This window comes from Diabrotica undecimpunctata, chromosome 11 (genome assembly GCF_040954645.1).
Source record: "Diabrotica undecimpunctata isolate CICGRU chromosome 11, icDiaUnde3, whole genome shotgun sequence".
NCBI classification, from domain to species: Eukaryota; Metazoa; Arthropoda; class Insecta; order Coleoptera; family Chrysomelidae; genus Diabrotica; species Diabrotica undecimpunctata.
In genome coordinates this window covers 5,363,872-5,652,229 of record NC_092813.1, presented here as the reverse complement: position 1 = coordinate 5,652,229, position 288,358 = coordinate 5,363,872, and the positions used below count along the sequence as shown (strand labels likewise).

The following is a 288,358-nucleotide window of genomic DNA, read 5'->3' as shown; positions in this document are numbered from 1 at the left end:
TGATCCACTAAACACTTCCATAACACTTGATGAATTAAATGAAAGTCTTAATAACCTCAAAAATACCTCACCTGGACCTGATGACATACCACCAATTTTCATAGAAAAACTACCTATAAGCGCGAAGGTTACTTTAGTAGAGATCTACAACAAAATTTATTCGACCCATAAATTTCCATCTCTCTGGCGCGAAGCAATTATAATACCATTTTTAAAAGACAATAAACCAAAAAACTTATCTTCTTCGTATCGACCAATATCTCTTACCTCTAGCATCGGCATAATAATGGAAAAGATTCTAAGCAAAAGATTAAAATGGTACTTAGAAAAGAAAAATCTCCTTACATCCATCCAAAGTGGGTATCGATCAGAACGGTCTAGAATAGATAACATTATAGCATTAGAATCTGAAATACACGAAGCTTTTATACATAAACAAAAATTAATAGCAATTTTCTTTGACATCACAAAAGTATTTGACACCACGTGGACATATCACATCTTAAAAACAATGAAGAGATGGAAAATAGATGGTAAATTCCTAGCCTTCGCCAAAAACTTCCTGGAGAACAGAAGTATAAAAGTTAAAACAAACGGTGTCATGTCAACTAAGAAATCACTGGAAAATGGTATCCCTCAAGGATCTGTATTAAGCCCCCTGCTATTCTTAATAGCAATCAACAACGTATCTAACCATTTTATGGTTCCAGTAAAAGCAAACCTTTACGCCGATGATCTTGTAATATATATGAGAAGTAAAAACCTAAAATCAGCTGCATCAATATTACAAAATACACTAAATAAATTAGAAGGGTGGTCTTTAGATATAGGCTTGAGATTTTCAACCGAAAAAACTAAAGTAATAATATTTGACAAAAGGAAAACACAACACCACTTAAATTTAAAACTTAACGGAAATACTCTTATAACAATCAACGAAATCAAATTTTTGGGAATGACATTCGACTCCCAACTAAAATGGACATCGCACAGAAATGAACTAATTAAATCATGCCAACAGAGAATAAATCTTCTAAAAGTTCTATCCAATCACAAATGGGGCGCAGACACAACTATTCTTCTGCGATTATATTAAGCTCTAATTAGAAGCAAACTAGATTATGGATGTATATGCTACGAAACTGCTACTAAAACTCAAATGAACAAACTGGACATCATCCAATCCACAGCATTACGCATAGTTTTCGGAGTTTTCAGAACCACGCCAATTAGCAACCTTCAAGTCCTAGCAGGAGAACCGCCATTAACTCTCAGAAGACAATATTTTTCAATGTGTTGTGCTACTAAATATCTCAGTGCAAAGGAAAACCCGTTTATAACAAGCCTAATAAGGAGCAACCCTCCACATCTGTACTCAAATTATTACCCTAGAAACTTACCTTTCAATGAACGAATAAATCGATTTGAATTCGATATACATCAATTGAGAGCCACTTCTACAAACAGATGCCAGTCTCCTCCCTGGAAAGTTCAAATACCAAAAGCAGATTTTACCTTACTTAACTATCCCAAACATTCACACAATCCTTCTGAAATACAACAACAATTCCGGTCTACCATCTCCAGATACCCTGATTTCAAACTAATTTTTACTGATGCCTCTAAAAGCAGTAATGGTGTAGCTGCTGCAGCTATTTTTGATGACAACACCTCTGTGGTGTAATAATAATTGAAGTGGTGCTCAGTTCCATTGAAAGTGGTGGTGAAACATCTATTGTTTCGAGGGGTTGAATTTGACCATGAGTATTTGGAATTATTAACTTCTCAATTTTGATCTGGTGATTCGGCAATAGTTTTATTGGAACTATTTTTGGTAGTGAAATGTCTTCGGATGTTTTCTTGTTGAAGTAGATTCCTTCAATGACGATTGGTTCTTCCGTCGTTAGTAAACTGGTTGATTTTACTTCCTGTTGTTGAATTATTATTGTATGGATTATTCCCAGCAATATCACTTTGCTGGTTTCTTGGAAAAAGTTCTCTGTCACTATGGCCTTTGTGCAATTATGGACATTTGGTATCGTACAATGGGATTGTACGTTTTTGGTACAAATGATGTGGTCACTTTCTTCAATGCAGCTTTCGAACCATTTGTTATTGACATAGTAGGGTGTAGGTGGTAAAATCATGATGTGATCTTTATTTGGGATCGGATAAATCTTAAAAGTGGTATAGGAAGTTTCGTGAAGTTTTGTAAGAATAGGTATTTTAACTATTATGAGCATTGTATTGGCGGTTACGCAGACTAACATTTTGGATGCTTCGATTAATTCATACGGATGTTCATCACTGACAAGAAGCGAATTTCTAGGATACAGTTTAAGAGGATTTTCTTTTAAATTGTCTAATTCTTTTACCGTGAATAATTCGATATTTGGAATATTTAATTGAGATAAAGTAATGGTTATTATTTTGAATTCGTTATTATTTTGAATGTTTACTATTTCATTATGCAAAATTAAAGAACTATCAAAATCTGCAGAAAACTTACTAACTGCAGCTACAAGAGCAGCATTGTCAGTATTTATCTTTTCTAAAAGTTTATCGAATCTTGTATTAATTGATTGTCCATATGATATTTGATTGTTAAATTTTTTGATTATTTTATTTTGTTTATTTTCTATTGCAATAATATGTGTTTTTAATAGATCAAGGTCAGAGTCATCTGGGTTGCCTGTTATATATTTGATGGCAGTTCCGAGAAAGTTAAAGAGTCCTCTTTTCTGTTTGCGAGTACTCTTATGCAAATCATTTTTACTTGTTCGCGTATATGATTATATTGAGAATAAAGAAGTGAGAGAGGTGTTTTCTTAAAATGAGCTTGGAATTGGTTGATTGGGCTAGTTTCTATTATATTCAATAAATTGTCTAGGGAAATATGAAGGATGTGTCTATGGTAATGGGAGATTTCTTTTGATTTTCCTATCTCCTCAGCATAGTAGCCATTATTCTGAATCTCCTGAATCCTGAGTTGACGGCCCAGGGCGAGGATTTTCCTGTGAACAAGTTTGAGCTTGAGTATTTTTGTCTGTACATTTTCTTGTTCTTTTAACAAACTTAAGATGTGTACTTGTTGGGTTTTGTTTGTCTGTCTTACCTAAAATCTTTGTTTTTTCTTGTTTATCTGGATGTATTATAGAATAAGGTGCTTGTAGTTTTGGTTTATGTTTCTTTTTTGAAACATACAAAGTTTTTGAGAGATCTATCTCGGGAATTTCTTCAGCGTTTTCGTTCTGTCTATCTAATATTTGCTGCCTGTTTTCTTTTTGTTTATTGTGTAAATATTCGATAAAAGGTTGTAATTCGTCCTTATATCTTTGATTGTACGTTTCGTATATGGGAAGGTCAAAATCAAAATGGATTTCCTCGACATAAGGTCCATATAGGATTGAAAATGGAGAGAAATTTGTAGAACTATGAATCGATTGATTATAGATAAGAATATAGCATGTGTTAAAATGTCGTCTAATGAATCATTGGGATTTTGGGCACGTAAGGTCCTGAGTTTTTCGGTAAGTGTAGAATGGAATCGCCCTACGGGGGAGTTTGAAGATGAGTTATTAACTGTTGTGAAATGAATTTCGATTTTGTGGAGTTTTAAAAATTCTTTTATGACTGCTGAGTTAAATTCTGTGCCACTATCACATACAACTTTCTTTGGATAGTTATGGTGCGTAAAGTAATGCCTAAGTTTATTCAGTATTGAAATGGATGTTTTATCGTTTAATTTATAACATTGTCCATATTTAGAAAATAAATCTATTATTGTTAAATATATTGTTTTGTTGCAATGAAAAATGTCAATGTGTAAGATGTCAAATGGTTTTTGTCCAAGTAATGGCCCTAATTGTGGGAGTTTGTACGGGTGCCTTTCATATTTGTTTTTTAAGCATATTTCACATTTATTTATAAAGTTCGAGATCGTGGTTTGCATAGAAGGCCAATAGAAAGTTTGCTTTAGATGTTTATATGTTTCCACTATTCCATTATGATTTTCTCTGTGATATTTTTCTACGCATTCAACTTGTCGTTCCTCTTCTTCAATATCTTTTAGCAATTTATTGCAGAATATTATCTTTACTGTTGATTTTATTTTCTCTTTAAAATAATTGCAAATGAAGGGTCTAAATTCATAAGGTATTGTAATGGCAAATTTTTAATTTGGTCTTAGGATAGTTTGAAATGCATCTGCTATTTCTGCTTGCAAGTTGTCGGTGAGCGTTACAGTGTATCGATGTTTATTAAAAATCACAATGTGTATTGTAACTCAAATTTAGCACATTTAGTTTGGAATATAATTTGATTTGACGATAGATTAATTGGCTCGGGTAATATATTTCAATTCCTGTGATAGGGTGTTCGACAGCGGTGTGTTGTGTGTTTGTATTATTTTACAAATTTTCAAATTCCTCGAGAAAATTTTCTGCGTCAAAAGCATCAATTGCATTTGGAGGTTCAGCGCATTCTGAGCTGGAGCTTAGAGCATTTATTTGAATTCTGCTGTGGGCATCGGCTACTTGGTTCTCTTTTCCTTTTTTATATCTAACTTCAAAATTGTAATCCTCTAACTTAAGTCGCCAGCGAGTTAATCGAGAAGTAGGGTCTTTAACTTTGTAGATCCAAACTAGAGGGTTGTGATCAGTTTCTACTATGAATTTCTGACTGTACAAGTACATACGTAAATGTTTACATGAATCTAAGATTGCCAATAATTCTTTTTCTATTGTAGAGTAATTTTGTTCAGCAGAATTTAGGGTCCTCGAATAAAAGGCAATGGGATGGTTATTCTGAGAAAGGACTGATTCTATCGCTATATTAGAAGCATCCGTAGTAAGTACGAAAGGTTTTTCGAAATCTGGGTATTGAAGAACAGGAGCATTAGTTAAGAGTTGTTTACATTTTTCGAAACACTTCAAATAATTTGGGTTTTTAGGATCTATAACAGCACCTTTACGAGTGCATCTGGAAAATGGAGACGTAATCTTCGCAAAATTTGGAAAAAATCGCATATAGAATCCGTTTAATCCTAGAAAGGACTTTATTTCTTTGACAGTCTTTGGTAATGGGTATTTTTGAATGGCTTCAATTTTGCAGGGATTAGGTTTTATACCTTGAGTGGTTACTACATGTCCTAGGAAAGCCACTTCTTTCGTAAGGAACTCAGACTTATCTAATTGAACTTTTAAATTATGTTTTCTAAAGGTATCGAATATGGTAGTGATGTGAACGAGATGTTCGTGAAGAGATTTAGAAAAAATGATTACATCGTCCATATAGACGAATACAAATTTGTGAACCAAGAGACGGAGAATGTTGTCCATTAGTCTTTCAAAGGTTGCTGGGCTGTTCTTTAAGCCAAACGGCATACGTAAGAATTCAAAATGACCATGTGGCACTGAAAATGCAGTTTTTGGACAGAGTTAGGATGAATTTCGATTTGGTGATAGCCTTGAGTCAAGTCTAGTGTTGTAAAATATGTAGCCTTACCTAAATTATCTAAAATTTCCTCTATTTTTGGTAAAGGATATCTGTCATCTATAGTATTTTCATTTAGCTTTCTATAATCAATAACCATTCTGAATTTTTTCTTGCCTGAAGCATCAGCTTTTTTGGGTACAACCCACACTGGGGCCGAATAGGGGGAAATTGATGGTCTAATAATTTTATCATCTAATAATTTTTGTACTTGTTGACTAATTTCTTTCTGCATCGCCTTAGGATGCCTATATCCCTTAACATAAATAGGATTTTCATCTTTTGTTTTAATTTCATGCTTCACTGCTGACGTGAAAGATAAACTCTTTTTCTCATCGTAAAATACATCTCTGTATTTTCTGCAAAGGTTAAGTATTTTATTTTTTTCTTCATTATTTAAATGTTGTTTACGAATATTAGATTCTACAAAGTGCGTTGGTCCGGTTGAAATTTCATACTCATCAAGTTTTTGAACCTGAATAGGTTCTAATAATTTTATCGGATAAGGGAGTGTCAGGTTATTAATGAAACCGTTTTTTGCTGTGTGTATGGATTCCGGTAATGTAAAATTTTGTAAGTCTACACGGGGTACTAGAATTTCACCGTCTAGGACGTTAACTGGAATTTTATAATATAATGTCTCAAAGTGAATAGTAATTCTGTAATTTGTTAAGGTCAATGTTTTAGTTTGATAATTTAGTATGGAGTTAAAACGTTTTAAATCATAATTTCCAAGTAGGATATCAAAATCTTTGCTCCAATTTGCGATTCGTGCGTCAATAAGATCATTAATGCCGTATTCAGATAATAAAGGGGTTTTAATATTTTGAAAAAATTTTGTTGTACGATTCATAGAGGTTAATGTGAAAGGTTTTCTGTATATGTGGGATCGATTAAAATATTTTACAGCTTTCGGAGAGATTACAGTATCTGATCCTCCAGAATCTATAAGAACTTTAAGACGAGTCATGGGCGTAACAAAATAAGGTAGCCGGGGAGATTTTTGTAAATTATTCAGATTTATAGAGGAGGTGGTTGTTCTTCGGGAGATACTAGGGGAAAATCCTGACAGTTTTGGTCGAAATATTCTTCCGTGACTTGTTCGGAATCGGAATTTTCAATGTTAACTTCGGAATTATGAATTTGATTTGCAGCAATATTGAAATGATGGCCATTAGTGGTAACGGTCATGGGTTGGTGATTTCTTGTGGAGGATGTTAGAACGCCACTCATAGGAGAATGTGTGTTTTGTTGAGTTCGTGGGTTCCTATATTTATTTATTCTATGTTGTCCATTTTGTCGAAAATTTGGGGGTTGATTATTTCTAGATGAACTATTATTATACGATTGAGAAGCAAAATTAAAATTTGGCTGTGAAGTATTATTAAAATTTGTTTGATTATTCTGAAACGGTGGTCTGAAGTCATTTGACTGCATGGGCGAGAAGTTTGTGGGCCTATGATTATTATTATGATTATTACGTGGAAACTGGTTTGGATTATGTGGCTTCTGTTTGAGCAAAGGTTTTCTAGTTTGTTGGCTTTTTAAAAAGTTCATATATTGGTGTTGGTTTTTATGATTATCATAAGCAATGCACTTTTGAAGTGCTGCTTCAAGTGATTCTATTTCAAAATGCGACAAATATTCGCAGTACGGTTCATTTATACCCGAGCAAAAAGTTTTTAAGGCAATATTCCTAAAATATGGCGTTTTAAAATTTATAGTAGCAGGATTATCATTTAAATTAATATGTTGAAGCAGATCATTTAAATTGGTGGAAATCCTTTGATGATACTGATCATAGGATTCGTTATGTTTTTGAACTGTTGTCGATAACTGAGTGACCAAAATGTCTTCTGACCTTCTATCTCCATATTTAGTTAGTAAAGCAGGACGAATATCTGTCCAGCTTAATTTATTAGAATAATTCAAAAAATTTCTCGGATCTCCTTTTATACGAGATACAATGTGAGTATTAAGAATAAATAACTGAGGTTCTGTAAGTTCTTGGGTACCTAAGAATGTTAACAAGTTATCTACAGATTTGATAAAAGTAGAAAGATCTTCTTTAGACGAAAATTCTGGTAATGTGGAACACAGACTAGCAATATCGCTATTAGTGACAGGCATTTTGGAAGTTTTCTTAGAAGATACGGATTTTTTATTACAAGAAATGGAATTTCTTAGATTAGAAGTTGACGAGTTATTAATAATATTTAAATTCAAATTGTCAAATAATAATTTTAAATTTTCAATACTGTTTTGAGAAATATTGTTTAAAGTGCTCATAAAAATTAAGGAAAGAAAGGAAAAACTTACATAAGGATGATCACAGTTGATTTCCAATGCATAATTTCTTTCTTCTCCAAGGTTCGATCGGTCTCGTTAAACAACTAAAGTTGACCAGGAAACTGATTTATGTTTCTGTACGATTTTGATCCTGTTCGCGTAAAAACGCCAAATATGTCACAAGCACTTCTGTGGCTAGAAGGCAAAAGGGGATAACTCTCATTTGGAAGTTTTTCAGTACAGACATTTTTAGTTTATATGGTCTTTTTGTTACCTTATAGACGTAATATTAGTAACGTTTGTATATTTCTAGATCCGACTTACATTCTGTTAGATATATATAAGTGTTTTTTCTTAAATTAATATCTATGTGTCCAATATTTTGATAAATAAAAAAAAATATTTTAGGATATTTATTATTTTTAATTATTTCAAGAAAGCATAAGGAGATAAGTCAAGTTATAGTTGAAATGCACATAAAATCATCTTGGTAAAGGGGGTTATGTAGATTTATACCCTTATGCTCGGTAGTAACTTGGCTGACATTATATGTGCACTGTAGTGCTAACTGCAGTTATTTCTACTTCCAACGGGCAACCACAATAAAGCAAATAAAATATTTTGTTCTGGATATAGCATTGACAGAACAAGAAATAAAACGTAAATTTTTCCAAAAAGTTTATTAAACATGGAGGTTTCTACAGCAATCTGATGGTACGTTTACAAATTAACAATTGATCAATATGATACTTAGAAAGAGAATTAAAGGCGCATTCTAAACACAAAATAAAAACATATATTCTATATAATACGAACAGAATAGCTTTCGCAGGAAGAAAAAAAATTTGATGAACACAAATATTTTTCGGAAGCTGTTTCTTTAAAATAATAAATTACACAAATATTTGTTTTAGAATATTTTATTAAAAATCGTCATCACTAAAATAATTATCTATGTCTGGATCTGTGTCAGCAGTATTATCCAGATCTTGTGAATTTCGTGGGATTTGGGCAAGTCCACGATAAAATTCTTTTGCACTCTCATCAACTAACTCAATAAGGTCTGAAAGATCGCTTACTTTTTTTTCACTTATTTGTCTTGGCTTATCATACAAATTATCTAAAGTAATGTTCTTGATATCGATGGGTGTATCTTTTTTTTTTCTTTTAACATTTTTTATTTCTTGAAATGGCTCATATTCCTGAAGCGATGTTTTAAAATTAATAATGCCAAATTCCTTGGTGTATCTTAGCCATTTCATATTTCTTCAGCAAATTTCAGTCTTATTGTCTCTCTTCTTTCTCTTTATTAACATTCCCTTGAATATATTTTTAAAACTAAAAAAAAAGAATTGGGGCCATTTCAACTACCGTAAACTTATTTTTTTCTGTTTGGTTTGTTTCCTCTGTTTTTTGTTTTTGTTTAGCGGTATTAGTACGTTTTGTTCCTACAGATCTTACTAAGTTATACCAATCTCTGGGTATATGGATAGGAAATGGGCATTTTTTTTAAATCTTTCTATTGTTGCGTGATCTACGTCACACTCCATGTGAGTATGGCCAGGTACTGAAAATGTATAATCAATTACCTTTAAGTTAATATTTTGACTTAATAAAAGCGTAAACATTGCTGTCACAATTGAGTTTTTATTTTGTCCGCCACAAGTATCACTGTATAAAATGACGTGCTCTATTTCAGAAGGTAAATTAGCAAGACTCTTAAATAAACAAGAAGCAATTTCGTTGGCACCTTGTCCCGCGATACCTTCAAGCCATATATAATGAGTGGAGACCTTTGCACAACAATCATTAATTGTCAAGTTATACGCATTTAATTGTTGTTTGTAAAACACGGTATTAGTTTGTAAGTAAGGACTAGGAAAAACCTGTTGTAAGTCAAATACAAATATTTTTTGACTTTTGCTGTTTATACATTTTAATTTGTCTAATCTCTTTGACTCGTAAGCAGTTTCAGCTTCTATATGATGATCTGCTAATCAATTCTCATGCTTTTACCTTGCATCAGCTGTCTTACTGATATTAATATGATTGTGAAAAATATCACAATTGTTACAGGTATCGTTGCTTGGTTTTTTAAACTTTATCTATCGATTGTTTGAGAGTAAACTTTATAAGAAACCGGTTCAGATGTTATGTCCTGGGTATACAATTGATACATCTTAGCTTTTGTTTATTCTACTACTAGATACTTTTTACTATTATGTTTTCGTGAGTAATGAGACTCATAGGCAGTAAATTTTGATATGTGGCTATAGACGAGTTCCATTCTAGATTCGGAAATTTGTTTTTTGGTTCATGCCTGCCTCTGCCATCAGCCATAGGAATACCACAGTTGGATGACGTTTTCTTTTTTGTAACAGTTTCAATAAATTTATTACTTTCGTCAAAAATAGCACAAAAACATACCTTGCAGCATTGGATTCTTCCTCCTTGGATTTCTATAAAATATGTAAAACACTTTTTCCTATTTTTTGAAGGTTTATCAGCATCACTTCTGTTAGTAGTAGTCTTCTTGTCAGAAATTTGAATTAATGAGGCAATACAACTTACTCTTCTATCGTAGTTGCCCATTCCCCAGTAATTTGAAAACAGAGATAATCTTTGTTCATCAAATATTTTTTCTTTACACTTTCTTCTACAATCTCGCAGTGACCGTGACCGCCTAGCTTTATTGCGTTTCCTTTGTTTGTTTCATATCCTTTACCAGTATTTCGTAAAACCTGTCTATTTTTTCTTTTTCCTACTTTTCATTTTAATATTTTGTGCATTGGTTGGCCATGTTCTTAATTGTTTTCAAAATTTGGTTCATCTGAGCCATTTTTCTCCCGTTCGGTGTCAGAATCACTATGGTGGTCTTTTTGAATGTGATCATAGACCGGGTCTTTTACGCTGTCGTCTGAGTCAAAATCTTGCTGTACATTTTCTTTTACTAAAAAAAATATGGAATGTAGTGATCAATAATCAACAATTATACCACACGTGGAGGAATAATAATTGTTATTTCGAGTTGCCATCGTAGTGGACGTTCCTTGATAAAATTTGCGTGTACTGTCTTCACAATCTAGACAAGTACTGACAAGAAACTGATACGAATATGATTTGCGTGGACACCGCATTCTTGCATTTGCATAAAGGGATAACTTTGTATATCCTAGCAATACTTTCATGTATATTTCTTCTATCACATTCCGGCAAAAGGGGATATCTTGATTTAATGCCTTTTACTAGCACACATTTCGAATAATTCTCAAGTTAACATGACTTAAATCGTTTTGCTTCTCAGTTAATTTCATAATGTTAAAAAATATGTGCACATATACCATTTTACTAGTAATTACTATTTTGCTCTCGAGACGATATCTTGAGTTAGATCCTTAAAACAGTCGTAACTATTAAATTGTAGCCAAGTTACCCCTTTTTGATCAACAATAATATTTTAATTAGTAAACTTTCACTTAACTCTCTTTACCAAGATTGTGCAGAATCAAAAACGCTGTCGAATGGTATACATAACACTATTTTGCAAAAAATCGACTTATCCCCTTTTGCCTTCCAGCCACAGACTTGAACTTCTCAAAAAAAATATTTTATTTTCAAAATTAAGTTACAATTTACAGAGATATTTACTACAACTAAATAAGAACTAATAATAATAATCGTGGGCTTCTTCCTTCCTTCTGTATAACCTGTGATCTTCGGAATTTGCTGACTCTAGATAGTCAGGGAGCTTCTTTCACATTTATATATATATATATATATATATATATATATATATATATATATATATATATACAATAAGTAAGTTCCAAAAAAAAATAAATCTTTTGGTCACGAGGATATCGGTCAAAGGAGAAATAATAAAAGGAAATCACAGTTCCATTCCTATATTTGAAGACGTTTCGCTTATTTTATTTACAAGCTTCATCAGTTCAATCTAAAAGAATACAAAGGTGGTAGGTAAGAATATAAAAAACCATGGAAAAATAACTTACGAATGGTGAGTAAAAAAAGTTAAGGTGTAAAACAAACACACCATTCTCTTAGTATCCGTGGTCAAAATATTAAAGTTGAAATATTAGCTTAGATGTTCATATGTAGTCGAATTCATGTATAACCATAAGAAAAAGATTACTTAAAAGGTGAAAAAAAAAATGGATAAAAACTACTGCGAGGCACTAGAAAAACCCGTCACATTGTACGTAAAAAAACTTATTATTACTATTAACAGTAAAGTGTAGAGATAAAAACAAAAGATTTTACAAAACACACTGGCACAGAGCTGTTATTCTAACAAAGGTAACGTTTAAAAAACATCTTATACTTCACTTTAGGGCGCATCTCAAATTCAAACATTCCAGCCGGAAAACAAAGTTAAGTTACCGGTGTTTTCGTTGAAGTAATTGTGTCATTTCATAGTTGTGCGTCGGGACAACTTATTGGAAGTATGAGATGAGTATGCGCAATACAACAAGAGCGCAAAACAGCAACTCAGAGGACGTTGAAGAAAATAAAATTATTTGATTGGAATGTCTACAAAACCAATTTATAGTGAAGAAAGGTTGAAATCTGAAATTTATTATGGCGATTAAGTCAAGGAATGAGGAATGAGAATATGGATTGTGAAATAGATAAAGCTTTATGTAAATTAGGAATAAGTCAGTATAAATTTAAAAGGTTGGATATAAGGAAGTACTAATGGGGAATAAAAAGAAGGTTGATAGGTAACTAAGATGTCAAATATATGTCAGATGATAAATGGTCAAAGGGAACGGAGATGATACCGTCTGGAAGCAAAAGAACTTCGAGAAATTCCTCATTTGATGTTGGAAAGAAGAGAATGGTATAATAAACTGAGGTTGTCGATGTCAGTACGTTTGCTCATGGAGGAAGGATTAAGGAAAATGTGGCACATTTCTAGGAAACTTCTCTTGAAATGGTTGCTTTCTGTACAAAGAATTTTGACCTGTTCATAATCTGGTCGGTGGTCAGAAGTAAGAATGTGTTGTGCTAACGCACAAAAATGTTTATGGCATCTAATATCACTCTTGTGAGAAGTTAGTCGACCTTCAAGGGATCTACGAGTCTAACCAATGTAACATAGGTTGCAATCCATGCATTGGATGTTGTAAACCACATTGATCTTTTCCAACGGGTTTAGAGGAGTTTTGGTTTTAGAAAATAGTTACCCAACTGATCTGATTTTTAACTCCAATTTTCACTGGTGCTAATGTTAGAAGTTTTGCGAGCTTCTCAGTCAAATAGGGAAAATAATAAGGGAGATAGTAGTAACGTATATGGGAAGAAGGAACGCTGTGGGAGTCGTTTTCTGGTGTGCCTATTGAAATATCAGGATGACCCTGTACTTGACTATTGTATGTCAAACTATATATGTGTGTAACTGATAGAAAAAAGAAATTTATTAATTACATATAGTGGATAAGAATTCTGTAACAAAATGGACTTTAGAGGGTTAAGAGACTCCCTTCGGTGAGAAGGATGTGTCATACTACGAACCCTAAAACTAAGAGCTTGTACGAGGTTGTATTTGTATCTCATCGCATGGCATGAGTGGTAATTAAGAAAACGGTTACTCGCCATTTCTTTTCTATACCAAGAAGTACTTAACCTAAGGTCACAACCTCGCATGATACGCATATCTAAAAAAGCAATGCTGTTATGACTCTCCAGCTCACAAGTGAACTTTAGATGAGGATCATATGCATTGAAATGTGATAAGGTGCTCTGAACCGTATCTGGCGGAAGTGCCAATATGCGGTCGTCGACATACCTTTTCACAAAAGGAACATGAAAAGTCAAACTGTGAAGCCGATTTTCGACTAAATCGTCAAGGACAAAATTAACTAAAATCGGGAAAACTGAGGACCCCATGGGAGTACCAAAGATTTGGAGATAAAATTGATTATTAAAAATTAAATAATTTGTTTCAAAAACAAGTTTCAGCAAATCAGAAAAGACTTTCCAAGAGATTGGGGATGAGGGCTGGATAATATCCCAATGTTTATGAATTGAAGTAAGGAAACTACATCAAAACTCACCACATGTAGCCTTCAGGCAGTTTGAAATCATTAATAAAATTAGCAAACTTAAAAGAGTCAGTGATAATTAATTGATTATCTGCATCATAAGCTTTGGTTAAAATATTTGTAAGAAAATTGGCAATATTACCATTAGGAGCATTGATAGAGGATATATATATATATATATATATATATATATATATATATATATATATATATATATATATATATATATATATATATATATATATATATATATATATATATATATTTTGTTTAAGATAACCGTTTTCGAGATAATGTTCATACTGCGACTGCTCACATTTTCTCGTTATCAACAAACCTCGTAATACCACTTAAATGTGAAGCTATTGCGTGTGTAGGTTTAACTTACTTATCTGTGTTTTTGATCTGAATTTCTTTTTCATATGATGCGTATTCAATTATGGATGTAGGAGGCTAACTAGTTATTTTAACTTGATTGACCGCTACCTTAAAAAATATAGTTCGTGGTTTTTGCCCATTCTGTGCAGAACTTCTTTGTTAGCAATTTCGTCTCTCCAGAAAATCCTTAACATGTGTATATAGTCATATTTCAAATACTTTGATCTTTAGCACCACATTTCTTCGGTGATGCTAAAAGATAATTGGCAACTATTTTTACGAGATGAAATTTGGTCCTCTTTATCGCGATCACCCTTAACCTATCATGGTGAGGTGATTGAGGTGAAACTATAATATTTTTGAAGAAAAAATTCCCTATATTTTGTTCCTGTAAGTAATTTTTAATTGTATAAAAAACTATTTTAAGTGCAATATTTACCCTAATGAGACTTTAACTATTATCGCAGTATAATATTTTATAATAAGACGTCGTGAAATAAACTAATTCAAAGCATTTAAGAGGAATTGGTACTTAAGTCACTGTTTCTATTTGAACTTCTTCAGTAGTAAAAGTCATAAGTAACCATTGATTATTTTTCGATTTCCTAACTTGCTGTCTTTGACATTAAACGGTCTAGTAACATTAACCCCACTTATTATAAATTGCCCGTTTTTTAGAACTCAATTATCAGGAAGGCTTTCCATTTTTTGAACAGTGCTGATTGAATTTACATTAAAACAAGTCATACATCCCCGAGTTGTACTGCAAATGTAAAATCTACCTCATAGAATCCAATAGGTTTCTCTAAGTGAGTTTCAAAGTGGCCTACCTCCTACGTGTAATTGACGTTTATTATATAATATATATATATATATATATATATATATATATATATATATATATATATATATTGATATGATATAGGAGAAAGAAAGGTATTGTTTAAAAAATTAATTTGTAAGTTATATACTAGATAATTTTAGATATAACAAGTATTTGGTTATTTTAAGAAGTTATATACTAGAGAATTTAATAAAAATATATTTATGTGAGGGCATTTTTAATAAATTAGCATATAATAATTGTAAAAAGTTGTATTTTAATGTTGTAAATATATTTAAGTGAGCCATGTGCATAGGCAACCAACTATACAGTAAATTGACAGATAGAAATTAATCATAATACGAATATAAGTGGGGTTATAATAATAATGTTAGTTTAAAATGTTTAATTTATATATATTTAATGATTTAAATCTTTATTCTGATCTGAAAAGCCTAAATGTCAACAAAATTATTAATAGAAAAGAATGGAATTCTCTGGATCACCGGAGATGGCCATGTTTGCGAAATGGTTTGTTCCAGAAAATTCAGACATGTATTTAATAGAACAAATAGAACTAATAATCAAAATTTTGTGCAGTAAACTTTCTGAATTACAAGTTAGGCCATTGCTATTATGAAAAACCTTCTGAATTTATTTCTCTAGATGAAGATAAAATTATTGAATCTATTAATTTAATTTATATAAATGCTTTGGCCAAAAATAAAATGATTAAAATTATGATAGATACTGGTTCAGAAAGTACTTTAGTCTCGGAGAATTTTATTTTTAATACATTAAAACTATCAGATATAATAAAGATTCCAAAAATTAAAATTGTTGGTGCAAATAATAAGAAGTTGGGTGAAATTGATAAACTAGCCAATTTTAAAATTAATATTCTTAATAAAGAAATTAATATGCAAGGATTTATTGTCAAGGATTTATGTGTTGATATATTAATGGGAAATGATGAATTGGAAAAGAAGAAAGCAAAGATAGATTTTGAAGAAAATATGGTAACTTTGGAAGGGCAAATAATTAAATTTATGCAGAAAGATGAGGTGGAAGAAGGAATAAGAGTTGATAGGATATTATTAAAAGAAAATAATGATGTTTATGAAGAAGAAATGTATTTTGATGATAGGGAAATGTCCCAAATGAATGTAAAGAATAATTATTGTAGTGAATATTTAAGGAATGGAAATTTTAAGCAGATGGATGCCTACGAGGCGGAGTGCGTAAAATTGGAAGCAAGGAATAATGAGTACATAATGAAGAATAATTTTATTTGTAAAGAAGAAGATATGATAAAAGTTTTAAATTGCCCTGAAGAATATAAATCAATAGTCATTTCCATATTGCAGCAACACAAAGGACTTGTCAATAAAGAAAATAGAATTGCACAAAATTATATCCATAGTATAAAAGTTAAAGAAGAAAAAGATTTTAAAACAAAATCATACCCAATACCATATAAATACAGAGAAGAAGTAAACAAAACAATTAATAATATGTTAGAAGATGGAATCATTGAGAAGGCAGACACACGTTTTATTAACCCCATAGTAGTAGTACGAAAAAGATCAGGTGAAATCAGGTTATGTTTGGATGCAAGGAATATTAACAAGATTACTGAAAAGCAATTTGAAGCACCAATGAGTATAGATGGAATATTAGGAAGAATTACAGGAATGTCATTTTTCACTAAAATCGATTTACAGCATAGTTTCTGGTTAATACCTCTAGAAAGAAAAAGTAGACAGTATACAGGATTTCAGATAGATGGAGTAGTATATCAATTCAAAGTAGTACCATTTGGACTTCAATCATCTTGCAGTGCTCTATGTAGATGTCTTCATGATATTTTGGATCAATATGAACATTTTGTAATTCACTACATTGATGATATATTAATTTTTTCTAAAACGGCTGAAGATCATGAGAAACACCTAAAAATTATAATAAATAGATTAGACAAAGTTGGACTAAAAATAAATCAAGAAAAATGTACATTTTTTCAAAAACAAGTCATATATCTAGGTTATAAACTTAACACTAAGGGAATCGAAATGGATCCAGAACGGACACAAGTCATTCAGGAATATAAAACACCACACAATTTAAGAACTTTAAGAGGATTTATCCAGATCTAAGTATAAAAGAAATTCCATTACTTGAACTACTGAGAAAAGGTGTAAAATGGAGATGGGATCAGAGAAGAGAACTAGCATTCCAAGAGATTAAAAACATTTTTCTGTCAAACTTGAAAATATACTATTCTGACTACACACAGCCATTCATATTAAGAACAGATGCATCAATAGAGAGATTATCAGGGGTATTATTACAAATACATGATGGGGTCGAATACCCAATACAATTCATTTCAAGAATTACAAAGCCACATGAAAAGGGTTACTCAGTTTCAGAATTAGAACTAGCAAGTATAATATACTGTGTCACAAAATTAAGATTTTATTTGTTGGGTAATGAATTTACAATAGAAACAGATCACCAAGCTTTAACGTCTATATTAAATAACAAATATGGAAACAGTAGAATACATAGGTGGAGTCTAATATTGAGTGAATACTCATTTGAAATCAAATACATTTCTGGAAAATCCAATATAGTGGCAGATGCTTTATCAAGGTTAGAAAATACATCACAAAAAGGGCAGCGAACAATAAAAATTGGATTAAATCAATTAGTAGACAGTACTGGATTATATTCTAGAGAAGAAATTATAAGAGATCAGATCAATTTGAGTGAAAAACAAAAAGTCCTTAAGAAAAATGGTGTTTATTATAAAATAATAAATGGCATAGAAGTATATGTAATAACTAGAACTTTAGCAAAGAAAATATTGAAAAATTTACATAACAATTATATGCATATTGGTTCAAGAAAGCTATGGATGCTATTTAGGGACAATTATTTTGCAAAGAATGACATAAGTATAGCAAAAGAAATTACTACCCAATGCCCAATATGTCAACTAAACAAAGAAAAGAATTTCAAAAACCAGAACACATATAAATCTAATGTTGTATATGAAAAACTAAATACAGTTTCCATGGATTTTATTTCAAATTTAGTTCTCAGTCCAACAGGAAAAAAGCATATACTAGTGATAGTTGATTTATATACAAAATTTATTAAACTATATCCCTGCTCTAGAACAAATGTTAAAACATTAAAATTATATATTAATCAATTTTTCGAAGAAATAGGACCATTTAGAAATTGCATAATAGATAATGCTACATATTTTAACAACCAAAAATTTCGGGCATTTTGTGAGAAAAAGGGAATCAACATTCATTTTACAAGTATCAGACATCCTCAGGCAAATCCTGCAGAAAGATATATTAAAGAAGTTATAAAATATTTAAGGATACTGTGTCAAAATCAACACGAAACTTGGCAGCAACATATACCACAAGTAGAGTATTTTTTAAATAATACACATAATTTGAATACAGAGGAAGTACCAGAATATTTAATGTTTGGCCATATAGGAAACAGAAAGTGGATTAGTGAATATAATCAGGATATGTTAGAACAAGTAATGCAGAAAGTGAATAACCGAATTAGGAGGAAAGCTGAAAAATATATCAGAAGACAAAATCGAAATATAAAAAAACCAATCACATTTCAAAAAGGAGACCTAGTGTTAATTCGTTCACTTAGAAAAAGTAATGTTAAAGAAAACCGTTGTAAGAAATTACAACCAATGTTTGAAGGTCCATAAACAATTGAAAATCAGAATGGACTAAATAGTTATGTGTTAATAGATGCAGAGAACAGACTAAGAGGCATATTTCATATCAACGACATTTTTCAATATCATGAAGAGATTGAATAATATTTTCTATACCTTTAACACAAATATAATAACACTAATAACTTACTGATAGATCCATTTCATAGATAGATGGTAGATTTCTTTGTTGTGAATAAATTTGACATCATACTTGTTGAATTTTGTATATATGGAAATTAATTTGTACCCTAAAAATCATAATTTGGGGTTAGACACAAAATTGATACTATAATTGCTATAAAATTGTCTTTCTAATATAATAAAGTGGAAAAACTTACCAATTTATATTGATGAAAGTTATTTTGAATGGAAATAATTCCTAGATTTTGTCTATAAATAAACAGAACACAATATCCATTATATTTTTAATTAAGGTTATATTTTATTCTCTCCATTTGACATGACAGTTTGACCATAGAATAGCCGAACTGTGATCCGTTGTTCTCTGCTTTGACATAGACAGCGAACAGGGATGTATTTAACACATTTTAAATAAAAAAAAAATTGAATTATTAATTTATTAAATTTAATAACGTATGAGAAAATTAATATTTAAAAAAATAATAAGTAAATTATTTATTTTAAATATTATTTTGGGGTATTGATACGATTAGGGTTTATAGAAAATAATTTATAAGTTATATACTACATAATATTAGATATAAAAAAGTATTTGATTATTTTAAGAAGTTATATATTAGAAAATTTAATAAAAATATATTTATGTGAGGGCATTTTTAATAAATTAGCATATAATAAGTGTAAAAAGTTGTATTTTAATGTTGTAAATATATATAAGTGAGCCATGTGCCTAGGCAACCAACTATACAGTGAGTGATAGACAGATATTTATACTCTGAAGTGACGTTGAAGAATATTTACGAATATAAAGTGGGGTTATAATAATATATTGTTTGAAATGTGTATTTTATTAAATTAGAGTGTTAGTTACTAATTTGAATGTTTATTCTGATCTGAAAAGCCTAAATGTCAACAAAATTATCAATGGAACATTAACGAATTCTCCAGAGTGCAGAGTGTGACCATTGTTTACGGTCGAACATTCTGGAATAATGATTATGTCGGTGGATAGAACAGATATTTTTTTCGAGAACATCGATATCGAAGAAATAGAACAAATTGTAACATGATTTCTTACCAGATGGTTCTGGAATATCCAAAAAGATATAAATACCCGTGATTTGGATTCAAGATGGAGTTTTTAGTCAGAAGTCAGGCCAGTTTATTATGAAAGTTAGTACCTAGACACATTTAGTTAGTGAATAGTGAAGTAAATTGTTCAGAATTTTCAAGAAGTCAGTCAGAAAAGTTTAGTAAGAAATATGAAAGTTAGTTGGAGTCAGTGAATCAGGTACAAATGATCAAATTGTTTAATATAGTGAGTTAAATGAAGAATAAAAATTATGCATATAATTTAATGCACATTTATAATTATACACAAATAATTATTGAAGATTAAAAAAAGTATATTGGAAGAAATTAAATTATATTATGGTTGGAGATTAGTATAAATCAACTTATAATAATTGGATATTGGTATATTGAAAAGAATAAATATAAATGCTGTTTGCTGGTTTGGTTGGTGGTGTATAAATGCTGGTGAAGAAAACTATATCTTAAATTGGTAGAAGCTGATAATTGGAAAAAGTAATTTCACAAAAAACAAGGATAACTGAAGTACGAAGACATTCAGTGGTGATTAGAATCTATATAGTGGAAAACAGTTCATTTAGGCATTCAGTGAAAGAAAGGTACAAAATTTTGTTAATATAATTTAGTTAGTGTCATAACAATTTCAATTTTGAAGATAGTTTGTTTAAATTTTAGATTGTCTATAGAATTTAATTAGTTTTATAAGAATATCAATTTAAAGATAGTTTATTTTAAATTTACATTGGCTAGGTTAGATATATATGTGTGTTTCATAATAGTTATAATAAAGATAATTTAAAAAAGTACTTACAAACTAATTCTTTGAGAACCGCGATAAAAACCCTATATATTATTAAAATTACTCATTGCTCATCATTCAAACAAACAAAAAACACGTCATAACAATATATATATATATATATATATATATATATATATATATATATATATAAGAAAAAAAGAAGTACTTGTGACTCGTTTGGAACAAATATATAACTGTTTTGGATGGGTTGGAGTCAATAATAGGGCTATTGGTTAACTATTTTTTTAATCTCGAGCTTTCAATTGTGTTTACAATTATTATCAAGAGCTAAAAAAGACAAAATACTTACAAGGTTGAACTAAAAAGAAAAAACAATTTTTGTTAACTTACCAAATAAAAATTAGTTTGGTAAGTAAAAAATCACTGCTTACATGTTCAAAATATTTTATATAAAAATGTTTTGATCTAACAAATGTTTCTCCGAAAATTTCTATAATTTTGAAAACATTTTTTTTAATATAAAAATAATTGAATTTATAAATAAGTTCAAATAGCAACCAATTACAAATAGCCTCAATGTCATAAATGCCAACATAAAATTTTTATTTTTGACAATTATATTGCCAAAAGTAAAACTTCGTTTAAACATTCTTTTTTGTTTAGTAACAAAAAGAAGAAGATTTATTCACCCTTGACAGATGTCTGAAAGAATGTGATAGATATATGGAGAATTGAATATGACATTTTACAATTTTTATATATAAATCATAAAGAAAGAATATAATTATATATTTTACTTAAATTTTGAATCTCAGATCTTTTGTTTAAACTCTTATCATTTTTGCTAATACAAACCATTTCCAAAAAAGTCCTTTTAAATTTATTACTTTCACTACATAAAATTTTAATGTTATCAAAATCCATAATATGGTCTTTATCGATTACATGTTCTGCCAAAGCACAAGATGGTTTTTTAATTCTGCAATATTAATATTTTAATTGCAGAATTAAAAAACCATCTTGTGCTTTGGCAGAACATGTAATCGATAAAGACCATATTATGGATTTTGATAACATTAAAATTTTATGTAGTGAAAGTAATAAATTTAAAAGGACTTTTTTGGAAATGGTTTGTATTAGCAAAAATGATAAGAGTTTAAACAAAAGATCTGAGATTCAAAATTTAAGTAAAATATATAATTATATTCTTTCTTTATGATTTATATATAAAAATTGTAAAATGTCATATTCAATTCTCCATATATCTATCACATTCTTTCAGACATCTGTCAAGGGTGAATAAATCTTCTTCTTTTTGTTACTAAACAAAAAAGAATGTTTAAACGAAGTTTTACTTTTGGCAATATAATTGTCAAAAATAAAAATTTTATGTTGGCATTTATGACATTGAGGCTATTTGTAATTGGTTGCTATTTGAACTTATTTATAAATTCAATTATTTTTATATTAAAAAAAATGTTTTCAAAATTATAGAAATTTTCGGAGAAACATTTGTTAGATCAAAACATTTTTATATAAAATATTTTGAACATGTAAGCAGTGATTTTTTACTTACCAAACTAATTTTTATTTGGTAAGTTAACAAAAATTGTTTTTTCTTTTTAGTTCAACCTTGTAAGTATTTTGTCTTTTTTAGCTCTTGATAATAATTGTAAACACAATTGAAAGCTCGAGATTAAAAAAATAGTTAACCAATAGCCCTATTATTGACTCCAACCCATCCAAAACAGTTATATATATATATATATATATATATATATATATATATATATATATATATATATATATATATATATATATATATATATATATATATATATATATATATATATATATATATATATATATATATATATATATATATATATATATATATATATGTATATATTATATATATATATATATATATATATATATATATATATATATATATATACATCTAGCGGTTAATGTAAGCTCCGTTCTAAAACGGTATTATACTAACTCCAGGCGAATATACACCGTGTATATTATTATCTGGGTAGCGCTTTATGTGGACTCCGACCAACACGTCGGATTAAGTGGACTCCGTAATAGGTTAAAACACTTTTGGGATCCGTGTACATTTCTTTGCGTACACAACTAAACTCCTCCGATGTTGCCAATAATTTGATTAGTCGTAGATTTTTAAATTTTACAGCAGGTACGTTTTGGATCTTCAAATTTATTTAAATATCAATTAATTTAGTCATCGAGAAATTTCACAAATACGTACTTGGTTATTGTAGTTAAATATTTTATGGTGGTAATTTATATTACTTGCTTTAATTATAGATAAACTTAAATTAGTGTCTATTATAAACTTTGAAAAGGCAAGGGTCCATTTTTATGTACTAGTATGTTTTTTAATGCATTGGCACTGAAACATTTATTATATTATAAATGTACGTTCCGATGTTTCGATTGCTACAGTTTATGACGAATAAAATATTTGTTTCATGAAGTAGTAAAATTTGAATTATAAAAATTTATAAATCATTCTTAAAATTCCAATTTTTTACTGTCTAATTTCAGTATTTCGATTTTTAAATGTAGGGAATTCAATATCTTATATACTATATTTTAGATACACATAAACACATAGATACACTTATGGCAGATACTAAAAGAAGAAATATTTCGGTACCTTAGTGTAACCTGATTCTCGGCAACATATCTATTACAATTACATATAATGTTCGGTCTTATTGTTTTAAATGCTTTGTGATTGTACAAGCTATCGTTATTTCAACTTTAAATAATTGTGTTTTTGTATCTTTCACTGTCAGGCATATCAAAATTTAATATTTAATTTAGAAGTAAATGTATATATAATATTCTTTTTTTTGTCATTTGGTTTAAACATAGATCACTTATATTCTTCTTGCTTATTTATTTTTATTCGTAATACTTATTAACGTACTTAATAACGTACCCGTTTTTGCAAAAAGCAACAACGAGTACAAAAGATATCGGGTATCAGGGGTGGTATTTGTCAATCTAAATGCCACTTACGACATATTAAATTAGAGGACATTTCTCCAAAACTGTATGAAATCGCCTTAGATAAAAACATCACGTGTTTTATCCGCGTATATCTACAGAACAGAAAATTTTTCGTATCATTCAATGGTAAGATGAAGAACGCAGATGAATGGTCTCGCTTGGGGTAGCGTAATGGCACCTACACTGTATTACATTTACACAAATGATTAACCGATACCAGTAGATACTAGGACTTTCATGTAGACGATACATTGCACAACCAAAACTTTTGTTGCTGAAGTGAAAAAAAATCTAAATGATGCCTTAAATATAATAAAAATGAACTACGAATTAATTTTAAGCCAAACCCCGAAAAATTTTAGGAGCGCTCCTTTAATTTGTCTAAGACAGGCGCTTTCACAAAACTGAATATCTAATCTAATATAAATCTAATATAATCTATAATCAAATAAAAATACCTTTTTTTTAAACGCATCTACCACGCAGAGGCATTAGCGTATTTAGATTAATGTTACACTTGATACAAATAGTGTATATATATATTAGTTTACAATTAATAATAATAATATGTATGTGTATTACAATGTATGTTTTAAATCTTATGAAGAAGTTGACAGTCTTTAAGATAAGAAATTATTCTTTGGGTATCTGTATTTTCTTCTAGGGCAGTTGGGTATGCTATATTTGAGTCGTTCACTGTTATATTTAGGACACTGTATTAAAAAATGTTTTACCGTTAGAACATGATTGCACACTTCACAAACTGGTTTATTTTTGCGCTGTAGTAAATAGCCATGAGTAAGTCGTGTCTGGCCGATACGGAGACGGGTGTCATCAGGTGCCACCAATCACGCACCTCGATGTGCATTGCCCTTCCTTCTGGAACTTATAATTAAATTTAATTGGTTGAGAAATGAAAAAGTTTCATATAAAAGTTAATTTATCTTTAAATATGGGACATTTTCGGATCTCAAGTCAGTATGGTTTTACCCGTCTAGGGTAGCTCCCTAGAGCACTTTGCTCGAAGGGCTCTGCGAATTTTCTAAGACTCTGAAGCTGAGTTTTTTTCTTCTTAGAAAACCTGTGTTTTATTTCTACAAAAGTAAATAAACCATAAAGGCATTGTCTTTTTCAAGACAATGCCACAATAAGGGCGTACCGGCTAACTACGCAATATTGCAACATATTGCGCACTAGTTTGAGACATTAATAAACATGGAAACTTGCACCAAGATGCTATCGACTTTTCATACGTTTATTAATTACACCGGAGACGATACGGGTAAGCATCTCATGCTCTCTTCTGTCTTTTACTTTTGGTTTCCAAAGATATGGATGTTTGTTAACTTCGTATAGCCTTAATGGAGTGTTGTTCCAAGTTTGTTGCCATTTTTGAATTATTTTTTGTTTTAAGTATGGTTTTAAATCGTTTTGTACCATTATGTTACTTTCTTCGGACATCAGGTTAGTTGGTGCGTTTTTAGCTAGTTTATCTACAACTTCGTTACCTTCAATTCTGACATGAGAAGGCACCCATAAAAAATGAACTTGGATGTTCTTATTTGAAATGTTTTTAAGTTCTTTTTTAATAAGAAGTAGAAGGGGGTTGTCTTTTTAGAATTGCGAATAATTCAGCCGAAAAGATGGTTGTAATTGACGACAATTTGAAACTAACTGAGATAGGTTTGTTAGACTGATGTCGATAGCTGGAATAGATATTGTCCGTGGCGCAGGGTTGCGGATTGAGGAGGTATCATAAGTTTTTGGAAATTGAAAATTTAATTTGGATAAGTATGAGCGTATACGAAAGTAAAAAGGATGATCAATTTGATGTGTTTGAAAATTTATTTGTAAATCGATCAGCAAAAACGTTATGCAGAACTGGATTATTTCGGTTTCATGACACCGCTGCTGCATATGTTAGGCTTATCGGAAAATATGAATTTTACTACAACGAAATATAAACAATTTATGAAAATTTGATGATTTGAAGGAAAAAAATGTCAAATTAGGCTAGAGCAATAACTGAAACAAAAGAATCAAGTGGAAATAATGTCGAATTAATTTGAAAAATTATAATACCAACATAAAAACAAAAATAAAAGAGGCTCTTTGAGAAAGAAAAATAGACACACTTTATTAAAAGAGGTAAAAGTAAAATGCTAAGAAAAAATGCTTATATAAAATGAAGACCTAAAAGTCCGCCGGAGGGTTTGAAACAGATGTGAAAGAGATCAAAAACCAAATCAAAGAATTGATTGAGATCAAGTACATCCCTAGAGAAGAATGAATAACATATCTCAGATAAATAAACGGAACAACAGAAACTGAGTATACACTTGTAACTCCAGAAATATCATTAAATTAATTAACGCAAATCGTACGAACTGAAATACAAGAATTCATCACACAGTTAAAAAATAGAACCCCCACGAAAAAAATACAGTAGAGTATAACTACTTTTGTACTCTAGCATTATGGTAAGAAGTTAAAAATATAAATACCTACATAATTATATTATTGAAAAGTTAATAAAAACTTCTGTTCGTTAGCGGCAAGAGAAAGCGTATATCAGAATGTATTATGAAAAATTTTGTTAATAATACAGTATGCAATATAATATAATGACAAGAATACTTTTATATCTTTCCTTATGGCATATTTTTAAAACAAAGCTTCTATACTGGCATTGTATTATTTTTTCTCTCTACAGTAAAATGCTGAGGTGAGCGTCACGGAACTAGCGCCACAAGATGGCGTCGTGAAGGGTAGCTTCATAGAATAGCGGCTCTTGGCATCGATTCACTACTCTTGATCAATTCGTTTTTAGTCATCATATATTTACTCTAAAAATAACTAACAAAATATAGACATTAAATGAGAAGTAAAAATTAAAAGATTATATGTCACTAAAAGACTTGATTTGTAACGATTATCAAAATTTAATAAAAGTCTTAAATGTCATCCGGTTAATAACAACATTAAATCGTCTGTCAATAAAAAATGTGAAGAACAATTGGACAACACATAGTTTGGATTTAGAGGTGGATTGGGAACAAAAGAGGAATTGTGCGCAATGGTGGTACTATTACAAAAATGAAGAGATTATAATGAAAGCGTATTCTTATCTAATATAGATTTTCAAAAGTATTTGACACAGTTCAACCTGGTAAGCCCATACATGCATTAAAACACATAAACCTAGATACCAAGATATTAATTTAATAAAAAATCTACTAAAATCAAACAGCGGTCATGCGGGTGAAAGATGAGACAAATCAAGCAGAAATTCAAAAAGGAGTCAGCCAGAGATGTTTGTTGTGATGTGAAATGTCACCACAATTATTTAATGTGTACTCCCAACTACTATTTTAGGAGACACTATGGGAAAGAAGTAAGGAATGGAGTGAGCATCATTAATAACAAAAAATTTGCATACCAAACCCCAATTATGACAGAAAATATAGATGATTTACAAATTCTTATATAAATCATTAACAGATAAAGCAAAAAGATAGGACTAAACTAAACAGATAAAAGTCAATGTTTACAAATAAGAAATTGAGTTTGGTTATTAGATTGAGATCGTCGAATGTTATGTATGGTTGCAACTGCTCTATGGGGTAGAAGCTTAGACCCTGAAAGCCAAATCTGTAAACAAATTAAAGGCATTCGAAATGTGGCTATATAGGCGTATTCTTAAAATTCCTTGGACTGTAAAAGTCTCAAACGAATTGTCTATCTGGACATCGTATCTGGGCCACATAGTTCAAAACGATAAATACTCTCTTCTACGCGTCATCATGCAAGGAAGAGTAGAGGGAAGAAAAGTCTTGGGAAGAAAGACAAAATCTTTAAATCTCAAAAAGAATATCTAAAGTCAAATTTAACACGATTTCAAGCCTTGTAGTGAAATTTTGTTTCTTATTACAATACCGGATCCTGGAAAATTTTAAATACATTAAATTAAATCTCTCGTAAATTATAAAGCCTATTCTTAGATTAAAATAACAGACTTCTTAGTATTATGATATGTAGTATTGTGATAATGTATAGGTGTCAGTATTCTTTTAAAAGAGATTTATAGATTGGTATATAAATTTCACGGTCATGTTTCATACGGTTTTATCTTTCATACAAACATTAAAAACCTTAAAAAGTTTCATTTTACATACAATTAGCACGTTGGCTCTGAAAATGACCTATAAATATGCATTGTTAAAAATCGTATAGATTTATCAATTTAAAATGTTCTTTGTCGTCTTGATTATTTATCTCAATTCGTTCCTAATTAAGCACATGTTGTCCACAAGGTACCTCTCTCATTTTTTAATTACTACTTTTTTTTACCTTTTTGCCATAGTTTTCCTCATTTTCTTTATTCATATCGATTTCACTCATAACGAATATTGGGTACTTTATTGTTTCATGAAACTTTCTCCTTATATGTCCGTATCATACAAGTTGTCTAGTTATTATAGCGTATATAATGTCGTATGTTAATTCCATTTTATTTAACAACAAAATACTAAAAACTTTGTTTTCAAAACTTTCACCAAATTAATTGTATCTTATCACTACAGCTGTTTCGGCAGAGTGCCTTTCTCAAGTCTCAAGTTTCTCGAATCCATCAATCATCTATTGTATTTCTTATCAAGATTTTGAAGCAGCTGTATTCCATTAGTCCATTTTTGTTGCTTTTTGTCACTGTTTCTTTTTTTTTCTTTATTGTCATCATTACGTAGCGCTACAACACTGAGTGGGTCTTCGCTAACTACAACTTTTTTCCAAGTTGATCGATTTTCCACGAATCTTCAATGAAATGTTAATTTTCTAAGATATGATTGGATGTTTTCTCTCCATTGTATACTGAGACACCCAAGTGGCATTCTTCTGTGCTAAGTTTCTTCCATACCAGTTTTACAAGTTTGACATCTTGGCGTCTATGCATGTGTCCGATCTACCTTAAGCGATTTATTTTCCTGAACAATATCGTTATAAGAGCTTTCTTTATTCAGTATATGTTCTTATTCTATACGGATTTGTAGTGATATAATAATGAGGTTAAAAAATTTTAGAAAAATTATGCTCTGTATTTCTTTAGTGACATTATTATTATGAACCGTGATTATTGATCTAAGATATTTAAAGTATTCCATACTTTCGAAATTGAAGTTGTTGACTTTATTATTTTATCTAGATGTATTGAATTGCTCTCTTCTTTTGATTCGCTTGTATTTGGTTTTCATTTTGTTGATTTTAAGTGAAACATTTTTCGTACTCTCTTCACTTTGTTAATGTCGTTTGCGGACGGGAGAGAGTTTCTTATGAAATCAATATCATTAGCATATGCTAGAAGTGCTTTGTACCTTGGTCCATTAATGGATTGCATCTTAAATATGCGTTATTTCTATTTTAGTAAGCTGTTCATAAATTTTTTGAATATTTAAATCGAGAATCTGTATTTATTCGACTGTTTTATAACACAGTTTCTTGGCGCCTATTTTAATCTCTGTTTTTTTGGTTCGGTTATCATTATTACAAAGATTTTTCGGGATATCGACATAGGGAACTCGATGGTATGTCCTTAACGTTTCCATAACCAACGTTCGAATATTTGTCTTACTGTAAAGTCATGACGATTTTACTAGGAAATATAGTGCTATTTAATAATATTAAAGTTCAAGCAACAATTCCTATATGCCTTAACTTGGTACTGATATCTCTGCTCCCCGATCCCAGGTAGCAGTCAAGAAAACATTAAAACTGCTACACTCATGTTTCCTATTATCCAACGATTAGCCAGTCCAGGACTATACGCCTTATTATAGTACTGATATTGCTTCTGCCCCTCATAAGTGAATCCCCCTCATCCATTGTATTTCTTATACTTTCATTTCAATCCCTTCCAATCAAGATTTTGAAGTAGCTTTGCTCCATTAGTCCATTTTTGTTGCTTTTTGTCACTGTTTCTCCTTTCTCTTTATCATCATTGTTACGTAGCGCTATAACATTGGGTGAGTCTTCGCTAACTTTTCTCCAGTTGGTCGATTTTCCACGAATCTGTAATCAAACGAAAGGTTAATTTTTTGAGATATGATTGGAAGTTTTCTCTCCATTGCATACTGAGACGCCCAAGTGGCATTCTTCTGTGCTAACTTCCTTCCATACCAGTTTTACAAGTTTGACATCTTGACGTCTATGCATTTGTCCGATCTACCTTAAGCGATTTATTTTCCTGAACAATATCGGTATAAGAGCTTTCTTTATTCAGTATATGTTCTTATTCTATACGGATTGGTAAGCGATATGATAATGAGGTTAAAACATTTTTTTTATTATTTTTCTTTCATATATTCGTAGTTCTTTCCTATTTTGTCCATGATTCGCATCCATGTATTAAAATAGGTCTAAAGTTTGAATTATGCTCTGTGATTCTTTAGTGGCATTATTGAAGTTATATTTCTATAGGCACGGTCGGCGTTGGAAATTTGCACGGGAGTGAATCTGTGAAACCATTACATATGTAAGATAATGAGTAAGAGAGAGACATACGATATATTTTCTCTCTCTTCCTACCTCGGGAATAAAAATGTTCCTTTTGTATATATATTTAATATTATAAATATATTATATTATATTATATAATGTTATATACTTATATAATATAATATATATTAATATTATTATTTATGTGATATGTTTTGTATTATTTATTAAATGTTCATAATTATTTTAGGCTTTTGCATTTCAAAATAATCACTGTATGACAGACAACTGTCAATTTTGAAATCCGTTAGTATCATGTCTAATTGGCAAATCTTTTACGTGTTTGGTTCATACGCTGGTGTACGTGAGTTCGAATCCCAATATGAATTTCCTTTTTTATTTTTGAAATATTTAAAAACCTCACGTTAATGTTATTAAATATATGTAATATACGCAAAAATGCTAAATTTTAAAATTAAATGAAAATTTACAACATAATCCGAGTTGTTGGTTTTTTATTTTTATCTTCGTAAAGTAAATTATGTATATTGGCAGTTTTAAATACTTATGAATATTGCATTTTAATTTGTATTGTATTATTATATTGAATTATGTTGCAGTGTATTGTATTGTCATTTTTATATTAATAACAAAATAAACAATGCATTTTACTGCAGAGTATGCGTAAAAAAATTTTTTTGCATTCAACTCCTTTTATACATATATGAAAATAAAAATATATATTTTCATTAAAATATTGATACAATCCTTCATTTACTATACTCCTATTACAGGTCAAATGTTTATATACAGCAAACGATGCACCATATACCTATATACCTAATTATTTTTCTCTTTCTGCTCTCTCTTACCTATAGCATTAAATATGTAATGATTGTGCAGATTGACTCCCATATAAATTTGTAACGGCGAACGCGTGTATAGAAGTATAACTTCTACCGGCAGTCCCACTGGACTGCCACACCCGTTTTTTTTATTAACCACGATTATTTATCTAAGATATTTAAAGTGTTCCATGTTTTCAAAATTAGTAGTTATTAACTTTAATATTTTATCGAGATTTATTGAATTGGTCTCTTTTGTTGATTCGCTTGTATTTGGTTTTCATTTCGTTGATTTTAAGTGAAACATTTTTCGTGCTGTCTTCACTTTATTGAAGTTTTTGGACGGGAGAGTTTCTTATTAGAGTTATGAGATATATATCATTAGCATATGCTAGGAGTGCTTTGTCCCTTGGGCCGTTAATGGAGTACTTCTTAAATAGGCGTTATTTCTATTTTAGTAAGCTGTTCATTAATTTTTTAACTATTTGAATTGAGAATCTGTATTTTATTCGACTGTTTTATAACACAGAGTTTCTTGGAGCATATTTTCATCTTTGGTTTCCCGTATCATTATTACAGGGATTTTGCTGGATATCGACATAGTGAACCCGGTGGTATGTACATGATGTTTTCATAACCAACGTTCAAAAAATTTTCTTACTGTAAATTCATGATTATTTTACTAGGGAATATATTGTTGTTCAATAATAATAAAGTTCAGGCAATAATTCCTATATTCTCGGTATATAACTCGGTAATGATAATTCTGCTCCCCGATACCAGGTAGCAGTCCCGAAAACATTAAAACTGCTACACTCATGCTTCTCATTATCCAACAATTAGCCAGTTCAGAACTATACGCATTATTATGGTACTGATATTGCTGCTGCTCCTCATAAGTGAATAGAATATGCAAGGAAGGTTTTGACAATTTAATAGGATTTTGTATGTTAGAATATCTGAGAAAGTAAAGAATATCTATTTGCTATCCGGATTTATTCCATAAATTAAATATTAAAATGCTATAAAATAATGCTAGTAGCAGCAAAAAAAGCGGTCTAATAGTCACTAATGAGAAAATCAAATAAATGTTCTTTAATATACAAAAGAGAGGATCTAGATTAGGGCATAACGGAACAATAAAGCCATATAATTTTAAAAGATTGCAGCGTCTTAGATATCGTAGGTAACGTTGTTACATAAGAAATAAAAGGAAATATTCAGGTAGCTAACTGATGTATATGTATATATAACCCTCTTTTAAATCCAGAAGTCTAATTCGAATCCATAAAATTAGGGTATATAAAATAGTGAGCAAACCAGTGCTAATATGTGGAGACGTGACGAGAACGTATTAATTAGACCAGGATTGCTAGAAAAGCCATCAGAGGTATTTTCCGACTTACAGAGGTCCGAGTACTAACCAATACCGAACAGAACTAATTCCAAGATCAAACACATATATAAAGATAGCAACGTCGTACAAGAAACTAAATCTCAATGCTAAAGTTGCGCTGGCTTTATCCAAAGACTATAATAACTGCATTTCCATGTTAAATTGGGAGGATGCCCCAAGAGAAAAAATGTCCTTAGGACTTCCACAAATGAAGGGGGAGGTAACATATGGTCAGATTTAGGAATAATGAGACTATCTACCGACCCATCATATTTATCAATACCTGCTATCCTACCTACAATCAATACTTATCTGTTGTGGACTATCAAATCAATTACATATAATCAAACGAACTAGGCTTAAAAAAATTATCCTAGAAAAGGCACTTCAGAAATATTGACATAAATTTTAAAAACGCCATTTACGTGGCTGTATTTTCAAAAAGGCAATATAATCTTGTTGCGTTCTGACTATACGATGACGATGATCTTTATATACAAAATATAGAAAATAAAAGCAAGAGAACTATAATTATGAAACGACAAGATTACGAAATGAAAAGATTATATAAATCCCTCATATTTACACAGACTGGTTTACAAAAGGTAACCGAATGAGCATAAAAACACAGCTGTTTTAAAAACTTAATATTATTAGACGAATTTAGGATCAATTTCACTCAAAATATGATATGCTAAAATATGATATGACAGAAAAAAAGGCAATGACTTTTACAGCTGATTGCCACATAATATCAATGTAAATATAATAATTGAAATATGAAATCCAAATATGATGATTTTGCCACAGCATATGAATATTGTCTCGTACTGTTATATAGCAATTTGTTGTCACATTTTAACCTGTTTATTTCCTTATTATCCATATATGAGTTGTAAACCGATATTACAAGCTCATTTACTTTTCACAAAGAGACTATATAAGTACAGTTATTACTAAACAAATCTGACTCGAAATATCGTCTATAAGTAACAGTATGCAAAATTTAAATTTTTATGGAGTTTAAAGTAAAAGCCTTCACGAAATTTGAAGTTACAATAAGACCACCGCAATCGAGCGTACTCTTACTCTGGATAATGAATAATTATTTAATCGGTTAATTCTTCAATCACCCGTTCAATATGATGTTTGTCAAATCGGTCCTTTTTAGGACCAACTGTTCTACTTATGTCTATAAATAGTAAGGACATATCTATAGATACACACACTCTACTTTACTTAAGCTTATCAGACATATACGCTTAACACAAATGTGACGTATTTCTACTGCAGGAAGCAAATAGAGGGCCAAACCTAGGGTATTTGGTATTAAGCTAATCGCTGAAAATAACGAAATAAACATAATAAATGCCGGCAAAGAAGCAAAGAAAAACTTAAAATAAGAGAGGACAAAATCAGTCAGCTGAGGAAACCTTTCAACGATGTTGAGTTTGGATCCACTATCCACGTATATTATGAACAATATTACGGCTCCTGACTGAGGATCTAAACACAAAACTAATTATAAAATTTGGACAAAAAAATACAACAGTGGCTAATATCCAAAGTCTGTAGACAAGCAAAGTAAAGACAAAGTTGTTGCCTTGCTTAAACCTGACAAAAACCCCAACGACCACAAAAGCTATCGGCCAATATATCTATTTATTTTTTCACCTATACACAATACTTCTGCATATGATCCTTAATATAAACCGATAATAGAAGGAAAACTTAAATTTAAAGATAAAAGTGGCTATATATGCCAGGGTAGATCATGTTCGTCACACATACTAAATCTTGCCCAACACAACGAAGACAGATATAAAAAATATCAGACATGAGGAGTGGTATTTGTCAATCTAAATTCTGCTTACGACACCTTAAATTAAAGGACATTTCTCCAAAATCTATGTGATATCCCCTTAGGTAATAGAACAACAGAAGATTTTCCGTATCACTCAATGGTAAGAAAAGATGAAGATTGAAAACGTAGAAGAACGGTCTCCTTTGGGGTACCGTAATGGCACCTACACTGTATAACATTTACACAACCCATAACAGTAAATACTAGGACTTTTATTATGTAGACGATACATCTATTGTTGCAGAACCACAAACTTTGTTGCTGAAGTGGAGAAAGATCTAAATTATATCTTAAACACAATAAAAATAGATTATAAATTAATTTTAAGCCAAACCCTGGAAAAAGTCAGGTGTGCTCCTTCAATGTCCCTAACAGAGACGCTTTCACAAATTTGAACATATACCTGAACCAATAGTGTCATGAAATCATTAAACACACTTTTTAATTTACAGAACTTTGTTTAAAACTAAATGGCAAACTAGAACCAGAAAAATGGTATTCTCCGCGAACTTGTCAGCTAAAAACGGGAAGCACATCCTTTCACTCTTAAAACGTAGACGCTTAAACTCTATGCTTCTGCTGCCAAATATACCTAGCTTGTATGGGTGACATCAATACATACTTGACACGTAGATTTAGCTATAAATTAGTCAGCCAAATTAAGCGGATATTAAGACTCTCATCCATACATAAGCTCTACAATATCGTAGTTATCAATCCACCTAATATCCGAAGATAAGTAGCTAGAGAACAAAAGAAACAAAGTCTAGATTCGTAACATTCACTCCTCGAATAACAACCCATTTTATGACTAGAATCGAGGAAAAACTGGCTAGATCAACACGTCTGCAAGATATACAAAAAAAAAAATAAGCTGCTTCTCGCCATCTGAACCCTCAAAAGGAACTTCCTTATGGTAGTTATCTTCCTTAAATCTGCCAGGAAGACTCTTGCCTGCAAACAGCGGTTAACCTGTGTGAATCTGGGGTGATAAAAGATTCATTACACTTTCTTCGTTGACTTTGCCATTCAAATCGCTCTTTTCTGAAGGGACAAGGTTTATTTATTTAAACTCAACATGTAAAGTACAGTCAGTAAGCTATTACTTATAAAGATCATTGCAAATTTAACACTAGCTTCACTTATATTGACTACATATTACCCCTAAATAGGAGATAAAACATTCAGAAGTATCTAATATGGGTGAAGTGGTATAATTCTTGTTAGATAAATTAAGCATTCTTCCCTTTTTTGTGCACTACTATCCATTTTTACACAAAAATATCTATTTAAGCAAATAAATATTTATTTTGAGATAACCTTCTATCCAGAATTATATATGTAGTACACAGATAAAACCAGAAATAAAATAATAAAAATCTGTATACAAGATATCATAAAACATTGGATGAAATAAAAAAAGTTCTTACTTATCGAATTCTTAAATAAAACGTATGAAGACATACTCACGTTAACAAAATACATTAGGAAATTTTCGCATATGAAAAAAATCCAATTTGGTAACGAAATCCTTTTGTATCTATAAAGCTATTTTTAGAAAAGCACGTACCTACCAAAAACAGGTAGTTAATAGTATACATATCTGTTACACACTGTAATGCGTATGAACGATAACAAAAATAAGGAGTCCATATCAACCGTTCAGACTATACGTGAGAAGTATACAGCTTAATGGCAGAGTTGCCAAACTATCAGAGCTTACTTAAACCGATATACATATGGTTCCAATATACAGTGAAAAAGATCTGAACGACCCCTATAAGATATACACGTGAACTATGCAATATACATTCATGATACAGGGGTACTTAAGGGCTCCACAAAATTTTTAAAAATTATGAAACTATACATGTTGACGAATCGACAGAGCCAATATTATGGAATGGTCAAGTGAGCTCCGTATATCGGTGTCCAGTTGACCACGGAGCTCACTTGAACCTGAATTTTAACATGGGCGGAGTCCACTTTATGCCGTAGATATATATATATATATATATATATATATATATATATATATATATATATATATATATATATATATATATATATATATATATATATATATATATATATATATATATATATATATATATATATATATATATATATATATATATATATATATATATATATATAGATCTAGCGGTTAATGTGGGCTCCGTACTAAAACGGTGTTATACGAACTCTAGGAGAATATACACCGAGTATATTATTATCTAAGTAGCGCTTTATGTAGACTCCGACCAACGCATAGGATCAAGTAGGCTCCGTAATACGTTAAAACATTTTTGGGATCCGTATACACCTTGTCTGGTACAAAACTAAGCTCCTGCAATGTTGCCAATAATTTTATTAGTCGTAGATTTTGAAATTTTACAGCAGGTATATTGTGGGACTTAAAATTTATATTAATATTCATCAATTGAGGCATCGAGGAATTTCATAGATACTTGGCTAACGTAGATAAAATTTTTATAATATAAATTGTTAACCGACATATAAATTTATATTACTTTTATGTTTATTAGGCAAGGTAGTAATTTATATTACTTGCTTTAATTATTTTTAAACTTAAGTAAGCGTCTATTATAAACTTGGAAAGTTTCCATTTTTATGCATTAGTATTTTCTTTTAAATGAAACATTTATCATATAAATGTACGTATATCGAGTGGAGTTTTCATGTAACACTTTAAGAAAGTAGTAGTACTCTAATATTTGTTACCACATAAAATTATAGAAAACTCTGTACAGAAGGGAGATCTTAGTAACTTTCTGATTGCTACAGTTTATGACGTGCAATATTTGTTTCATAAATTAATAAAATTTAAATTACAATAATTTATAAATCACTTTTTAAATTGGTCACTTATGTTAATAGAGGTCATCGTGAGTGCAAAAATTAACAACGAGTACAAGAGATATCAGGCATCAGGGGTGGTATTTGTAAATCTAAATACCGCTTACGACACCTTAAATTAAAGGGAATTTCTCTAAAAACTATATGACATCCCCTTAGATAATAAACTCACTCATTTTAATATATTAAAACTGCTGTATATAGAGATTCGCGGATAGCGGGTAGGAACTACTTTTTGGACAGTCCTATCAGGGAAAGTGAATTAATCCCTGCCTTCCGCAGATTCCAGGTGTTTCCTGGCCCGGGAAACTAGTACCTGTTAAGGGGCCCTTCTCCAGGGTTATGGATGAAGACCACAACGGCATCCAGGGCGGAGAAGGTCTTTACAACGGTCTGGAGGGCGGAGGTGGCAGCCCAATGGTTTTAGGGTTTATATAAAATCAAACCTGGAAAGCGGTAGCTGGTCTTTCAGTATTTGTATTAAGCGGAAGTCATGTAGGCCAGAACGGTCAAAACATAACAGTACCCGGTGCGGTGGTAACCACTTAAACAGCATGTACACAGCGGTTTAGAAATCCAAGGGAATGACTACTACACTATTTTTCCCAGGTTTATCAATATAGCTGAGGAATTAAACGATGGCCCCGAGTACGGGCGCCTCTTAAATAAGGTAGGGGTGCGAAGAATGGGTCCGGCTTGGCCAAATTTGATATCGAAAAAAGCTGTAGAATAGGCACATGAAATGTGCGGAGTTTATATGAACCCGGAAAAACACAGAATGCCATAAATGAGATAAGAAGACTGCAAATATCAATTCTGGGTATTAGTGAAATGCGATGGCCCCGATCTGGCCAATGCCATGTGGATGATCATGAAGTGTATTATGCAGGAGAAGACAGTAATTATCATCGTAATGGTGTAGGATTCATAGTCACAAAGGATGTTAGCAAATGTGACAGGGCGATATGCCAGGTATCTGAACGGGTCATAATGATTCAGTTGAACGCGAAACCCAGAAATATAAATTTAATACCAGTGTATGCACCGACAGCGGAAAGTGAACTGGAAGAACTTGAAAAGTTCTACGCCGATGTAAAGACCGTCACTGACCAACTCAAGACTAGAGATCTTACTATTCTGATGGGTGACCTTAATGCTAAGATAGGAAAAGGCAGACAAAGTATCATTATTGGATGTTATGGACTGGGCGATAGAAATGACAGAGGAGATTATTTCTCAGATTTTGCAAAGAACATCATCATCATCATCAATCAGCCCTGAGTTGTCCATTGTTGAACATAGGCCTCCTCTAGACTTTTCCATCTGCTTCTGTTCTGCACCTCTGCTATCCAATTGGTCACGATTCTTTTGTGGTCGTCGGTCCATCGCGTTGGGGGTCTTCCTCGGCTTCGCTTGTCAGTCCGTGGTCTTCACTCAAGCAATTTTTTTGTCCAAGTGTCGTCTTTCATTCTTGCAACATGTCCTGCACATCTCCATTTTTGCCTTGTAATATGTTCGATAATGTCTTCCACTCCGGTTCGTCTACGAACTTCCTCGTTTCTTATTCTATTTCTTAAGCTTATTCCAAGCATTGATCTCTCCATCTTTCGTTGTGTCCTTCTCAATTTTTCGGCTGATATTTTTGTGAGAGTTAAGGTTTCTGCTCCGTATGTGAGGACTGGTAGAACGCACTGGTTAAAAGCTTTTCTTTTTAAATGGATCGGTATATTTGTTTTAAATACGTCTCTCATTTTTCCGAATGCAGCCCAACCCAGACTTATTCTTCTAAGTAGCTCGCATGTTTGGTTATCTCGCGTTAACCTTATTTCGTGCCCAAATACACATATTTTTCCACAAGTTCTATGGGCGACTTTTCGATTTCTATTAGCTCATTGGGGACGAGATTGGTCATCATTTTTGTTTTTCCATAGTTTATTTTTAAATCGACTTTCTGGGTTACTTGCTGTAGTTATTGTAGCATAACTCTGGCTTCTCCTAAGTTGTCTGTTATGAGAACAATATCATCGGCATATCTGAGATGATTGAATATCTTTCCATCGATGCTAATACCCTTTGATTCCCACTCTAGCCGTTTAAATGCGTACTCCACAACTGCTATAAATAGTTTTGGCGACAAGGTATCTCCCTGCCGTACCCCTCTGCCAATTTTTAGCTTCTCAGTTATGCAGTGGAGGTTAACGGTTGTTGTCGCATTTTCGTATATATTTCGAATAATATTTGCATACCTGTGATCTATTCTGCATTCTGATAGTGCCTTTAAGATAGCAACTGTTTCGACTGTGTCAAATCCTTTGTGGAAGTCGACAAAGATAAGAGCAAGGGGCCTGTTATATTCGATAGACTTTTCAACTAGAGTTTTAAGGCATTGCAAATGGTCGTTTGTTCCGTGTCCCGCTCGAAATCCTGCCTGTTCTTCTGATTGATAGAAATCGAATTTTTGCTTCTAATCTGTTTGTCAGTGTTCGAGTAAAGAGCTTGTATAGGTGGTTAAGCAAACTAATTGGCCTATAGTTTTTGAGATCTGATTTATACCCTTTTTTGTGGAGGAGGATTGTAACCAAATTCTTCCATGTACTTGGAATGTTTTCACTATGCAGACATAGATTAAAAAGTGTTTGGATTCGGGACATCAAAAGTGGACCTCCTAGTTTAATTGTCTCAATGACTACACCATTTTCCCCCGGAGCTCTATTATTTTTCATATTTTTGAGGGCATGTTGAATTTCCTCTCGTGATATATCTGGTATATCCTCCGATCCTACATTATATACCTTTTGTATTGGTTTTTCGATGAGCTCTGGAATAACTTGACTTTTATATAATGTTTCATAGAAACTTTCTACTATATGTAATATGCTTGGTCTATCTGAGATAATATTTCAATTTTTGTCTTTAAGTTGGAAGATTTCTTTTTTGCTATTTTCCATTTTTCTCCTCAATGCTTTCATGCTTTTGTTGTCTTCTATAGTTTTTATAATTTTCTTGTTGTTGTATTTTCTAATATTTCGTCTGATGGCTTTAGAGATTTCTTTATTGATGCTGTTTATATCTTGTGAGTCAACATTTCCTTGACTTCTGAGCATTCTACGGTCTTCCATTTTTTGTTTCGTTTCTTTACTAATTTTTTGTTCTTTTCCATGTTTAGGGCCAGATTTTTCCTGAGCTTGTGTTAATGTATCTACTATTTCTTCGTTTAGGTTATTTACGTCTTCTCTTGTTGTATTGAGAAATCTCTAAATTGATTTAAGACTGTAACATCTTTGACTATATGTTTTTTGTCAGTGATGATGAAGTCGATCTCATTTTTTGTCTTACTATCGGGGCTCTTCCAAGTCCATCTTCTATGGATTTCCTTATAGAAGACGCTATTCATTAAATATAGATTGTTTTCTAATAGGAAATTTAAGAGTATTTTGTCCCTTTCGTTTCTATCTGGTGTGCCAAAATTTCCGAGGGCATTTTCAGCTGGATCAGTGCTTATTTCTTTTTTTGGCATTAAAGTCGCCACATATTACCGTAAAATGTTCTTGGTTTTCTGAAACAGCTGTGTACAAGTCATCATAGAACTGTTCTATTTCTTCGTCAGCGTGACTCGATGTTGGTGCATAGACTTGAATGATCTTTATGGAGTAACGGGTGTTTAGTTGTAATTTTGCAAGTATAACTCTTGTGGAAACTGCTTATACTGATATGATATTCTCAGCTAGTATTTTATTAATAAAGAGCCCAATACCTCCAGTCCCATCGTTTTCTCCGACATGATAGAAAATGTGACCGGATTTTAAAGTGGTTAGGCTTTCTCCTTTCCTTCTGACCTCAGCGACTCCAACAATGTCCCAATTGATTTTATTAAGTTCAGATTCCATTTCTATGAATTTTTCTTCTGATAGCAGGGTTCTTGCATTGAAAGTTGCAATTTTTAGAAATATATATCTGTTAGATGGTTTTCTAAAATATGTCAGAATTTTGTCCCCCCCAGAATCCGTGGGACTGACTGATAGTCTATCAGTGTGAGATTCTGAATTTTTCTTTCTACTCACGTGGGGTAAATCCGTTTTTGTATTTGTATCTGACATAATAAAGGGGTAATAGCAATTAAAACGTCACGCTTGCTTTGCGTGTTGACGAGTTTTTAGTTCAGCCGCCCATTATGGGTACAGACACTATTGACAACCGCCCAATATGGGTCAGACGCTATCGGTTTGATTTTATACCATCCCTAAAATCCAGGGATGCCACTTCCGCCATCCACGTCGCACCGAAGATCTTCTTCTCCGCCGTGCCTACCGTTGTGGTCCTCACCTGTATCCGTAGGTAGGGGTCAGTGTTATACCCCACAGAACTGGGCCCCGATCTGGACTTGGCCATGTATTCACTCCGGCCTACTGAAATGATAGATGCCAATCCCCGCGACACGGACGCGCCAGATTGGAGTTACCCACGTGAGCGACAGAGAAGGTGGCTCTGTGCTCCGCAAAGAACATAACCTATGTATAAAGAACACCTTTTTCAAACTACCTAAACGGAGATTATTTACATGGAAATCTCCAGCAAACACTCCCCGTAATATCGTCAGAAATCAAATTGACTACATAACTATCAGTGAGCGTTACAGAAATGCAGTAAAGTCTGTAAAAACTCTTCCTGGTGCCGATGTTCCATCTGATCACAATCTGTTGTTAGCAGAAATAAAATTAAAACTTAAACGGATAAAGCAACAACGATCCTATAACAAACTGTATATGGATTTTATTAGTAACAATAGCCAGATGATTGCAAACAATTTAGAGAGCAATTTTGATAATTATGAACAACAAGAATCCATCGAGGATCATTGGAACCAAATCAAAACGATTATAAGCAACTCAACTCCAAACTTAACAGAGAGAGGTCAAAAAAAGCAACGGTGGATGAACGATGAGATTTTGAATTTGATCGAAAAAAGACGCAATTTTAAGAACCAAAACGTAGAAATGTATAAAGTAATTAATAAAGAGATAAGGACTAAAATAAAATCTGCAAAACAAACATACTTCGAAAACAAATGTTCAGAAATTGAAGAATTACAGGGAAAACATGATTAATTTAATATGTATAAAAAAATAAAACAACTGACAGGTCAGAACAAAAAACAGGCAAATAACAACGTTGATAGAGACGGAAAACTGACTATCACTAATTCGCATAAAATAGACAGATGGAAAGAGTATATTGAGGAACTGTTTAGTGATGAAAGGCCCGAGCTTAAAATTAACGAAGTAGTTACAGGACCTGACATATCTATGGACGAAATTGAACAAGCAATACGATTAGCAAAGACCCGAAAAACGACGGGACCAGATGAAATACCGAGTGAAATAATAAAGTGCTTCCAAAGTTCAGGTAAAATATCTCTCCTTCATCTGTTTAATAAAATTTATGAAACTGGCTATATACCAACGGATTGGCTGCTGTCGATTTTTGTGACGATACCTAAAAAAGCAAATGCAAAAAGATGTAGTGACTACCGAACCATCAGTTTGATGAGTCTCAAATCTCAAAAATCCCTCTTTTATACCACATAAAAGAACATAGTGAATAATGACGGTACGCTGATCTATATCAGGTGTTGAATCAATAATTAGAGAGTAAAATTTCGCTTTCTGTAATTTGTTCACTCTTATGAGTTGCAGATATTTCAATACAATAGAAATAAATTCATCACATATTGTAGGGATAAATAATTTATTATACCAATTTTGCAGTTAGATTGAACTCAATAAATATTCCAAAGCACCTATTTAATTACCATTATTTTCACACAAAATCATTTTTACCACGAAACGTTAAAGTGTAAGAAATAAATTTGATTGTCGCTACCATAGGTAAAAGTAATTCCCTTCAATATATTTTTTTCAAATATTATTTTTAAACACGTGCATAGTAAATAGGAATGGGAACAATATATCCTCCATACATTAAATATATCAATATCGCTCAACAGTATTAGTACAGCATATTGGCACGTATGTAATATGATCCAGAATATATTACATACTAAAAAATGTCTAAGTAGCCATTGTCAAGATCAATAGCGCCGATATAGGTAGTTAAAATTTTGAACACTTATTTTAACTGTTTATTATCCATATACACGACTTGCGACTGAAATTACAAACTTATTTACTCTGCATAAAAAGACTCTTTAATACCTACAGTTATTAGTACACAAATCTGATTCGAAATATCGTCGAATAGTAATAGTCTGTATATAAAAATTAAATTTTTAATGAAAAGTAAATGATAAGCCATTACTCAAGGGGCCAAAAGAAGGAGGCTTCACGAAGATTAAAGTACTAATGAGACCATTGCAATAAGACGTACCCTGGGTAATGATTAACTAATTAATCGGCCAATTATTCAATCACCCGTTCAATATGATTTTGTCAAATCGAACCTTTTAGGACAACCCATTCTAATTATGTTTATAAAAATTGAGGGTATATCTAGAGATAAAGAAACTTTACTTCACTAAAACTCATAGGTAAGACATGTGTCTAACACAAATGTGACGTATTTCTAGTGCAGATAAAACCATGTGATAAATAGAAAAGTCTTATCTTTGCCGGCAAAGAAGCAAAGAAAAACTCAAAGTGAGAGAGGAAAAAACCAGTCAGCTGAGAGAACTTTTCAACGATGTTGAGCTTGGATCCACCATCTACATCTCTCTCTCTCCAATAGCGCTACAGCCCAAATCGGGCCTTGGTCTCCTCCAAACTATGCCTCCAACCTTGTCGGTCTCGCGCCGATCTTCTCCAGGTTCTCACGTCTAGCAAATTTTGCGCGTCCGCTGCCACTTCATCCTCCCATCTTCTCCGTGGCCTTCCTTTTGGTCTTGCGCCCTGCATTTTACTATCAAGGGCTCTTTTCGGCAATCTTTCTGTCTCCATTCTTACTACATGACCAGCCCAGGAAAGTCTCTGAAACTTAACGAATTCTGAGATCGGTGTCTCTTTGAACAGTTGGTAGAGTTCATGGTTATACCTGGATCTTCATATTCCGTTTTCGTTAATAGGTCCAAATATCTTTCTTAGGACTTTTCTTTCGAAGACTTCCAGTTTTCTTTTTGTCTCTTCTGTCATCACCCATGTCTCGCATCCATAACATACTATTGGTCTGATAATAGTTTTGTAGACCCTGATTTTCGATCTCCAGTGTGTGTTGTTGGAGCGAAACACATGATCGAGTGAAAAATAAGCTTTGTTTCCCTTTACTATTCTTCTTTGGATTTCTGGCTCTTCTGTTCCATCCGTGTTTAATGTAACTCCTAAATATATGAAACTTTCTACCGTTTCAATATCCTCCTCTAATTCAACTGTGCGTCTGTTTCCCCTAGCTCTTGCCTGTGTTAACTTTTTTGTCTTTTTAATATTTATTTCTAGTCCGGTCTCTTTTGCCTTTGATTTTAATTGTGAATATATTTCTGCCGCCTCTTCTGTTCTGCAAGACATGAGGCTGATATCATCGGCATAGGGCAATCTGTATTGATTTATTTGTTAGGAGATTACCTCTTCCAATAATCAGCTGTCTTATCACATATTCCAAGGTCAGGTTGAATAGTGTTGGTGCAAGCCCGTCTCCTTGCTTTAATCCTTGGGCTATCGTAAAATTTTCAGTGAGCTAATTTTTGACTCTGACAGTTGCTATTGGCGAATCCATTGTTGTTTTTACCAGTCGGATGTATTTTTGGGGGATATTAAAGCTCTGCAATATTTGATATAACTTGTTCCTATTAATTAAGTAGTAGGCTTGTTTGAAATCTATGAATATGTTGTGGACGTCAATGTCATATTCCCACGATTTGTTTAAGATTTGTTTCACTGTGAATAGTTGGTCAGTTGTAGATCTTCCTTCTCAGAAACCGGTCGTTTGTTTAGTATGTAAGTAAAAATTTTGTACGCCGTGCACAAGAGGGTTATGCCGCGATAATTTTCGCATTTTAGTTTATCCCCTTTTTTATAAATTGGGCATATAATCCCGGTTTTCCAATCATTAGGGATCTTTTCATCATTCCAAATCTTGTTCATGAGCACATGCATTTGTCCTACTAGGTGATCGCCACCTAATTTATATAGCTCAGGTGGGACGTTGTCAATACCTGGAGCCTTATTGATCTTTCGTGCTCGTATTGCCTGCTTTACCTCTTCCATCGTTGGGGGTTCTATATTTTCGGTGTCTCCCTCATTGTGATGCATGTCAATATGATCTTCATTTTCTTGTGTCCCTAAAAGAGTTTGGAAATAGGTTTTCCAGACTGATTTTATTTCTTTTGGACCACTGGTTATTTGCCCTTCTTGATTTCTGCATAGATTTATTCGGGGTTTATATCCTTCTCTTAAATTGCGTAGATATCTGTACGCCTGTCTTATATTGTTCCTCTGAACATTTTCTTCCATTTTTTGTATATTCCGTTTTCGTATTTTCTTTTCTTTGTTCGGCATATTTTATCTGCCCTCCGTCTTAAATCTTGGTAGCTTGCCCTTCTTTCTCTGGTTCTTCTTTCCATATATGTCTTGTGTTCTTCATTTCTTTTCTGTATGGCCTTATTACACTAGTCATTAAACCATTCCTTTTTTTTATTTTTCTTATTCTTGCCTATGATTTTTCTTGCTGCGTCAATAACTTTTGTTTTGATTTCTTCCCAATGTTCTTCGGTACCTAGTGCTGTCAGTGTTTGTGTTATTTCTCTTTCATAGTTCTGTGTGACATCTTGTTGTTTAAATTTTTGTATATCTAGCTGTTCTGTTCTTTGTTCCTGTCTTTCTTTCCTGTTTCTCTGAATTCTGCATTTGTATTTTATCTGTACTAGGAGATGGTCAGATCCGCAGCATGCTCCTCTTCGGCTTTTCACATCTTGTATGCTTGTTGCGGCCCGTTTGTCTATCAAGACATGATCAATTTGGTTAGCGGTTGTTCCTCCAGGCATAATCCATGTCGCTATGTGTAAATAGGTGACGATAAAAGAAAAGCTTTCTATGATCAGTTAGGTGGTAGACTTAGAAATATTCCAACTAAGAAATGACTCATAATAGAAGGTAACTTCAACGCTAATATAGGCTAATTAGACAGAGGAAATGAACATATAGATGGAGGATACGGCATTGGAACTAGAAATAACGCAGCAGATAATATACTGGAATTAGCAGTAGCACTAGGTATGGCCACTGTTAGTAAATGCTTTTAGAAGAGAGAAAGCCAACTTACCAACCAATAGAAATATTAAAAAATCAGTTTAAATTCACGCAAGGCAAATCAACAACGGATGCAATTTTTATCATAAGGCAAGTAATGGAAAACTAATGTTAGAACAGGTGAGGGTAAGACTGATAAATTTCATTTAAGAATAGTATTGCATCAGGGGTCAGTGCTAATCCCTTATCTCTTCTAATTAGTGTTGGAAAAATTAACTCTCTGAGTCTCTAAAATTCCCTGAGTCCTTTATTGTTCAACCTGATTATGGATGAAACAATAAAAAAGTAAGAACTTAAAAAGGATACCAAATGGAAGAAAAACAAATTAAAATAATCTGCAATACTACTCTTTCAAAGTGAAGATGATTTACAACGTATCCTGCACCAATTTCATATAAAATTTAACATGTTAATTTCCCCAAAAGAGATAAAATGCATGGTTACAACAGCAAATTTACTAAGATGTTAATTGGAGCTGAAAGGTCAGATAATAGAACAAGTGATGGAATTTAAATATCTAGGCATCACATTATCTAGCTACGGAAAGCTCGAAACTGAAGTGAAAGATCCAGTGAATAGAGCAAACAGAGCCCCAAGCTGCCTAAATGAAACAATACGAAGAAATAAAAATATCGGGAAAGAAACGAAAGGCAGAATTTACAAAACAGTCATCAGACCAATAATGACATACGCGGCAGAAACAAGACCTGACACAGAGAGGACAAAAAGGGTGTTATAAACGGCAGAGATGAAAACACTTAGAAAAATTGATGGTAAGACACTATGGGAGAGTGCTAGAGAGCTAGAAGTACAGATATACGACGTAGATGCAAGGTAAAGAACATCAAGAACTGGTTAAGAAATAGAAGAGTAGAATGGAATAATCATATAAGCCGAATGACAACAAATAGAGTAGTAAAGACGGCAAGAGACGGTTAACCCATAGGAAAATGATCAGTAGGAAGATCACGAAAACGATGGAACGGCAACTTACTGGAGGCATATTGAAAAACAGACAGAGTCATGTCTATATAAAAAGAAGAAAAAGAAGATACACAGGATAATCATTAAAATAGCTGCAAGAAAGATAAAATAAATCAATCATATTAATGTAGAATAGCAGAGGACAGAGTGTTTAGAGAAAATAATGAATCAGTCATATTAATATATAATAGCAGAGGACAGAGGATTTGTCATAGCTTTGGACAAGTGCCCAATTGAAAAAATAACACAGGTCGTTAAAAAAAGACGGAACTCTAGAAAGAAAATAGAATAGATTTATAAAAAATAAAAGCATAAACATGTCTTTTCCTACTATTTGAATATTGAAAATACGTAAATAGAACATTGAATTAAAATGTTACCTTTGATATCTATGATAAACCTATGACCTAAACAGTGGCGCCGATGTATGTAGTTGAAATTGTTTACACTTATTTTAACTGTTTATTTTTTTATTGTCTATAGATGAGTTGCGACCGATATCACAAACTTATTTATTTTCCACAAAGAGGCCCTTTAATACCTAAAATTATTACTATACAAATCTGATTCGAAATATCGTAAAAAGTAATACACGGCATGTAAAATTTAAATTTTTAATAAAAAGTAAAAGATTAGGCATTACTTCTGTGGTTCAAAGAACGAGCCTTTACGAAGATTGAAGTACTAATAAGGCCACCGCAATCGGGCATACCCCGGGTAATGATTAATTAATTAATCGGCTAATTCTTCAGTCGCCTCTTTAATATGATTTAATCAAATTGGTCCTTTTTAGGACCAACTATTCTAATAACATATGTCTATAACTGTTAAGGGTATTTCTAAAGATCAAGAAACTTTACTTTACTTAAACTTATCAGACATATGAGCTAAACACGAGTCTGACTTATTTCTAGTGCAGGAAACACATATAGGGCCTAACCTAGGGTATTTGGTATACAGCTGATCGTTAAAACCACATTATAGATATAGACATGCTATTTCTGTCAAAAAAGAAGCAAAGAATAACTCTAAGAAGAGAGTTATTCTTATATTGTAGAGTAAGAAAGGACAAAACCAGTCAGCTGAGAGAACCTTTTAACAATGTTGAGCTTGAATCCACCATCTACATATTTAATGAAAAATAATACAACTACCGACATTGAGGATCTGAGCACAAAGCTTATTACGAAATCTGGACCAAAAACACTACAATGGCTGATCCGGATGATGAACAACTATATTCAAATTATAGAGATACCCAAAGTCTAGAGACAAGCCAAAGTTGTTAACTTGCTTAAACCTGGCAAAAACTCCAACGACTACAAAAACTATCGGCCAATATCTTTATTTTGTCAGCTATTCAAAATACTTTTGCACAAGATCGTTAATATGATATCACCGATATTAGAAGAAAAACTTAAATTAAAAGGCAAAAGTGGCTAAAGATAGGGAAGATTATGTACATCACAAATACTAAATCAAAGACCAGTACCAAAAATATCGGGTATCAGGGGTGGTATTTTTCACTCTAAATGCCGCTTACGACACCTTAAATTACAGAATATTTCTCCAAAAACTATATGATATCCCCTTACACAACAAACTCACTTATATTGTCTCCGTATACCTACACAAGAGAAAAATTTTTGTATCACATAATGGTAAGAATAGCAGTTGAAGGACAGTCTCGCTTGGGGTAGCATAAAGGCACCTACACTGTATAACATATTTATTTTGAGATAACCTTCTATCGAGATATCATATTTAGTACACAACTAAGAGCAGAACTAAAATAATAAAAAAGCTTTATACAAGATATTGCAGAAGATTGGATAAAATAAAAGTAGTTTTTATTAATCGGATGCTTACATAAAACGTACAAAGACATACTCACGTAAACAAAATATATTACGAAATTTCTGTAATTAAAAAAAACATCGAGTTCAGCATTGATGATATTGTTAAATAAAAAAACATTATTTTTAAAAATGCAGAAAAAATAAAATTTTCTATGCAAGCGAACATTCAATTCAATAATAAGCCCAAATCCTTTTGTATCTACATACCTGTTTTTTAAAGAACCAGTTACATTTTAGTACTTAGTTATACCAGGTAATATGATATCCTCTGTTACACAGTGTAATGCGTATGACATTCCACTGTCTACAAACAGTAGATAAAAATAAGGAGCCCATATAAACCGTTCAGGGTATATGTTGAAAATATACGGTATAATCGCACAGTTGCCAAACTCTCAGAGCTTACTTAAACCGATAAACGTATGGTTCAAATATACAATGAAGAAGATCTGAACGACCTCTATAATATATACACGTGAACTAAGCAATATACATTTATGATACAGGGGTATTTACGGGCTCCAAAAAATTTTTATAAATTATTAAACTCTACATGTTGATGAATCGACAGAACCAATATTATGGAATGGTCAAGTGAGCTCCGTATATCGGTATCCACTTGACCACGGAGCTCAATTGAACCTGCATTTTAACATGGGCGGAGTCCACTTTATGCCGTAGATATATATATATATATATATATATATATATATATATATATATATATATATATATATATATATATATATATATATATATATATATATATATATATATATATATATATATATATATATATATATATATATATATATATATATATACAAAAAACGCAGTTTATTAGGGCTGCAGTCAGTAGGTTTGGCCGGGATGTTATAGAAACACTCTTTTGACTTTTGGTCGAGCTTTCGGAATTCCTTTATTCCTTCTTCAAGACACTGTAATTAGAAAGAAAGTGTAAATATTTACAACATATCTCAAATTGTCATTACAACTTACTAGTCGTTGAGATTATTTGTGGAAAGCTACGACACTCAACATTAAAAACACACATATAAAATATAACATTTAAAATAATGGACAAAATACATTTTTAAATTTAGTTGAAAAGTTAAAATTTTGTTCGTAACATCTTTTAATGGTTTGTTTTGACTGATCCATAGAGAACAGAAAAAAAAAAACAAAACAAAAATAGTGTGGTTTAAAAGGTAATTAGGAGTTCTTGCTATTATATTAATGGAAATAATATTAAACCTGTCTTGATAGTATGCAACATGTTTTGTATACAGGTGTATTATGGTGTGTATATGTAAAAGTAAATCTTTATTTTATTTTTGATGTTTTGTCAGTAAGTAACAATAAATGTTGCTCAATTTATCTATGTCTGACTTTTTATTTATACAAGACGTATTAGATTTTATGAAACACATTTCCAAGAAAACACGTTTTGTATGGTTTTTTCCTTTGCCAAAATACAGGAATCATCGAAATAAAATTCATGTTTTAGAGTTAATGCATGTTCTGTGAGCGCATATGCGTTTATCTTTTTGGTTTTTATGTCGCTGCGATGTAATATTACTCTATTGTGAAAATTATGAGATGATTCTCCGACATACACGTTTTCACAATTGGCACACGGTACAGAATAAACAACATTCGACGACTCCTGTATTGTGGAAGGATCCTTTGTCTTTGTGTACAACTTCGATACCGTTTTCACATTCTTAGTTGCAATTTTTAAGCCACTAACATTTTTGAAAATGTTCAATAGCTTAGGTGTGAGAACTGGAATATAGGGTAGGCAACCATACGTTATTTTAGATTGTGCTAGCTCTGATGTGTTCTGTGTCAATGTCTGTGTCAGTTGTCGGACCTCATTCATCTCATTATTAAGAAAATTTTGCTTATCATAAAATTGCACAGGAAAAGGAGAACCAAAAATGAGTTTATTCAATAGCCCTGTAGGATAGGAGTTCTCTTGTAGTATAGATCTCAACTTTTTTAGTCCCTTGTCCCTGAACTCGATGTGTGATAAGTTGATAACCCTAGTTTTAAGGACCAAAACCAAATTTGTTTTCATCTTAGATGGATGTTGAGAATAAAAGTTTATGAAACGGTTACTAAAACAAGGTTTACGATACCACTCCGTCCTTAGCATGCCATCACTGCCACGATGTAAATGCATGTCTAAAAACGGAATCATATTGTCAGCTTCTCTCTCAACCGTAAACTTTAAATATTCACACTGGGCGTTAAAAGCGTTTAGAACATTAGTTACTTTGTTTTCAGGGACCGATAAGATCAAATCATCAACATATCGTTTGATAAAAGGTATGTGAAAAGGTATCTTTTCCTTACATATTCTTATAAGTTCATCCAATACAAAGTTACATAGTATGGGGGATATTTTGCTGCCCATTGGAGTGCCAAAAATTTGTTTAAAAAAATTACCATTAAACAAAAAGATGTTAGAGTCAAAAATGAATGTTAAAATTCTTATGAAATCATGTAAACTGATCTTGGTATGCAGAGGGATGCTGTTCCAGTTATTTTTGATGCTGTTGAGAACAGCATCTAGTGGTAGGTTTGTAAATAGTGACACATCTAAACTAATTAGTATATAATTATTCGGAACTTTAACATTATTAATGAAGTTACTAAATGTGAAAGAATCTCTAATATAGAATTCATTGGATTCGTTGTAGGAAATTGTGAGGATATCTGTAAGGTCTTTAGCAAGTTTACTATTAGGAGCATCAATGGAAGAGACAATAGGTCTCATTGAAAGAGTGGGTTTGTGAACTTTAGGAAGTGTATAAAACCTGGGTGCAACTGCAATGTAAATTTTCAAAGATTTTGCAACTTCTGTTGTTATGGATTTGGAAGAAGCTAAATCCGAAACCAGCTTATTCGCCTTTTTTGGAGGGTGCACACTGGACTGTTTTTGAGTTTAATGTAACTTTTTGTGTCATTTAGTAAACTATTGCTTTTTTCAATGTAATCATTCTTATACTTTGCCACTGTTACATTTACCTTGTCACTTCTAACAATGTAAATTTCTGGATGTGATTTTAAAAATTGTTTGCACTCATTGTATATTGTGTTCAAAAAGTGTCCTTCTTTACTTGTTTTGTGTAGAAAATTAGTGATAACATTAGTGCTTTGAGATCTCAAGATGTCCTTCTCTTGGGGTTCTAGACCAGAAATGTGAAACTCAATATCTGAGAAAAGAGAAGACATTTTAAAATCTCTAGCACTAGGGAATAAGCAAAATTTTGGACCCAAAGACAAAAGTTTTTTGACATTATAAGGAAAAGTGATGTTAGTTAGATTTTTGAACCATTTTTCTTGAAATGTTATTTTTGACAATTGATTATTTTTACTACTTTTATTTTGTTAAATTTTTTGATATTGTTATTTCTAATTTAGAAAAAAACTTTATTATGTTTGATTTTTTGTCTTCTGTTCTCTATGGATCAGTCAAAACACACCATTAAAAGATGTCACGAACAAAATTTTAACTTTTCAACTAAATTTAAAAATGTATTTTGTCCATTATTTTAAATGTTATATTTTATATGTGTGTTTTTAATGTTGAGTGTCGTAGCTTTACACAAATAATCTCAACGACTAGTAAGTTGTAATGACAATTTGAGATATGTTGTAAATATTTATACTTTCTTTCTAATTACAGTGTCTTGAAGAAGGAATAAAGGAATTCCAAAAGCTCGACCAAAAGTCAAAAGAGTGTTTCTATAACATCCCGGCCAAACCTACTGACTGCAGCCCTAAAAAACTGCGTTTTTTGTTTATATCGACAGTCAATAATATCCAGTATTTCTTATATATATATATATATATATATATATATATATATATATTTGACGTGTAAGTTTATGATTAGGATCAAGTATAATATAATGTTATTAACCATATTCCAAATCCCTAGTTTATGATCGTCTTTCATTTCAATAAGACATCTGGAGAAAGATATTAATGTAGACTTTGTAGGACCTGAACCATTATTTTTTTAATGGAATGTAATTTATAAGATAAACCGTCTGATTGCTCCATGCATATATACCAATTACCAATATTTAGATCAGAAGTCGATAGATCTTTTTTATTTTGATTTGAATCGTAAAAAACTTTCATTGGATTAATATTATTTAATAAGACTTCCTGAGTCAACTTTCTTTCGGGAATTTCTTGAGCAAGATTATTTAATCGTGCCATACAGTGTTGTTAATAATATTCATTAATAAATACGTAAACTAATTTTCGAAACCAAATTCAGATTTCTCCTTTAATCTGTGCCTTCTAAGAATTGCAAGGCAAAACAGACGTTGATAAAGATGTAATTAGAGACATGAGGAATCTAAAATTGCATTCCACATATCTCCTTAACGAAGCGAAAATCCTTAGCTAATTGGTTTCTCGTACTCATAAAGAGTATATCGAAATAAAAGGAATTTTCCTTAAGTCTGTCATAAATGACTTTGGACATTATTTTTTATGCCGCGTTCAACAGCGTGATTCCAAGGCAGTTTTCACATTCTAACTGTAAACTGCATGTAATGGTATAATAATATCCTTATTCCACTTTGCTGGTACCTGTTTATTCAGCCATATAAATGCGTATCGGCCAATAAATGCCCTAAGTCGAGCGCCCACGACGTAAATGTTTTAAAATAACGGTTAAAAACTAGTTAAAAACCAGTTTCAGGCGGATCAACTCATGCGCAAATCCCGGTGCATCTGCGCTTTCTAAGCTCAAAAAACTAACAAAATACATACATTAAATGATAAGTAAAAAAATAAGAGAATACTTGTCAATAAAATATTCGATTTGCAATGATTGTCAAAATTTAAAAGTCATAAATATCATCCAATATTGAATCATATGTTTAAATTTTCATGAATTTCTCATTTTAAAATAATTTCATATAAATACAATAATTTTTAAACATCTTATTTAGTTTATAAAATAATTAGGGGAAAGTAGGGGAATATCGACTTCCTAAGACAAAACGGTTATAGACTGTTTGCTATAGCTTTTACCAATTTGAAGCTTATAATATAGACATTTAGTTCATTCAGTTGACCAATTACTGCTACAAAAATATTATAAAATAATTAAAAATATATATTTTTTAAATTTAAAAAAATTCGGGTAATATCGATCAATCGGGTAATATCGACAATGGAGATATGTAATATTTATCAAGGATGGGAAATATCGATCACAAATGGACCAGTCCAATGAATAAGTTTACTTAGGTTTAAGTATAAAATACATATTTCTTTAGTTACATTTACAGTTTGAGCAAATATAAAGAGTAGCAGTATCGCCTTCAGTGCAGTCTACATGATCGCAGAGACCACAGAAACGACATCTCCACCATAATTAATTTGATCCAAACTTCTTGACTAATTTTTCTGTTTTTATCTTAGTAGCTCCAATTGTTCGTTTATCTTTCTCAACCTCATTCTTCTTTTGCTTTATTCCTTATTTTCTAATTGTTCTTTTAATGTTGTTGATGTTAAAATGGTCGAGTGTTGAGTTCGCCTGCTTCTAGTTTTTGTATATCTACTGACTGGTAGTACCGGTAGAGGGCATAGTTCAGTGAAATATATACGAGATAAGCTTTTATTTTTTAGCTGCACAGATTTTTTTTTATTTTCGCGTAGATCAATGTCTAAAACTTCCTTTAATTCTGAATTAGATAAAGAATATTCTGATGCTGGTGCTGCTTATGATCTCAGTTTTTTATTTTGGGCTTTACTGGGCCCTGGTGAACTCATCAAGGGGAACTGGTGTTGGCGATGGTGTTTGATGTGTATCGGACAGAGAAGACACATTATCTTGATATTGTTAAACTACTGGTATAAATATTAATTCTTCTTCACAAAAAAAATCGGGATTAAAAAGAAAGATCCCTGTGGTTCGAAAACCATTTACAGCCTTCTCAACAGACGCAGCCCTATTAAAGGCATTTTTAACAAGTTCCGCAATGTCTGTTGTATTGATTCTCCCATATTTTTTGTTTTATATACTTGTCACACTCTTGGTAGTAAGCCGTCTTGAAATGAAGAAAAAACGTGATATCTAGAGGCTGGAGACGGTGCGAGGTGTGCGGTGGCAGTGAAAGGAGATTTATTCCGGTGTCTCGACAAAAATTGTAGGAAGCCAGACTTGAAAGCGTTGTGTGGTTATCTAGCACTGAAAGAACTGGATGGTCTTTAGAAGTATTATCATGCCGGTGAAAATATTACAACCATTCCATTAAAAGTTGTTTCGTTATCGACCCTGATCTAAAACATCTGTATATTGCTCCGATAGGACCGGTTTTGTCCAAACCTTCTATCATCCGATTCCACCTATAAATAAATATAGGTGGAATATATTGACCTGAGGTACTGAAAGCGCATACTATCGTCGTGGTTTGTCCTCATTCACCACCATTTGTTTCTGGCTTGTCAACCGGTTTCTAGCCTTTGGCAGCTATAATTTTACAGAGAATAGGAACATTATTGATACCCGTCTCATCAAAATTAAAAATTTGGTGACATTCAAATTTGTAACGATCGCATACAGTTACCAAGTTTTTGTTAAATATCTTTAGTTATTCACGATTAAAAGCATTAATTCTGCTCAAACTTTTTGCTTCTGGTTTATAAATAAATAAAACCAGTCTTTTCCATACATTTTCGTTGCCATTTTAAACGGATGTTTAATTTGGTTGTGCTCTGCATATTCAAAAACCATTTGACCTATGGTACGGGAAGTAAGGCCAAAAAATGCCTTCGACTGTTCTAAAATTCTAGATACAAATTCGGATTCCTCTTTCTTGGTAAAGACAGTTTTCGTCCTAGTGTAATTCTTTTGGCCTTGAAACGACCTCTTAATCGGTCTTGCAATATTTCATAAGGAATGTTGTATAACTTGGATGCTCTTCTTATTGAAAATATTTTGTCAGCTATATCGCTGAGGGCTCTTTCCATTCCACGAATGCGCATATGTATGAAAGAGCCCTCAGCGATATAGCTGACAAAATATTTTCAATAAGAAGAGCATCTACGTAATATTTTTTTACTTTTTTTCACTAATTTATTACCACCCTAATAATTTTTCACCATCAAACCACCCTTAATGGGAGCGATTCTGCTGGCTTAAGGTTCAAGCTAGCGGAATTCAGAAAATAAAAACTTTTTGCTTATGGCATATTTTTTCACCCATTTTTCACTAATTTGTTACCACCCTAACAATTTTTCACTACCAAACCACCCTTAAGGAAAGCGATTTTGCTGCCTTACGAATAAAACTAGTACAATTCCAAAAATAATATTTATGATATACCACAGTGCTCTGCTAGATTTTTACAAGCCTAGTAATTGTTTTTGTAACTACCCTAATTAAAAACATTTTGAAATGTTACTCTGCGCTAACTAATATTTATTTTTTAAATGTTTAAATATTGAAAATATGAAAATACTTTATTACAAAAATTATAGGGTAACGGGTAGAGTGATTGGCCACTTAAGGAGTTGCCAATTGAATTAAAATTGTAAATTGGTATCTTTAAAGGTGAAATATTTTGTAAGGGTTTTTTAATAGTAATGAAACATCAGATTTCATAAAAACTCAGGTTATTTTAATCAGAAATAATAATGTATATTAAAAATAAACACAAATTTGAAAACTTACAGAACTACACAGTTATTGGCCATACAAATATAGTTATTGGCATATAGAATTACAGTCATTGGCCATTCATAAAATTCCTAATTTTCTTTTTTTGTTTTCAATTTCTTGTCGTTTCTTTGCACAAGTACCAATATGGTAGCCTCTAACACAAAATAGACATTTTATTCCAACTTTTGATTTAGATATATCATAGGAACAAGAATAACACAATCCTGTATACAAAAGGTTATTTACAGGTGGGTTGGTGTCGTCTGATTGTTTCACGGTTATATCTGAGAGAATTTGTATTTTTTCATGTTCTGGATATCCCTCAGTTTCAAAAAATAACTTTCTTTTAGCTGACTCACCAGCACGTTTTTCTTGGCTGGTTTCCAAATTTGTACATTGGCTTTGGGATATAGTCTTCAAATTTGATGAATTCATATTGTTGCAGGCATTAAAAAATATGTTATCAATTGTGGGCAGATTAACGTTTTCCTCTACAGAATCAGTAAATTGGTTTCGTGACAATTCTTGTTTTTCTTTGAGGACAACAACATCTGGTATATGTACTCTAACTCCACTTTTCAAAGTAGTGCTTTTAATTGTATGATCAATAAGTGTATCTGCTTTCAAAATATTTGTATCTGCAATATCAACTATATTTACTGTAACATTTTCCTTATTCTTAACAACAGTTTGACATTTTTTGCTCCCGGAATTGACTCCTGTTGCAATTTTTTTTATTACTTTCATCTTGATTTGCCTGTTTTTTTTACCTTTATTGTTTGCTTTTGGGTCAATTTGCTTTTGTTTTCGTTCTAATTTTATTTTCTCTAGTTCTGCTTTTTCTTCAATTTTACGCCTCTCTGCATTTTGACGATCTGAAAAAGTGAGCACGAAAGGCAACCTTTCTGTTTGCTTTTTGCCCTTTCTTTCTGGGGTTTTTGGCCAAAAAAAGAATTTGTTGATTGAGGTGTCAATTTCTTTAGATAATGAGTTGTCTTGATTAACTAAAGGCAGATTATTATTGGATGTAGATTGAATATCTTCTGTCATTGTATCTTCTGTGACATCTTTTATATTATATGTAATATCAACGTTTTCTGGAAGTTGACTTCGAAAATCCGAAAGTAGATTTTCTTCTGTAATAACAGGAATATCTTGTAAGTTGCATATGATTTCATTGCCACCTACAGGGTTAAGTGTAAAATCTGAAGATATATGGGTTTCTCCGATGATAGAGGTATCTTGTATATCATTTGAGATTCCACTTGTCTCTGTGGTCTGCATCGTGTGTAGATCTATGGTATTTTGAAATAAATTAAATATATTAAAGAGCAATTTTGAATCTCCACTTAGTTCTTCGCAATTATCCAAATTTTGAAATTCTAATATTTTTGCGGCTCCAACTGTGTCTACAAAATCTTCATATGTTATTGATTTTGTCATAGAAATAGTGTGATTAATACCTTCATGCGGGTTTTTGATCTTCCCTAAACATTTGGAATAGTCTATTGCTTCAGGGTTCCATGGATACAATCCAGATGCTTTAAAGCCATTAATTATGGAATCTGATTTTAATTGACTAATGGCTGTGTTTAGTACCAATGCAAAATTCTCTTTGGTAACTACTGAATTCGGGTTTTCGCGTCTAAACTTTAATACTGCCCGGTTCCAATTTGCCTTTAATGGTTTAAATGCAGCAATATCTGCAGGTTGTATAATTCTGGTTGCATTGGGATATAAGGCCACTAAAATAATTTGTAACTTTGAACATAATTCACTAGTTTGAATGGTTAAGTGAGTTTTATGTCCATCAACGAACAAAATAACTGGAAAATTAGTGTTTTTCGCAACTAGGTACTTATATAAGACGTTTCCTATGTATTCATAGAAGTTTTCATTCTTCATCCATCCCGTATCGCTACATCCTATGCCCCATTCTCGTGGAACGGTATTTAAAATATTGCTAGGAATTCGTTTATAAGGGTAAATAATCATTGGTGCTGTTATTTCTCCACATGCTGTAAAGGTAAACATAACCGTTAAATGGTCAAAACTTTGGAGTGATGCTCTATTTGATATACATTTTTGCTTCCCTTTACAGCTAACACTCGTTTATTTTTGGGACATAAGAGGAAGCAGGTTTCATCGCCATTTAAAATACGTGAAGGGTCTTGAAGAATATAAATGTATCCTTTACGATGCAAGTATTCATGAACACCGGTGAACCATTTTTTTACATCTTTTTCAGACACAACTGAACTTGCTGCCGTTACTGCTTCTGGAGTTCTCTCACTTAAATCTGGGTGTCGCTTTAAAAAGGATCTATACCAACCTCTTCCGGGCCGATTGTCAGTAAAAGGATTTGCACGTGGATTTGCGTCAAGAAAACCTTTAACCGAGTCTTGTATATCTTCCACTCTTACCGGAAAACCTTTGTCTTGACATGTTATGATCCAATGCTTTAAACGATTCTCTTCCTCTAAACTAAGAATGGGATTGGGACCAAGGGTAGTTTTTTCATTAAATTTTTCACTTGCTCTAAACTGCAATGTTGCTCTTGGCACATTAAATTGTTCAGCGGCTTTTCGTTGGCTCATGCCATTTTCGATGGCCTGAAAAGCAGACTGAAGATCTTGTTCTGTATATTGTTTGTGATATTTGGCATTTTTGATTCTAAATTATAATAAATATTTTAATTCGAAGTAGGTACAGTAATTGGCCGGCAGGCCAATCATTATAACACGGACATATTTAAGATACAGTGCTTGGCCACTCAAATTTACCGCCAAAAATGCATAACTTAAATATTAAAACCACTGATAATGTAAGATGTACCCCACTAAATCGCCATAAAATATTAATATACCCAGATACATAATACTATTAGTCAATATAACTCACCTCGTGAATAGCCTTCCTTAACAAATTCTTTAAAAAACTCTTAAATCTGGATACACCTGTTAAGCTTCAAACAACACACGCCGTAACAACTAGATAATTTTAACTGAGAGAGATGATAGCTAGACCAAATATACAGCAATGTTGCCAGATTTTAATGCAAGTAAATTTATTTCCTTATATTTTCTGAAAATCTTAATATTTCGGATTTTTGTGAAAGTGGCCAATCACTAGTGACCGGCTAACAACTGTACCCGTTACCCTAAATTTTAACTGTTTTAAAAAATTAACTCTGATTCTAGTAGTGGGTAAATGGCTAAGAGAAATCAACGACACAGGTGCGCAAGGTGTACTGACTCTCCTTTACAATCAGGTAGTTAATGTAATAGATATATTAAAATTATTTCAATTTGTATATTTCTTACCTGGTAATTATTCTGTGAAATATAACAATTCCATTGCATTTACTAAAACTTAACTTGATTTCAGTTATTTTATATTCATAAAAGGGGCTCACGATTTGATTTCTCTTAGCCATTTACTCACTACTAGAATCAGAGTTAATTTTTTAAAACAGTTAAAATTTATAATTTTTGTAATAATGTATTTTCATATTTTCAATATTTAAACATTTAAAAAATAAATATTAGTTAGCGCAGAGTAACATTTTAGAATGTCTTTAATTAGGGTAGTTACGAAAACAATTACTAGGCTTGTAAAAATCTAGCAGAGCACTGTGGTATATCATAAATATTATTTTTGGAATTGTACCAGTTTTATTCGTAAGGCAGCAAAATCGCTCTCCTTAAGGGTGGTTTGGTAGTGAAAAATTGTTAGGGTGGTAATAAATTAGTGAAAAATGGGTGAAAAAATATGCCATAAGCAAAAAGTTTTTGTTTCTGAATTCTGCTAGCTTGAACCTTAAGCCAGCAGAATCGCTCCCATTAAGGGTGGTTTGATGGTGAAAAATTATTAGGGTGGTAATAAATTAGTGAAAAAAAAGTGAAAAAATATTACGTAGGTTAAATTGGTCTTGGACGCTTATTCGTCCCCGCTACCTTAAGATACCAAGACGAAAGTATTTACTTAGATTTGGCGCAGCCATAGGATTTGATGAGTTTGTGTGCTTTTGGTATAGTTGATTTTATGTTATTAAATAACGACCACGCTAGTTTATGTTTAATACTTTCCTTTGCAAAGGATTTCGCTATAATACACCTATCTGACAAAGATTCAAGAAAATTGTTTAATTTTTGTTTCTTTAATTTATTTATTATGAGAAAGCCTTCGCCAAGTTCGTCTTGATGCGAACTTAATTTTGAAATTAATAAATGAATCAATAGAGAATTAAATGATTTTACAGGTTGGCCTAGTAATTATGTGGCCTTAAACCTAAACTGAAAATCTCCTGTTAAATTTCGCGTGCCATATTTCCCATAAATCATTCGTAACTCGAATAATGCTTTTATATGATTTTTGAGATAGAGATTCGTTTGAGAATCTACCTCTCAGTGAGTTCCAAGAAACATCATAATTTTCATTGGTAATCGACACTTTCATTAATAACTGACAGAATATTTTGTGCTGAACCTCTTAGACTTCCGATTAAATAGTAAAATTTTCCGACCTTTGGAATATTATGGTCCTCAAGAATGAGTATAACATATGTTTCTAAATTGTAGAATTGTATCAGTTCGATGATCGGAAATTTACTTGGGTTATTGTTTGATTTGCGTAGTATTTCTTAAATAATAAATGTTAATGCTATTTGTATTGTTTCATATTATTTTGTCTTAAAGTTTTCCAATTCCTTCATGTCTGCTTCTGAATCACCCAAGTTTTCTATTCTCGTTTGCGTTTTGATAAATTTCAGTAAGAGGCGATTTGAATTTGTAACCCCTAATTTAACTTTTTTTTTATTATATATGTTTATTTACAATCTACATCATTACAGAGTATTAAGTAAATGTGTTATAGGTTTTGCGCGTGAAGGAGAGACTTCCAATGATGTCTCACCTTATTCTATTTTGGTTTAGTTTTGAAGTAGGTCTTGAGGCCAAGTTCTATCTATTCTTCTTGTGGCTGGACCATTATTGAATAGGTCACTTACTAGCTTATTTTTATGGTGAATGGTAAGTTCATTTTGTGAATGGATTTCTTCTCTGATGAAAGGAATCTTTAAGTCGCAGTGAAGTGTTTGATTACTTATGTACCATGGTCCATCTACTATCGATCTTAGCACTTTAGACTGGAATCTTTGGATAATATTCAGCGAAGTTGGCTTTGCACAGCCCCATGGGTGTAGTCCGTAGAACCAGATAGGTTTGAGTATGGCTTTGTATAAAAGAATTTTGTTTTGTATGTTAAGTTTTGATTTACGTCCAAGAAGCCAATACATTTGCCGAAATTTTAAGTCGAGCTGCCTACTTTTGGTCTGGATATGTTTCTTTCAAGTTAGACGTTTTACAAAGCGATTGTAGTATTATTAGTCTCTGGTATATCGGCTGTGTAGAGTGAGAAAAGGAGCGGCCCTAGAACACTACCCTGCGGGACTCCGGAGTCGATAGGGGAGAGGTTGGATTGTTGGTCTTTGAATTTTACAGAGAAATATCTATTTGATATGTAGGATTTAATTAGGAGGAAATAGTTACTGGATAGTGCTATTTTTACTTTGTAAAGCAGAGCTCTGTGCCAGACTTTGTCAAACGCTTCTGAAATGTCTAGAAATACAGCGTTGCAGTATTTCTTTTCTTCAAGACTTTTTGATATTTCATTTATCATTCGATGATCTTGTTTGATGATTCGATGAACAGGCCCATTCGCCATTTGGTTTACGGATGGGAGGAACAGTTGTGTATGGTTTCTTAAGCTTCTTTGACGCCTTTCATAACGTCTGGTCATTTGCTGTAAGATTTTTAATGTAATGTTCGAAGGTTTCGTTGTTTGGGCTTTGATGGCTACTCCAAGTTGCCTACGTAGTCTATTGAATATATATAGGTATATGTTGTTTCTAGATATCTGAAGTATTGAGCTGCTGTATTTATGTCATCAGTAGATTTGATCCGCAGATTAAGATTGGTTTTTTCTTCTAGGTAGGATTAAAAATCTGCCCAGTTGGTGTTTTTTGACGTGAGTCGAGAAGGTGGTGGGCTGTTTATAACTGTGGTACTCAGGCTCATAATAACCGGTGTATGATCCGATGAGAGGTCATAGCTGGATTCTATTAGACAGTTGTTTCTGGACACTCCTTTGCTTATGTAGTAGTCCAGTCGATCTGAAAGTTTTCTGGGGTCACTCGGCCAGTACGTAGGGATTCCGATGTTGTGGCAATCATAGTTGTTGTCGGTCATTGTTTTTATAAGATTACGACCTTTTTTTGTTGTGAGTCTTGAGCCCCAGTGTCTCCCCCGGCTACGAATTTGCTGCCAAGTAATTGGAAGTAGGCTTCATATTTATCTGTGGAGATTGCGTGACGAGGTGGGCTATACATTGCAGATATGTTATGGCGTTAAGTGCCATGGCGTTGAATTTACTTGAACGATTGCTGCTTGTATTTTTTCTGTTACATATTTCGGCAATACATGATGTCATATGCAGCTGCGGATGATTACCGCCGAGCCACCATGAGCTGTATCATCGGGATGAGGTGTGCTGTATGTGGTATAGAGCGGAATATTGAACGTAGTTAGGTCGGTAAAGTAATTTTTCTGAAATAAGCAGAACGTCAATTTTATTCAAGTTTAAAAAAGTAATTACTTCTTGCTTATGGTTTAGCAGGCCATGAGCGTTCCATGTGGCAACACTAAGTATGTTTAAGAATTTCTTTGGTTAATGATTTGTATTAGTAAGTTTAATATCATACCATTTTGATTCATGAGTTGCGAGAACATGTTTTTGAACTCGTTTAGGAATGTTAGTAGTTGTTGTTCTATATTAGTTTTAGGTTCTGAATCATGATTGGTTTGATGTGCTGTCACGTTTGCATATGTTCTTTGATGGTTTTGTAGAGTGGTTGGTTAGTTGATTTGTTTCAGTACATACATGTGGGATGTTGAATGTTGGTCTTTGAGGCTGTTGGTTTCCTCTTTTCTGCATATGTCTGTTTTCTACTAGTTCCCTGTAGACTACACAGCCGTTATAGTTAGCAGCGTGATCTTGTTTGCATAGTGCACACTTAGCTGGAGTGCTTCTAGTTTTTTTACAATCTTTTGTACTATGTTGTCCTCCACATTTGACGCAGTAATGCGGTTTAGTGCAATATGTTTTACTATGGCCCTCTGCCTGACATCGCATACATTGAATTATTGAGTTTCTCTTATTTGGTGCTTCGACTGCTATTTTGGTGTGACATAAGAATTCTAGGTTGAATATGTCTCTGTTGGATTCAAGGTCTATGACAAACAAAGATAAGGGTTCCTTTGTTTGTCTGTGTCGAATGTTAGTTATATTGTAAACCTTATGGCCGGCTTTTTCTAGTTCCTTTGTTATATCTGTTGTGGGTATTGAGTGATGGATATGTCTTATTACCACTCTACAGGCACGTTCTTCCTTTATTTGGTAAGTATGGTGAATAATTTTTTCTTCTCGTAAATGTCTTATCAGTTTACGGTATGTATTTATTGTATATGTTGTAATCTTGACAGTGTAGTTTGGCAGAGTTCTGGTATAGTAAGTTTCTTTCTCCACAATTTGTGCAAAGTTATTGACCATATCTTTAAAGTTTATGATGCCATATACGAATATTGGAGGTGGTTTTGGTATATTCTGTTGTTTTTCTATTTCAGTCTGTTCAGAGCTTTCGGCGTTTGATAATGCACTGTATCGATTTTGTATTTTTGTTGGTGGTCAGCTTGGAGAATTGGAATCGTTATTTTGTTTTGAAAATTTACGTTTTTTGACTACTTGCCATGAGTTTTTATTTTGGGTTTCTTGATAGTCGTCTTCTCTAGACTCAATATCCGAGTTTTCTGAATGTGTAATTACAAGTTTTAGCTTTGTGTTTAAGGTCTGCCCTACAGTAGATGGGTTGCTTGGATTGTAATAAATTGGTTGGGGTTGTGGTGGAAATTGTTGTGGTTGTGGCGGAAGAGCGAATTAATTTTGTGAAATGTTTGATATAGCAGTATTTGTGGGTTGCCAGTATATGTGGTTTGGTGCATGTTCAAAGTATGTATGTATGTTTCATGTATTCTAGTGAGGAATATTGTTGGGGAGTTGGGTATATGTTCTTGAATGTTTGTTAATAGTGGACCTGCTGCTTACCTGCAATTTCTGCTGATACTACAATAGACACTAAATATTTGTGTTCCGTGTATGTGAATTGTTCATTGTAGAAAACAGAATTTGGTACGCCACTGTCACTTTACTGTTTATTTTATTAACTATTTTATTAACTAGAATTTTAATAATTAGATTTTAATTGTTTTTATCGATGGTCAATTTTTGCTATCGCACTTGGCGGAATACGTCCTTATTTTACGATATTCAAGTGAACACTCTGTAATTTAACTGAGTTACTTTAGTTTTGCCTTAAAATGCTGGTATATTTTTGAAATCGTTGAACTTTACTTCTACAATGTTGACATTGTAATGATCGAGAAGATTCTATACAAATCTAGGAATGGGAAGAAAAGGAACATACTCACCCGTTGTTGCTTGCGCTGCTTGTTGCTTTAAATGGCGTTAGCTCTCAGGAATTATTTGTCTGAATTGACCTTTTGCTTCTTCCTAATATGCTGTGTAGCCGAAAGACTATGAAATGAACTGTATATGTATCAAAAATAAAATACAAATCGCTTTATTAAATCCCTGATTGGCTAAAACCAAATACAATATACTTAAGTCGTCCAGAAAGTAAAGAAAGTTTTGACATAAAAAAGAATTAGACAAAAGATATCAACACAAAATTTTATTTACAAAGTCGCAGTACCTTAGGATATCTTTAAATGTAGTTGCCTTAGTTTTCTAGTTACAAAAATGTGCCTAGTTAAATGTAAAGGTTTTTATTGTATCGTAGAATCAATGTAGGTTTTTCAATGCAGGTGTTGTAGTCCTTTACTGCCAAAAACCTGAGCCAGGTTATGATTTGACGTTTGTACTCTTCGTCATTTCCAAACTCCTTTCTTCTTCTTATTTTTCCTCTTTATAAGCAATTCTGCTGGTTCATTGGTGGAATAATATCTCTATGAAAGGTTATCACTCCATCTTTTGGGTGGTCGTCCGATACTTCTTCTGCCGAATGGTAACTTATTTCTTGCTATTTTGACGACACGGATCTCCTCCATTCTGCTTATGTGGTTATTCCATTCTTTTTTCTATTTTGTGTCCATTCATTTGACACTGTACGTTACATTTTCTTTTAATGTCTTCGGTCCTCTTTCGATCTCTCAGCGTACTTCCTGTAATTCTTCTCAGTACTCTCATCTCTGCCGTTTCCAGTAGCTTTCGCGTCGTGGCTGTGTCGGGTCTTGTTTCTGAGGCGTATGTCATTACTGGTCTTACACTGGATTTATAAATTCTTGACTTTATCTCAGTGGTAATGTATGTGTTTCGCCATATAGTGTTATTAAGGCATCCTGCCAGTCTATTTGCTTTTTTTACTTGATCTCTCACTTCTTTGTCCAGGTTTTCATAGCTAGACTAGTTAGACTAAATTCCTTCAGTTTCGAAAACAGATGATAATCGAAAGGCTTGAGGTCTGGACTGAAGAGAGGGTGCTCGAAAATTTCACAATAAAGACTTTGAAGTTCTTGCAGATATATGATGGTCGAGCATTGTCGTAAATCAGAAACAGCTTCGTCGAAAAGGTGCCACGTCGTTTATTCTGGTTTTATTGTTAAACCCATAGGCATAAACTCCACGTGAATTAACCAAAAGTTAAATTACTAAAATTAAAATTAAATCAAATAAAATTAATTAAATTTATATGTGGGACGACCCACCTATAACATAAAAGGTGTTAATTTGACAACTTTGACGTTCGTTACATTGGCACGCTTAATTATTTAAATTATCCTTTCATTTTTTATTAAAATGATTCCTAATACTTTACGATTACAAAATTTTATTGACTGCTTACTTTGGGAAAACATGTTCATATAAAGTCAAAACACTTAAATTCTTAAATTTTTATAAGATATGTGTGTGTGCCTGTGTGTGTATATGTGTGTGTACACTTTGTAATTTTTCTTTTACATTTTTAATACCCTTAACTAATAGACATTTTTACAAGTTCTTATTTTTGTATTTAGTTTTTTTTTATTTTTATTTTTTGTTATTTTTTGATTATTTTTTAATTTTTTGTTTTTCTACTATTTTGTTTTATATTTTTATATATTTATATATTGTTTTACATTTACAATTTTAAACCTATATTACAAATGTGTTTGTATAACGTTTTATATGCTTCCATATTTTTAGACATTAGTAATTAAGAAATATTGTTGGGATTTTGTATAAATTTAAATTTATCTAGTAAGTATTTAACTTTTTCACATTATCCTTTACGTTTTTACAATTTAACATATTTTATGTTACATCATATTTTATGTTCCGTTGATGTATGTATGTATTGTACGTATGTTTTTATAAAATACTTCTTTTTGACTTTCAGTATACCACATTTTCCATTCCTCCTTCACTTGATTTTTTAAAAATATATTTAAATCTAAAGGTGTACATTTATTATTACTAATGTAATTTACATTTAGGGCCTCTGTTGCTAAATTGTTGACTATTTCATTATGTTTTAAGCCGCAGCGCGGTTTAGTCCATGCTAGTTTTGTATGTATACCAATGTTCTTTAATTTCATAATTTTCTTTGCAATATTAATTTCATTATAATTTATTTTGGTTGTATTATGAAGTTTTTTTAATTTTTCCAGTGCGCTTCTGCTATCTGAAAAAATAATCAAATTTTCTTGATAGCATTTATTTTCTATATATAATAATGCCTCCAAAATTGCTGTCAATTCTGCTGAGTATATTATGAAATGCTTATTTACCCTTTTTGTTACTTTATTTATTTTTAATATTTTGATCCAAACTTCACAAAAAATTTGATCATATTTTTTAGAGACATCAGTATATAACGGAGAACTGTTCAGTACTAGATTATTAATATCTGACACAAGTAGTTGATTCCCAATCAGTTAAAGAAATTTAGAATAGTCCTTAAGGAAAATTGTTCTAACGATAATTATATTTGTTATTGAATTTAGTTCAAAATATTGCAATATATCAAGTTTTTTACTACAAAAATCTTGAAACGAAACTCTTTTACCTTGTTTTATAATTTTGTTTGTCGGTTCTATTTTACTCAATTCTTTAAAAAAATGTTATGTTTGTATTTCTTTTTAATTGTAAAAAGCTTCGTTTCTTAAAATAATCATATTTGTACCTTTTTGGTTCCATCAAGGTTTACTAAATTTTGAGTTGGTTATTGTTTTCTTAATTGGGATAGCGGCATCAGTTACATTATAATATTTGTAATAAATTGATCATAAGAAATGTTATCATTTTTTATTGTATTTAATTTTTGTTTATCAGAAAACAACAACCAATCTGCTTTTTTGAAGTTGTATTTTTGTGTGTTTATTAAATTTTCATATATAATTATGTAATTAAATATATCAATTATAATAGGTAAATGGTTAGACCCTAAAGATACTTTCTCAACTCTCCAATTACAAAGAGGAGTAATCCCATTAAAGCAAAGTGTCAAATCTACTGCTGATTTTTAAATTTGGTATGGAGTAGGAATCAGAGTTTCTTCTCCTGTATTAATAATGACTAAATTGGTATTTTTCACTGCCTCGAGTTTATTGAACTGTTTTTATTAATCTAATTTATTGATTTTATTTATTATTAAAGGTTCTACACTTATAACACTTATAAGTTTATTTAAAGTCTTTATTTGGACAATATAACTAATTTATCTTACAGTTAATAATTATATAATTTATCTACGTGCGTTACATTTTAAAAACTCGACGCGATGTTCAAAAACTAACTTCTTGTTTACAACAAAATTCCTCTTTAAATATAAAATGGTGTTAGTTCCGGAATCGCCGCGATCCCCCATCGAAGAGCCCAGAAGGTCGCTCATACTAGTTTTATTTGGCCTGCTTCTGGAAATTTCAAGTCGTGGGTGACTCATCAGAATTCAGGTAAACAGATCTTTAAACTGAGCGCCGAAATAACTAAAACAGAAAAGAATTAGTCATAATATATTTACAGTTTTAAGTCATATAACACGTCATTATCTATCGCAACAATATGATTACCAGCAGCATATTTCTTCCGCAACCCCACACAATATGATGACAAATGAAATCACCTGCCACAATAAAAGGTTTTTCTAGAATTTAAAAAATTTAGTCCATTCCCTCGCACCTATTTTCAAATTTGGTTTAGCGTATATAGAATATACATTAATTCGAGTATTTTGTCTAATATTACTTTAATAGACACACACACACACATTAATTGATTTTTCCTAAAAAAAGGTTTGATTTTGCTAAAGGCAAATGATTTGGTTAATATTATGGCGGTGCCAGCAAATCCATCATCTCTACCTTGTCTAAAAATATTAAAATTACTAATTGAAAAATTATTTTCATTTTTTAACCAAGTTTCGCATAAAATACTTAAAGAAATATTGTTGTCCAACAGAAATTTTTCTATGCTTTACTTATTATGAATTACAGATTTAGTTCTATTCTGTAGAACTACGATATAAGATTTTGGTTTACATCTATTTTAAGTGATTCTAACAAATTTTGTGCTGGTGAGAATTGAAAGTATTTTTATAAAATATTTTTATTCATGTGTAACATAAAATCCATCATTTCTTGATTTATATTTTGTGTCCCTTCAGACAACATCTATATGTTGTTATGTTTTTAAATTATCCAAATACCACTGCATTTGATGACCTTGGAATTTAAACAATGTTTTTATGTTCTTGTGAGTATCCTGATCTGTTGCTATTATTTTCAATATGCCGTTTTTTATTTATGATTGTTGTGTAGTATGGCTACCTCGTTTCTTTTTTTCTACGGTTGCGTAGCTGTTAGTCACCATCATTTTGATAACAGATTTTTGCTTTGCAAATTCACTGCAGTTTTTTTTCATTTGGTATGTGATTTCCGCCGCCTAAGACACATTTGGTTCCTTTCTTTGTTGACAGTTATTGGCTTCATGTTCCCCTCCTTAATATGGGCACCTGATTTTTTATTTACATTGGTTGCTTATATGACCATATCTCAGAAATTTATTACATTGGACGACCCGTGGAATATATATTTATACATCATAAATAAGTTTTTCTGTAATTACTTAAGAACGGATCATTTGTCTTTTAAATGTAACAATAACTGTCGATGTAGGGATTCCTTTTTCCCCATTTTTCTTTTCTTTATTCTAACATTCATTCCAATTAGTTAATTCCAATTCTGATAAATCAATGACTTTGTTTAAAAAGTTCTTTTTTGTGTAAAGAATGTGGGTACATATATGTCGTATCCTTTTTCTTTTAATTTTTCTGATTTTATTAGTTCCAAAAATCAGTTTTAATTTTTTGAAACCTACAACATCCATATATAACAATCCAAATTTTTTTAAATTTTTGGGACAGCATTTAATATCAATCTTGCGGTTCCAATTCTACGAAGTTTACCAATATTACCCACAGTCTTCTGTACGAAGGTGTAATATGGACCAGCATCAGATGATGAATAAAAATTGATCGGCCTTGTGAAAGAAATAATATTTGTACTTACCCCTGTGTCTACCTAATTAATTAAACGTGTTCTTTTGTTAATAGATTCTTCGTCTGTAACGATAATTCCTGTACTGTTGTGATCTATGTTATTTTTTACCCTATCTGGTGAATCACTTTTAAGACTTTTATGCATTTTTCTTAAAAAACGCCGATCATCAAAAGGTTTTTATAAATACCTTAATTAACCTTGTTCGATACACAAATTTAACTGTATCTTTTGTCAATTCAACTCGAATACTAATGAATAATTGGAATTTAACTATTAAATACTATTTAATATATACAAAATTATTAAAAACCAATTGAAGAACTGTTATTTATCAAGTTTAACTCTGAGAGTTATATGACAATTGAATTTTTATAAGATGAACGTGAAAATATTTGTGAACTCTTCCTAAATTAATTTCATCTGCCACCTTGATCAGTTTGTAGTAAATTTGTTTCATGTGTTATTATAAGTGAATTTATTTCTAAAGGTAGGTTTGTGATTATTCATTGTTTAACTAAAAATAGTGAATTTCTTATGTTTAAACATTCATAATGTTAGAATATTCAGCAATTATATTCCAGGAGCTAGCGGGGAGTTGTGTATGCACTTTTACTTCCCCTCGGTACCTTGACGTTTTTTAATGTTTTTTGGTGCGTAGATTAGATTTTTCACTGGTACCAGGCTGGAAACCCGTCAAATCATTTCTTATTAACAATTTAATTGATTAAATAGTTATATCTCCCAAACTATTAGAGATATTTATTACTTTTAAAATGATCGTTGTTCGCGCCACGGCCTTCCGGTAGGGATCTATGGAGGAGTATCATCAAGCCGTAAGCCCTTATCTCTTGTCGTACTGCTCCACTATAGGCCGATCAGATACCAGCATATTCTGGTCTAAGGCTATGGCTCCACGAGCGACAGATTGTCGCTAGCAGTAGCAGTAAAATTACGGCGGTAGTAAAGCAGTAAAATCATGGCTCCACGAGCGACAGTTTACAGCACGCATATCGCCGCGTTTTGGTCTTGTAGTTGCTCCATGAGCGTTAATATGACGCAGCCGCAATCAGTGGCATCTTGTCCGTTTATATAGTGTCCGTGTATATAGCAGATAAAATAAATAAATAAATAAGTAAAATAAATTCAGACCGATAATACAATAATACAGTATGGATAATCTATCATTTTAACAAAAAGTTGCTTTAATATTGGCATTGCGCCGTCGACGTAGGGTAAAAAAAGGAAATGGTGGATTCACCCTGTTCTAGTGCCTAGACAGACAGAGGGAAAATTTTTTCTTTTACATAACAAATTAAAAGAATATCCTGACAAGTTTTTTGAATATCACAGGACGTCAGTGTCTCCTTTTAATTTTTTATTATGTGAAATAGAAGATGTCATACGAAAACAGGATACATCAATGCGTGATAGCCTAAGCTCAGAAGAAAAATTAGCAATTACTTTAAAGTAATACTTCAAATTACATATTTTATAATTATATACATGTATCTACCTAAAAATAAAAAAAAATAAAATATTTAACTATTTAACTTTCATTAGAATAAAAAGGGGCCGCCACCACTTCTTACCTCTGCGTATTCTGTAATTCGCTACTGAATTATCAAGTAGATCGACGGCTCCCATATGACAATTATATTAATTTATCATATTGGGTTGATATAATGAATCTTCCTTTTCCAATATCTAACTTGCTTTTTTATGTTACAATAATTAAAAAAATTCTGATGCGACATACAATCTGCTTTGTTGCATTCCTTTATTTATGAATCACGCCAAGCTATCGAAAACGAAACATTAGTACTGAAGGATAATAAAATTTAACACTATACACAATAATTATTCAAATTTTATTTATATATGATTAGACAACCACTTATATAGAAATGAATCACCAGTTCAAAGAAGGAAATCCAAAAAATAGATTTTCGGGAAATCAATAAAAACTGTTTATTCTCTCTATTCAACTTTTTCTTGTTTAATAATGGCATCTATTATAAAATACAGTTTGATACGGTTAATTGGGAAAAAAACCATCCATTGATTTTTGTTATCTAGAATACCGATAAAGAAAATATTGGATTTATTTCTTTCTTAGAACTTATAATTTTTTGTTATGATTTGAGACAAAAAATTGTATGAAAAAACTGTAAAGTAATTTATAAAAACAAAGAAACAACTTAACAAACACCGAGAAATAAACAAAACAAGAACAAAAATATCCGATTAAATGACAATTACCGCTACAAGCGACAAATTACTGCTAGTGGAGCCTCAAACGCACTGCAAATTACTGCTAAAAAATAGGTCCGAGCCTATTCGAATGCGACACGACCTTGACGACGCGTCTCGGTCTCAAAACGAAGCGACAATCTACAGCGCGTGGAGCTACTCAGTATCACTGCTGTTGTTTTCATTTATCAAGCTACATTTTACTGCTACTGCTACCGACAATCTGTCGCTCGTGGAGCCATAGCCTAAGCCGCAGATTGATCTAGAATTTTAAACTGCTGCGTTAGCCTTTTTTATTTTTCTGTACACCGAGCTGGGGCTCGAACCCACATCCACTGAACCATTCGACAGTAAAGCGAATGAGAATCGGCCGCCTAGCCCGCTTGGCTATCTGACCGACTTTCTCAGCTCAGCTTTCATACATATGATTAACTTTCAAAACTCCCTTATTTTAAAGTTAATTGTTTTAGCATTGGAAAAAATTAAAAAAATAACTTTAGCTTTAATAATAAAAAAGTTATAACAATTAAACATTAAAAATTTTACTACAAATTTTTGACTAATTTGTTTATAAGAAATTTAAACAAAATTAAGTTTTTTTTTGCTTATTGGCTTTGGCTTGGAACCTTTAGCCACGTAATTACATATTATGAATATTAGTATTTATTCATACAGGATTATACAATGAGAACTCTTTTCACGGTCAGGGATTCATCAGAGCGGCTTTATTTTAACAAACAACTAACCTATCTAACCACATTTAGATAGGTGGGCAACATATACAGGGTGAGTCACTACTCACGAGACGGAAGATTACAGCGAAACGGTAAAAGATTAAAAAAAAAATTAAATTTATAGTTTGAAGGTTAATAAGGGCTACATTTTAAAATTATTATAAAATATACAGGACATTCCAATAAAGAGCGGCGTATCAAAGTTAAATTTTTTCTTATGGGAGACCCTATATTTTATTACATTTTATAATTATAGGCAAAGAAAAGGTAAAGTTTCATAAGACTTCCCTATACCTATATATAGAGTGTTCTGAGTTATGTGGAATATTCTTAAAATGTAAAGCTTTAAACGAAGACTCATTCCTAACTTATTGAAGAAATTTTAATAAAATTGGTTATACCCCTAAATAGTTAGATATTGATTGAATGTATTTCATGATTAATTATTAAACATTATTTACAGTGTGTTCAAAATGTGCAGTTTTATTATTGGATTATTCAATGTGTAACATAAGGTTTATTTTAAATAGAACACCCTGTATAAATGAATTATTATATTAACAAAATTTTTCACTTTCGAATGGTATATGGATGTCCTATAACTAGGAGTAATAGATTTTCCGTAATTTAAAATTTTCTTTTCGATTTCAAAATATTTATAGTTGTTACTCTCAATTTTTAAACCCATTATTTTGACATATTTGTTATAAATAAAACCAATATAGTTGTAAACAAATGTATATACTTTATACTTTTACTTGCTGATACATAACGTATCAGAAATAATTTTAATAAAACAAATAATACAAAATAATACATCATGAACATAAATAATACAAAATAAACAACAACTTACTACATTATAAGCAAAAAAAAATTTTTAAAGAAGACTCATTCTCAACTTATTTAAGCAATTATAACAAATTTTCTCTTACAGCGAAATAGTTGGGTAATGGTTAGATTTATTCCATTATTTATTATTAAAATAGATAGAAAGCTAGACTTCTATCAATCTTGCGAGCAAGCAGGATTTAGAGCTGGATACGGAACAAATGATCATTTGCAAACCATTAAGTCGTTTATTGAAAAGACCATTAAATATAATAGACCCCTGATACTTATCTTTGTCGACTTTGAAAACGTATTTGATACGGTCAATCAAAGTGAAATGCTCCAAGCTCTAACACAATGTAGAATAGATCACCGATACATATCCCTCATCAGATACATCTATCAGCATGCTACAGCCTATATAAAACTTAATAAAGATACTGGGACCTTTCGTATTGAAAAAGGCATTCGGCAAGGAGAAAACATGTCATCTTAAATTATTTACAACTTTGCTAGAATACGCTTGTAAAACAATAGATTGGAACGAAAAAGGCATCAATATAGAAATGTAGCCATAAGCTCCCTTACTATTAAGAATCAGCAGATTCCGATATCCGACGTTATAAATAGGAAGAAATCAATATTTTTATTATTATTGTAATTATTATGTTTCAATAGTCAAGTTTAAATCATTAAATGTAGTAGTTTGTAGTATTTCTCAAAATTGTAACTTTTATTTTCGAAATAAAGATTTTTTTTGGGAAACTCAACTTTGAAGAAACATTTCTGGCGCTGCGAACCACAGGATATTTCATACAGAAACATAGTCGTTTCCTGGTCTACATTAGTTTAATGAAATCCTGAAGAACCTGGTAAAAGAGAAAAATGTATTGGAAATCAAACACGATCATCCTTGCGTAAGTTTTTCCTTTCTTTACCATTGTTTATGAGCATTTATTATTTTAATTGAATTCTTAAACATTTACATTGAATTTATTATTTATTGTATATTGAATTTATATTATTTATAACATTTTACTTCAACGAATTTTTTATATATATTTGCATTTATATTTTTACATGTTTGCATATATTTTATAGAGTACATTGAATAATATTTCCCAAAATAGTATCGAAAATTTAAGTTTACTATTCGACAATTCAAATTTAAAAATAAAAAGAAATCTACAAACCCCTAAATCTAAGCCTGCATCTAAATTACGTTCCAAAATGCCGATGACCAGTAGCGATATTGCTAGCCTTTGCTCAACTCTGCCCGAATTCTCTTCTGGAGACAACCTCTCCACCTTTATCAAAGCAGTAGATAATTTAATAGTTTTCTTAGGCACCCAAGATTTAAATCCGTCCCAAGAATGTATCTTAAATTCCCATATCGTATCTCGAATTAAAGGAGAACCTAGAAATTTCTTAAACTATTCTAATAAAACCAATTGGACAGAAATTCGTCCAGCGTTATTAACAAAATACGGAGATAGACGTTCCGAAGACATATTAGTAACACAACTATCCACCACCGTTCAAAAACATAGTGAATCTTACGACAATTATCATCAGAGAATAACTACAAATCTGAACGATTTAGTCCAACACATCACCCTAAACGATAATCCCGCGACAGTCACTTTTAAAACTCTATACTTCAAAAACATTGCCCTCAAAACCTTCTGTACCGGAATCAACGAGCTTTATTGCGAATACTTATCGCATTTTGAATTAAATTCCCTAGAAGAAGCCCTTTAAAAGTGTATTGCCTACGATAACCATAAAAATCAACAACAATACATGAACTTCCTTAAGAGCCAACAAAACAAAAAGCCCCCACTCAAAAATAAACCCTATCAATCTTCGAATAATCAAAGATCCACAAACTTTCAACCCACACACTCAAACTTTCAACCCATGCATTCAAATTATGTGAGACCTTCAACTTACAACACAGAGCCCAATTTTAACTTCACTCCACAACAGAACTATAATTTTCCTCAGAGACAAAATTTCAGTTCTTACGAACAAAATCAATCCTTCCAACGAAACAATGTTCCGAAAAACAACCAACAAAGATTAAATAAATATAAAGCTCCTCGACCCCAACCAAATTTTGCTACTCCAATGAGCGGTGTTCAAACTACCACAACCAGAAACCATCAGCCCATGACAATTACGACTAATAGAAGCCACAATTTTCACATAGACTCAAATGATACCCAATATTTTAAAAATGATTTCGAAAATTACGAGTCCGAACAAGAGCCCGATTTGCATGATGAAAATCATCAGGATTTTCAAGTCATCCCGTTACACGATCATTCACCCCCTGTATAAACCTACATAATATCGAAAGTTGCCCTGGGTTACCCTGCTTCGTTACACCCAAAACACATCTACGCGTTTTAATCGATACCGGCGGTTCCCATTCAATTTTAAATCCGCGAGCTCTCAAACTATTTGATAAAAATCATATTTATCGAAAACCTTTTTCGCTACCGTCAATGAAAATTACTTCCAAGCACGACTTAAATATTAAGACGCCACTATTCCTAGAATATGGAATTCCACAAACATTCGACGTAAAAATTGCCGACTTTAGTCAGCACTTTGATATCCTCCTTGGAACTTACGATCTGAAAAGATTCCACGCCACAATTAGCTACGCAACTCATATTTTAACCTTTGAGAATCCTCATGTTAGCATTCCATTTGAAACTTTATACCAAAAAATTCCAGTAAGCGTTCATAATGGTGAAGTTTTATTGCGTGAAAGACACTTTCAAGGTATCAAAATTCCTCATGTTATTCACGTTGCAAAAAACGGCTTTATAGACACTATCGACTTATCTATGCCTATGAAATTTAATAAGAGAATTGAAGTTGAGAACTTCTGTAATTATAATATAGTAGAAATTCCGACAATGCATTTTAATGAAAATAAAATCCGTACTTCGCACTTAAATAACGAAGAAAAGTATAAAATTATAAATCTTTGCAAAAAATATAAATATGTATTTTACGATGAAAACAAAAATTTAACTTTCACGTCAGCTGTTAGACACGAAATTAAAACGAAGGTTGAAAATCCGATTTATGTAAAGGGATTTCGGCATCCCAAAGCAATGCAGGAAGAAATAAAAAAACAAATAAGTAATTTATTAGATAATAAGATAATTCGACTGTCAATTTCACCGTACTCAGCTCCAGTTTGGATAGTATCAAAAAAAGCTGATGTCTCAGGTCAGAAAAAATTTAGATTAGTAATTGATTACAGGAAGCTCAATGATCATACTGAAAGTGATCGCTACCCACTTCCTCAGATAGATGAGATACTGGATAACTTAGGAAAAGCCAGTTATTTCACAACATTAGATTTAGCTCAAGGTTACCATCAGATTGACGTTTATCCGGATTCTTTTCGGAAAACAGCCTTTTCAATTCCGCATGGTCACTTTAAATTTTTACGTATGCCCTTTGGTTTAAAGAATAGCCCAGCAACATTCGAAAGGTAAATGGACAATATTCTTAGGCCCTTTATTCATAAGTTTTGCTTCGTCTACATGGACGATGTCATTATTTTTTCCAAGTCACTGCAAGAACACTTAGTTCATATTGCGACTATTTTTGACACTTTCAGGAAAAATAATTTAAAAATTCAGTTAGACAAATCTGAGTTTCTCACGAAAGAAGTTTCTTTCTTAGGTCACGTAGTGACAACCGAAGGAATCAAACCTAACCCAGCAAAAATCGAAGCTATACAAAAATATCCTCTACCAAAAACAGTAAAAGAAATTAAATCATTTCTTGGTTTAATCGGTTACTACCGAAGATTCATACCCAACTTTGCAAAAATAACATCCCCATTTTCGAGATGTACTCGAGAAGGAGCAACTATTGACCCTACCAATCCAAATTATTTAGAATGTTTTGCAAAATGCAAACAATTGTTAACTAATTCCCCAGTTTTACAATACCCAGACTTCGAAAAGCCTTTTGTACTGACTACAGACGCCTCTAATATAGCTATAGGATCAGTATTATCTCAAAATAATCACCCTATTGCCTACTATTCTCGAACTCTAAATTCCGCAGAACAAAACTACTCCACTATTGAAAAAGAACTTTTAGCCATACTAGATTCTTGTAAACACTTCCGTATGTATTTATACAACCAAAAATTCACTGTAGAAACAGATCACAGTCCTCTCGTATGGATCTACAAAATTAAAGACCCCACTTCTAGATTAGCCCGATGGAGACTTAAACTAGAAGAATATGATTTTGAAGTTAAATATAAAAAAGGCAAAGAGAATCAAGTTGCTGATGCTCTTAGCCGAGTCCAAATAAATGCCCTAAGCTCAAGTTCAGAATGTGCTGAACCACCGAGTTCAGAATGTGCTGAACCACCCGACAATTTCGACATTGACGATTTCCTTGCCGATTTTGACAACTTACAAAACAGTACCAACACACAACATACATCAGTTGAGAACCCTATCACTGGAATAGAGATTTCACCTGAACCAATTAATTTATCCTCAAACCAAATTATTTTTAAACCAGAGTCAAATAATTTTGAAATTAAATACAAAAGAATTTTTAACAAACACCGTTACACTGTCACTTTGACAAATAATTGGAAAACAGAAATAGCAAATACCTTCCAAAATATCCTTAGACCAAATCAAAAATTTGCAATAACAATCCCTCACGAATTTAGACCTTTTATCTGTAACTATTTTAAAGAAAAGATAAATTCCACAGTCAAAGCAATATTTTGCAATATACTACTTCAGGACATAGAAGAAGAAAACCAACAAATAGAATGCATAAAGAAATATCACGTAGAAAATCACAACGGAATAATTGAAACCTACAAACAAAAATGTTATTGGCCCTCAATGCAGACAACTATTTCTAATTTTATCAATAAATGCGAAATTTGTCTAAAAAATAATAACGAACGACGTCCTTATAAACTTCCCCAATTAGGACCGTTGTTAGGTCAAAAACCTTTTGATATATTACATATCGATCTATTCCACTGCAATAAAAACCTGTATCTCACAATAATAGATTCTTTTTCCAAATACGGTCAATGCTATAAGCTCACCGACAAAACTTCCATTTCTATACTAAATAAATTAAGACACTACTTTTCGCACCACAATTATCCAAAAAAGATTGTATGCAACAGCGGCACCGAATTTAAATCCGCAGTCATTAAAGAATTCCTAAACATCCACAAAATCGAAATACATTTTACAACAGTAAACAATTCTTCCTCAAACTCTCCAGTAGAGCGCTTTCATTCAACTCTTATTGAAAAACTTAGGACCTTACAAGCCCAAAATCCAAATGATTCGTTAGATGACATTCTAACACACGCCATTCTTATTTACAACCAATCAATCCACAGTTCCACAGATTATTCCCCTTTCTCAATTCTGTACGGACCCTATTCAGAAGAAATACATTTCGACTTTGATCTTCCGATATTCGAAACATATAATCAAAGACATAAAGAAGAACTCCAACCCTTTATTGCAGAACTATATAATAAACAAAAACAAAAAAGACAACAACTTTTAGATAGACAAAACGAAAATGCCGAAGATATTCCGGAAATAGACCTTACAAAATCCCTATATGTTTCTAAGTAAAAACATAAGTCCAAATTAGAAGCCCCTTTCTCCACTATTCATCCAGAAACACAAGACAAAACAAAAATAATCGGTAAAACAGATAAACAAAATTTTACAAGCACTCACCTTAAATATGTAAAACGAATACGAAAACATGTAGACAAACCTACTCAAGACCCAAATTTTTCACAGGACAATCCTCGCCCTGGTCCATCCACTCAGTATTCAGGAGATTCCGAATAATGGTTACTATGCTGAAGAGATAGGCAAATCAAGAGAAATCTCCCACTATCACAGACATTTTCTTCACATTCCACTAGACAAATTATCCGACAGTATTGACGCTAGTCCGACAAGCTATTTCAAAGATCACTTCAAAAATGCACCTCTCTCGCTACTGTACTCCCAATACACCCACATACAAGAACAAACAAAAGACGATCTACACAAGATTACGCGAAAATAGAAACGCGGACTTTTTAATTTTCTAGGTACAGCCATCAAATACGTGACTGGAAATCCAGACGACTCTGACTTAGACTTGTTAAAATCACACATAATCTCTTCAGAAAATAAACAAAACGAAATCATAAAAAAATTTAATAACCAAATATCTTATGGAAACTCTTTTAACACGAGATTCGATAAACTTTTAGAAAAACTAAATTCTGATAATTCAATTCTCCTATCTGCACTCAACAAATTATCAGCTGATTTTGACAGCTATATCATTCTACACAATGAGATAATAAATTTCCAAAATATAAACGAATTTCTAATGAAACTTATAAGAACCATTACTTTATCTGAACTTAATATCTCTAATATAGAATTATTCACTTTAAAGGAAATAATAGACCTTAAAGAGAACCTTCTTAAAATTTATCCCAGAAATTCAATTCCCAATAGTAATGAACACCCTTATGAACTTATAGAGTCAACAAAAACTTTAGTTTGTGTAACTTCAAATACAATGCTCATAATAATTAAAATCCCTATACTCCATGAAATTCCTTACACTACCTATAAAACCTATCCCATTCCAAACAAAGATCATGTTATGATTCTGCCACCTGCAAGCTACTATACAAATAATAAATGGTTCGACACTTGTATAGGACAAGGCGATAACATAGTTTGTTCTAACTATGTACAATCCAAATGTAACATAACCAATGTAGATAATTGCACAAAAACATTAATCACCGAGAACTTTTTCCAAGAAACCAGCAAAGTCATATTGCTAGGAATAGTTCACCCAATGAGAATCCAGCAGATAGAAATTAATTCAACCAGCCTCTTGACGACAGATGTACCCATAATGATTGAAGGCATCCAATGTAATAAAAAGGCGTCTCAAGACATTTCCATTCCAAAAATTGTTCCAAAAAAATTAATACCAAACCATGAGATGAAAATTGAAAAATTAACAATCCCAGAGATACATGGCCAAATTCAACCAATAAATACCATAGTACTACCCCGATTATCAATAGGACTGAGCACCACTTCTGTTATAATATTTTTAACTATTTTAGCTTTCCTAATAATCTTCCTAATTAGGAAAAGAAAACGAATTTCTAAAATCCTATTTGGAGAAAAATTGCATCCTGCCCAGATCCAGATATTAGACGAGCTGATAGCCGAAGTAACCAAAACTTCGAGGACGAAGTCCCAACCAATGGAGGGAGGAGAAATGTAGCATAAGCTCCCTTACTATTAATAATTAGCAGATTCCAATATCCGACGTTATAAATAGGAAGAAATCAATATTTTTATTATTATTGTAATTATTATGTTTCAATCATTAAATGTAGTAGTTTGTAGTATTTCTCAAAATTGTAACTTTTATTTTCGAAATAAAGATTTTTTTTGGGAAACTCAACGTTGAAGAAACATTTCTATATAGATGGAAAATTTTTAAATAACCCTAAATTTGCAGATGATATCGTTCTTATTGCAGACAGCTTTGATCAGGCACAGATAATGCTCCAAGAACTCCATACTGCCACAAAAAGAGTTGGTCTTAAAATAAATTTTTCAAAAACACAATTTATGACAAATTTAGTCCACAACAAAAACATCTCAGTAGAAGACAAAGATATTGAGCCAGTTGACTCCTATAAATACTTGGGCCATGAGATCAGAATAAGTCGAGACAATCAAACAATCGAGCTGAACAGAAGAATAAACCTCGCTTGGGCTGAAAGAAAGCTAAAAGAAAAGTATTTAATCAGTGTATTTTGCCAGTGATGACCTACGGCGCAGAAACCCTACCACTCACAAAAACAACAATGAGTAAACTACAAGTTGTGAAAAGGGCAATGGAGAGAATAATTTTAGCGATTTCTCTACGTGATAGAATACCCAATGCTACTATACGCAAAAGATCAGAAGTAGCTGACGTTATTGAAAGGATAACAACACTAAAGTGGAACTGGGCAGGTCATGTAGCAAGATCAGTTGATGACCGGTGGACAAAAAGAATTTTGGAATGGAGACCCCGAATACAAGCTAACAGAAATAGAGGTCGACCCCCAACGAGATGGCAGATGACATAAAAAGAGTGACTACAAATTGGATTCAGATGGCGCAAACTCGGACTAAGTGGAAAAGCATGCGAGAGGCCTGTGTTCAGCAGTGGACGTCAGAGGCTAGTTGATGATGATGACTGATTATTAAATATTTATTTACAGGGTGTTAAAAATTTAGTTTCAATTTTGGATTATTCAATATTTATCTAATATGAGGCTTATTTTAAATAAAACACCATGGATATTAATTAATTGTAATACTAAAAAAAATTCCACTTTTGAATGGTATAAAGATGTCCTATACTTAAGTCTCATAATTTTTGCGTAATTTACAATGATTTAAACTCTTCATCGGTATACATATTGATTTTAAAACAAAAGATATAGTTAGTTAATGTTATTGTATGACATTATCATTTTCTGGCATTACGGTCTGGTAATTGTCAAAATATAAACATTCGTGTGTAATATTTAACTTTCATTGTCCCTTAAAATAAAGAATTACGCTATCCATGAAAGAGTCGACATGGTACTTTGCATTGAAAAATGTTTGGAAAATTGTCTCTTAGTTTCCAAAGTTTATGCTCAAAAGTATCCTGATAGAAGACACCCACAAAAGGAAGTTTTTGAGAGATTGCTTAATAGATTCGGTGCTACTGGTAATGTTGTATACGAAAAGGTAAATAAAAATAAACCAGTTATTGGTGACAAAGTTTAAACTTAATGTCCTGCTTTTTGTTACGGAAAACCCAAATATTAGTACAAGAAAAATTTTGGGTGAATTAGAAATTAGTCAAACTAGTGTATGTAGAATACTGAAGACCAACCACTTTCATCCCTATTACATTCAACTTCACCAGCATTTGACAGAACAAGATTATGGTAACCGTTTAAATTTTTGTTTATGGACTTTAGATAAAGTTGAAGAAGATCCTGATTTTTTTTTAAATGTATTATTTACAGACGAATCGACTTTTCATAATAATGGTCTAGTAAATAGACATAATTTTCATTATTATGACACAGAAAATAAACATTTATTTCGTACTGTTGATCGCCAACACCGATGGAGTGTTAATGTTTGGGGCGGCATTATGAGCGAGTACGTTATTGGCCCGTATTTTTCTGACGGACATCTCAATTGGACAAATTTTTTAAAACAAGATTTTTAGATACTGCTTGAGAACCTTCCACTTAGCCTACGAACAAAAATGTGGCTCCAGTTGGACGGACCTCTTGCTCATTTCTCACGTGATGTTAGGAACTGCCAACAGAAAATTTACAAACAGATGAATAAGTAGAGGTGGTTCATATAATTGGCCCCCTCGGTCACCAGGACTAACCAAGATGGATTTTTTTAAAAGGGATGGATTTTATTAAAAATATTGTAGAGATGACATGAAATTAAGAATTACAAACGCGTTTGCTTCATTAACTATGTTAAATAATGTAAATAAATCATTCGAATATAGTATCGCTTGTTGTATTGCACAAGATGGCAAACATTTTGAACGTCTGTTACATACCTGAACATTTTTTACTTATAGTAAGTTTTGGATTATTTTGTATTATTTAAGTTCATTATTCGTTTTGTATTATTTTGTATTATTTGTTTTATTAAAATTCTTTCTGTTTCGTTATGTATTTAATTATTTTCAAAAAAATAGTGTGTGCTCGTAAGCACGTAAGAAGTTATAGGTACATCTATTTTTATGACTTCAAAGAAATAAATATATTTTACAGTTTTATTTCTATTTAAACATTAAACTTATTTTAATACTTAAAATAATACAAAAAATTAAACATAACGTTAATATGTACGTCGTTTTTGAAAACTGTAACCTATGCGCAGTTGCCTTTCACTCGATGAATCGTAGAAAATCTAAAAAACATCAGATTTTCTACAATTTTTTTCTCTCTATTTTCTTTTCATCATATTTTTATACTAATTATCCTATTCCCAACGAATACAAATCCAAAGACATACAAATTTTAATTATTTACAAAAAATGTATTTACAACTACACTGGTTTCGTTTATAACAATATGTCAATATGATGGGTTAAAAAATCGAAAGTAACAATTATAAATATTTGAAATCGATTTTCGTTTAACAAAATTTTAAATTACTGCAAAAATATCAGTCCTAATTATAGGACATCCGTATATCATTTGAAAGAGGAAAACTTTTTTAATTTAATAATTCGTTAATAAATTCGTTTTAAATGGTGTCCCATTTAAAATAAGCCTTATATTACACATTAAATAATCCAATAATGAAACTACAAATTTTGAACACCCTGTAAATAAATGTTTAATAATTAATCATGAAATAAATTCGACCAATATCCAGCTATTTAGATGTATGAGTAATTTTATTAGAATTGCTTAAGTAAATTAGAGTGAGTCGTCGTTTAAAGTTTTACATTTTAAGAAAATTCGACATAACTCAGAACACTGTGTACATAGTATAAGGAAGTCTTATGAAAGTATATCTTATTTTTGCAGACAATTGGAAAATCAAATAAAATACAGGGTGTTCTATAAAAAAATATATAACTTTGAAACGCAGCGCTTTATTGTGACACCCTGTATATTTCAGAATAATTTTAAAATGTAGCCTTTATCAACCTACATACTATACATTTAAAATGTTTTCAAAATCTTTTACCGTTTTGCTGTAATCTTCCGTCTCGTTAGTCGTGATTCACCCTGTATAATAAACATACAAAGGAAATATTCATGCATACGATCAATTTTACACTCGTACATAATGATTTTATAAATTTTTATATTGTCGTCACTTAATAGAAGATTTACGTTTAATGGTGTACTTAAACCCTCTTGTATTAATTTTTTTAGCAGCCACGTGCTTGTATTACGATGTAGTGAGCAGTTCAAAATTATGTGATTTAAATCAGGTATACTAGTTCCACACTTACATCGGTCTGTTGGGAGAACTCCTGATTTGTGTAGATGTTTCGGAAAACATCAATGATCTACTTTTAATCTTAAGACAGTTGACCCTCTGTTTCTGCTTAGTGTAACATCTTTGTTGTTAAAGAAATTGTTTTACAGCTACTGTTGGTTGTAATTTGTATAAATTAGTGACTGTGCTTTCACCAAACTGAATCCATCGTCTGTCCCATTTAAATTTAATATGTTGTTTGATATAGGCAAGTAGGTCACATATGTTGAATTCTTCTATCACCATATTATGTGGGTGCTGTAATCGATTTTTAGCTATAGAATCAGCAATAGTATTGTCTAAAATATCTGAGTGTCCCTTAAACAAATTTAACACCATATGGATCTGATAGTTTTAGTTGCTGTTGAAAAATTTCTTATATGAATATAATGCTAATGATTGTGAATTTAAAGTTTTATAAGTTGTGTAATACTGACAGTGAATCACTGCATATGACAATTTTGTTCCACTGGTTTTCACAGCACAATTTAAGGGATTTTTATATAGCACATGCTTCAGCAGAAAAGATGCTGGATTGATTATTTAAAATAAATGATCTTTTTATCTTCATTTTTGGTACAAAGTGAGCACTGGTTGTACATGTTGGTGATTTTGACCCATCTATATAGATCACAACATGTTCTAAATAACCACTTAAGATTGCTGTGTGGGTAGTGTAACAAAATTCGTTTTGGTATTTAGGAATAATATTATTTGTAGCTAGAACACTTGTTGGATGTGGTATATCCAACGATTTCCAGATAAGATTAAAAGGGGAATTTATTAACTTGAGTTCGTTGCAAGTTATAATTGCTCTTGAAAGTGTTGGAGTTTTTTTATTTAATGACGTATGTGGATGTTAAATCAGCTGTATTTAATTCATTAATTATTTTTGCATTATAAGTGCGACGATAATATTTATTTAGGAAATATTTGCTTACCGGATATTCTCTGCGCAATGAGGGTAGGTTTTTAGATGCTAGAACTAGGGTGGCTTCATTTGGAGTGCTTTTCATTAATTCTAACAAAATTCTTAGAGCTTGAAATTGGATTCTGTCAAGTTTACGTAAATTGATTATGCTAGCTGACCCATATATCAACCAGCAGTAATCTATAATAGATCTTATATAGGCTCGATAAAAATTCAATGCAATGTTTTGATCTGCACCCCACGATCTTTTACACACTATTTTAAGAAAATTAATACCTTTTTCGCAGCGACCAATTTTATAATTAATATGTTAAGTCCAAAGCAATTTTCTGTCAAATACGACACCAAGATATCTAAATTCCGAAATAATTGGAATATTATTGCCATGTAAGGTTACAGCGTGATCTGTATTAGGGTGTCTTCTTGAAAAAAATACTACGGCCGACCCAAAATTCTCGATTTTGGAATGTCAAGAAACACAAATTTATCACAGAGTATATCTAAATCAATATTGTCATATGCACTTTTTATGTCAATAAACAATACATATGTTGTCATGGAATTAGAAAAACCAATTTAAACATCTGTAGTCCGTGGTTCCATAGCCATGTTTATATCCATATTGTGTTGCTGGTAGAATATTATGTCTTAACCAAATTTCCATTCTCAATTTTAGAATTCTTTCAAATGTTTTAAAAATGCATGACAATAGTGTTATTGGTCTATATGATTCCTGATTATCTTTGTCTTTTCCCGGTTTTAGAATTAATATATCAAAGCAATCAATCAATTTGTAAGGAGGTATTCCAGTTTGCAAAATACAATTATAAATATGTAGTAGTAGTCTTTTAGCCATAACATCCATTTTTTATAACATAATATAAGAAATCTGATCTGGACCTGGAGCTGTGTTTTTGGATATCTTGATAGCATATTCCAGTTCGAAAGATGATATTTCTTTTAATAAATAATGTTCTTCTGAATGTAAACCCATGTAAGGTATATGTTTGTCAACAAATGGTGGACATAACTTCTAAAGAATAGCTTCTGCAACTGCGGAAGGAGCATGTTTGATGTTTGTGTTTTTGTTGTTTAATTTGTTAGCCATCTTCTATATTTTAGTTGATGGGCAACTAGAGTTAAGACTGGAGCAAAATTTAGTCCATGTTGTTTTGGCTTTGCGTTTAAACATTTTTTAGTTGTAGCTTCTATCTTTTTATATTCAAGAAATTTATTCAGTGTAGATGCGGTTTTGTATTTTTTAATAGCATTCTTCTTAAGCTGTAGCTGTGTATTACATTCATCATCCCACCAAATTGATTTTTGTCTATGTTTAGGACTAAATGTTACGTTTTTGGGGATAGAAGCTTCGCTGCTTGTATTAATTGCTCTATTTAGATTATATGTCATTTCATTACAGTTTTCAGAGTATGCACCATTCTTCAGTTCCATTTTAAGAGTGCTCTGAAACAATTCCCAGTTGGCCTTCTGTAATTTCCGTTTCCTTGTTGGATAGACAACAAAAGAGGTACATCAATATTCAACTTAATGGAAATAATATAATGATCAGATCCAAGAGTTCTATTCAATGTTTGTCAATGAGCTAGTATAATTAATCCAGGAGTTATTAGCGTTAATTCTACAGCTGATTTTGTAGAGTATGTAGGAGTAATTTTAGTCGCTGAACCATCATTTAGAAATATTAAGTCCATATATCAGTTAATGCATCAATTATTCTATTGCCATCAATATCAGTCTTTGGAGAACCCCATACCGCATGATGGGTCTCTCCTTCGAGTGAGGAACACCAATTAAAAAGCCGTTCCCATTCTCGGGTGCTTATATTCTTGTCAGGTTTATATAATGAGACTATAATATTAACTATTCTGCGATTAAAATCAATTTTTACACCACACATTTCCAATGTTCAAACATTTATAACATCCAATATCTTATACTTATTTTTTATCCGTAGACCTAAAAATATAGCTACACCTCCAAATCTACGACCTTGACGATCTTTTCTAATAATTTGGTATTCCTTATAAACAATACTGTGTTTCGTCTTATAACATGTTTCAGTTAAAACTGCATGCTCATTAGATACAGTAGAACGACTATTCCATTGAATTAAATTTAAATTATTTGAACTGTTATGATCAACTAGATGTGGATAAATTTTCCAATATATTTGAAATGTGTTTTTTAATTAAATTTTGATCATTGTATATATTATCTTTATAATTAAAAACATCAGATAGAAAGCTGAATATTATATTAGTAATACCTTCAATTATTTTTTTTAGGTCTCATGAACTCATCCCTGTAAGGATTTGGTAAGATTGATGAACTGGCTGTACTATTCTCAACCCTTTCATTATCAATATGATCGCTCTTATTCAGTTTTCCTGTTTTAAATGATTCAGAACTGTTACTTGATGTGGAATTTCTTCTCACAACTCTCGGCTTAGAGATACTGCACACTGAAGGTAAATTAACATTTTTGGAAGGTAACGGAGGAAAACTACTAGAATCATTAGCTAGTAACGAGAATCTATTATTAGTTAATATGTTTGAATAATAATTTGAATTACTTTGAACTTGTTTAACTTCCTGAAACGAGATATTTTTTGTTGTCATAATTTCCTTAATATTGTTTAATATATTCTGAGCATTCTTTTGATAGTGCCGAATGTTGCTGACCACAATGTAAACATTTAGTTCCCACAGAGCAGTCCTTATTGCTATGATTTTCACCACAGTTTTTACAACGCTCTTTCCCATTACATTGTTGTGTCATATGTCCATATCTCAAGCATTTCTCACACTGTATAACAGGATATATGTGCGGTTCCACTGGAAAATGCAGCTATTAATTATGACTTCTTTTGGTAAAGAAGCTCCGATGAATGTTATATATGCAAATTGTCTAGGTACTAGACTACTTTAGTTTTATTTGTTTCTGTAGTAGATATGTTTCGGTAATCCCTGTATCAAATGAATGTATTGTACCTCGACGTTCCACAAAAAACTGTGGGATATAAGCAATTAAATTGTTGGCTTCTAAAAAGTCGCCACTTACAATGTTATTAGCAGATGCAGCATTATTTAAAATTACCTTAATTTTATTCCTGCCAATAGATTTAATTCCAGAAATATTATTTTTAAAATTATTTAGATGTAAATAATGACCAACTCTTATCGGATGTAATTTACCGATATTTCTATCGATAGGCCAGTGTCACACAAGTGATATCAAATGTTTTTGTCGTAATGTTTTTTTATAAGACTCGGATCGTTATCATTTTTATAATCGTCTATTATTGGGAACGACTCACCAGATACAGTTGTTCCACCAGGATCACCTATCTCATTTCTCACTTCCATTTCACAAAATATACTTTGTCGTCACCACTACAACACTGCTCGTAAATACGTCTACTCTCGTTAAAAACTTAGACGGAACTGCAAAATTAAGTTATAAACTTTGAAAATCTGGCTAACGGAAGTTGTAGAATAACACAAAACGAACATTTGAAGCATTTATAAATGTTTCTATATTAATTTTTGATCAAGACATGGAACTTTTAATAATGCACCCTGAGGCGCACTGTCAGCTCGCAGCGAATAAAAACCAATACATACGTAAAATCTGTGTAGATTCAGATATGCATATTATTTTATCATTATAAATAAAAAAGTTATAGCAATTTAAAGTTAAAATTTTCGTTAAAAAGTGGTAAACTAATTTGTTTATATGAGTCTTAAATAAAATTGAGCCGCAAACGTTAGCAGTTTGGTTTGGACAAACATTTTAAGCTTTGGTAAATGTTTCTGTGTTAATTTTTAACCGAGATACTAAAAATTGATTTAGGCGTACAGTTGCGAGGCGAACGTGCGCGTTATTAAATGTTTCATATCTTAGTCAAAAATTAACATAAAAACGTTTACCAAAGCTTACGACTAGAATGTTCATTTTGAGTTGTTCTATAACTTTGATTAGCCAGATTTTCAAAGTTTGTAGTTTAATTTTGTTGAAATCTCTCATAAACACATTAAGTCGCAACTTTTTAGTAAAATTTGTATAATTGAATTGTTATAACTTATTTTATTAATGAAGATAAGTAATTTTGCATAAATTTTTCTTTGCAATAATTACTTTACAAATATAACTGAAACAATTACGTTTAAAATAAGGAAGTTAAGATTTTTTTCAATGGTATATTAATATAAATAAAATAGAAGACATTATACATCCCTACTTAACTCCATATTTCTTCTTGTAGTTAGTTTTCCTATGGCAGGTTTATTGTCACCGTAGCTATCCGTACTTTATTTGGAGACGCTCTAAAAAGGTACACTGAGCTACAATTCTACTATTCTCGAAAGTTTTTTGGTCAGGAAACCCTCCTTGAAAAAACTTTGGTGTTTCATCGCGATTAAAGAGCAATCGTTTTAAATATATGAAAGGGCATTTTGTAATCAACCTTGAATCTAACCAGATATTACTGAACTTTGAACTGGAACATAAACCTAAATACTAGGTAATCTGATAAGTAACCTCCTGCAAATGAAATACATGTTTATCCAGAAAATACTTTTATTGTATTTGATAGATTCTCCTTTTAGATCAATATAACAATTCCAGTAATTTTTCCTCTTCTTGTAGTCCTAATAATACGATTGTGGAAGCTGTGCAAAATAAGCGTTTTTTGCCAATTATCTCTTCGTTAGAGTTAAAATTTTTCTTTACGAGCCATCTCTTCAGATTTGAGAAAACATTCTAATCAGCAGGGACCGTATTAAGACATTAAGCTGCATTATAAAGCAATTCAAAGACCAACTTCTGAATTTTTAACTTTGTCATAATGCTCTTGTGAGCCAGTACGTTTTCTTGGAGAAATAACAGTTTTTCTTTTGAATATGAGGCAGTTTTTCACAGAGATTTTGCTTCAGATTGGCTAATAATGCATAATAATATTCGTTGTTTATAGTATTACCTTTTTTAAGATAGCAAATTAAAATTATTTCTTTGCAATACAAACCTTCTGACATATTAAGCAAGTTTTGGCCGCTTCGGAGTACTTTTGTCAGCATCAGTCCACTACCGTGCGTTCATTATGTTCTCTGGTTTATAGTTGTGGATCCAAGTTTTATTAAAAGTTTTATTAATCGACGCCAAATGTCCGAGGTATTGTCCATCATAAGGTCAAAACGCTGCTGAGAAGTAATCACATGATCATGTTTTTGGTCAATGGTCAGTAAACGAGGCATCCATCGGCAGGATCATTTTTGCATATTCAAAACTTTGTTCATTCAAGATATGACAAGTCATTCTTGTAACCTCTACCAATTGACACAACTTTTCGTTACGATCAGGTAAAACCGTTTCGTCAATATTATTCATATTTTCCTGTGTAACTGCATCGGAAGGCCGTCCAGTACTTGGTTCCTCCAATTTAGATATACTAAGAAATTCATGAAACCAAAATTTGACCATGTATTCTGAGGGACAATTAATACCATAATATTTAACTAGCTTTTTTGTTTTCTCTTTCTATTAAAAACAAAAAACACGATATATATTTCAATAATAGGTAATGAGCCGCTTTTCAGTCCTATTACTACTATGTTCATAGAGCATTTGTTTATTCTGCCCTTTCCTGGTTTTACACAATATAATTAAATTGGTTCATTTTTCACAGAAAAACAATCTTCAAAAAGATGACGTACTCAGCTGACATTAGTTCTTCAGAGAGGTAAGTGAACTTATATTTATCGTTTGTAAGTTTTTCTTTCTAAATAGTTCAATAGGTACATATGTAAGTGTCCGCATAGCTCGCAAAAATAAAAAAAAATAAAATATGCATAGAAGATGGAATAATAAAATATTTATATTGCTCCTGTACTGATTATTTTCCAAGTTAATATTTACCTATCCTAACTTGACTGCACCGTATTGATGACGACCAAACAGTCAAAAATACGTACTTATAGATGCCTTCCATCTTAGATACATATTTTTTATTATTTTGTTTTTATTGTTGCGAGCTATGCCGAAACTTTCTACATATATATTATATATATTATATATACGTATATATATATATATATATATATATATATACATATATATATATATATATATATATATATATATATATATATATATATATATATATATATATATATAGATATAAGAAATACTGGATCTGCCATTGATGCTCCTAATAGTAAACTTACTAAACACCTTACAGATATCCTCACAATTTCCGACAACGAATTCAATGAATTCTATATTAGAGATTCTTTCACATTTAGTAACTTCATTAATAATGTTAAAGTTCCGAATAGTTATATACTAATTACTTTAGATGTTGTGTCACTATTTACAAACCTACCACTAGATGCTATTCTCAACAGCATCAAAAATAACTGGAACAGCATCTCTCTGCATACCAAGATCAGTTTAGATGATTTCATAAGAATTTTAACATTTATTTTTGACTCTAACATCTTTTTGTTTAATGGTAATTTTTTTAAACAAATTTTTGGCACTCCAATGGGCAGCAAAATATCCCCCATACTATGTAACTTTGTATTGAATGAACTTATAAGAACATGTAAGGAAAAGATACCTTTTCACATACCTTTTATCAAACGATATGTAGATGATTTGATCTTATCGGTCCCTGAAAACAAAGTAACTGATGTTCTAAACACTTTTAACGCCCAGTGTGAACACTTAAAGTTTACGGTTGAGAGAGAAGCTGATAATATGATTCCGTTTTTAGACATGCTTATACATCGTGGCAGTGATGGCATGCTAAGGACGGAGTGGTATCGTAAACCTTGTTTTAGTAACCGTTTCATAAACTTTTATTCTCAACATCCATCTAAGATGAAAACAAATTTGGTTTTGGCCCTTAAAACTAGGGTTATCAACTTATCACACATCGAGTTCAGGGACAAGGGACTAAAAAAATTGAGATCTATACTACAAGAGAACTCCTATCCTACAGGGCTTTTGAATAAACTCATTTTTGGTTCTCCTTTTCCTTTGCAATTATCTGACAACCAAAATTTTCATAATAATGAGGTGAATGAGGTCCGACAACTGACACAGACATTGACACACAACACATCAGAGCTACCACAATCTAAAATAACGTATGGTTGCCTACCCTATATTCCAGTTCTCACACCTAAGCTATTAAACATTTTCAAAAATGTAAGTGGCTTAAAAATTGCAACTAAGAATGTGAAAATGGTATCGAAGTTGTACACAAAGACAAAGGATCCTTTAACAATACAGGAGTCATCGAATGTTGTTTATTCTATACCGTGTGCCAATTGTAAAAACATGTATATCGGAGAGTCATCTCGTAATTTTCACAATAGAGTAATATCACATCGCAGCGACATAAAAACCAAAAAGATAAACGCATATGCGCTCACAGAAGATGCATTAACTTTAAAACATGAATTTAATTTCAAAGATTCCTGTATTTTGGCAAAGGAAAAAAAACATTCAAAACGTGTTTTCTTGGAAATGTGTTTCATAAAATCTAATACGTCTTGTTTAAATAAAAAGTCAAACATAGATAATTGAGCAACATTTATTGTTACTTACTGACAAAACATCAAAAATAAAATAAAGATTTACTTTTACATATACACACCATAATATACCTGCATACAAAACATGTTGCATACTATCAAGACAGGTTTAATATACTACTTCAATTAATATAATAGCAAGAACTCCTAATTACCTTTTAATCACACTATTTTTGTTTTTTTTCTTTTGTTCTCTATGGATCAGTCAAAACACACCATTAAAAGATGTCACTAACAAAATTTTAACTTTCCAACTAAATTTTAAAATGTATTTTGTCCATTATTTTACATGTTATATTTTATATGTGTGTTTTTAATGTTGAGTGTCTTAGCTTTACACAAATAATCTCAACGACTAGTATGTTGTAATGACAATTTGAGATATGTTGTAAATATTTACACTTTCTTCTAATTACAGTGTCTTGAAAAAGGAATAAAAGAATTCGGAAAGCTCGACCAAAAGTCAAAAGAGTGTTTCTATAACATCCCGGCCAAACCTACTGACTGCAGCCCTAATAAACTGTGTTGTTTGTATATATATATATATATATATATATATATATATATATATATATATATATATATATATATATTAAACTTAGAGCTAAGATTAATATTATTACAAAAATTAATATTAAACTCACCAGTCTTCCGGGTTGAACCGCGTCGATATCGAGACTGGTGAGTTTAATATTAATTTTTGTAATAATATTAATCTTAGCTATAAGTTTAATTGTACTAACCGCGGAAATCTTTCCGAACATATATATATATATATATATATATATATATATATATATATATATATATATATATATATATATATATACTTTAAATAAGTTAAGTTTAACGTTTTGTGAATTTCAAAATTTAATGGATTAACCTCATGTTGTAAGTTTTTGTGCTAGTTTTATACAATGTTTTTAATTTCAATTTCATTGTATATACTGATAAAATAACTATAACCATATATTAGCATATCCTGAAGAAGCGAATAAATTTTGCGAAAGCTTAATTAAAGAGCAAAGAGTTTTACTTATCTTACCCTAATACTGACTGCAACCTCAAAATAAAACTTTAGTTTACATAATGTGTCAGTCAATAATACCTTAGTACTTTATATACATGGATGAGTGCCTTAAGAACCGGCAAAATAACGCAAAAGATAGAAAACATAATACGTTGTGAAATAAAAAGAGATGAAAGTAGTAGAGGTGAGAAATTATCGATATTAACCTATAATTTACTTTACATTACATTAGATTTATCGAAAACTTCCCACCTTTAGACGTTAGCTTATGAGCTGGTTGACTTCAGTCATAGTAATACGTATCACGTCATGTAAGTAAAAACAGTTTAAGTAGGAGTATTTTTTTATCCAAAATTAAAGTACTGATCAATAATAAACTATGATTTAAGACGTCGCACACACCCTTCTCAATACAGAATTATCATAGCTTATTATTCTGTATTCGTCAACACCGAATTAATTATCAAATAACTACTAATTAAACTGTTTACTTACATTTGCTTTATTGCCTTCAATCAGTTTTTACTTTATGCGAAATTTAAAAAATGTAAATATTCGACGTCATACTTGTAATATTATGACTGAAGTCAACTAGCTCATAAGCTAACATCTAAAGGTGGGAAACTATCGATAGTCCTGACGAAATTTAATGTAAATTAGAGGTTTCTATCGATAATTTCCCACCTCTACTACTTCCATCTCTTTTTATTTCACAACGTGTTATGTTTTCTATCTTTTGCGTTATTTTGCCGGTTGTTAAGGCACTCATCACTGTATACAGTAGAACCCCGATTATCCGTGCTTCACGGAACCGGGCGGTGGAACGGATAATTAAAATGCAGGGATAATCTGAACATTTTTTTAATGTATATGTACATATTGGGTGGAATGCATAAAACGTAGTAGATGCTATTGCTTCAGCAAATAATATCTAGTTTGTAGCATTTTCTTTTACATAAAAAGAGGTGCTTTGTTGAAAAGAACGTACTACACAACCGAAATACTTGCTACTGACATGAAGGGTCTACTACTAAACGTAGCGGGAGCCGTAGTGCCCTTGTGCGCATCACACCAATCGTATTAGAACAAGTTTTTCATGTGGTTTTTTATATGCTTGTGTTTTGTGAATAATTATTATTAGAATAAAAGTGAGCAGTGAGTAAAAATAAGTGGTTCAGTTTCCGAAGCGACAAAAGAGTTAGGCGAGAACAAAAATGAACAAGTATTGTTTGTTAATCTTCTTGAAAATTATCTAATTTTATTAGATAAAAGAATGATCCCAAAAATTAAACATAAAATGAAAGCTTCGTTGAATAAATTAACTGCTGCCTTTAATGAAATTATCAAAAAAAACCGGATTCAAAATAAATTATGAAGAAATTCAACAACATGAAAACAAAGGTTAAAAAAATTGTTGACGTAAAAAAAACTGGTAAAAAAAATCGTACTAACTGACTGGCTAAGAAAATTCTATAAGTTATGAAACATTGGAGAAAATCCAGTCTTGCACAGGGTACAAGGTGCTTGTCAGGTCGGTGTAACAGAGGAGATTGGGGTTTAATCACAAAAGAATAATGATGAAAACGTTCTTTTTATTTTAGCTCCAATTCTGGTTGCTAAAAACTAACAGGCAGTGATCCCAAATAATAATATCCTAGTGCGAAGGAGGAATCGCTAATTGAACTACAGAAGACCTGCTTACGAAAACAAATTCAAGCAGCTGAAGCTCAAATTTCTTGTGCTCGTGCTCAAGCCTTCGGCAAAAGCTCAGGAGCGAGCAGCGAATGTATTGATAAAGTTTGCTGAAGCTGGTGAGCAATTAGTCAACCATAAAGTTCAACGTGATATGGTACAGTGACAAAAGTTGTATGTAAATATGAATTTTTATAAAAACAAAGTTATAAACTAAATATTAAATGAATATGTGATTAAGTTGTATTTAGTTTAATATTAATATAGTAGAAATCAAAATATTCGTTACGAATTTTTATTGGACCCTGTGCATATGATAATAATATATGTGTTAGTTGACATTATGAAATAGAGCCTTCGCAACCTCATTTCTACATTGTGTGCCTCGATTTCGAATTTGTGCTTGATTTCCTTCAGGTATCACTTCATTTGCATCTTGCACTACAAATTGAACTGGATCAAAATCACGAATCTTGCAGATATTTAGATATGTTGTGAAGTACAAATGCACTTACAATATGTTTTGGAATGTTTTCAGTTTTTAGGCGAAAAGTATACTGTAACATTGGAAAACGCCTTTTCAACTGAGAAAAACAGCGCTCAATGACACAACGTTTCTCCGCATGAATTGTATTATAATTTTGTTAAATAGGTGTGGTTGGATTTTTAAAAGGCGTCAACAACCACGGTGTAATACCATATTATTCATCACCTATCAAGGCTCCTCCTTGCACATTCATCATCATCACTGGCTCGTCAACCCTTTTTGGGTCTTGGCCTGTTCCAGGATTCGTCTCCATTTTGATCTGTTTCGTGCTTTTTTTCTCCAGTTTTTTATTTTTAAGGTTGTTATATCATTTTCTATTTGTTCTAAGTATCTCAGTTTCGGTCTTCCTCTTGTTCTTTTTCCTACTGGCATCTGTTTGAATATTTTGTTTGGTATTTCGCCTTCTTCCATCCTTTCTACATGTCCTATCCAATGCAGCCGTCCTATTTTAATGAATGTTATAATATCCGGATCCTGGTATATTTTGTATAGTTCAGAGTTGTATCGTCTTCGCCATATTCCGTTTTCTTTTGTGCCTTATATATGTGTCGCAAGATTTTTCTTTCGAAGGTGGCTAACAACGTTTCCTCTCTTTTAGTGAGTGTCCAGGTTTCTGGGCCATAATGTGAGTACCGGTCTTATTAGGGTTTTACATATTTGGCATTGTGTCTTTCTTGCGACGTTATCTGATCTTAGGTGTCTAATTAAGCCATGGTAACATTTGTTTGCAATAAATATTCGCCCCTTCACTTCCTCCGTAACGTTATTATCAGACGTGACTAGGGATCCCAAGTATATAAAGTTTTTTACCCCCTCTATGTTGTATTCTCCTATTGTTATATTTTGTGGCTGCCTTAATTCTGCGTTTTTACTTACCTGCATATATTTTGTTTTGGTCTGATTGATTTTAAGACCACTATTTTGTGCAGCTCGTTCTATTTGGTTGTATGCCTCTATCATTTCTCTTCTTGATCTTGCGATTATGTCAACATCATCTGCAAATGCTAGTATTTGCACGTTTTTATTAATGATTGTTCCTTGTGTATTGACTGTTGTGTCCCTCAGTATTTTCTCGAGTACGATGTTGAACAAGATGCATGATAGAGCGTCTCCCTGGCGTAGTCCCTTTTTCACATCTATTGTTTCCGTTAATTCATTTTGTATCCGGATTCTACTTTCTACTTTTAGAAATTCTTTTATCGGTTCTATTAGTTGTGTTGGTATATTAAATTCTTTCATTGCTTTTATTAAGAATTCTCGGTTTATATTGTCATATGCGCTTTCAAAGTCTATGAAGAGATGATGTGTGTCGATGTTATATTCACTTGTTTTTTCGAGGATCTGTCACAGAACAAATATCTGGTCTATTGTTGACTTCTTTATACAGAAGCCACTTTGGTATTTGCCAACTATTTTTTCAGCGTGTGGTCTAAGTCTTTCATAAATGACATTGGACATTATTTTATATGCTGCATTCAGCAGCGTAATTCCACGGTAGTTTCCACATTCTAACTGATTTCCCTTTTTTATGTAATGGTACAATAATACCGCTATTCCACTCCGTTGGTAGCTGTTTATTCGACCATATCTTTGTTATCAATTCATGTATTGTTTTTTGTAGTGCGTCTCCTCCTTCCTTTAGTAACTCCGATGCTATTTGGTCCGATACCGGTGCTTTATTGTTCTTTAATTTTTCCAATGCTGCTCTAATCTCGGCTATTGTTGGTGGAGTCTTTTCTCTGTTGTCTGCTTGGTCTAATGGTATGTCAGGGGTCGTCTCTCTCCGATCTCCTTCAAATTTTTTCGTAAAATGTTCTGCTCGTCTACTTAGTATCTCTTGCTGTTCTGTCAATATATTACCTTTCTTATCTCTACACATCATTGTTCTCGGTTTGAAGTCTTTTCTGCTTTTGTTTAGTCTCTGATAAAATTTTCTTGTCTCTGTTGATTTACTTAGTTCTTGTAGTTCTTGAAGTTCTTTGTTCATATATTCTCTCTTTTTTCTTCGGTGAGTTTTCTTTTCTTCTTTGCGTAGTCGTTTATATTCTTCCTCTGCTTGTCGGGTTCTGTGCCCCTGTTGCATCAGTAAATATGCTCTGTTTTTTTTTGTCTGTGATGATCTGACATTCTTCGTCAAACCAGTCATTCGTTCTTGTTTTTCTTTCTCTAACTTTTATGCCTAATACTTCTTTAGCTGCCTCTTTTATGATGTCTCTGCATTCTTCCCACTCTTTATTTAGGTTTTCATGTGTTATTCTGTTTTCTAGTTTGTTGTTTATCTTTTCTTTATACTCTTTATTTTTGTTTGTTTCTTTGAGTCTTTCTACCTTGTATCGTTCATGTATAGAGCCTCTTTCCTTTTTGATGTTTGAAATTCTAGCCCTTACCCTACTTTCAACCAGATAGTGATCAGAATCCGCATTTTCCCCTCTTCTGGTGCAGACGTTTATTATATTCGATTGGTGTCTCGAGTCTACAATAACATGATCTATCATATTTACTGTAAGTCCATCCGGGGATTTCCAGGTACCTTTGTGTATATCTTTGCGAGCGAAGTACGTGCTGGCAATCACCATGTTAAGTGATCTTGCTAGGTTTATTAACCTATTGCCATTGTCATTTGATTGCTCATGGAGACTGTGCCTACCTATTGTGGGTTGGAATTGCTGTTCTTTTCCAACTTTGGCGTTTAGGTCTCCATAGATTACTTTTATATCATTTTTTGGGCATAACTGATATGCGGACTCTAATTCGTCATAAAAATCTTCTTTAATTTCCTCTTCTTTTTCTTCTGTCGGGGCATGCGCATTAATTAGACTGTAGTTAAAGAAACGACCTTTAACCCTTAAAATGCACATTCTTGGACTAGTGGCTCTGCAATCTCTTGTAGTATGCTTTACTCTCTTGTTTACTATGAATCCTGTGCCCAAGACGTGATCTTTAGGATCGCAGCTGTAGAAAATCGTATGGCTTCTTTTTTCCATTACATTGTTTCCAATCCACCTCATTTCTTGTGTGGCAGTTATGTCTATTTTGTATCTGTCTAGTTTATTTAGGAGATTTTGGAGAGCTCCCAATCTATATAAGGTACGAATATTCCATGTCGCAACCCTCAAATCGTGTTCCTTTTTCTCGCACAGTCGTCGTCGTTTGATCAGTCCGGCTTTTCTTCCTCGAACGTTCATAACTCATGGTTTTTCTAGAAGAAGGTAGTTAACCTTCAGCCCAACCCCCTATTCGTCGAAGGACCAAGACTCCCTTCTTCGTCAGCCCTGACCCCACCTTCCACTGGGGGTTGGTTACCCAATCTCCAGTGGGGTTGCTCAGATTACTGGCGTGTACCGCCTTGGAGGTGAAGATAGGAATTGAGTAGGATAGGCTAAGTGATGCTAACAGAATACGGCATCATGTATTGCGCCTCACTACCCCCTTTACACATTATTATACATAATTCGATGCACTACGGAGTTTCGTCAAATTCGACTATCGTGCACGGAGCCTGGCCAACTCGCATCGACACTGGTAAACATTTCTTGGGCGTTACAAGTACATTTATGGAATATACTCCTTTTCTATTTACGTATTCTTCACCATGGATACGTGGCTTTGTTATTTTAACGTGGGTACAATCAATAGCACCTATAACATTGGGCATTTGCTTATTGGTATTTGCCCGCTGATTGATAGCAACTTTAAATAACTTGTTAGTATTAGGAAATGCTATCCAGTTATTTCTCTTTAAGTAAATTGCTTCTGAAACACTGATCAAAAAGGTAATATTACATTTTTCAAAGTTTACAACTTATTTCCAAAACTAACCTAAACTTCTTAAAAATATCTCCATTTTCCGGGTGACAAGGCTCCACCTCTTGTTTCTACGGAATCGTCGTCGTCAAGAAAATAACTAAGAAGCCACTCTACATTTTCTCTGTTGAATCTAAAACAAAAAGTATGAAAGTAACTTTTTATAAAGATTTTATATTAATACCTAAATATATATACCTACATATGCAGTGCGCTGAAATAAGTCTTACCCCCACTTTCCTACTTTCCCATTTAAAAAATCAAAGTTATGACTGTCACCTGAAGAAGTATTGCTTAAAGTTCGAAACATCGATGCTATAATATAGTATGATTATTTTAAACATCGACCTCTCCGAGCGTTTTGCTTATATACTAAAAATGAGTTAATATGGGCGGTAACACTTATTCCAGCGCACTGTATGAATAAAACTGCACTATTCATGACAATTACCTGAATATTTTACGATAAATATCCCCATTGTATATTCTTCCTGGTTTGTAGATTTTTCTACGACAAACATTCATAAATGCTGCCATTTGTTAACAAAAAACACCAATGCCGAAGTCGTTCATCCACCAACGTCACCGAAACTGAAGCAAATTCTACTAAACTAGCAAATACTTCAAAAGCGTAGTACATCCTTCTATGTATCTGGTAAATAGTAGCAAATATTACGGAGGAAAGCAAAATGCTTTGTTAGTGTAGCAAGTACTATAAACTTGTAGAATTACTTGAAGCATTAGCAGATACTACGTTTTATGCATTTCACCCATTATGTACATTGTACATACATGCATATATACCTATCATAAAAAGATAACAGAAAAAATCAAACTCATAAGTTCAAACTACATAAAAACATACATAACAGAACAAAAAACAGATTTCTACCGAAATAAATTTTTATATTAATAATAAAAATAAAAACTACATAAAGTTATTATATTATATTATAGGTGGCTACGCTTTAAAAAAAAATCAGTCACTTTGGCCTGTGTTAAGAGTTTTCGATTTTTTATAATTTTCTGACGTATTTTACGCAAATTTAAAATATCGACAAAGTCTAAAGATTCTTGTTGCTCAAAATAGTCTATTACAACATTGACAGCTTCCTCAGCCTTTTGGTTAGTTATTCTGTTGATTAATAATGTTAATGTTAATGCTGAAGAGCTAATAGCCTAACTCATATTTCTCACACTCTGTCCATCTCTAAACCTTGGTTTCATCAATTTCTTCAAACATTCAAACATCAAACAAATTATTTTGTAAAAAATCTTTTGAGAGTGGTCTCTTTCACTCTATTCCATGCATTTGCCACTGTAAAAATTGCATCTTTTATGGTGAACGATTTCCAAAACTTCATCAGATGAACTTCATCTAACAAGTTCATCATAAATTCTTTTTGGTAGAGTCGTTTTATTGTCTCAATAACACCTTGATCCATTGGTTGAGCAATGTATGTAATATTGGCTGGAAAAAAAGAACAAAGAAATTTCCATCGTCAGATCTTAGGGTCGCCTTATTGGGATGAGCACCAGCATTATCCAGAAGAAGAACCGCCTTTTGTGGTAATTTTTCTTTCTTCAAATATAACTTTACTTCAGGAATAAACTTTTCATGGAACCAATCTTTAAAAATGTCACAAGTTATCCAGGCAGCCTTCTAATTATAATAGTGAACTGGGAGATTCTGTCGTTTCATATTTTTAAAAGCGCGAAGATTTTTTGACTTTCCAATCACAGTCAGCTTCAGTTTATGGCTGCCAGACGCATTGGCACAACACAACACGGTTATCCTGTCTTTACTTTTTTTATATCCAGGTGCACTCATCTCATTACCTGAAACTTAAGTTTTTGTAGGTATTGCTTGCCAGTATAATCCTGTTTCGTCAGAGTTATAAAATTGAGAAAGTTATAAATTATTTTCTGTAATTATGGTCTCCAGCTCATAGCAAAATTCCACCATTGCTTCTCCGTCGGCACTGAGCTTGTCGCCTTTTTGAATCGATGTAACCAACCACTGGATACATTAAAAGGTTCTTTGATTTTTAAATTTTTGTGAAAAATCTCCGCTTGCTTAGCACACATTGGTCCCGAAATTGGTACGCCCTCAGATCTTTTCTGCAGAAACCACTTGGAAAGCGCTTCATCGAGTTGTTGAAAAGTCGATCCTTTCAACGATTTTGTGCAGATATATCTTTAAAAGAGTCGATTGAGATATAAAATTTTGTAGTTTTAATTTGTTTCTATTAGTATCGCGCATTGTTTGCTTACCAACTTCGTAGCTCCGTGACAATGATGTGACACTTTCACCCTTTTCACTTCTGTTTAAAATCTCTAACATGATTTGCCATCGTATTCATCTTGTAAACAGGCTATCAAATCATACGGATGTCCTACTCTTATAATGTGAGATGTTCAACAGTTTCATCAAAATTTTTATTCACATGTTAAATAAAAAAAGTTTTTGTTAACTTTGTTTCCCCAAGAACTGATCTTTGTTCTACGTACCATTAGCTAACAGAAAAGATAAAGGTTGAAAAAAATAATAAACTTAAAAATACAGTATAAAATGAAAAACGCATACATACGTTACGAGCAAAAGCTTTTTTTAGTTTACTACAAGAAAAAAAGCAATGCCTTAAACACCGTAGCCTTTGACTGTCAAAAGAATCAAGCTCTGCCGAAGATTCCTGATCATTCTGTTTATTACAGCCAATCAGTATATATGTACAATTTTGCTGATGTAACAGGTTCATCCCATTCGCCGTTGACTAAGGAAAATGTGTTTTTGTACACATGGACAGAAGATTAACACTTAAGGAGAACGATTTGAACCTTTGGCGAGGTTGGACGTATTTAATTACCAGTCTAATCACACCTAGTTTTTGTGCTTTTATTTATATCCACTTAATAATTAAAGTGTTGTGTTATTATAAATAAAAATTAGTGAACTTATTGGAGAAAATCTGTAAGTAATTTTAATCTAATTAGATACTTACTTCACAACAAGTTCATATTGTTTATATTACCTGTTGTCATTAAAAAACGAAAATGGATGATGTTAATAGTCCAGGGGCGTCGAGGCCCCAAATTTTATTGACATCACATAAAACTTGTTCATATTCTGCAGCGTTAATCAATTCAACGCCAAAATTCCCATCCAAGAAACAAGCTATTTTATATAATGCTCTGGAAAACGCCAAACTTGAGGAATATCTACTTGCACTGGGAAAAGTTATAGAACCAAGATATATTATTTTTTCATCACGAATTTCAAATCACCGTATTTGTATTTACCTAGCTAGTGAAGAATTAGTAGAAACAGTCATGAATGCTGACAACGGAAGAATAACCATCAATCAACAAATAATTTTTGCTCGACGCTTAATTACACCAAATGAAAGATTACTGATCTCTAATGTTTGCCCTAGTATTCCTCACACTTTCATAGAATCTGAACTTAAAAAGTTAGGCCTCAATTTATTAACTCCAATTAATTTTTTACGAATAGGTACAACAAACCCAGACTATAGACATATACTGAGCTTTCGAAGACATACATTTATCTCTCCTTTAGAAGCTACATTAATTCCTCCCTCAATTGTCATAAACCACGAACAAACATCTTATCGTATTTTCTTATCTTTAGAAAAACAGATGTGTTATTATTGTAAACAATCTGACCATTTTGTAGGAAACTGTCCATCCTGTACAAATCCAAATCAAAACTTAACAATAACAGTGCCAACTACTACTATAAATACAGTAGTTAATACTCTTCCACATGACGTCCCGATCACTTCAGCATCTTCAGCGAATTCCTTTTCCTTACAATCTTCGACTATACCTTCTTCATTAACTACACCAATATTAACTGCATCCCAAATATCACCCTCAACATCATTCCCAAGATCTCAAACTACATGCACAGATACAAATATAACAACTACCCAGTTATCAACAACACCTAATGTTTCACAACCTCATACATCAATCCCAAACTCTTCCTCAACACTAGCATGCCCTGTCAATAGCATATCAATAGATACCACTGATACACTTGAAATAACTAATACACCTAGTAAAGAAGTAAACACAGCTAAGCGCAGCCTTGACGAAATTTTATCCCCACCTTTACAAGAACCTAAAGAAAATTTTACAAAACCAATACAAAAACTTAAATCCAAAACTATTGATAATTCTGAGACTATTTCTAACAGTATGGAACCCGTAAAAGATTTTATTACTAATAAACTTATAACACCGATATTAAATTTTGAACAACTAACTAATTTTTTTGAAAATGCTTTAGGATCTCCATATAAATTGAATCTATCTAAAACTTATACAGAAGACACATTAGGCTTACTTAATCTGTTAAAAGAGATCTATCCTCACATTATATAAAAAAAAATGAAATCGCGATGTACTAAAATAATTAATTCAATTATTCAACAACTAAAACCTCAGCTCGATAGCGACTCCTCCATAGAACCTTCTACATAAGCTCACGTTTAAGTCTATTTTACAGTGGAATTTGAACGGTTATTATACCCGTTTAGAAATGTTACAATTAATAATTGCTCAAAATTCACCTTCTATAATTTGTCTACAAGAAACTCATTTTAAAAATAACAAAATTCATAATTTGAGAAATTGAGAATTAAGCGTATCTAAAATTAGGCAAAATCAAGAACATGCCAGTGGTGGAGTTTCAATTTTTATCGAGAATTCCTATGAATATTGCAGTATTCCTCTAATAACAAATCTAGAGGCTGTAGCGGTGTGCTTAGTAGGTCCACTAAAAGTTAACATCTGCAGTCTTTACATCGCACCTAATTCTGATCCAAGTATAGCAGATATTTCTAATCTTTTATGTCAGATTCCTACACCTCGAATTATACTGGGAGATTTTAATGCGCATAATTCATTATGGGGCTCAAAAAAGTTGACAAAAATGGGAAGAAAAATAGATGATATCCTAAATAATCTCAATTTAAATCTACTTAATGACGGCAGGAATACTCGATATAATGCAGCAACAGGAGAGTTTTCAGCAATTGATTTGTCAATTTGTGAACCAAACTTGCAACCTAGTTTATCGTGGGACACTTTACCTGATCTATATGGAAGTGATCACTTTCCCATCTTAGTTAACAATCTGTTGTACCATAAGCACAATACACACATCACCAAATGGTCCTTAAATAAAGTCAACTGGACTCTGTTCTCAACATTGATTTCTTCATTAGCTATGAATCTTAGAGAAATGTTAGACTCAGAACAAGATATTAACGAGAAAACATTATTTTTCAATATAATCATCATTGATGCAGCGAATAAATCCATTGGAAAAACAGCTTTTCATCCAAAACATTCACCTGTACCGTGGTGGAACGATGCGTGAAAACAGGCAATAAGGGAATCTAAATCGGCTTTTAATAGATACAAACGATATAAAACTACTGAAAATCATTTGGAATTTAAAAGAATAAGAGCTAAATGTAGATTTATTATTAAAAAAAGCAAGCAAGAGTCATGGCAAAAGTTTGTTTTAGAAATCAATAGATCTAATCCAATTGGCCAAATCTGGAACATGATTAGAAGTTTATCTGGAAAAAATTCACAACACTCTATAAAGTACTTAATAAAAGACAATCGGACATTTACGTCCGAATGCAGTATATCTGAAATAATGGAAAATCAATATTGTACCGCTTCTAGTGATGAAAGCTATTCAATAGAATTCTTAAATAAAAAACGATTTGAAGAAAATAAAGGAATACCAATAATCAATGACACTTCACCAATAAACAATCCTATAAGCTTGACTGAACTTATTAAAACTCTTAACTCCGTTAGAAATACTAGTCCAGGACCAGATAATATACTTGTACTTTTTCTACAGAACCTACCACTAGTAGGCCAAGAACTATTATTGCAACTATTCAATTTTATATGGATCAATAAAGTATTCCCACACATATGGCACTCGTTAATCATAGTTCCAATACACAAACCAGGTAAACCTAAATTTGAAGCAGAATCCTATAGACCAATCTCTCTCACGAATGCAATGTGTAAGTTGTTAGAAAAGATCATTGCCAATCGACTCATGTGGTATATTGAACATAAACATCTTATTATACCCGAACAAAGTGGATTTAGGAAAAATAGATCAACATTAGATAACTTAATATCATTGGAATCAGAAATTCACGAAGCATTTATATGTAATCAAGAATGTTTAGCCATATTCTTTGATGTAAAAAAGGCTTTTGATACAGTATGGCGCTACGATATTTTAACCACACTCCATAATTGGAAGATTCACGGTAACATGTTTGCTTTTATTTCAAACTTTCTACGGCAACGATATTTCCAAGTTCGAATCAATTACCATTTGTCTGAATCTAAATTACAGAAAAATGGAATTCCACAGGGCTCCAATCTAAGCGTAGCACTATTTTTTATTGCTATTAACAATGTTGTGTCGGACTGCAATGGCACAATTAAAACTTTTTTGTATGCTGATGATCTGGTAATTCTAGAAAGAAATAAAAACATATTATCGGCTCATAATCGTATTTCTGCAGCTCTTAAGTCGATAGAGTCGTGGTCTAACAAAATTGGGCTCAAGTTTTCCAACAAAAAACAAAAACTATACATTTTTCACAAAAATCAAATCCACAAAAGCTCCCAAATCTAATTTTAAACAATTCTCTCATAGAATATACAAAAGAAATAAAATTCCTAGGAATGCAACTGGACTCAAAATTAAGTTAGACAAGTCATATACACTCGCTAAGAGTATCGTGCCAAGCTGGACTAAACATTATGAAATCTGTATCACATAAAAATTGGGGAGCAGATTTTTCAACTCTAATAAATTTATATAGAGCTTTAATTAGATCAAAACTGGACTACGGATGTGTTGTGTATAACACCGCAAACCAAGCATTGCTTAAAACTTTGGATACTCTTCAGAGTTTAGCCGTTAGACTTGCTCTAGGAGCATATTGCACCAGTACTGTGGACAGTCTACTCTGTGAAGCTGGAGAGCCACCCTTAAACCTAAGAAGAAAATACTTAACTCTATCGTATGTCTCGAGTATAAAATCTAACCCAAAAAATCCAGCTCTTCATCATGCTGTTGCTAACAGGTTCCAGGAGGTCTATCGAAAAAGAAATAGGGATCCTGTACCTTTCTATGAACGAGCTAATAGATACTTATTCGATTTTGATATTGAACTACCTCCCATTTATCCTATCTGTGAAATAAATTTATGTTTTCCTTGGGTTGTTCCCTCTCCGCTTTGTAACCTTAAACTTACACCATATAACAAAAATAACGTGATACCAAATTTTTTTAAAACTCACTTTCTCCATGTTCTCACACAGTAGAAAACTTACCATTTTATATATACTTTTATATTTATATTTTTACCATACTTTGTGACATCCCATGAACATTCCATCTATAAATTGTCTCCTAAGACAAGTATTTTTACAGCAGAGCTATTTGCCATCAATAAGGCCCTAACCTATATTCTAGAAAAAAAACTTCCCAAATCTCTTATAATATCTGATTCACTTAGTTGTCTGACATCAATTTCTCAGATTTATCCCTCTCATCCAACATTACAGCAGATTAAGTTAATTTTATACCGTATATACCAAAGCAATTTGACAGTAGAGTTCCTCTGGGTACCGTCACACGTTGGAATAGATGGTAAAGAAAAGGCAGATAGTCTAGCTAGGTCCGCAGTAACCAATACAGCCACATCAGTGGAAAATCTAACGGTGAATTTGGATTTAAAACCTTACTTAAAATCAAAATTGCACGATGTTTGGCAAAACCAATGGAATAGAAGCACCACTAAATTGATAGAAATAAAATCTTCCGTCCTTCCATGGAACTTCTGGCCTTCAAAGCGACAACATCAAGTCCTAATAACACGTCTCAGATTAGGACACACTTCTACAACACATGAATACTTGTTGAAGAAAGAAGAGGAACCAGTGTGTTTTGTTTGTGAATGTAAAGTGACAGTGAAGCACATTTTGATTGAGTGTCCAATATACTCAGTGGAAAGACTATATCATCACTTTCCAAAAACATTAAAAGAACTTTTAGGAGAATCTAAATACGTAGCTGACTTGATAGAATTCTTGAAAATTATAAACCTTTTCAATAAAATTTAATACAATACATCAATAATTAAAATATATATTGTATACATTATTATGTAATTGATATTTTGTATATGCCTATGTATGTCTTTATCATTTTTGTATTTTTCTTATGCTAATAACCCTAAATGGTTGAAGCAAAAAAAAAAATTAACACTTAAAAGAAGCAAATGCAATAGCCAGTGCCGTTTATCAGAAGCTTTGCCATACAAACATCGATGACGATATTCGATGACGATGTATGACTTGTTGCAGATCGGTGCGGAGCACAAAATAAAAATTCCATCATGATATCTATGTGCACTAAATGGCTTAGTATAGATAAACCTTCATTTATAAAACACTTTGAGATTATATTCCCTCTGGCTGGACATTAATTTATTCCCCTTAGTATTCCGGACAGAGTATTTGCAAAGATCGAAAAAGTTATTAAAAAAACACACCATCGTTTCTCCAGAAGAGTTCATTGAACTTTTTAAAGACCATGGAACTCTCCATATCTTGGGCCAAGATGTGATGGTGTACGACTTGACAAAGGATTGATAAACTGCACTTAAACATCCTGCACAGTGGAACTTTTGATTTAATATGAGCAAAATATTTCTATTAAGACGTGGAAAAAGTAAAGTTGTAACTATTATAGGGGAACAGTCTTCAACAAAGACAGAACAAAAGAAAATCCGTTAAAAGTATGTTCCAATCTACAGTTACACGTGGCGCACGTCCTAAAAAACAAAAGTTTGAGGACGTAAAGAACTTTAAAAAACATTGGAGAAAAAATTGGTAATGATACTCCAGAGACAATCAACAATGACCATTTGTATGAATCAGTTGACGAAGTTCCGGATTTAATAGTTTAATTTAATGTTTTTTTGTTAAAATAAAATAAATTATATGATAAAATAACAATGTTTGTGTTTGTGTTTCACTAGATATAATTCAAACTCCGACAATTCCGTGCACGTTAGTTGCAAAACCCGACAAATCCGTAAGTGAAAATCGAAACCTATCAAATTAATTTATGTTTTTTAAATTTTAGTTAAAATTACGTATTCCCAGAATACTTAAAAATGGTTTTTAATTCAAAACCGTTTTGGATGGGTTGGAGTCAATAAAAGAGCTATTGGTTAACTATTTTTTTAATCTCGAGCTTTCAATTATGTTTACAATTATTATCATGAGCTAAAAAAGACAAAATATCTTACAAGGTTGAACTAAAAAGAAAAAACAATTTTTGTTAACTTACCAAATAAAAATTAGTTTAGTAAGTAAAAGTTACTACTAATACATCTTCAAAATATTTAATATAAAAATGTTTTAATCTAATAAATGTTTCTCCGAAAATTTTTATAATTTTAAAAACATTTTTTTTAATACAAAAATAATTGACTTTATAAATAAGTTAAAATAGCAACCAATTACAAATAAGCCTCAATGTCATAAATGCCAACAATTTTTATTTTTGACAATTATATTGCCAAAAGTAAAATTTCGTTTAAACATTCTTTTTTGTTTAGTAACAAAAAGAAGAAGATTTATTCACCGTTGACAGATGTCTAAAAAAATGTAACAGATATATGGAGAATTAAATATGACATTTTACAAGTTTTATATATAAATCATAAAGAAAAAATATAATTATAAATTTTACTTAGATTTTGAATTTCTGATCTTTTGTTTAAATTATTATCACTTTTGCTAATACAAACCATTTCCAAAAAAGTCCTTTTAAATTTATTACTTTCACTATATAAAATTTTAATGTTATCAAAATCCATAATATGGTCTTTATCATTTTTTTTATTAATTTTATTTAACCAATTGTAACAAGAATGAGTAATGTAACAAGAAATTTGACTGTAACAAATATTGATGAAAGAGTGAAATGTAACAAAAATGAGGAATGTGTAGCAAAAATGTGCAGTGTAGAAATAGGGTAAACTCTAAAATGTACCTTTATACACCAACGAACTAATATGTGGAATAACAGAAGATGGAAGAGATTAGATAGAAATAAATTATGTAAAAGAAATAAATAAAGGGTATATATGAATTTTAAAATATAATAAAATTAATCCTGGCTAGCGACTATGCAGGAGAATGACCACTCGACACTCAAAGAGGGATTCGGCCAATTTGCATGCCCTACAGAGACCGTAAGATATAAGAACTAATGACAAGAAAACCACCAAGAAATAAACAGATGAAAGATAAAGTTGCTCTACTGAATGTTTGGGCGCCAGGAAGTTAAATGTTTTCTTCCGAGATATCTTGTATTGCTGAAATATGAAAGATAGGTACTAATTGAAATATTGAATTGTTTTAACCCAACTTTAATAAATACCAATTTTTATGTACAGACTATTTTAAACACTTATATATGACCCATCACCTCTTATATACAATTAACTTATCTATATTTACAGTAAAATCCCAGAATATAATGATAAACAAAATAAAATGATAAAAAAAAACAACTAAATAACAAATGGCTTCTTCCAACACAACAGCTTTTCCACAAAATAAAAAATAAACTTAAACCCAATTCATGAAAATGGCACCTACAGCCGCCTTGAACAAACGATGTTCACTCGACGAAATTCCAGCCACAAGTGGCGATCTGACGGTGCTACGGCTGTCACGACGATGTACTTTCAGAGTCTTAGACAGAGGGCGGGATTTAATGCCAACTTTCGAAAATAAAATTTACTGGAGTTTTAAATATTTGGTTTAAGAATATTTCAAAAATGAATTTAATTTATAATTAAATTAAAGGATTCCAGTGACAAAAAGGTAAATGGTTCTTTAAGTAACGGACTCGTTACACAATAGCCCTTTTATTGACTCCAACCCATCCAAAACGTTCCAAACGAGTCACAAGTAATTTGTTTTTTCTTGTTCTTATATATATATATATATATATATATATAATATATATATATATATATATATATATATATATATATACATATATATACATATACATATATATATATATATATATATATATATATATATATATATATATATATATATATATATATATATATATATATATATATCTACGGCATAAAATGGACTCCGCCCATGTTAAAATTCAGGTTCAAGTGAGCTCCGTGGTCAAGTGGCCACCGATATACGGAGCTCACTTGACCATTCCATAATATTGGCTCTGTCGATTCGTCAACATGTATAGTTTCGCAATTTTTAAAAATTTTGTGGAGCCCTTAAGTACCCCTGTATCATGAATGTATATCGCTTAGTTCACGTGTATATATTATAGGGGTCGTTCAGATCTTGTTCCGTGTATATTGGAACCATACGTATATCGGTTTAAGTAAGCTCTGATAGTTTGGCAACTATGGGATTAAGCCGTTTATTTCCAGCGTGTATTCTAAACGGTTCATATAGACTCCTTACTTTTGTTATCATTCATACGCATTACAGTATGTAACAGATATGTGTACTACCAAATACCTGTTTTTGGTAGGTACGTGCTTTTCTAAAAATAGATTTATAGATACAAAAGGATTTCATTACCAAGTTGGATGTGTTTTTTCATATGCGAAAATTTCCTAATGTATTTTGTTAACGTGAGTATGTCTTTATACGTTTTAGTTAAGAATCCGGTTAATAAGAACTTCTTTTATTTCATCCATTGTTTCATGATATCTTATATACAGCTTTTTTATTATTTTATTTCTTCTATTTTATTATTTTATTTTTTTCTGGATTCTATTTCTTATTATTCTATTTTTTAATTTTGAATAGAAGGTTATCTCAAAATAAATATTTAAGTGCTAAAATACGAGTAGATATTTTTTTGTTAAAATGGGTAGTAGTGCACAAAAAAGGGAAGAATGATTAATTTTTCTAACATGAATTATACCACTTCACCAATATTACATATTTCTGAATGTTTTATCTCGTATTTAGGGGTAATATGTAATCAATATAAGTGGAGTTAGTATCAAATTTGCAATGATCTTAATAAGTAATAGCTTACTGATTGTACTTTACGTGTTCAGTTCACATAAATAAACCTTGTCCCTTCAAAAAGAGCGATTTGAACGGTAAAGTTAACTAAGAAAGTGTGATAAGTCTTGTACCACCCCACATGCACACAAGTTAACCGGTGTTTGCAGGCAAGAGTCCTCCTGGCAGATTTAAGGAAGATAACTACCATAAGGAAGTTCCGTTCGAGGGATCAGATGGCGAGGAGCGACTTATTTTTGTTTGTATATCTTGCAGATGTGTTGATATAGCCAGTTTTTCCTTGATTCTGGTCATAAAATGGGCTGGTATTCGTGAAGTGGATGTCACGAATCTGGACTTTGTTTTTTTTTGCTCTCTAGCTACTTATCTTCGACTATTAGGTGGATTGATAGCTACGATATTGTAGAGCTTATGTGTGGATATGAGTCTTAATATTCCCCGAATTTGGCTGACTAATTTATAACTAAATATTTTATAAGTTATTTAAATAACTATTTATAAGCGGCATTTAGATTAACAAATACCACTCCTCATACCTGATATTTTTCGTACTTCTCTTCGCTGTGTTGGGCAAGATTTAGTATTTGTGACATATATGATCTAACCTGTCATATATAGCCACTTTTGTCTTTTAATTTAAGTTGTTCTTCTATTATCGGTTTATATTAAGGATCACGTACAGAAGTATTCTGTATAGCTGACAAAATAAATAGATATATTGGCTGATAGCTTTTGTGGTCGTTGGAGTTTTTGCCAGGTTTAAGCAAGGCAACAACTTTGTCTTTGCTTTGATTGTCTAAAGACTTTGGATATTAGCCATTGTTGTATTTTTAGTTCAAATTTTATAGTTAGTTTTGTGCTCAGATCCTCAGCCAGGAGCCGTAATATTGTTCATTATATACGTGGATAGTGGATCCAAGCTCAACATCGTTGAAAGGTTCTCTCAGCTGACTGGTTTTGTTTTCTCTCATTATAAGTTTTTCTTTGCTTCTTTGCCTGCATTTAATATGTAATTTTCAGCGATTAGCTTAATACCAAATACCAGAGGATTGGCCATCTATGTGCTTTCTGCATTTTGTTAAGCGCATATGTAAAGTGGAGTATCTTTATCTCTAGATATTTTATCGCTCTTAATATTTTTACACATAATTAGAATAGTTGGTCCTAAAAAGGACCGATTTGACAAAAAACATATTGAACGGGTGATTTAAGAATTAACGATTACTTAATTATTCATTACCCAGGGTACGCCCGATTGCGGTGGTCTTTAGTACTTCAATTTTCGTGAACGCTTCTACTTTAACCTTCATAAAAAATGACTAATCTTTCACTTTTCTGTTGCTGTTATTTTAAGACGATATTTCGAGTCAGATTTGTATAGTAATAACTATAGTTAATATATAGTCTCTATAAGTAAATGAGTTTGTGGTATCGGTTACAACTCATATATATTGATAATGAGGAAATAAACAGGTTAAAATAGGTGTAGAAAATTTTACCTACATATATCGGCACCATTGTTCAGGAGATGGGTTTATCCCAGAGATCAAAGGTTACATACTTTTACAGGCGTATTCTAGGTTCTATTTATATATTTTTATTACTAAAAAAGTGTATTTATAATAAAGGCCTTAAGCTATCTGTAGATTCCATGAATATTAGAATATATGAAAATTAGCAAATTAAAAAATACAGACATAATTCTGAATGACCAACTTGAGACAAACAGTTATCCCCTCCTCAACTTATTCAGTTACAAAATATGACGTGTAAACTCATACCTGTTTAATTGTTAGATAAAATGAATTTCCATCAAGTAACGGTCGAATCTATCACCTACTAAAAGAGTACGAAAAGACCTGCTTATGCTTTAGAGTATGGGTACTTTAGTACAAAGTACCCTTTGCTTTTGCCAATTGCTTTGTCACTTTCTCAGCGATGGGTCTCCCTTTTGCTCATCAATAATGTTCCCGCTCGATATAGTTATTCTAAGATATTCAGATTTCACTATATGCTCTACATTTGGTTTTATCTCCTATTAATTTACAACTACGACGAAATCTTTATAATATATCTGATGCATTGATATTAAAGTGGAGTAGAATACTTGGTAGATAATATTTATTTGTTTTGAGTATACTTATTTTACGACCTAGTACATAAAAAAATAAATACTTGTGTGCTCAGTGCTTTCTAAGTCTGTAAAACATAAACATGCTTCCATATTAGATTATACATTTATTAAGAATGTCCACTCTCTGAATTGAAGTTTTTATCTTAAAATATGACTGTGTCCCACAATCTTTCACAAAAGTTATTCTTTTCTGAAATTTTCTGAATAAGGTTCAATAGATTTTTATATTTTGTTTTACGTTTTAATTTTTTTAATTTGGAATTCATTTTTTGAAAAACTATAAACATGTGACAACAAATTGCTATATGAACGGCGTTATGCATCACTAGACCCAGCCCCAATTTCTTAAATTGTGGATTATGGCGCTTTCTGGTGGAAAAGAGGAACAACAGGATAAGATCAGATGTAGACCAAACAAAAGAAATTAGGACACGCATTGAAATAGCACGTGCATTATTTTTTAAACTTAAAAAGTTTCTTTGTTTTCGGGATATAAAGTTAGAGCCTGAGAATGCTTCGATGTTACGTGTTCTCTACTTTTCTTTATGGCTTGGAAGCGTGAACAATAAAACAAGTCCATCTGAATCAGTTAGCCGCCTTTGAATTTTGGTGTTACAGAAGAATCCTACGAATATCATGGATTCAAAGAATGTCAAACGTGGAAGTAACTAGAATGATAGGAAATGGGGCGGAAATATTATTAACTATCAAAAGACGAAAACTTAAGTACTTAGGACATGTGATGAGAGGGCAAAAATACGCATTATTACAACTTATTATGCAAGGCAAAATCCGAGGAAAGAGAAATGTGGGAAGACGAAGAATATTCTGGCTTAAAAACTTAAGGGAATGGTTTGAATGCAGTAGTGCAGAACTTTATAGAGCGGCAGTCAACAGAGTCCGTATAGCCATGATGATTTCCAACCTTCGATAGAAGATGGAACTTAAAGAATAAGATAGAAAAAAGCATAAACTATATACGTAATAAATCCCATTAACCTGTTAGTAACGGATAACCAGATATATTTAAAAAGATTAAGTACCTTTCTTTTTATTTTGGATTTTGAATTTTGCATAACTAGAGCAAGCGACTAATTTTTGTGTATTAGTTTTGGACCAAGCGCCTCTTGCGAGGGGTTTAATGATTGTAAATCAAATATTTGGCAACATAGAAAAAGCATAAACTATCTACGTAATAAATCCCATTAACCTGTTAGTAACGGATAACCAGATATATTTAAAAAGATTAAGTACCTTTCTTTTTATTTTGGATTTTGAATTTTGCATAACTAGAGCAAGCGACTAATTTTTGTGTATTAGTTTTGGACCAAGCGCCTCTTGTGAGCGTTTTAATGATTGTAAATCGAATATTTGGCAACATATGTAGGCAACTTGTTGAGGCGTTTAGGTTAAGAAGTAGTTTCAGTTATTGCTTAAATTTTTCTATAATAGTCACATTACAGAAGAGCTAACACAGAAAGAGAATACTTAACAAAAGACATAACATTAAGTAAAATGTATGAATTGTATATTGAAGAAGCAGACAATGACCTTGTTAAATTTTCGTTTTACAAAAAAATGTTTTTAACACGATTTAATCTTCAAAGAAAAAAGTTGAAAAAAGATACTTTTAGTAGATGTGATTGTTTCGAATTAGAAATTAAAAATTGCGCAGATAACGAACAATTAAGCGTTAAAAAAAGAAAAAATGTGCACTTAGAAGAAAGAAAGCTAGACATGAAGATAAGCAACGATCAACCAGAAGTGGAAACCTTTTCTTTTGATTTAAAGAAAAACTCTTCCCCTTTTGAGAATTCTAATAAATATTGTATATTATAAGCGTCAATTATGTATTTACAACCTTGGTATCCATAGCGCCAAGGATAAAAAAGGTCATTGTTATATTTGGATAGAAGGTGAAGCTGGTCGGGGAGCCCAGGACGTAGGCATTTGTCTTAAGAAACACATTGAAGAAAATGTTACTTCTGGAAAACATGTAATTTTGTGGTCAGACTCTTGTCGCGGCCAAAACCGCAGCATTAAAATAGTTTTGATTCTGAAAATGATTTTGGAAACTCATCCTACCATTGAAAAAATTACATTACGCTATTTCTTTCCTAGTCTTAGCTTTTACCCAATGGTAGTGATTTTGGAGATTTTGAAAATGCCCTAAAATTTCAACAACGTTTATATACCGTTGATGATTATCTAAACGTGATGAAAAAATTCCGTAAAAAGAACCCACTAGTAGTTCACAGAATGAAAAAAGAAGAATTCGTCAAGTTAAGAAGAAATACAAGCGAATCAACAAAAGAGACCAATTTAATAGATCTTGATAAAATATTAAAGTTAACAACTACAATTTCCTAAATATGGAACACTTTAAATATCTTAGATAAATAATCACGGTTAATAACAATGCCACTAAAGAAATATAGATCATAATTTAAACTTTTTACCTATTTTAATACATAGATGCTAATCATGAACAATGACTAAAACGGATAAGGAAGAACTACGAATATTTGAAAGGAAAATAATAGGAAAATTGTTTTAATACATAGATGCTAATCATGGACAATGACTAAAACGGATAAGGAAGAACTACGAATATTTGAAAGGAAAATAATAGGAAAATTGTTTTAACCTCATTATCATATCGCTACAAATCCGTATAGAAGAAGAACACATACTGAATAAAGAAAGCTCTTATAACGATATTTTTTAGGAAAATAAATTGCTTAAGGCAGATCGTACACATGCATAGACGCCAAGATGTCAAACTTGTAAAACTGGTATGGAAGGAAGTTAGCACAGAAGAATACCACTTGGGCGTCTCAGTATGCAATGAAGAGAAAAAATCCAATCATATCTCAAAAAATTAACATCGTGAAGATTCTTCTCTGAACCCCATAACAAATGGCTAATCTTTTATTTTTCATTAAAAATTTAAATTTTAATGTCACGTAAATAACGTTTTAAAAGTGCCTTTCCTGAGATAACTTTTTTTAAGCCTGGTTTGTTTGATTACATGTAATTGATTTGATAGTCCCCAACAGATGAGTATTGACTATAGGTAGGATATAGTTGAACAGGCATGTGTTGATAAATATGATGGGTCGGTAGATAGTCTCATTATTCCTAAATCTGACCTTATGTTACCTTCCCCCTTCATTTTTGGAAGTCCTAAAGGCATTTTTTCTCTTGGGGCATCCTCCCAATTTAACTTGGCAATGTAGTTATTATAGAGCCTTTGGATATAGCCAGCGCAACTTTGGCATTGAGATTTAGCTTCTTACACGACGTTGTTGTCTTTATATATGTGTTTGGCCTTGGCATTAGTTCCGTTCGGTATTGGTTAGTACGCGGACCTTTGTAAGTCGGAAAATACTTCTGATGGCTTTTCTAGCAATCCTGATCTAATTAATACCTGAGTTTTATGTACATTGTTTTGTTAGCGTTCTGGCCACATATCCACACATTAGCACTGGTTTAATCACAGTTTTATATATCCTGATTTAAGAAAGTCGTATTAGACCTCTGAATTTAAAAGTATTATAAGAGTTATTAATACATCAGTTAGCTACCTGAATATTCCCTTTTATTTCTTATATTACAACGTTATCTACGATATCTAAAATGTTGCAATCCTTTAAAATTATATGGGTCTATTGTTACGTTATGCCCTACTCTACGTCATCTCGTTTGTATGTTAAAGAACATTTATATGCTTTATTACTGACTATTAGACCGTTTTTTTATGCTAATATCATTATTTTATAGCATTCTAATAATTTATGGATTAAATCCCGATAGCAAATTGATATTCTTCACTTTCTCGGAAAAATAATATTCTAACACACAAAATCCTATTAAATTGCCAAAACCTTCCTTGCATATTCTATTCACTCATGAGGGGCAGCAGCAATATCAATACCATAATAAGGCGTATAATACTGGACTGGCTAATCGTTGGATAATGGGAAGCATGAGTGTAGCAGTTTTAATGTTTTCGGGACTGCTACCTGGTATCGGGGAGCAGAATTATCATTACCGAGTTAATGCATATAGGAATTGTTGCTTGAACTTTATTATTATTAAACAACACTATATTTCCTAGTAAAATAATCATAAATTTACAGTAAGAAAAATTTTTGAACGTTGGTTATGAAAACATCATGTACATACCACCGGGTTCACTATGTCCATATCCAGCAAAATCCTTGTAATAATGATACTGGAAACCAAAGATGAAAATATGCTCCAAGAAACTCTGTGTTATAAAACAGTCGAATAAAATACAGATTCTCCATTCCAATAATTAAAAAATTAATGAACAGCTTACTAAAATAGAAATAACGCCTATTTAAGATGTAATACATTAACGGCCCAAGGGACAAAGCACTCCTAGCATATGCTAATGATATAGAACTCATAACTCTAATGAGAAACTCTTCCGCCACAAACTTCAATAAAGTGAAGAGAGCACAAAAAATGTTTGACATAAAATCAACGAAATGAAAACCAAATACAAGCGAATCAACAGACAACCAATCAACCAATTCAATAAATTTAGAAAAAACATTAAAGTCAACAACTACAATTTCGAAAGTATGGGACACTTTAAATATCTTAGATCACTAATCACGGTTAATAATAATGCCACTAAAGAAATACAGAGCATAATTCAAACTTCAGACCTATTTTAATACATGGATGTGAGTCATGGAGAATGACTAAAACAAATAAGGAAGCACTCCGAATATTTGAAAGAAAAATAATCAGAAATTTTTATTTAACCATCCATCCATCCAATGGCGCTACAGCCCAAATCGGGCCTTGGCCTCCTTTAACAGGCTTCTCCAACCATCTCTATTTACCGCTGTTCTTTTCCATGAACGCGTTCCCAGGCAGTTCCTGGCATCCTCATCGACTTCATCTTCCCATCTCTTTTTAGGTCTTCCAACAGGTCTTTTTCCCTGCATTCTTGCATTTAATAATTTTCTGGGGATTCTATTCTCATGCATGCGGACCACGTGCCCTGCCCATCGTAATCTCTGCAGTTTAGTATGTTGTGCTAGAGTTGGTTCGCTTCGAGTTTTATTCGAGTTTTATTTAACCCCATTATCATAACTACTATTTAAATGGGAATAAGCAACAATTAGAGGTTAAAGTTAGTTTATTGACGTTTCAATTTCCACTTCGGAAATCATTCTCACCAATGTTTGTATTTTGAGAACGATTTCCGAAGTGGAAATTAAAACGTCAATAAACTAACTTTAAGCTTTAATTGTGGCTTATTCCCATTTAAATAGTAATTACTTTAAAATGCCACAAGAAAATAGCTTCAGAACTCATTATCATATCGCTACAAATCCGTATAGAATAAGAAAACATACTGAATAAAGAAAGCTCGCATAACGATATTGTTCAGGAAAATAAATCCCTTAAGGTATATCGGACACGTGCAGAGCCGCCAAGATGTCAAACTTGTAGAACTGGTGTGAAAGGAAGTTAGCACAAAAGAATGCCACTGGGGCATGTCAGTATACAATGGAGAGAAAACATCCAATCATATCTCAAAAAATGAACTTTTCATTTGATTGCAGATTCGTGGAAAATGGATCAACTTGGAGATAAGTTGTAATCAGCGAAGACCTACCCAGTGTTGTAGCGCTACGTATTGATCATGATAAAGAGAAAGAAGAAACAGTGACAAAAAGCAACAAAAATGGACTATGGAGCAAAGCTGCCTCAAAATCTTTGATTGGAGAGGATTTAAATGAAAGTATAAGAAATACAATGGGTGATTGATGGATTCGAGAAACTTGAGACTTAAGAAAGGCACTCTCCGAAACAGTTGTAGTGATAAGATAGAAATAATTTTGTAGAAGTTTTGCTGTTTTATTGTTAAACAAAATGGAATTAACATACGACTTTATATACGCTAAAATAACTAGACAACTTATATGATACGGACATATAAGGAGAAAGTTTAATGATACAATAATCTACCCAATATTTGTTATGAGTAAAAACGATATGAATAAACAAAATAAAGAAAACCATGGCAAAAGGCAAAAAGAGTAATGATTTAAAAATGAGAGAGGTATCCTGTGGATAACATGTGCTTAATTAGGAACGAATGGAGATGAAGATCAGAAGACGACAAAGAACGTTTTAAATTGATAAATGTATACAATTTTTAACAATGTATATTTATAGGTCATTATTAGGGTCAACGTTCTAATTTTATGTAAAATAACACTTTTCAAGTTGGATCGGTTACAGTACAGCACGGTGGAATCAAATACACCCAAAGTTAAAAACTATCGATGTTTATATGAAAGATGAAACCTTATGGCACATGACCGTGCAATCTTGACACCTACACATTATCACATAATTGTGAACGGTATATTGTACCTAATTACTAAGAAGTGTGTTATTTTATTCTAAGAATAAGTTTAATAATTTACGGGAGATTTAATGTATTTAAAATTTTACAGGATCCGGTATCGTAATAAGAAGTCAAATTTCACTACAACTCCATTAAAACGTGTTAAATTTTACTTTGGATATTCTTTTTGTGAATATAATAAGTAAAAATACAGTAAGTTTCATCTTCTTATTGTGCCGTATTCTAATTAAGGTTAGCGATTACTTCTTTAAACGCTTCCCATAAATTAATATAGTTTAAATTTAACTACTTTATGAAACAAATATTGCACATCATAAATTGCAGGAATTGAAAAATTACAAAGATCTCCTGTTTACAGAGTTTCTTTTAATTTTATGTAGTTTATTATAATCCTACCGAAGGGCTTCTACTTTCTTAAACTGTTACACGACTACTCTACTCAATGTTAGTACATTTAGAGACTAAATGTTTAAGTGCATATACATTTTAACAAAAAATATTAATAAATAAAACGAAAACTAGCCATTTCCAAGTTTATAATAAATACTTTTTTAAGTTTGAAAATAATTAAAGCAAGTAATATAAATAACCACCATAAAATATTTAACTACATTAACCAAGTACCTATTTGTGAAATTTCTCGATGACTAAATTGATTGATATTTAAATAAATTTGAAGTTCCAAAACGTACCTGCTGTAAAATTTACAAATCTACGACTAATCATATTATTGGCAACATCGGAGGAGTTTAGTTTTGTACGCAAAGAAATGTATACGGATCCCAAAAGTGTTTTAACCTATTACGGAGTCCACTTAATCCGACGTGTTGGTCGGAGTCCACATAAAGCGCTACCCAGATAATAATATACACGATGTATATTCGCCTGGAGTTAGTATAATACCGTTTTAGTACGGAGCCCCCATTAACCGCTAGATCTATATATATATATATATATATACATATATATACATATACATATATATATATATATATATATATATATATATATATATATATATATATATATATATATATATATATTTATAGAAGCACTTTGATTGCTTCGAGTGGGAGAGAATATATTATTTTCATGAGTGTGAGAAAAATTATTTTCTTCATGCAGAAGTGTATTGTGCTTTTTTTTATTGCAAATTTTACATGTGTATTTAGAGAGGCATTTATCAGTTAAATGCTTAGTGCCAAAACAGTTTCTGCAAAGCTGTGCTTGCTTTACAAAATTAAACCTTTCTCGAGAATTAGTGTCTTTAAATAAGTTACACTGATATATTTTATGACCAATTTGTTCACAAAATATGCAATTTTCATATCTAGATTTATTATTATTTATAGTGGAAATATAAGCAGTTTTTTGAGTGACTTTATTATTAAACTTTGACTGAGTTTCAGTGTAATTAAGTTTCTCTAAAACATCACAACTTTTTTCTAGAAATTTAAAAATTTTTTTGAGTGTTGGAACATTCTTAGAACCTACTTCATATTCAAAAGCCTTGTGAGAAGCGAAATCTATTTTTTCTAAAAATATTTCTATTAAAAGGAGGTCCCAATGTTCAATTGGAACTTCGAGATTACTAAGAGCTTGAAGCGTTTGCTTCGTGTGTACAAGAAAATCTCTTAGTACCTGAGGAGTGGATTTGACTAGAGATTGAGACTTTAACAGCTTTTTATAAGAGTACTAATCACTCGTGATTTGCCATCATATCTTTCTTTTAGAATTTTTATAGCGATAGCAAAATTTGCATCTACTACTTCGATGCTGCTAATTAAGGTTCTCCTTTGAGGAAAGATTTTAAATATATAAACTTTTGTACATTATTTAAACTTGAATTGTTTGTGATCAGAGTTTCAAATAGTTGAAAAAATTCATTGAATTCTGAGAAATTGCCGGTAAAGGTTTTCATGCTAATTTCAGGCAGATTCGCACTGAAAACAGCTTTATTATTTGAGCTAGGTGCTTTATTTTCTGTTAAATTTAATTCTATTATTTTTCTTTCTTTCTAAACCTTTGAGTGTGTTGAAGTGTTTTTCTTCAACATTTGCTCGATCAGCTGATTGTTGGTCGCTGTCATCAGTCTGTTCGATTTCTAATTCAATTTGTTCATATTGTGTGAAAAAATTAAAAAGTTTTTCTTTCCTATTTTCAAAATCAAGTATTTCGTTTTCTGTGTCTTTATTGGCTATAAACCATTCTGAGATACGTGTAATTGATGCTTTAAGTGATTTACGCTTTTTCTTTAAAGCTTCCATTTTTTATTTAAAAGTGAATATATTTGCAAATATATATACTGAGCGAGAAATAAGAGTGAATGATTTTGTTTAGTGTAAATGTCTTTTTCAACTAAGACGCGATTTTAATTGTAATAGAGTATTTTTACTAGAGTGATAAACAAATATTTTTCGTGAGAGCCGGCTGTGAGACAATCTGTATAATAAATAATTGTCAGCTATCTTTAGCGATATTGAGAAGAAAGATCTGTTGTCAAATCAAAGCCATTAGTTAATATAAATATTATTGAACAAATAAATGTCGAGACAAATACACTCGCGATCAAAAAATCCGGGTCACCTTGAAAATTCAAGTTTCTTAAATACTTTGCATCTGGTGCAGTAATAACCTTTTTTTTAGGCTAATGTATTTTTTATTTGTCATCAATGTTTGTTTTGAAAGAAAGAAAAACGGTTTTTTTATTGTTTTTATTGAAAAAGCAGAAAACAAACCAAATTGTTGAAACAGACATATGAAAGAAAAAATGAAAAATACAGAACGTGGTAAAACATCAGTGGAATTTCAATGACTAATATCGTGTATTGCCTCCCCTTGCTCTAATAACCTCTTGCAGACGACGGGGCATATTCTCAATTTTTCTCTGGATTACATGTTGTGGTATGTTATTCCACTCTCTCACTAACAGATCCTTAAGCTCCTGTGCGTTGTTAGGAGGAGGTGTATGGGTTTGAATACGTTTTTTCAAATCGTCCCAGAGATGGTTGATGGGATTCAGATCCGGAGATCTAGCTAGCCAGGGTAACCTCGTAATTCCAACCTTGTCCAAGTATTGCATACTGATCCTGGCAACCTGCGGTCGCACGTTGTCCTGCATAAAAACTGCGTCTTCTCTAAACCCTGCCATGGTGGGCATAACATGTTCTTCCAGAATCTCCGTAATGTACCTTCGTGCAGTTAAGGACCCATTTTTGATGAAGGTAATTCTGTGCGGAAGTCGGAAGATACACCTCCCCTAGCCATGACCGAGCCTCCACCAAATGGCATTCTTGGAGCAATGCAAGCTTGTGAAAATCATTCACCGGTTCTCCTCCAAACTCTTACACGTCCATTGGATCCAGTTAGGCAGAAACAGGATTCATCTGAGAATAACACTTTGCTCCAATCATTAATTCCCCAATGCGCGTATTGTCGAGCAAAAGCTAGTCGTACAACTCGATGCGCACGGCCAAGTGGCGGTCCTGTAGCCATTACCCGAGAAGATAGTCCAGAAGAACGAAGTCTTCTCCTGACTGTTGCAACGCTAACATTGCAATTTCGTACTTCCTGTAGGCAATTTCGATGCATAACCGCAGTTGAGGTCCGGTTTCGTAAAGCCTGAAACACAAGGAAACGGTCATCTCGTGCCTTGGTCGTTCTTCTTCGTCCAGAGCCAGGTCGTCTGATTAGCAAACTCGTCTTCTGAAAGCGTTGAAGCACTCGTTGAACCGTAGAAAGGCTTACGCTAACAGTTCTTGCGACTTGCCGTTGAGTGTGATCGTCTTCCACAAACCTAACAATGCGTGCCGTTTCAACAACAGTCAAAGGCATTTTTGACGAAAAATAAACAATAATAAACACTAATAATGACACTAATAAACACTAATGGTGGCAATAATAAACGTTTGTTTGTTGCGTTTGAACAGAAATTCGAAGCACAAATGAGACATTTAAAACAAGCGGCAGTTACAGGTACCGTTCATTTTGGGAAGTGTACAGTTTTCCGCGAAATCGGCATTATTGGAATTCTTTGTTACAAAGAAAACCCTAAGCCGACAACAATTCTGAAAAACATGCATTAGTTTGTATTTGTGTTATTATTATTTACCATAAAGCTCGTTAAAAATGAAATAACGCCGATTTTCAAGGTGACCCGGATTTAATGATCGCGAGTGTATCTACCAAATATAAATTATGTGCATACAGTGATTATAGAAGATATAGAAAGAGTTTTAACCTCACCAAATGTTTTGCAAGTATCAAATTTAATTATCGCTATCGCTTAGCAACACTTTTCACAAAACACACGTGTCTAATCTTGAACGAAGGTCAACTTGTGCAATCTTTCTTCTAGGGACGAGAAACCATTATTCTTACTTCTTGTTGTTCTTCGGCGTGTGTAATCCTTTTCTTTCTTCAGTCCTGTTTCATCAAATAATCTGTGCTCGATAGGACCACGAAATGAGGGAGCCTTGTAACTGGCTACCTACATTCGAGGGTTGGAAATCTTTTGATTCCAAGCCTTACTTCAAAGGACTTGTGAATAGATGTATCTCCATAGGTTTGGTTCTTCAGTGACCGTTGAAGGATAAGGATTCTTAATATGAGCAAATATAGCTCCAGAGAAATAAAATCACTTTAAGTTTGACGATTTATAATTAAATCTTTTTAAAGTAGAGAGGCCCAACACGGCCGTAGCGTACTATACAATATCAAAAAATTCTTTCTTTATCACTCGGTCAAAAATGACCGATTTCGGCGTAGAGAAATATTTTATACGTGAATTGAGAGTGTTTAAAAATTCTGTTGCCTCTACGGCGATGTGTGAGAATGAACTGATAAAACACTACTTGATGCGTGAAAGTGAAGATTACTCCACTTTTATTTAGGTGTGAAAACTATTTAAGAGGGTGAGACGACACCAGTCAGTCGGGGTCGCGATCAAACTTGATAAAGTGACTATTTTACTTATTCTACACTAAGACAAGTCTAAAGAATTACATTTTTATTTTATATTTTAAAAACAATATGTTCATTTCTGGAACACATGTATTGTTGAAATAGCTGTTATTAAATTATTTTTAGAAACATCGATTGATTTGTCTGACGAATAGAGTACCACATCATCTGCAAATTGTAGTATTTTTGTGTTAATAGGAACAATGACTTCTAAATCTATATTATATAAAATATATAAAATTGAACTTAAAATACTTCCCTGCGGCAGGCCTATATTGGACAGTCGAGGAGAAAAAATTTTGTCATTGATTTTTAAGTAAATCAATCTCTCTGAGTACAAAGTTTTCAAAAAGGATGTTATACCTATAGGTATCCCGACTGACAATAACTTTTGTTCAAGGAAATCCAAATTTATATTATCAAAAGCAGATGATACGTCCAGAAATGCAGCTGCAGTAGATGAGTTTTCCGTGAAATTGACTTGAACTGTTGTTACGAGAGCAGTTATGGCATCTTGCGTGGATTTAAACTTGCGAAAACCAAATTGAGAGTGTGGGAGAATGTCATTAAATTCTAACCAATGCTATAATCTATTTTTAATTAGTCTTTCCAGGGTTTTAAGAAGACAAGAAGCTAGAGATATTGGGCAATATGAATTGTAATCGTCACGTTTGCCAGGTTTTCTTATAGGTATTATAATATATTCCTTCCAGCTTTCTGGAATTGATGCTTGTTTCTGCCAAATATTATTTAGAATATGAACATCGTCCTTACCTGTAAACAATTCAACAATTCTTGCTAATGGCCAGTGTAGGGGTGAAACTTTATCTTCCTTTAATAGAACTAAGTCGTTAACTTCAAGGTTCTTCTGTGATGTTAACCACTTGGGGCGATTCTGAAGTTGATTAAGGTAATCAATTTTCCAGCGTTTGGCAAATGATTGCTGAATCTTCATGAAGTTTTGCCAAATTGTTAATTTATTGTTAGGTATTTCCGTCACTATCTCTTTAGGAAATGACGTAATTGGTTTTCCTATTAGGAAATGTCCTGGAGACAATGTGTTAAAGTCATTTGGATCATTTGACATAGCACAAAGAGGGCGTTAGTTTAGTACTGCTTCTATTTGTGCGAGAACTGTGCTAAAGGCTTCAAAAGTTAAAGTGGTATTGCCTAAAAGCCTTAAAATGTGATATTTAGCACTTTTTATGGCTGCCTCCCAAATTCCACCATGATGCAGAGAATGGGCTACAATGAATTTCCATTGTATTTCAGAAGAGGAGAGAAAATTGAATATGGACTCAGAGGCTTCCTTTTGTTTAAGAGATAGTGCAACTTCCCTCAACTGATTTCTAGCTCCTAGAAAATTAGTGGCGTTATCTGAGTACATAATTTGTGGACAGCCTCTCCTACTAATGAATCTTTTTAAAGCAAGTAAGAAACTTTCGGTAGAGAGACCTGTGACTAATTCGATGTGCACTGCACGAGTAACCATACATACGAACAACGCTATGTAGGATTTTATTTTTGGAGCCTTTCTTAAATTGGAGCTTTTTATAAGACATGGATCACCAAAGTCTAGACCAACATTGGTAAATGGAGGGGAGAAACATGAACGTTCCTGTGGTAAATCAGCCATTAACTGTGTGGCTGTCTTTGCTTTAAATTTAAAACAATCGTGACATTTGTTAATTATTCTTTTAGTTTCTTTGACACCATTTAGACACCAATATCTTAAACGAAAATTGGAAAGAGTATTTTGAGGGCCTGCATGACATAATCTTATATGTTCTCTATGCAGCATTAATTTTACTACGTAATTATGAGAGGGTAGAAGTAATGTGTACTTCTGTTCATATGGGACGTCTAAGTACCTTAGACGACCACCTACACGAATCATTTGCTGATTATCTATGAATGGGTTGAGTTTTAAAATTGTTCTATTTGAAATTATCTCCTTATTTTAAAGACAAGAAAATTCTCGAAAAAAGTGTGCCTTTTGCAAAAGTTTTATTATTAAATTTTCAGCATTTTTTAATTCTAAAACAGAGAAGGGTCCAACATATTTTTCATTTGGAAACTTGAAATTGTGAATGTACCTGAGAATAAGTGCTATACTGCGTTGAAGTTTTCAAAAAGGATGTTATACCTATAGGTATCCCGACTGACAATAACTTTTGTTCAAGGAAATCCAAATTTATATTATCAAAAGCAGATGATAAGTCCAGAAATGCAGCTGCAGTAGATGAGTTTTCCGTGAAATTGACTTAAACTGTTGTTACGAGAGCAGTTATGGCATCTTGCGTGGATTTAAACTTGCGAAAACCAAATTGAGAGTGTGGGAGAATGTCATTAAATTCTAACCAATGCTATAATCTATTTTTAATTAGTCTTTCCAGGGTTTTAAGAAGACAAGAAGCTAGAGATATTGGGCAATATGAATTGTAATCGTCACGTTTGCCAGGTTTTCTTATAGGTATTATAATATATTCCTTCCAGCTTTCTGGAATTGGTGCTTGTTTCTGCCAAATATTATTTAGAATATGAACATCGTCCTTACCTGTAAACAATTCAACAATTCTTGCTAATGGCCAGTGTAGGGGTAAAACTTTATCTTCCTTTAATAGAACTAAGTCGTTAACTTCAAGGTTCTTCTGTGATGTTAACCACTTGGGGCGATTCTGAAGTTGATTAAGGTAATCAATTTTCCAGCGTTTGGCAAATAATTGCTGAATCTTCATGAAGTTTTGCCAAATTGTTAATTTATTGTTAGGTATTTCCGTCACTATCTCTTCAGGAAATGACGTAATTGGTTTTCCTATTAGGAAATGTCCTGGAGACAATGTGTTAAAGTCATTTGGATCATTTGACATAGCACAAAGAGGGCGTGAGTTTAGTACTGCTTCTATTTGTGCGAGAACTGTGCTAAAGGCTTCAAAAGTTAAAGTGGTATTGCCTAAAAGCCTTAAAATGTGATATTTAGCACTTTTTATGGCTGCCTCCCAAATTCCACCATGATGCAGAGAATGGGCTACAATGAATTTCCATTGGATTTCAGAAGAGGAGAGAAAATTGAATATGGACTCAGAGGCTTCCTTTTGTTTAAGAGATAGTGCAACTTCCCTCAACTGATTTCTAGCTCCTAGAAAATTAGTGGCGTTATCTGAGTAGATAATTTGTGGACAGCCTCTCCTACTAATGAATCTTTTTAAAGCAAGTAAGAAACTTTCGGTAGAGAGACCTGTGACTAATTCGATGTGCACTGCACGAGTAACCATACATACGAACAACGCTATGTAGGATTTTATTTTTGGAGCCTTTCTTAAATTGGAGCTTTTTATAAGACATGGATCACCAAAGTCTAGACCAACATTGGTAAATGGAGGGGAGAAACATGAACGTTCTTGTGGTAAATCAGCCATTAACTGTGTGGCTGTCTTTGCTTTAAATTTAAAACAATCGTGACATTTGTTAATTATTCTTTTAGTTTCTTTGACACCATTTAGACACCAATATCTTAAACGAAAATTGGAAAGAGTATTTTGAGGGCCTGCATGACATAATCTTATATGTTCTTCATGCAGCATTAATTTTACTACGTAATTATGAGAGGGTAGAAGTAATGTGTACTTCTGTTCATATGGGACGTCTGAGTACCTTAGACGACCACCTACACGAATCATTTGCTGATTATCTATGAATGGGTTGAGTTTTAAAATTGTTCTATTTGAAATTATCTCCTTATTTTAAAGACAAGAAAATTCTCGAAAAAAGTGTGCCTTTTGCAAAAGTTTTATTATTAAATTTTCAGGATTTTTTAATTCTGAAACAGAGAAGGGTCCAACATATTTTTCATTTGGAAACTTGAAATTGTGAATGTACCTGAGAATAAGTGCTATACTGCGTTGAAGTTTTCAAAAAGGATGTTATACCTATAGGTATCCCGACTGACAATAACTTTTGTTCAAGGAAATCCAAATTTATATTATCAAAAGCAGATGATAAGTCCAGAAATGCAGCTGCAGTAAATGAGTTTTCCGTGAAATTGACTTAAACTGTTGTTACGAGAGCAGTTATGGCATCTTGCGTGGATTTAAACTTGCGAAAACCAAATTGTGAGTGTGGGAGAATGTCATTAACTTCTAACCAATGCTCTAATCTATTTTAAATTAGTCTTTCCAGGGTTTTAAGAAGACAAGAAGCTAGAGATATTGGGCAATATGAATTGTAATCGTCATCACGTTTGCCAGGTTTTCTTATAGGTATTATAATATACTCCTTCCAGCTTTCTGGAATTGGTGCTTGTTTCTGCCAAATATTATTTAGGATATGAAGTAGATGGATTTTATGTTCATTTGTCAGGTTAGAAATCATAGAATAAGATATATTGTGTTTACTAGGAGCAGTATTGTTATTTTGTTTGAGGACCCTTCTTAGTTCCCATAGATAGAACGGACGATCTAAGCAAAGGTTATCTCTAGAAACAGTGGCTATGGAGTTGGTAATATCATTCGCAACCCAATCTGGTGAAATTTTTTTGGTAAAACTCTGTTTGTTATCCATGGTTCGTCCGGGTCAATAGGTAAATTATTGGATTGTTTGGGATTTTTGAAGCAATTTAATTTCTTCCATACCTCCTTAATAGGAGTATTTTGATTCAAACTTTCACAATACTCCTTCCAGTTTTTCCTTTTCTTCTCCTTAAAGGTTTTCTTCGCTAATGCGTCCATCTTTTTGTATTCTATTAGGTTCCTTATTGTGGGATTTTGCTTATATTTAATATAAGTTAATTTTCTGCGTCGGGCTGTTTCCTGGCACGTTTTGTCCCATCAAGGTTTTGGAATGTGATGTTTGTTGGTAATATTCGTGTATTGTTTTGACAGATTCTTAATTTTAATTCTTTGTCAGCAAAAATATAAGAAAATATCTCTAGGATAGGTAGTTCGATACTATTTTCGACACAATATATTTTTGATTTATCGAACTGATCTTTATTTGCAAAAATTACAAGAAACAGATGTGATATTACCCGTTCGGAATCAATCGGTAATGGTATAATAATATATTTTCGATCTTTTACAGTTTTGGCGTGTACAATATTAATTCTTCGGTTACTATATTCCATGTTTTCTTTAAATATGTCATTCATTATTTTCTCGTGGAGTTCTTTAATTTTATTTTGTTAAAAAAAATTTTGACAAACGTTGAAGTTGTGGAGTAAAAATTATGGTTTTATTGACAGCTACCAATAATTACACTAAAGATATCTATAGGATTTAGTGAAGATAGGATTAGCGTTGTTTGTTTCAATTTTGTGCTTGATTTCGTTTGTGAAGGTCAGTTTGTCGCCTTCGACATAAAATATATCTACATATTCAGTATATAATCTAGAATTAGTTCTTGTTCTTCGTAATTTAGATGATCAATTCTTAGTTGTTCTTTAATTATCCGTGTTCTATCTACTACGGGTTCTTTAGAATCGTTTTTGTTGTAGGATAAGATTGTTTCCGAATTTTTGAAAGGTGCGATTGAAATGTCTGAAAATTCGATTGTCTTCGGAATAGCATTAGCATTTAGGACGGAAGTTAGGAATTCTCCATTTTCGTCTACGGACTAATGCATGAGGTAATCTAACTTTTTCTATTTCTTGAGCTGATAATATGGCACCTGTATTTGATAAGTTGCATTTTAGTCTGCATATTTTTTCGGTCCTGCTGTGAATGGCAATTCTGTTTGGCAAAAATGTATCAATATAAAAATATATAATATATCAATAAAAATGTATCAAATATATCAAATAAAAATATATCAAGAGAAAATATACCAAAAATATAGGAAAATAAAAAAATATGTCAATATAATATCAGTATAAAATAGTATGAAAGAAATATGTTAATATCAATAATTTTAAATATTAGATAATCAACTTGTAATTTTTTTATGTATCTTGATTAATTGACTTGCAATATAGTCAATTTTGTAAATTATTATAACAAAATTATTAACGAGATGATTCAAAATCTACTTACATAAAGAAGAACATCGGGACGCCTTGTTCTCTTTCCTCAGCTACCAGGGGCTTTACTACGTGTTCTTTCCGTAGATTGCAGGAGTGAGGTTGTTCGGAGATGCTTTCTTATTTAAGGGTCGACTTGTTCTCTCTGCTCAGCCACCAGGGTCTTCACTAGGTGTTCCTTCCGTAGATCATAGGAGTAAGGACTTCCGTAGATTCTTTGTTCTGTTAAGGGATGAGAATATGCCGCTGTCAGTCAGTATACACGTGTTCTAGCAACGTTAACCGGATCCTACTGACTGCGCCAATTGTTAGATCACCAATCAGATATTTGACTTTTAAAAAAAATATTTATTTGTTACACATTAAATAATAAATAATAGTAGAAAATTAAATTAATTTAAAATGACTACAATAACTGGACTGGTCGAAGTTGCAGCTAAGTGTGTTTCCGGCATCTGAAAATGGTAATTTATAGGTTTGGTATCAAGTACTGAATCGCTGTTCCCATAAATATTGACCAATAATTTGTACAAAGTTCTTCTACTGCGTGCTCAGCGGTTTCTATTGGAATGGAATGATGAAATCTGAAGTCGGCGAACTTAAGCTAGTTCAAGGTTAATATTTTTTCATATAACAGCTCCCCTTATTAGTAAAAAGTCAATGTAATTACTTTGACTTTTACAGAGTAATTGGTGTTCTCTCAGAGTATATATATATATATATATATATATATATATATATATATATATATATGTACTTGTGACTCGTTTGGAAAAAATATATAAATGTTTTGGATGGGTTGAAGTCAATAAAAGAAGCTATTGGTTAACTATTTATTATCTCGAGCTTTCAATTGTGTGAAAAAATTTTTGGTTAACCCACCAAATAAAATTAGTTTGGTTAATAAAATTGCTGCTAATATATTTCAAAAGGAATTAATGGAAAAATGTCCTTATCTAATAAATGCTCCTCTAAAATTTTAATATAATTTTGAAAACATTTTCTTAACACAATAACAATTGAATTAATAAATAAGTTAAAATAGCGACCAATTATAAATAAGCCTCAATGTCATAAATGACAAATTAAAATTTTTATTTTTGACAATTATATTGCTAAAAATAAAATTTTGTATGAAAATTGAAAAAGGTATGTGAAAAGGTATCTTTTCTTTACACGTTATTATAAGTTCATCCAAACCAAAGTTACATAGTATGAAGGATATTTTGCTGCCCATTGGAGTGCCAAAGATTTGTTTAAAGAAATTACCATTGAACAAAACGATGTTAGAGTCAAATATAAATGTTAAAATTCTTATGAAATCATCTAATTTTAACATTTATATTTCAGCCGAGTCGTGAATAAGGTTTCTTTATTTGAGGAACTGGGAAACTAACTACACCAAAAATAAATAAAAAAATACTTATGAGATTTTCTGGGCAACAAACACAAGAAGATTTCGAAACTATTTTATTTGGACGCCGTTTAAGAAAATCCTCTTGCTGGGTAGAAACAAGGCTTATTTCACATAACCAGTTATTACAAATAAAATTATCCAAATTTATCAATCAAAATATTCTAATTTTGATCAACATTCCTTACATTGAGTTTAACCTTTAAACAAAACAGAATTCAAAATTGTAGTTGTGTACCAAATGACAGAAAGGAATAATACTGACTCTCATATAATATGTGGGAATGAAATATCAAACTTTTTTGAAATACACAATAATTATTAAAGTTAACTTTATTTAAAAGGAGACTTTATTTATCATTTTTCAGTTTGTCATGAAAGCAAATCTTTGTATATTAATGAAAAATGCTTATTTTACTTAAAAAAATTTCAACAAAAAGTACCTTGTTTCACGGGCTGTGTATTTCCTTTAAGAAAGTTTATTACCTTGGAATTGGATACAAATCAAACACCCTATCCCACACAAACTGCAAATGATCTAGATGGACCCATGAAAACACAAAATGGACTTGCGGAGGTCAAACATTTAATTGGGCTTCAGATTATCCTGGATGATAACAAAATGTATTCTTCAAAACTAGGCTGCTTAATTCTTACTTAAAACCATGTGGACCTCTTAAGACGTTGGACACGCTGTTTTTCACGTTTCTTACATAGTATACAGTACAACAAATCGGTGATGAACTAATTCACTGAACAAATACTGTCAAATAGCATTTTGAGTTTAAATTCATCTCTTAACTCATGAAATTAAGCAAAAAATTGCCGGTTTTGAAAACTACATACCGAGATCTTATCTCTTCTGAACCGAATCTGCTTCTCCTAACTATTATTACACTTTACTTTACTTTATTGAATTCTCGAAGACAAATAACGAATAACAATAACGAATTTTAAGAAGAAAATCCGGACTCAAACAATAAAACCAACTGCTTTGGATGTCCATCGTATACTGATATTATTTTCTCAAAAGAATATCTTGCCCGCATCAGCGAAAAGATTCCTGTTTATTTGACGCGCAATATCTAATAGACGGAATCAACATCAAACAAAATATCAATTAGTGTTATTACACACAGACTAAAAATTTCTATATTATGAATCTCAGCGACGCAAAAAGATTGAGAAGATTTTTCTGTGTTTTAACATATACCAGGGGAAATAGAAATGCTACAATTTTGCCTTGTTTTGTCTTGTTGTCTTCCGTCATTTTTATTTTCTCTTTTGTCTTCTTTTTCGTTACTTTAGCATCATCCAGACTGCTCTCTGCATTGCGTACTGAATGAGATCTTCTGTGTGTAGAAATCTTTAATCCCGTTTTGCTATCACTGCTATGGGAAATACCGGTGGTATGTATGGTATCACTTTCGGTCGCGATGTTGTCGAAATTTTCATTACTCACTACCTCACTAGACACTACCACACTAGATAACTGTTAGATTTATATGAAAATTTTCAGAACTAACTAATTTGTTAACATTTTCAATATTACTATGCGACTCTGAACTATCTCCAGAGTTTAATATTGTATTCTCGCTAGGGAAATTTTAATTTGAATCATTGTCTGAATATGAATCCTTATTTTCAATATCATATTTATTTTCAAGTATATTTTCAATATTATATAATATTGAATAATTATATTTAATTATATTTATTTTCAATGTCAATGTGCATTCACTAATATTAAATCGAATAGTCCTATTCTGTATAGAATGTGCATTATACAATTAATTTGATGAACATTTTCTAAATTTTTCTACATTTTTCGATTTATATCAGATAATTCACTACCTACTTCTAGTACTTGATCATAAGACCTTTATACTAAATAATCTTTGATTAAACTCCAGCAAAAAGTTTTGTGCTCTTAATAAAAACAAGCAACTTTATGAAGAGTATAAAGATTTCTTCTGGCTCAATATTTGTTTTGTCCTTGTATATCAGATATGTAAAAAACACATTCGTTGCAATTAAGTGGAACCTTGCCAGATAAGCATAATAATATTAACAATAATTGCCGCAGTAACGAGGCGATTCGTCACAGATTGATATAATACAAAAGTAGCTAGAAGAGTAGTCAAGGTCAATAACAATAGATCACTATTCAATCGTTAATTGTAATTAAACATATGTAATCTCAATTACTCGTAGTGAATAGTCACAACAGACGAATTTAAAGTTAACCTCCTATCATCGTCAACTAAGTCTGTTGTTAGTCAATAACCGTTAATCTGTAAATAGTGAGATGTAGCAATAGATGTAAGAATGTAAGAACAGATTTATACATATATTTACAACGCTCCGTATTACGAAGACTAGAACCCCCAGAGATGCACGACCGGCTTATAGAGACAAGACAAGAATACCTGCCTTATCTTATGGCGTTCCATGTACAGTTGTCACTTTATCATACGTTTTTCTCCCTATTTTTCATTTTCTGAAACATGATTCACTCTACCTATGTTGCAAAGATGTTTCCTCAAATGAAAGTGCCCATTTCTCATCTCTCTTATGCTATGATCAACTAGATTAGCCAAAAGTATTTTGTCAATGTTGTTAATGATTTTCTTTAAATGGGTGTGCTTCTTTTTTGCACTCCATTTATTTTTATACTTTTTCAACCACCTTTTTGTTTTATTTCTAACAAATTGTGACACCGTAGAATCATTCTGAATCTTGAATTAGTTATTAGTAATTAAGTTAATATAGTATTAGTTGTTTGCTCTATATTTAATACCCGTTACTATAGGAGATTAGTTAGATGATGGTATTCATTTCTCCCATGCTGTGATATTAGTTCAACTGAAAGAGGGGTTCCTCAAATAATGTGCCAGGGATATTTGTATGACTTCTACATGGGTCCCTTGTTGGGTCTTCACATATTGTAACCTCAGGATAGTTAAAAAAGCTAAAGTTTATTTCCTTGTATCCTTATTTATAGTATTTTTGTTAGATTCTTTCATCATCAATATTATAATACAGTTTTATGCCTACAATTTTATCATTAAATAATAATATTTTTTAGCTCTTCTGAAAACGACAAGAAGACAAGAACAGAAAAATCAAAAAACAAACCCGAAAACATGTCTAATTTGAAAACAAACACATCTATTAATCCAATATTCTCTAAGCAGCCCTCCAAATCTCAGAAAAATGTTAAAGACAATAAATACGAAAAATTTAATAAATATGAACAAAAGAGATTGCTAGAAAGTAAGACATCTAGAAGTAGATCCAATTCAAGAGAAAGAGTTGGAAAAAGACCGAGGTCCGAATCGGAGGACGAGGAACTAGCTGAAATTAGAAAAAGAAGGCAAATATATGAAGCGGAGTTTGCTGAAATATCTAGAAAATTAAAATTAGGTAAGGTTGATTATTAAAAATAAAGTGTAAACTTAAAGAAATAGAGAAAGAAAGAAAATTGTGTAAAGTTGGACAAAATAAATTTTACGCTACATTTATGTTCTCTTGTATAACACATTAGGTTTTATAAATAAAAAATTCATGCGTTAATGTAAAATTATACTCCACACTTCTCTTGTACTTTTAATTCTAATTTTCTTCCGAATCGATAAAAATGTCGATTTACTTAGCGGCACATACTTTTAAAGAGCATTTTTATACGATTCGATCGTATATCGCACTCGAAAATTTTACTGCGTCCTTCGAAATTTACATTCAAATTTTATTGAAGTAGTCGACTACCTATAAGCCATCCTGCAACTAAAAATATTTGGAAAGCGAGATGCAGTAAGAAGAAGAACATCCTGGTTGAAAATCTTCAGAACCTGGCTCAACACAACATATGTGCAGCTTTTTACCGCTGCTCAAGATAACACAAAGGTTGCCAGGATGATCGCCAACATTCATCACAGATAGGACACCAAGAAATACCTTCTGTTTCGAAGTTTTTGAAATATTAGCTACTAATACATCGTAACAAACCTACCGACATTGACATCTGTTATTTACCTTTATCAAAAACTAACTAGAGCTATAGGTGTGTCGGGAGTTCCCGGTCATCTAAGATTCGACTCACCGGCTCCAGCTCACTTTAGAGAACCGCATAACTTTGTGAGGTGACGGGAGTTATAGTCGTTGACCCCATAAGCCATTACCCTAAATCCGATGCGTCACCACCTGAACTATGATCGACCTGAATATAAAAGTGCAACTTGCGAATTATTGTTTTATTTTCCAATGTGTAATGTATTTCATTTTAATTAATTATTATTCACTCTGATTTGAAACTTTGTACAGTGAAGTCTGATTTTAATATTGTAACTTTTAAGAACGCAATAAAGTTCTCTCGCATTTGTAAATTAAATAATTATTTTTTAAAAATTGTCCCTGAAGGGCAGAAACTATCAGTGGCGCAGTCTTAGTGGATTTTTCGTAGAATTCCATTGCGGATATTCGTGAGTTTTAACTCTTTGACGAAAAAAGAACCGGTTTCCGTTTTTCATAAACTTTTCGAACTGTCAGTGATTTTGGGCTCCATCAGGACATCCAGAATTTCCAGGGATATCAGAATAAACAAGCAGAAGTACATAAATGTGGTAAGCTAATAATTTTTATTCATATTCAGACTCCTCTTTGCCTATTAAATCCTTTTGTGAAAATAATAGTCAAGAGTACGTATTATTTACTTATTATTTTTGATAGATAAGAATATAATTAAGAAAGAAAAGTATTAAATAAAAATAAAATGACTTCACCAAGTACTTCAAATGCTACTATTATTGTACCTAAGTTAGATATCGCAAATTTAGCCATTATTCCTCGTTTTGATGGCAATATCAATAAACTTTATAGATTTATAAATGCTACCGAATCAATCTTACAACATTATTTTGATACAACTAATCCTAATAGCTTTCAAAATTGTTTATTATTGAACGGTATATTAAATAAATTAGAAGGAAGAGCTAAAGAAATAATTGCGATTAGCGGCAATACTGATTGGGATGGTATAAAAAATACATTAATTTTAAATTTTGCTGATCAAAGAGACGAAAATTGTCTAAATCAGGATCTAGTTAATCTTAAACAAAAGCCAAACGAAACACCTTATCAATTTCATGAAAAGGTGCTAGATTTATTAAATTCTATTTGTAGCTATATAGATTTACACCATCTTGGTCAGGAACGTACATATAAACGAGATGTCTTTAACAAACAAGCATTGAAAACATTTTTAGCAGGTTTAAGAGAACCTTTAGGACCCATAATTCGTGCAATAAGACCACAATCTATCGAGCAAGCTATACAATTCATTAAAGAAGAAGATAATATTAAATACTATCAAAAAAGTCAAAATTTTAATACTAATAATAATAATAATAGTAACAAATATTCTAGAAAACCAAACTATAACTTTCATTTAAATTCCCAAATAAATTCTCGCAATGATAGACATTTTCAACCTTCACAATCACATCAGTATCAAAGAAACACTCCCCAAAACTATCAGTATAATGTCCAAAATTCTAATAGGCCAACCCAAAATGTTTGGCGACCAAATCCAAATTTTGTTCCCAACAGACCCACTAACATGAGTACATCTACTAGAAATAGTGTTCCCCAGTTCAGAAATAGCTTTTAAAACTCTAACAAGCCAGCTCAGAACGCTTGGCGATCAAATCCCAATTTTACTCCAAACACATCTACTCCTATGAGTACAACTACTAGAAATAGTACTCCCCAATTCAGGAATAATTTCCACAACCCTAGAAATCCAAATCAAAATTTTACATTCGAAGAACTATATAATACTGAATACGAATCGATCAATAATAGTGATTACCAAAATACTCCTCAGACTTCTCATCAACAAACTTATGATATTGTTAACGAACAGTATCATCAAAATTTTCAAGACGGCATCTTTCAAAACCAACCGACTTAATAGAATTAAATTTTTCCACAAATAAAAGAGAACTGCCATATATTCAGATTCATGATCCTCCATTAAAGTTACTGGTAGATACATGTTCCTCTAAATCTTTTTTAAACCCCGAAAAAGCTAACCTTTTCTACAAAAATTATATCTTATGAACCCTTTGTTGTTTCCGCAGTATTTCAAAGTACAAAGAAAGACTTTTGTGCAGAAATCCCCATTTTTTCAGAATTTAATCAGGAAGGTAAGATTAAGTTCCATCTTTTTGATTTTCATAGAAGTTTCGATGGTCTTTTAGGACTAGATAACATAAAATATCTTAATGCTAAGTTAGATTTCGTAAATTCCCAATTAACTACTCCATATTCTAGTATACCTATAACATACTATAAATCTGACCTAAAAATAATCTTTAAACAAAAATTGGACCCCTTATCTTGTAGTGTAGCTAAAATTCCAGTTTCTCAAAAATCAGAATGTATATTTATCCCTGACCAAACTATTCAAAAATGTGAAATCCCTGCATGTCTCTCGCACGCAATAGACGGTTTTGCTCTAGTCGAAATCTATAACCGAACCCAAGATGAAATTTTTATCACCTTAGATGCTCCAATTGATACTGTTCCTTTTGACGAAAATTGTCATGAATTATTCCATGCAGACATAGTGTCTGCAGACGAAATCGAAAAATTTAATATTGAAAATTTAATCCGTACATCTCATATGAACTCTGAAGAAAAACAAAATATTCTAAAAACTTGTAATAAATATTCTAATCTTTTTCATAGCGAGGATAAACCTCGCTATGAAAAAGATTAATTTACAAATAGAGTTAAGCATTTTATAAAAACTAAGGATGAACTACCTATTTATAGTAAATCGTATAGATACCCTTTTGTTCATAAACCAGAAGTAAATAGTCAAATAAACAAAATGTTGGAACAAGGAATTATTAGACCAAGCAACTCACCTTGGTCCTCGCCTATCTGGGTAGTACCCAAAAAAGCAGATGCATCAGGAAAAAAGAAATGGAGAATTGTCGTAGATTATAGGAAACTGAACGAGAAAACAATTCCATACAAATACCCATTACCAAATATTATCGATACACTTGATAAATTAGGCAGATGCAACTATTTTAGTACACTTGATCTAGCTAGTGGTTTTCATCAGATTGAGATGCACCCAGACGATATTCCCAAGACAGCTTTCAATATTGAGAATGGACATTATGAATATGTTCGTATGCCATTTGGACTCAAGAATGCTCCTGCAACTTTTCAGAGAGTTATGGACGATATTCTGCGAGGTCTTCAAGATGACATCTGTCTTGTTTACTTAGACGATATAATTATTTTTTCTACCTCACTACAAGAGCATATTGTAAATTTAGAAAAAGTTTTTAAACGTTTACAAGCTAATAATTTTAAAATACAACTAGATAAGTGTGAATTTCTAAGAAAAGAAGTAGCGTATCTTGGTCATATTGTAACTACAGAAGGTGTAAAACCAAACAAAGATAAGATTAATGCAATTGTCAAATATCCAATTCCTAAAACAGCACGCGAAATAAAAGGATTTTTAGGATTGTTAGGATATTACAGGAGATTTATAAAAGATTTTGCCAGATTAACTAAACCATTAACGAAATGTTTAAAAAAGGATGCTAAGATAGAACACACTCCAGAATTTGTAAAATGTTTCGAAGATTGCAAAAATTTATTAATTAATGAACCTATACTTCAGTATCCAGATTTTGATAAAGATTTTATATTAACTACTGATGCAAGTAATGTAGCAGTAGGAGCCGTATTATCTCAACTGGTAAATGGTCAAGACAAACCAGTAGCTTATGCCTCGAGAACATTAAACTAGTCCGAACAAAACTACAGTGTTATAGAAAAAGAACTTCTTGCGATAGTATGGGCAACTAAATATTTTAGGCCTTATCTATTTGGAAGACAGTTTAAAATTATGATAGACCATAAACCTTTACAGTGGCTTATGTCTCTAAAAGAACCAAATTCACGATTAGTAAGATGGCGTTTAAAATTAGAGGAATTTGATTACATAATCGAATACAAGAAAGGAAGTTGCAATGCAAATGCAGACTCCCTATCTAGAATAGAGATTCATTGTAATGAATTTTTAAAATACATGGAAGAACAAAATAAGACTCCGACAAGGAACGATGATGATAGCGTTTCGATGGCTGTAAATATCGACGATGACATTAACGAAGAAAACATAGAACAAGGAAATGACCAAGATAATGACATTGAAGATAACAATGATGATGGAGAAACTGTACATACTAGTATAGAAGATCCAATACTAGGAATGCTCATTTCTGATAAACATCTCAATGTTTTTGATCACCAAATTGTAATTGATTTTGTTTTACACTCAGCTGCCAAACCAAAAATTGAAAAAATATTTCCCAACAGAAAAAGACTTTATATCCAAATTTCAAAAAATAATATTGTACAAGAAACTATTAATATATTTAAAAATTACATTGACCCAAAATACAAATATGCTGTGTACTTCAAAGAAGACACCTTTATACCAGAAATATTAGAAACGTTAAAAAACACATTTAAAAATTCTGCCTACAAGTTAATAAAATGTAACAGCATCTTAAAAGATTTAGTAGACAAAGATGAACAGCATGAAAAAATAAGGTTACTTCATGAAGGAAAAACCAATCACCGAGGCATTCTAGAAACAGAAACTAGAATTAAACGTACCTACTATTGGCCAGGAATAAAACAAGATGTAACAGATTTTATAAATAATTGTAATATTTGCCAAGTAAATAAATATGCTCGTAATCCGCCAAATCAAAAATTAATGATTACACCCACAGCTACGAAACAGTTTGAAATAATATTTGCAGACACTTTTCAAAATTCAAAGTCAAGGCCAAAAATTTCTTACTATAATAGACACATTTTCTAAATACGGTCAAGCATACCCACTTTCAGCTTTGACAAGTACTGAAATTGTAAGAGCTTTTCTAACCTTTATGACACATCATGGAATTCCTGATCTCGTAACTATGGACCGAGGCACAGAATTAAAAAACTCTGTTGTACAAGAATTCTTCGACATACATAAAGTAAAAACTCATTATGTTACTACAAATAGTACCCAATCTAAAGGATCTATAGAGAGATTTCATTCTACTCTAATAGAACACCTACGAATAATTAGAAGTAAATCAGATGGAAAAATTCATATCTTAAATCAAATGCCTTATGCTATTTTAGGATATAATAACTCAATACATTCCGTAACTCAACAAAAGCCTATAGATATTATAAATGGACACATTAACACTAAAGAAATATTTGATATGAACATAGACCAAAAACTGATTAATAATTATATGCAGAAACATAAAAAATTGACCGAACAAAAAGAAAAATGTATTGAATATCACAATAAGGATCGACACGAACCACTTACATACGAAGAAGACAGGATGATATGATGTGTTTCAGTGATGTTTACAGGAAAAACACTACACTTGTACGAAATAAACTTAACCCTAAATTTATGAAAGATAAAGTTGTTAAAGATACAAAAATTAAAGTTGCTACTCAAAAAAGACTTTTACATAAACAAAACTTAAGACGACCAAAAACTAACCGGAAAAAACTCTTGCAGGTTCCTAATGACAACGATGATAGTCCTGGGCCTTCAACAAGCCGAGACTAAAGACTTAATAAACAAATTTTATTATCGACAGATATTGTAGAGAATTTTAATAATACTATTTCTCTCATAAAGAGTAACCAAAAAGTAATTTTCTCTGGTTTAGAATCTATTCGTTCAAACCTTAATAAATTTATTTTTAATTTTGAAGATTTCCTTATAACTTGAAATATTTTAGATCAATTAAGTATAAGTATAAATATTATAGGAAGAAGACGAAACTCCTGGCTAAAGAATCTACGGGAATGGTATAGCTGTAGCAGCAACGAATTGTTTCGGTCAGCAGTTTCGAAAATACGTATAGCCCTGATGATCGCCAACCTTCGGAACGAAGATGGCACTTGAAGAAGAAGATAAATATTATATTACAGTTGCTAACAGAAATAGAAAACTCTATAACATTTGCGAGACTAGGTATTTTAAATAGTAGTATAGTAAAGATTAATGAACTAAAGTCAATATTAACTCAAATTATGAAATATCATTGAAGAAACGAACTAATTTATCCGAATATCACATCAGACATAAATAAATATGAAATCGTAGGCTTCCACGGTCAGAGTCAGAATTATAGTTTATTCGTCTTCCGGGTTTGGACCGTGTCATTTGTGAGTGACCCAAAAGTGGGTTCATCTCGACGTTTCGCTACAATTGTATGTAGCTTCTTCAGGAGAACAAAAAAAGAAAACAAAAGACAGGAAGATGGGTATTTAGCAACGGTAACTCAGTTACTCAACGCAACCAGAGGCGAATACTAACTACCAAGATGGGCGTTTGGTCACAGTAACTCAACTACTTAATGCAGCCAGAGGTGAAAACCAAATGCCAGGACAGGGATTCACGTCCAACAGCTCAGAACACTAACGCGTCGAGAGGCGGGGAGTGAATCCGACGATTACTCCGCTACCGCTCTATTTATAGTCGCGGTGACCTGTCGTGTCGGGACGTATCGGCACACTCCGTGGCGCGAACGTCAAGAAGCGCGCGCTGGCCAATCATGTGGCTGCATCGTGGTAGCGGGACCGGACGGCGGCTCTAGACTGAGATTCCAGATGGGAGACAAGTAGTATCCTTCCTCTCGATTGATATTATGTGGATTTTTTCGGATCTCTAGAGATTCGCGGATTTTCCTGGAATAAAAGAAGGGGCTCTTAGAAATAATATGGGTTTTTTCGAACAATATGGAATGACCGGTTTCTTGGCAGTGTTCTGCAACTGCAGAATGGGAGAAAAGACCTGATCGAATGCATCTTTGATGCTCTTGAATCCGAGTTTTGACGGAACGACCAGTTTCGCCAATATACACTTGTCCACATGAACAAGGAATAGAATAGACACCACAGGAAGATAGGGGCGATAATGGGTCCTTAGGAGAGGGTAGATATTGTGAGATTTTCTTGGCTGGTCGAAAAGTAGTCCTGATACCTTCTTTGCGAAGAATTTTGCCAATCCTATCAGTGACATTTCGAATATACGGAAGAAAAGCCACAGGAGTATTACCCGAAGATTCTGAATTTGTCGTCCTAGGGTGTAAAGGGGGATGTAGATGTCGGTGTGTAATATTTTGAATTGTGGACTTGGAGTAACCGTTGGCGACAAGGGTTTTTTGCAGATGGCCAAGTTCTTCTCTAAGGTTGTCAGGTTCAGAAATCGAAATGGCCCGATGGATGAGAGAGTTGATCACAGAATTCTTTTGGGCAGGATGGTGGTGTGATGAAGCATGTAGGTAACGATTCGTGTGAGTCTCTTTTCTATAAACAGAGTGACCCAATTGGCCATTGGGCTTGGAGGTACCTTTGTCTGCAGGAAGGATTATTATCTCAGAAAGAGAACGGAGATTTTTGAGAGCTATGAATTCCTCACGAGATATATTGGAAGTAGGGATTTTGGCTGTATCAAGACATTTAGCGACGCCAAAGCGGATACGGTCGGCTGGAATTTTGGGAATTGTGCGGAGTGCCGCTTCCACATTTGAAACTATTTCTTCGGTAGGAATTCTGGAAGGAGTGATAGCAAAATTAAGACCTTTAGATAGAAGACTGCTTTCTGCACTTGTTAATTGGTGAGAAGAAAGATTAACGACGGTGTTAGTAAGAGGTGAATGAGAAGTAGAAGTGGTGGAATGTGATTTTCTCGACGCGTTAGTGTTCTGAGCTGTTGGACGTGAATCCCTGTCCTGGCATTTGGTTTTCACCTCTGGCTGCGTTAAGTAGTTGAGTTACTGTGACCAAACGCCCATCTTGGTAGTTAGTATTCGCCTCTGGTTGCGTTGAGTAACTGAGTTACCGTTGCTAAATACCCATCTTCCTGTCTTTTGTTTTCTTTTTCTTTTTTGTTCTCCTGAAGAAGCTACATACAATTGTAGCGAAACGTCGAGATGAACCCACTTTTGGGTAACTCACAAATGACACGGTCCAAACCCGGAAGACGAATAAACTATAATTCTGACTCTGGCCGTGGAAGCCTACGATTTCATTTGACCAACCTCTACGGGGAGGTTATATTCCGCAAAACCTCAGAGTTCTCCAATCTTCGCTCCAAAGTTTCATCTCTACTTTCTTCGCTCACCTTCCTCTCTAGATGTCGTGATAATAACTTGGTTCCCAATTTTCTTGTTCTAAAACATCACATTTCCTCTTCATCTTCTTCCCGAATTCTACATCGAGCCAGCCTATCTCTACTTCGTGAACGGATTCAACATATTCGAAAAAACCTTAATTTTCAATCCCAAAAACTTTTTAAGCTGCATCTTGAACTCACCAGTATTCTCAGTGTCGATGATTGGTCACTTTTAGACCGCATTTCCTATCATCAAGCCGATAAAATCCTTCTTCTAAGCAACGAAACTCACAAAAAGAAATTCCAATCCCTTGTATCTAAGAAAAAATCACATTCCACCACTTCTACTTCTCATTCACCTCTTACTAACACCGTCGTTAATCTTTCTTCTCACCAATTAACAAGTGCAGAAAGCATTCTTCTATCTAAAGGTCTTAATTTTGCTATCACTCCTTCCAGAATTCCTACCGAAGAAATAGTTTCAAATGTGGAAGCGGCACTCCGCACAATTCCCAAAATTCCAGCCGACCGTATCCGCTTTGACGTGGCTAAATGTCTTGATACAGCCAAAATCCCTACTTCCAATATATCTCGTGAGGAATTCATAGCTCTCAAAAATCTCCGTTCTCTTTCTGAGATAATAATCCTTCCTGCAGACAAAGGTAATGCCACAGTCATCCTGGATACTCCTTCCTACATAGAGAAAGTAAACGACTTACTTAGGGATACATCCTGTTATAATACAATTTCTCGAGACCCCACTCCTAGAGTCGAACGCGAAATTTCCCATGCCATCAAACAATCCGATCTTTCCGATGATGTTAAGAAGTCCATAGTTCCGAAAAACTCCATCTGCCCCAGAATTTACGGTCTTCCCAAAATCCATAAAGACAACGTACCTCTTCGTCCCATTGTGACTACGATTAACTCTCCTACCTACAAACTCGCAAAGTACTTGTCGAATCAGTTTAAGACCTATACTGGTCGTACCTCTTCTTATGTCCGAAATTCCACACATTTCATCACCTTAATCTCCTCCCTCACGGTCGATCCCCAAGACATTCTCGTCAGTTTCGATGTATCATCCCTATTTACCAATATCCCCATACTTGACTCTCTAGTTGTTCTGCGAGATCACTTGACCAATGATAACAAGTCTTTGGTTTTGGCAGATCTTGCGGAAAAAATGCCTCCTTTCAACATATTTTTCTTTTAGAGGCAATTTCTACAAACAAATATCTGGAACACCAATGGGTTCTCCCCTTTCCCCTGTCATTGCTGACATTTTCATGGAAGCCTTTGAGTCTTTAGCCCTAGAATCTTACCCCTTAAAACCAAAAGTCTGGTTCCGCTACGTTGATGATACATTTATCATCTCGCCCCATGGTCAACATACCCTTGCTCCCTTCCTAGATCATCTTAACTCACAACATCCGAGTATAAAATTCACAATGGAAGTAGAAAATAATCGGTCCCTTCCCTTTCTCGATGTATTAGTCACCTCCAAGCCCAATGGCCAATTGGGTCACTCTGTTTATAGAAAAAAGACTCACACGAATCGTTACCTACATGCTTCATCACACCACCATCCTGCCCAAAAGAATTCTGTGATCAACTCTCTCATCCATCGGGCCATTTCGATTTCTGAACCTGACAACCTTAGAGAAGAACTTGGCCATCTGCAAAAAACCCTTGTCGCCAACGGTTACTCCAAGTCCACAATTCAAAATATTACACACCGACATCTACATCCCCCTTTACACCCTAGGACGATAAATTCAGAATCTTCGGGTAATACTCCTGTGGCTTTTCTTCCGTATATTCGAAGTGTCACTGATAGGATTGGCAAAATTCTTCGCAAGGAAGGTATCAGGACTACTTTTCGACCAGCCAAGAAAATCTCATCATATCTACCCTCTCCTAAGGACCCATTACCGCCCCTATCTTCCTGTGGTGTCTATTCTATTCCTTGTTCATGTGGACAAGTGTATATTGGCGAAACTGGTCGTTCCGTCAAAACTCGGATTCAAGAGCATCAAAGATGCATTCGATCAGGTCTTTTCTCCCATTCTGCAGTTGCAGAACACTGCCAAGAAACCGGTCATTCCATATTGTTCGAAAAAACCCATATTATTTCTAAGAGCCCCTTCTTTTATTCCAGGAAAATCCGCGAATCTCTAGAGATCCGAAAAAATCCACATAATATCAATCGAGAGGAAGGATACTACTTGTCTCCCATCTGGAATCTCAGTCTAGAGCCGCCGTCCGGTCCCGCTACCACGATGCAGCCACATGATTGGCCAGCGCGCGCTTCTTGACGTTCGCGCCACGGAGTGTGCCGATACGTCCCGACACGACAGGTCACCGCGACTATAAATAGAGCGGTAGCGGAGTAATCGTCGGATTCACTCCCCGCCTCTCGACGCGTTAGTGTTCTGAGCTGTTGGACGTGAATCCCTGTCCTGGCATTTGGTTTTCACCTCTGGCTGCATTAAGTAGTTGAGTTACTGTGACCAAACGCCCATCTTGGTAGTTAGTATTCGCCTCTGGTTGCGTTGAGTAACTGAGTTACCGTTGCTAAATACCCATCTTCCTGTCTTTTGTTTTCTTTTTTTGTTCTCCTGAAGAAGCTACATACAATTGTAGCGAAACGTCGAGATGAACCCACTTTTGGGTCACTCACAAATGACACGGTCCAAACCCGGAAGACGAATAAACTATAATAAATAAATATTATAATATCTTAGAAACAGAAGCGTACTACTCCAACTTGACAATTGTTTTCATTGTCCATGTTCCAATAGCTTATCCCGACGAATACTTCTACTATCATTTATACTCGATTCCTACTGTAAATCGAACTACCACCCCCTAACACCTATCTGATAATGAATGAAAATTTTTACCAATACACATCTGTACCATGCTCCAATCTGAAGCCAAAATTCTTCTGTCCCGAGAATCATCTCAAAAGTAAAAATGAAGAAGACTGTCTATTCCAACTCCTTAAACTTAAATCTAATCCTACGAGATGCCAAAGAATAGAAGTTCAGATTTCAAAAAATATGATCCAACAAGTAGATGAGTCCCACTACATCGCTGTTTTGGTAACCAAAACCAAAATCCACATGAACTGTACCAACACAGATCTTCAATTAATTTCTGGAAATTGTCTCATCACAGTTCCCTTCCAATGCCGGTTTAGCACAGAAGACCAAACATTTAGCAATAATCGCCTCATTTCTGAAAGTCAGCCACTATTACTTCCGAATATAGTTATTCCTCATCCTCATCAAGAAGAGATTCCCAATGTTCATATCGAAGATATCCAACTGGACCAGATTCATTTAGTTAAGAAGAAACAAGAAGAAATTAAAACATTGATACTTAAAAACTCAGAAGCTACTAGTCCTTTTAACTTTTGGAACCTATCAATAATATTTTTGATTATAATAATTTTTGCATATTTTGGTATTAAATGTATAAGAAGAACGAATTCGCAAAGAAAAGATGATAGTCCCATGGAGAGTGTTCACATCCAAGATGATCCTAAAGAAAACCTACCACAAGCCCAACCTAGGTCATTTTTCAATTCCATGAAAAATTCCAGAAACTAAGGGTGGAGGAGTTATAGTCGTTGACCCCATAAGCCAATACCCTAAATTCGATGCGTCAGCACCTGAACTATGATCGACCTGAATATAAAAGTGCAACTTGCGAATTATTATTTTATTTTCCAACGTGTAATGTTGTAACGATGCTCTGATCGTTTAACAGTTCGAACCGTGGGAGTGTCAATATTTGCGCATCCACTTCTACAACGTGAAGGCGAAGTGGGAATCAGAACGGCTATTTAAGGCGTGTGAATAGCGGAATTAGACAGTCTTGTAGCTAGCGCTCTAGGCTCCCTGACTCGCCGGTGTAGTGAACCAGCGAGCCATTCTGGACAGAGATAGTTCCGTATTGAGGATCATACTCTGTCCCTAACCAAGCGGAACCCATCGGTATTGCGTATTGAGCATTACCGTGGATCTGCACAGAACCAACCGGGACAGAGATTTCCGTATTGAGGATCATACTCTGTCCTTAGCCAAGCGGAACCCGTCGGCATTGTGTATTGAACATTGCCGTGGGTCTGCACAGCTAAATATTTTGTTTGCGAGCATATTCGGAGCTTTCGCTGAATTGAAGCGAAAGCGAGTATATTAGTAGTACTAATTAATTTCTTTTCTTTTATAGACGTTTGCCGGGGAATTCATTCATCGCGGGACCCAGACGGAAACGTAGAATTCATTTTATTTTTGTTTTATAAGTATACAACGTAGAATTCCTTTTTTTTAGTTTTTATTTATTGTATATATATACTTAATAGATTTATTTTTATTTCAAACCTGTGTTTTACTGAGTCTGTCGCCCCGAAAGAGCTACCCATCACAAACTGACGCCCGAGCAAAAATTAATAACATGCCGACAAATAAAGACACAGACTCAGTAACAGGTAAGTCGTGGATAAACCGACTTTGCAAAGAGGAATTGCAGAGCGAGGCCGAAAAATACGGCTTAGATCCCAAGGGAGCCGTCGACGAATTGAGAGAACGACTCAGAACCTATTTTAAAAATCGTGAGGAAGCTACAGGAACAATCCCAAAAGAAAAAACTTCCAAGGGAACAGAATCCGACACACTGGCCCAGGAAATTTCGGGCATCCGAAGACAATTACAGGAATTAGCAATAACGAAACAAATGGGGCAACCAGAATTGCTAAATCAAGTACGAAAGTGGAACACACACTTCGACAAGAAACATTCGGATGCAATAGAATTCTTAGAGAGGATAGACGAATTAAGCTTGGCCTACGAGATCGATAAACAAGATCTACTAAGAGCATTACCAGAATTATTAGGAGACCACGCCTTGTTATGGTACAGAAACAATAACAAAAATTGGAAGTCATGGACAGATTTCAGCGAAGATTTTAAAAAAGCTTTCTATCCCAGGGGATATTTGCTACAACTAGAAGAGGAAATCCGAAACAGAAAACAGAGACAGAACGAACCAGTAGATAGATATATCACGGAGATTCAGACATTAATCAGACGAGAAGGATCTTTTTCTAAAAACACAGGAACTACTAAAAATTACGTCGGGGATAGAATAGCTCAGATATACAAGGACTCTCTAGATAGCTACAGCGGGAGAACAAGACTAGCAAATGGAGCGTCAATTGAGCTTAATCAGAAGTTGACAATTGAATGCGAGATCGATAAGTTACAAACCCGACAAACATTCATAGTAATGCCAGGGTTGACGGAAGATGCATTAATAGGAGTGGAATTCCTCAGGAACCATTCTATCGAACTTAAATTCGATAAACATACGACCAATACATACAACATCAAGAAGAGACTTGTAACACTTTAAAAGACTCCACTCAAAATACGGAGTTAGAAAGGTTCCTAAGAAAAGAACTAAGGGAGTTTGAGAACATAACAGGACCCACCAACTTAATAAGACACGAAATAAAATTGAAGAAAAAGTGCGATCCAGTCAAGCAGCCTTACAGGCGGCACAATCCCTCAATGCTACAGATCATCAACCAAGAAGTGGACAAGATGTTAAAAGAAGGAACCATCGAACCCTCCACAAGTGGTTGGAGTTCACGGATTGTACTAGTTAGGAAAAAGGATAACTCGTACAGATTTTGCATTGACTTTAGAAAAGTCAACGAACTATCAGATAAGGACGCATATCCGTCACCCAGAATATCGGAAATTCTGGATAGACTTAAGGAAGCAAATTTTATATCGACCCTCGATTTGAAACAGGGATATTTTCAAATACCCCTAGAAGAAACAAGCCGCCCAGTGACAGCATTCAGCGTACCCGGAAAAGGCCATTTTCAGTTCAAAACCACCCCATTTGGACTGCATTCCGCAGGAGCCACTTTCCAACGCCTACTGGATAAGGTAATACCTCCCGATATGGAATTCGCGTTTGCCTACTTGGATGATATCGTAGTAATATCTAAAACGCTCCAAGAGCATTTAAATCACCTACATGAAGTTTTCCAAAGACTGAAAGAAGCCAGATTACAGCTGAACTTCGAGAAATGCACGTTTTGCCAGTCAGAACTCAGATACTTAGGACATGTGGTTGGAGCAGAAGGAATAAAAACTGACCCGGAGAAAACCAACGCTATAACCGGACTTACAGCACCGAGAAACGTGCGTCAACTCCGCCGGTTCCTAGGAATAACATCATGGTACCGCCGATTCATAGAGAACTATTCGACAATAGCAGGACCGCTAAACATGCTTCTGAAGAAGAAGATAAGATGGAAATGGACCGATAAGCAGGAAAACGCGTTTGAAGAGCTAAAATCAAAACTTACATCGGCCCCAGTATTAGCATGCCCCGATTTTTCGAAAACATTTTACCTGCAAACAGATGCGTCGAACTGTGGACTTGGAGTTGCACTAACACAGAAATACGACGGCCAGGATAAAGTAATTGCATATGCTAGTCGAACCCTCACACCAGCCGAGACAAAATATTCCACAACGGAAAAAGAATGTCTATCCATCGTGTACGGGATAAAGCAAATGAGGCCGTATATAGAAGGATACAATTTTAAGGTCATATCAGACCATCAGTCCCTCAAATGGCTGAAGAACCTTAAAAACCCGTCAGGTCGGTTAGCCAGGTGGAGTTTAGAACTGCAACAGTACGATTTCGAGGTAATGTATAGAAAGGGAGTCCTCAACAAGGTAGCAGATGCTTTGTCACGACAACCACAAGAAAACCAGAGCGAAGAACCAGAGTCGGAATTATTAGCATCAGAACTGGAATCATGCAGTTGGTACGATAATTTATATAGGAATGTACTTCAGAACCCAGACGATTTCCCGGATTTACAAATATCAAACGGGAAATTATATAAACACGTTTGGAGCAGCCGTAATTTAGCCGACCCAGAGTTTATTAACCAATGGAAATTATGCGTACCAAGATATAAAAGGAAAGATATTTTGGAGGAAAATCATGACTCGACCACAGCAGGCCACTTAGGAATTGCAAAAACAATTTGCCAAATAGCGCAAAAGTACTATTGACCTAAGATGTTTAAACAAATTGCAGACTACGTTAAAGCCTGTACGAAGTGCCTCCAATATAAACCGTCTCAAATGCAACCAGCCGGGAAAATGCAACCGTCCACTGTAGAAAAGCCTTGGCATACTGTCTCAGTTGATTTAATGGGACCATTCCCAAGATCTGCAAAAGGAAACATTTTTTTAATAGTCGTGCAAGACCGGTTTACCAAATGGGTCGTCGCCCAGCCAATAAGAGCAGCATCTACGAACTCAATCATCGACACTCTACGATCTAAAGTAGTCATGCAATTCGGTATCCCGAAGAAAATCATCTCGGACAACGGCGCGCAATTTACAAGCGGAAATTTTAAGGCGTTCCTAAAGTCCTATAACATAAATCACATTCTAACACCGCCGTACTCACCTCAATGCAATCCAGTAGAACGAATGAACAAAGTACTGAAAACGATGATAGCTACTTACGTGGAGGATAACCATAAAGACTGGGACAAATTCATACCAGAATTCTGCTACGCCATAAATTCGGCAAGACACGATTCAACAGGATTTTCACCAGCGCTTCTTAATTTCGGAAGGGAATTAGACACAACAGAGGCGACAAATGGACAAGATATACAGGGGTATGCAGAAAACTTAAACAAGTTAGAAGCGTTAAGAGAACTAGCGAAAGTGCACATGGAACACGCTTTCGAGAACCAGAAGAAACATTACGATCTAAGACGAAGAGACTGGCAGCCACATCCAGGAGATCGAGTCATGAAAAAGGAACACCATCTATCATCGGCTAGTGCAGCTTTCACCAGCAAACTAGCGCCGAAGTACTCAGGACCATACATAGTAACGTCAGTGATATCACCAGTAATAGTAAAACTGAAATTGGCCGATAGTAGTAGCCGCAAGCAGATGACGGCGCATGTAAAAGATTTAAAACCGTGGGGAGGAAGATTGTGATAAAGATACCGAGAGGGATAGATGACATCACAAGGCTGTAGACACCATATACACAAAAAAAAGGTATGTTACTTTTTTTTTCTCAAAGAGAAGGGGGTGTAACGATGCTCTGATCGTTTAACAGTTCGAACCGTGGGAGTGTCAATATTTGCGCATCCACTTCTACAACGTGAAGGCGAAGTGGAAATCAGAACGGCTATTTAAGGCGTGTGAATAGCGGAATTAGACAGTCTTGTAGCTAGCGCTCCAGGCTCCCTGACTCGCCGGTGTAGTGAACCAGCGAGCCATTCTGGACAGAGATAGTTCCGTATTGAGGATCATACTCTGTCCCTAACCAAGCGGAACCCATCGGTATTGCGTATTGAGCATTACCGTGGATCTGCACAGAACCAACCGGGACAGAGATTTCCGTATTGAGGATCATACTCTGTCCTTAGCCAAGCGGAACCCGTCGGCATTGTGTATTGAACATTGCCGTGGGTCTGCACAGCTAAATATTTTGTTTGCGAGCATATTCGGAGCTTTCGCTGAATTGAAGCGAAAGCGAGTATATTAGTAGTCCTAATTAATTTCTTTTCTTTTATAGACGTTTGCCGGGGAATTCATTCATCGCGGGACCCAGACGGAAACGTAGAATTCATTTTATTTTTGTTTTATAAGTATTCCTTTTTTTTAGTTTTTATTTATTGTATATATATACTTAATAGATTTATTTTTATTTCAAACCTGTGTTTTACTGAGTCTGTCGCCCCGAAAGAGCTACCCATCACAATGTATTTCATTTTAATTAATTATTATTCGGTCTGATTTGAAACTTTGTACAGTGAAGTCTGATTTTAATATTGTAACTTTTAAGAACGCAATAAAGTTCTCTCGCATTTGTAAATTAAATAATTATTTTTTAAAAATCGTCCCTGAATGGCAGAAACTATCAGTCGGGTCAGCAGAGATCATATACAAACCAAATATATAATTTTCTCAAGTGGTCAACTTTAAACCTTACAAGACATATGTGTTTAAAGCATCTAGATAGTCATGCTATAATTTAGTTCAGTACATTTTTTTCAGCCCATTTGCTTCCTACCAGCAATAAGCAAAATTACAGAGCGATTTATCTTAGTTAGGTTAAAAGAGGAGTTCGAGATGATAGGGACAATAGCAGAAGCGCAGTTCGGATTCAAAAGTGCATGCATACAAACTACAGTTATTGAAACTAGGTGAATACATCTTAAAAGAGTTAAGGGAGAGGAAATATATAGCAGCCATTTTCTTGATGACAGCAAAGCCTTTGACAGAGTCTGGTACGAAGGCTTGCTGTATGAAATACATGAAATACAAACTAATTTGGATATAGCGAAGCGATGACATATTTTCTCTCGTCTTACCTGGCCAACAAAAGGTTCTAAGTTTGCATAGAACCAACACTATTTAAGGTCAAAAACATAGAGGCCGGAGTGCCACAGGGAGCGTTGTTGTCTCCCTACCTATACACAATTTTCACGACCGATACCGAGCCTGTACTTTAACGACACTGCAATAGTAGCTAGTAGTAGCGATCTTGACCTGACAGCGAGATACTTACAAGCGACACTTAACCGTATGCAATTCTAGTGTATTAAGTAGAAAATCGCGATCAACCCGGACAACCCGGACTCAGGTTGTCATGTACAAAAAAGGTGCAACCTAACAATACTCCAATTGAATGGGCAAATAATTCCAAATACCTTGGTAATACGTTAGATAAAAAACTAACATTCACCGAGCATATCAACCAAACGGTACATAAGGCCAAGCTTCTCAGTAGTCTACTCCTACTCTCGTCACTAATAGGGTAAAAAAGTAGACTAAAGTTCAAAACAAAGATCAAAATTGCAAATGCTATAATTCTGCCAACCCTACATATGCCTCAGCGGCATGGGGTCACACGTGCAAGCCAAATCAGATGAAAATTCAAATCGTGCAAAACTTTATAATTAGGGAGGCTCTCAATCTTCGTAGATACGTACCTTTAAAGTTCTTATTTAGGGATTCTCAACAAAAGAGAGTCCTGAAAATGAGTGAAGAACGTGCACATGAAATCATTAACAACCTTAGTCACAATCCGATCCAAACACTAAGAGCGTTGACAGACTACGATCCAAACGTGAGGACAGTATACAGACGGCCAAACGATCGCTTGATAACCTGAGGTAACCACAAGCCACCCTAACAACGCAATAACAGAAGGACTAAAAAACACAAAAAAAAATTACAAAAAATACAAAAGATCACTGCTCATTAAAAAAATAACCTTTACCACTCAATACTCTTTTCTTTCTATTAATATTTTAACTTCACCTTAACTAATAACCTTCTGTTCTTCAACTTCAACAGACAAGTCGTTGATGGCTCTCTATCCGGAACACACATGTATTTAGGGACCAGAGTCAAGATATAAAATTAAATTCAGTCAATCATAGAGAGAAAAGCTCTCTTTGAGCTACTAAAATTAGGTGGTCTAAACACTACCAAGGAAAACAGAGGATGTTCGCTTACCCAGGGCATCCAAAGTAATATCCAGTAGATAAGCCCCCCCCCCATTCGTAAGTCACATAATGGGGAGGGGTGGTGAAATAGCTTGAGGGTCAGATAGGTATCCGGTGACCGATTTTTTCTTCGGACATGTCGGTCCCACTGTTCAATGGAACACATATTTCCCTCGAGGCTGGGTTGTGCGAGTATGTGTGTTTGTGTGTGTGTGTGTGTGTGTGTGTGTGTGTGTGTGTGTGTGTGTGTGTGTTTACACCATGAGTCGATGGTTAAGTAAAAATTAAAAATATTTATAACAAAACTATGACGATGATACAATTTGTAACTATTATTTATTCTTTTAATTTAAACATAAGTGTATGTAACATTTAGCGCATTTTATTTGCAAAACCATCCTCTACAACCTTCTAATTTACATTTAGAAGCGAAGTCTTTTTCATGTTCCGGTAAATTATTCATTCCATCCAATCGTAGTTAAGTAATTGGTCTAAATATGATATTTTGTGGGTTCAAGAACGCAATGAGTTTGGAGAATTATCCAGTGTAACGGAAAAATGCAGTAAATCCATGGCAGTTGATTGCTTTTTTTAATAACCCAATTGAGTAGCTCTATTTTTGTATTCTAATCAGACGTTTACTTAGGTTAAGTCTATAGCGTGTGTAAATATCCTGAGAGTCCTTTTCTTTCATATCATATCATATACCTTGTGCTGAGTGTGACTCATGTTACATCGGTCAGACAGGGAGATCACTGAGAGGGCGTCTCACGATTCACCGCAGTGATATTAATTTATCTAAGCATACTTGTGCTCTTGCCCAACATGCTATCAACACTAAGCACGAAGTAAACTTTAATGAAGTTAAAATTCTTGGCACTGAACGCAATCTCGTAAAAAGACAGTTTTTAGAAATGTGTTCAATATTAAAACATCCTAATACCCTTAATAAGAGAACCGACATTAGTAATTTGAGTCAAATTTATCATGCATTAATTTTACAGAATTAGGCTTGATATGTTGTTTACTTAAATTTTGTCCCACATTGGGGTTTTGTTATTACATTTTCATATAATAAATTTAAATAAAAATAAAATAAAATAAATTATTCCTTCCTTAACTTAGTTTTATCAACTTATATTTTATTAATATTTGTCAATATCACTTTTACATAATTAAGTAATTGTTCTTTTTGATAAACTTGTTTGATAAAATTAAACTGAAATTGATTCATAGAATCTTTCTCATTACGGTCCTAAATGTTTGAACCTTTGGACTGTGGAAGTTGTATTAATCTTCACCTGTTAGCTGGCTAACTAGTGACGTCATAATATTATAATATATGATATTTTGGATTGACTTCGCATGCTTTGTTCTTTGTTGACAGATCAATCACTGTTGGGGTGAGTGGTGATTTTAACCACCTTTTCCTCTCATTGTTTGGTTTTTTAACGACAAGCTGTCAACCAAATTTATCACAAATTTTGAATATACCGCCTTATATATAGAAGTTGGTAGGTTGCCTTGCTGTTTATGTCACTCTGACCTCAAGGCCGCCTATTTTCACGTGTTTTCGTGGGTGTTAAACTTGTAAATTCATTTATCGGCGAGTCTCAGTAAGCTAAAGACTGGTAACTTCATTTTATCTTATTACTATTATTCTAAATAACTTATAATGTTACCTAAAGTTAAAATTAAAATCTAATTTATTAAATAAATTTGTTGGAAGTGCATTCGTATGATCTTTTTAGTTCTTTACACTTTAAAAAAATAAACCTTAATGTTTTTTACTTAAGTTTTTATAATAACTTTTTAATACATGTATTTTTATCACATGTTCTTTTGCTGTGCTAATTTTGTTAAATTGCAAACTATACCTAGTTTCAATTAATTATTTTATACAACGTTAACTCTGAATGTCCAGTTTCGTAAGTTTTTTCATATTTTTAACATCATTGACTGCTACATGTCTTTGTAAGGTAACACACTTTTGTTGTAACTTCTCTATGGATGTTTGGTTTCATATTGTTCTTTTTAGATGAACTGATGATGCTTTCTGAGCAGAAAGCGAAATGTCTTCAATAAATAGATGAAGTAGCCACCTTCTTTGTCTTTTATTTCTCCACTTTGACCGAAAAACCCACCACTCTTCGAGTGTACCTTAGTTTATTTTGGATTGACGGTCGTACTCCTTTTCTCGATATATATATATATATATATATATATATATATATATATATATATATATATATATATATATATATATGGTTTCAGTTGTTTTCCGGGTTTGACTCCGCGTTAAATATTTTTGGTTTTTAGAAAAACCATTGTTTTGACGACGTTTCGGCAAGGTCACACTTGCCATTGTCAAGTCAGATTCTGCTTCGTCTTGATGTTACAGGCGAACTGATTTCTCGGTCGCTGCACGCTGAGTTTAAATATCTTGTTGCGCTTCTTGTCATTGGTCCTGTGCGCAGAGTGGGCGTGGTCTTCTTCGCTATTTTAATTTTTACGTTTTTCTGCAGAATTGTTTTCCACGTATTTGGGAGTCTTTGGGCATCATCTCTGGTGTTTAAATTTTTTCGGATGTTTTTCGATCTCTATGGCTTCTCTGATTACACGTTTGGCCTTATTTTCGATGTTGGCTAGCATTGTTGTTCCATTTAAGTCTATTTTATGTCCTGTGTTTATGACATGTTGTGCTAGGGATGAAGTTTTTTCTTTTCTTTCGATGGCGTTTCGATGTTCTTCGCGTCTAACCTGTATCCTTCGATTTGTTTGTCCGATGTACGATTTATCGCAGTCTTCACATGGGATCCTGTATACGCCTTGATTTTCTAATGCAACTTTTGTTTTTGCTGATGGTAATATGGTTGCTATTTTTCTGTCGGTGTTAAAAATAGTTTCTATTTTGTTTTTTCTTAGAACTCTGCTGATTTTGTCTGTCGTACCCTTTATATAGGGCAGGATAGTTTTACCGACTGGTTTTTCTTCTTTTTCTGGATCTTTGCTGTTGTTTCGGGATTTATGTGCTTTTTCAATCATGAACATGGAGAAACCATTTTTTCTTAGACTTGTTTTGACTTTGTGCATTTCTTCATTCTTATGGTCCTCATCTGCCAGTTTCTCAGATCTTGTTATTAAGGTTTTTATTACCGAATTTAATTGTGCAGGATGATGGTGTGAGTCTGCGTGTAAGTACCTGTCAGTATGGGTTGGTTTTCGGTATACTGTATGTCCTATGCTTCCATCTTCTTTCTTAATAACTAACACATCTAGGAATGGAAGTTGTTGGTTATTCTCCCGTTCCATGGTAAACTGTATTTTTGGATGGATATTGTTAATGTGTTGTAGAAATTTATTAAGTTTCTCTTCTCCGTGCGTCCAGATAATAAATGTGTCGTCAACATACCTAAGCCACAGTTTGGGTTTATGCTCTGCTGTTTCTATTGCTTTTGATTCCATATCTTGCATAAAAAGGTTGGCTATTACGGGGGACAGTGGTGAACCCATCGGTGCTCCTTCGACTTGTTTGTACCTCTGGTCCTTGTAGATGAAGTAGGTGTTGTTTAAGCAATGCCTCGTTAAGTTTAGTGTATCCTGTGGTATTGGATATTTTCTATGTATAATTTCTAATGTTTCTTCTACTGGGACATTGGTGAATAATGAGATTACATCAAAGCTCACTAATAAGTGTTCAGGTTCCAGAATAACGTCCTTGATACGGTCGATAAAGTGGCTTGCGTTCTTGACGTAAGAATCCGCTTCCTCCGCATATGGTTGTAGCTGGTCAGCCAGAAATTTTGCCAGTGATTGTAACGGTGATCCAATAGAGCTGACTATTGGTCGTAATGGTAGCTCTGCCTTATGTACTTTAGGTAAACCGTACAGTTTTGGACATCTTGACGACTTTTCTCGTGGAATAAGCTGGAACTGTTGTTCTTTCTTGATGTTTGACGCTTGTATTTTGGCTTTCGTTGTTTTCTCCAGATACGTTGTTGGGTCTGTTGCGATTTTTTGATATGCACTACCGTTTAGAATGTTTTTTATTTTTGTGTCGTAGTCTTCAATGTTCATTATGACAGTAGCGTTACCCTTGTCAGCTGGAAGAACGATAATGTCTTTGTTTTGTTGTATATTCTTCAAGGCTTTCTTTTCTTCGTAAGTTAGATTCTTTTTCGGAGGCTTGGCTGTTCTTAATATTTGTGATACGTCTTGTCTAATAATCTCGGCTGTTTCTGATGGTAATTTAGTGATAGTCGTTTCCACTTCGCTAATGATGTTTTCGATGGGAATACGTGTCGGTGCAATAGCAAAATTAAACCCTTTGGAAAGGACACTATTTGTAGCTTCATCCAAAGTAAGATTTGAGAAATTGTAGACTAAATTATTGGATTCTGTTGTTGGTAGTTCCTTATTCTTTGGTCGTTGTTGTAGTATCAATTTCTCAAACTTTTTGATTTGTTTTTTCTTGGTGAGATCAGCATCTGTCTCCGATCGAAAGTTTGTGAGTTTGTCGAAGATGTTCCACATAATCGGATGTACTTTGTTACTTAGTGTGAGATATAGCTTTAGCAACTCTGAATTTACTTTATCGATGTCTCGTCTGGAATCTTGAATTGCTTCTCTAGTAAGTGCTAGACTTGCCCTTTTTAAAATATTCTTAGTTTTATGGTTGTTTTTGTGGAAACTTAACTTCATACAAGTGGGTATTATGGCTTCATCGCGGCAGCGTTCTAAAAAGGTTAGGTTACAAAGTAACTTACCTCGCTTTGACCGTAGTTTTTCATATCGTCTAAGGTCTCGTAGAATTTCCTCCCCGTAGAGGTTAATTATATTGAATTTGAAATTTCCGCGGGAGCTATATGTGGTTTCAGTTGTTTTCCGGGTTTGACTCCGCGTTAAATATTTTTGGTTTTTAGAAAAACCATTGTTTTGACGACGTTTCGGCAAGGTCACACTTGCCATTGTCAAGTCAGATTCTGCTTCGTCTTGATGTTACAGGCGAACTGATTTCTCGGTCGCTGCACGCTGAGTTTAAATATCTTGTTGCGCTTCTTGTCATTGGTCCTGTGCGCAGAGTGGGCGTGGTCTTCTTCGCTATTTTAATTTTTACGTTTTTCTGCAGAATTGTTTTCCACGTATTTGGGAGTCTTTGGGCATCATCTCTGGTGTTTAAATTTTTCGGATGTTTTTCGATCTCTATGGCTTCTCTGATTACACGTTTGGCCTTATTTTCGATGTTGGCTAGCATTGTTGTTCCATTTAAGTCTATTTTATGTCCTGTGTTTATGACATGTTGTGCTAGGGATGAAGTTTTTTCTTTTCTTTCGATGGCGTTTCGATGTTCTTCGCGTCTAACCTGTATCCTTCGATTTGTTTGTCCGATGTACGATTTATCGCAGTCTTCACATGGGATCCTGTATACGCCTTGATTTTCTAATGCAACTTTTGTTTTTGCTGATGGTAATATGGTTGCTATTTTTCTGTCGGTGTTAAAAATAGTTTCTATTTTGTTTTTTCTTAGAACTCTGCTGATTTTGTCTGTCGTACCCTTTATATAGGGCAGGATAGTTTTACCGACTGGTTTTTCTTCTTTTTCTGGATCTTTGCTGTTGTTTCGGGATTTATGTGCTTTTTCAATCATGAACATGGAGAAACCATTTTTTCTTAGACTTGTTTTGACTTTGTGCATTTCTTCATTCTTATGGTCCTCATCTGCCAGTTTCTCAGATCTTGTTATTAAGGTTTTTATTACCGAATTTAATTGTGCAGGATGATGGTGTGAGTCTGCGTGTAAGTACCTGTCAGTATGGGTTGGTTTTCGGTATACTGTATGTCCTATGCTTCCATCTTCTTTCTTAATAACTAACACATCTAGGAATGGAAGTTGTTGGTTATTCTCCCGTTCCATGGTAAACTGTATTTTTGGATGGATATTGTTAATGTGTTGTAGAAATTTATTAAGTTTCTCTTCTCCGTGCGTCCAGATAATAAATGTGTCGTCAACATACCTAAGCCACAGTTTGGGTTTATGCTCTGCTGTTTCTATTGCTTTTGATTCCATATCTTGCATAAAAAGGTTGGCTATTACGGGGGACAGTGGTGAACCCATCGGTGCTCCTTCGACTTGGTAAAACTATCCTGCCCTATATAAAGGGTACGACAGACAAAATCAGCAGAGTTCTAAGAAAAAACAAAATAGAAACTATTTTTAACACCGACAGAAAAATAGCAACCATATTACCATCAGCAAAAACAAAAGTTGCATTAGAAAATCAAGGCGTATACAGGATCCCGTGTGAAGACTGCGATAAATCGTACATCGGACAAACAAATCGAAGGATACAGGTTAGACGCGAAGAACATCGAAACGCCATCGAAAGAAAAGAAAAAACTTCATCCCTAGCACAACATGTCATAAACACAGGACATAAAATAGACTTAAATGGAACAACAATGCTAGCCAACATCGAAAATAAGGCCAAACGTGTAATCAGAGAAGCCATAGAGATCGAAAAACATCCGAAAAATTTAAACACCAGAGATGATGCCCAAAGACTCCCAAATACGTGGAAAACAATTCTGCAGAAAAACGTAAAAATTAAAATAGCGAAGAAGACCACGCCCACTCTGCGCACAGGACCAATGACAAGAAGCGCAACAAGATATTTAAACTCAGCGTGCAGCGACCGAGAAATCAGTTCGCCTGTAACATCAAGACGAAGCAGAATCTGACTTGACAATGGCAAGTGTGACCTTGCCGAAACGTCGTCAAAACAATGGTTTTTCTAAAAACCAAAAATATTTAACGCGGAGTCAAACCCGGAAAACAACTGAAACCACATATAGCTCCCGCGGAAATTTCAAATTCAATATAATTAACCTCTACGGGGAGGAAATTCTACGAGACCTTAGACGATATGAAAAACTACGGTCAAAGCGAGGTAAGTTACTTTGTAACCTAACCTTTTTAGAACGCTGCCGCGATGAAGCCATAATACCCACTTGTATGAAGTTAAGTTTCCACAAAAACAACCATAAAACTAAGAATATTTTAAAAAGGGCAAGTCTAGCACTTACTAGAGAAGCAATTCAAGATTCCAGACGAGACATCGATAAAGTAAATTCAGAGTTGCTAAAGCTATATCTCACACTAAGTAACAAAGTACATCCGATTATGTGGAACATCTTCGACAAACTCACAAACTTTCGATCGGAGACAGATGCTGATCTCACCAAGAAAAAACAAATCAAAAAGTTTGAGAAATTGATACTACAACAACGACCAAAGAATAAGGAACTACCAACAACAGAATCCAATAATTTAGTCTACAATTTCTCAAATCTTACTTTGGATGAAGCTACAAATAGTGTCCTTTCCAAAGGGTTTAATTTTGCTATTGCACCGACACGTATTCCCATCGAAAACATCATTAGCGAAGTGGAAACGACTATCACTAAATTACCATCAGAAACAGCCGAGATTATTAGACAAGACGTATCACAAATATTAAGAACAGCCAAGCCTCCGAAAAAGAATCTAACTTACGAAGAAAAGAAAGCCTTGAAGAATATACAACAAAACAAAGACATTATCGTTCTTCCAGCTGACAAGGGTAACGCTACTGTCATAATGAACATTGAAGACTACGACACAAAAATAAAAAACATTCTAAACGGTAGTGCATATCAAAAAATCGCAACAGACCCAACAACGTATCTGGAGAAAACAACGAAAGCCAAAATACAAGCGTCAAACATCAAGAAAGAACAACAGTTCCAGCTTATTCCACGAGAAAAGTCGTCAAGATGTCCAAAACTGTACGGTTTACCTAAAGTACATAAGGCAGAGCTACCATTACGACCAATAGTCAGCTCTATTGGATCACCGTTACAATCACTGGCAAAATTTCTGGCTGACCAGCTACAACCATATGCGGAGGAAGCGGATTCTTACGTCAAGAACGCAAGCCACTTTATCGACCGTATCAAGGACGTTATTCTGGAACCTGAACACTTATTAGTGAGCTTTGATGTAATCTCATTATTCACCAATGTCCCAGTAGAAGAAACATTAGAAATTATACATAGAAAATATCCAATACCACAGGATACACTAAACTTAACGAGGCATTGCTTAAACAACACCTACTTCATCTACAAGGACCAGAGGTACAAACAAGTCGAAGGAGCACCGATGGGTTCACCACTGTCCCCCGTAATAGCCAACCTTTTTATGCAAGATATGGAATCAAAAGCAATAGAAACAGCAGAGCATAAACCCAAACTGTGGCTTAGGTATGTTGACGACACATTTATTATCTGGACGCACGGAGAAGAGAAACTTAATAAATTTCTACAACACATTAACAATATCCATCCAAAAATACAGTTTACCATGGAACGGGAGAATAACCAACAACTTCCATTCCTAGATGTGTTAGTTATTAAGAAAGAAGATGGAAGCATAGGACATACAGTATACCGAAAACCAACCCATACTGACAGGTACTTACACGCAGACTCACACCATCATCCTGCACAATTAAATTCGGTAATAAAAACCTTAATAACAAGATCTGAGAAACTGGCAGATGAGGACCATAAGAATGAAGAAATGCACAAAGTCAAAACAAGTCTAAGAAAAAATGGTTTCTCCATGTTCATGATTGAAAAAGCACATAAATCCCGAAACAACAGCAAAGATCCAGAAAAAGAAGAAAAACCAGTCGGTAAAACTATCCTGCCCTATATAAAGGGTACGACAGACAAAATCAGCAGAGTTCTAAGAAAAAACAAAATAGAAACTATTTTTAACACCGACAGAAAAATAGCAACCATATTACCATCAGCAAAAACAAAAGTTGCATTAGAAAATCAAGGCGTATACAGGATCCCATGTGAAGACTGCGATAAATCGTACATCGGACAAACAAATCGAAGGATACAGGTTAGACGCGAAGAACATCGAAACGCCATCGAAAGAAAAGAAAAAACTTCATCCCTAGCACAACATGTCATAAACACAGGACATAAAATGGACTTAAATGGAACAACAATGCTCGCCAACATCGAAAATAAGGCCAAACGTGTAATCAGAGAAGCCATAGAGATCGAAAAACATCCGAAAAATTTAAACACCAGAGATGATGCCCAAAGACTCCCAAATACGTGGAAAACAATTCTGCAGAAAAACGTAAAAATTAAACTAGCGAAGAAGACCACGCCCACTCTGCGCACAGGACCAATGACAAGAAGCGCAACAAGATATTTAAACTCAGCGTGCAGCGACCGAGAAATCAGTTCGCCTGTAACATCAAGACGAAGCAGAATCTGACTTGACAATGGCAAGTGTGACCTTGCCGAAACGTCGTCAAAACAATGGTTTTTCTAAAAACCAAAAATATTTAACGCGGAGTCAAACCCGGAAAACAACTGAAACCACATATAGCTCCCGCGGAAATTTCAAATTCAATATATATATATATATATATATATATATATATATATATATATATATATATATTGAAATGATTTCAATATCTTAAAAAGGATACAACTTAAATGGACTTTTATATGAGTTTGTTGTTCATGAATTTCATGAAGCCATCACAATGTGGGTTCGACTCTGAAATAAAAGAGAGAAAAAGATTAGTAAATTGTTAAATAAATTAATTTTGACTTACCTGGTATAGTGTTAATAATTTCTGAATAGTATAGTTGCCTAGTGTATAGGTGAATCGTCTAAACCTTAAAAAGAACAAAAAAGGAAGAATTCTTAAAAAATATTTAAACATAGAAATTTTAAAAAAACGTCAGAAAATAAACTGTCAAGCAAGTCTGTGGGAGCTAAATTAATAGGGGTTTTGTTAAATAAGAAATTACAATGATGTGGAGATGAAAAGAATAAATTGTATTAGCATTGTAATAGAATAAGTTTTTTATCTGAACATTTTTTTTTATAAATTCCCAAATTAGATGTGATTAAAGTGATTATGAGAAATTAATGTGGATTGACAAATGTGTCAGAACAGGACAGTTTTATGGTTTAAAAAAAATAGAAGACGAAAAGAAAAAGAACGTTGGTTGCTGTTAGCAACGGATAATAGGTTTTTTGGAGAGGCCGACGAGGATTTTTCGACGAAGGGGAGCCCTGAAACTGTGGAATAGGTCGGGAGTTTTTTTTTAACTCGTCTAATTAGAATTTTAGTTTTTCCACAGTTTCCACAGCAGAGATATCCAGAATTTGTTCCAGAGAGTAAGAGAAACAATTTGACTTATAAATTATTATTGGAGTACAGAAATGTCATTTAAATTGAGAAAATTAAAATTCATGAATTAACATAATTGCGATAGGCCTTAAAAAAATAGAAAATATTAATGATCATTAAATTAAAAATAGAATAGTACGTACCTTAACTTCCGAAGAGAGGATTGATATTCCAGTTTCACCGATTATTTTGCGAGTAGTTAGTTTTCTTTAAATAAATCAGAACTGTTTTAAAGTGAGGTTGGATAATAATTTTGGGGATCATTTGAAATTTTGATTATATTTGAATGCAAGTTAAAAGTCAGCGGAATAAAGTGTTCATTTTCTTTTTCTTTATAGTTTATTTAAACACTTTATAAAGTTGCAATATTTATTTAGTTTTTAGGTACTTGTAGAGAGTCTCCACATTTTGTAATAAATTTTTATTGTCACGACACTAAACCACATTAAGATTTATACGATTCCTATTTTTGTAAATTTTTTAAAGGCAACCCAAGTTGCAGACGAATTTTATTGTTTATATTAAATTTGTTCAATATTAATAAATAACGTGCTTCATTTGGGTTAATTTATCAAAAGTCTAAAGTAAATTTTGGTTTAATTTCTTTTTGAACTCTACCAGGAGACTACAGAGTCGACGTCACACAGTGACAGATTGCTTAGAACACATAATTGAGCTAGCTGAGGTATATATTAAATTAAACAACGAACCACATATTTTAAAAATTACAACATTTATTATAAATACAAATAAAATTAATAAAATACAACTTTTTCAATTGACGCTAACAACGTGGGGCCTCTCGGAAAACAGAAATAAGGGTGTTTTTAAGCAGATTTATTAATATTACACAGATTAAAGTAAAAATAAATTGGTGAGATTAGTGTTGCAGAGATTCTGGGGCAGTTAAAGTTAAATTTGAGAATAAATAGATATTAGGATAAAATGGCAGACCGAATGACTTTAAGAAATGGAAAAGAAGTCGTACCGAAAGAGAGTAAAGGAGAACAGGTGTTAGAACAGGAACAGGATATACAGGTAGATGAAGAAAGCAGAGGAGGATCAGGGGAAGTTGTAGTATATTTAGAGCAAGGTATACAAGAAGCAGGACAAGGTGATAGAGAGGGAAGTCTAACAGATAGTTTGAGAGAGGAGTTGAATGAGACAGTGAGAGATAGACGTGATGAAAGTGAGGATGAAAGTAGAGTGCAGGAGGAGAGACGCAGGGAAGGAGATGTTGGAGAGTCAGGGATGACACAGATGGATATGAGGCAAATAATGCGGATGCTACAACAGATGGATCATAATATTAGGGGGGATATGCACAAAATGGATAGTAATATTAACAATATTAGGGGGGATATGAACAAAATGGAAAATAATATTAAAGGAGAACTTAGAGGAGAGTTAATTAAAATGAGGGAAGAAATCAAAGAAGAAGTGAAGATAGTCAGGGAAGAGATGCTACACATTACCCAAGGTTAAGAAGAGAAAGTAGAACAGGTCAGAGGAGAAAGTGAGAATTTTAAGAGGAATGTACAGGAGGAGATATCCAGAGAAAAGGCCATAATTAGAGCGGAAATAGCACAGGAAATTGGGAGCAGATTTGTAGAGTTGGGAACATCCATTTTCAAGAGAATTTACCAAGGGAAATAAACAAAGAAGTTAATAAGCAGAATAAAGAAATTGTTAGGGAGGTAGAAAGTGTTAAAAGGCAAACTCAGGATCATGAGGAAAAACTTACCATTATCAAAAACAATATAAAGATGGGATTGCAGAATTTGGAACTGGAAATGGGTAGGCATGCAAATCAGGCGGAAAAGGTAGATAGAGTATTACAGGGACAAGTTGAGGAATTGAGAGAGAAATTTAAAAATGCAAGTGAGGAGATTCAGCGTTTGGAATCAAATCTAGGACAAACAAGGGGAGTGAGTACTGTGATGCCGAGTTATAATGATGGGGGAATTAAGTTTGACGGAAACCTGAATCACTTACATCCTAGAATATTTGTAGATATCATCAAAAATAAGGTAAAGAATGTAAGGGATCCGATAGAAATGAAATTGAATATTCGAAACATGTTAGTGGGCATGCCATTATTCTGGTTTTGCAATAATGAAAATTCCATAAATAATGTGCAGGAATTTGAGGCCAAGTTTATTAACTATTTTTGTGGAGAAAACCAACAGGCTAATTTCAGGAAGCTGTTGTATTTTGGGAAATTCAATTATGAAAAAAGTACCAACTACAATCTGTACGTAATGCAGTTATTCCAGACAGCACAATACTTAGAACCGGCTATGCGAGAAGAGGAGATTGTCCTATACATCGCCAGGCAATATAACCATAACATGGCGGAAACAATAGCTCTCCACAATATAAAGACGATGGAAAGTCTGACAGGATATCTTCAGAGGATTGAGAGGAGTGTAGGGACGCAGAATCGAAATGGACAAGAGCAAGGGACATATAGGAATAATACAGCAAATAGACAGGGATATGTGAATCGAGGGAAAAATTATAGGGAAAGAGAATTTGAGAGACAAAATAGAAGCAGGGATTTTACAAATAGGGGAGAGAATATGAACAATGTCAGGAGAGATATCGGAAGATATAACTGGGAACGTAGACAAGGGAATCCAAACAATGATAGAGGGAATAACTGGAGACAGGGAAATGACAGAGGCAATAATTGGAGACAGAACCAGGGAAATTATCCACAGGAGACGAGAAATAGGGAAGTTTACAGAGAAGGGAATCCAAGATATAATAGGGGGGAAAATGAGGAGAGAAGACAGGTGAATGTAGTTAGAACAGAGGAGAATAGGGGGGAAGCAAGTGTTGATGCAGAAGGGAGAAATTTTGTTTAGATCGCTCCTATGTGCATAATATTGTCTACTTATCAAAGTATGAACATACAAGGGAGTTTATTAGAGATACTGGGGAATTAAATAAAAATAATAACACTAATACTTTAAAGTTTATTGAAGGGTACATACAAGATTCAGTATACAAGTTATTATTAGATACAGGTTCAGAAGTAACTCTAATCAACAAAAACATTGTAAATAATTTAAATAAGGACAATATTATGGTGATAAAAACAAATAAATTATCATTAATAGGGGCGAATAATAAAAAATTATATGATACTAATAGTTCTATAATCTGTAATGTAAAATTGGGAAATAAAATGTATGAAATACAAATGTTAGTGGTAGATCACTTAAATTTTGAGAGAGTATTGGGAAATGATGAAATGGAAAAACATAAAATGATTATTAACTATGTCAATCAAACTTTACAAATTGATCAAGAATCTATTAAATTTTGTAAATTAAATAAAGAAGAGATTTTGAATAAAGAAGAATTTCAGATTTGTCAAGTAAACAGTTCAGAAGAAATTATTTTAGTGCCAAAGGAACATGAAATGGAGATAAGAAGTTTGTTAAAGGAACATCAGAGGTTATTCAATCAAGAGGTGTGTGTGGCAAAACAATATGTACATAAATTGGAAATGAACAAAGAAATCAACAATTATAAAATGAAGACATATCCCATTCCGTACAAATTAAAGAATGAGGTGTACCGAGAGCTGGATAAAATACTGAGGGATGGAATAATAGAAAGAAGTAATTCTCCTTATATTAGTGCCATCACATGTGTAAGAAAAAAATCAGGAGAAATCAGGATATGTCTGGATGCTCGTAATATCAACAGCTATACGAGAAAACAATATGAGAGTCCAATGAATGTTGAGGGTATTTTTGGAAGAATCACTAAAGCTAAAGTCTTTTCAAAGTTGGACCTTCGGCATAGCTTTTGGCTTATTCCATTAGCCAAAGAAAGCAGATGTTATATAGCATTCATGGTGGATGGTATTGTGTACCAATTCTGTGTGGTACCATTTGGACTCCAGAGTTCATGTGCAGCACTGGTCAGAACTTTGCATTCCATTCTGAACAAATATGAAAGGTTCATTCTCCACTACATAGACGACATCTTGGTATTTTCTGAAGATGAGTTGTCACATCAGGATCACCTAAAAACATTAATGGAGGAGTAATAACAGCAGGTTTAAAATTAAATTTGGAAAAATGCTTTTTTTACCAAAAAGAAGTCAAATATCTAGGATATGTGCTCAATACACAAGGAGTCAGTATGGATCCAGAAAGGATACAAACGATTCAAGAATTTGCCACACCACATAATCTCAAAACACTCAGAGGTTTCTTAGGAATATTGAATTATTTTAAACGATTAATTCCAGACCTAAGTAGGATGGAAGTGCCACTAATAGAACTGTTAAAGAAGAACCAGAAATGGGAATGGACTCCAGAAAGAAATACAGCTTTTTTACAATTAAAACAAATTTTTACAACTAATTTGCAAGTGTATCATCCGCAGTATGATAAGGAGTTTATACTAAGAACGGATGCATCATGTGAGAGATTAGCTGGAGTGTTGCTACAACAACAAGAAGAAAAGGAAGTTCCTATAAGTTTCGTATCTAGGGTAACCAAAGATTTTGAAAAAAGATATTCAGCAACGGAAATAGAAATGGCAAGTGTGATCTACTGTGTTACCAAATTAAGATTATTTTTGTTAGGAGCACATTTTGTATTGGAAACGGATCATTCTGCTCTGACAACTTTGTTTAAAAACAGGTTTGCCAACAACAGAATTCATAGATGGAGCCTTTTGTTACAAGAATATGACTTCGAAATTAGACATATTCCAGGCAAGTCAAACATTGTAGCAAATGTACTAAGCAGAGAAGCACAACAAAGAAGTGAAGGAAGAAAATATCAAATTGGAATCAACAGAATGAAGAATGAAAAAGGGCTGTATTCGTTAGAATCTTGGAAGATCAGAGAAGATTGGAAAAAGCAGAAAAGAAGAGAGCAATCAACATCAATGGAGTATGGTGTAAGAAGTTGGAAACCATAGAAGTTTATGTCGTAACCAAAGAATTAGCAGAAGAAATCATGAGAGATCTACATGCTGAATATGGTCATATAGGGAGCAGAAAATTATGGATGTTGTTTAGGGAAAATTATTTTACAAGAAAAGATATATCCATGGCGAAAAACATCACTAAAAGTTGTTCCATTTGTCAGTTAGCAAAGGAGAAGAATTTCCACAATGTTAATGTAGCAAAATCCATAGTTGCAGAGAGACCTTTAAAATTAGTTGCTATCGATTTTGTCAGTAATTTAGCCATAAGTGAATAGGGCTGCAAAAATATTTTTATAATGATTGACATACATACAAAATTTGTAAAGTTATATCCCAGCGAAAGGACAAATGTAAAAACCGTAAAATACTATCTAGAAAAATACATAGAGGAAGTAGGTACTCCAGAAACAATTATCTTAGATCATGCCACATATTTTGAAAGTCCAAGATTAAAAAGAGTTTGTGAAGAAAAGAAAATCAAATTAAATTTCATTAGTATCAGAAGACCCGCATCTAATCCTGCAGAAAGATACATCAAAGAGGTGGTAAAATTCTTAAGAATTTTGTGTGCTAGACAACATTATTTCTGGCAGGAAAATTTGCCACAAGTTGAAAGATTTTTAAATGAGACACCACATGGAATCACCAAATAATGCCCATATTTTCTAATGTCTGGAAAGTATCCAGAAAGACCCTGGGAAATCAGTAATACAGGAGACATTCAAGAAGTAATGAAGAAGGTGAACCAAAATTTAATAAGAAATGCTAATCGTTATGTAAATAGAATCAATAAGAAGAGAAAGAAAAGAGTTACTTTTGAAAAAGGGGAGAAGGTACTTATCAGGTCACTACAGGTGCCTAAAAGGGATGAAAATCTGTGTGGAAAATTACTTTTGCCATTTGAAGGACCTTATGTCATTAGTACTGAACATGGGGTAAACAGTTTTGAACTAAGACATCCAGAAACTAATAAAATTAGAGGGATATTTAATATAGAGGGAATTTATAAGTATTATGAATAAACATACAAGGGTAGGCAATATTATGACACGAATTTGGTATTATAAGATATAAGTTTTGTAAATAGAAGGATAATTAATAAATAAGCATATCTTGAGATAAATTTGATAATTAAATAATTTATTGGGAACAGATGTACAGAATAATGATGAATTTATATAAACAAAAAAGGTTGATTTATTTTCAAGTAGATTTATAGGAGTTACAACTATAAATAAATGAGCAAAGTACTATGGGCAAATTGATATTTTGTAGAAATTGGGAAATAGGGAATATTATGATGATAAATAGTATATGCGGAAATAAGATGAAAAATAGAATTATATGAAATATTGAAATATGAAATATAGAGAGTTATATGTAGAGATGATAAAATGAATATTATATGCGGATATAAAAAGAATAAATAATAATGCGGCAATGAATAAAGATACTGAAATAGTATATGAAATAGTATATAGGGGAACAATTATAAGAATTTCTACGAAAATAGTACAAGAAATAAATAGTACAGGAAAATAAGTAAAGAAATTGGGAAAGTACTTGGAAATTTGATTCTGAAGTTGATATAATTAGTGAAAGATTTGTAGATTTTGTTTGAGAAGAGAAAGAACGTTGGTTGCTGTTAGTAACGGATAATAGGTTTTTTGGAGAGGCCGACGAGGATTTTTCGACGAAGGGGAGCTCTGAAACTGTGGAATAGGTCGGGAGTTTTTTTTTAACTCGTCTAATTAGCATTTTAGTTTTTCCACAGTTTCCACAGCTGAGATATCCAGAATTTGTTCCAGAGAGTAAGAGAAACAATTTGACTTATAAATTATTATTGGAGTACAGAAATGTCATTTAAATTGAGAAAATTAAAATTCATGAATTAACATAATTGCGATAGGCCTTAAAAAAATAGAAAATATTATTGATCATTAAATTAAAAATAGAATAGTACGTACCTTAACTTCCGAAGAGAGGATTGATATTCCAGTTTCACCGATTATTTTGCGAGTAGTTAGTTTTCTTTAAATAAATCAGAACTGTTTTAAAGTGAGGTTGGATAATAATTTTGGGGATCATTTGAAATTTTGATTATATTTTAATGCAAGTTAAAAGTCAGCGGAATAAAGTGTTCATTTTCTCTTTCTTTATAGTTCACTAAAACACTTTATAAAGTTGCAATATTTATTTAGTTTTTAGGTACTTGTAAAGAGTCTCCACATTTTGTAATAAATTTTTATTGTCACGACACTAAACCACATTAAGATTTATACGATTCCTATTTTTGTAAATTTTTTAAAGGCAACCCAAGTTGCAGACGAATTTTATTGTTTATATTAAATTTGTTCAATATTAATAAATAACGTGCTTCATTTGGGTTAATTTATCAAAAGTCTAAAGTAAATTTTGGTTTAATTTCTTTTTGAACTCTACCAGGAGACTACAGAGTCGACGTCACACAGTGACAGATTGCTTAGAACACATAATTGAGCTAGCGGAGGTATATATTAAATTAAACAACGAACCACATATTTTAAAAATTACAACATTTATTATAAATAAAAATAAAATTAATAAAATACAACTTTTTCAATATATATATATATATATATATATATATATATATATATATATATATATATATATGTATATACATATATATATATATATATATATATATATATATATATATATATATATATATATATATATCTACGGCATAAAGTGGACTCCGCCCATGTTAAAATTCAGGTTCAAGTGAGCTCCATGGTCAAGTGGCCACCGATATACGGAGCTCACTTGACCATTCCATAATATTGGCTCTGTCGATTCGTCAACATGTATAGTTTCATAATTTTTAAAAATTTTGTGGAACCCCTAAGTACCCCTGTATCATGAATGTATATCGCTTAGTTCACGTGTATATATTATAGGGGTCGTTCAGATCTTTTTCCGTGTATATTGGAACTATAAGTATATCGGTTTAAGTAAGCTCTGATAGTTTGGCAACTATGGGATTAAGCCGTTTATTTCCAGCGGATATTCTAAACGGTTAATATGGACTCCTTACTTTTGTTATCATTCATACGCATTACAGTATGTAACAGATATGTGTACTACCAAATACCTGTTTTTGGTAGGTACGTGCTTTTCTAAAAATAGATTTATAGATACAAAAGGATTTCATTACCAAGTTGGATGTGTTTTTTCATATGCGAAAATTATCTAATGTATTTTGTTACCGTGAGTACGTTTTGTTACGTTTTATTTGAGAATCCGGTTAACAAGAACTTCTTTTATTTCATCCATTGTTTCATGATATCTTATATACAGCTTTTTATTATTTTATTTCTTCTATTTTATTATTTTATTTTTTTATCTGTGTACTACATATAATTCTGGATAGAAGGTTATCTCAAAATAAATATTTAAGTGCTAAAATAGATATTTTTTGTTAAAATGGGTAGTAGTGCACAAAAAAGGGAAGACTGATTAATTTATCTAACACGAATTATACAACTTCACCAATATTACATATTTCTGAATGTTTTATCTCCTATTTAGGGGTAATATTTAATCAATATAAGTGGAGTTAGTGTCAAATTTGCAATGATCTTTATAAGTAATAGCTTACTGACTGTACTTTACATGTTTAGTTCACATAAATAAACCTTGTCCCTTCAGAAAAGAGCGATTCGAATGGTAAAGTTTACTAAGAAAGTGTAATAAGTCTTGTACCACCCCACATGCACACAAGTTAAAAGGTGTTTGCAGGCCAGAGTCCTCCTGGCAGATTTAAGAAAGATAACTACCATAAGGAAGTTCCTTTCGAGGGATCAGATGGCGAGGAGCAGCTTATTTTTGTTTGTATATCTTGCAGATTTGTTGATATAGCCATTTTTCCTTGATTTTAGTCATAAAATGGGCTGATATTCGTGGAGTGGATGTTACGAATCTGGACTTTGTTTCTTTTGCTCTCTAGCTACTTATCTTCGGATATTAGGTGGATTGATAGCTACGATATTGTAGAGCTTATGTATGGATGTGAGTCTTAATATTTGCTGAATTTGGCTGACTAATTTATAACTAAATCTACGTGTTAAGTATGTGTTGGTGTCACTTATACTATCAAGGTATATTAGGCAGCAGAAGCATGGAGTTCAAGCGTCTACGTTTTAAGGGTGGAAGGATGTGCTTCACATTTTTAGCTGACAAGTTTGCAGAGAATATTATTTTCTGGTTCTAGTTTGGCATTTGATTTTAAAAAAAGTACTGTGAATGACAAAGTGTGATAGAAACTATCTTCAAGCTATTTATAGCAAGTCCAGAGTTTAAGGATTTCATGACACTATTGGTTCAGGTATATATTCAAATTTGTGAAAGTGTCTCTGTTAGGGACATTGAAGGAGCACACCTGACTTTTTTCGGGGTTTGGCTTAAAATTGAGTTATAATCTATTTTTGTTGTATTTAAGGTATGATTTAGATTTTTCTCCACTTCACCAACAAAAGTTTTTGGCTGTGCAACAATAGATAATGTATCGTCTACATAATAAAAGTCCTAGTATTTACTGGTATAAGTTGTGTAAATGTTATACAGAGTAGGTGCCATTACAGGACCCCAAAGAGACAGTTATTCTACGTTCTCCATCTGCTATTCTTACCATTGAGTGATACGAAAAATTTTTTGTTGTGTAGGCATACGCGGATAATACAAGTGAGTTTATTACCTCAGGGGATATTACATAGATTTTGGAGATTAACAAATACCACTCCTCATACCTGATATTTTTCGTACTTCTCTTAGCTGTGTTGGGCAAGATTTAGTATTTGTGACGTATATGATTTAACCTGTCATATATAGCCACTTTTTTTTTAATTTGAGTTTTTCTTCTATTATCGATTTATATTAAGGATCATGTGCAGAAGTATTTTGTACAGCTGACAAAATAAATAGATATATTGGCCGATAGCTTTTGTGGTCGTTGGAGTGTTTGCCAGGTTTAAGCAAGGCAACAACTTTGTCTTTGCTTTGCTTGTCTAAAGACTTTGGATATTAGCCATTGTTGTATTTTTGGTTCAAATTTTAGAGTTAGTTTTGTTCTTAGATCCTCAGCCAGGAGCCGTAATATTGTTCATTATATACGTGGATAGCGGATCCAAGCTCAACATCGTTGAAAGGTTCTCTCAGCTGACTGGTTTAGTTTTCTTTCATTATAAGTTTTTCTTTGCTTCTTTGCCTGCATTTAATATGTAATTTTCAGCGATCAGCTTAATACCAAATACCATAGGATTGGCCATATATGTGCTTCCTGCATTTTGTTAAGCCCATATGTAAAGTGGAGTGTCTTTATCTCTAGATATACTCTTAATATTTATACACATAATTAGAATAGTTATAGACGAAAAATATCCTGGCTTAAAAACCTAAGGGAATGGTTTGAAAGCAGTAGTGCAGAACTTTTTAGAGCGGCAGTCAACAGAGTCCGTATAGCCATGGTGATTTCCAACCTTCGATAGAAGATGGAACTTAAAGAAGAAGGTGGAAAAAAGCATAAACTATCTACGTTATAAATCCCATTAACCTGTTAGTAATGGATAACCAGATATATTTAAAAAAAGATTAAGTGCCTTTCTTTTTATTTTGGATTTTGAATTTTGCATAACTAGAGCAAGCCACTAATTTTTGTGTATTAGTTTTGCGTTAGTAGACCAAGCGCCTCTTGCGAGTGTTTTAATGATTTTAAATCGAATATTTGGCAACATATCTACATAAACGTTGTTAACAATGGTGACGTTGGCAACTTGTTGAGGCGTTTAAATAAAGAAGTAGTGGCAGTTATTGCTTAAATTTTTCTATAATAGTCACATTACACAAGAGTTAACACAGAAAGAGAATACCTAACAAAAGACATAAAACTAAGTAAAATGTATGAATTGTATATTAAAGAAGCAGACAATGACCTTGTTAAATTGTCGTTTTACAAAAAAATGTTTTTAACACGATTTAATCTTCAAAGAAAAAAGTTGAAAAAAGTTACTTGTAGTAGATGTGATTGTTTTGAATTAGAAATTAAAAATTGCGCAGATAACGAACAATTAAGCAAGTTAAAAAAAGAAAAAATGTGCACTTAGAAGAAGCTGAAAATGCACAATCTAGAAGAAAGCTAGATATGAAGATAAGCAACTATCAACCAGAAGTGGAAACCTTTTGTTTTGATTTAAAGAAAAACTCTTCCCCCTCCGAGAATTCTAATAAATATTGTATATTATAAGCGTCAATTATGTATTTACAACCTTGGTATCCATAGCGCCAAGGATAACAAAGGTCATTGTTATATTTGGATAGAAGGTGAAGCTGGTCGTGGAGCCCAGGACGTAGGCATTTGTCTTAAGAAACATATTGAAGAAAATGTTACTTCTTCAAGACATGTAATTTTTTGGTCAGACTCTTGTGGCGGCCAAAACCGCAACATCAAAATAGTTTTGATTCTGAAAACGATTTTGGAAACTCATCCTACCATTGAAAAAATTACATTACGCTATTTCCTTCGTAGTCATAGCTTTTACCCAATGGTAGTGATTTTGGAGATTTTGAAAATGCCCTAAAATTTCAACAACGTTTATATATCGTTGATGATTAAATAAACGTGATGAAAAAATCCCGTAAAAAGAAACCGCTAGTAGTTCACAGAATGAAAAAAGGAAGAATTCGTTGGAACAAAGAAGTTAGAAACTATGATTACAAACCGTAAGTCAGACATAGAAAACAGTAAGGCTGATTTAAAACAAGAGAAATTTAAATAAGAAAGGATATACCACTCATTATTTTTATGAAAACTTAACACTAGTGAAGTTGAAGTAAATCTTTACAAGGATTTTTAAAAAGGACGGCCTGTTGCAATGCAATCCGTAAGTAACCACTTGATTCCTCTTTGGCCCACAGGCAAGCCACTTTTTGTGCCTAAGCTTAACGACAATCTTTAACGCACCTAATACCAAATGATGCAAAACCTTTGTATTGCTCTCTTTTCAGAAACAATACAATAGAAGACGACATTAAAAGATTTTATATTTTTGATTAATTTCTTAAGTAATATAAAATATTCAAAAACAACGACTATTTTTGTCATACCCAAAAAGAAATAATAGCTTGTGACCTACCAATAATTCACTAAAAGTGATATTTTAGTTACTCATCACTAGACCAAACGACCTCCATGTCGCTTGGTCTACTGATGTATAACACAATTACACAATGTGGCGAAAATCGTAAGTCGACCAGAAGACTTTTTTTTTTTGTTTTTCTTTAATATTGGACAAGTGACTATTTCGCACTTTCTATTTCGCTATTTTACTATTTCGCATAAGAAACATAAAAAACTGTATTCGAAAACAAAAAATTACGACAATTGTAACATATAGTGAATTTTAATAGAGTGAAAACTTTAAAGTCAAATATCTCAAAATCATATTTTGGCGCTTGGTCAAGTGATGAATTACGCCTTCCATATAAAATTACGAGACAATATTCATATGCTGTGGACAAATCGTCATATTTGCGTTATATTGATATGTATACGACAATCAGCTGTAAAAGTCATTGCCTTTTTTTTGCCGTATCATATTTTAGCATAGTCTTCTGATTTATTTTGTAGTATGTTAACTAAACCGGTGTAGTTTGCGTAAAATGAATCCACAATTCGTCTAATAATATTATGTTTTTAAACAGTTGTGTTTTTATGCTCATCCGTTCACTTTTTGTAAAGCAGTCTGTGTAAATATTAGGGATTTACTTATATAATCTTTTTGTATATATAATTTGTTTATTGATTTTACTTTTTAGATAAAGTTTCATAATTATAGTCCTCTTGCTTTTATTATCTATGGTAATACATATACATACCCAATTCGAAAGGGAGAAAACCAGCGGTTTCTAGATTAAACATAGACATTCTTCTCTCTATCTCCCTCTATATTATATAAAGATCATCGTCATCGCATAGCCAAAACACAGCAAGATTCTATTGCCTTTTCTTCTTTTTGTCTCCTCATTTCTATTGTAAACTCAGCTACGTAAATGACGTTTTAAAAATTTATGTCAATATTTCTGAAGTGCCTTTCCTGGGATAATTTTTTTAAGCTCAGTTCGTTTGATTACAAGTAATTGATTTGATAGATTCCAACAGAGAAGTATTGATTGTAGGTAGAATAGCAAGGGTTGATAAATATGATGGGTCGGTAGGTAGTCTCATTATTCCTAAATCTGATCATATGTTACCTCCACCCTTCATTTGTAGACATCGTCTCGTGGCATTCTCTCAATTTAACTTGGTAATGCAGTTATTGAGAGAGCCTTTGGATATAGCTAGCTGAACGTTGGAGTTGAGATTGAGTTTCTTGTACGACATTGCTATCTTTATATATGTGTTTGACATTGGCATTAGTTCCGTTCGTATTGGTTAGTACTCGGACCTTTGTAAGTCGGAAAATACCTCTGATGGCTTTTCTAGCAATCCTGATTCCTGATCTAATTAATACGTTCTTGTCACATATCCACACATTATCACTGGTTTAATCACTGTTTTATATATCCTGCTTTTAGAGATTCGTATTAGACTTCTGGATTTAAAAGTGTTATAAGGGTTATATATACATCAATTAGCTACCTGAATATTCCCTTTTATTTCTTATGTGACGTTATCTACGATATCTAAAACGCTGCAATCTTTCAAAATGATATGGCTTTATCGTATGGCGTTACGTTATGCCCCACTCTACATCCTCTCTTTTGTATATTAAAGAACATTTATTTGATTTTTTTATTAGTGACTATTAGACCGTTTTTTTGCTGCTAATTTATGGATTAAATCCAGATAGCAAATAGATATTCTTCACTTTCTCGAAGAAATATTATTCTAACACACAAAATTAATAAATTGCCAAAACCTTCCTTGCATATTCTGTTCACTTATGAGGGGCAGCAATATCAGTACCAAGATAAAGCGTATAGTCCTGGACTGGCTAATTGTTGGATAATAGGAAGCATGAGTCTAGCAGTTTTATTGCTTTCGGGACTGCACCAGGTATCGGGGAGCAGAAATATCATTACCAAGTTAATGCATATAGGAATTGTTGCTTGAACTTTATTATTATTAACATCATTTAATCTTCGCTTATCCACTGCTGGACATAGATCTCCCTCATAATTTTCCATCTATTTAGATCTTGTGCCTCTTGCATCCAATTCCTATGACAACGTTTTAGATCGTCAGTCCAACGTGTTGGTGGACGACCTCTGCTTCGGTAGGCATTATCTCTTGGTCTCCATTCCAGTATCCGCTTGTCCATCTATTATCTGTCATTCGAGCCACGTGACCTGCCCAGTTCCATTTCAGTGTTGCTACTTTCTCTACTGCATCAGCCACTCCGGTTCTTTGTCGTAGCTGGCGATTTGGGATCTTGTCTCGTAGTGAAATGCCCAACATAGCACGCTCCATCGCCCTTTGACACACACGGATCTTTTGAACTGTTCTCCTTGTCATGGTCAACGTTTCCGCACCGTAAGTTAACACTGGCAAAACACACTGATTAAACGTTTTTCTTTTAAGGCATATTGGTATATCAGACGATTTGAAAATATGGTTCAGCTTGCCGAAGGCTGCCCAAGTCAGTCTTATATGACGGAGAAGCTCAACGGTTTGGTTATCTTTTCCTATGCGAATCTCATGACCTAGGTATTTATAGGCCATTACCTGGTCTATGGATCTTGTTCCTACGCATATATCTTCGCTGACTACAAGATTTGTCATCATCTGGGTTTTAGATATATTTATTTTCATTCCCCCTTCTAGCGCGGAAAGGTAGAGCTGATTTAAAAGTTCTTTGGCCTCATCTATCCTATCAGCTATTAGTACAATATCATCTGCAAACCTTAGATGGCTAAGATTTTCTCCGTTTATATATATATAGAAGAATGCCACTTGGGCGTCTCAGTATGAAATGAAGAGAAAACATCCAATCATATCTCAAAAAATTAACATCGTGAAGGTTATTTTTTGAACCCCATAACAAATGGCTAATCTTTTACTTTTCATTAAAAATTTAAATTTTAATAAGCCACGTAAATAACGTTTTAAAAATTTATGTCAATATTTCTGAAGTGCCTTTCCTGGGATAACTTTTTTATTCTGGTTTGTTTGATTACATGTAATTGATTTGATAGTCCCCAATAGATGAGTATTGACTATAGGTAGGATAGCAGGTAGTTGAACAGGCATGTGTTGATAAATATGATGGGTCGGTAGATAGTCTCATGATTCCTAAATCTGACCTCATGTTACCTTCCCCCTTCATTTGTGGAAGTCCTAAGGACATTTTTTCTCTTGGGGCATCCTCCCAATTTAACTTGGCAATGCAGTTATTATAAAACCTTTGGACATAGCCAGCGCAACTTTAGCATTGAGATTTAGCTTCTTGTACGACGTTGCTGTCTTTATATACGTGTTTGACCTTGGCATTATTTCCGTTCGTTAATGGTTAGTACGCGGACCTTTGTAAGTCGGATATTACTTCTGATGGCTTTTCTAGCAATCCTGATCTAATTAATACCCGAGTTTTACGTACATTGTTTTGTCAGCGTTCTCGTCACATATCCACACATTAGCACTGGTTTAATCACTGTTTTATATATTCCTGATTTAAGAGAGTCGTATTAGACTTCTGAATTTAAAAGTATTATAAGAGTTATGTATACATCAGTTAGCTACCTGAATATTCCCTTTTATTTCTTATGTTACAAAGTTATCTACGATATCTAAAACGTTTCAATCCTTTAAAATTATATGGGTTTATTGTTACGTTATGCCCTTCTCTACGTCATCTCTTTTGTATGTTAAAGAACATTTATATGCTTTATTACTGACTATTAGACCGTTTGTTTTTTTTAGCTAATATCATTATTTTATAGCATCCCATTATTTAATTTATGGATTAAATCCGGATAGCAAATTGATATTCTTCACTTATGACATTCTGCAATTATTGTTGGATAGCCCAAAATTGACGAAGTAAGTCTAAAACGTTAATCACAAAAATTTTTTATTATCCAATAACTTCGAGTCTTTATCGCGGTTAATCAATTTCTTCCTTTAAAAAAACGTTTTTTGGCTTATTTCAGATACCCCTGAAGATGCTCTAGGGAGCGAAAGTACTTGGGCAAGATTTAATTAATAAAACTGTGCTCGATATCTGCCTTTATTTTATCAAAGTTCATTTATTCGAGCATTCAACCTTGTATCTATTTTTTTTATTGTGTTTAAGATATCATTTAGATTTTTTTCCACTTCAGCAACAAAAGTTTTTGGTTGTGCAACAGGAGATGTATTGTCTACGTAATAAAAGTCCTAGTATTTACTGGTACGGGGTGTGTTAATGTTCTATTATCGGTAAAATTATATTAAGGATTATGTGCAGAAATATTTTATATAGCTGACAAAATAAATATATTGACCGATAGCTTTTGTGGTTGTTGGAGTTTTTGCAGGTTTAAGCAAGGTAACAACTTTGTCTTTGCTTTGCTTGTCTGCAGACTTTGGATATCAGTAATTGTTGTGTTTTTAGTACAAATTTTATAAGCTTTGTGCTCAGATCTTCAGTCAGTAACCGTAATATTGTTCATTATATAGGTAAATAGTGGATCCAAGCTCAACATAGTTGAAAGGTTCCCTCAGCTGACTGGTTTTGTCCTCTCTCATTTAAGTTTTTCTTTACTTATTTGCCAGCAGGGATAGCACTTTTACATTTATTATGTGTTTTTCAGGAATCATATTAATACCAAATGCCCTAGGTTTGGCCCTCTATATGTTTCCTGCACTAGAAATACGTCACATTTGTGCTAAGCACCCTTAATATTTATAGACATAATTAGAATAGTTGGTCCTAAAAAGGGCCGATTTGACAAAAATCATATTGAACGGGTGATTAGCCGATTAATTAATTGTTCATTGCCCAGGGTACGTCCGATTGCGGTGGTCTTATTAGTACTTAAATTTTCGTAAAGGCTTCTCTTTTGAACTCCATAATAAATGGCTAATCTTTAACGTTTCATTAAAAATTTAAATTTTACATACTGTTACTTTTCGACGATATTTCGAATCAGATATGTATAGTAATCACCGTACTTAATAAAGAGTCTCTTTGTGAAAAGTAAGTGAGTTTATCATATCGGTGACAACTCATATATGGATAATAAGGACATAAACGGGTAAAATAAGTGTACAAAATTTCAAATAAATATATCGACGCTATTGCTCAGAAGATGGGTTTATCCCAGAGATCAAAGGTTACAGGTATATTAAAGGTTCTGTTTACGTATTTTCATTACTAAAAAAGTATATTTAAGATAAAAGCCTTAAGGTATTTTTAGATTCTATGAAAATTAAAATTTAGGGAAATCAGCAAATTAAAAAATACAGCCATAATTCTAAATCACCAACTTGAGACAAACAGTTGTCCCCTCTTCAACTTATTCAGTTACAGGCTATAACATGTAAACGCATACCTGTTTTATTGTCAGATAAAATAAATTTCCATCAAGTGACAGTCGAATCCATCACTTACTTAAAGAGTAGGAAAAGACATGCTTATGCTTTAGAGTACGGGTACTTTATTACAAAGTACCCTTTGCTTTTGGCAATTAGTTTCTCACTTTCTCAGCGATGGATCTCTCTTTCCTCATCAATAATGTTTTCGCTCGATACTGTCTGAATATCTTATTCTACGATATTTAGATTTCACTATATGCTCTACATTTCTTGGCAATACTTCTGATGGCTTTTCTGGTAATACTGATCTAATTAATACCTAAGTTTTACTTACATTGTTTTGTCAGCGTTCTCGTCATGTATCCAGTCAATAGCATTGGTTTAATCACTATTTTATATATCCTGATTTTAGGGATTCGTATTAGACTTCTGGATTTAAAAGTGTTATGAGGGTTATATATACATCAGTTAGTTACCTGAATATTCCATTTTATTTCTTATGTGACAACGTTATCTACGATACCCAAAATGCTGCAATCTTTCAAAATTATATGGGTTTAGTGTTACGTTATGCCCTACTCTACATCCTTTCTTTTGTATGTTAAAGAACATTTATTTGGTTTTCTGATTACTGACTATTGACCGTTTTTTTGCTGCTTGTAGCATTATTCTATAGCATTCTAATATTTAATTTATGGATTAAACCGGGTAGCAAATAGATATTCTTCACTTTCTTAGAGAAATAATATTCTAACATACAAAATCCTATTAAATTTCCAAAACCTTCCTTGAATATTAAATTCACTTATGAGGGGCAGAAGCAATATCAGTACTATAATAAGGCGTATAGTCCTGGACCGGCTAATCGTTGGATAATAGGAAGCATGAGTGTAGCAGTTTTATTGTTTTCCTGACTGCTACCTGGGATCGGGGAGCAGAGATATCAGTACCAAGTTAATGCATATAGGAATTGTAGCTTGAACTTTATTATTATTAAATAGCACTACATTTTCTAGTAAAATCGTCATCACTTTATTGTAAGACAAATTTTCGAACGTAGGTTATGGAAACGTTAAGGACATACCACCGAACTCCCTATGTCAAAAAAACAGAGATTAAAATAGGCGCCAAGAAACTGTATTATAAAACAGTCGAATAAATACAGATTCTCGATTTAAATATTCAAAAAATTAATGAACAGCTTACTAAAATAGAAATAACGCATATTTAAGATGCAATCCTTTAATGGACCAAGGCACAAAGCACTCCTAGCATATGCTAATGACATTGATCTCATAAGAAACTCTCTCCCATCCGCAAACGACATCTTTAACAAAGTGAAGAGAGTACCAAAACTGTTTTACTTAAAATCAACAAAATGAAAACCAAATACAAGCGAATCAAGAGAAGAGAGCAATTCAATACATCTAAATAAAATAATAAAGTCAACAACTACAATTTTGAAAGTATGGAATACTTTAAATATCTTAGATCAATAATCACGGTTAATAATAATGTCACTAAAGAAATACAGAGCATAATTCTTCTAAAATTTTTTAACCTCATTATTATATCACTACAAATCCGTATAGAATAAGAACATATACTGAATAAAGAAAGCTCTTATAACGATATTATTCAGGAAAATAAATCGCTTAAGGTAGATCGGACACATGCATAGCCGCCAAGATGTCAAACTTGTAAAACTGGTATGGAAGAAATTTAGCACAGAAGAATGCCACTTGGGTGTCTCAGTATACAATAGAGAGAAAACATCCAATCATATCTTAGAAAATTAACATTTCATTGAAGATTCGTGGAAAATCTATCAACTTGGAAAAAAGTTGTAGTTAGCGAAGACTCACCCAGTGTTGTACCGCTACGTAATAATGACAATAAAGAAAAAAGGGAAACAGTGACAAAAAGCAACAAAAATGGACTAATGGAGCACAGCTGCTTCAAAATCATGATAAGAAATATAATAGATGATTGACGGATTCGAGAAACTTGGGACTTGAGAAAGGCACTCTGCCGAAACAGCTGTAGTGATAAAATACAATTAATTTGGTGTAAGTTTTGAAAACAAAGTTTTTAGTATTTTGTTGTTAAATAAAATGGAATTAACATACGACATTATATACGCTATAATAACTAGACAACTTGTATGATACGGACATATAAGGAGAAAGTTTCATGAAACAATAAACTACCCAATATTCGTTATGAGTGAAATCGATATAAATAAAGAAAATGAGGAAAACTATGGCAAAAGGTAGAAAAAAGTAGTGAATAAAACATGAGAGAGGTACCTTGTGGACAACATGTGCTTAATTAGGAACGAATTGAGATACATAATCAGAATACGACAAAGGAAAATCTATATAATATATAATAATCTATATAAATGTATACCATTTTTAACAATGCTATTTATAGCTCATTTCCAGAGCCAACGTGCTAATTGTATGTAAAATGAAACTTTTTAAGGTTTTTAATGTTTGTATGAAAGATGAAACCGTATGACACATAACCGTGAAATTTATATACCAACCTATAAATCTCTTTTAAAAGAATACTGACACCTACACATTATCACAATACTACATATCATAATACTAAGAAATTTGTTATTTTAATCTAAGAATAGGCTTTATAATTTACGAGAGATTTAATTTAATGTATTTAAAATTTTACAGGATTCGGTATAGATATATTAGATATTCTTTTAGATTTTTTAGATATATTATTTCTTCAACACTGAAGTTAGTCCAATCTCTGATATTTCTCTGCCAGATTTTGTCTTTCTTCCCAAGACTTTTCTTCCCTCTACTCTTCCTTGCATGATGACGCGTAGAAGAGAGTATTTATCGTTTCGAATTGTAGCCCAGATACGATGTCCAGATAAACAATTCGTCTTAACGCTTCTTCGTTTGAGACTTTTACAGTCCAAGGAATTTTAAGAAAACGCCTATATAGCCACATTTCGAATGCCTTTAATTTTTTTACAGATTTGGCTGTCAGGGTCCAAGCTTCTACCCCATATAGCAGTTGCGACCATACATAACATTCGACGATCTCAATCTAATAACCACACTCAATTTCTTATTTGTAAACATTGACTTTTATCTGTTTAGTTTAGTCCTATCTTTTTGCTTTATCTGTTAATGATTTCTATAAGAATTTGTAAATCCTCTATATTTTCTGTCATAATTGGGGTTTAGTCTGCAAATTTTATGTTATTAATGATGCTTACTCCATTCCTTACTTCTTTCCCATAGTGTCTCCTAAAATATTAGTTAACAACACACATCTCTAGCTGACTCCTTTTTGAATTTCTGCTTGATTTGTCTCTCTATCTTTCACCCGCATGACCGCTGTTTGATTTTAGTAGATTTTTTAGTAAATTAATATCTTGGTATCTAGGTGTATGTATTTTAATGCATGTATGGGCTTACCAGGTTGAACTATGTCAAATACTTTTGAAAATCTATATTAGATATAAATACGTTTTCATTATAATCTCTGCATTTTTGTAATAGTACCTCCATTGCGCACAATTCCTCTTTTATACACAATCCACTTCTAAATCCAAACTAGGTATGTGTTGTCCAATTGTTTTTCACATTTTTTATTGACAGACGATTTAATGTTGTTATTAATCGGTTGACATTTGTGACTTTTATTAAATTTTGATAATCGTTACAAATCAAGTCTTTTAGTGACATATTATTCTTTTAATTTTTACTTCTCATTTAATGTCTATCTTTTGTTAGTAATTTTTAGAGTATATATATGATGACTGACATTATTCCCACTTGATTCTTTTGTTTCAGTTATTGCTCTAGCCTAATATGACATTTTCTTTCTTCAAATCATCAAATTTTTATGGTTTGTTTATATTTCGTTATAGTAAAATTCATATTTTCCACTAAGTCTAACATAAGCAGCAGCAGTGTCATCAAACCGAAATAATCCAGTTGTGCATAACGTTTTTGCTGATCGATGTACAAATAAATTTTAACAAACACATCAAATTGATCATCCTTTTTTCTTTCGTATACGATCATACTTATCCAAATTAAATTTTCAATTTTCAAAAACTTATGATACCTCCTCAATCCACAACCCTGCGCCATGGACAATATCTGTTCCGGCTATCGACATCAAACAAACCTAAGAAATCAGAGATATCGTCAACCGTCATGAAACAAAAGTTTCGTACACTATTAAACAGATATGGCAATACCTACAGCGTATACACCGATGCATCAAAAAATGAAGACAGAGTTGGAGCAGCAATTTATTCGGAAGACATCTCAGATAGTTTCCAATTGTCGTCAATTACAACCATCTTTTCGGCTGAATTATTTGCAATTCTAAAAGCTCTATCGTTAATACAAAACAAAAACCAAGAAATATGTATAATAATCACAGATTCTTTAAATTCATTATCCTCACTGACTCAATTATACTGTGACAACCCTCTTCTACTTCTTAGTAAAAAAGAACATAAAAACATTTCAAATAAGAAAATCCAAGTTCATTTTTAATGGGTACCTTCTCATGTCAGAATTGAAGGTAACGAAGTTGTAGATAAACTAGCTAAAAACGCACCAACTAACCTAATGTCCGAAGAAAGTAACATATTGGTACAAAACGATTTAAACTATAAACTTATACTACAAAAAATAATTCAAAAATGGCAACAAACTTGGAACAACACTCCATCAAGGCTATATGAAGTCAACAAACATCCACATCTTTGGAAACCAAAAATAAAAGACAGAAGAGAGCATGTGATATTTACCCGTCTCCGTATCGGCCATACACGACTTACTCATGGCTATTTACTACAGAGCAAAAATAAACCAGTTTGTGAAGTGTGCAACCGTGTTCTAACGTTAAAACATTTTTTAATACAGTGTCCTAAATATAACAGTGAACGAAATATAGCATACCCAACTGCCCTAGAAGAAAATACAGATACAAAAAGAATAATTTCTTATCTTAAAGACTGTCAACTTCTTCATAAGATTTAAAACATACATTGTAATACACATACATATTATTATTATTATTAATTGTGAACTAATGTATATACACTATTTGTATCAACTGTCATTAATCTAAATACGCTAATGCCTCTGCGTGGTAGATGCGTTTAAAAAAAAGGTATTTATATTAGACTATAGATTATATTAGATTTATATTAGATTAGATATTCAGTTTTGTGAAAGCGCCTGTCTTAGACAAATTGAAGGAGCGCTCCTAAGATTTTTCGGGGTTTGGCTTAAAATTAATTCGTAGTTTATTTTATTATATTTAAGGCAATCATTTAGATTTTTTTTCACTTCAGCAACAAAAGTTTTGGTTGTGCAATGTATCGTCTACATGAAAGTCCTAGTATCTACTGTTATCGGTTAATCATTTGTGTAAATGTAATACAGTGTAGGTGCCATTACGCTACCCCAAGCGAGACCATTCATCTGCGTTCTTCATCTTACCATTGAATGATACGAAAAATCTTCTATTCTGTAGATATACGCGGATAAAACAAGTAATGTTTTTATCCAAGGCGATGTCATGCAGCTTTGGAGAAATGTTCTCTTATTTAATATGTCGTAAGTTGCATTTAGATTGACAAATACCACCCCTGATACCCGATATCTTTCGTACTCGTTGTTGCTTTTTACAAAAAACGGGTACATTATTACGTACGTTAATAAGTATTACGAATAAAAATAAATAAGCAAGAAGAATATAAGTGATCTATATTTAAACTAAGTGACAGAAAAAATAATATTATATATACATTTACTTCTAAATTAAAAATTAAATTTTGATATGCCTGACAACGAATGATACAAAAACACAATTATATAAAGTTGAAAATAATAATAGCTTGTACAAGCGACAAAGCATTTAAAACAATAAGACCGAACATATTATATGTAATTGTAATAGATATGTTGCCGAGAATCAAGATACCCTAAGGAACCCAAATATTTCTTCTTTTAGTATCTGCCATAAGTGTATCCATGTGTTTATGTGTATCTAAAATATAGTATATAGGATATTGAATTCCCTACATTTAAAAATCGAAATATTGAAATTAGACGGTAAAAAATTGGAATTTTAAGAATGATTTATAAATTGTTATAATTTAAATTTTACTACTCCATTAAACAAATATTTTATACGTAATAAACTGTAGCAATCGAAACATCGGAACGTTCATTTATATAATAAAAATTTCAGTGCCAATGCATTTAAAAAAAATACTAATAAATAAAAATGAACTCTTGCCTTTTCCAAGTTTATAATAGATACTACTTAAGTTTATAAATAATTTAAGCAAGTAATGTAAATTACCACTCTAAAATATTTAACTGCATTAACCAAGTATTTGTGAAATTTCTCAATGACTGAATTGATTGATATTTAAATAAATTTGAAGTTCCAAAATGTACCTGCTGTAAAATTTGAAAGTCTACGACTGATCAAATTATTGGCAACATCGCAAGAGTTTAGTTGTGTACGCGAAGGTATACATACGGATCCCAAAAGTGTTTTAACCTATTACAGAGTTCACTTAATCCTACGTGTTGCTCGGAGTCTACATAAAGCGCTACGCGGATAATAATATACACGGTGTATATTCTACTGGAGATACTATAATACCGTTTTAGAACGGTATAGATTTATATATGTATATATATATATATATATATATATATATATATATATATATATATATATATATATATATATATATATATATATATATATATATATATATATATATATATATATACATCTAGCGGTTAATGTAAGCTCCGTTCTAAAACGGTATTATACTAACTCCAGTAGAATATACACCGTGTATATTATTATCTGCGTAGCGCTTTATGTAGACTCTGAGCAACACGTAGGATTAAGTGAACTCTGTAATAGGTTAAAACACTTTTGGGATCCGTATGTATACCTTCGCGTACACAACTAAACTCTTGCGATGTTGCCAATAATTTGATTAGTCGTAGACTTTCAAATTTTACAGCAGGTACATTTTGGAACTTCAAATTTATTTAAATATCAATCAATTTAGTCATTGAGAAATTTCACAAATACTTGGTTAATGCAGTTAAATATTTTAGAGTGGTAATTTACATTACTTGCTTAAATTATTTATAAACTTAAGTAGTGTCTATTATAAACTTGTAAAAGGCAAGAGTTCATTTTTATTTATTAGTATTTTTTTTAAATGCGTTGGCACTGAAATTTTTATTATATAAATGAACGTTCCGATGTTTCGATTGCTACAGTTTATTACGTATAAAATATTTGTTTAATGAAGTAGTAAAATTTAAATTATAACAATTTATAAATCATTCTTAAAATTCCAATTTTTTACCGTCTAATTTCAATATTTCGATTTTTAAATGTAGGGAATTCAATATCCTATATACTATATTTTAGATACACATAAACGCATGGATACACTTATGGCAGATACTAAAAGAAGAAATATTTGGGTTCCTTAGGGTATCTTGATTCTCGGCAACATATCTATTACAATTACATATAATATGTTCGGTCTTATTGTTTTAAATGCTTTGTCGCTTGTACAAGCTATTATTATTTTCAACTTTATATAATTGTGTTTTTGTATCATTCGTTGTCAGGCATATCAAAATTTAATTTTTAATTTAGAAGTAAATGTTTATATAATATTATTTTTTCTGTCATTTAGTTTAAATATAGATCACTTATATTCTTCTTGTTTATTTATTTTTATTCGTAATACTTATTAACGTACGTAATAATGTACCCGTTTTTTGTAAAAAGCAACAACGAGTTCGAAAGATATCGGGTATCAGGGGTGGTATTTGTCAATCTAAATGCCACTTACGACATATTAAATAAGAGAACATTTCTCCAAAGCTGCATGACATCGCCTTGGATAAAAACATTACTTGTTTTATCCGCGTATATCTACAGAATAGAAGATTTTTCGTATCATTCAATGGTAAGATGAAGAACGCAGATGAATGGTCTCGCTTGGGGTAGCGTAATGGCACCTACACTGTATTACATTTACACAAATGATTAACCGATAACAGTAGATACTAGGACTTTCATGTAGACGATACATTGCACAACCAAAACTTTTGTTGCTGAAGTGAAAAAAAATCTAAATGATTGCCTTAAATATAATAAAATAAACTACGAATTAATTTTAAGCCAAACCCCGAAAAATCTTAGGAGCGCTCCTTCAATTTGTCTAAGACAGGCGCTTTCACAAAACTGAATATCTAATCTAATATAATCTATAGTCTAATATAAATACCTTTTTTTTAAACGCATCTACCACGCAGAGGCATTAGCGTATTTAGATTAATGTTACAGTTGATACAAATAGTGTATATACATTAGTTCACAATTAATAATAATAATATGTATGTGTATTACAATATATGTTTTAAATCTTATGAAGAAGTTGACAGTCTTTAAGATAAGAAATTATTCTTTTTGTATCTGTATTTTCTTCTAGGGCAGTTGGGTATGCTATATTTCGTTCACTGTTATATTTAGGACACTGTATTAAAAAATGTTTTAACGTTAGAACACGGTTGCACACTTCACAAACTGGTTTATGTTTGCGCTGTAGTAAATAGCCATGAGTAAGTTGTGTATGGCCGATACGGAGACGGGTAAATATCACATGCTCTCTTCTGTCTTTTATTTTTGGTTTCCAAAGATGTGGATGTTTGTTGACTTCATATAGCCTTGATGGAGTGTTGTTCCAAGTTTGGTGCCATTTTTGCATTATTTTTTGTAGTATAAGTTTATAGTTTAAATCGTTTTGTACCAATATGTTACTTTCTTCGGACATTAGGTTAGTTGGTGCGTTTTTAGCTAGTTTATCTACAACTTCGTTACCTTCAATTCTGACATGAGAAGGTACCCATAAAAAATGAACTTGGATTTTCTTATTTGAAATGTTTTTATGTTCTTTTTTACTAAGAAGTAGAAGGGGGTTGTCACAGTATAATTGAGTCAGTGAGGATAATGAATTTAAAGAATCTGTGATTATTATACATATTTCTTGGTTTTTGTTTTGTATTAACGATAGAGCTTTTAGAATTGCAAATAATTCAGCCGAAAAGATGGTTGTAATTGACGACAATTGGAAACTAACTGAGATGTCTTCCGAATAAATTGCTGCTCCAACTCTGTCCTCATTTTTTGATGCATCGGTGTATACGCTGTAGGTATTGCCATATCTGTTTAATAGTGTACGAAACTTTTGTTTAATGACGGTTGACGATATCTCTGATTTCTTAAGTTTGTTTGGTGTCGATAGCCGGAACAGATATTGTCCATGGCGCAGGGTTGTGGATTGAGGAGGTATCATAAGTTTTTGAAAATTGAAAATTTAATTTGGAAAAGATGATCAATTTGATGTGTTTGTTAAAATTTATTTGTAAATCGATCAGCAAAAACGTTATGCACAACTGGATTATTTCGGTTTGATGACACTGCTGCTGCTTATGTTAGGCTTAGTGGAAAATATGAATTTTACTATAACGAAATATAAACAAACCATAAAAATTTGATGATTTGAAGAAAGAAAATGTCAAATTATGCTAGAGCAATAACTGAAACAAAAGAATCAAGTGGGAATAATGTCAGTCATCATATATATACTCTAAAAATAACTAACAAAAGATAGACATTAAATGAGAAGTAAAAATTAAAAGAATAATATGTCACTAAAAGACTTGATTTGTAACGATTATCAAAATTTAATAAAAGTCACAAATGTCATCCGATTAATAACAACATTAAATCGTCTGTCAATAAAAAATGTGAAGAACAATTGGACAACACATACCTAGTTTGGATTTAGAAGTGGATTGTGTATAAAAGAGGAATTGTGCGCAATGGAGGTACTATTACAAAAATGCAGAGATTATAATGAAAACGTATTTATATCTAATATAGATTTTCAAAAGTATTTGACATAGTTCAACCTGGTAAGCCTATACATGCATTAAAATACATACACCTAGATACCAAGATATTAATTTACTAAAAAATCTACTAAAATCAAACAGCGGTCATGCGGGTGAAAGATAGAGAGACAAATCAAGCAGAAATTCAAAAAGGAGTCAGCTAGAGATGTGTGTTATCAACTAATATTTTAGGAGACACTATGGGAAAGAAGTAAGGTATGGAGTGAGCATCATTAATAACATAAAATTTGCAGACTAAACCCCAATTATGACAGAAAATATAGAGGATTTACAAATTCTTATAGAAATCATTAACAAATAAAGCAAAAAGATAGGACTAAACTAAACAGATAAAAGTCAATGTTTACAAATAAGAAATTGAGTGTGGTTATTAGATTGAGATCGTCGAATGTTATGTATGGTCGCAACTGCTATATGGGGTAGAAGCTTGGACCCTGACAGCCAAATCTGTAAAAAAATTAAAGGCATTCGAAATGTGGCTATATAGGCGTTTTCTTAAAATTCCTTGGACTGTAAAAGTCTCAAACGAAGAAGCGTTAAGACGAATTGTCTATCTGGACATCGTATCTGGGCTACAATTCGAAACGATAAATACTGTCTTCTACGCGTCATCATGCAAGGAAGAGTAGAGGGAAGAAAAGTCTTGGGAAGAAAGACAAAATCTGGCAGAGAAATATCAGAGATAGGACTAACTTCAGTGTTGAAGAAATAATATATCTAAAAAATCTAAAAGAATATCTAATATATCTATACCGAATCCTGTAAAATTTTAAATACATTAAATTAAATCTCTCGTAAATTATAAAGCCTATTCTTAGATTAAAATAACAAATTTCTTAGTATTATGATATGTAGTATTGTGATAATGTGTAGGTGTCAGTATTCTTTTAAAAGAGATTTATAGGTTGGTATATAAATTTCACGGTTATGTGTCATACGGTTTCATCTTTCATACAAACATTAAAAACCTTAAAAAGTTTCATTTTACATACAATTAGCACGTTGGCTCTGGAAATGAGCTATAAATAGCATTGTTAAAAATGGTATACATTTATATAGATTATTATATATTATATAGATTTTCCTTTGTCGTCTTCTGATTATGTATCTCAATTCGTTCCTAATTAAGCACATGTTGTCCACAAGGTACCTCTCTCATGTTTTATTCACTACTTTTTTCTACCTTTTGCCATAGTTTTCCTCATTTTCTTTATTTATATCGATTTCACTCATAACGAATATTGGGTAGTTTATTGTTTCATGAAACTTTCTCCTTATATGTCCGTATCATACAAGTTGTCTAGTTATTATAGCGTATATAATGTCGTATGTTAATTCCATTTTATTTAACAACAAAATACTAAAAACTTTGTTTTCAAAACTTACACCAAATTAATTGTATTTTATCACTACAGCTGTTTCGGCAGAGTGCCTTTCTCAAGTCCCAAGTTTCTCGAATCCGTCAATCATCTATTATATTTCTTATCATGATTTTGAAGCAGCTGTGCTCCATTAGTCCATTTTTGTTGCTTTTTGTCACTGTTTCCCTTTTTTCTTTATTGTCATTATTACGTAGCGGTACAACACTGGGTGAGTCTTCGCTAACTACAACTTTTTTCCAAGTTGATAGATTTTCCACGAATCTTCAATGAAATGTTAATTTTCTAAGATATGATTGGATGTTTTCTCTCTATTGTATACTGAGACACCCAAGTGGCATTCTTCTGTGCTAAATTTCTTCCACACCAGTTTTACAAGTTTGACATCTTGGCGGCTATGCATGTGTCCGATCAACCTTAAGCGATTTATTTTCCTGAATAATATCGTTATAAGAGCTTTCTTTATTCAGTATATGTTCTTATTCTATACGGATTTGTAGTGATATAATAATGAGGTTGAAAAATTTTAGAAGAATTATGCTCTGTATTTCTTTAGTGACATTATTATTAACCGTGATTATTGATCTAAGATATTTAAAGTATTCCATACTTTCAAAATTGTAGTTGTTGACTTTATTATTTTATTTAGATGTATTGAATTGCTCTCTTCTCTTGATTCGCTTGTATTTGGTTTTCATTTTGTTGATTTTAAGTAAAACAGTTTTGGTACTCTCTTCACTTTGTTAAAGATGTCGTTTGCGGATGGGAGAGAGTTTCTTGTGAGATCAATGTCATTAGCATATGCTAGGAGTGCTTTGTGCCTTGGTCCATTAATGGATTGCATCTTAAATATGCGTTATTTCTATTTTAGTAAGCTGTTCATTAATTTTTTGAATATTTAAATCGAGAATCTGTATTTATTCGACTGTTTTATAATACAGTTTCTTGGCGCCTATTTTAATCTCTGTTTTTTTGACATAGGGAGTTCGGTGGTATGTCCTTAACGTTTCCATAACCAACGTTCGAAAATTTGTCTTACTGTAAAGTGATGACGATTTTACTAGAAAATGTAGTGCTATTTAATAATAATAAAGTTGAAGCTACAATTCCTATATGCAATAACTTGGTACTGATATCTCTGCTCCCCGATCCCAGGTAGCAGTCAGGAAAACAATAAAACTGCTACACTCATGCTTCCTATTATCCAACGATTAGCCGGTCCAGGACTATACGCCTTATTATAGTACTGATATTGCTTCTGCCCCTCATAAGTGAATTTAATATTCAAGGAAGGTTTTGGAAATTTAATAGGATTTTGTATGTTAGAATATTATTTCTCTAAGAAAGTGAAGAATATCTATTTGCTACCCGGTTTAATCCATAAATTAAATATTAGAATGCTATAGAATATTGCTACAAGCAGCAAAAAAAACGGTCAATAGTCAGTAATCAGAAAACCAAATAAATGTTCTTTAACATACAAAAGAAAGGATGTAGAGTAGGGCATAACGTAACACTAAACCCATATAATTTTAAAAGATTGCAGCATTTTGGGTATCGTAGATAACGTTGTCACATAAGAAATAAAATGGAATATTCAGGTAACTAACTGATGTATATATAACCCTCATAACACTTTTAAATCCAGAAGTCTAATACGAATCCCTAAAATCAGGATATATAAAATAGTGATTAAACCAATGCTATTGACTGGATACATGACGAGAACGCTGACAAAACAATGTAAGTAAAACTTAGGTATTAATTAGATCAGTATTACCAGAAAAGCCATCAGAAGTATTGCCAAGAAATGTAGAGCATATAGTGAAATCTAAATATCGTAGAATAAGATATTCAGACAGTATCGAGCGAAAACATTATTGATGAGGAAAGAGAGATCCATCGCTGAGAAAGTGAGAAACTAATTGCCAAAAGCAAAGGGTACTTTGTAATAAAGTACCCGTACTCTAAAGCATAAGCATGTCTTTTCCTACTCTTTAAGTAAGTGATGGATTCGACTGTCACTTGATGGAAATTTATTTTATCTGACAATAAAACAGGTATGCGTTTACATGTTATAGCATGTAACTGAATAAGTTGAAGAGGGGACAACTGTTTGTCTCAAGTTGGTGATTTAGAATTATGGCTGTATTTTTTAATTTGCTGATTTCCCTAAATTTTAATTTTCATAGAATCTAAAAATACCTTAAGGCTTTTATCTTAAATATACTTTTTTAGTAATGAAAATACGTAAACAGAACCTTTAATATACCTGTAACCTTTGATCTCTGGGATAAACTCATCTTCTGAGCAATAGCGTCGATATATTTATTTGAAATTTTGTACATTTATTTTACCCGTTTATGTCCTTATTATCCATATATGAGTTGTCACCGATATGATAAACTCACTTACTTTTCACAAAGAGACTCTTTATTAAGTACGGTGATTACTATTCATATCTGATTCGAAATATCGTCGAAAAGTAACAGTATGTAAAATTTAAATTTTTAATGAAAAGTTAAAGATTAGCCATTTATTATGGAGTTCAAAAGAGAAGCCTTTACGAAAATTTAAGTACTAATAAGACCACCGCAATCGGACGTACCCTGGGTAATGAACAATTAATTAATCGGCTAATCACCCGTTCAATATGATTTTTGTCAAATCGGCCCTTTTTAGGACCAACTATTCTAATTATGTCTATAAATATTAAGGGTGCTTAGCACAAATGTGACGTATTTCTAGTGCAGGAAACATATAGAGGGCCAAACCTAGGGCATTTGGTATTAATATGATTCCTGAAAAACACATAATAAATGTAAAAGTGCTATCCCTGCTGGCAAATAAGTAAAGAAAAACTTAAATGAGAGAGGACAAAACCAGTCAGCTGAGGGAACCTTTCAACTATGTTGAGCTTGGATCCACTATCTACCTATATAATGCACAATATTACGGTTACTGACTGAAGATTTGAGCACAAAGCTTATAATATTTGTACCAAAAACACAACAATTACTGATATCCAAAGTCTGCAGACAAGCAAAGCAAAGACAAAGTTGTTACCTTGCTTAAACCTGCAAAAACTCCAACAACCACAAAAGCTATCGGAAAATATATTTATTTTGTCAGCTATATAAAATACTTCTGCACATAATCCTTAATATAATTTTACCGATAATAGAACATTAACACACCCCGTACCAGTAAATACTAGGACTTTTATTACGTAGACAATACATCTCCTGTTGCACAACCAAAAACTTTTGTTGCTCAAGTGGAAAAAAATCTAAATCATATCTTAAACACAATAAAAAAAATAGATACAAGGTTGAATGCTCGAATAAATGAACTTTGATAAAATAAAGGCAGATATCGAGCACAGTTTTATTAATTAAATCTTGCCCAAGTACTTTCGCTCCCTAGAGCATCTTCAGGGGTATCTGAAATAAGCCAAAAAACGTTTTTTTAAAGGAAGAAATTGATTAACCGCGATAAAGACTCGCAGTTATTGGATAATCAAAATTTTTTGTGATTAACGTTTTAGACTTACTTCGTCAATTTTGGGCTATCCAACAATAATTGCAGAATGTCATAAGTGAAGAATATCAATTTGCTATCCGGATTTAATCCATAAATTAAATAATGGGATGCTATAAAATAATGATATTAGCTAAAAAAAAACAAACGGTCTAATAGTCAGTAATAAAGCATATAAATGTTCTTTAACATACAAAAGAGATGACGTAGAGAAGGGCATAACGTAACAATAAACCCATATAATTTTAAAGGATTGAAACGTTTTAGATATCGTAGATAACTTTGTAACATAAGAAATAAAAGGGAATATTCAGGTAGCTAACTGATGTATACATAACTCTTATAATACTTTTAAATTCAGAAGTCTAATACGACTCTCTTAAATCAGGAATATATAAAACAGTGATTAAACCAGTGCTAATGTGTGGATATGTGACGAGAACGCTGACAAAACAATGTACGTGAAACTCAGGTATTAATTAGATCAGGATTGCTAGAAAAGCCATCAGAAGTAATATCCGACTTACAAAGGTCCGCGTACTAACCATTAACGAACGGAAATAATGCCAAGGTCAAACACGTATATAAAGACAGCAACGTCGTACAAGAAGCTAAATCTCAATGCTAAAGTTGCGCTGGCTATGTCCAAAGGCTTTATAATAACTGCATTGCCAAGTTAAATTGGGAGGATGCCCAAAAGAGAAAAAATGTCCTTAGGACTTCCACAAATGAAGGGGGAAGGTAACATGAGGTCAGATTTAGGAATCATGAGACTATCTACCGACCCATCATATTTATCAACACATGCCTGTTCAACTACCTGCTATCCTACCTATAGTCAATACTCATCTGTTGGGGACTATCAAATTAATTACATGTAATCAAACAAACCAGAATAAAAAAGTTATCCCAGGAAAGGCACAAGGCACTTCAGAAATATTGACATAAATTTTTAAAACGTTATTTACGTGGCTTATTAAAATTTAAATTTTTAATGAAAAGTAAAAGATTAGCCATTTGTTATGGGGTTCAAAAAATAACCTTCACGATGTTAATTTTTTGAGATATGATTGGATGTTTTCTCTTCATTGCATACTGAGACGCCCAAGTGGCATTCTTCTATATATATAAACGGAGAAAATCTTAGCCATCTAAGGTTTGCAGATGATATTGTACTAATAGCTGATAGGATAGATGAGGCCAAAGAACTTTTAAATCAGCTCTACCTTTCCTCGCTAGAAGTAGGAATGAAAATAAATATATCTAAAACCCAGATGATGACAAATCTTGTAGTCAGCGAAGATATATGCGTAGGAGCAAGATCCATAGACCAGGTAATGGCCTATAAATACCTAGGTCATGAGATTCGCATAGGAAAAGATAACCAAACCGTTGAGCTTCTCCGTCATATAAGACTGACTTGGGCAGCCTTCGGCAAGCTGAACCATATTTTCAAATCGTCTGATATACCAATATGCCGTAAAAGAAAAACGTTTAATCAGTGTGTTTTGCCAGTGTTAACTTACGGTGCGGAAACGTTGACCATGACAAGGAGAACAGTTCAAAAGATCCGTGTGTATCAAAGGGCGATGGAGCGTGCTATGTTGGGCATTTCACTACGAGACAAGATCCCAAATCGCCAGCTACGACAAAGAACCGGAGTGGCTGATGCAGTAGAGAAAGTAGCAACACTGAAATGGAACTGGGCAGGTCACGTGGCTCGAATGACAGATAATAGATGGACAAGCGGATACTGGAATGGAGACCAAGAGATGATGCCTACCGAAGCAGAGGTCGTCCACCAACACGTTGGACTGACGATCTAAAACGTTGTCATAGGAATTGGATGCAAGAGACACAAGATCGAAATAGATGGAAAATTATGAGGGAGATCTATGTCCAGCAGTGGATAAGCGAAGATTAAATGATGTTAATAATAATAAAGTTCAAGCAACAATTCCTATATGCATTAACTTGGTAATGATATTTCTGCTCCCCGATACCTGGTGCAGTCCCGAAAGCAATAAAACTGCTAGACTCATGCTTCCTATTATCCAACAATTAGCCAGTCCAGGACTATACGCCTTATCTTGGTACTGATATTGCTGCCCCTCATAAGTGAACAGAATATGCAAGGAAGGTTTTGGCAATTTATTAATTTTGTGTGTTAGAATAATATTTCTTCGAGAAAGTGAAGAATATCTATTTGCTATCTGGATTTAATCCCTAAATTAGCAGCAAAAAAACGGTCTAATAGTCACTAATAAAAAAATCAAATAAATGTTCTTTAACATACAAAAGAGAGGATGTAGAGTGGGGCATAACGTAACGCCATACGATAAAGCCATATCATTTTGAAAGATTGCAGCGTTTTAGATATCGTAGATAACGTTGTCACATAAGAAATAAAAGGGAATATTCAGGTAGCTAATTGATGTATATATAACCCTTATAACACTTTTAAATCCAGAAGTCTAATACGAATCTCTAAAAGCAGGATATATAAAACAGTGATTAAACCAGTGCTAATGTGTGGATATGTGACAAGAACGTATTAATTAGATCAGGAATCAGGATTGCTAGAAAAGCCATCAGAGGTATTTTTCGACTTACAAAGGTCCGAGTACTAACCAATACGAACGGAACTAATGCCAATGTCAAACACATATATAAAGATAGCAATGTCGTACAAGAAACTCAATCTCAACTCCAACGTTCAGCTAGCTATATCCAAAGGCTCTCTCAATAACTGCATTACCAAGTTAAATTGAGAGAATGCCACGAGACGATGTCTACAAATGAAGAGTGGAGGTAACATATGATCAGATTTAGGAATAATGAGACTACCTACCGACCCATCATATTTATCAACACTTGCTATTCTACCTACAATCAATACTTCTCTGTTGGAAGCTATCAAATCAATTACTTGTAATCAAACGAACTGAGCTTAAAAAAATTATCCCAGGAAAGGCACTTCAGAAATATTGACATAAATTTTTAAAACGTCATTTACGTAGCTGAGTTTACAATAGAAATGAGGAGACAAAAAGAAGAAAAGGCAATAGAATCTTGCTGTGTTTTGGCTATGCGATGACGATGATCTTTATATAACATAGAGGGAGATAGAGAGAAGAATGTCTATGTTTAATCTAGAAACCGCTGGTTTTCTCCCTTTCGAATTGGGTATGTATATGTATTACCATAGATAATAAAAGCAAGAGGACTATAATTATGAAACTTTATCTAAAAAGTAAAATCAATAAACAAATTATATATACAAAAAGATTATATAAGTAAATCCCTAATATTTACACAGACTGCTTTACAAAAAGTGAACGGATGAGCATAAAAACACAACTGTTTAAAAACATAATATTATTAGACGAATTGTGGATTCATTTCACGCAAACTACACCGGTTTAGTTTACATACTACAAAATAAATCAGAAGACTATGCTAAAATATGATACGGCAAAAAAAGGCAATGACTTTTACAGCTGATTGTCGTATACATATCAATATAACGCAAATATGACAATTTGTCCACAGCATATGAATATTGTCTCGTAATTTTATATGGAAGGCGTAATTCATCACTTGACCAAGCGCCAAAATATGATTTTGAGATATTTGACTTTAAAGTTTTCACTCTATTAAAATTCACTATATGTTACAATTGTCGTAATTTTTTGTTTTCGAATACAGTTTTTTATTTATGTTTCTTATAAGTACGAAATAGTAACTTGTCCAATATTAAAGAAAAACAAAAAAAAAGTCTTTTGGTCGACTTACGATTTTCGCCACATTGTGTAATTGTGTTATACATCAGTAGACCAAGCGACATGGAGGTCGTTTGGTCTAGTGATGAGTAACTAAAATATCACTTTTAGTGAATTATTGGTAGGCCACAAGCTATTATTTCTTTTTGGGTATGACAAAAATAGTCGTTGTTTTTGAATATTTTATATTACTTAAGAAATTAATCAAAAATATAAAATCTTTTAATGTCGTCTTCTATTGGATTGTTTCTGAAAAGAGAGCAATACAAAGGTTTTGCATCATTTGGTATTAGGTGCGTTAAAGATTGTCGTTAAGCTTAGGCACAAAAAGTGGCTTGCCTGTGGGCCAAAGAGGAATCAAGTGGTTACTTACGGATTGCATTGCAACAGGCCGTCCTTTTTAAAAATCCTTGTAAAGATTTACTTCAACTTCACTAGTGTTAAGTTTTCATAAAAATAATGAGTGGTATATCCTTTCTTATTTAAATTTCTCTTGTTTTAAACCAACCTTACTGTTTTCTATGTCTGACTTACGGTTTGTAATCATAGTTTCTAACTTCTTTGTTCCAACGAATTCTTCTTTTCTCATTTTGTGAACTACTAGTGGTTTCTTTTTACGGGATTTTTTCATCACGTTTATTTAATCATCAACGATATATAAACGTTGTTGAAATTTTAGGGCATTTTCAAAATCTCCAAAATCACTACCATTGGGTAAAAGCTATGACTACGAAGGAAATAGCGTAATGTAATTTTTTCAATGGTAGGATGAGTTTCCAAAATCGTTTTCAGAATCAAAACTATTTTGATGTTGCGGTTTTGGCCGCCACAAGAGTCTGACCAAAAAATTACATGTCTTGAAGAAGTAACATTTTCTTCAATATGTTTCTTAAGACAAATGCCTACGTCCTGGGCTCCCCGACCAGCTTCACCTTCTATCCAAATATAACAATGACCTTTGTTATCCTTGGCGCTATGGATACCAAGGTTGTAAATACATAATTGACGCTTATAATATACAATATTTATTAGAATTCTCGGAAGGGGAAGAGTTTTTCTTTAAATCAAAACAAAAGGTTTCCACTTCTGGTTGATAGTTGCTTATCTTCATGTCTAGCTTTCTTCTAGATTGTGCATTTTCAGCTTCTTCTAAGTGCACATTTTTTCTTTTTTTAACTTGCTTAATTGTTCGTTATCTGCGCAATTTTTAATTTCTAATTCGAAACAATCACATCTACTACAAGTAACTTTTTTCAACTTTTTTCTTTGAAGATTAAATCGTGTTAAAAACATTTTTTTGTAAAACGAAAATTTAACAAGGTCATTGTCTGCTTCTTTAATATACAATTCATACATTTTACTTAGTGTTATGTCTTTTGTTAGGTATTCTCTTTCTGTGTTAGCTCTTCTGTAATGTGACTATTATAGAAAAATTTAAGCAATAACTGCCACTACTTCTTTATCTAAACGTCTCAACAAGTTGCCAACGTCACCATTGTTAACAACGTTTATGTACATATGTTGCCAAATATTCGATTTAAAATCATTAAAACGCTCGCAAGAGGCGCTTGGTCTACTAATGCAAAACTAATACACAAAAATTAGTCGCTTGCTCTAGTTATGCAAAATTCAAAATCCAAAATAAAAAGAAAGGCACTTAATCTTTTTTTAAATATATCTGGTTATCCATTACTAACAGGTTAATGGGATTTATTACGTAGATAGTTTATGCTTTTTTCCACCTTCTTCTTTAAGTTCCATCTTCTATCGAAGGTTGGAAATCACCATGGCTATACGGACTCTGTTGACTGCCGCTCTAAAAAGTTCTGCACTACTACTTTCAAACCATTCCCTTAGGTTTTTAAGCCAGGATATTTTTCGTCTATAACTATTCTAATTATGTGTATAAATATTAAGAGTATATCTAAAGATAAAGACACTCCACTTTACATATGCGCTTAACAAAATGCAGGAAGCACATATATGGCCAATCCTATGGTATTTGGTATTAAACTGATCGCTGAAAATTACATATTAAATGCAGGCAAAGAAGCAAAGAAAAACTTATAATGAAAGAAAACTAAACCAGTCAGCTGAGAGAACCTTTCAACGATGTTGAGCTTGGATCCGCTATCCACGTATATAATGAACAATATTACGGCTCCTGGCTGAGGATCTGAGAACAAAACTAACTCTAAAATTTGAACCAAAAATACAACAATGGCTAATGTCCAAAGTCTTTAGACAAGCAAAGCAAAGACAAAGTTGTTGCCTTGCTTAAACCTGGCAAACACTCCAACGACCACAAAAGCTATCGGCCAATATATCTATTTATTTTGTCAGCTATACAAAATACTTCTGCACATGATCCTTAATATAAATCGATAATAGAAGAAAAACTCAAATGAAAAAAAAGTGGCTATATATGACAGGTTAAATCATATACGTCACAAATAGTAAATCTTGCCCAACACAGCTAAGAGAAGTACGAAAAATATCAGGTATGAGAAGGGGTATTTGTTAATCTTAATGCCGCTTACGACACCTTAAATTATAGGGTATTTCTCCAAAATCTATGTAATATCCCCTGAGGTAATAAACTCACTTGTATTATCCGCGTATGCCTACACAACAAAAAATTTTTCGTATCACTCAATGGTAAGAATAGCAGATGGAGAACGTAGAATAACTGTCTCTTTGGGGTCCTGTAATGGCACCTACTCTGTATAACATTTACACAACTTATACCAGTAAATACTAGGACTTTTATTATGTAGACGATACATTATCTATTGTTGCACAGCCAAAAACTTTTGTTGGTGAAGTGGAGAAAAATCTAAATCATACCTTAAATACAACAAAAATAGATTATAACTCAATTTTAAGCCAAACCCCGAAAAAAGTCAGGTGTGCTCCTTCAATGTCCCTAACAGAGACACTTTCACAAATTTGAATATATACCTGAACCAATAGTGTCATGAAATCCTTAAACTCTGGACTTGCTATAAATAGCTTGAAGATAGTTTCTATCACACTTTGTCATTCACAGTACTTTTTTTAAAATCAAATGCCAAACTAGAACCAGAAAATAATATTCTCTGCAAACTTGTCAGCTAAAAATGTGAAGCACATCCTTCCACCCTTAAAACGTAGACGCTTGAACTCCATGCTTCCGCTGCCTAATATACCTTGATAGTATAAGTGACACCAACACATACTTAACACGTAGATTTAGTTATAAATTAGTCAGCCAAATTCAGCAAATATTAAGACTCACATCCATACATAAGCTCTACAATATCGTAGCTATCAATCCACCTAATATCCGAAGATAAGTAGCTAGAGAGCAAAAGAAACAAAGTCCAGATTCGTAACATCCACTCCACGAATATCAGCCCATTTTATGACTAAAATCAAGGAAAAATGGCTATATCAACAAATCTGCAAGATATACAAACAAAAATAAGCTGCTCCTCGCCATCTGATCCCTCGAAAGGAACTTCCTTATGGTAGTTATCTTTCTTAAATCTGCCAGGAGGACTCTGGCCTGCAAACACCTTTTAACTTGTGTGCATGTGGGGTGGTACAAGACTTATTACACTTTCTTAGTAAACTTTACCATTCGAATCGCTCTTTTCTGAAGGGACAAGGTTTATTTATGTGAACTAAACATGTAAAGTACAGTCAGTAAGCTATTACTTATAAAGATCATTGCAAATTTGACACTAACTCCACTTATATTGATTACATATTACCCCTAAATAGGAGATAAAACATTCAGAAATATGTAATATTGGTGAAGTTGTATAATTCGTGTTAGATAAATTAATCAGTCTTCCCTTTTTTGTGCACTACTACCCATTTTAACAAAAAATATCTATTTTAGCACTTAAATATTTATTTTGAGATAACCTTCTATCCATAATTATATGTAGTACACAGATAAAAAAATAAAATAATAAAATAGAAGAAATAAAATAATAAAAATCTGTATATAAGATATCATGAAACAATGGATGAAATAAAATAAGTTCTTATTAACCGGATTCTCAAATAAAACGTATAAAGACATACTCACGGTAACAAAATACATTAGATAATTTTCGCATATGAAAAAACACATCCAACTTGGTAATGAAATCCTTTTGTATCTATAAATCTATTTTTAGAAAAGCACGTACCTACCAAAAACAGGTATTTGGTAGTACACATATCTGTTACATACTGTAATGCGTATGAATGATAACAAAAGTAAGGAGTCCATATTAACCGTTTAGAATATCCGCTGGAAATAAACGGCTTAATCCCATAGTTGCCAAACTATCAGAGCTTACTTAAACCGATATACTTATGGTTCCAATATACACGGAAAAAGATCTGAACGACCCCTATAATATATACACGTGAACTAAGCGATATACATTCATGATACAGGGGTACTTAGGGGTTCCACAATTAGTTTCATAATTTTTAAAAATTATGAAACTATACATGTTGACGAATCGACAGAGCCAATATTATGGAATGGTCAAGTGAGCTCAGTATATCGGTGGCCACTTGACCATGGAGCTCACTTGAACCTGAATTTTAACATGGTCGGAGTCCACTTTATGCCGTAGATATATATATATATATATATATATATATATATATATATATATATATATATATATATATATATATATATATATATATATATATATAAATATATATATATATATATATATATATATATATATATATATATATATATATATATGTATATATTGATTTATAGTATCAGCAATCGGTCAGGAAATAAAACTCTATTTGTTCAGTCTCAATATTTCGTCACGATTTTGTGACTTCTTCAGGAGAAAACTGTAAATTTATTAGAAGAATTAATGATTATATGTAAACAAAATGAATATTTTAATACTTACAACTATAAGAATGAAAATTTAAATTTTTTTTTGACATATCTAAATAAATGACATATTGAGACTGAACAAATAGAGTTTTATTTCCTGACCGATTGCTGATACTATAAATCAATATTAAAAACAGTACGGTCGAAAAAATAATTTGAAAAAAAAAAATATATATATATATATATATATATATATATATATATATATATATATATATAAGAAATACAGGATATTAGTGACTGTCGATATAAACAAAAACACAAGTTTATTAGGGCTGCAGTCAGAAGGTTGGCTGAGATGTTAGCGAAACACTCTTTTGACTTTTTGTCTACCTTTTTTTTGTCGGAATGGTTTTATTTCTTTTTCAAGACACTGTAATGTATATAAAAAAATGTGTAAATATTTACAAAATATCACAATTTGTCAGTGCAACTTACTAGTCGTTGAGATTATTTAAAATAAACTTTGACACTCAACATTAAAAAATCAAATTTAAAATATAATATTGGAAAATACATTCTAAAAATTTTGGTAAAATTATGGTAAAGGATAGTAAAACATAGTTTATTTCATGACGTATTTTGATGGTATGTTTTAACTTTATTGCATAGAGAACAGAAAGAAAAAACAATGTGATTAAAGTGTAATTAGTTGTTCTTAATATTGTATTTAGTTATTTTTTTTTTCAAAAAGCAAGAAGCCCATATTTTGGGTAGTTTAGATTTTTAATTAATAACCTGTCTTCATACATAAAAACATTATACAATACATAAAAACCAACAAAATAAATGCATGTGCACTCGCAGAACATGCAATAACTCGGAAACATGAGTTTAATTTCGAGGATTCTTGTATTTTGGCAAAAGAAAAAAAACCAAACAAAACGTGTTTTCTTGGAAATGTTTTGCATAATATCCAGTATATCTTGCATTAATAAAAAGTCTGACATAGATAAATTGAGCAACATTTATTTTTATTTAATGGAACAATCATCAAAAATAAAATAATTATAAATGTTCAAATATTCTTGTATGCATAACTGATTGCATACCATTAAGACAGGTTAATAATTAAAAATCTAAACTACCCAAATATGGGCCTCTTGCTTTTCGAAAAAAAAAAAAAAATAATACAATATTAAGAACAAATAATTACACTTTAATCACATTGTTTTTTCTTTCTGTTCTCTATGTATTAGAGTTAAAACATACCATTAATATATGTCATGAAATAAATAAGTTTTACTATCCTGACCAAAATTTTTAGAATGTATGTGTGTGTCCAATATTATATTTTAAATTTGTGTTTTTAATGTTGAGTGTCAAAGTTTATTTTAAATAATCTCAACGACCAGTAAGTTGCACTGACGAATTGTGATATTTTGTAAATGAAGACCACACGAAAGAAAGGCGAAATGTCAATTTTTGATTATTTTTTGTTCAGAGCAGCAATATGTAGGTTTTTAGTAGTAGTTTTATGTGAGTCGTTCAAACATGGGAAAAAGACGAATCCTCATAGCTTAAAACACGTTATAAAATTCTTCGTACAGGGAAGAAAGGCGAATGGTCCTCGCGTAAATCCGAGAAAGGTGGAATGTCAGTGCTTGTCGGGACGTCGGGGGAGTACACGCCGCATTTTGTTTACTAAAAACGTTTAGTTTTCGATTAGCCTTCATTAAATAAAGTGCGTGTTATTGTGTTCTAAAATGACGGATAGTGAAAGAGATGATACGTGTCGCGAAAAAAACACTAGAAAAAGGAAAATTACAGGTCGAATAAATGAAGTAATGAAGCGGTTAAGACAACAGAGCCATGGAACAGGTGACGATTGTCAATGTAAGAGACTTAAGTGTTTCAAAACAGTAGATCAACAAAATCGATCAAACATTATAAACAATTTTAACCGTATGGGGCGTGATGAACAAAATATTTACTTGGCAGGCCTAATAACGTTAATGCCCGTAAAGCAAAGAAGAGCCCGAGATGAAGCTACATCAAGATTGCATGATGCAACGTATTCTTTTAGAGTTAGAATAACGATTGACGATAAAACTACTGACGTCCCAGTTTGTTTTAAAACTTTTCTAAGCCTTCATGGCATTGGTCGGAAGAGGCTTGAAAATATTCAAAAAAGTTTAAAAGCTACTGGTAGTGCACCAATTGACAAACGCGAAAAAAATCCAAAAAAACACGCATTAACAAAACAACAGCTAGATGAAGTTATTAAACACATAAAGCGTTTTAAAGGAAGAGAAAGCCATTATAGTAAAAATAAAACTAAGAAAATGTACCTTCCGGATGACTTAAATATTAAGAAAATGTACACTATGTACAAATCCGATAAGGGCGCTCCTTTGTCTTACGAAACATATCGACAAATCTTTAATAAGCATTTTAACATTAGCTTCGGCTATCCGCGGAGTGATACGTGTAGTGCTTGCGATCATTTCTTGGCTGAACTTAAGGTCCTTCACAATAAACTGAATGAAACAATTGATGCCTCTGAAAAACAAAAGATAGAAGTTGAGATAAAACGAATAACTTTGTCAAATAGCCTACACAAATCCAAAGCGGAAGCATTTTATGAAATAAAGAGAAGGTCAAGGAAAGCAGCAATGCAGAATGTTAAGCAGTATCTATGGATTTTGAAAAAAATTTATCCACTCCAAATATTCCGACCAACGACGTCTACTATAAGAGACAACTGACGCTTCACTCCTTTAATATTCATGTATTGTCAACAGGAAATGCTACATTTTATTGTTTTCCAGAAACCATAGGAGGCAAAGGTTCAAACGAAGTAGTGTCATTTCTGCACCATTTTATCTTTGTTCAGCTTGATCTGTCAGTTCGTCACCTCCACATATTCTGTGATTCATGTGGCGGCCAAAATAAAAACTTCACTGTTTTCCGTTATCTTCACTATGTAGTTAATACTGCAAAAAGGTTGGACTCAATCAAAGTAACCTTCCCAATACGTCATTCTTACATGGAGTGCGATCGAGATATGGATGTGATAAACCAAAAAATTATGGCTGAACTTCTTGAGGATTGGTACACGGAAATTAGATCATGTCGAGTAAAACCAAATCCGTTCGATGTCGTAGAGGTCGATCAATCACTTATAAGAAACTGGTTACTATTCTTGGAAAAAATTTACGTAACTAAACCAACATATAAATCAAGACCAATCAGAGAACTCGAAATATTGAAAGATCATCCACGCCTTTTCAAACACCGAGATTCCTATAATGGACAATGGGAGACGTCAATTATACGCAAACCATTTACAAATTCCTGAAAGGGCTAGATCGTTCTATAGAGGCTTACCTTACAACAAAAACAACAAAAACGTAAACAAAATGAGGAGAAAATAATAAAAGCTACACAAATGAAGAACAGAAAAAAAATTGTTGTCATATATTTCGCTTTTTTCCCGTGTTTGTAGTGACTTGTGTTTACATAAAGCAATGTTTCTAAGTTTTGTGTTTTATTTTAAATTCCGTTGATTAAATAATATGTTACAAAATAAGTATGAAAACTATTTAAATAAAGAAGTACGCAAAATATTTAATTGTATGATGATGTTTAGGGTTTGAAAGTTAAAAATTCAATTTTCTCGAATTAACCTCTTTGTGACATTTCGCCTTTCTTCCGTGTGGTCTTCAAATATTTACACATTTTTTTTATATACATTACAGTGTCTTGAAAAAGCAATAAAACCATTCCGAAAGCTCAACAAAAAGTCAAAAGAGTGTTTTTCTAACATCTCAAGCAACCTTCTGGCTGCAGCCCTAATAAACTTGTGGTTTTGTGGTTTTGTATATATATATATATATATATATATATATATATATATATATATATATATATATATATATATATATATATATATATATATATGGGGAAAGACAACGTACATTATAAATCCAAATACATTCCAATATTAAAATCAAACTTAATCTTATTTGTAAACTTAATAGTCTACGAACCCATGTGATATTTTTAAGGGGTCACTGCATGAAGATCGCAGCACGAATCACATATAAATCCATACTACAATATGTAATAAAAACTTCGGAAACTATGCCGTCAATTTTTATTGCTATTTTTGTACGGCATTTATAACTTACGTAGGTAATACAAAAATAATGACCTGCGACCTAATGCTGTACAAAAATATTGGTACAATTACATTAGCAGGGACATTCTATGATTTTCGGAAAACCTTGACCCCATTTTAGGTACTTTCATTCAGAAAGTCAGTCATACACATTGTTTTCTATCGTTATTTAGATTACTTTTTTTGCAGTACCGTACATATCGGGTGGTACAGGGGTGAGAAATCTAAGGCGCAAGTCTTGATTTTAATCCCCATTACTTGAGGTTATTGGAAACACTCTTTTGACAAAATACAACTAAAAACTATGAAACTAATTCATAGCCGATTATAATAGTTGTTGGACATGAAAAACGGACAAGTCAATTTTCATTGAAAACATACAAATTAATAATTAAAAAAAAAGCAAAAACCAAAAATTTGAAAATTGAACAGATTTTTAAAGTACCCTGTGGTGTATGTTATGTTATATTTTAAATACGTGACTGTTATTAGTTATTTAAAAGGAGATAAATAAAAAAACTGCTGTACATTTTTAATTGATGGATTTTGCACAGCTGATAATAGTTTATTGAAATGTTACATTTTTTAGGATTCAGCATGTATTTTTTACTGGACGCAATTTTATTATTTTTAGGTATTGGAAAAGTAAATATAAGCTTAAGTTCGTTCAAGTTTGTGGTGTTACCACCCTTGTCCCGCGGCCGCTATCTTGGAAAAAGTGATGCAAAGGGTTTTCGCGCCGTATCTCATAAACTAGCAATCATACAGAAAATTATATTAGATATTATTTATAGCAAATTTATTGGTCTATAACTTTAATTTTATGACTTTTTATCATAAAATGAAAAATAAATAAGTTATAAACAAAAAAACTAAAATGTTTGAAACAAATTTTTTTTGTGGTAATTTTACAAAAAAATTACATCGAAGTAATGTTATAGAGGGTTTTTTAAAGAATAATTTTCACTACAAATTTGTTAAATTTCATCAATTTCTCTGGATTTTACAGTGAAAAATTATAAATCCAGAAATCTGTCCGACATTGATAGGATTCTTAAATACTCACCAACTTGGAATAAGTAGTACAAATGATTTTTCCGCTGTATCTCGTAAACTAGCAACCCTATAGAAAATTTTATTTCACATTATTTGTAGCAAATTAAATTGTCTGCAACTTTATTCTGAATAATTTTTAGTGTAAAATGAAAAATAAAAAATTAATTTTTTTCTGGGCTTTATAGCGCTCCGAAGTTGAATGAGTTCTTGATTACCGTTCAATCACAAATTAGTCCAATAACTTGTAATGTCAAATTAATCTTAATTTTCTGAATATTTATAGTTTCACCGTGTATAATTGTGAAACATTACAGTTTGTTCAACTTCCTGCAAACTATAAATTGCCTAATAGGTAATAAGGAAATTATTGCAATCATTTTATCGGTTCAAATTATATTTGTTAGCATTTAAAAGTCAAAGGTTTTTATTCTATGTATGCAGAGGGCAATACACTTATTTGATGAATCGTAGCATTTTAGATTATAAGTTTAGTTTTAGGACTAGTTTAGGACCTCAACAACAAATATAGTGCAATAATTGAGTAGCTGTCAATAAAACTATATTTTAGTCAACGACTTCAACATTTTATTTTATCATCGTCAATCGAGAAGAATCGGACACAGGGCATTAGAAACAATTCGAAATTATAATTACATTCGAGTTTTCCATTGGTCCCTTAGCAAAACAACAACAGAAGGGTGTTATTAAGGATTAGAGCTTCAAAGGAAACGACCCTTAGCGACCTGAATAATTGTTAGCCAGTTCCGTACCAGATCGACGATCGCATTCGAAGTGTGGAGGAAAGACAATACAAAAAGAAGATCAGAGAGCAACAGAGTACCTGAATAGCAGTCCTTGGGTCTACTGTTCCAGCTGTTGGAAGATGAAGAAGCTTGCGACATCCAGGGATCCAGCTTACGTTCTAGTTACAGTTCTAACGGGGAGGCAGTGTTTTCCATTTCCACCCGGTGCCACATAAGTGAACGCAGGGATAAAACTGTAAGTTTTTGCAAACTTTTTTTTTGATAATTTAAAAAAGATTATTAAAGAAACATAAACTTTTATCCTTTTTTGCCTACTTAAAATGACAATATTTAATTAAATAAAAGTACCTACCTACTATGCTACCTCCTATGCTACATGAAAGTGTACATGGAAGATAAATTTAAAAATAATATGGAGAGCATGCAATGTTACAATTGTCAGGGCTTCTTCCACGGCTCAAAAGCGTGCCACTGTGGCTCTAGATGCGTGAAATGTGGAGCAAATCACAAGTCAGGAGACTGTGAAAAAGATAGAAGTACTCCTTCTAAATGCACAAACTGCGGTGAAGCACACACTGCAAATTACAAAAGATGCAAGAAAGCTCCAAAACGTAAGCCTCCACAAACACAACAGGCAAAAAACAGAAATGTACAAAGTACACCGACCAACAAAAATGTGAGTTACGCTCAAATGGTCAAACAAACATCGAACAACGAGACACCAAAACAAACGTCAAATAATATTGTGCTAAATGAAAGGGTTATAGCTACTTTCCAAGAGCAAGTAAACAATTTCTCAACAATTTTTGAGAAAATTACAGGAGTCATGAGCGCTCTGAGCAGTTTCGGTGCAAATCAATAATGCCAGTACAATTAGACGATCTACAAATGGAGTCATGGAATTCTGGCGGACTGAGACAAAAAATCAACGATATGAATGAGTTCTCCAATAGACCTAACTTAGACGTTATAGCCTTCCAAGAGACTCGTCTCACAAAAAAGGTGAAAACCAAATTTTCGGACTATAGCGTCTATAGGAACGACCATAGATCACGTTCAGGAGGTCCGGCCATCATGGTGAAAACAAGAATAGAACACCAATCAATTCCTATACCAGATGGTCTGGTCACTATTGAAGCCACCATAGTTCGGATCATTACGATTAACGACACGCTGAAAATTGTCTCAGCCTATGTCAGACCGAATGAGCCGATCCTGAGCGAGGATCTGGACGTTATTCTTGATACAGACGAACTAACCGTCATAATTGGTGACTTGAATGCAAGATCACCTAATTGGTTAGACAGAGTAAATAACAGAAACGGGAGATTGTTATGTGCATATCTCGAAAACAAAATTTATATAGTCATCACGGGACTTATGGAGTCCACATGTTTCATTGGAGGAGACAGACTTCCTACCTATTTAGACATAGCAATTCTTCACAACGTGGGACAACAATACGAAATACAGTCACTCAATGAAGAAGACTCTACCCACAACCTAATCGTACTAACTTTAGGCGCCTTAGAAACAAACTACGTGCAGCCATACAAGAAAAAGAAAACAAGCTAACCTAACTTCAAACGAATTGTCAGTGAAACAATAGGAATAGTTACTTACATCAATAACAACCGAAAACTGGAAGAGTAGGTGTTGAAGTTTGAAAGAACCATACAAAATGCACTGGAAACCGGTACCATCAACAACAATCAGAGAAATCAGCAATGAACTGAAAACTCTAATACAATGCTAATGAACTGAATAGGGAGGTCAAAATCAGCTGTAAATTCGCAGGAATAACAACTGGGACGACTATATCCAACAGCTGGATCCTAACAAATCTGCTTTCTAAAGTCTTGAGAAAGGTTAAAAAGCCAATACCCACATTACATGGGTCTAACGGCTTAGTTTATTCTGAACAGGACAAAGCTGAGGTCATGAAACATACACTGTAGAGAGGATGCAGAAACAACCACCACCCAAATGAAGATCCAGACTTTGAAGAAGAAGGAGAAAGAAGGAGCAGATTCCTAAAGAGTAGAGATGGCATAGCACTCAGACACACCACCCCTGAGAAAATCCAGTTGTTTATCAAAATGACCAATGCTAAGAAAGATCAAGGCCCAGACAACATCACAAACAGAGCCTTAAAAAACCTGCCAGTGAAAGCTATCGTTCGCTTAACGAACCTAATAAATCACATAATAACATTAAGATACGCTTCTGACAGGTGGAAGGAGATTCAAGTTATAATGATAGGGAAACCAGGTAAAAACGGAACGTTTCCACAAAGCTACCTATCATCAGCTTATAACCATCAATAAGCAAAATTGCAGAACGAGTTATCTTGGCCACATTAAGAGATGAATCTGAAATAATAGGAACGATTCCAGAAGCGCAGTTCGGATCCAGGAGCAATCACTCCTGTGAACTGCAAGAACTGAGACTGACAGAGTTCATCACAATAGGGTATAATGAAAGAAAATATACAGCAGCCGCCTTTTTAGATGTCAGTAAAGCCTTTGACAGAGTATGGCATGACGGTCTGATGTATAAAATGAACGAACTTGGATATAGTAAAGCGATGACATGCTTTGTCTCCTCCTACCTAGCCAACAGAAGGTTCAGAGTTTAAATAGGGTCCACCCTATCCGAAGTCGGAACTATGGAGGCAGGAGTCCCACAGGGAGCCGTGCTATCTCCTTATCTGTATACCATATACAGTTCAGACACCCCCAGTGATCATCGAACTATGCTCAGTCTGTACGCTGACAACACTGCTATAGCTACTAGCAGTAGCAACCCTGATCTGGCCACTAGATGCTTGCAAGCGGCCCTAAACTGTCTGCAATCTTGGTGTGGTACGTGGAAAATTGCCGTCAACCCGGACAAAATACAGGCTTTCATGTACAAAAGACGTGAAGGACTCCCAAACAGGGAGCTAACTATCTTCAGTACTCCGGTCGAATGGACAAACCATGCTAAATATCTCGGAGTAACGCTAGATAGGCATATTACCTTTACAGACCACATAAATCAAGCGGTACACAAGGCAAAAATCCTTAACAGTCAACTCTCCTCGGTAATAGGGAGAAAAAGTACACTAAGATTCAAAACTAAGATTAGAATGGCCAACACCATCATACTGACATCCCTCACATATGCCTCAGCGGCATGGGGACATGCATGTAAAACAAACAGAAAGAAAATTTAAACAGTCGAGAACTTCATGATTAGGGAGGCTCTTGATATCCCTAGGTATGTACCTTTAAGGTACGTATATAGGAATTTGCAGCAAAAGAGAGTCCTGAACATGATAGACGAATATGCATATGTGTTCTTTAATAATCTCAGAAACCATCCCAACCGTTTCCTAAGAGAGTTGACAAACTACGATCCAAATCTAAGGACAGTACTAAGACGGCCTAAACAACAGCTGGCTGGTTACAGGGGTAACCCTGATTGAACGCAAAGTAAGGATATCCACATAAAAAGCTGCAAATGACAGCTTAACAGATTTGGCCCCAAAAAACACAAAAATACAAAAAAAAATTTAGCAAAAAAAAACAAAAAAGAGCCTAGCTCACCATAAAAATAACCCCTAACCCCTAACCCATTTCTCATTTTTATTTTTATTTTTAATATTTTAGTTATTTTCATTTTCACTAACCAGTTAAAACTACAAAAAAAAACCCAAAAACATATACACGGAATGTGTGAGAGCATTATACACTTGAGAATGCACATTCCACCCATTAACTCCTTCTTTCTATTATTATTTCACCTAAAACCTCTACTAACAATCAAACTAGTAAAGCCATTAAAATCAGTTGGACACAGATCCACATTCCTTCAAGCCCGTCATGCCAAGGCCCCTCAGGCATGCTCTCAGGCAAAAAAACACGGGCTTGATGGCCAGACCCATCGGCTACTCAGCCGGCAAGGAGACCAAAACTTGTTTTTGCCAAATTGGCGACTGTTTGACCAAGCACACAACTTCCGAACAGGGGGCCGTCAGCTTCGCTGACGACTCCCTGATTGGACACACATATTTCTGGGACACAGAGCCAAAAGTCAACTCACATATAAATTCAGTAAAGTAAATAGGGAGAAAAGCTGCATTAAGCTACTCCTAGAGTCAGGTGGCCTAACCACAAGTCATGAAAAACGGAGGGTATTTTGTTTTCCCAAATCGTCCGACGTAATCGTTCATAAGCCCTCTCTGCGTATGTCAGACATAGGCAAGATTGGAGGACAAACCTGGCGGTCAGATAAGTAACGAGCCAAGGGATACACTCCCTTGGACCGAGACCGGTTTAATCTTCGGACATGGGGGTACCACTGAATAGCAGTGGTACACGTATGTTCCTAGGGGTTGGGATGAACTCATGTGTGTGTGTGAATTTAAAAGAAGCCTGAAAAGGAACTTCTAGGAACAGTCCCCACATAATTATGTGGAGTAAATGATGAAGTATACAGGGATATCGATTTCTTGAGAAAATCCAAAGGAAATAATAAAAAATTTAAAACATCAGACGAAGATGATGTTACCAACAATAGCCTAGATTAATTCTTCATGAGAAAGAATAAATGGACATTTAAATAGGTTTCGAGAAGCACTGACAAAAGAAACAAAGGAAATGTGTAAAGGCCTAAGTAATGTCTCATATAGAGCAGACACATTAGAAAAAGGGTACATACGACTGAAAATGGAAGCGGCCTATGACCGTGCAATGGAACATGCAAGAGAATGTACGAACACATACGAAAAAATATTAAACCTTAATAATAATAATAGATACGGTTGTACAAAATAAAGAAGGAGACATCGTCATTATTGGCTATTTCCTAATAATTGCCAACACTAGATGCAACCTACTGAGAGTCACAGCTCTTCCATCGTTGGTGACAAGTGGCGTTGTTCGCTCGTTATTGGTCCCAAGGAATCTACTTGCAGTAGAATATAATAATTTACACTATTTTGAAGTAACATATGAAGATAAAGAAAGGTGTATAGAATTAAACAAAGGAGAGTTAAATGTTCAGATATAACAATCATTAATAAGGATATCCAGCCAAACTGCATATTAAATGAATTATATGATAGAACGTCTAACACCGCCTGCAATATAGTAAAGTACATGATAAAGGAAACCAGTTAGTTGAAAATGAGCACACCAGACCTCTGGCTAGTTATTCCACCATACGCTATAAATTTAGCTATATTGTGCGATAGTTCTCGATCTAAACATATAATAGTAAGCCCGGAATATAACATTTCTCACATCCAGTGATGGATTGGAAACAGCAACTGGAAGTTACTTAAAGACTCCTGTCAGGCCCATTAAAGAGTTCATGCAGAGACCAAGAATAAAACAGATCATTATTCCCAGACATAGTATAGACATTCGGGGAGGTAAGTTGCCAAATATAGTACTTGAGGCAGAGCAGTTGGAATAAGACATATCCTAACACACGTGGAAAGCCATTGCCAACCATCAGTGGATTCCTCATTTAACCACAGAACATGATAGACTATATTCTTTGTTATGTGATTGTCATTATGTGGAAGGTAGTCAGATATCTTCGAAACTTCAAGAGAGCCAAAAAACAAAGTCATCAAGGTTCCTGCATCGAACTTCATCCAGCCCCTCAAGGACATATGATATCACAACCAAATTTTCGTAGTACTTTCAGGACGGCCCCACCTAGATCAGTTTCACTTAATGAACTTAGATTTGAATTGGATAGTATAACTGAATTATAAATTCTAAATATTCAGGTTATAGGTAGCACTGCTCGGGTGAGATAATAATTTAAAAACCGAGTAAATTAAAAAAAAATTATTAAAAATCCTTTATAAAAGGTATATAATTTTAAAAACCCAATCGGGCTATATCACAAAACGTTTTCGAAATCCATATTCCATCATCAGTGCATTAGGTGGGTATACATGTATTAAGCCACTAAATATATGGGTAAAAACCCGTTAAAAAATGTTTTTTTAAATTTAGTTTACATTATATGGTGGTAAATATTATGACGTTATAAATATTTACCACCATATAATGTAAACCAATACATGTATACCCACCTAGTGCACTGATGATGGAATATGGATTGCGAAAACGTTTTATGATATAGCCCGATTGGGTTTTTTAAATTAATTTTTAAATCCTTTTATAAAGGATTTTTGATAAAATTTTTGTTATATATGGTATACAGCCAACTACAGGAACTTAGATTCCTTGTCGAGTAAATTAGTTTTATAATATGATGAAGTGTTGTAAATATTTTAAACTATTAATATTATTTTATATTTTATGTATCTAGACATTTTGTATTGTCATCTGGTTCTTAAGGATTGGCCACTATGTTTAATCACAAATTAGTCCATTAACTTGTAATCTTACAATTATCTTGCCTGAATTTTTATAGTTTCAACGTGTAGGTATAATTGTAAAAGATATCGATTAGTAGCCTAATTACAATTTAACTTCCTTTAATAGGTATTAAGCTCGGTTCAAATTATATTTGCCAGCTTTCAAAAGTTAAAGATTTTTGTTCTATGAAGAGGGCAATACACTAATTTGATGAATCGTAGCATCTTAGTGAGATTATAAATATAGCTTCGGGACTAGTTTGGGACGCAGTCTATTACAAATTTTTACCTTAACAACAACTATAGTGTAATCATTCAGTAGCTTTTAATAAAACTATATCTTACTCCACGACTTTAACATTTTATTTTATCATCGTTGATTGAGAAGGATCGGATGCAGGGCCCTATAAACAATTCGAAATTATAATTAAATTTTTAAGAATACTATAAAAATGAATTGTTAGACTTAGTTTCTTATTATTATTCTTTAATTAATATCATTTTAAATTAATTTATTGTTTTCTTAACATTATTTCTATTTTATTCTTAATTTATTATCGACCATTTCCGTCACCACAAAACTTATTATTATTAATTATCTAAGGATAAATTTCTTGTTAATTTAAAGAGCAAAACATATTTAATAAACTATCTCAAAACTTTTCTTTAATCTAGTCACTTCCTAACCTAAAAAATAATAATTTTCATATGAGTTTTTCAACCTCGAAAGTGTGTAATTTTGCTTTTTTGAGATTTTAAATTGTTTATACGATATATGTAATAAAATTGAGCTTCCGGTCAAGTTCGCACTCTACGCAGATGATTTAATAATTTTCTGCCGAGGCAAAGACACTGTTGCCACTTGCAAACTACTTCAGAATGCTACTGACCAATTGCTTAAATGGACTTCAGTAAGTGGATTTAACTTTTCTGTTGAAAAGACAAAAACCATTAAGTTTTCTCGCAAGACAGCCAGTACTATAGATCCTAAAATTACCATAAATGTTACTTGTCTACCTACAGTAAAGAGTATGCGGATTTTAGGACTCACATTCGACAGTAAACTTACTTGGAAATGCCATTTAAAAGAACTGAAAACTAAGTGCATGACAAATCTTAACTTATTAAAAACTCTGTCCAATCATCATTGGGGTGCAGACGAAGACTCATTGCTTCAGATTTATAGATGTCTTATTCGTTCTAAAATAGACTACTGCAGTTTCATTTATCTTCTCCTATTAAACTTCAGTCTATGTCACAGTATCTCTCACCACATCTGAATAATATCGATCTTTCAGTCACAACTCCAATATTAACCTCCCTGGAATAAATCGATAGCCGATTTTAATCTCTCGTTAACTAATTATGATAAGCATCAGACAAATCCACAATTTCTAAGGCAAACCTTTAAAGAATTAATTGCTAACAACAGATTTGACCAAATTTTATACACAGATGCTTCTAAGAGTTCTACAGCTGTTGGATGTGCTATAACTTCAAACACCGATTTAATCACATCTTGTAATCTTCCGCTCTTCTGCTGCATACATATTGCTGAATTATTCTCTATTCTCCAAGCTACAAACTTATTATCTCCAAAATATAAAAAAGTAGCAATATGTCCAGACTCTTTAGCGTCTATCTATTCTCTCAAAAGTATGTACACGGTACATCCTTTGGTTCAAGCTATTCAAAACTCTTTTGACAGTTTAATCTCAACGGGAGTATCCATAACCATGATCTGGATTCCTTCTCATGTAGGAATCCTAGGTAACGAACTAGCCGACCTCTTTGCAAAACAAGCGTCGTCTTCTAATATGGAGACTGAAAACATACAACTTCATACAGATTTACAGTCGCATTTTAAAAATATTATCCAAATGTCTTGGCAAGATCACTGGAATAAAATCCCTTCCAAGCTTCGTGACATCCATCCCAGCGTTAAAAAGCTTGAGTTTCCTTATATGACACGAAAAAACAAAATCTTAATTCGCCGACTTAGAATCGGCCATACAAGACTAACTCATAAACATTTAATGACTTCCCAAGATCCACCTTCATGCACACAGTATGGTAATATTCTATCTGTTAAACATATTCTCGTAGACTGTCCCCACTTTAACAACGAAAGAAAAAATAATCTTTTGAGTCAAAACCTACAAAATATTCTCAGTTCGCCAGATCAATTCCAAAACCTTACTAATTTCCTCTATGAAACCAAGCTTTACCAGGATATTTAGAAGAAGAAACGTAGTTTAGAATTTGATAATTAATAATAGTACCAATATTTAATGTATTTCTTTATTAATTGTAATGTTACTGTATATTCTTGTAATGTAATGTAATAAAATTGTACCTGTGTCAGTGACCTACGCTGTCGAGACACGTAAAGCTAAATAAAAAAAAACTTGAAAACTATTAACTTTAGAGAAAAATGAAAATACTTTTTTTATTTAAGATAAGAAATCTAAAAAATGTTTTTTGTTGCAAAAACCGGTTATTTTTGGAATTTGTTAAAAAAATTATTTAAAATATTTATGCCTAAAAATTTTGCCTGGCACCCTACTGATTTGTTCAAAGGCGGCACTTTTAAACAGAAATCAGTAAATAAACCGAATCAGAAATATTTTTCCTGCGGAAGCGGCCTCGCAACCTGGACTATAACACTTTTAAAGCCATTTAGAACCTTTTTTTTGTACGGTATTTGTTTTTTGTTCATAATTAATATTAATATTAACAAAATATATCAATGCCGTACATAAATTTTTGATCGTAATTGCCCACTTATCAGGAGAAAATTAATTTTCCTCTCATAAGCACATGTACTGTGAAAAATGTACGGCATATCCAAAAATTTTATTATTTTATGCAACTAAATTGAAATCGGTAAGTTTCATATTGGTTCAAATGACTTTATTTGTACTACTTAAAAAACAAGGCTTGTGCCCCAGATTTCTCACCCCTGTACTACCCGATATGTAGGGCACTGCAAAAAAAGTAATATAAATACCGATACGAAACTATGTGTACGAATGCCGTACTGTATGAAATTACAGAAAATGAGGTCAAAATTTTCCGCAAATCAAAGATTGTCCCTGCTACTGGTACCAATATTTTTGTACGGCATTAGGTCACCGGTCATTATTTGTGTATTACCTACATAAGTTATAAATGCCGTACAAAATACCAATAAAAGTTGACGGCATAATTTCCAAAGTTGTTATTACCTATTGTAATATGGATTTATATGTGATTCGTGCTACGACCTTCATGCAATGACCGACCCATTAAAAATATCCCATGAGCTTGTAGACTATTTAGTTTACAAATAAGATTAAGTTTGATTTTAAGATTTTAATAAAATGTTTAACCAAATTACCCCCCCCCCCCTAGTGTAGCCATCTGTAGCAATACAAATTGAAGGCATAATTTCTGAAGTATTATTACATATTGTAGTATTGATTTATACAATGATGAGTGTCTTAGCACCGGGCTTTTTAACATAAGAGATAGAAAACACAGTTATTTTGTGAAATAAAAAGAGGTGAAACTCGTAGAGGTGAGAAATAATCGATAGAAACCTATAATTTACATTACATTACATTACCACTACCTATCGATAGTCTCACACCTTTAGACGTTAGCTTCGAGTTAAATTACCTCGGTCATAATTATTATGTGTAACGTCGTATGTATGACGTATTTCCATTTTTTAATTTCGCATAAAGTAAAAACTGATTGACCACAATTGTAACGATGAGTCCAAGCCATCACCGTTAAACCAGCGTGCGCGCGAACCAACCCATGAATTAGGAATGTATCGACAGTAGAAAGGGCAAAACTAATTACCAAGCTCCGCTATATAAACCGCAACATTTCCTCATAGAGAGAGAATCGACAGGTGTTGACTGAAGGTTCTCTTCTTCCCTACCCCGGCTTGTGGACGTGTTGAGTTCACAAGTTCCGTCCCATACCGCCGTTACCCGAAGAGCGTGTTGAGCTCTTCACTACCCGTACTCTGAAGCAGTCGTGTTGAGACTGTCGAGGAGTGTCCTATTAACCCGAATCACTTAAGGGGCGTGTTGAGTTCCTTTCCTTTCTTTGTACCTATCGTCAGAAACAGAATTGGAGAAATTTAAACAAATTAAAGGAACAACACATCTAACCGAACATACAATAAAACTCAAACATAATACACCGATCAAACAAAGATACAGGCCCCGAAACCCGGCAATGCAGAAGATCATAAACGATGAGATAGATAAGATGCTAGAAGAGAACGTGATAGAAAAATCTAATAGCCCGTACAGTTCCCCCATCGTCCTAGTAAAAAAGAAGGATAACAACGGATACAGATTTTGCATCGATTTTAGGAAAATCAACGACATCTCAGAAAAAGATGCCTACCCATTACCGTACATCAATCATATCCTAGAAAAGTTAAAATCTGCAAAATATTTTACCACGTTAGATCTAAAAAATGGATATCGGCAAGTACCACTTTCCGAAGCAAGCAAACCCTTGACCGCTTTCATAGCACCAAGAAAAGGACTATTCCAGTTCAAAGTACTTCCATTCGGATTACACGCCGCCTCCGCTACTTTTCAACGATTACTAGATACAATAATCGGCCCAGAAATGGAACCACATGCATTCGCCTATTTAGACGACATAATAGTACTGGGGAAAACGTTCGAGGAACATATGGAAAAAGAAGTACTTCACAGACTACAACAGGCCAAACTACGAATTAATATAGACAAATGTAAATTCTGCAAAGAAGAGATAAATTATTTAGGCCATGTAGTAAACAAAACGGGAATAAAAGTGGACGAAAACAAGACAAAAGCTATAGTCGAATATCCCGCGCCAAAAACCGTTAAACAACTACGCCGATTTTTGGGCATCATCTCATGGTATAGGAGATTTATAAAATATTTTTCACGAACTACAGCCCCTTTAACAAAGCTACTAAAGAAAAAACAACATTGGACTTGGGACAGAGACCAAGAGGAAGCATTTAACAAAATAAAATTACTACTGACACAAGCTCCAATACTGATCTGCCCGGACTTCCAGAAAAGATTTTTTTTACAATCGAATGCCACGGTTTAGGAGTAGCTTTAGTACAAACAAACGACGAAGGACAGGAACAAGTCATCGCTTACGCAAGTCGAACCCTAACAAATGCCGAAAAAAATTACAGCGTGACAGAAAAAGAACTACTAGCGATCATCTTCGGTGTAGAAAAGATGAAACCCTACATCGAAGGATACCCATTTTCAATTAGCACCGATCATCAAAGTCTACGATACTTACAAACAATGGAAAACCCTACAGGTAGAATAGCTAGATGGGCAATGCTGCTGCAACAATTTGACTTCGATGTCATTTACAGAAAGGGCTCCTAGAACGTCCTGGCCGACGCGCTCTCTAGAGAACCAGTAGATCTGGTTTGCATAATAAACGTAGAAGATGTAGAACCCGACGAATGGTACAATAAAGCTTTAAATAAAATCCAGACAAATCCGCAACTATTTCCAGACTACTCTATCAAAGATGGACTTCTCTATCGACACTTCTGGGACAAATACGATTTAAAAGAGACAGAGGTATCCAACCCCTGGAAACTATGCATCCCAAACTACAAGAGACAACAACTCCTGGCAGAAAACCACGAGCAACTGACCGCAGGACATCTAGGAATAGCCAAAACAATAACCCGCCTAGCTAGAAAATACTACTGGCCAGGGATGTTTAAAGACGCCGCAAAGTTCGTCAGGAACTGCAAGAACTGTCAGAAATTTAAGCCGCAACAAAGCTTAACTCCAGGCCGCATGCAATCTACACAAATTCCGCCACATCCATGGCACACCGTTTCAACCGACATCATAGGACCCCTTCCAACATCTAGCAAAGGAAACAAATATATAATGACATTCCAGGACACCTTTTTAAAATGGGTCGAAGCCATACCGATCAGAACAGCAACGGCAAAATCAGTCTGTCAGAACTTAAAAGATAAAATCATTATGAGATTCGGATCACCCAAAGAGCTAATATCAGACAACGCAAGAACATACGATGACAGGGAAGTACGAAAGTTGCTAGACGAATTCCAGATTTCTAAAAGAAACATTCCGCCATATTCACCCCAGAATAATCCAGTAGAAAGAACAAACAGAGTAATCAAAACAATGATAGCTCAGTTCTGCGATAATAACCATAAGAAATGGGACACGAGCCTTCCAGAACTACTATTCGCATATAATACAGCTAAACACGATTCAACGGGTTTCTCCCCAGCCTTCCTGAACTTTGGACACGAACTAGAAATTCCAAGTAAAGTCGTAAAAACCCCAAACGACACACAACATACCGATCAAAACATAAAATGGCATAAACTACGAGAAACATTTGAACTAGTACGTACAAACCTGGCAAAAGCTTTTACAACTCAAAGCCATTACTACAACTTACGACGAAGAGAGTGGAAACCCACAATAAACGACAAAGTCATGAAAAGGGAATACCAACTCTCAAATGCCGCCAAAAATTTTAACGCCAAATTAGCACCGAAATTTTCAGGCCCATATACTATAACAAAAGTGTGTTCTAATGTAATATTCAAATTAAAACACGACGATAAAAACCGTACAATAACAGCTCATATCAAAGACCTAAAACCCGCATTTACCGATTTCCCTACTCCTTAATCAGTCCAAGCACTTACAGTCAACACCAAGTAGTGACAGTATATTTTAATACAGTTTACCAGTAACCTTCAAATATAATGTCAGACACGTTAGAAATATATTACAGTGACATAGAAATGGACGGAACAGTTACGCCGCCACCATACACCGTTCCAAAATTAATATCACCATTGGGGAACACACCAAAACCTAACACCCCGGGCAAAGGCTGCGAGCCCCTGATAAAGGCTATTTCCAAATTTAAAAACCTTTTCGATGAACCAACCATGGGCATCACAAAAATTCAGAAAGTCCAGTCAATTCCAGTGTCAATCCCGCTGCTCTCACTAATTCCGCCGCAGCATAAAGGAAAAAAATACAGACTGAGACTCCCGAACCGGGTGCTGAGGATAAAAACCAATAATTGAAGCCCCACGAAGGAAGACGTTTTTTTTTAAGAGAGAGGAAGACGATTTTTTTTTAAGAAGACGATATTTATTTTTTTTAGGGCGGACATTTTTTATTTCGATGTATTGTAAATTTTTTTAGGGTAACCAAGTACCTGGCAAGGAATAAAAATAAAAAATTTTGTTCCAAATTTTTTTTTTCCAGGAAGAGGGGGTGTAACGATGAGTCCAAGCCATCACCGTTAAACCAGCGTGCGCGCGAACCAACCCATGAAGTAGAAATGTATCGACAGTAGAAAGGGCAAAACTAATTACCAAGCTCCGCTATATAAACCGCAACATTTCCTCATAGAGAGAGAATCGACAGGTGTTGACTGAAGGTTCTCTTCTTCCCTACCCTGGCTTGTGGACGTGTTGAGTTCACAAGTTGTATATATAATTTCGGTTTACAACGTTCTTCGACGTCTTCCGATTTCCAATCTCCATCTCATTCTATCGTTCCATAGATCGTCTTCCAGTTCTCTTTCTCTGATTTCTTTATCAACTCCTTCTCTCCAACTTCTTCTAGGCCTTCCTGGTCTTCGCCTACCTCTTGGTTGCCATTCAAGAATTTGTCTTGGTATTCTATTCTCCGGCATTCTCCTTACGTGTCCGTACCATCTGAGTTGTGTCGTTTTGATGTCATCAACAATATTATGTGTAACCCCCATGATTTCTCGGACTCTCTCGTTTGTTATTCTGTCGCGTCTGGAGATTCCCGCCGAGCGGCGCCAGAAGTCCATTTCTGTTGCTCTAAGCATTTTCTCTGATCTGTCTTTTAGGGGCCACACTTCGCATCCATATGTTGTGATACTTTTTATTATGGTGTTGTATATTCTTCTTTTGTTGTCTTTGGAGATGTTTTTATCCCACAGTACGCTGTTTAGTAAGGCTATGCCTTTCCTTCCCTGTGTATTTCGTTCCTTAATGGCTGCATCTAATTTTCCGTCTTGAGTGATTTTTACTCCTAGGTATTTGTAGTTATCACATATTTTGATCTCTTGATTTTCCTCTACGAGAAGGTTATGTTGATCTCCTCCGATACTCATGTACTCAGTTTTTTCCATATTCACTTCCAAACCCCACTCTGTAAACTCTTCTAATAGTTTTCGCATCATGTAACTAAGGTCTTCAGAGTTCACAAGTTGTTCCGTCCCATACCGCCGTTACCCGAAGAGCGTGTTGAGCTCTTCACTACCCGTACTCTGAAGCAGTCGTGTTGAGACTGTCGAGGAGTGTCCTATTAACCAGAATCACTTAAGGGACGTGTTGAGTTCCTTTCCTTTCTTTGTACCTATCGTCCGCTCTTATTAAATCGATACAACGTTCCCGTAAAATTTCAAATACACACTCGCTTGCCGATAAGACTAATTTCATATGACAAGGTCAAACATAATTTGGATAAATAGGCCAGGTACTGAGAAGACTAAACCAAATTGTAAATATGTACATAAGATTTTTGTCAATTTAATTTAAGGAAGACAATAAAGTTTTATTTTTATTTTGAACTCTGTCTCTGACTGTCTAAAAACTACCCGGATAGTGACTCCCACGAGAGGACATCACACAATAAAGCAAAAATGTGAATAAAATAATTTAATTAATAGTGATTATTTAATCTAAAGTTTTAAATTATTAACCAAGAATAATTTCTACTACGATTTGAGGAGTTTCATACACTCTTGTCACGGAATAATTATCAATCCTTCGTGGATTAGAGGTAAGAATTCGACACTGCGACACAGACGTCGCAGACGATTAGAGTTCAAAACCCACATGTGGTTTTCTTTATTTTTTTTTTGATAATTTGAAATTATGCAGAGATCGTTTTGCTTTGAATCACTAAACATTTATGTCAGTCGTTACTAGTATTAGAAGTGTTTAAAGTTAAACATAAATATCTTATTGAAAAAACAGTATCGTCTACTTTCGAAAATAAAGTAAAAATTCTTCAAAATTAAAAGAACGTTTAAAGAATGTTTAAATAAGTAGAAATTCTACAAAAATAAAAAAAATATTGTAAATAAATGTATTTACAATATGTTCAAATAAGCCTTCATTAGCAACAGAACAATAACTCAATATATTATAAAACTTTCGTGTAACATTAGTTAATGTTTCTGGACTAATACCTCTCATTGAATCAGAGATCTTTTCTCTTAATTCTTGGAGAGAATTAGGCCTATCGTCTTCAATTCCATATAGTTTGGATTTGATATAACCCCACATAAAAAAATCACAAGGTGCAAGATCAGGTGATCTTGCAGGACAAAAAATATCTCCCTGGCCACTAAACAATCGATTCGAAAAAGTCGCACTGACATATTCAATGACGATGCGAGAATTATGTGCAGGACAACCATCGTGTTGAAACCATATGGAATCGAAAGTTATTGGTAAATTACGAAGCGCTGGGACAATTTGATTTTGCAGAAGTTCCAGTCAACATACCGTCTATAAAAAATGGACCAATGACATGATTCCCTATTATGCCTCCACAAACATTTACTTTTCGAGGACGCGGGGTACGAGCGACATAAATCTGACGAGGATTTCCTCGAGACCAATACCGAGCATTCATTGAATTGTGACGGCCATGCAATGAAAACGTACCTTCATCGGTGAACAAAACGTTCTCTAAAAAATGTTCATCTTCATGTGGCATTTCCATTGCAGTTTGACAAAATTCTAAACGTCTATATTGATCCCCAGGGAATTGTTCGTTGGATTTATGAAGTTTATGGGGACGATATCCATGTCTTTTCAAAATTTTACCTACTCTAAATCTTGAAATTCCATATTGTTCTCCGAGACGAGATGTTGATTGGGTAGGGTTTTGCTCAATACTTGCACAAACCAAAGTGTCCCTTAGTTCCAAATCTGGATTTACCTCCCTTCGTCTACGAACTCTTCTTGGAGCGAACACGGATCCATATATAAAAAGAAATACGTATAATAGACCGAATTGTTGATAGTGCTGGAGCCGGCCTATTTGGAAACATATTTATAAATTGTTGTCTAATCATGTCTGATAATCCATTCCAATGTTGTCAATTGTTTTGAAAATCATTACCTATATAGAGGAATTGATATTAACACTGAGAATTTAGTGATGGATTTGACATTAAACAGTCTTCACCGGATTATTTTGCTTTCACAACTGAAGACTGTAAAACTGGAATTGAATTTGAATTATTTTGTATTTTTATTTTATAACATTGGAATACGAATAAATTGTAAATAATAGGTTTTTCGAAAACTTGTTACCTAATATGTATCATATTTTCTATTATTTTTTCATTGAGTAAAACAAAAATTTTATCCTTGGTGTGAATTGAACCCCAATCATCTTGACAATAGATCACGTCTTTAACTATTACACCAATTCCACATACAATAATTGTTTTCGGACAGAACATACCTACCTTTAGTTAAGTCAAATATTTCAGTTGAGTTATTTTTATTATTAAATAAACTTAAAGATTTATAATTTAAAATCGCTACTAATTAATGTTTTTTCCTATAATATATCTTAATTTATTCAATCATTTATTCTAACATCAGAAATTATTAAAATAAAGTATTTTCGAGGTCATCCGTATAATTATTACCGAAGTCAAATAGCCACGTCAAGAACTAGCTTTATCTCGTACTATCTCACAACTTAATCTGTCTTCTATCCTTTCCGCTATTTTGCCGGGTGGTAAGACACTCCTCACTGTATATGCTTCATGCTTGGTCAAATGACCCCATGAAAATGTCCCATGGCCTTGTAGTCTATAACTATATTTTATTGTATATTTTCATTATGTACAAATTTGACCCATTGCCTCTTATTTCTAGGCAGCGTCCTTGCATCTGTCCATGTTGTTTCCCTTTTTTCGATAATATTTTCTTGGGTTCTATTTTATGTTTGTCGTGGTCTACCTTTCTTCCTTCCTCTTTGTGTTTTTGTCTGCCAAATTTCTTTCACCGGTTTTGTATTCTCCATTCTCTGAAGATGATCCCACCAACTGAGTTGCCTTCTTTTTATATATTCTTGTAATTTAAGACCTATTTATGAATTTATTTCTCATGTCATAGTATAAGTTCATCGTTTTCTAAATTCTATTATTAATATCTGTTTCCTGTTTTCCATTGTCTTTTAATTCTACTCCTTAGTATTAAAAGTTTCGTGCTTGTTCTCTATTTACTTCTTCTATTTTGATATTTATCCTTTCTTCTTCTTCATTTTCTCCTCTCAATATAACTCTTGTTTTATTTTTATTAATTGGCATTCTATATTTTTTTAGTACTTCATTCCATATTTCTATATTTCTTTGTAGTTGTTTATCATTTTCGGCTAATATGACAACTTCGTCAGCGAATGCTCCTTTTGGTATATTCTACTCTTCTTAAATTTTTATAACTCACTTGAATTTTTTTCACTTTTACGTTACATGCCATAATTATCTCATCAATGTATATTATAAATAGCGTTGGACTTCATCCTTGTTCTTGTGTCAGACTCTGGTTTGTAGTAAATGGTTTTGATGTTCTGTTTTGACTTATGAGATAGTTGATATTGCTATCGTAGTTATTCTTAATTACCCTTATCATTTTGTTATTAATACCTCTCTCTTCTAATATGTCCCATAATTGTTGTCTTGGTATCATGTCAAAAGCCTTTTTAAGGTCTATATACGATACATTCATCTTTTTTATGTTGCTGATATTTTTATAATATTTGCTTGATGGTAAATATATGATCATGGGTGCTTCTGCCTTTTCTGACTCCGCTTTGTGATTCATCAAGTGTGCTGTCAAGTTTTTCGGTTATTCTTGTGTTAAATATTTTTTCCTATATTTTTATTGGCAGTACTTAAGAGTTTTTTTTTCTCTGTAATGTTATAATACGTTCTATCCCCTTTTTTGATAAATCGGTAATCTCTGAACCTTCTGCCAGTTAATTTGTATCTGTTCTTCTCTCCATTATGGTAGTAAATATCTTTTGGATTCATCTTTAGTGTCTTTAGTGTCTTTAGTATTTTCAGTATCTTTAGTAACTCATCAAAATCATTTCACTAGTTAGTCTATGATACCCCGGTGCCTTCTCATTTTTCATTTCTGAGATAGCGTTTCGCAGCTCCTTTATGGTTATTGGATCTACAGTATTATCTGCTATTCTTTGATTCAACAGAATATTTAATTTTTGATAGAAGTGTGTTTGTAGCATCTATTAGAAATATTCTCTATATCTGTTTATTATTATATTTTGGTTTGTGAGAAGTTCGCCAGTTTTGTACTTTATTTTTTTATGTCTTGAATTTGTCCTTTTCTCATTGATTTAAATACTCTATAGAACAATTTCTGTTTATTTTTACTGTTTATTTCCATCTTTTGTCCAAATATGTCCACTTGTGGTTTCTTGCTTTTGTAACAAATTCGTATACTAATCTTCTATATTTTTTTAATAGCTTTCTCTGCCAATTCGTCCGAGAGTTGACCCCTAAAAATAATAGGAACAAGCTGAATTTTGCACAGAATATTAAATTTGGGACCCCAAAGAATATGCAAAAACGTTTACCACTTTGACCTCCGGGCTTCCCCCTAAAACTCCCTTCGCAGGGCGGTAAAAACAAAAAAAAGAATCGATTTACCAAGAATCTGTACACCGTAGAAAAAATGTTTCGAATAAAATATGTAGCTGGGATAATTTTAAACAAAAATATTGATAAGCATTTTTTGTAGAATGAACCGTTCTCTAAGAAACAACACTTGAAGCGACCGTCGATTTTGCATGTCAGTTACGCGCCAGAAATCAATGTTCAATAAAATTTGTATCAGCTCAACGGTAAACATTCGATATCTTTTGTTCCAAATGTCCTATCAACAAAACTCAAGACGCATTTTAAAGACTAGGATTTTTGGCATTTTTTACGATTCTCGTAAGATCAATAAAATTGATCACTTTCATTGACCAGTTGTAGTAAAATTTCCATTTTTAGAGATCAATCTTTAGAACTTATGATATAAAATTTCAATTTTGAGTTGTGGTAATTGAAATGAAATATGAATAAAAACCACAGAATTTAATGTTTTACATTACAAACAATCATACGTCACGGGAAATGCAATTAAGAAGACGGTTTTGGGTGTAGTTGATTACAGAAGTTTTGTTCTTTTGACAAACGTACTATAATTATAGTACGTATTATAGTGTAATTTGAAAAAAAAAGTTTTAAATGTTTTAGATCGCTTGTTGTGTGAAAGTTCCAGCGTTTTTTAAGCTTATTTCGAATGCTTCACATTTGTTGCCTAAACTTAAAACTAAAATTTCATGCTATAGGTTTTAAAGGCTTTAGTAATCGAAAATTTATAGTGACCAGTCAATAAAAGGAATCGATTGTATTGATCTCGTGAGAATCAGAAAAAATGGAAAAATCGCGCCACGTTTATTTATTTAACACCTGTATAAAATCGAGTTTATTTGCGTCAAACTACAAAAACTTCAAACATAAGCTGAACTCTTTACCTTTAAAGTAATATAGGTCGCTTGAATCAAAACATATCGAATTTTTACCGTCGAGCTGATATAAATTTTAATGAACATTGATTAATCAAGTAATCGAGCGCGTAACTGACATGCAAAATCGATGGTCGTTTCAAGCATTGTTTCTAAAAGAACGGTTCATTCTACACAAAAAATGCTTATAAAAATTTTTATTGGAAATTATCTCAGCTACCCTTTTTATTTGAAACATATTTTTCTACAGTGTACAGATTCTTGATAAATTGATTTTTTTGCGTTTTTACTCCCCTGCGAGGGCGGTTTTAGGGGAAGTTTGAGCGTGAAAGTGGTAACTGTTTTTGCATCTTTTTAAATGTCCCAAAATTAATATACTCGGCAAAATTTGGCTTGTCAGTATGATTTTTAGAGGTTCAGTGGCATTTTGTCTTTGACGACTGGAGTAATCTGAGCATGTTTCATTTTGTAAATTTATTTCCAAGCATTTTTCTTTCTTTCGATTTGTTGTTTCACGTCTTCATTCCACTACGCAGCTTGCTTTCTTTTATTGCTCTTCTTACTTGTTGCACGTACTTATGTCGCTGTATTTATTAAAACCTCTTTGAAGTAGTTCCATAGTTGTTCTACGTTTCGACACTTTTCTTTAGTAAGTACTCCTAGCTTTTGATTTATGGCCATCTGGTACTTCTCAGTATTTTTTTTATTTCTGAATTTATATAACTTAATAGTTTCATATTCTTGTTTCTTTTCTTGCACTGTATTATTGTTATTATTATCTGACTCATTTTGTTTTATTTTCAATAACATTAAATACAATAGTGGTGACTTTCTATTTCTAGACCCCTTCTAACTTTTGTGTCTATTACTTTTCTTATGTTATTTTTTTTTTACTAGCATGTATTCCATTTTTAATTTCTCTTATCTACGTTTAACTTCTCTTGTGTACTTGTGGATATTTTTGTCTTCAAAAAATATATAAGTTATTACTAAATTGTGAATCATACAGAAGTTTAGCATTATTATGCCACTTTCATTTCGTGCTGTTTCTTCATATTTTCCTAATGCCTATTTATATTCCTGGTTATTTACGTCTATTTTGCTATTAAAGTCGCCTACTAAATATATATATTCTCTTTTTCTTGTTATGTTACCAACGCTAATTCTTCCCTGAATTTATCCTTATTATAACTTGAGTCGTCATCGTTTGGGCTAAATACATTTATTATCGTTTTTAAATTTTGGCTTTTTTCTTTCATCTTAACTAGTAGTGTTCTTTATGATCAGGTTTCCCTGGTCTAGGTGTGCACTATTCATCCCACCCCTGCCGCTGCTCTCTTGTTTTTTTTATTTCACTATATATAAATACATGATCATTTTCATGTGTCACCACTATCTGATACATCTTATGATACAGATCAACTATCTCGAATCTAAGTTGCCAGAGAAGTGACAATTAAGTAAGATAGTATCACTCAGTGGATGTTAATATATTTAACTAGTAACAAAATTATTAAAGCACCCTTTTAATTCAACGAAATCCTTAAATCTCATTTTAGGCGAGACTGATTTCTTTATTATTGAAATATATATCGCCATTATTTAATAGTCTAATTGCATTGTTTAAATAGGACTAGTTAGACAATCCTTATGGAACAAACGTTTGACTTTTAGTCTGCCGTTATGTGGCGGCCTCTAGTCATAAATTTAAAAAACTATTAACAGAAACTTAATTCTTTGCAGGATTCTATTCGAGTATATTTTTACCTGTCTCATAATTAATGCAAACCTGTACACGGATGCCAGATTCTGAAGAAAATATAAGACTTTAATAAAATGCTTATTGTTATTATCGTTGTATGCGTCTAGTGAAAGATAACTTGACTATTTCGAGCAAATATTTCAAATTCTTTTTATACTTTGAGACTTGCTAAATCTAAATCGGTTAGTAATCTATTTAAATGAAGGAGGTAAATGCTGCCTTTTTTTAAATTTTTATTAGTTTACCAGATATTTAATTTGGTTATATGATTTGCTAGAAAAGGATAAAATATTTAATTGAAATAGACTCGATTGCTATCGTCTTAGAACACTAATGAGGAGATTTATTTTTTAGTAAAAAAAGTAGTTAAAAAAAAGTTAGTAAAAAAAAAATCTTTTTAAACAATGGTTTTATGTATGTCGTGAGAAAATTAAATTTTCAATCTTTTAATCTTTAAAATGACGTTTGAAAATATAGTAAATTTATGGGTATGGTTTTTTGATAATGCTTTTGAAACAAATAAACACATCGATATGCCACAACAAGAGGCAACACATATTTAGGGAAAAATTAATCTATGTGTTGGAATGAAAGGAATAATAATTAACAACACTTTAATAAATAGTATCCTTTATTTTATTTATTTATGTATTTTATAATATAAACACCATTTTTGTATTTCTGTTTACATAAATGAGAATGTTTTTTTCAATCAACTCGCTCGATTTGAGCTGTTTATTAATGAAACAATTTTAAATGACAAAGTGATAGATATTGCAAAAATTAAATTCGCATTATTTTAATAGTTATATACCACTTATCAAAATTCTAATATCTACACATAGACAATATTAACGAAATAATAATTCAAGGTAAAAAAACAAAACAAAATTGTTTACAATAATAATTATAGAAATTGATTGTAACATTGTTTTCATGAACTAAAATAAGCAATGTATGTAGTGCGAAAAACTATTGGCACTGGTTGAGGTTATTTTGCTATCGAATACGTATGAAAAACGCGTGGTGTCGTTAACAAACCTTCCTCTTCTACCTCACTATATTTTTTTGGTTTGCATTTAGATATTTTTGGACAAAATGCTTACTGCATAGAAATTTTTTTTTTAAATCGGGTAGCTCCAGACTTTTCAATGAAGCATTACCTACAACAATATTATTATTAACACAACTGAAAAAAAGCAACTTTCTGCACAATAAAGTAAAAAAACAATTTAAGTTCTGTATTCAAAATATAAATAACTTGGCAGTTATGACAATATATGTTTATATATATATATATATATATATATATATATATATATATATATATATATATATATATATATATATATATATATATATATATATATATAGAGAGAGAGAGAGAAAAGAAATTTAATCTTTGCAGATTAGTTAAATAGTAAACTCTTAAATATTGGGGAAATCTGCAAGATTTATTTAAGATAATATTTAAGAGTTTACTATATATATATATATATATATATATATATATATATATATATATATATATATATATATATATATTATATATATATATATATGTATGTATAACAGTAAGAAAAAAGATATTTTTTAGATAGGAAAGTAGCTATGTCATGGATGATGTGATCAGTGATTGTATCAACAATTGCACTTTTTTCATTCCTTTTTTTAAAGATATGTAGATGATTTAGTTTTGGCACTTTCTAAACACAAAATTATTGAAATAGTCAACATTTTCAAGTATCATAATCAACATATACAATTTACAGTTGAGAAAGAGGTAGACAATTCTTTAGTTCCTTAGAGTAGGTTTCAAGTCCAGTGCTTTATACAGGTTGGTGAATTGTTTGCGGTTGGTAAGTTTGGTATGGTTGATTTGTAGTCTTGTAATAGTCGATGCTTCTCTTCTAGTTATGAAGTCTAGGGAGAGATGACCAATAAAAGATTGAAGTTTATGAAAAGTTGTTTTGCTCTTTTGTTCTAAGTTTTGTCAAGTATGCTCTACTGACTTTTTAAAATCGAATTTCGAGATTCGTTAGCTAGTTGAATTGGAGTGACTTCAGTCACCCCATGGTTGGTAGCTTCTTTGGCAAAATGATCTGCTGTTTTATTACCAGTTTTTCCGGTGTGAGAAGGCAGCCATATGAGAGAGACTGTTGCATCGTAAGCAGAGAGATTTTGGTATTATGTCATGAATGTTTTGAACTAATAGGTGCTCAGTGAAAATTGTATTGACTAAATGGATATATGAGCGTTAATCTGAATAATTGACAATATGTCTGTCTTGATGTGAGATGCATTTAAAAGCCAACACAATACTATATAGTTCACCTGTGCAAACGTTGCATATTAAGGGTAACTAAGATGATCTTACAAGTTCATGTTTAGTGGCTACTGCACATCCAATACCAGTGGTAGTTTTAGAAGCATCTGTATAGAGAATTAAATTCTAAAAATGCTTTCTTTATAAAGGAGATCACTAAAATGGAGATGGGCAGGACACATAGCCAGAATGACAGATGGGCGATGGACAAAGAGGTTATTGGAATGGAGACCAAGGGAAGACAAGAGAAGCGTCGGTCGACCACCTACAAGATGGACTGACGATTTAAGAAGACTCAATAAAAACTGGATGAGAGCGGCGCAAGATAGACGGGGTTGGAAACATAAGGAAGAGGCCTATGTTCAGCAGTGGACTCTTGAGGCTGGATGATAATGATTTCTTTATAAGAAGGTTAGAAGATTCAAGTTTGTTAAAAATAGTGAGTCAGGTATATATTGAAGGGAGATCTTTAGCCCAGAGGGGAAGTAAAGGTAGAGGAAATGAACTAGTCAGAAAAAGGTCAATATTTTTAAGTAGTGGACAAATTAATTAAGGTAGAGGTTTTATGATAAGGTGTTGGTTATTGTTAGTGGAAGAAGACGGCATTGTGGCAATTAGGGAATGAACGGGATTAAATGGATTTGCGGATGTTGATGCAGCATCGAAAGTAGAAGTGATTATCGTCTTGGGTAGGAGAAAGTTCATTAGATTCACGGTATACACTCTCAATAGGACTAAAGCGAAAAGCGCTCAGACCTAGAAGTAGTTTTATTGGCACCCCATTGAAGATGACTGAGGGTTTTAAAAATGTTCAACCTTTTAAAACAATTGATTTTAAGTTAAGAGATTTGATTTTTTCAATTTAATCTGGAGTCAAACATAAAACCGAGAATTTTACAATAATTAACAACAGAAAGTAGAGAATTGTTAAATAAAATTTGGGGTAAGGGAGTGGAAATCCCTATGGAAAATTTTATTAACTTGGCTTTGTATAAGTTTATATGAGGTTGGGACAGATTTAACATGGCAGTAAATGATTAGGTCATCAGCGTATTGAACATATTTGATGGGAGGCAAATTTCGTTGATGGCAAGAATGAATAAAGTTAAACTTAATGCAGATTCCAAAGGGACACCTTAATTTTGAGGAAGAGATTAAAAAGTTTACCCTTGGCAAGGACTTTAAAGATTCTTTCAATTTTTTTACAAATGAAAAAATATTACCATTTAAATTATAGTGGGAGATTTTGTCAATGATTGCTTTTCTGGAGATTGAATAAAATGCCCCTTCAACGTTAACTACAGTTGCTACGACAACTTGTTAATAATTATAGATTGCTTAAGAAATGTGTGTTTGAAAAATAAAAAAGTTATCAATAGTAGACCGATTACGTCGGAAGCCGGATTGAGCGTCGGGAATAATATTATCCTGTTTAACGAACCAAGTGAGTATTTCATTGATCATTGTTTCAAGAAGTTTGCAGGTAATACAAGTAAGAGAAATCAGACGAAAGATATTGAAGTTATAGATGGTTGGTCAGGTTTTTTAATTGGAATAAGCAGATTTTGTACATGAAAACAAGGTAAATTTTAGTTTATTTACGGTAAACAAGGCGTTCATAAACGTGACATCGTGTGGAGTTGACGGGATGGTGGAGAAAGATTAAGCGCGTAAAGAACTGGGAGTAAAAGCCATTATTACTTTTATTGAATCTGTCTTCAACCCCATTAGCGAGTGTGTCGGAAATGAATTGACTGTCAGAGATAACTGTGTTGTTGAAGATGATAGGAGAAATAGTTAGGATATAGGAATGAAGGATGACTAAATTCATAGGATGAAGGTTAGTTTTATTGCTTTGGATTTGTGAAATAGTTTTTTTTTATAAATGAGAGTGGAGTTATCATATCCACAGGTAACTTTAACATCCTAATATTTAAGACTAAATAATGTAAACTAAATTGTAACATATAACTTTTAACGGGTTTTTACCCAGATAGTTAGTGGCTCAAATAATGTACACCTAATGATGGAATATGGATTCCGAAAACGATTTGTCTTCATGACATAATCCGTTTGTGTTCGTTTGTTTTTTGTAATGATCTTTCTTTTATCTTAGTATAGATTAGAGAAAGATCTTTCATTAACGATTGTCAGTGGTAAATTTACTGGCTTCATTTAGAGGGTCGTTGGTGCCTAAAGAATTTTCGATAAATTTTTCAAGATCATTCTAGAAAACCCTAATTTTTGTGTTTTTATAGGATTTGAGTGCAGCTTTTAGTTCGAAATAGTTTATACGAGAGTTCGGATAATTGGTATCTTGTGAAACTGAGGATGAATAATGAAAGGGCGAAGGAAGAAAAGAGTATATATGGTTAGGTCCAGATTTGTTGCAAAACTTTTATTTTAAATTTTCTGCCAGAATCTTGGCTGTCTCTTAATTGGTGAGGATAACCTTTCGATTAAAATAGAGATTGGATATTTTAAGGTTATTTTTTATTAACAATTTTTTTTCCACACTAGACTTGGGCTAGTATTTGAAGTACATAAAGTTTTCTTACTTAATTAAATATCGTGTCTAAATTTGGCAAAAGATGAAGTAAAAATATACAAATAGCAGAAAAATGAATAAATACGAGAGAAAGAGAGAAATTCTATTTATCATGTATGCTGTGATTAGATTTGACATCAGAAGATTTATCAGAGGATGCACTTATATATACTCTTGTAAGTCGGAGGTAGGCTGTTCTTTTAACTTTTTTAAGATTCTAATGATACGATTTTTTAGTGATCTTTTCCTTGTACCTATGTAGAGCTGCAATAAGTCCTTTTGAATACCATCTATGTTGGAGGATTTTTAAGCTTCTTGTAGTGGGGTGATACATACAAAAGAGATCTCAAGAAGTGTAATAAGTTGCGTGGAATTGAGTGTAAAATTAGTCGGATTATCTTTGTAAATCATTTCTATAGCGGAAATATAATAAGGTTTCATCGAGTAATCCAATCAAAGATTAGATTTGGACATTTTTTGGCTGGTTTGGGTGGCATCGAAAATGCCGAAGGAGGAAAAGAACTTAATAGAGCAAGAATACCGGATGAAGATAGAATGGTAGGAGTATCAGGAGGACTGTCATTGAAGTGTCCCCTTTTTTGTCCTACTGCCAACATGGGCATTGAATTAGTACGACGAGGGATGGATAAATCCATAATGGCAGCCAGGATGGGTATATAGTTAACGGAGATGGACTCAATTTCCGAAGATAGAAATTCTTTTGATGAAGTTAAGGATTTAGGATTAAGGACTCCTTAGAGTCAGCTAAAATTGAAGAAGAGAAAGGAGCATTAGCTGCAATGAGTGTGTGATCTGGTCAACTGGAGACTTTGCAATCAGACCCCACGGTACGACCCGAAAGCTTACAAAGAAAACACTATAGTCTTTCAGAGAATAAAAATATTTTAAAGGATGTATTTTCATGGTTAATTAACAGAGAAGATTGCACTTCGAAGTTCACCTTGTCAGGAATTACAAATGTTACCCTAGAAAAACTCCTGATATATGCCTATTGATCATCTGATGTTCCGTATTTTTTAGGGACAGCTCGATTAGTGAATGCGGGATGGAAGGAGATACATTTGAAATAAGGATTCTTTTGGTCGCAGAAAGAAGCCTGCAGATAAAGATGACGGTGGAATTAATTATGACGTTCGGTGTATTAGTTGATCAACGATGTCGGTAGAAGTGAGGAAAACGCAGATTCGATCATTCAAAATGCGAGATGTAAAAGTAATATTTTTTGGATAAACTATTTCACCAATTTCTTTAATATATTTAAATAAAACAGTATTCAAAATGGAGTGCATGACAATAACTTGTTCCCTTTTAGAAAACGAACGGGGAAGGTCTAGAGACTGCGGCAACGACATATGATTTTGGGTTGGAATTGAAGTTGTTTTGTGTAAATGTAAATATTTAATTGCTGTTCATGATTTGTAGTCCTGGTTACCCAGACCGTAACACAATACCTAAATGTGAGTACCTAATAGACCCTCTCCCAAACTGGAAAAAAAGAAAAAAGGATCTCACCTATTTCTTGGGATTTTCACTGGTTTTCTTTAATTACACCAATATAGCCGCAATTAAATTCGACTATTGAAATATAAAACCAAATTTGATACTCATTTTCTTATCACATTGTGATTAAAGAACTTCGCTTCGTATTGTTAACTCGTCGATGAATTACTTTATCTGTTTAACCCTGTTTAAATCTTTAAAATCCGTGAGGAACTTTAAAAAGGGTGTTTAACCTTTGGCAGTTATTTGACGTTTTTTGAATCGATTATTTGAAGCCTTATTTGTAAACTTCAACATTTTATTAAAAAAACAGTTTGAAAAAGTGCTTTTTAGCTTCTACTACTTTTGATATTTTTCGTATCATACGGCTGTACGTAGGCTCAATGAAAAGCTGGTGTAAAAGCACAATTTAAAAAAAACAGAAATTTCCATAACCAATAACAAGAAACAAGCTGAGATATTGCAGCGGATAGATCTCCCTTGCATTTTTCTGTGGCGATATTTTACGAGTACCATTATTTTAATGTTTCAAAACTAATTTACTTCTTCACTGTGTATGCCATTTATAAATCGAATTATACAATTTAGATATTCTTTTACAATGTGTTCAATTTTCAGCTCTTAATGTTAATAAACAATGAAAATATTTGCAATTTCTTAAACAAGAAAAAAAATGCTATTTGATTTCCTCTGGGCAGTAGGTTTTGGTTTTTTTTAAATGTTTTTTTTATTAACTTTATATTGAGCCTAGATACAAGTGTATCACATAAAAAAGTCAAAGTTATTAGAAATTTTTATATGCTAAAAATTTGTTATTCTTCAAACTGATTTTTAAAAACAAATTTAATATAATCTTGATATTTGTTTTTAATAATTTAAAACAAAGCCATAAAAATCGATTTCTATTTACAAAATAACCCTAGAGTGACTGTTTGGACAAGTACAGTTGTTTAAATAATCGGTCTCCTGGATAAACAAATTGAATAACTCAGAAACTGTATGGTCGTTCTGTATGATATTTAGCACACTTTAAAAACTCATTAACTGCCATAATTTTAAATAGTTGTATTACATATCGTTATGCAAAAAAGAAAGTTATTTATATTTATATTATTTATATTTATATTAACATTTATAAATTTTACTTTAATAATAAGGGTTTTTAAATTATCTCGGTCAATTCTTTATGTATTTTAATTATAAAAATCTTAATATTAGAGAACATGTTATGATCTATAACTTTTATTTTAATCATATTTCTCTAACATGAATAAGTAACGTTTTATGCGCATAAACTTTTTTCACTTTTTAAGATTGTTTAATAAAAAAGCAAAGCAAAATTAGCTGTAGTCTTCACATAATTGTCATCAGCTACCCCTCATATACCTTTTAGAGACTTTAAATATCTGTTTAAGATTTTTTCAGCTTTTTTGAGTTGTAGATCATAAAAAGTTACGTAATTTTTGAGAGTATCCAAATTAAAATACATGAAACTATTAACCGAAATAGTTGCAAAAAAAACCTTATTTTTGCAGTTATTTATAAATTAGAATAACTCTTTTTTGCGCAAAGACATGTAACATAGCTCCTTGAAATTATGTAAATGAATAAGTTATTAAAGTGCGCTAAATATCAATCAGAGCAAATAGCTTATAGGTTATTTAATCTGTTTATAAACATTTATAATAACTTAAATGGCCAAATATATGTCCTAGGAGGACAAATTCGTTAAACTTCCCATGCTCGAATCGGTATCAATAAAGTGTTATGATCATTTCGGCCTAGCCCAGCCTCATCAGTCCATCATTCGTCCAACGAATGTCTCCCAAAACTTCACTACAACAGTAGGTAGCTACAAAGGCGCCACCTGCTTTGGCGGCCGTGAACGAAAACGATATGATAATATCGTTTTCTGTATCCTCTGCGCTATGCGAAATGTGTAAAAGATATAATCTTTTAGCGGAAGCCGCTATCGCTTTATTAAATTAAATGGCCAAATATATGGCTTAGGAGGACAAATTCGTTAAAAATTTATTAAAAATCCTTTGTAAAAGGTATATAATTTTATATACCTTTTACAAAGGATTTTTAATAAATTTTTAATATATGGTATACAGCCAAATACAGGAACGTAGATTCCTTGTGGAAATTCGTTAAACTTCCCGTGCTCGAATCGGTATCAATAAAGTGTTATAGAGTGTTACAGAGGATACAGAAAACGATATTATCATATCGTTTTCGTTCACGGCCGCCAAAGCAGGTGGCGCCTTTGTAGCTAACTACTGTTGTAGTGAAGTTTTGGGAGACATTCGTTGGACTTTCCGAGTTTGAATTTGTATCAGCCCAAAGTGTCTGATGAGGCTGGGCTAGGCCGAAATGATCATAACACTTTATTGATACCGATTCGAGCACGGGAAGTTTAACGAATTTGTCCTCCTAGGCCATATATTTGGCCATTTAATTTAATAAAGCGATAGCGGCTTTCGCTAAAAGATTATATCTTTTACACATTTCGCATAGCGCAGAGGATACAGAAAACGATATTATCATATCGTTTTCGTTCACGGCCGCCAAAGCAGGTGGCGCCTTTGTAGCTAACTACTGTTGTAGTGAAGTTTTGGGAGACATTCGTTGGACTTTCCGAGTTTGAATTTGTATCAGCCCAAAGTGTCTGATGAGGCTGGGCTAGGCCGAAATGATCATAACACTTTATTGATACCGATTCGAGCACGGGAAGTTTAACGAATTTGTCCTCCTAGGCCATATATTTGGCCATTTAATTTAATAAAGCGATAGCGGCTTTCGCTAAAAGATTATATCTTTTACATTTATAATAACGTTGATATCGTTTATGCCACAAACTTATTTAGAGGCTTATGAAAAGCTGGTGAAAAACATACTTTCTAAAAAAAAAACAGAATCTTCTATGACCCTTACTAGGCAAGAGAGCATTTTATATTTAAAACCAAAGCATTTTATTCCTAAAATCATACTTCCATTGTCTATCAACAGTAAGAGCTAAAAATTGAAGGGACACTAAATGAAGATCTGAATTGTGCGTTCCAACTTACATATGGCATATGCGGCAAAGAAGTAAAAATTTATAACCCGTTAAAATGATGGTATTTGTAAAATACCGCTTCGGAAAACTAGAATGGAGAACCATTTGAGCTCGTTTTTTTTAGATTTGAACTTTTTCACAATGAAGCGCGGTTGCAAAATTGGCAATATCTTGGCTTCTGTGGCACGTAAAACATAAATTTTTTTTAAACTGGGATAGCTCAACAAAAAGTTGTTTACATAATCGCTTTCTACGATAAACAAATCGTCACTATTTTTATTGGTTACATTACATACCATTATGAAAAAACAAAGTTATTAAAATTTATAAATTTCTGCAAAATCAAGGGTTTTTTGCAACTATTTTCGTGAATTCTTTATATATTTTAATTGAGAAACTCACAAATGGAAGAAATTTTTGAATCTACAATTTTTATTTTAACTATTTTTCTCTAAACTGGATAAAAAACGTTTATAGCCAAAATCACCTGTATATCTTCACAGATTTATTATTAACTAACCCTCATATATCTATTAGAACCTTCAAATATCTGTATAAAATTTTTACGTGAAACCAATAATTTTTTCCCAGATGGACCTTTGTATAAATTAGTTCTCCGATAAAGATGAACTTTTCTACTTTTCAATACAATAAATAAAAATAGCTAAATAAATACATATTTAAATATCTAATACTTTGTTTATGTTTATTAACTTGATATTTATTCACTAATTTGTTTTTCCGAAGTGTATTATATCATAATTATAATACCAACGAAAACGTAAAATTCAAATTAATGCATCTCGAATATGACGCGTGCACCATGGCGATAATAAAAAATGATGAATGAATAAAAAAATAAACATTTTTTCAAATTAATTGCGTAACGGAAACGGTGTAAAATAAAATATAAAAAAAGTTTCTATTTACTTACCAGAGTGTAATATCCATCTTTGGCAAGCCGAAGGATTTTTGTCGGAAATCTGAACATTCTTAATCCATGAATTTTGTATGGTGATAAACCACATTTGTAATAACAACAAATATTTCCGGCCATCTGTAAAAACCATTTATTTATTATGGAAGTAACATTATTTTAGTTTAAAATTACTTTTTTCAAATATTATCGAATGTGTGTATTATCCGGTAAAATTTATTTCTGAATAACTAATTTGTTCATTTCTCATACAATGTTTTTTTATGTTTTAAACACATATAATTAAAATTTTTTACTTACCTCGGACCAAATTTTTGTAATACACTTCCAAATAAAATAAAATATTTAAATTTTTTAAACTTATTTAGATAGGAAGATTTAGAAGCCACAGTACGTTTATGTACAATTTTAGTTGACACGATATTTACTAGTTGATAGTAATAACTCTATTTTAAACGAATACGTTGTGATTCATGGTCTGTTTTTTGTAACATTTTTATTTGTAAGTAAACATGTTGCTACTATGTCAGTGAAATATTGCAACGCTGGTGAATTTAATTCAGTGGATCAAAAATGGACGTTTAGTTTAGTCCTTAACTTTTTCACATAGCACCATCTAGTATAATGTATATCAAACAAACAATGGTATATTAAAATCTATTGAGACAGAAAGAGTGGTGACATCTAGTGACTGTCTCAATTAGAATCAAACAAATTTATACATTGCGTTGGCTAACTATTCCTATTTAAACAATGCTAATTGTAAGTACGATACTTTTGTAAGTATATAAAAGTTACCAGTTTTTTTTTTAGTTATAAAGGAAGAAGCAGAAAAAATAAGGAAAGATCTAATTCTCACGAAAAGAGAGAAATCAAAAAAGACTAGGTATGTTGTTTTTTGAAATTTATTATAAATATATCCATAGATAAAACTATTTTTTTATTTTTTGTAAATTATTGAAAATAATTTTCTCACTTTTAATTTGTAGTCAAATCATGACATGTAAACATCTGATATGTATTTTCCTGTACGATACCCAAAGAGAGCAAAAACTGAATTTTGTAGTCTCTAACTCATAAAAATAGGAATGAAAATCGGTTTTCCCAGTTTCTTGTCTGTGGGCTACTATGTGCATAATGTGCAATGATATAACGAATGTAAAAGTTTATTCCAATATCATTTACATATTTTCGTCAATGATTTCAAAAAGTGGGAGTTTTCTGACTTAATATTTGATGCGATCTTTTTTACTTGTATTTACAGTTTTACAGTAAATATGCGTAATTATCATTGAGAATGTGCAGAGCACATGCTAAGTATAGGTTTTATTAAAGTACTTAAACTTTCTATTTATATACTAATAAGGTACTACCTCACATCTTTTTAGTAGTTGTTCTCTGGACTCAAGACACTCTCCCAAAGAAAAATCTAAAGGCTTACTCAAGAAAATTTCGAGTAAGCAACGAGTTTCATCATCATTTGTAGATAAATCTGAGGTTAAAGCATCACAGAAATACCCAAATGACAGTTCTACAACAGCAATGATAAAAAAGGACTCAGAGAGTAGCAGCAGTGACAGGAAAGACAGCACTGCCAGAAAAGAGAGTAAAACCAAGGAATGTTATTCCACCAAAAGTCCAATTAAGAAATCATTCGCACCCGATATGGCAGAAGAAAAGGTTAGAAACAATTAAGTTATTTATTATTTAAATTAAATTGCTTTAACACTAGAAGGGCCGGCGCTTGACGCATACCTAGAAGTGCTGCAGCCATCATTTTGACGTAGGACTTAAAAAGCACTTGTTCCTTACTTTAATTCAAGTTAACTGCAAATTATAAAAGAAAACTATATTTACTAAAAGTATAACAATAATAGTACCTATAATTAAATATCTAAATTAAACAATAGTACATTTGCCACATAAGTATTTTCTACAAGTATTACATGATTAACATGTTCGATCTTTTTTGCAATTAATGTTTATTTGACACTGCTTTCTCTTTATTTACTTTTTTACTTTACTTTAGTTTTTCTCTATTTACAGCACTTTCATCTACTGTCTAATGTTCACGTGCTTAAGAAATTTAAATACTACTGGAGTCCGCTTTCCGTTTCACATATTTTGCTCGAAGCTCGCCAATCGTTTGTAGAATAAAATCGGGGAGCTATTTGTTTTTTTTTGTTATTTCTTTAAATGTAATCCACGAATTCTTCTTCTTCTTCTTGTGCGTCTCCTATCGGAGATTGCATATCATCAAGGCTATCCTGACCTTGTTTACAGCTGACCTAAAGAGTTCATTATTGGAACAGCCAAACCACTCTCTCAAATTACGCAACCATGACATTCTTCTACGGACTGGATTCCGTTTTCCTTCTATTTTTCCTTGCATTATATTTTGAAGTAATGCATATTTAGTTCTCTCATCAGGTGACCCAAATATTTGAGTTTTCTTCGTTTGATCGTTGACAAAATTTCTGGGTCTTTTCCTATCCTTCGCATATCCTATCCAGGAATTAATTGCTGCCAAATCTAACACGTTACAGAACACATGCACAGGTCACCTTCGGCTACCAGCTCTCATTGTATATTTGGGTGCTATTTGATCGACTATAATAACACCAAATTTTGTTGCGTTATAATATATAATATATAAGCAATCGTTTCAGGGAGCTTTTAGCATCTTTGTCAATTTCAACTTGTGGATGCATTGTACTAAAGATTAGTATATTTTTTTTTCGGTTTTTCTTAGTAGACAGTAAGGTTTGTGTGGTTGCTCCACTTTAAAATAAATGGCTCATAAAGATGAGTTCGACTCGTTTTGTATAAATAAGGTCTATGTTTTCTTGAACGACGTATCGTACCGACGATTACCATACAATATTTTGGCCCTTTACCTTTTTTGCCAATGACAAAGATGTAAAAAAGTTGTTGGTAGTTATATTTCTCCCTTTTTTATACAAATGGCCGAAGCAGTTTTAGAACCAGAACGTGTTCTGGTATTGACTGAGTTTTGCGTTCGTAATCTTTTCCCAAATACGGAAATCTATTACAAAGGTATTTGCTGTCAACGTCCACTAAGAGCCAAAATTTATGAGGTTTATTTGCAATGTATTGAAAAAATGGACAGTGAGTTATAGAAAGAAATAGCTGCTCGTTACCGGTCAAGTTTGCATTTGGAATATAGCAAGCACATTTAGCAATTTTCAAAAAATTCGTTTCAAACTTCTGATGCCATGACGCAAACTTATCTGTGGTAATTATCAAGGATCAAGTGTTTTTCAAGTCAAATCGTAGGTACTTCATTATGTCCTAGAGCCTATTCTTGCTCATAGTTTGTTTTAAAATTGGTGGTCCCCAAACATTGAACCACAAAAGATCAATATCCAAGTTAGAGGCAACACGAGCATAATGCAAAGCAATAAAAGCTTCTAGTTCTGGAAGAAAAATGCTCCATGTTTCATTAGACGATTGTTGGTGGGTTTCAGTCTCTGTGTGGATCTTTATGTGAAGTATCATTGAATTTTTGATAAATAATCGCCAAGATGTTAGCACATTATTCTCTTGAACATATCGTTTAACAAAAGCTGTTGAATCCGAAGATTCTCTTAAAAGACTTTGTTGATTGCGACGTCTTAGTCCATTGGAATCAATAAAGTCCACTCTGTTCCTTCACTAGAAATAAGGAGATCACCGAAAGCAGGAACTAAATTGTATGGAGTAAATCGTTGTCCGCTACGTGTAGATCGGCCAACTCGTCTAGACATTCTACCACGTTTGTCAGAACCTCGCATAATAACTTGTTGATTCAGATTATGTTCAGTGGATGAGGCAGTGGATGTGCTTGAGACGGGTAATTCAAGCAAAGATTTATCTGACTCTGATTCACTTAACGAAGAGCGCAACTTCTCCGATACAAAATCAATATCTCGTCATCATGGGACAAGGGAGTCATCATGGAAAACCGTATTATTTTTATTATCACTCTCGTCACCTGATATATTTTTAAAAAAATTTACGCGAACTCGTATTAAAATAGAAAATAAATTCAAACAAAACAAAACTATTTAAGTCCGAATTTGGAATGAAACAAATGTGCAAAATAAAGCTACTTTACTGTAATGATAAACAACTATTCGAGTTACCAGGAATTTATTTGAGTAATGCCGTCAAAATGACGCTGCCGCTTATTCTAGGTATAAGTTATTATATCCTAAAACGTAAAAGTAAAATTGGCATAATTTTTTAGTGGTGTAAAAAAAATAAAAATTAGTTTAAGAGGTAATAACTATCAAAATCTTTATCATCATTGAAAAAAATATAATATTAATTGATGTTATTATTAATAAATAACGAAAGTAAAAATCCAAAGATTTCTATTGACGAAAATAAAATTTAGATTTTTGCTTTAATCTGTGCCTTCTATTACAAGCCAAAACAGACGTTGCTAAAGATGTAAAGAGAGAAATGGAAATCTAAAATTGCATTCCACAGCATATCTCGTCATATTCAGAGCTTCGGTAAATAGGCGCTCTGATGACTCCTTTTAGGATAAAATACGTATAAGCGAATATACATAGGCACTATACCAAAATCAAATTCAATTAAAATTGAAATCAAATCTTAACTGTATTTCTTTGATTATTAATATTTTGTACAAACAATTAAGATTAATGCTTTTATTTAAATTGTTAATGCAGTTTCATAAAAAATGAAATGCTAAGACATTTTGATAACTTTTTTGTTTATCGCCCAAGTTTGTTTAGTAAATATTTTTTTGCTATTTTGCATAGTGGGATATAATCCTGTATAATCCTGAAAAAGGGGCAGAAAATCCCAGAAAATAAAGTTAATTTTGTTTATATTTCTAAAATTATATACTAATATAGGGTTTTTGGAGTTTCAGATTCCAAATTTGATACTAAAATATACACATCCAAAATGGAGGATCCAATAGGTATGGAACATAAAATGATAATTATTATAACTGAATAAACTCTACGAAATTATTGAAAAATTTTTTTTGTTTTCATTAGAAAAAATCGCATGCACCAAAAGGTTATTAGCGACGAAACAAAATATAAATGACAAAATAGAAGAACTACAAATCATGGAAAACGTTTATAGATATTAGATATTTAATTATATTATCATGGGAATACTCTTGACCTAGAGCTTCTGCTAGAGAGTTCGAGATATTGTAAGGATGTCTTTCTTTATTATATTTCAACAATTTATTAAAAAGTGTTCAAATGTTAATCGAACGTAACACTGATGACATATGGGTGGATTATTCTTTGTGAAAAGGTAAGAGTGTGTTAACTTGGTACCTATATCCTAGACGTAGACGCGCAAGCACAATTTGTTCACGCCTGTTTAGCGATGATGGAATCCATTGAGAAACATTATTTTTGATCTTATTCAGCTTAGAATTAGTTAGTAAAAACGCAACGGAGACAATTTTGGACAAATTCTACTACTACTACTACTTGTCGGTTTATAACATTCTCCGCCGTTTTCCGACTTCCAATCGCCACTTAGACCGGTTGTTCCATAGATCTTCTTCTATGGCCCTCTCTCTCAGTTCTTTATTTATTCCTTCGCTCCAACTTTTTCTCGGTCTACCTCGTTTTCTCTTTCCTTCTGGTTGCCACTTTAGTATTTCTTTTGGCATTCGTTGTTCGTCCATTCTTTGTAAGTGTCCGAACCAGATAAGTTGTTTTGTTGTTAGGTCATCTGTGATTGTTCGTTTGATTCCCATTATTTCTCTAATGCGTTCGTTGGTAATCCTTTCTCTTCTAGATCTTCCTGCGGCTCTTCTCCAAAAATCCATTTCCGTCGCTTTCAGCGTTGACAGTGTTCTTTCTTTCAGTGGCCATACCTCACAGCTGTATAAAGTGATACTTTTTACTATAGTCTCATATATCCTCTTTTTATTTTCTTTGCTGATGGATTGGTCCCATAAAATGGTATTTAACATTGTGATGGCTTTTCTCCCTGACGTATTTCTCTCTCTTATGGCTTTGTCTAATGTTCCATCTTGTGAAATAGTGATACCTAGGTATTTGTAGTCACAGCAGTGCTTTATCGTAGTGTTATCGTCTAATATGAGATCTTTTTGTTCTGCTCCAATGCACAGGTATTCGGTTTCCTTTTTATTTACTTCTAGACCCCATATATCATACTCTTCAATTAATTTTCGTGCCATATAGTTTAAATCGTCATAATCTTGAGCCATTATTACTTGATCGTCTGCAAAGTTAAGCGTATATACCATAGTATTGGTGAGCGGTATCCCCATTGTCCTGCATTTTTGTTTCCATCTTTTTAAAGCACTTTCGAGGTATATTTTAAATAAAGTGGGAGACAAGCAACATCCTTGCTTCAATCCTTTTGATGTTATAAATCCTGTTGTTATTTGTGTCCCCGCTTTTATCTTTATTATTGGTTGGTTGTATAGCACTTTGACGGCTTTTATTAATTCTATATTAATATTCGTGCTTTCCATTGATTGCGACAGCTTCTTCAGTGGAACGCTGTCGTAGGCTTTCCGTAGGTCGACGAACAACATATGAATCTCTTGATTCCTTGCCATCTTTTTTTCTATTATCTGGGTTAAGGAGAAAATGTGGTCAATAGTGGATCGACCCGTACGAAATCCTGCTTGTTCTTCTGCTTCATAATACAAGTATTCTCTCTCGATTCGGTTCTTTAACACCTTTCCATATATTCGACTCATATATCCGGTTACAGCTATTCCTCGGTAATTTTCACAATTATTTTTATCACCCTTTTTATGTATAGTGCTAAGGTGTGATATCTTCCATTCCGTAGGGATTTCGCTTGTGTTTATGCATTCTTTTTATTCTTTCTTGGACAAATTCAAAGTATTTAAATTTTTTTGGTTTTAGCCCTATTTTGATGATTTTTTTAGCATACTGTATATAAATTTATAAATTTTAATTTGGTATAGTTGGTGTTGGGATTCTGTGCTCAAACGTTGTTGTGATAACATCTATTGCAGAAAAACTCAAGGTATTTATAGATAATAAGGCTATTACTAATAAACCTTTGTTTGTAACCCGATCCCATCGCATACATACCTAATAGTAACAAGTAATAAAGTACACGACACAGTTCCTCCAACCAAAAATGGAAACCATTAACCTTGATCCTGATAAACCTCCTGACCCCTGCCAGATTTAAGTGGGAAAAAATTAATAACCAAAATAATATATATGATTCCGGTCCGTTCGAAGTATATGTACAGGGAAAAGACAAAAATATAGGAAATTTTCTCATATTAAGTATTGCTAAAACAATATTTAATCTAAACCTACAGCAAATTATTAAATTTAACCGTAAAGGGAAAAACCGGTTAGGTGTTGTTTTTAAAGATTTTAAATCAGCAAATCTATTTGTGAATGATAAGAGATGGGAAAGTTTACAATATGGTGTATTTATCCCAAATCACAATGTCACATGTAAGGGTATAATAAGGAATTTATGTAAAGAAATATCTGAAGTGCAAATTAAAAATGCAATTAAAACAAAATTGGTCTCCTGTAAAGTAATTGACATAAATAGACTAAATAGAAATATTTTTGATGGGGGAAAAGAACAAAACTATGTACCAACAACCACCAAATGCGTAACATTTACAGAAAAACACTGCCCAGGTAGCTGCTTGTGTATGGATTACCCATGGGGGTTATTCTATAATGTCAGCCCAGTCCTAATGTGTGGAAACTGCCTGTTATATGGTCACAGCAATAATCAATGCAGAGGGAACCCAAAGTGCCAGAACTGTGGGAAAAACCAACACAGAGAGGCCTTGAATTGTGAAACATACTGCATACACTGCAAAAATCATGATCATATCTCTAAAGATAAAAAATGTAAAGAACTCCAACGACAAAAAGAAATAAAAGCCCTAATGTCTTTCTCTAATATCTCATATTACGAAGCAAACATGCAAATACCAAAAAATGAAAAAAAAGGGAATACTCTTTGAATGAAGAGAATTTTCCTGTCTTGCATATAGAATCCAAGCCTAATAATATGATAGATATGATATCAGAGAAAGAAGAATAGAAGCCATAAAGAATGACACAAATATACTAAAATATAACCAAATCGTCAAATCTCAACCCACCAAAAGAAGGAAACCAAACATGACAGCATATAACAAAAAACAATGCCATTACTACTATTACACCACAACATAAAGAGATGGTACTATCTTTTGTAAACAACTTGCTAAGAAACTTATCCCCTAACTCATCTAATGTATCACAATATAAAACAATTGAAAGCAGCTCAACAAATAACATAACCTATGATTTAATGGAAGATGGGACAGTATCTGATGCTTCAGAATATTAAGCCCAAACTAAAAAAAAAACAAAAATAAAGCTTTCACTCCTTTGATGATAATACAATGGAATATGAAATCATTTAATGCTAACGTGGATAACTTAAAAATAATGATCAAAGAATACAATCCTGACATATTATTGCTAAAAGAAACATGATTAAATAATAACCATATAATCAGATGCAAGGACTATCAAGTAATTAGAAATGATAGAGATGATTCGTATAGTGGTATAGCCATCCTTATTAGGAATGAAATAGAATTTTATGAAATATGTTATACAAATTGTTTCAACCTTCCTACCTAAATTCCAAATTAATCTACTTAATGCATATGTCCCTAATGCAAATACCATATCTAAACAAAAATGGATAGAACTGATCCAGGAAATCAACAAACCAGTAATAATAATGGAAGACCTGAACGCCAATCATGAGGCTTGGGGTAGCTCCTGTAATAATTTCAATGGGAGAAACATCTCCCCAACATTAGGTGAGCTGGAACTAGTTTTTTTAAATGATGGTTCATATACCAGAATAGAACCACCACCAAAATGATCATCAGTGGTGGATCTAACAATAACATCTAAGGATATTGCTACCAGATGATCATGGCAAATAATTCCTGACTTAGGATTTAGTGATCATCTACCCACAATGTGCAAAATTGGTGTCCAAAAGATTACCATCCACATGCCACCAAGGAATAACAGAAACTTCAAAAAAGCTAATTAAGACCAATAGACCTCAGTATTAGAGTCATCATTTACATCATTTCCAGGTGAGAACTACTGATCATTTGCAGATTTATTAAATAAAGCTGCACATTTGTCCATCCCATTGTACAAATCAAATGTTAATAAACAGTATCATATCCCATGGTGGGATATGATAAGTAATTCCAATCAACACCCAACTTACAAAATTATTTAATAGTAAAAAACAAATGTGATATAGCTAGAAGATTCCTTAAAGATAAAAGAAGGGCATCCTTCCTGATCCTAATATGGCACAAGAGATACTGAATTCGTTGGCTCCTCCCAGTATACATTTACATCAACAAAGTATACAAGCTAACAATACAAGTTCCCCTTTTACCTTAAATGAATACACATTCATAATAAACTCTAAAAAGGAATCTGCTACGGGACTTGACTTAATTTAATACTCTATGATTAGAAATCTACCTCATTCAGGATCATTACTATTGTTACAAATTTTTAACAAATGCTTAAGTACAGGGACCATCCCGATTTAATGGAAACAGTCATTAATAATTCCAAACCTAAAACCTATGAAAGATAAAGTCACTGCAACTAACTATAGGCCTATTGCCCTCACCTCTTGTGTAGGTAAAGTTTTAGAATCAATAATCAAAAATAGGTTGGAATGGCTTATAAAAAATAAGGGAATCCTCAGACCATTGAGGCTAGGTTTTAGAAGGGGTAAAGGATGTTCAGAATGTCTATCCTTTTTGACATCTAAAATTCAAAAATAATTTAGTAATAATGAATGTATAATAGGAATATTCTTGGATATCCATTCAGCATATGATAGTGTTAGTATTGACAAACCGTACTCTACTTTAATACATTTGGATATACCACTTGGTTTACCTAACCTTATATATGACTTTTTAAAATGCAGAGAACTGTTTGTCAAAGATAACTCTGGGTTAATATATGGCCCAAATACTACTAGCACTGGACTCACACAAGGATCATCATTAAGTCCAATGCTATTCAACATATATATACCTACTCATTACACGATGTGTTCCCCACAAATGTTAAAAATATAATATTAAAAATAAACAAATATGTAGCCAATCTTGAGGCCTGGCTGGACAATCATAATTTGAACATCTCTGTGGGCAAATCTAAAGCTATCTTGTTTACAAAGGGTAATACCAAAATAATGCCTGGAAATATCAGTTAATAAATACCTAGTAATAGTTTTACAGAAGAACCTTAAATGGAAGGCACATATTAACCAGCTGGAAGTCAAAATTGGTAAAGCACTGAATGTAATGCGTGCCTTGTGTGGAACATGGTGGGGCAGTGGCCCAAAAATATTAAAACTGATCCATGAAGCACTTATCTTAAGTCATTTGAACTATGGGGTTCAATTCCTATCTACATACCCTAAATATATATTAAAAAAACTAGATCAGATGCACGACCAAAGTATTCGGATTATCACAGGATGCATAAAGTCAACTCCAATCCAAGCCTTATTATCAGAGTCTAGAGAACTGCCAAAAAAATACAGAAGAGAATGGCTCACAACAAAATTTTTGCTAAAAAAGCTAAGCGTTAAAAACAACCCTATCATTCAATCAATCGTTGAATTAAAAGCACTTTGTAATACGGACAATAAATACTAAAGAAATAAGGAAAAATCCATATTGATAGCAATTATTAGAAAAATCCAACCTTATTTGCAGAACCTATATTCCAGTTTCCAGTAAACTTCTTCCTTGCCATGAATATGAACTGGAACTACAACTTCAACCATTAGGAATTCTGAATGAAAACATTACAAAAAATGAATTCAATCTTAATTATGAATTTTGTGAACTTAGTTAAAAAATTTCATTCATACAAAAAATTTTTTACAGATGGCTCAACGGACACAATGGGAAATGCGGGATTTGATGTTTTTCCCCAGATATAAACTATTGATTTTCATCTAAACTGTACTGCAGAGGTAACCGCGATCAATTATGCAGTCCAAATTATACGGGAACAAAATATCACAGAAGACATTATCCTTTCTGACTCCAAAAGTGCACAACAAAAAATCAAAAAAACAGGGTTTTCTAAAGACACAAAACATACATCGTATTTAACGAAAAGAGGAATTATCCTAGCAAGGAACAATAATATCAAAATCTTACTAGCATGGATCCCAGGACACACAGGTATTACTGGAAACTACAAGACTGACCAACTTGCCAATATAGGTCGTTCTCTGAATATTCCCATGAGTATCAAGCTAGAGTTTTCAAATTTTACACTCTACTTGAAAAGAGAGATTTGGTCTAACTGGGCAGATGAATGTTACGAAGGATATGGCACAAGTAATTCATTCTATGCCAAAAATAATAAACGAATCCACACACTACCATGGTTCAATAAATTCGCATATATCAGTAGGAGACATTTAACTACAATCATCCGTATGAGAATGGGTCATTGCTCATTCCCTGTTCATCTATTTAGATTTGGAGTAAAAGATAATCCTTATTGCGAATGTGGCCAAGTGGGAGGATTAACCATAATTTATTAGAATCTCGCTTAAATCAAAACCCACACTTCGACTTGTATGCCGAATTAGCTAAAACTAAACTTCCCACCCCCATAAATATTTGTACAATCCTCAAAAATATTACCGAAAATACAATAAACACCTTATGTAACTTTATTTCTACCTTTAATATTAAATTATAAACTATGATATTCCTTCTTTTAGTCCTGAGTACTTCTATTTTATCCGTCGGTAGCATTTCTGGTGTGTGCAAAGCTTGGAGGCTACCCCCGAGCGAGAAAAGTTTATACCTTTGTTGTGTTGTCTTACTAATATTTTAGCCTGTGAAGAAAAAAAAAACAGCACAAGTATACTGCCCTATTAAAAAAGAACCCCGTATCTCCACTATAGCGAGTTTTGAGAAAAACGCGATTAAAGATTTTTGTTTAATCCCTTGTTCTTTTAGTACAATAATAACACAAAATCATTTAGGGTAGGGTGTGTAGTATCGTAGTTAACTTTTTTCAAAAAAAAAAAATTGCAAAATTAACATATCGACATTAGTTATGCGACATACGGGCTAACAAAGCAAAGAATTATGTCAAGTTTACTTAGCTAAAACCACGTATTATCCAAATTGGTCTTAAGCTTGGTTTTAACTATGTAATTATTATAAAATTTATATGACTGTCTCGAAAGACAAAACATTTAAATATTTTAATAATATTTTTTATAAACATTTGCTAAATAAAACTTAAGTATTTACGAAAAATGTTTATTTAAAAATACAAAATTAAAATTATTATTAATCGGAAGTTGGCAATTCTTCCCAAAATTGATGGCGGTTCGCCGGTATAATTTGACCTAAGTTTTTTAATATTTGTTCTTTTCTCTTATATAGATAAGTCTTTCCAGATAAAAAAATCGGAAACCCCCATTTCTTTCACCACCACACGATTCAAATTACACGTTTTAACGGCCTCGACGAAATCATGATAATCATAAACTTTCTTCTTTTTCTTTAACGATAGTTCCACTTGGTGGTGGAAACTATCGGCGGACATAAATGTATGGGCCAATTCAAAATAATTTATAGTTATATCCTGAGCTACAATTTTATTGGAATTTATTATATATATTAAAAAAGAAAAAAATGCCCAATTTTTGTTCTGTGAGGAACAGTTATCTACCCAGAATACAAAATGCTCTGCATCTCGATAGTGCAACAGAAATGAATAAAAAGTACTAATAATCGCTTCCTTGCTTCTACCTGATGTTGCTTCATGCCATAATGCTGCAAAGGGCTTATTTTTTCCCAATGTTCCCAATGGTACAAAACTTTCGTTATACACCACTATTCTTTGGGTGAATAAAACCTTTTTAAACATATCAATGCGAGGAAGCATTATTACTTTTTCGAGATCTGCTGAAACTCTTACCGTACTTGGTTCAGGAACTGCTTCAAAATCTTGCCTATATAATTCTCTAGACCTGTTTGCTCTTTTAATGTGTATTTCCCATTTCTGGCATACTTCACAATTTTTGTCTAAAGTTGTATCAATTTTATGTGAGTTGTCGTGTAATTGAAATCCTTCACAAAGCTCACATTCCTCGTGCCCCAATTTTGTAAATGAGATGTTTTTACTTTTAATTACCTTTCTATAAACTTCGTATGAACATTTCATATCAGGATGAGTTTCTAGAAAGTTTTTGTACATTGCATTAATGCTTAGATCACTTGGCAAGTAGCGGCGATTTGGAGCATGTTCCCGTCTGTAATGTGAAATTACTGGGTTAAATAACTCTATGTGTTCTTCTATAACTTTTTCAGAAATTTTAAACTTAGATGCATGTCTACCACGTTTATCGGGAAGGGGGGCGATTTCTAGTTTTTTAAAAACATCTTTTTGTACAAAACCTTGGATCGCCCAATCATTGTTTTTTTTTTATACCCAAGAGTCGTCAGAAAAAATATCTTGCACACATTTTGTGTTTGACCATCTAAATCCTTCAAAAAGTACTTAAAGCTGTTCTGTTTTGTTGAAGATCCTGATCTTCTTCTTTTTACCGGAGACCTGTTGATACAATTAAGAACGTATGTTTTCTTCCCCATCCAATTTAGATCCCAATACATTTTATTTATTGCTATTCGTCTATCTTGATCGATCTTCTCAGAGCATTTTGTATTACATTTGCTGGCGTTACATGGTATTTGAACCTTATGTTTTTCTTTTATTTCCAAACATTTTATCTTTTTTCTTTCATCTAACGATAGGTCAAAATTCTTCCTTTCTCTAATTTTTCCTTTTTTTGTTAAACTTGGTCCACCTAAAAAAATATAATATTGGAAAAAAAATCATGAGTTATAGAGAAATTACACAAACCTTGATCTATATCTATTGGTGGCTCATTTTCTACATAATTTGGTATTTTTTGACTAGTTTCGATAGTGTTGTCTGTTGTTGAATGATTTAATTGGTTTACTTCTTGTGGACCTATAAATGTATAACCGTTTTATATAGAATTTAAGTAATCGCTTGCAGACTTACCGTAACTTGTAATAGGCTGGTCTGTTGTTATTAAAATATTATCGTTAATTTTAATACTAGTAGGTTTATCTAAAAAGTTTTCATTATCATTTATGCCAAGATCTATATTATTGGTAAACATGGTTAATTCCACATTATCATTTTCAGTAGTACTTGGCTGAATACAAAAACCATCAATGTTAGGCGATATTTTAATAAAACACCCGTCGGTGTTATTTGGTTCAACCCTGTCTATTTCTTTTGTGAAAGAAGTTAAAGGATAAGATAATGATTCCAGAACACTTAGCTGAATATTATCTTCTGTGTAAATATAGGAATCCGACGTTGGGTCCAATTCAGTTATCTGTTGCGCCATTGCAATAATTTTCTTTGCCCTCGAAGACATATCTAATAAATAATAGTTCTATATAAATATTTATATAAAGGCCTATATGTATATAAAAATAAACATATCAAAAACGAACAACCTACAAGCAAAATACCCTGTAAGTCAGTAACGAGCCATATTTTATCTAAGTGATTTGTGTTAAATTTTAATGTTAAGAGCTCAAGATTCTACACATAAAATATTACCAATTGTTAATTAAACACACTGTAGTACATATTATAAACACACAACATACGTTAATTACAAAAAAATATTTTTTGTGATTTTACTAACAAAACCATTGTTAAAGAATTTAAACATATGAAATTAAAAAGAGGATTTAGGTTACCTCTAATATAATAAAAAAGTATTATAAAAATGTAAACTTACCAAACGAATTATTTTCCGCCTTTTGCCGTTAATAACAACACTAATAACTACACAACGTCTTAACAAGTCGAAACAAGATAATAAAATGCCAATTTTGCGTCAATATGCTTAGATAAAACATTGTACTGACGGCGCTATTAACGGCGTTGCTCTTGTTGTGAATTTATTAATTGTTATGTCTTTAATTTATAATGTCTTTATCAAAAGGTTCTTATCTAAATTTATTAAAAAGCACAATAACTGATATTAATTTATTTATCACTAAATATTAATAATTTATTAAAAGGCGAGCGTAACAATAAATATCGCGAGCGCGAATCTTCTTTATTAACTGTTTTCAAAATAAAAGTTTCCTCATATTTATACGAAAACAGCTGCTCTAGAACTCCATGGATGTTGACCTCAATTGACCTGGTTTCGCCTCGAATGGACAGGCCTAATTCCGGAAAATTCGAATGGAACCAGTTTTTTATTACTTGGAGTTTATGCCAGCTTGTCGAAAGGTCTCGTATAATCTAAAACATATTAGTGAATAAAAACATGTTTACAGGTTAAAACTATGACTCATATTTTTACGTAACATTGCCCCCCTCTCAAAAGATGGTTCCTCCTGGAACCTTGTCAGGACTAGAACTGGAACGGTATGCTGGTATCGGCAACTGGACCCTCTTTTACAACTTCCAGTTGTATAAAAATGACAAGGCACGGTTTTCTCTCCGCACCAGTAACTATGCGGATTGCAACAGACTAACACCTGGACTTCGGTGTCTTTAAAGATCTCCTCCACCATATTTCGGATAACCCTCCAATCTAATTGGCTGCACTCCAACTTTGGCATGGCTAACTTTTGCACGTCGGACTCTAGTACGTGCCCTCTCAATTGAAGTAAGGCTTCCCATACATCTCGGTAGGTAGGTTGGTCACGGGCAGTGTCTTTTGTTACCAGGTAGAAAAGGTAACGTGATGCATCTTGGAGTTTCAAGGTTTTACCGGGAGCTGGCACTTGGCATTGAAGTTCTGCAACTCGACCAAACTTCCTTCGAAAGACGGATGCCAACCCTGGTGCGTCTTTGATACTGGCCGGGATGGTAAGGGCCAGCGAGTGGTCATCGGGGAGCGCGAGTAGATCTTGCTTTTCTTCAGTGGTAACACCATGTCTTGCTTTACCGGTACCTCCATAGGCACCCATGAATTCCTCAAACGTGAGGCCAGACACATCTTGGACTTGGTTTACTTCCACTTCTTCATCTACGTCGTGGTCACCTTCGAAAGATGCCAACCGGTTATGGTGTACTATCATCGGCTTTCCCCTCGGAATCTTGCTTATTCGGTAGATGACATCGTTGATCTTCTCCATGATGAGGTATGGACTTTCCCAAGACTGCTGCAATTTGGGAGAACAACCTTTTCGCTTCTTGGGATTATACAGCCATACTTTGTCGTTCTTCTTAAAGCAACCCTTTTCGGCTTGTGTATCGTACCGTTTCTTCATTCGGTCGCTAGCAATCTGAAGGTGGGAACGGACCAACTCATGTACATCGTCCATTCTTCTTCGTAATTCGATCACATAATCTTCACCTGCTACATCTTCTCCAGGTCGACACCCAAATTCTAGATCAAAAGGTAGTCGCATTTCGCGTCCGAATAGGACTCTGGCTGGTGTCTGGCCCGTTGATTCGTTAACAGCAGATCTGTAGGCCATTGTGAAGAACGGAAGGTATTGGTCCCAGTCTCGCTGATGATCGGACACCATATTTGTCAAATACTTGCCAACTGCTGATATATTCTTGGATCAACTTATCTGCAACGGAGGCGGCCTTCTGGTCTGGAAGTGCATAAATCTCGACCCACTTAGTGAAGTAATCCATTACTACCAACATGTACTTGCCCCCATTTTCACTTTCTGGAAATGGCCCTGCAATGTCCAAAGCTATTCTTTCAAACGGGCTTCCAACATTATATTGTCTCATAGGAGCTCTCCTTTTCCGGTGAGGCCCGTTACTCGTAGCACAAATAGTACATTTCTTACACCAGTCTTTTACGTCGTCGGAACTGTTCATCCAATAAAACCGTTCCCGAATTCGCTGAAGGGTTTTCCTTACACCAAAATGCCCTCCCGATGGACTGTCGTGTAACTGACGAAGTACTTCGGCTATTCTGCTCTTTGGGATCACCAACTGTCTTCTTTTCTCTGAACCGTCATCATTTTCCAGGACTCGTTTGAGCAAGCCATCTTAGATGATAAATGAGTCCCACTGGGCCCAATACGTCTTAACTACTGAGCATAGGTTTGATATTTCCTGCCAAGGTGGTCGACGGTTTTCCTCTTTCCATTTTCGGATTTTCTGTATAACTGGATCTCTCTCTTGTTCTTCCCTTATCTTAGTAGGCGTCCAGTCGTCGTTGACAATCGTCGTTCTTAGCACTGCTGCTTCCTTGGATTCCGTTTTGTTGCAGTGGGAACACTCTGCTGGGCATGGCCTTCTGGAAAGAGAATCAGCGTTTCTGTGGCTAACTCCGGCTCGGTGCTCAATCTTAAAATCGTATTCTTGGAGTCGTTCGATCCACCTGGCTATCTGACCGTCTGGATTCTTAAACTGCATCAACCACTTAAGGGCGGCATGTTCGGTTCGGATTAAAAACTTCCTTCCATAGAGGTATTGATAGAAGTGCTCTACTGATTTCACTACTGCCAGAAGTTCTCTTCTCGTGACGCAATAATTCCGCTCAGGTTTTGAAAGAACTTTACTAAAATATCCAAGGACTCGTTCCTGTCCTCCTTGAATCTGAGACAGCACTCCTCCAATTCCCACATTACTTGCATCTGTATCTAAGATGAACTCTCCTTCTGGCAGTGGATACCCTAAAATTGGTGCTGTTATTAAATGCTTTTTCAAGGTCTCAAAGGCATTTTGGCAGTCTGTATCCCAGCGGTAATCTCTTGCTTCCTCCGTAAGTCGCGTTAATGGCTTAGCGATATCTGCAAACTTCTTAATAAACCTCCGGTAGTAAGTACATAGTCCAAGAAAACTTCTCACTTGATGTTTGTCAGTTGGTTTTGGCCATTCCTTAATGGAATCGATTTTCCCCTTATCCACGGCCACTCCTTCTTTACTGACTATATGACCCAGATAATTGACTTTACCTTGAAATAGCTGGCACTTCTTGGGGTTTAGCATCAATTGGGCAGCTTTAAGTCGATTAAAAACGTTTTCTAAATTCCTCAAATGATCTTCGAATGTCTCCCCCAAGACGATTATGTCATCTAAATAAACCAGACATGTTTTCCAAGATAACCCTCTCAACACATTTTCCATAAGCCTCTCAAATGTCGCAGGAGCATTACAGAGTCCAAATGGCATAACGTTGAATTGCCACAATCCAGATCCTGTGGTGAAGGCTGTCTTTTCTTTATCTACTGGGTCCATTTCTACCTGCCAGTATCCAGACTTCAAATCCAAAGTAGAAAACAATTTACTTCCAGCCAATGTGTCCAATGTGTCATCGATCCGAGGCAGAGGATAACTATCTTTCTTGGTAACGTTGTTCAGCAAACGGTAATCCACACAGAACCTCGTCGTTCCGTCTTTCTTCTTAACCAGGACCACCGGAGAGACCCATGGGCTCGTAGAACGTTCTATCACCCCGTCTTTCTTCATTTCCTGAACAATCGTTTCAGCTTCCTCTCTTTTCGCCTGTGGTAATCGTCGAGCTGTTTGACGAATTGGCTTAGCATTACCAGTATCAATTTTATGCTTAACAACCGTAGTTCTTCCCGTCTTTCCTCCTTTCGGTACGAAAATATCACGATACTGCCGCAGAAATTCCCTTAATTTCCTTTTCTCCATCTGATTTAGAGACTGTCCTGCAACTGCAACCATTTGGTCGAATTTGTCGTTGGAATTATCAGATGTTGTCGCCTGACGGATTATGGATGTCACAGGTACACAAGTTCCTACTTTTGTCTCTTTCTTTATGGTCACTGGGTAGTCGTTGACATTGATAAGTCTCACAGGAATTTCTTTAGCCGAAGTCACCAATTCCTTTCCAATTATGATTCCACGGCCAACCTCATCGTCGTGGTTCCAAGGCTCCATCATAACAGGTCTCCCTTCGTCTACAATTCCCTGTAGTCGCGCTACTATGATCGTTTCGCTTCTCGCAGGCACGACTGTATCTTCTGTAATGGCTGCTTGCACAGTGTTGTCATTATGTGGATGGAGAAATACCTCCTCGTTGCCAACTTTGATTACCTTATTCTTAAAATCCAATTGGAATCCATGCATATTCATTACGTCCATTCCTAATATAACATCCTCTTCGATGTCAGCAACTATAACAGTATGGACAAACTTTTCTGTCCCAATTCCCAATTGTACCTGGATTTCTCCATGAATGTTGGCATTTTCACCTGTAGCGGTCCGAAGTCGTAACCTCGTTGGTAACAGTTTCTTTCAGCTGTTTATAACTGTCGGGCGTATAATGGTTCTGGTCGCTCCGGTATCCACCAACAACGTATGCTTTTTACCATTTATGTCTCCATCTACATATACACTATCTTCACGACATTTCAAAGAAGCTATTAGTATGAGAGGGTCTTTGGAAAAGTTTTGGGTCGAAGCTGCCCCCCTAATGCTGACCCGTTCTAGTTTTCCTGATGGTGAGTTTCTTGATTTGCGTCGTACCTAGGGTGTTTACAGGAGCTTCGTACGTGTCCTATTTCGCCACAATTCCAGCATCTGATGGTCTTCGTTTTCTTATATGTCATGCTTTTCATCATATTAACGAGCTGGTCAAGTTTATCTTCATCTCCTTCCTCTTTTACAGTCCTAACTTTACTGTACCCGCCAGAGGCCTGCGTAGCTGACTCATATTCGAGGGCGGCGGATAGGACATCAACCAGCGTCTTGTGACGAGCTAATCGCAGTGTTCTCTGCATTTCATGATCACGAAGACCATCAATAAACGTTTGAACGGCCAATTTTTCCATCATGTCTTCGGGAGCTGTTGGATAAGCATATCGTACTAATCTGGCAATATCTACCTCATATTCTTGAAGAGCCTCATCTTTCTTCTGTCTACGATTTTTAAGCTGTGACTGATATACATGCTCCAAATGTTCGTGGCCATATCGCATATTTAACCTATTCTTCAGTTGTTCGAAATCATCGGTCTCCTCTACGGCTATGGTCTGAAGCACATCTAAGGCATCTCCTCGAAGAGCGATAGTCAGGTTTACAGCCTTTTCTTTTTCAGACCATCCATTCGCTCTTGCAGCTGATTCGAACTGTTTCATGTAGTTATTCCATGACGATTTTCCGTCGAAAGTTGGGCCTTTCACATGGACAGAACCTCCACTTCCTTCAAATTTCGGCCGTATTTCCAACTTACATTTAGTCTCGTCTTCTTTTGTCTCTACTGTAATTGGATTGTTTCCTCTCTCTGCCGTCCCTGTTTCCTCCAGCTTCTTTTCCATCTCTTTCCATATATTTTCTTCGAAGGCCAACATATCGGCAGCAACTTGGTTTTTTAACGAAGATATTCTATCGTCCAGGGCAGACATCTCAGAAGTGACATTAGAGATTTCCGAAGAGATGTTAGCAGAGAATTTGCTTTCCAGCGAAGAAATCTCGTTAGAAACTTTGTTTTCTAATGAGGCGATGTCGCCGGAAACTTTCGAAATATCGCCAGAAACTTTGTTCTCTAATGATGCGATGTCACCAGAAACTTTGGCTACATCACCAGAAACTTTGGCTACATCACCAGAAACTTTGGCTACATCAGAAGAAACTTTCGAAATATCGTCAGAAACTTTGTTCTCTAATTTCGAAATCGACGAGATAACAGCATCTTCAAATATATAAGTCTCTGGATCTAGTCCTTCTTCTAGCAAAGCGTTCTTTAGTCGTTGGACTAACTCAGCCTTTTTTCCGGTAGAAGCTAATTCTCTGTCTTCGAGATGTCTTCTTAAATTAGTCACTGTCAGCTCATAAATCGTCGTCATTTTCACAATTTATTTTATATTCACTTGTATTATTATTATAAGTCTAATTTATGTTCGATCTCACTTCTGCCACCATTTGTTGTGAATTTATTAATTGTTATGTCTTTAATTTATAATGTCTTTATCAAAAGGTTCTTATCTAAATTTATTAAAAAGCACAATAACTGATATTAATTTATTTATCACTAAATATACATAATTTATTAAAAGGCGAGCGTAACAATAAATATCGCGAGCGCGAATCTTCTTTATTAACTGTTTTCAAAATAAAAGTTCCCTCATATTTATACGAAAACAGCTGCTCTAGAACTCCATGGATGTTGACCTCAATTGACCTGGTTTCGCCTCGAATGGACAGGCCTAATTCCGGAAGATTCGAATGGAACCAGTTTTTTATTACTTGGAGTTTATGCCAGCTGGTCGAAAGGTCTCGTATAATCTAAAACATATTAGTGAATAAAAACATGTTTACAGGTTAAAACTATGACTCATATTTTTACGTAACACTCTATTCCTTAGAAAAAACCTCGCATATTGTTTTATCCTACGTTAAAAACCCGTATTTGCTGAGCATATACCAGGTTTTTACTACGTAGCGGGTAATGCCAGGTTTATACTAAGCATAATGGTCATTTTTGGCGTTTACGGGGAAACTATTTTCCTTCATAAAATGTTTAGAAATGTAAAATACGGGTTTTTCTCTATGTGAATATGTTATATAAATCATAACTATTCATATGGTGCAAATATCTCTATTTTTCAAATTTTGGAGATACGGGGTTCTTTCTTAGTAGGGCAGTATACATGTAGAATAACCTAAAACAAACAAAGGAAGAATATAAGTGTAGGTAGACACTGATTGCTGAAGCAAGACAAAAAGTGTCTACCCTCGAAGTAAACTGGGTAACTTGTCTAGTACATAGCCCAAAAAAAGAACAAGAAGAAGAAGAAGAATTTAGTATAGTCAGTTTTTTGATAAAATTTTATATTTGACTTGTGTAACTTTGCCAATGTGTAACGATAAGACTACCAAAGAGAATTGAAATACTATTGTAAAAATAATATCTCAATCAACCATGGGAGCTTATCGTCTATACCTTGCCTAGCTCAGTATCTCAAGGGTGAGTTCGTCTTGTCTTAACTAGGGATTGAACCTGAGTTCTCAGTTGATAGCAAATAAGACAAATTTTAACCAATCATATTTATTTAAATCAATAAAAAAAAACAATAATTAACCCTGCCAAAGCTTAACAGTTATAAGTGTTACTTATTGCTTCGATGGGCGGCTTGTGTGTTCTAGCTGTTGGATCCTCCACTTAGAAGTTGTGGCTTCTGGAGAGCTGCAGTCACACGTGGCTGTATGTCCTGACTAAGTTTTGGTGTCCAATAAACCAATAAATTCAATAGATCCAATGAAATGTCCAATAAAAATAAAATGTCCAGTAAACCAATAAGTTTTATATCTCCAATAAATGTTTGATGTGTCCAACAAACCCAATAAAATATCCAGTAAACCAATAAAGTTTTGATATCTCCAATAAATGTGTAACGATAAGACTACCAAAGAGAATTGAAATACTATTGTAAAAATAATATCTCAATCAACCATGGGAGCTTATCGTCTATACCTTGCCTAGCTCAGTATCTCAAGGGTGAGTTCGTCTTGTCTTAACTAGGGATTGAACCTGAGTTCTCAGTTGATAGCAAATAAGACAAATTTTAACCAATCATATTTATTTAAATCAATAAAAAAAAACAATAATTAACCCTGCCAAAGCTTAACAGTTATAAGTGTTACTTATTGCTTCGATGGGCGGCTTGTGTGTTCTAGCTGTTGGATCCTCCACTTAGAAGTTGTGGCTTCTGGAGAGCTGCAGTCACACGTGGCTGTATGTCCTGACTAAGTTTTGGTGTCCAATAAACCAATAAATTCAATAGATCCAATGAAATGTCCAATAAAAATAAAATGTCCAGTAAACCAATAAGTTTTATATCTCCAATAAAGTTTTGATGTGTCCAACAAACCCAATAAAATATCCAGTTAAAGTTTTGATATCTCCAATAAATTGTCCAGTGGACCAATAAAGTTTTTATATCTCCAATAAAGTTTTGATGTGTCCAACAAACCCAATAAAATATCCAGTAAACCAATAAAGTTTTGATATCTCCAATAAACCCAAGAGAAGTTGTAGACCATAAAAAATGAGTCTTATAATAATTTTTGCCTTCTTTTATAAATTTCAAAAAGAGGCAAAAAATAATCCCACTACAGAAAAGTTGTTTTGACAGAAAGTGGGAGACTGAATGAAGTTAGCACAGATGTCATAGAATGTTGGTATAGATATCATGAAACTAGCTTGTCAGTCAACACAGAACAGAATAGTCTGCCGAACAAAAGTGAGAGGGCAAATATTTATTCTATGGGACAGAAAGAGAGAAAATAAAGACAGAGGAAGAAGAGAAAAACAGAGGCGCCAACTATTTTTATAAACAAAAAAATAGTAAAAATTAAACTGAAGATATAGAAATTAATAAATTAATAAAGAAATTAAAATGAAATAATTATTAAAATATAAATTAATAGAGATGTGACGTTTATAACGTTACACACTCCTACCACCCATCAGAAAAATTTCGAACACAACTGAGAAATTTTTCTCAAAGAAAACAAGAACACAATGTTGTACCTAGGAATAAATATATGCAGTAGTAATCTGTAGTAACAAATCAAAAATAAATACTTTATAACAAAGCAATCAAGTTAATGAATATAATAACAAAAGAATGATCATAAAAAAAAATTTAGAGTATTACTCAGGGAAATTGAATACTTCCCAACGAATTGTAGTATCCGTCAAACTAAAATTTGTTATATGTTATTTAAAAAAATATATATAACAAAATAATTAAATTAATGAATATAATTAATTAAGTTTACATTACTATTCATAAAAAATTTAAAGTATAACTCAAATTTGCTATATTTAAAAAAAAATAACAAAATAATTTTCAGATGTTAATCTGGGGAAAATAAAAAAAATTACCCAATGAATTGTAGTATTCATCACACTAAAATTATTAATCTAATATTAATAAACTACTACAGAGAATATCTCTGGAAAAATAAAAAAAATTACTCAATGAATTTCAGTATTCATTAAACTGAAATTAAATAGGTACTGTTATAAAGTAAGCAGTAAGATGGTGTAGCATAAAGTTTATAATAAAGATTTATTAATTATAATATACAGTTTTTGAGGGGAACGCTCAGGGGAATATAAATGCATATTACCCAATGAATTTTAGTATTCATCAGACTAAAATTGAAGGGAAAAAATTAATTTAAAGTAATCGGGTATCTGTAGACTTTGGTACTGTACATGGACCCTACCAAAGGATCAATTGAAACCATGTTGGTATGAACGCAGTAGCCCATAGCCCACGGTTAAACCACGACAGCGCTCCTCGGAGACGACAGCCCTATGTGCCATGAACCCCCCGACGCCATACCCTGGAGACAGTACAGAGACGTACAGGGTTAATAATTGAAACGTGTTTTTTTTTTTCCTAATTTTGAAACATCCTGTAAAATAATTATGTTTGTGAACTTTGGCAAAACCTTATTTTTCGGTTGCAACCATCTCTCCTAAGCATTGTGTTTTTTGTTTCTTGTCAAAATATGCCTGGTTAATTTTTTAGAGCCAAATGAATTTGCCACCCACAATTTAGGACTTTTTTAATTATGATTATTTTGGAGTTATGTTGTAATACGACGAGGTGGCTTTGGTGACTGTTATCATTATATCATATTGACACTTACATTTTGTTAACCCATGATTGATTATGGTTCTTAGTGTCGAATATTGTGAGAAAGCCGTTGCTCAGCGTTTGCGGGATCGTCATTTAACAGCGGTGCAAACAAGAAATCAGCTTTAAGAGGTTCGAGGCAATAATGTAAGTGTATTTAGAATTCAGTATGTATATTTAGAAGTTTTAAAAGAGATTGGAGATGTCGGAGTAAATGTTATGCATATAATCTGCAAAAAGATTTGGGAAACCGGAGAGTGGCCCAACGACTGGACAATATCCACTTTCATCCCTATATTCAAAAAAGGAACTTCGCTAGATTGCAGCAACTACAGAACGGTAACCCTAATATCCCATGCAAGCAAGGTTCTACTTCATGAAATATATGAAAGACTAAAAGTTTTTCTATTGCCTCATATATCAGAAGAACAAGCGGGATTAGTCCCAGGAAAAGGCACAAGAGAACACATCCTTAATGTCAGACAGCTAATAAAAAAACTCGTGAATTTAATACTCCTATGCTTATGTGCTTTGTGGATTAAACAATGGCCTTCGATAAAGTCAAATGGCAGGAGCTATGGTTCATACTAGCGGAAATGGGAACACTCCACCACTTAATTTAACTAATCAGAAGTCTATATGAAAATAATAAGTGCACAGTAAAAATAAACAACACCCATTCCGATCATTTCAGAACAGAGGCAGGTGTCAGGCAAGGATGCATAATCTCGTCAACTCTGTTTAATATCTACCTACAGAGAACATATTATGCGAAAGTACTAGACGAATGGAAGGGAGGAATATCAGTAGTAGGTCAAAAAATCAATAACTTGAGATATGCAGATGACACTTTAATAATCGCGGCAAATCAAGAAGAAATGGAAGGCATAATGAGAGGTATGGAGGAAAAAAGCAAAACATGTGGACTACAGCTAAATAGGAGTAAGACAAAGATCATGATAGTAGACAGAGCTCGGAATAATCTTCAACATATTAAAGAAATTGGGGGCTTTGAAGTAGTAAATAGTTTCATATACCTGGAGTCCCTAATAACAAATGACGGAGTATGTAACAGAGAGATGCGTAGAAAGTTGACTATTGCTAGAACAGATATGATGAAACTGGTAGCAATTTGGAAAGATTTTAGTATAACAATACACACAAAACTAAGGCTGGTAAGGGCGTTCATGTTTCCCATAGCAACATATGCATTCGAAACGTGGACCTTAAAGAAAGCGGATAAAAATAAACTGGACGCTTTTGAAATGTGGGTATACCGCCGCATGTTGAGAATATCCTGGATTGATCATTGCACTAACGTATCGATATTAGAACAACTTAAAGTAAAGGATATATTGCTTAAACAAATACAACAGAGATATTTACAGTGTTTTGGACACATTGCTAGAAAAACAGGTACGATGGAAAAACTATTAGTCGAAGATAGAGTTGAAGGAAAGAGCCCTAGGGGAAGATCTCCAAGCCGTTGGGAAGATAAAAAAAAAATACTTATTAACCAAGGGTTACATGAAGCCGAACAACTAGCCCAGGACGAAAAAGGATGGAGAGAAATTGTGAAAAATCTGTAAAGGCCTGATGGTGTCACCACATCCCAAAAGGGATTAGGACTGAGGAGGAGGAGGATTTAGATTTCTTTGAAGATTACATGAATTTGGTTTGCAAAGTTGCAGACCAGCAACTGGTCCCAAATTATTTTCACGGCACAGAGTGGCTAGACTACAATTTTCTAGGGAACATTTACATTGGAATTTAGGACAAATTGAGTAATGTTATTTTTACGGATGAGTCGAGATACTGTCTTCACTCATCAGATGGGAGAGAACGAGTATAACATCGAACCGGAGAGAGATTTGCGGAGTGCGCTTTTAGTCCCTGCGTTAGCCATGGAGGGTGTTCGGTGATGGTATAGGCAGGAATATCCCGAGAGGCGCACACTGAATTGGTATTTATTGAGGTTTCGTTGACTGCACACCAGTATATTGAGAAAATGTTAGCGAATCACGTAGTTCCTTTTTCTTAATATATCGGTGATGATTTTCTATTAATGCCAGATAATGCGCAACCACACTCTGCAATGTCTGTCACGCAATATTTAGAGGAAGTTGGTATTAATAAAATGAACTGGCCAGTGTGTTCGCTAGATCTGAATATAATAGAGCACGTTTGGGACTTGCTTGGTAGAAATATTAGAGGTCGCGAAGGCACACCAGCCTCAATTAACGGACTTCGCTTGGCTTTAGAAAAGGAATAGCAAAACATCCAACAAGATGATATTCGCAACCTCATAGACAGCATGAGTCGACGTGTACAGGCAGTTATAGAGGCTAGGGGAGGCAATACAAAATATTAAGTTATTTTTTAGTAGTTTTTTTTTGTTATTTGCGTACTTAGGTTAAGTATTATTATTATTATTATTCAAGTGGATTTTTTTATGTTTTGTTATTGTTGTCATTGTTCATTAAAACCAAGATCATGTCGTTGCTTTTAATCATTACTAACATGATACAGTGCTTCTGTGATGTCGATATGATATCAGTCACCAAAGTATGCATCGTCGTATTACAAATTATTACAAAAGATAATGGTAATAATAGGAAAAGTCGTAAATTGTGGGTGGCAAAGTCATTTCGCTTCTAAAAATGAGCTAATCTATATTTTCAAATGAAACAAAAAACATAATACTTAGAAGACATAGTTGCAACCGAAAAAATAGATCTAAAAATAAAAAAACTGAAATACTTTGAATTTGATCAAAATTTTCTCTGTTGCGTTTTTTTGCATCTGAGTATATATATATATATATATATATATATATATATATATATATATATATATATATATATATATATATATATATTGTTATGATGTGTTTTCTTGTTTGAATGATGAGCAATGAGTATTTTTAATAATATAATATATAGGGTTTTTATCGCGGTTCTCAAAGAATTAGTTTGTAAGTACTTTTTTAAATTATCTTTATTATAACTATTATGAAACACGGGGAACACATATTGACGGGGCTATATGGAAATGGAACAAAGAGAAGAATGAACTGGAAAAGGCAAACCAAGACACGCCAAAAAACCGATAAAACAACAAATATCGTACACACAACAAAAAACGGAAACGAAAATGACAAAGGAAAAGGACATGAATAGATTAGATAAGATAAAACAGACGAGCAGGAAAAAATATAATAGAAAAATGAAAAAACGCGATGAACTAAAAATAAGTACGTGGAACATCAGAACAATGCTTGAACCAGGAAAAATGCAGGAGATTGTCTCAGAACTAGAAAGATACCAAATTGATATTGCAGTGATTCAAGAAATTAGATGGGCAGGTCAAGGAGAAATAAATAAAAAAAAACTACACACTACAGTATTCGGGACATGGAAAACAAGGTCAATATGGAGTTGCTTTCATAATTATGGGAAAAATAAAAAATAACATTATGCAATTTAAACCAATAAATGAACGTATGGCTTACCTGAGAATTAACGCCAAACCATTTAATATATCAATCATAAACGTATATGCTCCAACTGAAAGTGCTGCTGCGGAGGAAAAAGACAAAATGTATGAGGAACTTGAACGAGAAATGGAGAATTTACCTAGAGAAGACACAATACTGGTAATGGGAGATTTTAACGCCCAAGTAGGTAAGGAAGACTACATTAACCAAGTAGCAGGTAAACACACATTACACGAAAAAACAAATGACAATGGTCAAAGATTATGTAACCTAGCAGCTAGTACCAATATGATTATCATTAGTACAAATTTCGAACATCCTAAATACCATAAAGTAACATGGATTTCCCCAGACCAAAAAACATGGTCCCAAATAGACCATATTCTGATTACAAGAAGGAAACAAACATCGGTTACGGACGTGAGAACTTACAGAGGTGCGCATGCAGACACAGATCATTTTATGGTGACTGCAAAGGTAAAACAAAATGTCAAAAGAACTCTAAAAAACACGACAATGAAAGACAAATGGTACGTAGAAAAACTGAATGCTCCAGACATAAGGATTAAGTATGCTGATGACATGAACAAAAAACTAAAGGAACAGTGTAAATATACAAAGGATATAGAAACAGAATGGAGAAATTTAAAAAAATGTATAAATGAAACAGCGGATGTACACATAGGAATAAAAAGAAACAAAAAAAAACAAGAATGGTATAATGAAGAATGCCATAACATGCTAAAAAAGAAGATAGAAATTGGACAAATGTGGATAAGAACAAATAGACAGGATTATAGGGAAGAATACAATAGAATAAGGAATGAATGTAAGAAAAAAATAAGGAAAATTAAACGTGCCTGGTTAGATGATAAGATAAAAGAAATAGAAAAAGAAAGTAAGAACAGAAACACAAAAGCATTTTATAAGAAAATTAGCGAGCAAAACAAAACTTTTAAAGGAAAGATAAAAGGCATAAAAGATAAAAATGGAAAAGTATCAGAAAATGATAAGAAATTTGGACTCACTATTTTAAAGAATTATTAACAGAGCAAGAAGATCAAGACCTAAATGAAAACGTAGAAGAAGAGACAATGATGTTAGGAAACCAGCTAGAAAGACCAACAAAAGAGGAAGTTGAGGAAATTATAAATAGCAGCCGTAATGGTAAATCTTCAGGAACAGACGGGATCAATATGGAACTTATAAAATATGGTGGTGAAGAATTAAAAGAAAAACTGTACAATTTAATAAAAGACATATGGGACGAAGAAAAAATGCCGGAAGAATGGAACAAAGGACAAATTATCACGATTCATAAAAAAGGAGACCAACAAATGTGTAATAACTACAGAGGACTGACGCTATTAAACACAGCATATAAAATTATGTCGACCTTAATACATCGAAGACTGACCAACGCTATGACGAATATCATAGGACACTATCAATGCGGATTTATTAAGGGAAAGTCTACAACAGATGCCATACATACAGTTAAACAAATTATGGAAAAAGCTCATGGATATAAAATAGAAATTGAACTGCTTTTTATAGATTTTCAGCAAGCATTTGATACAATAAAAAGATCAAAATTAATGGTAGCTCTGAAAGAAATGGGAATACAAAACAAATTAAGACGATTAATAAAAATGACAATGAGTAGAACTGTAGTGAGTATAAAAACTCAAGTAGGAGACACAGAAGAATTTGTCATAAATAAAGGGGTTAGACAAGGAGATTCGTTATCAGCAACCCTGTTTAATCTTGCCCTGGAATACATCGTCAGGAAAATAAACAAAGGTACCCTTAGAACTAGAGAAGGACAAATAATAGCATACGCTGACGATATTGTGCTAATAACAAAAAATAGAAAAACAATGGAAAAAATGTTAAATGAAATGGTAACAGAAGGAGAAGTAATGGGATTAAAAATAAACCAAGAAAAAACAAAAATAATGAGATTTGATAAAAACTTCGAAAACAAAAAGGTTAGACTAGGCGAATACATTTTTGAAGAAGTCGAAAAATTTAAGTACTTGGGAATATTAATAACAAACAATGGAGAAAGAGAAACAGAAATCAAAGAAAGGATTATTACAGCAAATAAGACCTTCCATGCAAATAAGAAATTACTAAAAAATAAACTATTGAGTAAGAAATCGAAAATGAAGGTATACAAAACAATAATTCGACCGACGATGATGTATGCAGCCGAAACCCTCAGCATGACAAAAAAACAAGAGGAAAACCTTAGAATACAAGAAAGAAAAATACTAAGAGCAATACTGGGACCAATAAAAATAAATGAAAATGAATTTAGACAAAGAACGAACCTTGAGCTACTGGAAGAAATTAAGGAAGATATAGTGTGTAAAATAAAACAACAAAGAGCAAAATGGCTAGGACACGTATGGAGATCAGGATCAACTACGACGATATTCTCAATATTGGAATGGACACCAGCTGGCAAAAGAAGACGTGGAAGACCAAGATCTACATGGTTACAAGAAGTTGTAAACGATCTCAACAAGGCGGGCATACGACAGTGGAAAGGAAAAACCAGAGATAGGACACAATGGAGAAAAATAACTGAGAAAATTAAATAAGGAACATGAGGACTGATCTACCTCAAAACATAGATCTAGAGAGCGTAAGCGGCGTAACCCCTAAAGGGGTGTTTAGCCACATATATATATATTATGAAACACACATATATATCTAACCTAGCCAATGTAAATTTAAAATAAACTATCTTTAAATTGATATTCTTATAAAACTAATTAAATTCTATAGACAATGTAAAATTTAAACAAACTATCTTCAAAATTGAAACTGTTATGATACTAACTAAATTATATTAACAAAATTTTGTACCTTTCTTTCACTGAATGCCTAAATGAACTGTTTTCCACTATATTATAGATTCTAATCATCACTGAATGTCTTCGTACTTCGGTTATCCTTGTTTTTGTGAAATTACTTTTTTCAATTATCAGCTTCTACCAATTTAAGATATAGTTTTCTTCACCAGCATTTATACACCACCAAGCAAACCAGCAAACAGCATTTATATTTATTCTTCTTTTCAATATACCAATATCCAATTATTATAAGTTGACTTATACTAATCTCCAACCATAACATAATTTAATTTCTTCCAATATACCTTTTTTAATTATATTAAACAATTGGACTATTTGTACTTGATTCACTGACTCCAACTAACTTTCATATTTCTTACTAAACTTTTCTGACTGACTTCTTGAAAATTCTGAACAATTTACTACACTAACTAAATGTGTCTACTAACTTTCATAATGAACTGGCCTGACTTCTGACTAAAAACTCCCATCTTGAATCCAAATCACGAGTATTTATATCTTTTTGGATATTCTAGAACCATCTGGTAAGAGATCATGTTCCAATTTGTTCTATTAAATACATGTCTGAATTTTCTGGAACAAACCATTTCGCAAACATGGCCTTCTCCGGTGATCCAGAGAATTCCATTCTTTTCTATTAATAATTTTGTTGACATTTAGGCTTTTCAGATCAGAATAAACATTTAAATCATTAAATATATATAAATTAAACATTTTAAACTAACATTATTATTATAACCCCACTTATATTCGTATTATGATTAATTTCTATCTGTCAATTTACTGTATAGTTGGTTGCCTATGCACATGGCTCACTTAAATATATTTACAACATTAAAATACAACTTTTTACACTTATTATATGCTAATTTATTAAAAATGCCCTCACATAAATATATTTTTATTAAATTCTCTAGTATATAACTTTTTAAAATAATCAAATACTTTTTTATATCTAATATTATGTAGTATATAACTTATAAATTATTTTCTATAAACCCCAATCGTCACAATACCCCAAAATAATATTTAAAATAAATAATTTACTTATTATTTTTTTAGATATTAATTTTCTCATACCTTATTAAATTTAATAAATAAAAATTTTTTTTTTTATTTAAAATGTGTTAAATACATCCCTGTTCGCTGTCTATATCAAAGCAGAGAACAACGTAGAACAGTTCGGCTATTCTATGGTCAAACTGTCATGTCAAATGGAGAATCGAATTTAATCAGAGAATAAAATATAACCTTAATTAAAAATATAATCTATATTGTGTTCTGTTTATTTATAGACAAAATCTAGGAAGTATTTCCATTCAAAATAACTTTCATCAATATAAATTGGTAAGTTTTTCCACTTTATTATATTAGAAAGACATTTATTTATAGAATCAATTTTGTATCTAACCCCAAATTATGATTTTTAGGGTACAAAATGATTTCCATATGTATAAGACAATAAATATGATGTCAAATTGATTCAAAATAATGAAATCTACCATCTATTTAACAAATCAAGTCTATTGAATAAAATGGATATATCAGTAAGCTGTTAGTGTTAAGTTTATAACCTAGATATATCATTACTTTTTGAAAAATTGTACATTTTTCTTGATTTATTTTTAGTCCAACTTTGTCTAATCTATTTATTATAATTTTTAGGTGTTTCTCATGATCTTCAGCAGTTTTAGAAAAAATTAATATATCATCAATGTAGTGAATTACAAAATGTACATATTGATCCAAAATATCATAAAGACATCTACATAGAGCACTGCAAGATGATTGAAGTCCAAATGGTACTACTTTGAATTGATATACTACTCCATCTATCTGAAATCCTGTATACTGTCTACTTTTTCTTTCTAGAGGTATTAACCAGAAACTATGCTGTAAATCGATTTTAGTGAAAAATGACATTCCTGTAATTCTTCCTAATATTCCATCTATACTCATTGGTGCTTCAAATTGCTTTTCAGTAATCTTGTTAATATTCCTTGCATCCAAACATAACCTGATTTCACCTGATCTTTTTCGTACTACTACTATGGGGTTAATAAAACGTGTGTCTGCCTTCTCAATGATTCCATCTTCTAACATATTATTAATTGTTTTGTTTACTTCTTCTCTGTATTTATATGGTATTGGGTATGATTTTGTTTTAAAATCTTTTTCTTCTTTAACTTTTATACTATGGATATAATTTTGTGCAATTCTATTTTCTTTATTGACAAGTCCCTTGTGTTGCTGCAATATGGAAATGACTATTGATTTATATTCTTCAGGGCAATTTAAAACTTTTATCATATCTTCTTCTTTACAAATCACATTATTCTTCAATATGTACTCAGTATTCCTTGCTTCCAATTTTACGCACTCCGCCTCGTAGGCATCCATCTGCTTAAAATTTCCATTCCTTAAATATTCACTACCATTATTCTTTACATTCTTTTGGGACATTTCCCTATCATCAAAATACATTTCTTCTTCATAAACATCATTATTTTCTTTTAATAATATCCTATCAACTCTTATTCCTTCTTCCACCTCATCTTTCTGCATAAATTTAATTATTTGCCCTTCCAAAGTTACCATTTTTTTTTCAAAATCTATCTTTACTTTCTTCTTTTCCAATTCATCATTTCCCATTAATATATCAACACATAAATCCTTGACAATAAATCCTTGCATATTAATTTCTTTATTAAGAATATTAATTTTAAAATTGGCTAGTTTATTAATTTCACCCAACTTCTTATTATTTGCACCAACAATTTTAATTCTTGGAATCTTTATTATATCTGATAATTTTAATGTATTAAAAATAAAATTCTCCGAGACTAAAGTACTTTCTGAACCAGTATCTATCATAATCTTAATCATTTTATTTTTGGCCAAAGCATTTATATAAATTAAATTAATAGATTCAATAATTTTCTCTTCATCTAAAGAAATAAATTCAGAAGGTTTTTCATAATAGCAATGGCCTAACTTGTAATTCAGAAAGTTTACTGCACAAAATTTTGATTATTAGAATTGTCAGATTGTATCTGACCACTTGGATCTGATGTCCTATGTCTTTCCCTACTATGACTTCTACTCACATTTTCCTGACTTGTACTACTTCGTTCCCTGTCTTCGCAGCTTCTATTTCTTCGAACACAATTTACCTGTCTGTTATAGTTAGGTCGCTCTGTATTTCTTCTATTATTAAAATCTTGTCTATTATTATTAGTACTGTTATTAAAATGTAGTCTATTATAATTAGTATTATTATTAAAATTTTGTCTATTATAACTAGTATTATTATTAAAGTTCTGTCTATTTGGATTACTGTTATTATTATTAAAATTTTGTAAATTATTACCATATCTATAATTATTGTTATATGATTGTCTATATTGTTGATTATCATTTTTATTATATTAAAAGTTATTATTGTTTTTTCTGTTGTTATTATTACTTGTCATATTGCCTCTTTGTATTCTTTGAATAAAATTAATAAAACTATCTATTGTTTGAATATTTTGTACAGTTACGGTTTGCACAACATCAGCATCAAAATGTCTAGATATATTTAAGACTGTTTCATCCTCTCTAAGTGGTGGTTCTAAATATTTTGCAACTGTTATCAATTTCAATGCATAATCTACCATATTTGATTTTAAATTTTGATTATACTTTCCAAAATATAGAATTTCTCTAAACTTGGCTTGCTCTAATTCACCCCAATAATAATTTAAAAATTTATTTTCAAATGTTTGAAAATTATCTAAATCATTCTCAATACTAGCAAACCAAGTTGCTGCATTGTCATTTAATGTCATTCTAATATAATCTTTAATATCATTAATATTATTCACCAATCTTAATTTATGTTTTAAACTATTTATGTATACTCTAGGATGCAAATTTTTTATATTACCAGAGAATTTAATCCCAGTCTCATTTGTTAAATTTAAGTAAGGTCTCCCTATGTCTCTCATTTGTGAAATTTCATCTATTCTCTGTTCCACATTTCTTATTTGATTACTATTTATTTGGATATTTTGTTGTATATCGTCTAATTTTTCTTCTGTGTTTCTCCTGTCTTCGTTAATTTTTACTTCTAAGTTACATTTCTGTAACTCTATTTTCTGTTCTATATCTATCTTATTATCTTGAATAATCCTCTTTACTTCTGTCCTCTCATTTTCTATCCTTTTCTTGTAGTCATTCCGTATAATTTTTATTTCATTTGCTACTTTTTTCTCTGCAGCTTCAAGTTTTTTATCCATTTGTTTTTCTATTTGCTTTACAATTCTATTATTATTATCTTCTATTTTCTTTTCTAATTTTCTATAATCCTCTTCCATTTTTTTCGTGTTCTCTTCCATTTTTTTCGTATTCTCTTCCATTTTCTTCGTATTCTCTTCCATTTTCTGTTCCATTTTTTTTATGTCTTCTTTGACTTCTTTTGAATTCTCTTCTATTGTCTTGTTCATCTGCATCATTAATGACATCAAAGCTGCCATATTGACATTTTCCTCTCTTTCTGGATTCATTTCTGCAGTATCTTGTGGAACTTGAACTAAACTCTCCTCTTGTATAGGTTGTGTTTCTACTTCCACATCTTCTTCATTCTTTTTGCTTCTTGTACCTTTCTTTCCTTGAGACATTTTGAGACTTTACTTGTTCAAATATAATTAAAAATAAAATCTATAATTTTTCCTTTCTACTGATAATTAATTTAATTATATGAGAGCACTTATCTTCCCAAACTAATTCTTTTAAATAGAGAGCCACCGCGTTGGGTGCCAAATTGTTATGATGTGTTTTTTTGTTTGAATGATGAGCAATGAGTATTTTTAATAATATAATATATAGGGTTTTTATCGCGGTTCTCAAAGAATTAGTTTGTAAGTACTTTTTTTAAATTATCTTTATTATAACTATTATGAAACACACATATATATCTAACCTAGCCAATGTAAATTTAAAATAAACTATCTTTAAATTGATATTCTTATAAAACTAATTAAATTCTATAGACAATGTAAAATTTAAACAAACTATCTTCAAAATTGAAACTGTTATGACACTAACTAAATTATATTAACAAAATTTTGTACCTTTCTTTCACTGAATGCCTAAATGAACTTTTTTCCACTATATAGATTCTAATCATCACTGAATGTCTTCGTACTTCGGTTATCCTTGTTTTTGTGAAATTACTTTTTTCAATTATCAGCTTCTACCAATTTGAGATATAGTTTTCTTCACCAGCATTTATACACCACCAACCAAACCAGCAAACAGCATTTATATTTATTCTTCTTTTCAATATACCAATATCCAATTATTATAAGTTGATTTATACTAATCTCCAACCATAACATAATTTAATTTCTTCCAATATACCTTTTTTAATTATATTAAACAATTGGACTATTTGTACTTGATTCACTGACTCCAACTAACTTTCATATTTCTTACTAAACTTTTCTGACTGACTTCTTGAAAATTCTGAACAATTTACTACACTAACTAAATGTGTCTACTAACTTTCATAATGAACTGGCCTGACTTCTGACTAAAAACTCCCATCTTGAATCCAAATCACGGGTATTTATATCTTTTTGGATATTCTAGAACCATCTGGTAAGAGATCATGTTCCAATTTGTTCTATTAAATACATGTCTGAATTTTCTGGAACAAACCATTTCGCAAACATGGCCATCTCCGGTGATCCAGAGAATTCCATTCTTTTCTATTAATAATTTTGTTGACATTTAGGCTTTTCAGATCAGAATAAACATTTAAATCATTAAATATATATAAATTAAACATTTTAAACTAACATTATTATTATAACCCCACTTATATTCGTATTATGATTAATTTCTATCTGTCAATTTACTGTATAGTTGGTTGCCTATGCATATGGCTCACTTAAATATATTTACAACATTAAAATACAACTTTTTACACTTATTATATGCTAATTTATTAAAAATGCCCTCACATAAATATATTTTTATTAAATTCTCTAGTATATAACTTCTTAAAATAATTAAATACTTTTTTATATCTAATATTATGTAGTATATAACTTATAAATTATTTTCTATAAACCCCAATCGTCACAATATATATATATATATATATATATATATATATATATATATATATATATATATATATATATATATAAATATATGTATATATATATATATATATATATATATATATATATATATATATATATATATTTATATATATATATAAATATATATATATATTTATTTATATATATATATATATATATATATATATATATATATATATATATATAATTTTTAGTTGGCATAACCTGATCCTGAATGGCAAGTAGGAAACCCTCAGTCTCGGGAAACATCTTTTCTGATGTCAACCAATAGTTCGACGCTGTATTGTCGACATATTCTTGGCTGATCTCATTGAGATGTCGTCCATGCAGAGGTTTACTCATCCAGGTGCGCATTTTTTCTTGCTGAGTCAGGTGGTTTATGCGCATTTCTTGTTCCCTCAGTTTAAGCGGCGTTGTATTATCTACTGCGCAAATTGCTCGTTATAAAGTAGATGTCTCAGCCTGTACCTGAAAATAAGTTCTTATATTAGCAATTAGTTTATCCAATTGCTCACCTATATATATAAGTCCTCTTCCTCCTTGATACGGCGGTAATGTTGTTCTCTCTACTGCGCTGCGTGGATGATGTTTTTCCGCGTTTGTGAGAAGTAAACAAGTCACATTTAAATTATATTTAAGTTATTATTATACAGTTATAGTTTGTTGTTGACAGTGTTTGTTTACTAAAATTACGTGAAATTCTCAAAATCCTTCACCACAAGTTCTTCCACAGGTAATTTGTAACAACTCCGGTATCATAGGATCTAATGAAAATCTTAACGATTTTTATTGAAAATCTAGGCACATAATGAAAAAAATAATTCTTTAAACGAGGAACACATTGTTACTAGCTTGATAGAAATATAGAAAGTTTGTAACTGTGTCTTAGTCTTCGAAATTTTAGGCACAAACAGCTAGTTGAATAATTTGACTTGAGCAGATGTTTGCTTATAAGAGATCCCCTCTCTAACATTTCACCCTCTACTTTACAATCAATCAATTCACATTTTTAAAATGTTACTCGGATTTATTGGGACTTAATAAATATTTTTATGATGTTTATTATTTTTATTATCTGTATATTATAATTACCATATTAAAAAATCTATGTGTACTTATCTAATAAATATTCGGCACCAAAGATGTCATTTCTTGATTTTTGACAATCATTCATCGAAGTTTTTTTGCCAGATGACGACATTAAAAACGGGAATCAAACCATGCTAATGGAGAAGAAGATCCAGAGCTACACCTTCTATCGAAGTTTCAAACGGGTGAAAATGAAAGGAGACTACCGAAACGATGTCGTTGGTGCTCTAAGCAAGGAATTCGCAAATGTATTACTGCAGAAAGTGTTCAGATTCACTAGAACTTTGTTTGGAGCCGTTTTTTGGGGCAGTAGTCTACTGTGATAGCAATCTCTATTTTTCTTTCGTTTTTCCAGTATACGTTTTAACATTGGACATTTTTTTGATTGTGGTATAAAGGAATATTTTTTTTTATTTTTGATGCCTTATAAGTAATTTTTTTATGATTTTTATAATATGCTACCTGGCATTTTTACATATAATATACATAGTTAGGACGATTTTGTTAAATTTTCAATCCTAACGACAGAGGTGCGTCAGTTGGCACTGATGTCTACACACTCATAGAAAGTGCTTATGATGCACCATAATATGTGTCATACGCTTTAAAGCAAAAAAGCATGGTTAATATTATAAAAAATGGGCATATTACCATTCCTCAGCACAATATCATGCAGGGTCTATTAATAGGGTCAAATTTTGAAATTAGTAAATGTGGAAATCACTTTGGAAATCACGTGGAAAATTATGAAAAACACTGGTATACGTCTACTTTTAAATTGAAATTTACGCTTTTAAACATAAATTTAAATTTATGTTTATTACACTTTTTTTTTTTATTTTTATTTAAACAAATATACCCGCATCAACCACTAAGGGTTATTAGCGGGGGGACATACACAAACAGTAAGATACATATTGTTACATAAAAAAAAATATTTTTTCAATCTGGTATATAGTTTAGTCATTTTAACTTAATAAAGACTGTAAATTTGACGTTAGTATACTTTTTAAATTATCACTAAGGGCACACGCGATTCTTTCGTTCTGGTACACTGGACACTCAACAATTATATGTTTCACTGACAACTGAGTGTTGCACTTGGTACACATCGGAGCAGCCTCCTGGTTGAAGATATGCTTGTGTGTAAGAAAAGTATGTCCTATTCGGAGTCGGTTGATGATGACTTGGTCTTTTCTATTATTTGGTAAGATGAGTTTGGTTCCTACTTGACTTAGACATTCTTTGAGTTTGTTAGCAGTGTGATCCCAAGTAGTTTGCCACGCTCTGTACACGTGGGCTTTGATATTTACTCTGTGATCAGTCCAAGGCATTTGATTTATGATAGCAATACTTTGGTCGGTGGTTGCATTGCTTGCCAGAGAGTCCACTTCCTCATTACCACTTATTCCCATATGGGAAGGTACCCAGATAAAGGAAATATCTTTTTGTTGAGTCTGTAGATAAGATAACTCTTCTTTGATCTTGAGAAGTATGGCGTGAGTTGTATATAGCTGTTTTATTCCAAGTAATGCGCTCATTGAATCGGTGATGATAACAAATTTGCTTCCATTGATAGAACAACATTTTTTCACGGCCTGGTGAATTGCCGTAAGTTCTCCGGTATATATACAACAATTTGTTGGGATTCGTATGGTAGACTTGACGTTTTCGTAGATGTAGGCTGCAGCATGTCCTTCATGACATTTGGAAGCATCAGTGAAGATTTGATGGGTTGTTGGGTATTTGGATATTACATTCTTATAAGCTTGCTGTATAAGGAAATGATGTGTGGAATGTTTTGGGAGTTCTTTTAGAGACGTGTCTATTTTTGGAGGTTTAATCATCCAAGGAGGAACATTTACATGAATGGGCATAGTAAGACTGAACTGTTCTAAATTAAGACCAATACGTTTTATTCGTTTAGGAAATGGTAGTTTTTTTATTGCGATTTCTGTAAAGATCTGACGTTATATTTGTTCTGTTATATTGTTGAGTAGGTTACGTTGCTGTTGTTTGCTGAAATTCTGGCAACGTAATTTAGTGATAGAAGTTGCCTTCGTTGGCTTAAGGACAGTTCATTAGCCAAAACTTGTAAGCTACTTACTGGACTAGTTCTTGTAGCACCTAAAACTGATCTCAAGCACATATTTTGAATGTAGTCAAGTTTTTTTAAAGATGTTTTGTTAGCAGTATCGTAGCATAAACAGCCGTAGTCTAGTTTACTTCGTATTAGTGATCTATATAGAGTAAGTAAGGTTGTTGTATCTGCCCCCCAAGAGGTATTTGACAGCATCTTTAGTAGATCAATTCTGGATTGGCAAGAACGTTGCAGATTGGTGATGTGGGTTTTCCAGTTTAAGTTACGTTCAAAAGAAAGTCCTAAGAAATTTATTTCTTCTGCTTGTTTCAGGACAACTCCATTTAGTGTTAATTGAACATTAGGATAATTTTTTCTTTTGCTAAAAATTAAATAACGTGGTACTAATAATTAAATAACTTTTCACTAGAGAATATAAAACCCGTGTTTTGCGACCAGCTTTCAATTGTGTGTAAGGTAGTTTGCAGTATATGTGTTCCCAGAGTTACATTGTTTGTTCTTAGATAAATGACTAAGTCATCTGCATATAGGCTAGTAAATACAGGTAGTTTTATTTGATGTATAATACTATTTATTGCAACTAGAAAGAGAGTAGGACTTAGAGTAGATCCTTGTGGAGTGCCGTTTTGAAGTACTCGTCTGGACGATGTAAATCCATTGGTTCTAACTCGAAAAGTTCGTGATTTTTATTACACTTTATTTTTAACGAAACACCATGTATATTTTCATGTGTTAGAAGCGACTTAACAACCTCATCTCAAAAAATTATATTATATAGGGTTTATGAATATATATGTATAGTTTTCGTCAAGCTATTAAATACAAAAAATTTTGAAATTAATAATTTATTGCACTTTTTATAATGGATATTTTAATTAGACAAATACAGAGATAATTTTTTTAAACTAAGCATCAATATATTGGGATTTTGAATTGAAATTCAATTCATTGACGAAAATTATACATAATTTCAAAATTT

At 32.8% G+C, this 288,358-nt stretch overlaps 2 protein-coding genes across 2 annotated transcripts; one reads left to right on the top strand and one right to left on the bottom strand.

Annotated features, from left to right (window-relative positions):
- Positions 1 to 59,161: 59,161 nt before the first annotated feature.
- LOC140452610 (uncharacterized) lies at positions 59,162 to 59,719 on the bottom strand. The gene has a single exon (XM_072546928.1). The coding sequence runs from the start codon at positions 59,717 to 59,719 to the stop codon at positions 59,162 to 59,164; it is 558 nt and encodes a 185-aa protein (XP_072403029.1).
- A 32,688-nt stretch (positions 59,720 to 92,407) lies between these two features.
- Positions 92,408 to 248,609, top strand: LOC140452609 (uncharacterized). The gene is made up of 4 exons (XM_072546927.1): positions 92,408 to 92,453; positions 137,612 to 137,949; positions 247,728 to 247,800; positions 248,303 to 248,609. The coding sequence occupies exons 1-4, from the start codon at positions 92,419 to 92,421 to the stop codon at positions 248,607 to 248,609; spliced, it is 753 nt and encodes a 250-aa protein (XP_072403028.1). The 5' UTR covers positions 92,408 to 92,418.
- Positions 248,610 to 288,358: the final 39,749 nt, after the last annotated feature.

Excerpts from the sequence above, each read along its gene's own strand:
- LOC140452610 (XM_072546928.1), bottom strand. The coding sequence starts at position 59,719 with ATGAGCCAACGAAAAGCCGCTGAACAATTTAATGTGCCAAGAGCAACA.
- LOC140452609 (XM_072546927.1), top strand. The coding sequence starts at position 92,419 with ATGACGTACTCAGCTGACATTAGTTCTTCAGAGAG. Across the intron at positions 92,454-137,611 it reads GACATTAGTTCTTCAGAGAG|CTCTTCTGAAAACGACAAGA; the intron begins GTAAGTGAACTT and ends AATATTTTTTAG. Across the intron at positions 137,950-247,727 it reads ATCTAGAAAATTAAAATTAG|TTATAAAGGAAGAAGCAGAA; the intron begins GTAAGGTTGATT and ends TTTTTTTTTTAG.